The sequence below is a fragment of the Nelumbo nucifera genome, chromosome 8, assembly GCF_055504915.1.
Source record: "Nelumbo nucifera cultivar China Antique chromosome 8, China Antique-T2T, whole genome shotgun sequence".
NCBI lineage: Eukaryota > Viridiplantae > Streptophyta > Magnoliopsida > Proteales > Nelumbonaceae > Nelumbo > Nelumbo nucifera.
Window position 1 is genome coordinate 14,128,158 of NC_142656.1, and position 288,358 is coordinate 14,416,515.

Sequence of the window (288,358 nt, forward strand, 5' to 3'; positions counted from 1 at the left end):
AATAAAAAGCGAGAACTTTTATAAGCCAAAACCAACAAAAACCAACCAATAGAAAATATCGTATCCAATAGACTCAAAGTTGGTTAAATACTCAAACAAGAAATTCATCAACGGCCATAAAAAAATGTAAGAAGTCGAAACAGGGAAACACCAAAGTTTTCTATAACTTACCTCTATGGCCTTGCTCGGAGCAACCCGAATCACGTTCACAAAATTACCCCGAAACAAGCCTTTCCAACCATCATTCTTCATGATAGTATTGAACACTTCAGTTGTTGAATGCCCACTGCTCCCAACCATCAGATGCGTCCTTATCGTCTCCAAAGGGGCAACCGCCGTCCGCGAGACAGCACCGGCGATCGCTCCGCTGATCAACCGCCTCAGCGAAGGATTCCTTATCTTCAACTTAAGTTTTAGGCCACCCTTCCTCTTCTTCTTGGTTACTCCTTCCAACTCCTCCGCGGCCTCATCCGTCGCCGCCGTCTCTGGCGGAATCCCAACAATCCGCATCCCAGATTCCGGTGAAGAGACATACTTGACATATAGGTCGGTGTATGGAAGCTTCAAACCATTGTCTCTTGGCTTTGGAGAATTGGGAGAAACGCCAAATCCCATTCCCACCTGACCGACGCTTGCAAATAGGCCTCCTGGGTGAAAACAGTCGTCTTGCAGATTCCACTGTAAGCCCATTCCAGAACTCGAGAAGAACCCATTCCCTTTGCCTTCAACACCTTGCACTCTTCTTCTTGCCATTGATAAGCTTGCACACGAAGACTCCTTCAGGTTTCCAGGGCACCCAAAACCATTTCTTTCATTGATTCGGATGTCTGCAGATGGGTATCAGAAAACACAATATTTCGTTTTCGGGCAGATGGGCATTCACCAAAACGCTATCTTCAGCAGATGGGTATCAGAAAAAGAAAGGGGAAGGACGTTTTTTAGGGGGGAGGGGGGGACTGAAGAACCTGCGAACAGGTGAAGTTGAGAATATGGGTATCTAAAATATTCGATGTTCAGGCAAGAATCGAAGAGGGAGCGGATGATTCAAGAGGATTTTGAGGAAGAAAAACGAAAAAATAGATGACAACTCCTCTCACGGTCTCACCCCACGCGAGAAGGGGAGAAGGGATGGTGAACACCTCTCTAATCTCTATACAATGCAAAGCTACCCCTTTGAGAATTATTCTTTTATTAGTGAACTGTGTCAGTCTATTTTTGCAAGCACTTTTTGTGAGACGGAGAACGGGGGAAGTAGGTCACTGGAGAGCGATTATGTATATATATTACCCTTTGGATTGACCATTTTAACCTAATTTGAAAGCGATTCGCCAATTAGATGTCTACGGTAAAGCGTGAAAACCCATTAGATAAGACAAACGGCTGAAATTAGGGCTCTTCACGGGTCGGGTTGGGTCGGTTTATAGGGTTTTTCCCAACCGACCTGACCTGGTCGGGTTACATAAGGTGGAAACCGAAACCGAACCGACTCATTGATAGGCAAAACCAACCTGGTCGGTTTGAATCGGGTTGGGTCGGTTTCGGTTTTGCTCCTATACAAAAATGATAGAGAAGTCTAGAACTAGAAGGACACCTAATTCTAATTGTAATTGTCTAATGGATTGCCTATTTGGTGTAAAAGACTATAGAAATTAGGATAGATACAATTTAGTTAAATAAGAACTAGAAGATAGGGTTGTTCTAGTTCTAGTAGAAGACTAGTTAAGTAGGAAACTAGGAACTGCCGAATTAGAAAACTAATTGGTTCGGTTTGGTTCGGATCGGTTTCGATTTTCACATAAGAAACCCGAAATCGACCCGGTATATCGATTTATGATTTTGCCCAACCCGAAACCGACCGATACTGATGAAAATCCGACCAACTCGGGTTGGATCGGTTCGGATTGGTCGGGTTGGGCCTTCTTATGAACAGCCCTAGCTGAAATGGCTGAAATGAATCACTTACTGTTTTCTTCTTAAAATAAAATTGGAAAGTTGTATTAATCATTTCTTCTCACTACGTTCTTACTTACTTTTTCTTAAACTATCCCTACTGTTTAGTTAATCGACAAACTAAAAAAATGAAATGTCAAATTTATCTTTTATTTTAATTTAAATTTTCAAAAAAATAAAAACCTAAGCCAAACCATGTATGAATTGTCACTGGTCAGACGAAACGACCACTGGTACTGTTAGATACAACGTCGAATCTGACGGACTTGCATTGCGCGGCGAATTTATCAACCGACCGAGAATGCTGTCAACAATGGGACCTGGTTAACTGTTCTCTCGTACGGTCTAAACCATTTCGCTTGCATATAACATCAACCTCACTACGTCGATGAACTCGTAGCTCCCGGTGGTCACCCCATCGGAGCTGTCCCATTTCGTCTTGCAAATCCTAGCATTGTAGTCTAAATCTCACAGATAAACCATAGCATATCGGAAGGCTTCCTTATTCAGTCTCAAGCAAGAGAATATCTCCATCGCTTTGAAGCGAGTAGAAACAAGCAGCTGCCGAAACGAATCCTCACCATCGACCATCATCGCATTCTCCAGATCCTTGATCACATCAGTCTGTTCACTGCCGAAGAAATCATGATCTAAGTCGGATTGATCCTCTCGTTGCCGGACCTCAGTGCTATCTTCCAAGAAGCCATGAACGAGGTTGGAGAGACAAGGAGAGTCATCACCATTGTGTTCACTCCCGCTACTAACATAGTTGTTATTCCAGTGATCTCTCCCACATAGATAATTCCTCACCTTGTCATTGAGTGGATTGGTAACTCGCTTCGTTCAGACGGAAATTGCCATTTCTCTTCCCAAACTAGAGATATTAAGAAGAAGAGCATATCTGTAAGCATTGGCGCTAGGGGTGAGTAAAAGTAAGCACATGCTCTTGAGCTTCAGACGATAGGAACCAATACCCCCCATTTTCATATGACAAACACCGGCATTGGGGTGAAGATAAGGGTATTACTATCATTTTCTCAAAATATAACAATCACATGGTGTGGCATGAGAGCAGATTATAACGGATTGTGACGGAACCCTAATGGTAGGATAGTAATTAGTCAATTGTTAGAAGGTGCTTTAACATAATATATAAATAATAAGAATAGAGTTTGTCAATTAACTAAACAGTAGGGATAGTTTAAAAAATTTACCCTTACTTTTTTTAAAAGATGAAAAAATAATTCATTCAATTCAGCACTTAGCTGTTACCAAACCGCCCTAAGCCACATAGCTTGTGTTTGGTAAATCTAACCTGTCATTGTGATAGGTTGCTTTAATGATGCAAATGACATAACTATGTACAAAAAATTAGCACCTTCTGCACTTTTAGGGTTTATATAATCTGCATGAACATTTTTGTTTTTATTTGTTTTTGAAATCACCGCACCCGCAACAAAATAAAAACATGTCTTTCAAAGACAAAAATAAATTGATTTTGAATGACATAACTAAGACATATTTTTGAGATTAGGAATTCAAGAACATGTTTTTTATTTTAGTTTTGAAAACATAAAACACATATATAATCATTAACATCTTTTTTTTGTAGTTATATTTTGAGAAACAATTTATTTTCAAATTAGATGGTTTTTATTTGTTTTTGAAACCGACAACAAGAAAAACAATTCCTATTGTACAATGTATCCTTGAATATTGCATCTAAATCAGTTACTGGTTTGACATACACAGCTTGACATGACATTTAGCTCATTCACATCATATTGCATCACCACAAATAAACCATAAGGCTCAGTTTGGAAAGAATATAAATACAAATATATACAGTGCAAATACATACAAAACAATACAAAATACAAGTTTTGCACTCTACATGTTTGCATTTATACTCCTTTCTTAAAAAGAGTGCAAATGCAAATATGTACAATGCAAGTACAAAGAAAATAATACAAAATATAAGGTTTTACAGCCTACATATTTGCATTTATACTCCTTCCAAACTAAGCCTAAAGGGCAGACAACTTAGGGTCAAATTTGCTGAACTGAAAGGCTTAATACTTTGTCTTTTAGCAAATCAAGTAAATAAACAATGAAATAATCAAGAATATATTAATTTATCGAACTTGAGCCTTTTCTTCTGACTAAAGGACAAAGCAATAAGCTTTTCAATTCAGTCCCTCCAAGTTGTTATCAAATGACCCCTCATATGAAAAAAGGAAGGTCCAATCATCCACACTGGATCACTTTGGCTGTTTTGGGAGGCTCTGCACATGACACCTAGCTAATTCAGGTCCTTTTTTTCTTTTCAATTAAAAAATATTGAGTGTAAATATTTTTTTGCTCACACTCATTATGAGATGTCATTCATAGAAGTCTCCCAAAACAGCCCAACTGTTTTTTACAAACAGCCAAAGTTTTCCTCCACAATGACATTGAGGATCTGTTCGAGCTGAAATACGGTTGGTGGGAAAGTTTTTTGGTCTCTTTGATAGTTTTGTTAGGCAGGGTATTTACGGTTTTGGAATAATTTTAAAAGTTATGCTGGTTCTTTCTTGTTGGGTATACATGACTCCTATTATCATGGTTTTAAAAATGAACCAGAAACGAAACCATTCTGGCCACTGATTCTTGGATCAAATGGTCTGACTGTTTGGTCTGAAGCCCAGTTGGACAATTTTGGGGTTCAAAACAGGATCCAAAGCCATGAGCGGTTTTTAGGTCAACTAGTCAGGCCATTCAGTCTAGTCTGGTGTTCAAACCATTTTTGTTATGTTTCTTTTCCTAAATATGCTAAATTTTTTGCATTAGGGAATGACATGTATTCACTCGGGTTTGGATTCACAAACTTAAGGTATGGTAAGTATCAGTCGTGTTTATTTAATAAACGTATTGTATGATTTTCGGGACAAAATCTGCTGTAAATGTCTTTTTTTGACACCTTGGTGCTAGTAGGGCCATGTTTGGGAACGCTTATGTTAAAAATAAGTGCTTATTCGAATAAACACTTATTTACATTTGGCATCCAGCTTTTTCAAGTGCTTATTTAAAAAAATAAGCACTTAATTTATATTGGGTGTTTGGTGGTCTTTTTCTCCAATAAGCAATTGTGACTTTTTTATCCTACATTTTTCTTTCAAAATTTCAAAATATTTAATCCAAAGTGAATGAATAAAAGTACTTTGATAGAAGTGCTTTTATAAAAGTACTTTTACAAAAGTTCTTTCATAAAAGTACTTTGGTAAAAGCACTTTCATAAAATACTGTTATGAAAGTGCTTTTATAAAATAACTTCCGTAAAAGTGCTTTTATAAAAGTGTTTTTGTAAAAGTGTTTTTGTAAAAGTGCTTTTATAAAAGTGTCTGTGTAAAATTGTTTTTGTGAAAGGGTTATAATTGGTATTCTAAAAATTTATTGGGGACAATTATGGGAGAAAAAAATTGAATAAGTGCTTATTGTATAAGCACTTAAAAAAGCTAGAAATTTGGGCTTAAAAAATAAGCCCTTATTTTTAAAATAAGCACTTATTTCAAGCTTATTTCCCCAACACTAATAAGTGCTTAACGGTGTGGTCTCCGCCCAAATAAACACTTATTTTTAAGCACTCCCAAACATGGCCTAGGTGCCACTAGACGCCATTAGGCGCCATATAAACCAAATAGTAAAAAACGCCATTGAAAATGAAAAACATCATTTTTTTTGTTTTTTGATAAACAATTCTCACATAAATCGAGAGACACGTTTGTCAATTAAACGACTCAGCTAAGCATCATTTTGGTGTTTTTCTGTTAAACTCCTATATGGTGTTGAACTAGCACCAGGCTCCAAAAAACACCATTGATACCAAACACCATCTTATTTTCTTAGGGCGATGCAAAAATAGTTGTGGATGCTTTAAACAAAAAGTCATTTATTGCTCTTATAGATAATTGGCCAGTTATGTTAGATTTAGATATCTTAAATTTGGTAGGTGACAATGTGAAACTTATTTTCAGTGTTTGGTTTGAAAGAAAAGATAGGGCTGTCAATGGGTTGGGCCCGGCCTGATGGACCTGAACCGATTGGGATGATGATTTTGGTATTGATGGGTCAGTTTCGATTCCTAATCTATTGCCTGATTATTATCAGTTTGAAACTGGATACATACATACATACATACATACATACATACATACATACATACATACATACATACATACATATATATATATATATTATTTTCAATTGGTTTATTATAATTAGGTCAACCAAGTTAGACCCGATTGTCCAAAGAACCGATCAGGTTGGTTTCAGTTCCTTAGTATTTTTTGTCAAGTAGGTTCCAGTTCAACCCAGACCTGACTCATTGACAACCCTAAGTGGTAGTGTGGAACCATCTCCTAGCTTGGGTTTAGGAATGTTGTCTAAGGATTTACAAAGTGAATCGAGATTTTATCCTCACAGAGCTCCTTACACCGACCTCATAGCACATCCCACCATACATTAAGAACATCTCCCCATGAATAACAACATACTAGTATAGTATAGGATCTCAATGTGCAGCTGGGATATGTTGTGAGATTGGTGTGAAAAGTTCTTTGTGAAGAGAAGATTTGGATTCTTACAAAGTAATCCTGCTTTTAGAAGCTTTCTTCCTCCCTGAAGCATGCGGTTCTGTTAGTTGGTAGTTTGTTTGTTTTCCATGTTTTTCTCTTTTCTTTGTTTTGTTGCGTCCTTTGTTATGTGTTTGTTTTCAGTTGTCAATGAAAATCTTTATTTCCAAAAGGAAATCATCCATGAGTGACAAGCTTTTATCTTTTAGGGTACAAGATGAGTATTGATGTTTGGCATTTTGTTACATTTGGAACTTAGGGTTCTGTATGGGATTTTTTGCATCACAACTCAAGATTAACAGTCTAATGAGAGGTTTCTGCATTTGCCATCTGTATATGGTTTATATTTGTTTGGTCAAGCAGTGTCTATATGTTTTAATGGTCCTCCCTTAACAAATAATAGCCATTGAATTGAAAATTTTCAAACGAACAACAAACAAGTATAATAATATGCATGTCTTTTACACCAAGGAAAGGTTCAAAAGTTTGTCATGTATCGGGTGTTAAATCTATACTTTGAACCATATATATTGCCTACTAGGGTGTTAAATCTCAAGAATTTTGGCCATTATTGACTCAAGGCTGTATTTGATTTGTGGAAATAAAGGGATTAAAATGAATATTTTTCTTTTTTCCCAAGTTATATATATAATATTATAAGATGGGACAAGGAAAATGGGATTATATTTCTGAATTTTTAGGAGGATAAGGTCACATCATTTTGGTGTGAAATAGTAGGAAAAGAAAGGAAAATTTTGTTTAGCTTTTTGTTTGATAATAACTGAAGTAAATGAATTGAATGATTTATTGCTTTGCCTTTGAAAAAACTAATTAGAAGGTTGTAAGCTTCCTAATGGCTGCAAAAATCCTTGAACTTTATTTCTATTTAATTATTTTACCCATTTAAAGACAGAGTGATAAGTAATTCAATTAAACCATTATCAAATGACCCCTAGCTAAGTCTAAAATGTTTTCTTTTTTTTTTTGAAATATTTGTACAATTTGTTTGACAAATCCTTATTATTTATTAATAATTTAATATTTTTAAATGTTTTATATCTATACTAAGGTCAACTCAGCTCAGCCTTAATCCCAATTATTTGGGGCCATATACATGAATCTTATCCCACTGTCCTTTTCTATCAAGAGTATCATGTTTTCTTTTAAATTCTATACCTATTAATTATAAGGGTCGATTTGGTTTATAGTTGGAATCAGAATCAGAATCAAAATTCTCCAAGAATTGTAATCATAATGGTCCATTCCCATAGTTTGTTTGATTCAGGTAGGAATGGAAATGGGAATTAAAATCAGTAGGAATGGGATTTCATTCTCAAGGGAGGGATAGAGAATGGCCATTCCCTCAAATGAGGGAATGAGATTTCGATTCCCATTGTAATTCCAATTTTAGACCCCTATTCCTGCAATTTTAGTACTTGATGAATAACTTGTTTGGACTATTTTTTATTAGCTCCTATCTTCCTTTCCTATCTTTATTCCAACTTTTTTCTTTATTATTTATAGAGCTGAGATTTTTCTTTAAATATATTAAAAATTAGGAATATATATTTTTATAGTCATCATACATCTAAAATATCATCATCATTATTTAAGCCTTGAAGCCTTGTCCCAATTTAACGCAACCCTCCTCTTATATTCAGGATTGGGACCACGATTTAACAAGCTCTTTCTAACATAATTATTTAATAAATGTCAATAATAAATGGTTAACCCCTTGTGATATGAACGGCATCTACTTTGTGATTCTTGGTCACAATTGACCGAATAAAGTATTGCTCACTCCACTTTTTACTATTGCTACTCCATTATTAAAATTTTAACGTAACTTAATTTAGTCTACATACAATGAATTTGTGGAGACAGGAGTGGAAATAATAAAGAACTAGCCTAGTGGTAATAGCGTTTTTCTGGGGTTATATTTTAATTTATTTATATTTTCACTAAAAGACAAACATTTCACGGCAAGATGTGTTGCACTTTCTTTTTAATGTTGAATGTTGAATCTTAACATTCTTATTTTCTATCAATCTATCAATCCAAACACAGCCTTATGAGATTTGAATTTGTAACCCTACCCTTTAGTAAAATTGGAACTATCAAACCAACTTTTAATAATGAATATGTTTTTACTTAATGTAGATATAAGTGTAAGATTTTATGAGATTAGGGTGGCACTATATATTTGATCTGGTTATAAGTGGATTGAATTTGGAATGCCTTATTACATCAGATTCTGAGTCAAATTTGGAGAAACAGATATCATTTCTATTTTAATTTAAATTATTTAAATTGGTAAGGGCTAGGTCAATGAAGTTGCAGCCCCCCAACCTTTCTGATAATTAAGCAGCCACATCTTGTTATATATTATTATATATCTATAGTGAGACAGAGCTTGTCAAATTTGAAACAATATAAGGACCTGACTTTGAAGCCGGATACCTTGCTTGTTTCTTTCCTTTGTTTTGTTTTTGGTTTATGATGTGTATGAGATACACTTTGTTGATCATGGAGTGAATAGTAATAAGAGAAAATAAAATTCACCTAACAAGGATCATGGGACCAACCAATGAATTGGAGTCACCTATCCATACAATTAGTACACATGGGAAGCATTGAGAAACTTAACATCTTCATTTCTTTTGTTTTACGGAAAATTTCTAGTGTCCCTTTGGCCCCAAAGCTTTAAAATTCTATAATTCAGTATCTGAACTTTTAAAAACGTGATAATTTAGTCTTGCTGTTAATCAGCTGTTAACCTACCATTAATTGACATTTGAAAAGGACACAAATGTCTTTCGAGTGTCATCTAATTTTCTTTATCAACTATTTAAACATTGACAAAAAATTAACAGTCCCAAATCCTTACCTCTTCAATTCAACAACTATGATAAATATTAATATTTACCTATTATAAGTTGGATTGCCCGAATAGAAAAAGTTCAACAACATACTAGGGTTTATTTAAAACTTAAGGAATACTGAACCCTACTTGACCCAACATTTGAGGCCATATTTTGTTGTTTAACTTTCAAGTCTTAGCTTACAACACACAACTTAATTACATTATTGATAGAAATACCAATTGGCAATTAAATCAAATAAATCTTATTTAAATTTAAAAGTTATTTTCAGTTGGTTGTTTCTTTTCCTGATCTGTTACATTTGTTATTCCGTTGTCTTTCATTATTAGTCTTTGTTTTGGGCTTGCGTTGCTGTCTGTTGTTTTTGGTTGGATTGATCTTCCTCTATTGTACCTTTCCGGGGCTATGGCCTCTTTTAATGAAAAGTTATTTTCTCTTAAAAAAACAAATCTTATAAAATACATTAATGATACAAAATTTAGATGATTTTAAATAACCATAAACAAAATATATATAAAAACATAAAAACATAGAATTATAGTTTATGTGAAGTATGAACTAGTTAGTGGATTGATATAAATCCTTTTATTGAGGAGTTAGTACTAAGGATGGCAATTTCCCCTGTAAAACCGGGGCCCCACCCTGCCCCACCCTGAACGGGGTGGGTTTTCCCCGACCTTAAACAAGGACGAGGTAGGGACGGGGAAAATAATTTTTTCCCCGAATCGAGTACGGGGCGGGGATGAATTTTGTATATAATTCACTGAACCCACCCCGAATTCAAAGGTAAATTTGTAAAATATCTCTAGGTTTAATATTGATATTTAAAATATCTCTAAGTTTTCCCTAAATTTTTAAAATTCTAGGATCCCATAATTTTATTTTTGAATTACTCCTAAAGTATTATAATTCAATTCTAAAACATCCTCAAATTCTTATATCTATGTATAAATTGTCTATAAAATAAATAATTTTTAAGTAATTGCCTTGGAGCGGGGAAAATTCAGGAATTCCCCGTCCTCGATGAGGAATGGATGCCCCGCCCATAACCCACCCCACCACAAAGAATAAAACCAATACGAAACAAGGTATCGTGACTTCAAAGCAAGAACGGAAAGGGGGTGCCCCGCCCCGTTGCCACTCCTAGGAGTTACAATGGTAGATCAATTGTTGCTTTTTCCAACAGATATAACATATGGGCACCAATTTGATGGCCGATCTAAGAGCAATCAATGATGCGATAATTTTGGCAAAAAAGTTTGGCATATCCAGCTTGACAATCGAAATTGACTCCTTCATGACAATTAATATCTTCCATTGGCTTGATTTCATCACGGATCTGAGAAGTGAGATTGAGATTATCTATCATCATCAACCTAGCCTTCTCAATCAATGCATCCTTTTCTTTTTTAGCTTCAAATTCCTCACTTGCAGATTAATTGATTATATTTGTTACTATTTGGATTTATAAGATAGGAAAAGGAAGGGAAAGATAGGGAAACCTTTACTACCCTTGTATTAGTTTTCCCGTCTTTCCCTTCATTTTCTTACTTTTTCTTTCAAACCAAACATAGCCTAAATATATTAGAGAGAATTAATGGCCAACTAATGTGGAAAGAGAATGCACAACTTAGTTGAAGAAAATAAGTTAAAAATTGAACTAATGAGTAAGGAATTAAATATGAAAACTAATGAAATAAAAGACATTAATAAGAGGCGGATACAAGCAGAACGAGCTGAATATTAGACCATTTGAGCTCCGCTTGATAAAAAAGCATAAGGCCCAAATTCAGGCTTGAGTTTGATTTGAGTTAGAAATATACTAACTTGAATTCAGCTTGACTTAAAACTCGTACATTTGAGCTCGACGTGAGTCAAGTCTACTCAAGCTCGAACTTAATATTTCCCTACTTGTTTGACATTTAAAAACTACAAAAACACATTAAAATTGCCTAATATTGTTAAACCAAGTATAGTAACTTGCTTATTTAACATTAAAATCATAAAATATACAAAAAAAAAAAAACTTGTTCAGCTCATTACTACTAAAAACCAATAATAACCTGTATGTTGAAGTCCATAGTTTAATATATATATATATATATATATATTTCAATTCAATTCATAAAAAATATATAAACTAGTGAGGCTAGGGGTGGGGATTAGCCAATTAGAAAAAATAAATCATAAATTTTTATTGTTTAATATCATTTAAGTTTATATATTGGGTTCAAGCTCGACTCAAAGCTTGATGTGGAATGAGCTAAATCAAATTTGTTTATAAATTGATATTGAACGATTTGTGAAGATTTACACATAACATTAATGAAAGAGAACTAGAGTTAATTAAAGAAAGAAATTTTGGTAAAGGAAAAATGGTTTTATCGATTCAATATGGTTATAGTTTTGGTTTGTATCGGCCAATACGGGCTCAATATGGGTTGATATGATAAGGGTGGAACAAACAAGTGTATTGACCATTCCATCCACGCCACATGTATATTAGTAAGTTCCAAAGATGATAAATATTAATACTTTAAATCATGATGGCAATGCCATGTCACTCTATGTCAAAGGATAAACACCTTTAACATGTATTTGCAAAAGCAGATTGAAGAACAGGTACATACTGTTGGATTTTAATCTCATAAGAGATTAAATCTAATGGGTTTGATTGGTCAATTACATGAAAAATTGCACCTGCACACTTGATTGAAAAATTAGCTTTTCTCTTACAAAACTCAGTTTTGAACTTATCCCACATTGAAAAATTATAAGTTTTGTTTTCAGTATTTTAATAGGAGCTGATTTACACTCCTTAGAAATAGTAGAGGAGAGTATGGGGTTTGATACTGCGCAACGCGTGTGCGCGCATGTGTGCGGCGCAATGAGGCGTTTTAGATGCTTGCACTTTGCTCGCACCAGCGTGGCTCGCGAATGACGACTTTGGTTTTGGTGTGATGCTGGGCGTTGATCACCGTTGATGAGATCAACGGTCACGATTCAATCGGCACAATTCAAAGTTAACAATCATTAACTGTTAACTACTTTTTAAACGGTCACAATGTTTGAAATTGTGACTGTTCAAGGTGCCTTCTCTAAACCAGCACCTACCTTTTCTTCATACATCTTCATAAACTATTTAAAGAGCATGAATCAGACTTCAAAAACACACATTTTCAAAATCCACTTTCTCTCTCTCTCTCTCTCAGTCCAGTCTGCTACAGTCTCAGAAAAGGTTTCTTCGGAGATTCTTCAACTTTGCTGGTTGCAGATTCTCGCCCAAGGCTCTGTTGTATCCTGGGAACGAATTTGCCTATAACCCAACAGCAAACTCAGTGAAATTGAGTGGGCAAATATGTTCTAAAGATAGTGTCTTCATACATGCCTCAGAGCTTCTCCTCCAAAGTTACAATGACCCCATTTCCCAGCACATACATCCTATCTACACAAACTACCACCCATGGACCAAATTGACCCATATATGCATAAATTTTTGAAACAAAGTAAACCATGTAGACAGTAAACATGCATGGTTTGCATCTGGTGCGATCATCATAACATAAAATGTCACCATTCAACAAAACATGATCTAATTATTAAAAAAATGAAAATCTATGATACCAGAAAGGCATGGTGCTGACAGACTTTTGACCAATCAAAATATCCCATATATTTTGATGAACACCACCTCTTTTATGATATTGGTTGATTTGTCATAAATTTTTTTTGATATCATGTCTTTCCACTATCATAGTCTAATAGATCACACCATGGTTTTTAAAACCGGGCCGAACCCAAAAAACCGGGAACCGGTTATCTGATCGGTTCTGTTTATCCTTAAAACCATTTTTTTCTCAAAAATTGTTGATTTTGGTCAGCAAATTACTGAATCGGCCGGTTAACCATTCGAATTGTTCTAACCATTCGAATGATTTTGACCGTTTTTCAAATTTTGTATTATTTTGTTAGAACGGGCTAACTAACCATTCAGGTCAAACAATCGGACCGTTCGAACCGGTAATCAAACCCCTGACCAATAAGGTTTTAAAAACCATGGATCACATTATGTTTTGAGTTTAAATGAAATAGGGTTCATACGAAAGCTTTATTAGGTGGTGCCTAATAAAGCATCTGTGTGTAAATAGGAATACAAATACTGCTCAACTTCTATAGGATTGCATTTATTATCTTATACACACAATATTTGCATAGCAGGACAACAATGTCATATCATTAACGTCACAAAAGCTGAAATCTGGGCAGTCATAAGAGGCCTAATAAGATTCATTTTGCTGGGATTAAAACCACCTGGAAACACATTAGATGGAATGAGAAGGCACTGTTGCATCATATTAAGTATCTTCTTACCTTTCTTAATAATATAAACTTATTGTATGTAAATAGGAAGGATGTTAGCACCGCCTATACTACAGCAACAAGGGCAAATGTGAATAGGACTCAGTTGTTTTTTGTTTATCGACCTCTCCCTCAAACATCTCACTCTTACTTTTGTAACAGAGGTCTTCTTTTGTATTCTAGTAGATCATTTTGCATAAAAGAACTTAATTTCTTTTTACAGGCACCTATGTACTTAATGAAACTTTGATCGATTATATATTTTTTTATTTTTAAGTAAAAAAAAATAAAGCATCCAAATGATATATATATATATATATATATAGATAGATAAATAGATAAATAAATAGATAGATAGACAGATATAGATGGAGATATATATGAATTATTTAAAGAAAAAAATGCCTTGAAATCTGTTTACATTGGAAGTGAGAACATGGTTTGGGAATCGGGAATTGGACATCTATATATGTGATAAGTTTCTCCTGTGCTCTTTTCCCAAAATGTTCTTCTCTGCTTCCATTCATATGTGACAAGTGTTTCATCACAAATGTATTCTCATATCAATGGTGTAGAGTCCAACTATAATGCATTAACCAATATTTGCAACACACCAAATCAAGATTTCAACCACGTTAGAAAATCACAGGGTCTACTTATTTTGTATAGGTCAATGCTTCACAAGGCATATTTATCATTAAGACTTTAACATTAAAAATATCAATTATGATGTATGGTATCAATACTAGTTCACATTTTTTGCTCGAGGTACGTATGTCTGTGGGTCGGGTTAAATGATAAATTCGGCTTGACATAGGGTTAGGATCAATATATTCGACCATGGTTTTTAAAACCAAATTGGTGATCGAACTGGTCAGGGGTTCGATTATCGGTTCGAATGGCTCGACTGTTCAACTCGAATGGTCAGCCTATTTTGACAAAAAAATAAAAAAATTTTAAAAAAATTAAAAAAATTGAAAAAGGTTAAAACCATTCGAACAGTTAATTGATCGGTTCTACGGTTTGCTGACTAAAATCAACGGTTTTCGGGACAAATGAAACCAATCAGGTGACCGGTTCCCCGTCTGACCATCCGATCCAGTCCGATTTTAAAAATCATGTATTTGACTTTAGGATCGGATTAGGGTTTTGATTATTCAATCTAAGTCGAATTTGGGTTAGACCCTATAAAGTCAGATCGGATTTGAAAATCATATATTTTAAGATAAATCGGGTTAGATTCAGGTTAAAGCATTATAAAGTTAGATTAGGATTGAGAGAAACCCATACTAAACCCGACCCGTTGACATCCCTAACTAGCTTCAGGGTACAATTTATGCATCATAGATTTTGCTATAAACATTTGTAAGAGGGCCGGATGGAAGTCTCTAGGGAAAAGGTTGTTGTTGAAGAAAAAGCGTAGGGGATCCGGGGCCATCCTACCAAAAAAAAATTCTGGACAGTCTGTCAAAAGGGGGAAAAGCTCCAATACAAGGAGAGTTACAAGACAGATGTGGATTGGAAGGCCGAACAAATGACAAATCCAAGGGGTCCCACATATCTGATGGATCATGGATGGTGTGGATATAGAAAACGTTTGTGTTCGCTCGGGTAATTGACAGTTCCCTACTTGCTACATTAGTTGCCACACAACTACGATAAAATTGATATTTTTGTTCACAACCACCTTCTGAGAATAAGTCCAAGTTGTGGGAAGGGACCACTAAGCTTTCCATTTCAGCCTTGTAAACTGGATAAAGTAGAACTTCTCAGCTTTGGTTGCCACTCATAATTTCTTAGTTTACAGCCTTTTTCTATTTGGAAATTCTTTGGAGTTTGAACTTTTGTGATGTCATATCTATCTATTTATCTACATACATTGATTTCATTCGACAACTCAATCTCAATCACAGTTATGGGTCATTGTAAATATGAATAGATAGAAAAAGTGGAATAGAATGGTACTCAGAAACAATTATTTTGAGAAGCAAATTGGACTCAATAACAGACTATCGAGGGATGCAGCTGAAGAAGCATAGGGGTGTAATTTGGGCGGGCCCAGCCTAAGCCCGAATCAGTTTAGCCCAAAACTTTACACTGCTGGATTTGAATTTTTGGTTCTCGGGTTCAAGAAATTGGGCCTTTTATTTTTTGGGTTAGGTTCAGGCCAACTATACACATTCATATGTATACATATGAATGCATATATAAAATTTGTATACATTTACACATATGCATAAATATATGTATATATATTTGTATAAATACATATATATATAATTTTAGAGTAGGTTCATTGACCAAATCGAGCCCAATTCAAATGCATCAAATTATAGTGAGGCTGGATTCAGATGAAAAGATCAAGTTTGACCTCAAACTCAGGCTTCAAGCCCGAATTTTAAGACTGAGCCCAGGTTGACCATAAACCCAGCCCAATCCACTCGACTTGCACCCCTACTACTGGAATCAAAAATAGACTTGTCAATTGTCATTGCTCCATGCGGGGTTGGGAGATTACTCTGATAGGATATTTACTTCTTATTGGGCATCCCCTTTCCAAACAAACTATTTGGAATTAGTGACAAATTGCATAATGTATACCTTTGGAGAAAGTGAAAGTAGATGGAAATTATTTTTGTAAATGACTTATGAGATTCCCTTTACAATATTTTATTCGCATCATATATATCATATAATGTTAATACTTATAAATGGCAGTTGCTCAAATATATTAATTTTTAAGTCAAACAATGAGTTGAAACATTTAAAGAAATATGATAATAAGTTTCAAAATTTTAATATATACTTGTAAATGGCAATATTGTTCAAATATTTGAATTTTTAAATTCAAACAATGAATTAATACATTTTAATATATACCAAAAAATCATCTTTTTTTTTTCTTCATCTGTACTTGCACATGTGCATGACATTTGCCCTTATACTATAACAATAAGAGGTGATTCCTTGTACAACGTTTTAAGACAGAATCAACTTATGGGTTGTTTGCCAACGTGTACGCTTTGTTTTTCAAAACAAAAAACAACTGCCACATTAACAAAAATATATTTATTTTGCTTATGTAGCAATTGTTAAAAAAAAATTGCAGGCAGTTCTCTCTCTCTCCTATCACATAGGAGGAGAGAAAGGTTCCCTCTCTCTCTTCTCTTCCATCTTGGAGTTGTTTTCAGGTTCTTTTCATGTTTGCATTTCAGTCGTTCATTTTCTTCCCACTCTCTCCCTTTTTTCTCTATTTTCTTCTTCCCTTCTCCCTTTCCCTCACTATCCTCCACTTTTTTTCGTTTCTTCTCTATTTTTCTTTTTCCTTGTTTTTTCTTTTATTCTTTTTTTGCAGGGATTTTAGTATAGGAGGCGGAGTGTTGGGCGATGGCCTTAATCGCTACTTTGATTCACCGTTGGTGACTGTTTCCTTATTTTACTTCACCGGCACTTATAGTTCTGGGTGGATCCAATTCCGATGATAACAAATTCGGCAATTACAATTCCGGGTGGTTAATGTTCCAGTTGGTTCTAGTTCTGACGACAATAGTTCCGACAGTTTCAGTTTTGGGTGGTTAAAGTTCTAGTTGATTCCACTCTTGGCGATAATAGTTCCGACAGTCTCAGTTCCAGGTGATTAAAGTTCTAGTTGGTTCCACTTCCGATGATAACAGTTTCGGTGGTCACTTTTATCGAGTGGTTAAACTTTCAGTTGGTTCTAGTTCCAACGATAATAGTTCCGACAATTATGGTTCTAGACTTTTAAAGTTCTATTTAGTTCCAATTCGTTAAAGTTTCAACGGTTATGGTTCCAGATGGTTAAAGTTATGAAGAATCGCTATATTGTATTTATCCCTTTCTTTCGATGGTTGGAGATGTGTTCATTTATCTCTTATGTTGGTGATTCTGCCTCACATTTTGTCTGTTGCAAAAGTTTTTTTCATTTTCTCCTTTATCCATTGTGAATATTTTGTTCTCTATAGAGACTTGTATTCTTGCTTAACACTGTTACTACTTTTCTGTTTTCATATAATGTTTTTGTACTATGTTTTACCTTATAAAAAAAAAAGGAAAAAATCATGTTACCCAACATCCGCCATCCTCTTAAGAGGATGGGTACTTGTTTACTGCGGTACCTCCCTTTGTTTCAACTCTTAGATGGTTCATCTTCATCGTTTATTTCAAATTGAATTCCACAACGACTCTCTTGTACAATTGAAAACCTTCTTTAATGACCATTGGCCCATAATTCGGTTAAAATTAAGTTTTTTACTCTTTGTGGATGGACATTTCATAGCATCTTCACCAGTCCTTATTGGCACTACCTTCACCAGTCATAAAATAAAATAGTTTTTTAAGAATAAATATATTCGAAAAGGTAATATTAATATATATATATATATATATATATATATATATATATATATATTAAAAGTAGATAATGATGGTTTTGTGGATCCCGCGTTGATCAATGGCCATGTACCATATAAAAATAATATAATATTATTGTATTCTATTCTTCTCAAAAAAGAAAAAAAGAGAAAGAAAGAAAACTGTATTCTATTAACACAAAAGAAAATGCAAGATAATGGCATCCCGTCAGGTCAATTTTATCATCGACAAGATTCTTCATCCATATTATGCGCCTATTTGTTATTACCGCTTTTTTTTTTATGAAATATTGAGAATCTATGGAGGCGTTTGGTACTGTGGTAGTGTTTGATGTTGTGTTTTAGATTCATCAATAAAATTTTCTATGAAAGAGATTTTTTTTTTTATCTGAAATGTTTTAAATATTTAGGCTTTTTTCACTTTTTGGGAAGTTATTTATCCGGGAACATGTTTCTTGGGAAATGCTTATTCGATTAAACTAAGTATATTTACCCATGATCTTTTATTTCTCAGGTAAATAAGAAAATGACTGTTTTAGCCATAAAAAGTTATTATTAAAAGGGGTACTTTTGTCTCATTCAAGACTTCAAGTGTTAGCAACTTTCCCCCAAGTGGTAAAGCTATTTACCTCCACATAAGAGATGGGTATCACTTACCAAGTAACTGATGGTTAGGGAAAATAAATTTTCTGTAGACCCTACATAAATCTAAGAAAAATATGGGTATCTTAGTCAATGGGAACAAAAATCCCATTGACCCCTACATGCCTAGTACATCCGGACCCTTTTTTAAGACTCACACTAGCTAACGTGTTGCATGGGTGTATGGTTAATACTTATTTGCATATGTATTTAAAACAGAAACAACTGCCACATCAAAAAAATCATATTGTTTTTTTCCCGAAAAATTAAATCATTCATATATAACACCCCCTCAATTCACATGTGTTCTAACTTCTAATACTAATTATCTTAATTAATGAGCATTTGAATTTCTTTTAGGCTATGTTTGGTTTGAAGGAAAAAGTAGAGAAAGGAAAGAAAAAGAAGGGGAACCTTTACAAATCTTGTATAGGTTTCTTTGCATTTCTTTTCCTTTCCCTACTTTTTCCTTCGAACCAAACATAGCATTAGGGTTTCAATTTTCCACAATCCAAATGCACTTAAACTCTCTCAATCTATCAATATCCAATCAAAGGTGGTTTGTTTAATTGTTTATACTGCTGCCATAGCCCTGTAGTATGCTCAGCACAACCATTCTAAGGGTTGGTTTGGGAGGGTTGAGCTGAAGATTCAGTTAAGTTGGTTCAACAATTATTGAACACTCCAAATAAGCTATTAAGCTTTCAAGGGAGCAGTGACAACAATTTGGACTCTCCATAATTTTTCATCAATCAAACATAGCTTATAGACCATCTGTGTGGGGCCCACCTTGGAAGGTTGGAAACCGTTGTATTTCAGCCCTCCTAGACTAGTAGTGTAAACCAGGCCATGTCGCTCGTGGACCAGCCCGACACGACGGTCTATGGGTCATGCCAGGCTTGGCACAATTGTGTGAGTCATGCTGGGCCTGTGGTTTTAGGTCCGCCAGCCATATCACCCACGGCCCACATACCGGCATAGCCCAGCACGACCCATATATATTATTTATATAATATATATTATATAATATTATATAAATTATAATTATATAATAATATATAGTATATAATATATTAATAAAATAAATAATTATTTTCAATTTTATTATACTAATTTATCTAATTATTGTATATATAAGCAATTGTATACATCAAAATTCATATAAAATTAAAATTTTAAGTTTTTTTCAATTTTTTTAAATAAATAGCTTTAGCTCCACGGCTCAACCTGGCCCACGGCACGACATAAGCCCGTATGGGTTTGGGTCGTAGGCCATGCCGGAATGACCCTCAAATTATCCCAGGAAAAAATGACACGACTTGAGACAACTCACGGGCCAGCATAACAGGCCCCGTACTTTGCACGAGCCATGCCGTACTAGCCCGTTTTACACCTTTATCCCAGATAGGCACTAAACATGTAATAATATTAGATGAAATGAGGATTGAAGAACAACACAGAATCCAGTAGGGGTGAACATGGGCTCGGATTGAATCATGTTTAGCACCTAAACCTATGATAAGGGTTATAGCTGGGTATAGGACTATATGAGCCTGAGTTGGACTTTGGGCCTAAGTCTTTAAATATGAAATATTTTATATTAAATGATATTTAAAAATATGTTTAAAATATAAATATATAATAATCTATGGATTATAGTTTTATATTATAATATTTATGTATAAAAAATAAAATATAACATAAAATAAGATATAGTGGGTTGGGTTGAGCCTAAAGTATTAAGCCTAGGCTTTGCCCAAAAGTTTCTGGACTTGATGCAGCCCAGGCCCAAACTTGCATAAACACAGAACCTAGGCCCAAACCTGCGGGCTAGGGCCTAGGGCAGACCAGGCTGAAAATGATCACCCGGACATCCAGTTCGGGGTGGGGATCAATAGAGCCATAGATGTACCTTTTGAACGAATGATATTGATAAGACGTGGTACCATCGTAGTCGTAGAAGAAAAATATGGTAGCACCGGGAGTATCCTATCTGGACCGTCCTTTAATTTTCTCCGCCTGGCGCCTCCCGCGAGTAGTAAATGTAGATCATCCATCGAGTCATCTCCTTTTGAATAAACCGTCGGGTCGGTAACTAAAATAGATCTACTACTCTTCTCTTCTCTCCCCGAAAACAAAAGCCTAATCCTGGTTCTGGTTCTCGATCTATTGTTACTCTGTTTCGAATTCCTAACTTAACCTTGTTTCTCATCATCCATTACTCTCGTTCTCTTTGATTGGCTCATCTCAATTGTGCCAAGGTTTAGGGTTTCAAGACAAACATATCAATGGTCGTTTTCTCTGTAAAGCCTCTTTTCAGCGTTTTCCTGGTCGTCCTCTCTCTACTTATTGCTGTGGTAGTCTTATTTCCTTCGGTCCCATTTTCTGAAAGCTTAATTGCACAGAGTTTACAACGGTATGTATTCTGATCTCTTTAGTCTGCACTCTGCACCAAGTTTGGCTCATTGACTAGGTAGTTTTTTCCCTGATATATTGTTCTCATCACGAAACAGGTCTACTTCTCGTCGTGGGAAGCTGGACATATGGAGTGTTCACAGAGTCTTAGAATGGAGGCCTTGTAAATGGTGGCTAGAAGGAGATCCTGCCGGTTAGTGCTCAGGTCTCAGGGTTTAAATTTGGACTAGGGCTAGCTATCTTTTAATTTTTCTTTTAACATGGATTCTTCGTAATTGGCTTCATTGCAGACAATTGCATTGGTTTTTGTTGAAATTACTGCAGCTCTATCGGCGAAGAGTAATGGATATATCAGAGTGGATTGCTATGGTGGACTTAATCAGATGAGACGTGATGTGTGTTTCGTTGAGTTCCTCGAAATTTAGTCATTTTTACTTCTCTCAGTTGTGACAACGTTTCAATATTCATTTTTCTTTCTGGTGTTCTGTGGGGAGTGCAGTTGTGTGATGGAGTTGGTATTGCTCGTTTGTTGAATGCAACTCTGGTTTTGCCAAGGTTTGAAGTGGCCGCATACTGGAACGAGACAAGGTACTGCTTGGATGTTTTAAACCTTTAATTGTGTGACAGTACAGTGTAATCTCTTAATGATCAATTACTTCTTTTCAAGTAGCTTCCAAGAGGTTTACTAAAAAGAGAAAAAAAGTAACTTCAAATTGAGTTGTTGCATAGGGATTCAAATGCAGGTGCTAAGGCAGTTTCTTCTCACCCAAGAATATGATAAGAAATATGTTCTTTCATATAAATTTTCCCGAGTTTTACCAGTACAAGAATGGGACGTTGCTAAGCGTAATGGTTAAAGAATAAAAATCGTTCAAAACTCTGTAAATATGAATAACCCGATCCGTCATCTATCATGAACTTTGTAAGTGAGCTGGAAGAATCAAACATAAATTTGTCCGGACAAATTGGAACCTGGGAATTCATTGTGCAAAAAAGTATTAGATTTTTGTTCTTCCAAAATCATAGAGATTGAACAACAGGCAGGGTTGTAGCTTAACTGGGTGAAGTAAATTCGATGCTTTGGTGTGTTAATGTGGTGAAAAGTTTTGGAGACCATCTATAGGAGCACTATTGGTGAAAGTTAAATTTCTTGTGAAGTGTCAAATGCAATTTATCCAGTAATGCAGGAGTTTTAGAGTTTATAGGAGATCATTATGTACCTATCCAGTATTCTTTTTGTGTAAGAGAGAAGCAGTCCAAATAGATCATAATTCATACACACTTGATTCTTTTTGTGATGTGTGATGGTATCATCCCTTACATGCCTGCCTTTTTGAAAAGGTTAGAGGTTTATTCCTTGTAAGCCCCAAGCCTTAATACATATGTTTTATTTACCTAGATGACCTAATGAGGATGGCAACTAGCTGGAAAAAGATGTTGTAGACAATCTCTGTGTACAGGAACTGATTTCTGACTTCTGTTTGCATAATTTTGTTAAACTCTTCATTTATATATACTTGCATACTTATAAAAGAAAAAGTCATTATGTGGACTGATAAGAAAAAAATAATAACATGGAAGTAGAGATTAGTTTTCCAAGGCCAATGCAATTTGAAGTTTTTTGTCCACTACTTTTTTTGTTCTCCTTTTTTTTTTTGATCAATAACATCAATTTCATTAAGTTAAGAGAATAGAGGGAAAGGAATACAAAGGGAGATAAAATAACTTAGCTCCCCAAAAATCAGAAAACTCAGGGAAAGCAAAGAAAATTAAAAACTAGCCCAGAAAACAACCTCCCTGTTCACTCCTTGCTTGGCCAACCCATCCGCAAATGAGTTGGCACTCCTCTTCACCCAACTGTACTGAATCTCTATGTCCCTACCCAGCCATAAGAACTGTTTTTTCTCATTGTTAAAGTTCCACAAACCACTGTCCTCTGTCTTCAACCAATTAATCACCACCTTCGAGTCACCTTCCAGAATCAAACGGCTAATATTTAGATCTTTTGCTCTTCGAATTCCTTCAAGCGCTGCAAGGATCTCAGCCCTAAGAGAGTCACCTTCTCCAATAGGGCCAGAGAATAAAGCAGTAACAATCCCTTCCTCATTCCTGAAGACTCCTCCAATCCCAGAGGGCCCTAGATTCCTTACACTGCTGCCATCAAAGTTCAGCTTTAAAAAGCCCGAGGGGGGAGGGGACCAGAACGGACAAAGAGTCCTCTTGCATCTTGCAGTGAAAGCAATCTCTTTCCAGTTTCTTAGCAAGTCATCCATAGGACAATCTGAAAACAACTCCAAAGATTTTAGCCAGTGGACCGCTCTTATAAGGATTCGATCTAACAAATCTTCCAAAGTTTTTTCCTTGTCAGAAAATATGCGTGAGTTTCTTTCTTCCCACAAAGACCAACAAACCGCTGCCCTAATACACCTCCACATAGTCTTCCCTCGCTTCTTAGGCCAACTGAAAAAAGATGGGGAAAACAAACCTTGGACAGTCTCCGGAGGATACCAAGAGCACCCAAAACGGGAGAAAACCCACTCCCAAACAGATTTAGCAACCTTACAAGAGACCATGAAGTGGTAGCCAGATTCCCCATCAGCTTTACAAAGAGCACATCTATTAGGAAGTAGACAATAGTTGGGTCTCTTTCTTTGGAGTAAGTCTAAAGTGTTGATTCTTTCCAGGAAAATTTCCCAACAAAAAAACCCCACCTGAGGAGGAATAGGTCTGCTCCAAATTTCCTTAACTGGAAAGAACAACCCCAGGGGGGTAGGAGGCTAAGTTAAAGTTTCAAAGAAAGAAGCACAAGAAAAGGTACCAGAGCTAGAAAGGGTCCAAAATCTGGTGTCTTCCTTAGCAGGGTTTAGGAAGACACCCTCAAGGGAGGTTAGCAGAGCTACCAGGCTATCCAAGTCCGTATCCCTAATTGCTCTACGCAGGCCAAGGTTCCAACCAAAGCCCGAAGTGGAAACTGAAGGGACTAAGAAAGAAGAAATGGGTTCATTTTTCAAGTCTGAAAGAGCATACAAGGAAGGAAACTTGTCTTTCAGAGGAGAATCCCCGACCCAAAGGTGTTCCTAGAAAGTTATTCGGTTACCAGAGTTTAGACCATACCTGATCTAAGGGGAGAAAATTGGAAGCAAATTGTGGATGGATTTCCAAAGAGAAGCAGCTGAAGCCCTTGCCAAGATTCCAGGATCCCAGCCATTGTCTTCCAGCCCATGAATGCTAGCCACAATCTTAGTCCACAATTTATCCCTTTCCAAAGAGAACCTCCACAACCACTTCCCCAGAAGAGCCATGTTCATTTTCTTGAAATTACCAATCCCTAGACCTCCTATTGTTTTACACCACTTCCAACCAAAGCCCGAAGTGGAAACTGAAGGGACTAAGAAAGAAGAAATGGGTTCATTTTTCAAGTCTGAAAGAGCATACAAGGAAGGAAACTTGTCTTTCAGAGGAGAATCCCCGACCCAAAGGTGTTCCTAGAAAGTTATTCGGTTACCAGAGTTTAGACCATACCTGATCCAAGGGGAGAAAACTGGAAGCAAATTGTGGATGGATTTCCAAGGAGAAGCAGCTGAAGCCCTTGCCAAGATTCCAGGATCCCAGCCATTGTCTTCCAGCCCATGAATGCTAGCCACAATCTTAGTCCACAATTTATCCCTTTCCAAAGAGAACCTCCACAACCACTTCCCCAGAAGAGCCATGTTCCTTTTCTTGAAATTACCAATCCCTAGACCTCCTATTGTTTTACACCTAGAGACCACCTCCCAACTCACCCTATGATCTCTCTTCTCCTCTCCAGGCTCCCAGAGAAAGTTCCTTATTAATTTTTCCAACTGTAAGGGCATATACAAAGCAACACATATACAACCAGTCTCTGTGCAGTTGATATCTGTGAAAAGACATCAAATGGAAAATGTTTTTCAGTGAAATGGCTAAATCATGGGTCTTAGGCAATATTATCAGACCCAGATTGAATAGGATAGCTCAGTGGTCAGTGGTCACTGGTTCTATCATCTGATCTGATCTGGGTCATGGGATCCACATATAGGTCTGGAGTTTAACTTGTTCTCTCCCCATATCTTGAGCATTGAGACCTGCCTGACTGCTTTGGATGGGTCTTACCTACCTGATCGGTAGGGAAAAATACCAGCATGTGCAGAATATTATGACCCTCCGGTTCTACTTCGTTTAATTGGATGGTTGAGAAAAGCCTTCCATAAAAACCAGCTCCACAAATAATACCAAAACTAGATGGTTAAAAGCCATATAATTATGTTGGTTTTTAGCATTCTCAGTGTTCAACTTAGGACCCATTTAATGGTGAGCCCTGATTCTAAAAACATTTTAGAGGTGGAAAGTTGGAACCCTTTTAAAATATTATGAGATGTAGGCCATAAAATATATCATATAATCTTCCTTACCAACTACCATTCACTTTTTTATTGCTGCACTGCATTTGACATAATCAAGATATAATGCTATTGTTTTTGATCCAGTGGTTTTGCAGATGTATTTGATGTTGATTACTTCATTCAGAAAATGAGTGGTTTCATAGAAATTGTCAAGGAGTTGCCGGCAGAGATAGCATCAAGAGAACCCTTTCGAGTGGACTGCAGCAAACGTAAAGGCCAATTTGATTATGTTGAAAGTGTTCTTCCTTTGCTGGTGGAGCACCATTATATCTCAATCACACCGGCAATGAGCCAAAGAAGGGATAGGTACTATCCTGGCCTTGGAGAATTATATAATATTTGGAACCATACTTAGAATATATAGTATTTGGATTAGCTTAACTGTCAAATTCCAGTGCAGTAATTCTTTGATAAATAGGACTTGTTTTCATCATTACCTGAGCTTTATACCATATGCCGGGTCTGCTAAACCTTTTCTAGCCAAGTAGCATGTGTGTATATGAATGTGCAAAAGATGGAATTGTTCCAATTGGTAGCATGTCTAGGGTCACACAATTGAGCAATCTTTTGTAGACTAGTTCATAAGCTTGATTGGTTTTAACTGCCTGAAAAAATGAATGTTTAATTGGGTGGGATTGCTCAGTCCTTATCATTCTTTTTAGCTGTAACCATCCAAGACTTCATATTTGGGTGGTTTAGACCGAGGGCATTCCCACTAATGGTGGGTAAAGAGGCAAGGTCCTGTCATCCATCTGTCCTGTGCACTGTTTTTTGAATCTTGCTATATTCCTTCTTTCTTAGTTGGGAGGTGGATGCATAATTCAGTTTCTTTTGTCACTTATAAATTTTCTTATCTGCATCCTTTGCTATTTTCCTCTCACCTGTTATTACTTATTCTTCTTTCTACACTTTATAGATATCCTTTGTATGCAAAGGCTGCTCTCTGCCAGGCTTGTTATAATGCTTTGCACCTTACCAAAGTCTTGGAGAAGAAAGCTTCTGAGCTTCTGGATGCAATACCTAAACCTTTTCTCTCTCTTCACCTGCGGTTCGAACCTGACATGGTAGCTTATAGTCAGTGTGAGTATCAAGGCCTTTCTCCTGCATCCTTAGAAGCCATTGAAGCTGCACAGGGGGATCGAAAACCCTGGACTGGAGATGCAGCCCGCATTTGGAGAAGCCGTGGGAAGTGTCCCCTCACCCCAAAGGAGACAGCTTTCATCCTTCAGGCACTTTCTATCCCAACAAACACAACCATTTATCTAGCTGCTGGCGATGGCTTGATGGAAATGGAAGGGTTAACATCTGTCTACAACAATGTGTACACAAAATCTGGCCTTCTAAGTGGTGAAGATTTTACAAGCATGCATGGGAACACAAAAGCTGCCCTAGATTATTATGTGTCCATCAACAGCGACTCATATATAGCTACATATTTCGGGAATATGGATAAGATGGTAGCTGCAATGAGAGCATTTAATGGATTATATAAGACTCTCTTCCTAAGCAGGAGAGCGTTTGCCCAATTCACCTCCCAGGAACTGAGAGGGAAGGAGTTAGTTGAAGCCCTCTGGAAGGTTCACAGAGATGATTTTGTTATTGGACGGGGATCTGCCTTGCCTGATTGCTTTTGTGAATTTAAATTGTAATTTATGCCCCGAGTGTTGTCAAACTGTGTTGCTATTTTTTTTGCCTTGATTTATGATGAATTTTTCCCTTGATGTTTATAGAAAACAGAGAAGCCCAACTACCATGTATTTCAAATATTTTTTGGCTTTTTGCACTTGAAATCAAAATTTTAATCAATCATGTTAAAGACGTGTTATTTGCTTTTCATTTGGTTAATGTTTCAAAAGGTGCATCCACATTAAAGACTTTAACAACATTAAATGTCCAACTATAATGTATAGCTTTATCATTGGTTTAAATTTTTTGCTTAAAGTGCAGCTCGTACACCATGGATTTTGCCAAAGCAGAGGACATCCAGGGGAGTTCAATTTTAATAGAGCACAAAAATCTTTTTCATTTTGGGTAATCGGGTTCATATAATGTAAATGTCCGGTGTAGGAATGTAACTCATCTGAAAAGAAAAGGAGTAAAAACACAGTCCAGTATGCAGAGAGGAACACATATTTGAATATTTTGATTATATATTAAAATAACGAAACAAGGCCTATCTTTTGCTACAGTCTACATGATGGGGAATTACATTTAGCTAAAACTTCTAACCCACGTAAGAAGTGCTACGGCCAACACATGAAGCATTGTTCAATAACCACATTCGTTGTCATGTGTGAGATTTTCCAGTTTCTACAATGAATATGATCAGCACAATTATTTGCTTGGTCCTTGGTTGTTTATTAAGCATGATAGCTTTGTTTTTGCCTCAGTAGTATCTAACTGTTGCATCGGGACTTCCTCCTTTTACCCTATATTAACTGAAATATCAGTGCCGAAATCTCCACAACATGGTCAGAATAAGTTCTTCTTTTCGAACAAGTTTACTTCGCCTAAAAATAAATCAACAGCCAATGCTACGTGTGGAAAACACTAATGAAAAATAGGGCAGGGCTGATGTTGACTGGAGGATTGAATTAAGTGGGCAATCCAAAGGGTCCCCTACTTGTTCACATTATGCATTCCACATGGCAGAAATATGACAGGTCGTATAGGGAGCCATATTTGACCGAATTAGGAAGCCTTGTGTGTATGTGTGTGCAGGTCGAAATGTCATGATCATACTTATGTTTATTATGATTCAACTTAGTCAACATGCTTCCTAAGAAGGTCAACTTTCTAGGCAAATTTCAGCCGAGTTCACGGACATATTTATGTTTTTGGCCAAGGCCAAATCTTCAGTTGAGTCGATCTGTGAGTGATTGAGCTTAGGGGTGGCAATTGGGCAGGTTGGGTTGGGTTGGGTTTCGGTTGAGTTTCAACCCAATCCATCTAACTTGCCAACCCATTAATAACCCAATTATATAAAATTAAATAGGTTGGGTTCAACTCAAATCCGCTTTAACCCAATCTAACCCGCCCAAATCCATTAATCTTATATTTATGGACTTAAAAAACACTCTCTCTCTTAACAAATAAGTTGTTTGTAGCTTTGTGGTTATTGTACTTACTATTTACACAAGTGGTGAAGGTTCAAATCACATTACATGCATATTATTTTTACACAAGTGGCGAAGCCATTTCACTATGTTCAGATTTTGGGTTTGACTGAACCACTTAGGTTCAAGGGTGGTTGAACCGTTTAGATCTGGATCAATCCGATTGGACTGGACCAGACCGGTTCAGTCAATGGTGAATTGACTTGGACCGGAGCGGCTGACATGAGCCGAGTCATTGTAACTAATTCAGATCGGTCCAGATTCGAGTCGGGTCGTGCAGACAGTCTAGTTTGGGCTGTGTGAATATTGGTTGGACCCAGATCGACTTGTATTGAGTCGGGTTGGGCTGTGTGAATATTGGTTGGACCGAACGACCCAAATTGGCTAGAGCAAGCAGCACCGAACCATCCCGCCCAGGGTCTATTTCGGATTCGAGTTGACTCGGATCAGTATATGTTGAATCGAGTCAAACTGCATTGAACTGGTCCGGACTCAGGTCAAATTGATTTGGATTTATGTTGGGTGAAATGCATTGATTCAAAACAAAACTAAATTTAGTCAATAATTAATAGAAAATTAATGTATTAATTATAAATTATTTAATTCAAATGAAGAAAATTAAAAAAAATGCTAAAGAATTAATACTTATGTCTATAATAGTTAACCCAATGGTTATCCACAACCCAACCCATTTAAATGGGTGGGTTAGGGTGATGGGTTAATCACATAACCCGCCAAGTAAAATGGGTGGGTTGGGTTAAAAATTGCCACCCCTAACTGAGCTCATATCACAATTCTGTCAGTATCCTAAGCAGCGTCATTAAGTCACTCATTTTTTTCATTACTTGGCCTTAGATCTCTTTTAGGTTCAAAATCTTTACTATGAGCTTTTGTGAATGGAAGACAAATCATTGATCAGATTTTAATTGCTAATGAGAGTGTGGAGAACTTTAAGAGGGATAAGAAGAAGGGAGTGGTCTGTAAGTTGGACTTGGAGAAGGCTTATGACTTGGTGGATTGAAATTTTTTGAGGAAAGTTTTGACTAAATTTGGGTTTGGGGCCAAATGGTGTAAGTGGATCATGGGTTGTGTCCGGAATTGTCATTACTCAATGCTAGTGAATGGGACAGTGGTAGATTTCTTTCCAGCCAGTAGTGGTATAAGATAAGGAGACCCTCTTTCTCCTTTCTTGTTCATTCTAATTGCGAAGGTTTTGGAGAAACTGATTCACAGAGCAGACTGTAGGGGGCTCATTAGAGGTTGGAGTGTAGGGAGGGTGGAAACCCCCTTACTCACTTGCAGTTTGCTAACAATACGATTTTGTTTTGTGAAGGCAGTAATGTGAGTTTTATAAGGAATTTGAAGTTGGTGATACAACTGTTTGAGCAAATATCCAACTTGAAGGTTAACCTTGGGAAAAATTGTGTTGTAGGGGTGAATTTGGAGGATGGAGAGTGCTGAAGTGCTGGGGTGTGAAGTCTCAGGGTGGCCTTTGAACTACTTAGGGTTGCCTTTAGGTGATAATCCCATGAGAGAGAACTTTTGGAACTCGGTGGTGGAAAGGTTTGAAAAAAGACTGGTTTCATGGAAAAAGAACTACCTCTCTCTCGGTGGGAGAATTACTCTTATTAAGGCCACACTTGCTAATTCACCTATCTTTTTCCTGTCGGTGTTTAAAATCCCAGTGAAGGTTGCTAATAGATTGGAAAAGTTAATGAAAGATTTCCTGTGGGAATCGGGAGAGGAAAAGAGGGATCATAGAATTAGCTGGGAGATAGTTTGTAGGAGTAAGACATGTGGAGGTTTGGGGCTTGGGATTAGGAGAATGAATATGACTCTATTGAGAAAGTGATTGTAGAGATTCCCTTTGGAGAAGGAGAAGCTATGGGCTAGAATAGTGGCAAGTATTCATGGGATGGAACATAATGGATGGGACACTGGAATCAGAGCTAGGACCACAAGCAATTCTCCTTGGAAAGCCATTCATGACCTGCTATCAGTTTTTTCCCCTAACATCAGGTATGATTTGAATTTCGTCAACTCTATAAAATTTTGGGAACAAACCTGGGTGGGGAGTGCCCCTCTAAAGGATCAATTTCCTTCTTTTGTATGCTCTTTCTGTTTTGAAAAATGAGCCAATATCGTCTTTTACCACCCCGTCCTCTTCTACTTCTGGGATTGGGTGGAACTTGGGTATAAGAAGGGATTTGAGGGACTTAGACTTTGACAATATTTTGAGCCTTATTGCAATTCTTGATAACGTTGTCTTAAACTCCACTAAGGAGGATTCTAGAATTTGGACACCTTCTCCCAATGGCATTTTTTCTTGTGCTTCTTTCTTTAAAGTCTTAAGTCAGTTCACCAATCCTACATTCCCTCCTTTTCCTGTTGATGAGGTTTGGTGCAGAGCAATACCTCTTAGGGTTGGTAGTTTTTGTTGGGAAGTCTATATGGAAAGAATCAACACTAGTGATCTACTCTAAAAGAAGAGATTCAATACTTGCTTGTCACCTTAGTGGTGTGTTCTTTGTAAAGCGAATGGAGAGACTGGTTTTCACGTACTGGTGTCTTACCATTTTGCGAGGTCAATGTGGGAATGGACTTTGTCCCTATTTGGATGTACATAGAATCCCCCATCCGACTTGCAGGGCCTTTTTTCCCCTTCTCTGTTCAGGTGGCAGATAAAAAGGGGAAGGACAATGTGGAGAGAACTAAGGGCTGCAATATGTTGAACACTTTGGGAAGAAAGAAACTCCAGGATATTCTTAGAAGCTCAGAGAGGAGCAACAGATCTGAGGGCTATCATTCATATTAGGGCAATATAGTGGCTGAAATTTTTGGAGTTTTTCACAGATTACACTATGGATGACATGTTGAGGAAGTGGGGTGAAATTGCAAGTTGTACACAGACTAAGTCGGTAATGTATGTAGTTTGGACCCCTCCACCTGGTGGATTCGTGAAACTAAACTTTGATGGGTGTAGCAGGGGAAATCCGGGACAATCAAGGATTGTGGGTGTTTTTAGAGATGATAATGGAGTCATTTCTACCATGTTCTCAGGCCCAATTGGAGTAGGTGACTCCCTTAGAACTGAGATCTTTGCAATTATGGAAGGAGTCCAGAAAGCTAAGGAATTGAACATCAGAAAACTCTTAATTGAAGGAGATTCAGAGGTTGTGATAGAGTGGTTGATTAAAGATCACAACAGCTTGAAACTACAATAATGAGAAGAGGAAATTCAAGTGATTGGTGCAGGAGATGGAAGTTAAGATACGTTGGGTTAAAAGATCAACTAATTCTATAGCTAATAGTTTAGTTAAACAAGGGGTAGAAAGGGATTCACTTTTTTGGGCTTAGCTGTAACTTTAGTGTGTTTTCTTTCTTTTTTTCCTTTTCTTGAGGCTCTTTGTTGTTCTTGGAAGATAAGTGTGTTTGTCTTCCTAATGTAATTTTTCTATTGATGAGTTAATGAAAGTGTTATTGGTAAAAAAAAAAAGAATCATGTTTTCAAGACATAATGATTTTCCGTTTTCAACTGTAAACTTTGACTGACAGGTAATCTCCAATTTGCTGAAGGACTTTCACAAAGGTTAGTAGATCCAGATTATCTTGGTTATTTCCTGGTATATTACTTATTTTAAGTTCTACACATCTTTTATGTAGAATAAAGCATAACTTATAATGCACCATGGTCCTTTAGCAAATCTCCAATTTGCTAAAGGACTTTCATCCGTTTGTGTTATGCCTTTCAGACTGCTGCACAATTGTTGATTTTGTCAAGGAGCTGGATTTTGCTTTTGTTGATGTGGTGTGCCATTTGACAGGCAAATGCATTATTGATTTAATTATTATCTGGTTGTGTTGCTGTGGACACACTGCAAAGTAGTAGATAACCATTCAAAAATTTTAAACATTATTTTTTTTTAAATTAATCAAATTTTGGCCAACTCAGTTTCAGACAACAAATGTGGGCGTGATGAAATACGGAATACTAAAATCCCATATCTTTGGCTTGGCCAAGTTAACACATTTAACCACTAGCCAATCTAATTCATTTCCCATCTACCTGGTATTGGGAAGACATGAATTCATCTCTCCTTGATAATGGTGTATTTAATTCAAGATGTGCTTTTACTTAAGAAAAGCAGATGGGTTATCATACATTAGAAAATAGAATATACATAATATAAGTGGGAGGAGCAGGCTCTTATGTCCCTAATGGTAAACCAGTACAACAGGCTCTAACAATTGCTTACCCAATCTACAGGACCTCCTCAGCCTCAGGGGACCATTGGAATTTTGTGTTCTTGTCTTGGCACTTCTTTCTGGAAATGTTCGTCAGATATTGCCTCATACTACTCTGACTTGTCTCAAACATGAGCCTCATTCCTCGTATCTGCAAATTCACCAATTTTCAGTGAATTAGTTGCTTTTCAATGAGTTTAGCAGGTGGAAAGCTAGAAAAATAGTACATGGGAGTCCCAATCAGCCAACATAATTTACAAACCAAAGTTGTCTATCAAAATTTTAAACCATAAAAACTTGAAAGGTCATTTACTAGATGTTTGGGGTCTTGTGGACTGGATATTGACCTGACGTTTTTTTTGTGGGGGGGGGGGGGGACAAAGTGGCTGCTCTTGGACTTGGACTTGAACCCATGTTCTCATGCTTGTCAGCCTAAGATTTTACCATTATTACACCAATCAATGACACCTTTAAACCATAAGCTATTTCAAAGAAATAAAATCTACAGGCATGTAATGTCAGGAAGAACACTGAACAGTGAAGTCTTTTGCTTGAGGTCCTATAATGAACTTTTAAAAGAGTGCTCTTAAGCATTAAACTAACTTGGTTCAGCTACTGAATCTACACTAAAAGTTTAAGTCTTCGAACCTGGACATGGAAACAACATTTGAATGACCATGCAAATCATGTTGTGGAGGAAGTCAAACATATTACAAAGACTTCCACAATCAACCTTCAATCGAGAATTAGGAGGGTTTATTGAAATCTAATGGAAACCTCTCTTCATCCACCTTCAATTGACTTATTCAAAGTAGCCAATCAAAAGCCTTATCCTTGTATTGTGTTATAAGGAAATCCTGGCCCCTTCTTTAATCCGGGCCCTCTGTTGGCAGGCAGATAATAAGAATGCCAACAGTATGTATTGACTATACAAAGAAACAAGGAAATCATTGGATATCATCTTCAGAAGACAGAATCCTTTTGTCTCAAATCTGGAACCATTTATTATCGTTTCCAATCAAAAAGAAAAAAAAATCTGGAACCATTTATTGGAGCTCTTTGAGATCTAAAGAGCCAAGTTGTAATAACATGTAAAATTTTACTTCATAAGGTTCATAAGGCTGTAAATGAATTGGATTCAGAAAATTCCAAATCCAGGATTCGATTAATGAAATTTCTAAGATGCATTAAAATCTGTTTAAATATGCAATAAAACCAAAGAAACAATAAAAATAGCAAAATCAATAGCATGATGAAACAATCACAAAATCTAGTAAAACCAATATATTTTGAAATATTTGTAGTAATAGAATGAAGAGGAACACAATACAAAGAGAAATCCATAAAGAACAAACATGAAAATGAAGAAACAACATATAGAACACTTAAACAACATATAGAACACTTAAAAATCAACTACAAATGAACCAAACCAAAATATTTTAACAGTTTCCACTTGATGTATAGTGGTCCAAGTATATAAAACTCAGAAAAAACTGGAAATAATTTTGCTTAAGAACAAGTCTCTTGGCCAATAGCATCTTTAAGAACCATAGAATCTTGGCCTTTTGTCCATTTTCCCCCAACTTTGTTATGTTATTTTCTAACAAATACACAAACCTCTCATTCTACACATTTAGACAACCAAAGAAATAACGTCAAGAAAATAGACTTTTTTTTTTTCCTTTTTCTCATAACACAAGCAGCATAAGAGGTGTATACCTCTCATTGCCTTGAGTCTTAGTATTTACATTTAAGCTTCTTATACTTGGAGGCATAAACCTCCCCCAAGCCAATTTGAGGTTAAAGCCTTGAGGCAGAATCCTTCTACATAACCTTGAGAACTTACCATCTAAAACCATGATTGATACATTTGGCTCATAAAAATAATGTGATACATCCAAGCAATAATTCATTGTTGAAGTAGGCACAATACCTCAATCAAACTACTTGAACCGAGACTTGTACACTGTGCAGTTGCTACCTCCTTGCCATTGACTAAGATTGAAGACTTGCCAAGATTCTTCATAAAGAATACTCCATCTTCATCCATCTTTATTATTGCCTAAAAAAATAGAAGGAAATGTTATACTTTGTTACTCGCATCAATTATTCAGAGGGAGATATTTCCTTTGAAGATTAATAAATGTGTGCACACAAACAGATGTTCACATGAGAGTTGCCATCAATTCACATTGGCAACCCAATTGAACATTATTCTCTCCTAGTCCTATCGTCTCCCACAAACCCAAATGATTTTATTTGAACAAACTAATTATCTTTTCCACTATTTTGATTATTTTTACTTGGATACTAAAAACAAAGAAAAAAACTAACTAGCAGGCAAGCATGTTCAAGAAGATAGGATTGATACTTTGATTAAACTAAATGAATAACCTAGAAAGATATAGTTCTTCCACACTGCTAGTTTGTTTGAGAATCACTCAGTTACAGAGTTCAAGAAAAATCCTCTAGGGTTTCCCAAATCCTAAGAGGAAGACTGATGTGGACGCGTATTGGGAGCAGCAGCAGCAATGATCCGGTGTTCTCATCCAATCCAATTCGGCAGCAACAGTCTTATCCATTTGGCAGATTAGATTAGACTATCTTGTTATTCTTATCTTATCTTATTAAGTTAGTAGATTAGATTATCTTATCTTATTAGATTAGGATTAAGAGAGACTTATCTTATTAGATTAGGATTAAGAGAGACTTATCTTATCTTATCAGTCTTATCTTATCAAGATAGAGTTGGAGGTCTCCCTATTCAGCAAGGAGTCTCCCTAAGAGCAGGACTCTTGTAATCTCCTATTTAAGGAGCCACTATTATTTAATAGGGAGAAGTACAAATCAGCCCAGCTCAGAATTTACTAGGCCCAAAGTACAGGGGGAATGCATCCTGACCGTGAATTGATGCCAAATTCACGGGCAGGATGTGGTTTATAGGGGGGGACAGGGCTAGTTGTAGGGGGGCTGGAATTCAGTATTCTGCATCGTGTGTCTCCGTACTTTTACCTATTTAATAAAGATATCGAATATTCAGTCAAGAAGAGAGTAAGGAGAGTTGGTGATCTCTTGGACAAATCACCATTAGGGCGCCAAGATAGGTACCTCGAGAAAAGGAAGGGACAAGGGAAAACAAGAGGGTTTTCCCGTGGACCGACCCGTGACGAGATCCTATTCCCGGGCCCATAACATTTTGGTATCAGAGCAAGGCGTCATGGGTGATCTGGAGCAACTGCCGTCCAGGGTCCACGAACTCGAGCACCAGCTCATGGAAACCAGCTTAAAAGTACGTGAGATCAAAGATGAAGTCAGGGAGCTGCGGCGCCTAATGGAGTTATTCCTTTCTAGCAAGGAAAGGAACACTGAAGAGGGGACAACCACCAGTGGCCGCCAACCAGATCTGCCGGAGTCTTTCGACGAACAACAGTTCGTTAGCCAAGGAGCCGCAGTCATCCCCAAGTACAACAGGTTAGAATTTCCGTCGTACAACGGCAACGGAGACCCCTTGGGCTGGCTGTACCGGTGCGAGCAGTTTTTTCGGAATCAACAGACAGACGACCGGGATAAGGTAAGTCTAGCTGCCTTTCACTTAACAGAGGAAGCACAACTTTGGTTCTATCGGTTAGAACAAGAAGAGCCCGAGCTCAGTTGGACCCAGTTCAAGTCCTACTGCCTTCTTAGATTTGGGCCCCCACTGACAAGCAACCCCTTAGGCGAGCTGATTAACCTTAAACAAACCGGCACGGCGGCAGAATACCAGCGCCAGTTTTTTTTTATGAATATACCAGCGCCAGTTCCAAACCCTCCTCGCGAGGGCATCTTCAGTGTGACTAGACCAGTAGGTAGACATGTTCACCGCTGGGTTAGCAGAACCCCTGCGAGTGGACGTGGAGATGCAGAATCCCCCCAACCTGGTCACAACCATGAATATAGCTCGCGCCTTCGAACGCAAGGTACAACTCAGCCGCGGAACCTTCAGTATGGGGCGGCCTCCATCAGCATGGGCATCCCCAGAACCACTCGGAATGGCTCCATATTCAGCAACCAGCCAAGAATGGAAGCCACAGACAAGCAACAATTCCAGATCAGCATCCAGTGCGGGGAGCAACGTCGTTGCACCCCCTATTAAGCACTTGTCCAGGGCTGAGATGGCGGAACGCAGGGCGAGGGGACAATGTTTTAATTGCGATGAACTCTACTCAGCAGGGCACAAGTGCAAGAGACTTTTCTGCCTCCTGGTGAAACAAGAGGAAGATGAGGATGAACTCTCTTCATTGGAACCCGATCCGGGAGGGCAAAGTCATTCCACCTATCCGGAATTCCTTCGACTGTGTTTCAAGACACCCATCCTGAATTCGAGCTTGAGGACAAGCTCGTAGTCCAAGAGGGGAGTAATGATGTGGGCGCGTATTGGGAGCAGCAGCAGCAATGATCTGATGTTCTCATCCAATCCAATTCGGCAGCAACAGTCTTATCCATTCGGCATATTAAATTAGACTATCTTGTTATTCTTATCTTATCTTATTAAGTTAGTAGATTAGATCATCTTATCTTATTAGATTAGGATTAAGAGAGACTTATCTTATCTTATCAATCTTATCTTATCAAGATAGAATTGGAAGTCTCCCTATTCAGCAAGGAGTCTCCCTAAGAGCAGGACTCTTGTAATCTCCTATTTAAGGAGCCACTATTATTTAATAAAGATATCAAATATTCAGTCAAGAAGAGAGTAAGGAGAGTTGGTGATCTCTTGGACAACTCACCATTAGGGCACCAAGATAGGTACCTTAAGAAAAGGAAGGGACAAGGGAAAACAAGAGGGTTTTCCCGTGGACCGACCCGTGACGAGATCCTATTCCCGAGCCCATAACAAAGACCTAGATATTTAATAACTCATTCCACAAACTTCCAATGGCTAAGTATAAATGGGTTGCCAGCCAGTATTGGATGTGTTGTGAGCAATATTTTGAAAATTGTAATCGTATTGTAAATTGTAGAGAAAGTTGAATCAAATTGAATCGTAATCATAGACTGTTATGTTTTTACTTGCTGCTACCTAAGCAGGGGCAGTTTTATCTCTTTATATAATATTCAAACTCATAAATACCTGGGCTGGACAGAAGGGATTAACGCCCATTCTTCTCCTCCTCTTTCCTAACCTAGGGCTGAATACCTTCATGGTATCAGAGCATTAAATCTGTCCTAGGACATGCTGTTTCTATTTCATTCCTCTTTTCTTCCTCCTTTTCTTTTATTTTCTGTGAGTTCCTTCAAACTCACAGTTTTCTTTTAATATTTTTATGTTTTTTTATTTGAACCAGAGAAGGTTGCTATTCAAGGGTCTCTTTAACATCTCTTTCCTCTCAATGTGAGCCGGATATTCTGCTAATACTTGGACCAAAGGGGTAGACTCTTCCTTGCTTTTTGTGAAGTACTGTAAGTTAAGATGTCTTCAGATTCAAGTGAAGTGTCATCCAAAGAAAACAGGTCAGATGAGGGTTTCTTCAACAATGAAAACCCTAGTTTCCCTAGTCTTCAAATCACAAGTGTGAAGTTGGATGAGTACAACTTTAAAGAATGGTCTATTTCAGTAAAACTCCATATTACTAGTCGTGGAATGCTGGGATATATTAAGAGCCAGGTGAAAGAATCAAAGATGGAGGCACAAGGATATGAAAAATGGTGTAGGAAAAATGCTACAATTATGTCATGGCTACTGTCCTCCATGACACCTAAGATAGCTAGGACAGTTTAGCATTATCCTACAGCTCAAAAGATATGGGAAAATTTGTCAAATACATATGGACAAAGGAAGAACAATGCTAGAGTATATCAGCTGACTCAAGGAAGTATGCCAGTTGCTACCTTTTTTGCTACTCTCGATGGGTTGTGGGAAGAGCTTGATCATCATTTAATCATAGAATGGAAAGATTCTGTATCAAAAACGGATTGAAGAAAGAAGGGTGTTCAAGTTTCTTGCTGGCCTAGACTCTTTCATATGATGAGATTCGATCTCAGATTTTGGAAGGGATGAACTTCCGGACCTGCAACATGTGTTTTACTTGATCAGAAATGAAGAGAGTATAAGGAAAGAGATGAAGGTTGATATTCCTTCACAACAAATTGAACATTCAGCTTTAGTTTCAGCTACACACAAAGGGGGGAATGGGGGAGATAAGAAGAGTTTGAAGTGTACACACTGTGGAGGAGAGAGACACACTAAGAATACATGCTAAATTCTGCATTCTCATCTGAAAACAGCAGCCCTTAGGAAAGAGAAGAAGCCTAATAAGGGCTAGGGGTCTCATGGACATGTCGCTAGTTCAAATATGGCTGATGGAGTACACAAGATTGCAACCACTAGTGCTTCTCCTCATATGGGACAGACCACTACTCCCTCTAATTGCTTTCCTGAGTTCATTGTAGAGGAGGTAGATATTTTTTAATCAAACAAGGTTGCTTTCCCAAGAAGTTTTGGTCTCATGCAGTGCTTACAGCCTCTTATTTGATTAACAGGATGCCATCTGGGGTATTGGGTATGAAAATCCCCTTCTCTACTCTTTGTCCAGATCAACCTGTGTTTCCCTTATCTCCAAAAGTCTTTCGTTGAGTGTGATTTATACATGTCCCAGATTTTAAAAGGACAAAGTTGGATCCTAAGGAAATTCATGGGGTATTTTTGGGATACACTCCTACACAAAAGGGGTACAAGTGTCTTGATCCAACTATTGGGAAATAGTTCCTTGCTAAAGATATCACATTTTGTTAGTCAGTCCTTTTTGGATCCTTAGAATTCTCTTTAGGGGGAGATAGTGGGGTGGAAGAGATTTCTTTAGAGGTTTATTCTTTTGTTTCTGCTGTTGATCTCTCTTCAAACTACTCCCTTTGATCCTACTTCCTCAAATTCTGCTAATTCAAATGGAACTACTATTGGTGATGCACCTAGCACTAAAGTAGCTGTGCCTAGCCTTGGTAAGGAAAGAGAGCCAAGTGTTTATCACAAGAAAAGAAAGAGAGACATGGCAATTGATGACTGCAACCAATTGGGAGCTTCTGAACCCAGCCAAGGTATTGTTCATCCTACTACTTCCACTAGTTCTGATTCAGATCTCCGTCTCCCTATTGCCTTGCAGAAACTTGTCTGTTCTACTCTTCATCCTATAAATAAATTTGTGTCATATTCTCAATTGTCTCTTGCCTATCATACTTTTATTTCAGCCTTGTCCTCTATATCTACTCCTTCCAGGTACTCAAAGGTTTTTGTTGATTCACAATGAAGGGAAGTTATAATAAGGACATGAGAGCCTTATTGAAGGAAATACTTGGGAACTAGTGGATCTACCAGATGGAAAAAGCACTATGGGAAGAAGTGGATCTATACAATAAAACACAAGGCTGATGGCTCCATTGAGTGATTCAAAGCTACATTGGTCACAAAGCGGTTCACTCAAAAGGAAGGTGTGGACTACAAGAGGCATTTGCTACAATGGCTAGGCTTAATAACATATGGATATTACTCTCCTTAGTAGCAAATTTTTTGTGGGAGCTACATCAGTTGGATGTTAAGAACACCTTTTTGAATGGAGAACTGCAGGATAAGGATCAAAGTTTTGATACGATACGCCCCGTATCAGGCATATCATATTGTATCTTTGGGGTCCTGATACACCTATTTACAGGTGTTTCAAGAACCCTCTTTTTTTAATAAAAAATATTATTAAAAACCTCCCCAAAAACCATTTTTGAAAAAAAAACTAAAAAAAAAGATATTGTTGTTTTCAGGCAAGAGATATCAAAGGAGAGGAGGAGAGGAAAAGAGAAGAGAGACAAAAACTGGATTCAAACTTGTAGCTGGTGGCACCAACTATTAGCTTATATATTAAGGCGACCCAACTAATAATAAAAAGAAAAGAAATTACAAGAGTGCCCCTGCGGCACTAAAGAACATAAAAACATAAATAAAAAGCCTACGAGAAGAGGCTAATTGATTCCAACACTCCTCAAGTTGGGACATAGATATCAATCATGCCCAACTTGTGTAATAAATCATTGTGCTGCAGATGATATAATCCCTTGGTAAAGATGTCTGCAAGTTGATATGTGGAACTGACATATGGAGTGCAAACTTCCCCATTTATAATTTTCTCCCCAATAAAATGCTTGTCAACCTCAATATGTTTAATTCTATCATGAAGCACTGGGTTGGCAGCAATGTTGATAGCAACTTTGTTATTACAATACAAGGATATGGGGCCATCAATAGGAAACCCCAACTCATTCAACAAGTTCTTTATCCACATAACTTCAGCCACTCCATGGGACATTGCTCTATATTCAGCTTCAGCACTAGACCTCGCCACAACATTTTGTTTCTTGCTTCTCCACGTGATTAAGTTTCCTCCCACAAAGTTGCAATACCCACTAGTAGACTTTGTCATCAATTGATCCGGCTCAATCAGCATCTGTATACACCTCAACCTTCAAGTGACCATTCTTTTGGAAAAGTAAACCAGCCCCTGGGAACTTCTTCAGGTACCTGAGAATTCTATCAGCTGCCTCTAAGTGAGTAGTCTTAGGAGCATGCATGAATTGGCTAAGAACACCTACAACATAAGCAATGCCTGGCCATGTCATAGACAAATATAATAATCTGCCAACAAGTCTCTAGAATTGTTTCACATCCTTGATAATCTGTGGTTTGGATCAATGGGGGAATCAGCAGGCTTGACTCCAAGTTTTCCTGTATCCTATAATAAATCTAGGGTGTATTTTCTTTGCAAAATGAAGATCTCCTTTTTTGAACGGGCCACTTCAATTCCAAGAAAATACTTTAAGGAACCTAGATCCTTCACCTCAAATTGAGTGGCTAGGAACTCCTTTAATCTTTGAATTTCCACCTTCCAGTCGCCTGTGATCACTATGTCATCAACATACACTATCAAGGCTGCAATTTTTCCTTCTCCTTTTTCACAAATAGTGTATGATCAATCTAACATTGTTTATAACCAATCTACTGTACAACTAGGTGAAACTTGCTGAACCAAGCTCTCGGTGATTGTTTTAGTCTGTACAAACCAGGAGGTTGCACCATGTACACTTCTTCTTCAAGATCACTATTCAAGAAAGCATTTTTAATATCTAGTGATGGAGATCCCAATTAAGGTTAGCAACAAGAGAAAAAAGAACTCTGATAGAATTCATCTTAGCAACCAGAGCAAATGTCTTTGCATAGTGTACTCCATACACCTGAGTAAACCCTTTCGCCACCAACCAAGCTGTGTACCTTTCCACTGTACATCAGCCTTGTGCTTTACTGTAAAAACCCACTTGCATCCTACTGGTTCCTTTCCCACAGGGAGACCCACTAATTCCCATGTACCATTTTTATGTAAGGCATCAATCGCTTCTTTCATTGCATCTGTCCATTCAGGTACTAAAAGAGCTTCTGCCACATTTTTGGAGATAGGGATACTATCAATGGAAGAGAGAAAAGCACGAAAGGAGGATGAGATATTCTCATGAGATAAAGTGGGAGATAGGATGTCTGGTGGTATAGGACCTAACTCCCTTCCTTTGTGCAATTGGGATGTCAAGGTCATTGGCAGAAGAAGAATCAATAGCAATAGGTTAGGAATGTCAATTGGAATAATAGTACCTGGTGGAATGTGATCTGTCCCCAATGAATCTGACGATGGTGGTGGTATAGTTTCAAGTTGCTCCACAACTTTTGAACCTAGTTGGCCCTTGCGGTGACAGAGAAAGACACGGAATGAAGGAGGGTCAAGTAGGGGAGGTAGTACTTGAAATTGTTTTTCCTCCACCCTATTCTCCCCCTGAGGAGAAACAGGGAAGAAGGGATCATCCTCAAAGAAAGATACATCCATAGAAACATAGTATTTCCGAGAGATGGGATCGAAACAACGGTAACCCTTTTGAGAAGAAGGATAGCCCACGAATGGGAATAGAAAAGAGGGGAGCTTTGGGGAAAAGGAGCTGATGAGGGCCCTTGTACCCTAACACCCGAGATGGCATACAGTTGATGACATATGTAGCACATAACACAACATCCAACCAAAAACATTTTGGAACACTCATATGGATGAGTAGCTCACGAGTTTTGGCACAAGAGCTACGATGAATAGACCCACATGAAGCAAAAAACTCCGCGAGATCATTGTGGAAGTATTCTTTAGCATTGTCAAATAGGAAAATTTGGATCTCTATCTAAAATTTGGGTGAATATCATGTGTTGGAAATCTTTCACAATCTTTGGTACTTCACCCTTGGGCCGCATGGGGTACACCCATGTATATTTGGAATAGTCATCAATAAAAGTAATGGAATATTTATAGCCAAGCTCAGATGGTAAAGTAATGGGACCCCAAATATCAAAATAAACAATATAGAAAGGAAAATCGGATTTATTATTTCTTGAAGAAAAATGATTTCTACAATGTTTGCTCAACTAACAAATTTGACATTTGAACTCAGACACTAACATTGATTTAAATAAATTTGGAAGTAAGACCTTTAATGACTCAAATGATAAATGACCCAAATGACTATGCCATAAGTAAACTTGACTCATACTAGACTAACTCGTAGACTCGATGACCGCAAGATTAGATTTGTTCTCCAGCATGTAGAAACCATCCATCATATGACCTCTACCAATCATCTTCCCTGAGTCCAAATCCTGTAGAACACAAGAAGAAGGGAAAAAGGTCACTGAACAGTTTAAAGAATTTGTAATGCTACTGACAGAAAACAAATTTATAGGTAATTTCAGAACATGTAATACATTAGAAAGGGCAAATCCAAAAGGAAGGGTTATGGTTCCTTGACCAACTATGGTGGAAAAAGAACCATCAGCTAATCTCACTTTGTCCCTACCAGATAAAAGTTGATAGAATTGGAAACAATTTGACTTACCCGTCATATGGTTTGAGGCTCCAGAGTCAATTACCCAAGGGGAATCAAATGAATGGGAAGACACATGGAAGGCTATGGAAACATTACCATTACCTTAAGTAGATGCAAAAGAAGTCGAGGCAGGAGAAGTAGAATCCATCTGGCGGATTGCTCTCCCATACAGATCCAAGTGGTCACGAAAAGAATTAATGATATCTTCCCGGGGATTGGCAACGGATGGGCAGTCCTGTTGAATAGCAGTAGATGACTAAGACTCCTGAGAGGCCAAGTTTGCTATATTAAACTTTTTTTGACTCTGCTGTCCCGACTTCTTATTCTGATTTGATTTCTTACTCAACTCCTGGGCCCACTTGACTTTCCATGGAGGTCCCAACAAGTATCTCGAGTATGCTTGGCCTTCTGGCAGTGAGTACACCATAACTTATCTTTATCATCCACTCTCTTCTGGAAGTCACCCTTCTTAAAGGAATTATTGCCTCCTACACCCATACTCCCTTTAGCCACTAAGGCAATCTGCTCCCCCTCGGAGCTATTCATCACACTTGGGCCTGCTCTCTTCGGATTGAACTAGAGCATACACTTATTGTATTGAAGGAAGATCTTTACTTCCTAATATCTGAACTCTGAGGGACTCATATACAGGGTTCAACCCCAAGAGGAAGGCAAAACCCCGTTGTTGGGAAACTAGAGACTTGTAGGCCTTAGCATTAGTGTCATACTTCCAGTCAATGTTCTGATAGTGATCTAGTTCTTTCCAAATTGAGGTCAAATTTGAATAATAGGATGAGAGGGTCCTCTCCCCCCCTGCTTACAAGTAAATGAGGCATCTTGCAACTAGTATATTTTGGCATAATGACGTTGTTTTGAATAGGTAGATTTTGCCTGCTCCCAAATCTCAACAACTATTTCAGCCCACATGAAGGTCTTCCTAACTGGAGGCAACATAGAAAGTAACAGCCATGACATCATCATGTTGTTTTCCTTATCCCACCTATCATGCTCCACCCCCTGAGACTTTGGTTCTTTTGTTTTACCATTAATATAGCCTACCTTCCCCCTGGCTGTTATGTATAATTTGATTCCCCTTGACCATTCTAGGTAGTTAAGACCATCAAAAGGTATCATGGCCATGGGGAAACTCATGTCAAAACCCCCACTCACTCCACTTTTATTGGAGGACCCACTAGACAGGATAGAATCCTCAGATGGCATGTTAAAGGATAGTTCTGTTAAAAAAACAATCACAGTTCAGCCACAATTTATTAAAACTTCAGTTCAGCCAAGTTCAGCCACTGTTCAATTTCAGTTCATCCAGTTCAGACCCCAGTTCAGTCACAGTTCAATCGCCAATTCAGTTCAGACACAGTTCAGTCCCCGGTTCAGCCACGGTTCAGTTCAGTTAAGTCTTAGTCAGGTATAATTTTTTTTGGAAATCACACATCTACTGGAAAATTTTCCAAGAATTAGTCAACCACTGTTTTATAGTTACAGGTCATTTTGACCTATATCACCCAGCTAATTGGGCACAGAAATGGATCACACAATCCACAAGAAAAAACTCACAGCACTTACAGGTCATTCAGACCTCCATAACCCCCTTACCTGGGTACAGAAAAAGGAACACACGATCCACAGAAAACAGGTGAAAGAACCTTCACAGCATCAAACTTCCCTCTCTTTAATTTGTTTCTTGGCACACGACCAAGAGAGAAGGGAAGAAAGGGCATAGAAAACTTCAGATCAGTCCAATGCACTTCCTTGACAGGTTCGATCCACAGCAAGAAGAATCTGAGAAAAAAACTGAGAGAAGAGAGAGATCTCGCGGCTCCTAATCTCAGAAGACCCGCTCTGATACCATGTTTTCAGACGAGAGATATCAGAGGAGAGGAGGAGAGAAAGGAGGAAGAGAGAAGAGAGACAAAACTGGATTCAAACTTGTAGTTGGCGGCACCAGCTATTAGCTTATACATTGGGGCGACCCAACTAATAATAAAAAGAAAAGAAATAACAAGAGTGCCCCTGTAGCACTAAAGAACAGAAAAACATAAATAAAAAGCCTAAGAGAAGAGGCCAACTGATTCCAACAGATATAAACGCACATGCTTTTTATGGTTTAAAATGTCCCTAATTTCCCTAATATTTCCACGACATATTTCCATTTCCATGGGTAACGACACGAAAATTTAATGGAATCGACATTTCCCCAATGAACACTACCAACACTATGTGGTGTACAAGAGATAGTTTCCACGACATACTTCCATTTCCACTTCCATGGTTAGCAACATGAAATTTACTGGAATTGACATATTTCCCATTGAACACTACCAATACTATGGGGAGTACAAGAGATTGTATTATAACATAATTTGGTGACGCCTAGGCGACAACGCGCCCTTTGAGGCTCGCCTCGCCTAATCGCCTAGCAGTTTTCTACTTCCTACTATAAAATACTATTTTATTCATTCTTTTTTGAGATTATAATTATAAAATAGACATTATTAAACTAAAATAATCATTTTGTGTGTTTATATATTAATTTCTTTTTATTATTTTCTTATATATTAGGGTTTAATCAACACAAACATTGCTAAATGTTGTATTGAACCCTCAAAGACTTAAAAACCCGAACCAATAAGGCAGAACTTAAAATTTATCTAATCAGCACATTTTCCTCTTCCATATATTCTTCTTCTTCTTCTTCTTCTTCTTCTTCTTCTTCTTCTTCTACCAATACTTTTTATTTTCTTCTTTTCCTATAACAAAAATAAGGGTTCAGCCCCTATATTTTTTGAATTTTATTTTCCTTCTTCCTTTTCTTCTCATGAATATGTTGATTTTCTATACTTTAATATGAAATTTATACTTTTCTTATGAAAATCATGAATAATTATTAAAGAAATATGGTTATGGTACCTAGGGAACTACCCTAGGATCCATGTTTTTAACATAAAAAATCCATTGCCTAGGCGACTAGGCGACAAGGCACCTCCCAGTCGCCTAGCCTCGCCTTGGCGCCTTGAAAACTATGGTGACAATATTGTAGGTATGTGAAGTAGCAAGTTATTGTCCACCTAACTTATATGATTACCACTTTGAGCTAACTCATTATTCGTTTCAAATATGAAGTTAAATATTAGTTTTTTGTTTGTGTAATAGATTATTTGGTTAATCTATTAGAACCATTTGCATTTTCTATGAGTTTAAATTTTGCTTTAACTCATTCTATCATGAAGATCTAAATCTTAAGGTTTATAGGGCAACTTTAGAACATATTCTTTTGTCTATAACCTTAGGTTCTTAGCTTTGTTTAATGATTTAGAATAAGATAATAATTTAAAAAGGTGTGCCTATGCTTCTTTTATCATTTCATAAAATACCATTCTATATTTTGCACATTTTATAATGTTTCCACCATATCTATAATTTTTACAATATTTCTGTATAATATTTCTGACAATTCTGACATGTTTCTTATATTTGGATGACTAAGATTTCCACTGGCATCGACATTCCAAGCCTTTTTTAGTACCGATACGCCTCTGCTGATACACATGGGTATATACTTTGAACCTTGCTGCAGGAGGAAGTATACATGGATCCTCCCCTAAGGTATGACATGAAAGAAAGTGTAAATTGAAAAGGGCCTTGTATGGGCTTAAACAATCTCCAAGGGCCTAGTTTGAGAGATTGTGCAAGGTAATGAAGACTAAAACATACAAGCAAAGTAGTGTCGATCACACATTGTTCCCTAAAAGAACTGAAGGAAGCCTAACAACACTAATTATATATGTTATTGACATGGTAGTCACTAGTAACTATCCAATAGAGGTTCAGAGGTTGAAATCCTTCTTAGCCACATAATTTAAAATTAAAGATTTGGGACCTCTATGATATTTTTGAGAATAGAGGTAGCAAGATCCAGTGAAGGGATATATATTTGTCAAGGGAAATATGCATTGGATCTCTTGAAGGAGACAAGGGAGTAGGGACTAAACTTGCTAAAACAAAGACTTGTTGGTAAGCTGCTCCACCTCTCTCTCACCAAACCTAACATTGTAGAGAGATATATTGTATTTGGGTTTTTGGAGGTTATAGGTTTTTTTTTTTTATAAGTAAAGAGTCATATTCCATTAATTCAAAGATCAGTTACACGAGAATCCCCTTAGAGAGGCGCGAGGTGCTGCCTCTCCATACAGAAAACACAGAAAACACAAAAAATACATAAAAAAAACATGTTTGTAATGTTGATAAATTTTGGGGACTTGCATGTATTAATGGGAGGAAGAGGGACCTGCATGAAATTCTGATATAATTTGGCCTTTTGCTTATCTAAACCATTGGTTGTGTGGGATTAGAGTTGAGTAAGAGTGGATATTTTGTTGTGCATCTGTAGAGAGGTCAGCCATGTACCTCTTGTTCTCATAGTAGAGATTTTCCCTCTCTTTCCGTGGATGTAGGCTACTGAGCCAAACCACGTTAAATCTTGGTGTTTTCTCTATTTCTTCTTATATTTTTCTTGATTTGCTGTTCTGCTTTATGTTAATTGACAAACATAGCATATTCAGTTCATGAGGTCAGCTAGTTTATGCATGCACCTCGAGTTTCACACATGAAAGTGGTAGAAATGATTTTGAGATACCTCAAGACATGCCTGGGAAAAGGATTATTATTCAAGAAACATGATAGAATTGAGGTAGAGACTTATACTGATACTAATTGGGTTGGATCTCGTGGAGATAGGACTACATTTGGAAATTGTACCTTTGTAGGTGGTAATCTTTTACTTGGAGAAGTAAGAAACAAATTGTTGTAGCTAGATCGAGTGATAAAGCTGAATGCAAAGCCATGACACATGGGGTTGCTGAGTTATTCTAGCTTCACATTCTTCTAAATAAATTGGGGATAAATATGAATGGACCTCTAAAGCTCTACTTCTTCTATGCAGCTATTAACATTGCAAATAATCCAATTCAGCATGATAAAAACTAAACATATTGAAACCGATACACTTTGTGAGAGAAAGGATTGCTTCCGAACACCTCTGTATTCGTTACATGCTTACCACAAAACAACTAGCTGATGTGTTCACCAAAGGCCTTACCAAATCACAACTTGTGGAGCTTCTATGCAAGTTGGCAATATGCTTAGCTCGAGGGGGAAGTCTTGTGAGACATAAAGAGGTAGGCTTGGGCTTTCAGTTCTCTGTTATGTTTTTTTTCCCTTTTTGTTAAGTGTATGGGCCTGGACTTATTATGTATTTCTTATCTCTACTTACTGCCACCTAAGCAGGGGCGATTTTGTTTCTTTATGTAATATTCAAACTCACTTATAAATAACATTCCTAGGCTGGGCAGAAGGGATTGCCACCCATTCTTTTTATTCTTCCTTTTCTTCTTCTCTTCACTAACCTAGGGCTGAATACCTTCAGGATGAACCCCAACCAGAAGTATTATTTGTAGATTGGATTGCTAAAGGAAAAGAAAAAATATATAGAAAAGGTGAGCAATAAAAACTTGAATTTTATATTTCTAAAACAATAGTATCCATCCGATTGAGCAAAAGAAAAAAAAAATAGAGGATTTCAAAGAAAATTGCACCTGACGCCGAGAAATTTTATTAGCACGCCCCTCTCTTCCAAGGTCAATGTCAACATTAATATCATCTGTTGCTCTTCCAAGTAAAACCTACATGACTAGAGCATTCATTCAGTAGAACCATTCAAGTTGGAAAGATCAATTATCCTTGTCAACTAAGAACCTGGAAATCATGTAAGCTTAAACATTGACATGATTGCAAATAACATTCACAGCAACATTAGGCATTATACATCTAAATTTGCTTAGCACTGAATTTGTACCAGTCATTAATTTACATTGAATTAAAACTTCAGAAAATACAAATTCCAAAAACTAGAACTTCGATAATGTTTAGGATATTAGGTACGTCACCCTTGAGAACGATGGTACACAGCTAGGTTCAACCATCGTATCTTTAGTTACTCAAACAATTTGGGTTCAGGTACAGAAGCAATGGTAAGCTAAATAGCCTATAAAACATTTGAAAACTGAATTTACCCAAAGAAACAATTCTTTTCTCCAATTCATGGCACTCAAAGTAAGCATGGATAGAGATTACAGCTTATCAAGTAGTTGTAAACCTAGGAAGACCATACTCTAATATCAATTAAAGAATCATTTTTAATGTTGAACTATTGATTGAAATGAAACTTCTACAGTGAAAGTTCACAGCACAAGGCAAAATTGTAAAATTAGCCCAAGGGCCAAGTGGCCCATACAACACGTTTGAATTGTCCCCACAGTCTGTTTCCCCAGAAAAAGGCTATGAGACGAGGCATTGATGCATACACCTCGAGGCAAGGAGGAACCAAAACACCTAGTATCATATACGTTACCAGCAGGCTGGGAGGCTACCACCTCAATTTATATGAGGTGTACAGCTCACCACCTCAAATTGGTGAGGTATTGCTCTTGAAAAAATGAAAATTTAAAATATATTATTAAAATACCTCCTCAAAATTCAAGAAAATTTGATTATTTAGTTAGCTATAAATAAAGCAAAACAATTTGAACTCAAAAATCACTCTTTTAACCCTAAAAATCTCCCTTTAGTTTTTTCTTACTAAATGCACATTTGAATTACATTTCCATTATATTTCTTAATGTACCACATGTGAGAATGGCATCTCTATTCACATTTTTTTATAAGTAAATTATAATTTTATTAAAGAGGCATCAATAAACATGAAACAATACATGCAACCAAGGTTTAAAATTTCGATATGATACACCCGATACGGGCCGTATCGTATCGAATCTTTGAAAAACAGATATGGGATACGCATGGAAATCGGATGTCTCGTCTTTTTTTCATGCGACTCGGACTCATCGAACCGTATCGGGGGCTACCAGGGGTGTATCGGGGCGTAACGGTAGTGTATCGACGAAAAAGATATGGCCAAAAACTGAAAAAAAAATAAAGGGGAAAAGCAAGGTTGTTTTCCCTAAAATAAGCCATTTTTCACCCCCAAATGACTCTAAAACTCCAAACCTCATTCCTAGAGTGCTAGATTTACAAAAATTTGCAAGAAACAGGTGTGAATTGATTTTTTTTTTTTGAAATTTTTTCAAATTTTGAAAAAATATGGCAAAAATAGGTAAGTTTTTTCAAATTTTTATAATATCTTGTGATTTATTTTTTTCTTGAATGTTTAAATTTATGTTGATCTACATTTCTTACATTCAAAATCATAATTTTTTGTGTTATTAATAAATTTATGGAAATTTCATGAAGATATTTGGGGAAAATATAAATTAATAAAAAATTTGAAAATGTAATTTTTCTCTATCTATAAAGACTAAATATGTTTTAGATCTATGGATTTATCTATCATATCCATAGAGCAATTGATATTTCTTCTTTAGTATTTTTTTATTTTTTTATTTTTAGAATTAAAAAATAAATAATAATTAATTACATTTTATCATTTGATCACACCAACTGAATATATTATAACTCTATGGATGATCTAACATATCCACAGACCAATTGAAATTTCTTATTTAATAAATATTTTTTTATTTTTTATTTTTAGAATTAAAAAATAAATAAATAAATAATTAAATTTTATCATTTGATCACAATGACTGAATATATTATAATTCTATGGATGATCTATTATATCCACAAAGCAATTGGAATTTCTTCTTTAATAACTATTTTTTGAATATATTATATAATGTTTATTTATTTTTTATAATTTTTAGAAATAAATAATAAATAATTATTAATTCTATTTTCACTTAGAAGTTGTGCCAATGCATGTTCTATGGTTGGAAAGGAGAGTTGGGTTTTTCCCATCCCATAAAACATTAAAACTTAAGAATTATAATTTATAAATTATAGTTAAGCATAGGATTTTTAATGAAATTATAATTAACTACAATATATTTCTTCATAAAACCATTAAAATATATTAATTTAATGTATATATACCTCATTGAGACCTTATATTTAGTGTTATTGATGTATTTTTATGATTTATTAAAGTATTTATAGTGTTTCTAAGTGTATCTTAGTTTTTCTCTGATACACGTGTATCCAATGGAGAGATGCAAGGTGCTTGCATGCAACCCATGGAGAGATGCAAGGTGCACCCCCCAAGGCCCCAAGACAAAAGCAAAGTCTAAATTTACAACCAAGACCAATACAGAAAATCCCTTTCTTTGATAAAAACAAAAAAGCAAGAGATTAATAAGTTAAGGGAACATCAACAGAACTACAGAAGAAAGTCAATGAGAAATAAACTCTCTTATCCATGGTTTTCAAAATCGGATCGGACCGGACGGTCGGACCGGCTCAAAAACCGTTGATTTTGGTCAACAAACTGCTAACCCGGGCGGTTAACCGTTCAAACTGTTTTGACCGTTTTTTATTTTTTTAAACTTTTTTACTTTTTTTGTCAGAACGGTTCGAACGGTCAGTCCATTCGACCCGGTAACCAAACCCCTGACCAGTTCAGTCCCCGGGTCGGTTTTAAAAACCATGCTCTTATCTCTCCTCAACTTTTCCTTTCTTTTAGTTACAATTGAGCCCAACATACTTGGTCCCTCCCCATCCCTTGTTTGGCTAATGAATCTGCCAGAGAGCACTTTCTCTTGACCCATTGAAATTTCACCTCCATGTCTTTCACCAACCATCTAAATTTCTTCTTCTCATTGTTGTAGCTCCACATCTTTTCCTCCTCATCCTGTAACCAAACCATAATCAGTTTGAAATCTCCTTCAATTATATTCAAATTCCTTGCACTTTGTACTCCTTTCAACATAGCCAAAACTTCAGCCCTTAGAGAATCTCCCATTCCTATTGGCCCTGAGTATAGAGCAATTATTTTACCCTCATCATCTCTAAGTACTCCTCCAAATCCTAACAAACTTGGGTTCCCTAAACTGTTTCCATCAAAATTAAGTTTAATGAAACCTCTTTCAGGTGGGGTCCAAGAAGGAATGCTAGTAATCTTTTTGGAGGATGACTCTACCACTTCCTGCCAATTTCTAAGAATATCATCTGTTTAAACAAGTGAGGAAGTTTCCAAGGATTTCAGCCACTGTACATTTCTCATCAAAATGCTTTCTATTAATTTCCTTTTCCAAAAAGATTATTGAGTTCCTTCCTTCCCATATTATTCAAATTATTGCTGCCCTTGTGCACCTCCACATAATTCTTCCCCTTCTTCTATGCCAAGCAAATGTTGGAAGGAGCAAAGAGGCTTGGCACATCAGCAGGAATCTCTACCTGCACCCGAACAAAGAGAAGAACCATTCCCAGATATACACAATAAAAGGATAGGTGATCGATAAGTGGTAGAAAGTCTCACCATTAGCTTTACATAGGACACACCAATGAAGGGATAAGTACCACTAAAGTCTCTTCTTTTGGAGAAGGTCACAAGTATTAATTCTCCCATGCACAACTTTCCAACAAAAAGCTCCGAACCTAGGAGGAACAAACTTGCACCATACCTCCTTAATAGGAAAAGATTAAAGAGAGCTAGTGAGAGGAAGAGTTAAGGCTGGTAAAAAGAGGCATAGGAGAAGGAGCCAGAGGGTGAAGGGGTCCAAATTCGCCTATCCGACTTAGAGGGGTCAAGATAGATCTCCTCAAGGAAATGTAAAAGAGTAATAACAGCAGGAAGTTTAGAGTCCCTTATATCCCTATCAAACTCAAGAATCCCTATTAACCACTTGCTTAGATAAAGTATCCTCCATCCCATTATCTGATCTTATAACCTACTAACTTCATGGTGCCTGTTAGCCATTTAAACCTCTTCATTTCCTCCCTAAAGCCCAAATAACAGACTCCAGCTTTCCTAACCATCACACTACTAACATGGAATCACCTTCCATAATCAATTTCTCCATATTCAAATATTTTGCAATCTGAACTCTCTGAATAACAAAAAGGAATTCAGCTCTAATGGAATCTCCCACACCAACTGATCCTGAGAACAAAGCAATAACATTACCACTCTCATCCCTAAAATGTCCCCCTAAGGCCCCAAATTTCCATGGATGCTCCCATCAAAATTGAGCTTCATGTAACCTTTAGAAGGAGGTAACTACACCAAATTAACCGACTCATTTTTAGATGAGCTTTGTGCCACCTCACCCCAATTTCTCCAAATATCATCAAAGGAGAACAGTTAGAAAATGTCCAATGTTCTAACCCAATGTATCATCCTTGTCATAGCACACTCCACTTCCCATATTCTTTTCTTCTCAAGAATTTTTTTTAATAAATGAATAGATTTTCTTGACCAGAAATTAAAGCAGTTACAAGCTCCCCTTGGGGGGCACGAGATGCAGCCACACCCTTGAGCCCAAAAACAACTGAAAGTTGTACTGAAAAATTAAGTATTACAACTCAGGTACAAACAGAAACTCCCTAACAGCCCCTTGTTTAGCCAAAACATCAGCCATAGCATTGGATGACCTGCTCACCCATTGTATTCTAATTGTCATATCCCTTATTAGCCACTTAACTTTCCTTAGTAAGTCCCTGTATTTCCAAATAGCAGAATCTCGACCCTGTAACCACCCTACCACCACCTTAAAGTCTCCTTCAATACAGTCTGTTGACACCCAGTTGGCTTGCAATCTGAATTCCTTGTTCCACAGCTAGTAGTTCAGCTCTAGTAGAGTCTCCTAATCCCACTGGGCCTGAGAAAAAGAGATGATAAATTGCCAGCCTCATTCCTCAAAACCCCACCCACACCTGAGTGCCCTGGACTTCCTTGACTGCTTCAATCAAAGTTCAATTTTATGAACCCATCACTGGTGGAGACCAATCTGAAATACTTCTATTGCTTCTTGTGGAGCTATTAGCCACTGCCAACCAGTTCCTCTATAGATCATCAAATGTATAAGAGTGGCATGAGAGAAGGGTTCTCAACCAATGTATTGCCCTTGTCAAAATGCACTCCTTTAATTCAGAGAGACTTCTTTCTTTCTCATGGAAGATTCTGCTGTTCTTTCTTCCCAAATTGTCCAAAAGATGACTGCTCTAATACTCTTCCACATAATTTTCCCCCTCTTTGTGGGCCAAACAAATAGAGCCGGATAAAAAAATAAGCTTATTTCTGCTGGTAGGTTCCACCTAAACCCAAACGAAGAGAAAATCCAACTCCAAATAGCTGCAACCAAAGGACAAGATAGAAACAAGTGAGAGCAAGTATCCCCACTAGCTTTGCACAAAAAGCACCAGTTAGGGGATAGACACATGAAAGGTCTTCTCTTTTGCAGGTTGTCCAAAGTGTTAATCTTTCCATGAAACACTTCCCAACAAAAAAAATAGCAATTTTGGGTGGGACCTCTTTGAAAAAGGAGGCACAAGAAAAGGTACCTTTTGGGCTGGGTAACCAAAGCCTACTATCAGGCTTGGAAGGGTCCAAACAAACACTATCAAGAAGAAGCAAAAGATCAGAAGCACAAGAGGCCTCATCATCCCTCAACCCCCACCTAAAGCCGAAATCCCAAGTCAATGACAAAGGAACATGGTTTCAAATGTCGCCAAATGTCGCTAATGTCGCCCGACATATGTTGATGTCGAGGCTCACCGACATGAAAGTGGATGGTATCGACATTTCCTATATTTCGGAAATGTCGACCAAATCGGTCCAAATAACCAAAACAAATACAGTTTTTCCTATTGTCGACAAGATGTCGACTAATGTACATTAAAAATATAATATATTAATATAATATAGTATATTAATATAGATTATTCCATTAATAATTTCTATTTAATATTTCAAATAAAATATTTATAAAAAGAATTAACAAAATATAAAATCGAAAGAATAAATTAATTACTTTAAAATATAAAACATAAAATATTTTTCAAGTACTAAAATATTAACTAGTTAGTATTTTTTAAAATATTTATTAAAATCAGAAAATGTTTATTAAATTTTATAATAAACCATATTCTACATTTAATATAAAAAATCAGAATAAATTTAATAAATTTTATACTAAATCATAATTTATTATAAATTTAGTATTAAAAATCTTAATAAATTCATTAAGTTTTATAAGAAATCAGAATTTATCATAATCTTAATACTACAAAAAGGAGGATCACTTTATTAAATTTATAATAAAACATAATGTATTATAACTTTAATATTTAAAAAATCAGAATAAATGTATTTCTATTTACTAGTGTGAAATAAATTTATTAGAATTTATAATAAACCAGAATTAAAAATAAGAAAAGAAAATATCACATAACCTTGTAAAAACATCAAAATGCATAATAAATCAGTAAATCGTCATTTACTAATTTGTTATTGATCATAGTTTCTTAGCTTTATATAATGGTTGGGAATAAGATAATAGTCTAGAAATATGTATTAATGCTTCTTTTATCATTTTATAAAATATCTTTGCATATTTCCACATATTTCATAATATTTCCACAATGTCTCTAATTTTTACAATATTCCCCCTTGACATTTCCGACATTTCTGACATATGTCCTATATTTTGGTAAGAGACATTTCCATCGACATTGACATTTTAAACCTTGCAAAGAAAGAGTAGGTGAGAAGGGTAAGTTGGAAACAACCTCTTTCCTAATCAAAGAAATGGAGTAAAGAGATGGGAAGAGATCCTTTAGAGACTGATTACCCACCCAAATGGCCTCCCAAAAGAGTACAGAGTCACCAGTACAAACGTCATACCTAACAAAGTTGAGAAAAATGAGGAAGGATACTATGAATAGCTTTCACTATGAATAGCTTTCCAGGATGTTGCCATAGTATCCCGATGAGAGACGCTAGCATCCCAGCCATTTTCCAAGCTTCCATGAATACTTGCAATTACCTCATGCCACAACTTGTCTCTTTCTAAAGGCCATCTCCATAACCACTTCCCTAACAACGCAAAGTTCCTACTCCGCAAATTCCCTAAACCCAAACCACCTTCTTCCTTACTCCAACACACTATTTCCCAGCTGACTAGATGGCCCTTTTTTCCTTCCCTTGTAAAAATTCCTTCATAAGTTTCTCTAGCTTTAGCCTCTCTAGAGGGAATTCTGAAGACCAATAGGTAGTAAACAGGTTCTGTGATTAATTAATGAAATGTTGTTATTGATAAAAAAAAGGTAGTAAACAGGTAGATTGGCTAAGGTGGCTTTGATCAAGGTGACCCTACTCCCTATGGAAATGTAGTTCTTTTTCCATGATGCCAGTCTCTTTTCAAACTTTTCAACCATTGGATCCCAATTCCCAAAACCTACTCTCCCTTCGGTTGGCTCCTAAGGGAAGACATAAGTACTTCAGTGGCCAAGAGGAAACGGAACAACCTAGGCAATCCGCAATAGATTCGATAACCCCAATATCCAAATTGAGACCCACCACGCAACTCTTGTCCAGATTAATCTTCAAATTAGAAATGTTTTGGAAATAGCCAATTAAATCTTTGAGGTTTCTCATCTTCAGTCGGTCGCTTCCTTTACAAAAATTATGATATCATCTGCAAACTGTAAGTGGGTCACTGATACACCATTTTTGCCTATCCTCCAATCACTTATCACCTCTATCCTATCAGCTTTTGTAATCAACCTACTGAAGACATTAGCCACGAGTGTGAATAAAAAGGGGAAGAGTGGATTGCCTTGTTTAAGGCTTCTACAAGCTAGAAAAAAATCCTTAACTACCTCGTTAACTAAAACCAAGTAGTGACAAGAACTTAAGCATCAACATATCCACTTGCACCATCTATCTCCAAAACCACAATTGTGGAGCACCTCAAGAAGGAAACCCCAATCCACCATATCATAGGCCTTTTCAATATCCAATTTGCATACAAACCGTTGACGGCCAAACCTCCTCATTTCCTCTACACATTCATTGGCTATTAAAATTTGGTCACTTATTTGTTCACCCTGCACAAAGGCCCCTTGAGCTTGGCTAACTAGAGAGGGGATGACTTCTCTAATTCTTAGGGAAGGGACTTTAGCCAGAATTTTGTAAATACTAGTCACTAAGCTAATAGATCTGAAATCCCTAGGTTGGCAAGCCCCTACTTTTTTAGGAATTAGGGCTAAAAAGGTTGCATTAACTCCACGGATGATTATATGCTTGTCCTCAAACTCTCTAAAAACCTTCACGAGATCATCTTTAATTACATCCTAACAGTCTTGACAAAAAGTCATGGTGAAACCATCCGGGCCTGGGGCTTTTGATCTATCCATTAAGTAAACTGCATGTTTTATTTCCTCTTCTTCAAAATTCCCTTCTAACCGACATAGGTTATCTTGAGTCAACCATGGCCAGTCAACACCTTCCATCCTCAACCTATCACTCAAAGGTTTTCTGAAAATTGACTTAAAATGCTCCACAAAGGTCCTGGCTATTTCATCCTGAGAGAGGATTTCCTGCCCATTGATCTCTAATTTAGTCACCAAGTTTTTCTCAAGAAAATTCTCGCATTCCTTTCTTCACAAATAGCCCACATCACTACTGCCCTTGTGCATCTCCACATATTTCTTCCCCTTCTCTTGGGCCACGAGAATGTGGATAAATCAAATAGCCTATTCAATTCTGTTGGCAAGTTACACCCACATCCAAACAAAGAGAAACCACTCCCAAATGCCTACAACAAATTGACAAGAGATCAGTAGGTGGTAACAACTCTCTCCATTGGATTTACAGATGATGCACCAAATCGGGGAAATGCAAAGAAAAGGTTTTCTTTCTTGCAAATTATACATTGTGTTTACTTTCCCATTAAGACATCCCAACAAAAGGCCAATCTTAGGGGGGATAGGCCAACACCAATAGAAAAGACCTCTGGGCTTAGGTATCTACACATGCCTGTTGGATCTAGAGGTGTCCAAACAAACTTTGTTCAGGGTTTGCAAGAGAGATGTGACTGAAGCAAACTGCAAACTCACCATCCTTCAACCCCCTTCTAAAACCAAAATCCCAATTAAGGTTCAAGGGGAGCAAGGGGGAGAAAGGAATTTCAACATTGGTTCCTTTTATACAAAGACATGGAGTATACAGGGGGATAAAGAACCAAACAAAAGAAATTTTCAGTGGCTTCACCAGCAACCTGAGGAGATGACTAATGCTGCAATGGGGAGGTTGAGTTCTTGGGTTGTGGCTGCCAGGGAGTACCCCCAACAGCCTAGTTGTAATGTCCTGCATTCTGTTTCTGTGTGGTGTTTGTGATTTTTAGTTGTTTTGGGGTGTGGTTCAGTTGATTGAAATCCCCTTTTGTAGGTGGCTGATTTTTTTTTTCTAATAAAATTACCTTACTTTTTCCAAAACATATCCGTTCACATATTCACCCATGACACATGAGAGCAATGTTTTTAAAAGGCATGGGAGGCAAAGCCTGGAGGATTACAAACTAAAAAATAAAACTTCAAATACGTGTGATTAACATTAAAAAAGCATCATGAAAGTAAATAAAAAAATTGATATGAAATAAAAATATTCTATACTTAAATGCACAAGATATTACAAAATAAATTGTAATAATTTAGATAGAGATTGGTTATAAACATAAAACGAATGCAAAATAAAAATTCAAAAGCATAGTATTCATATGAAAATGAATATATATGTAATTTGTATTAAAAGGAACACACACACACACACTTACTTAGAGGCTTACACCTCATGCTGCCTCAATTTGAATTGAGGCACAAGGCACACCAGGTGCATGCCTTCAAATACACCTCGGCTATGTGCCTAGGGACGCCTTTTAAATCACTACAGAAGGGGTTGGAAATTCATTGAGAGTGGAAATATTAGCTGTACTACAAGGGTTAAAATTTGCTTCCAAACTGGAGAGGACATGGATGGTATTTCTCCCAGATTGGAAGAGGTGATTTCTTACAATTAAAGGGGATAAAAGGGCAAGGGATGGACCAAAGAGGACATGAGTAGAAGTAGTAAGAAATGATTTAAGCACCAATAATTTAACAATGGATATTAAACAGAATGGACTGGCAAAATAGGATTCATTTAGCCAAACCCATATGGTTGGGGTAAAGCTTGGATGATGATGATGATGATCACTCGGTCCCTAGGTAACATAAAAAGGCATCGTGGGCATGAGCCTATATCAAAATCCCTGCATGGAAAACCAAGCATCATTATCATTTTGACAAAATGCTCCTTTTTTTTTCTTTTATCAATTGGGTATTAATCAGGAGAATGCCCCATTTATCAAATATGGAATGCCTAAATCACCAACCCATGTTTTAATTATTTTTGGGTATTTAAGAATTTGAAAGGACTTTACAGTAGAGTAGGAAACTGTTTTCAAGTTAAATTCTGTTATTCCTATGAATATTATCAATTATGGATACAGTGACCTCAACACTAACTCAAAGTGTTTTTTTTTAATAAAATGGGATTTTCTCTGTTGTTGTCCATGTTTTAATGTTTGTATGGAGGATTTCCTATATCATTCGACCTTATGAGTTGGACATGAAAATCCTTGGTAATTGGTAACACTTCTATCTTGGTTGATGGAGAGGCTCATCTTACAACTTATCCACAATATAGTATTTAAGGCATACTTCAAGCATGTCTAGGCACACAAGTGAAGCACATTTTAAGGCATGTGCCTTGCTTCGACCTAGGCATAGCCCCTTTCAGAAAATGCACACCTGGATTGCCTTGTGCCTTGTGCCTTGTCCCAAGCACGTCTCTTTTACAAGTTTTCATTTTTATTACTTTTTATACATTCTTACGTATTTTACACCTTTGTAATGGACTATTAACTTCTAAATTACCTTTCATTGGAGCTTGTGCACTAGTAATGGTCTCATCATCATCATCCATACCTTATCCCAACTATATGTGGTTGGCTACATGAATCCTGCTTTGCCAAACCGTTCTATTGAAAAGCATACCCAGTGCTAAATTACTAGTGCTTAAATAAATTATCAAAAAAAATTACTAGTGCTTAAATAATTTCTTATGACTTCTACCCATGTCCTTTTTGGTCTACCCCTAGCTCTTCTAGCCCCTTCCACTTGTAACAAATCATTTCTTCTAACTGGAGCTGTTGGTGGTCTTCTATGCACGTGACCAAACCATCTAAGTCTACTCTCTCTCATTTTATCACCTATTGGAGCTATTCCTAGGTTCCTAAGGATGACTTCATTCCTTATCCTATCCTTCTAGTTTTTCCACCCATCCATCTGAGCATCCACATTTCTGCCACACTCATTTTCTGGACATGTTTCTTGACTGTCTGACACTTTGCTCCATACAACATACCTGGCCTTACAAGTGCTTATAGAATCTTCCTTTTAATCTAAGTGGTATTTGCCTATCACACAAAAATCTAGATGCACCCACCCATTTTGCCCAACCTGCTCTAATTCTTTGGGTGACATCCTCCTCAATCTCTCCCTTGTTATGAATTATTGAACAAAGGTATTGAAAAATGGTCACCTTGAGTTATCTCTTGATCTCCAATCCTAAGTGTATTCTGATTTACACTCCTATTATTACTAAATTTACATATCATATACTTTGTGTTAGTTCTACTTATTTAAAAACCTTTTATTTCTAGGCATTTGTCTATAAGCTTAATTTGCATTTAATCCTTCATTAGCTTCATCAATTAAAATAATGTCATCCGCAAACAACATGCACCATGGAACTTATTCCTGAATATGTTTAGTCAATTCATCTATGATGAGTGCAAATAGATAAGGGCTAAGTGCTGAATCTTGGTGAAGACCCATCATAACTGTAAAATCCGCAGTCTCTCCCACTAGTGTTCCAACATTGGTTGTTGCCCCCTCATACATGTCCTTGATTAGGTCTATATACCTATTTTGAACCTTTTTCTTTTCCAAGACCCACCATATTATCTCTCTAAGAATTCTATCATAAGCCTTTTCTAGATCAATATGAAGATCTTTCTTCTTCTATCTAAACTTTTCTATCAATCGCCTCAAAAGAAATATAGCTTCTATGGTTGACCTCACTGCCATAAAGCCAAATTGGTTCTAATACACTTGCCAATCTTGCCTCAAGTCATAATTTTTGTTCAATTATTCTCTCCCAAAGTTTCATAGTGTGGCTCATGAGTTTAATCCCCTGATAGTTATTACAACTTTGCATATCACCATTGTTCTTAAATATCTTAGTTGCCAACAGCAAGCCTACCTCTCCTATACCTTTCCACACTTCTATTGGAATCTCATCAGGTCCTAACACTTTTCTCTTCTTCATCTTATTTAGTGCTTCTTTTACTTCAATAAGTCTAACTCTACGAAGGTATGTATTATTTTTAACACTATTAGGATTGCTAGCTTCTCCATTAAAGCACACTCTCCCTATTGTTCATTTAATAATTTCTCAAAATAGTTTTTCCATCTTTGTTAGTTTATACATTCCTTTTTCTCCCTCTTTGCACTAGTAATGGTCTACTAACATTTAAAAGGAAAAAAAAATTAATAACTGAATCCCAAGTTGTTGCATATAGGATCTCATAAGTTTTCACAAAAGAAACAACAACAAAACAATGGATCTTTGATGCATAACCCTAAAATAGAATTACCTGTGATCAAAATCATAAAACCAACCCTCTTATATATAATGGATAGAAATTTGGGTTGGTGGCATTGCCTCCAAACACCTCATATGGGGACTCCCCTCAAAGGGGCTTGAAGAGGTATCAATGTAAAGGCTCCAACCTCCTAGGAATAGGAACACAAGACATCTGACACCACACTATCCACTTTAAATGACACAACTAGGAGTTCCACACATTTGAATTATTGAGTGCTTAAAGCACTTTGATACTGTCCTCAATTCCACACTTGTTTGCTTTAACTTTCGCTAAATTTATTGCAAGTTGAAGGGGCTAGAAGGGGTAGTGGTCGACCAAAAAGGACATGGATCAAAGTAGTAAGAATTAAGAAACGATTTAAGCACTGATAATTTAACAATGGATATGGCCTTAAACAGAACAAAATGGTGAAACAGGATTCATGTAGCTGCCATACAGTGATACAGTTAGGATAAGGCTTGGATGATGATGATGTAATGCTTATGTATTTTGATTTGAGCTTATAAGCTTTTTAAATCATCTCATTTTTTTAAATCAGGTCACCATAATTGTATGTATTAATGTTTTTTTATTTACTCTTTAATTAAAAAAAAAAAAGATGTGTCTTGCTTTTTATGGCCTTGTACCTTGGATGGTCTTCTTACTACACCATGCCTTCTAAACTAAGTATTGATTCTTGTCTCAGTAGGATAATGATGTAATTTTGGTATCACAATAAGTAATTCATCCATATGTCTGTATAACAAACAAATTTGTTTGAGACTATATACAGAACCAAGCTACAATCTGAAAATTATCAAAATTTAAAGGAAAAAAATAAAACATAAAGACAACAAAATGAACCCTTCTTAAATGCTAAGATTTACAAGGTAGAAGAAGAATGTAATAATATCAGAACAGTGTAGTTGAAGAACAGTCAAACAACTTTAAATAACATAGTACTTTAGCAAATAAGGGAACTTCTGTGAAAATCAAATATGGGATAAGTACCTCAGGTTTCCTGATATAATGCTTTAAATGGCGGCCATACAAAACAGCAAATGCTCCATGGGAGATAATATCTCTTTCCATGTAGGACTGGAAACCCAGTTCCAGCCTTATGATTGCTCTCTTAGCATCCTCACACTGATATCTAGAGACTGGAATTGACAGGGAACAGAACCAATTTTAAATTACTTACTAGATTATACTATGACAAAATATACATGTGATACCTATGTCACCAAACAAGCAATCTAATGTGACAGGGTGGATAAAATAAATTGTTATATTTTCAGGAGCCTTTATTCTTGATGATGACTGAGAATACTATTTGACCATAAATATATGAATATTAAAGTGACAATCATGCTAGCCAAGTCCATCAATAAAATTGAACATGTAGAAAAAATTGACCAACTTAAGAGTTGGTCATCAAGCATTGAGCACCAAGATTTGGCTAGACTAAATGAAACCAAATACATATAGGTTTGAGTATATAACCAAGACAAAATACTTGCATCAAACTAAAAACCCCCACCATCCATAATAAGAACATTGTATGTGACTCATACTCAATTGACCTGAATCCTTGCCCTGTTCAATACAGAATGTGATAAACTGATAGCTAGGAGGAAAGAACCATTGTAAATGCAACATGACATTACAATACCTAAAAAAGGAGTTCAGAATGGTGTGCTCTGATACACTGGCAGATTTAGATTGAGTTTGTACTTGTAGAGAAAGAATGAGGAGATTTAGAAGAGTAGACAAAGAGAAGGAGAGTTCTCTTTTGCAGTCATTACTTTCATAGTATATATAAGATGATTCATAATTACATAAATGCCTTTGATTGGTACAAGCATTGCAGCCTCAAAACTCAAGCCCAACCCATGCAAAAACTCGGGTTGGGTCGGGCCGGGCTCAGGTTGGACCCACCCAAGTTGCACCCCTACCCCTTGGCGCCACCATTTATGACTTTATCCCCCAAATCTTACTATTAGTCCATCAAAAGCAAGTATTAAGTCATTATGAATTTCATCCCTCATTGCTTTACAGCGGGCAAGAGAAATGAATCTCACTAATTTAGTAATAGAAGGTGACTCTAAGGTTGTAACTGGGTGGCTAAAAAATAGTGAGGATGCAGTATGGGGGAGGAATTACAGGAATGAACTTAAACAGATTGATTGGCTGACAAGGAGCATGAATATAAAGACACAATGGGTACATAGATCTGCAAATGGGTCGGCTGATGCTTTAGCTAAGCAAGGGGTTAATGGAAATCAATTGTTTTTGGCTTTTTAGTAATTTGTATGATTATGCTGTGGTAGGGTAGTAATCGTTACCCTACCCAAGGAATGATTGTAATGCTTTGCAATACTTCTGATAGATCTTAATAAAATGTTTCAGTTACTTGTCAAAAAATAAAAAGGAAAAAAGAAAACTCATCCTGGCATATGAAACGCTTATTTGCAGTGTGAAATAAAAATGGAAAGCAGAATATTCAACAAATTCAAGCTAACCTTAAAGAAATTACCTTCCCTGCTGAAATATGAATCTTGATCATCTGGACCCAAATCCATATCAAGTATCTGAGAGCAAACATAGACAAATGAGACCAAGACAATTCTCTAAAAAAGTGATCAATAAATCAGTTACCACAATTCAAGAAAAAACAATCAATGATTGTCAAAAAATCTAAACATTTACCATAGCTTCAACATCAGAAAAATAAGGTACATCACCATCGCTTTCAGAGAGCTGCTCTTCCTGATCTGATGTCAAAGGGTTTATATCTGGTTTTGAAGAAGCCATTTCTACCGAACAAGGTTCTGCATTTGATGACAAATTCTTTTGAGCAGCAATGGCAATTGGCACATCTTCTTCCACTTTACATCCCCTAACAATGTTTCGGGGGCAGCTTTTAGTGTGATCAGAAGCATGCACTTGTTTCTCCAGAAAAGGATCAACTAAACTATTAAAATCATGATGTTTTCCAATTTCAGCTTTTGTGATCACTTCCTTCAGTGACCTAGCCTGGACAGAATCTGGCAGTGGTCTGCATTGGCTTGGGTCCCCACAAACAGTGCCCACATGCCTGAAGGCCATACCAAGAGAACCACTCTCATGCAACTCAGATTTGACCCCACAACAAGAAACAGGATGACCCGGACCTCTGTCTGGCAACACCTCCAACTCCATTCTAGGGGCTTGAAGAGGTCGAGCAGGGATTTCACCTTCTTCTTCCTTTATAAAGCGTAGTCCTTGTTCACTAGCCTTTCTATTATCAGACAAGTCCTTGGCAGAACTTGGATTTTTAGAACCTTTATATTCATGCTGCATTTCAGAGGAAGCAGATAAAGACTCCATTTGATTAGGTATAAAAATGTCATCATTGCATGGGATTTCAGGGTCTTCCATGTTCAGCCTGCAGCAAATAACCCCATTATGAAGTTCAAGGGAATCAATATTTTCTACTGGTGTTGAGGTTGGCATGGTGCTCTCAAATTCACATAACTTGTGCCCACTAACAGAGCCAGGATGCAATGCATAACCAATATCAGATGATTCTCCAGGACAACCACCCTCAGCAGTTGACAAGCACGTATCTGGCAAAACAGATGCTTTGGGCTCAGTTATACTAGGCATATGACCTTGATGAATATCACTAGGAGAACTTAACAAAATTGAGTCAAGGCCATCAAGACAAGAGGTATCCATTATGTCTTTTCCATCTGCATCAATGAAGAGGAGCTCTTCATCATTTCCAAAGTTCAAAAGAGAATCTGAAAGGTCCATAAAATCACCATCTAAAATAGTAGTTTTAGTAGGCAACACATCTGCACATGCAATTTCTTCCAACTTAGGCTCTGATTTGACCTCATATCCCAATGTGCTTACTTTAGCAGCACCAGCATTATCAGGGCATGTCAATGTGTCTCCTGTAACCTGATCTTTGTCTCCAAGACTCACATCAATTGGCACAGCTGATGTAGGAGCATCCTGAATTGTTTCCCAGATGGGCATCCTGGCTAGTGGAGATGAACATCCCAACTGCTGAAATGCAGCACCACAATCTGGAACTGGAGAACTGAAGCCTTGACTATGTCCAAATCCAGAGCAAACACTTCTAGGGTTAGTATTAACTGAACCAAAAGTTGATGAAGGTTTTCCCTCTATATTTTCAGTTTCAAAAAGGTTGTTCACTGGTGGTTCTTGGGATGGCCCTACTTCCTGGGGACCTGTGCAATTCCCAAAGACGGAAGGATTCTCACCAAGAATATGAGGAATATCTCTATGTACATCATCATGCTCAAATGAATGCCCTTTTCCATTCCTCACTGCTCCACCATATAAATCCGGATGATTGTCAAATGCATCAGCATTCCCACTATGAAATACATGGGCAGTACCCTCAACGTAGCCAGCAACATCAGTGCTATCCCCCACAATTTGTGGAAAAGCATGGCATACAATATCAAAGTCTGTTTCCTGAAGGCCAAGATGATTTGAGATGGGATTTCCAAGCATGCAATTTCCAAATGGAGGCTCACTAGGAAGTGTTAACTGCTCTTGACACCCACCTCCATTACCAGCATGAACATTGGGTGCAACCAAAAAATTCGTGTCCACAGAGTTACAAGGTTCATTGCAAATTCTCTTTCTCATCGCATAGTAATGACTACGAATACTTTCAGTTTTTCTTTTCCCAGGAGCACATTGATTTCCTTTGATATTGCCAGATCTGTTAGATTTTGATGAAAGATTTTCGACAGAGAGTTCAAACTCAACCATGCGAGCAGAAGCTTCAGCTGCAATATCTGCATCATAGAGAAGAGAGTACCACCGATCTTGCAGTTCTCGAATAGTAAATCTGCGGGAGAATCGCACTGCACCTTTAGCAAGTGATTCTAAAGAAGCACCGGCCTGCAAACAAAAGGAGAAAGATACATATTAATAGAAGGGAAAAAAAAAAAAACAATAACATGCATCATAGTTTTGACAGCATAAACAGCAACCTGTTTATTCGGGAATAAACATAAAATTTGACCAATGGAGTTTACAGTGATGACCCAAGTGGGGAAAGTTCAGAAAAGACATCAATATCAAGATAAGAAATTTCAAAATCAAAGAGATAGTGTGAAACAAGAATGTGGTATGGAAAGTAAGAGAGATTACAAAGCAATGCATGTTTCAGGGAGCAGAGACAGTGCAATGGTTTAAAGGAAGTGGATGATGCCAGTTTCACTGATAAGCAGAGAATGTGGAGGAACAAACTTAAATACCAGGATTACTGCTATGTGGTGGAGAGAAAAAAGAATGAAAAGGTCACTATGCTTGTTTAATGGAGTTCTTTGTCATGAACAAAAAATAGATAATCTCTGTGTCAGAAGGGAAATGACTGGTTGGGCAGGTGTCATTTTCTAATCTTCTATGAAAAAGTATTTGGAAATGAAAGGATTAAGTGCATAAGGGAAGAGTTCTATTATAATGAAAGAAAAATCAACTCACAAGATCAAAAAAGAAGAAACCATCTCCATGTCAGTAATGTCAATCTTCCCAAAGGACATGATGGAGGGGAGCTCCTTAAAATTGAAAATGCTTGGGTGATTACAGTGAAGAAGGAAATCAAAGATTGGAGAAAAGAGAAAATGCCTAGCTTTCATATTCAACAAAGCTATCTGTTGAAACATTTTGAATGGGGAGAGACCTCTATGTCCTGCCACACAATGTGCCAGACTTGGAAGTGAAGGTACTGCAGTTGGTGAAAGGGCAATTGCATGTAGCTAGAGGGTGCCAGGTAACTAATTGAGTGTCATAGGAGAACTTTTCAAGAATGATCTGGGTGAGGATATTTGGATTCCAGCTCAACCTGTGGAAAGATGAAATGTTCAAAAGAATTGGCAACCTTTTATTGCAATTGGTAAGTATAGATAAACTTCATGGAAGTGCCAAGCAGGCAAGGACCCCCTAAATTAAGGATAGCAGTTGCCACCTCACACTTCCCCCTTTTTTACGTTTACAATTACCTCTAGGAAAGTTGGTTTTGGAAACAGCCTCTCTGTATGTGGAGGGGTAAGGCTGTGTACATCTGTCTCTCCCCAGACCCCGCATTGGCAGGAGCCTCGTGCACTGGGCTGCCCTAGAAAAGTAGGTTCCAATATGCACCCTGTTTAGCCGTTGTGTTAGTCAAACTATTAGCTGATTTATGAACCCAGGGATAGTTGACCGATTCCTTGGTCAGATATCTAGTTTCTCTCGTTATATTCCTATAGTGCCATGAAGACTAGCTACACTTTCTTAGGCACCTCACTACCACCTTCGAATCCCCTCTCACCATTATGTGCCTGAAGCTGCATTTGGTTGCAATGCAAAAACCGGATCAGTGCTATAATGCATTCCAGTCCAATCTTGCAATCATTTGGTTGGAGGGTGAAATTGTGAATATACACCCTAAATCGATGTAAACATGAAATCTTGTCAAAGTATGCATCGATTGTCGAAAGGAAGTTTATTTCGATTTTATCAAAGTAAATATTTCCTCCCTTCTTTAATCAAAGGAAATTTAGGAGAGCTCTATTTGATTGGGAAATTCAACAGTGTCAGATCTTCTGGCATATTACAATCAGTGGAGCCTCAGGTGGAAAGGAAAGACTTAAGATGGTGGAAAAAATAAAAAAATGGTTTCTTTTCAATTAAATCCTTTTTATCAGTCTCTCTCAAGATCAAGCAGGGATGTCTCAGGGGTGAAAGGGGCATTTGGGAAAATGCTTGAACTTCCACACTAACTGAATCCGCCTCTCCAATAGGACCAGAAAATAAAGCAATAATCTGCCCCTGTGCATCTCTAAAGACTCCTTCAATCCCTGATGGGCCTGGATTGCCTAGACTGCTACTATCAAAATTTAACTTGATGACACCTTCTTCAGGGGGTTTCCATTCCACCGCAGGCTTAACTCTTGCAATTGAGCTATTGGCCACCAAATCCCAATTCCCCGAAATATCCTCATAGGAGAAAGAAGAAAAGAGATCTAGAGATTTGGCCAACATAATGTCCTTGTTAATGAGACAATCCCAAACACCATCACGTCCCCACATCCCTCACTTTCTCTGTGAATATTTTTGGCATTTCTTTCCTCCCAAACAGTCCAAACCAAAGCAGCCCTGACATGCCTCCACAAGACTCTACCTCTTCTCTTTGGCCACCTGAAGGTTGTAGGATCAAATAGACTACTAATCTGCAACGGCTCTAGCCACCTGCAACCAAAGGGATCAAAAAGTTTCTGCCAAAGACCTACAATAAAAGGGCAGGAGATTACTAGGTAGTACCAACTTTCCCCATTAGCTTTGCAGGGAATACATCAGTTTGGGGAGAGGTTTAGCTTAGGTCTTCTTTTTTACAACATGTCCAAGACTCCAAGGTGTTTAATTTCTCAAGAGTCACTTCCCAGCACAAAGCTCCCACTTTAGGGGGGATAGGTTTGGACCAATTCTCCTTCCAATGAAAAGGATGAGGGGAAGGGACAGAGCACTAAAAGGAAAAGAAAGAAGCACACGAAAAAGAGCCCCAAGGGTTTGGGGTCCAAACACAAGCATCGGGCTTAGAAGGGTCCAAGCAAAAGGGGTCGAGAATTTTAAGAAACTGAGCAACAAGTTGGAGTTTAGAGTTGCTCAAGTCTCTTAAAACCCAAATTCCAACTGAAACCAGAAGAGTGAGAAGAAGTCACAAACCTTTGAACAGGTTCATTTTCAAGGAGGGAAACAGAAAACAAAGAAGGAAAGTGATCCTTGAGGATAGAGTTACCAATCCAAACATCCTCCCAAAACAGAACCTTGTCACCAAAGCACACATCATACCTGACCAGGCTAAGGAACTGGAGAAGAATGCTATGTATTGTCTTCCATGGAGAATTCAAAGTAGCCCGCCGAGATACACCAACGTCCCAACCATTACCTGCAACTCCATGAATGCTCTTCACAACTTTATGCCAAAGCATATCTATCCCCTTCCAATGGCCACCTCCACAGTCATTTTCCCAACAAAGTTGTATTCTACAAGTTAAGAGGTGGACTAATGGTAATTAAGCAATATAAGAAAATAAGAGGTCATGGGTTCAAATCTTGTAACATGGAAGTTAAAGTAAGTAATTTGGGTTAAGAGATGTGCAAACTCCTTTGCTGATGGGTTAGCAAAGCAAGGGGTGAACAGGGATAACTTGTTTTGGGCTCAACTGTAATTTTTCTGGTTTTTTTCTTGTTTGGGGGAGGTAAGCGAGGTTATATCTCCTTCCTTTGTATCCTTTTTTTCTAATTAATGAAATCCTTTGTTATTGATCAAAAAAAAAAAAAAGAACAAAGTTGTATTCTTATTAGGTTACCAAGCCCACCCCCCCCTGCTGCTTCCTCTTGCACATTTGTTCCCATTTAACCAGATGATCCTTTCTATCTTCACTAGGCTCTGATAGGAAGTTCCTCATGATCTTTTCTACTTTCAACACCTCCTGTTGTGGCATCCTAAAAACAGAGAGAAAGTAAAATGGAAGGTTCGCTAAGGTAGCTTTTATCAAAGTGATAAGATCCCCAAGATACACATAACTCCACTTCCAAGCTGCCAATTTCTTTGCACAATTTTCTACTATTGGATTCCAAAACCTACTCTCCCTTGGCCTCGCTCCTAAAGGCATTCCTAGGTATTTCAAATGCCAACTAGAGGTAAAACAACCTAAAGACTTTGCTACTCCAATCAACTCCTCTTCCAAATTTACCCCCACAATGCAACTCTTCTCAAAGTTGATTTTCATCTTAGAAACAAGTTCAAATAGCTTTATCACCCATTTCAAATTTATTGCCTTATGTGTGTTCCCTGTCCCACAAAAAATGATCATATCATCCACAAATTGCAAATGGGTTACAACTATGCCCTCTCTTCCTATCCCCCACCCTCTTATTAGGTCCAACCTATATACTTTCTCAATAAGTTTGCTAAACACATCAGCTATCAAGATAAAGAGGAAGAGGGATAGGGAGTCACTTTGTCTTAAACCTCTGGTAGCTGGAAAGAAGTTTCTAACCATACCATTAACTAGAACCGAATAATGACAAGTTTCCAGACACCCTTCTGTCCAGCTACACCATCTCTCACCAAATCCATAATTCCTCAAGGTTTCCAACAAGAAAGGCCAATCAACCATGTCATAAGCTTTTTCCAGGTCCAGTTTACACACAAATCCTTTCTCTCCCCTTCTCTTGAAGTCCTCCACACTCTCATTAGCTATTCGAATCTGGTCAGTAATCTGTCTACCTTGGATGAAAGCTCCTGATGATTGATTGATTTATTAAATTTGGAAGGGCTGCTCTTAACCTCAAAGACAGCACTTGGGCCTCAATTTTGTGGATGCTCATCACTAGATTGATGGGCCTAAAATCTTTAGGTTGGATAGCATTTCCTTTTTAGGTAATAGGGCTAGAAAAGTAGAATTTATCTTGGTACTAATGAAATGATCCTCAGCAAATTCCACAAAGACCTCCCACAATTCAGATTTGATTATTTCCCAACAATCTTGGAAAAAAAAGCCAAAGTGAACCTATCTGGTCTTGGTTCTTTACATCTTTCCATTGAGAATACATCTCCCCTGATTTCTTCCATTTCAAAGTCCCTTTCGAGCCATCTTACCTTTTCAGAGTCCAATCTTGGCCACTATGAAGCTGGTTTCGTCATGCCTTCTGTAAACTGATCTGAAATGGTTAACAAAACAATTAGCTATCTCTTCTTGGTCTACAACCACCTTTCCGTTCACTTCTACTTTCTCCACAAAGTTCTTCCTTCTTCTGCCATTAGCTATTACATGGAGGAATTTAGTGTTGCCATCTCCCTCCTTGATCCATTTCTGCCTCCAGCTAATCTTCTTCCCTAAGCAAGATTTCTTCCAACTCCTTCTTTAGGGACCACCTTAAGTTCCTATCTTCCTCTGTCATCACACCATGTGCCTCCTTTTCATCCACATATTCAATTTGAGATAGAACTCTAAGCTTCCTCTCTTCCACTTTTCCGAAGTGCTCCTTGTTCTATCCCATAATTTTACCTTTGAGCCTTTTTAACTTCCTATGGAATTTCACTCATTTCCATTGAACATCCACTACTTCATTCCATCTTCCTTATGAAATCTGGGCATGTTAGCCACATATTTTCGAACTGAATGGGTTTGGAACTGTTCAAGAAATCCTTAGTTCCAATACCAATTGGCCAAATTATCAGATGTAACTCCTGGCAAAGCTCTCGTCGACAATCCTATCCAATGTTCATTCCAGTCAGCATTGAAAATTAATTTGTCCAATTTAGAGCAACTTGGAGGAAATTGTAGGTTTGACCAAGTAAACACTGCCTGCTGCAAGGGAATCTCCAAAAGCTCACATATTCTTCAATAAAATCATTAAACTTCCTCATGCTACTATGCTAGTCATTACTGACTGATTGGGATTATCTGTCTCATTTATGAATCTAATCATATTAAAATCCCCACCTAAGCACCACAGACCATTCCATAATCCCCTTACATCAAAGAGCTCTTCCCACAGTTGTCCTCTCTCTATATCTATTAGGGCCATAAACATTCGACAACACCCAAATAAAGCCATCTCCTAGGCTTTTGAATTTCAAACGAGATTGAAAAGCGACCAATTAATTCTTTCATAGGCTCCACCACCTCTTTTTTCCACATTGCCATTAGACCCCCAATCCCCAAATATCCCCCATGAGGGCAGATAAGACCAGCCTATCCCTCTTGAGCTCCACAAACTTCTCACCCGTCTGCTATCCACATCTGCTACTTTTGTTTCTTGTAACAACACTATGTCTAGACTTTCTTTCCTGAGCAAATCTTTTATTACCCTCCTTTTCCTAGCACTCCCTAGACCTCTAACATTCCAACTTATTATCTTCAATAACACTCTTCAATGTCTCTCCCTTCAGACACCCACTTGCCTACTTAGGACAAAAAAAATACTACAATTGGACACCTTGGAATTCATATTGTATGCTTAACCATGAATACAAAAGACCTGTAATATTCTTTTTGACAATTCCTATATCATTACATTTGTTTTCAAAAATTCTTTGGTTTCTTTCTTTCCACACAAGAATGGCAATAGGGCAGGTTCAGGGTGGGGCACCCCCTCCTCGTCCCTGCCTCGTAGCCAAAATCTTTTGCCCCATCCCCAGTTGCAGGATCAGTTTGGAGTAAGGCACCCTTCCCCCATTAGGGATAGGGAATCCCCGAATTTTCCCTGCCCTGAAGAAATTACCTAAAACACATCAAATTCCAAGGGTATTTTTGATATAGGATTATGGGAATTTTGGGGTATTTTAGAAATGTGATTATGAAATCCTATGTTTTTCAAATTTGGGGAAATTTGAGCGTATTTTAAATTTTTTTTGATAGATTTGAGGGTATTTTAAAAATTAATATTAAACCTAGGAATATTTTAATAATTTACCACCGGGTTCAGGGCGGGTTCAGGGAATTATATGCAAACCCCGTCCCCATCCCGTCCCTGATTCGGGGCAAAAGTGTTTCCCCCGTCTCTGTTTAAGATTGGGGAAAACCTGCCCCATCCGGGGCAGGGCAGGGCCCTGGTTTTATGAGGAAAATTGCCATCCCTACACACAGTCCAGATAATAGCTGCAGGAAATATGCTCCACAGAACTTTTCCTCTATGACTTAGCCCTTCATCCTCCACCCCTGGAATAAATCTAGAAAGGACTTGGGCTTGGGCATGCAAGTTTGAAAACCAAAACTGGGCAGGGCCATCACCCAAAGCTGAAAAGTAAAGTTGCAGTGAATGAAGATATAATTTGATGATTCAGAATACTCACTACACAAACAGCACCTGTCACTGATCCCATTCATTTTTAGTAATAAAATAAAAAGGAAAGTTTATTAATAAAAACAAAAGGTACATCCAAAGGGTGATAAGGAATCACCACAAAAAAAAAAAGAAGACAAAAGGTGAGAAACAAAATTACAAAGATTTCAGTTCCAATTATGGATAAATAAAACCCAAAAGTTACAATCAAAATCTTACTTGATGATCCCCTTAAAATCTGGTAGAGCTAAAGACCAATCTCTAAATCTCTTCTTGCTCAAAAAAAAAAAAAGTTCACTATGTTTTGATCCCATTCATGCCTCTTCTAAGCAGCAAATCAGTGGTTAAGCATCCAAGGGTAGTAGTCCATACCAGAAAGGCAACCTTAGAGGGAACACGAGAACACCAGATTTTTTTTTCCATGGGAAGGAGGTATTCCGATGCTAAGTTAGTCTTGTTATAGAAAGAACAGACAGGGAAAAGTCCACATTTATCCCAGGCCCATTTCCTTTAGGACAAGAATGGTTGTTTAGTTTTAGGTTTTTTTTTTTTTTTGAGATGGTAAGGAGGTGCAGAATTTCAGTATTATTTCTGGGAGGAGCTTCTTCTTTTTTTTTTTGGATAAATAACAGATATTTCATTAATTAAAAACTCCACACTACCCAAATATGTGACAGAAGGCCAAGAGAGAACAGAGCAGACTCCAAAAAACATGGAGCAGAAAATACAGGTACAGATCCGTTACAAATTACAAACTGGCCTTGGACATCCCCACACCATTTGTTCCTTTGCAACCCCTATCCTCATTAACGAGTCTGCCAAAGCATTTGAGTACCCATTTGAATGAGCTATTCAAGTTGGTACCTAGAAATTTTGCCTGTCTGACCAGCAGCCTGAACTTCCAAGGGATCTCTCCTCTTGTGATGAACTCATCCGGAAGATATAGTTTTACAGTCTCCTCCACCTCTGCATCCCTCATTACCATCATGCTCATCAATTTTTGGGAGGAGCTTGTTGTGTGAAAATGTTTACCATAAGTCTTATTTGAAGCTGGGGAATGTTGTATATGTGATTTAGGATCATCTATGTGCTTCTGTTCTTTTGTTTGTAAAACGTAAGAATAGGGTTTTCTGCTTCTTCCTTTGTAGGATGTTGGATGTCTCTTCCATTAGATGGTTTGGAATGTCATATGTGATGGACAATATTTCCTCAGGGTGGGGATGATTGTTGTTTTAGTACCTGTTTCTCTCCTCAAGGACATCTTATCACCAGTGTGTATTCTATTTCTACTTTAATGAATTTTATATTTAATATCAACAAATAAAAAAGAAACATTTTTTATCAGCAACAAAGAAGTAATTCATTCATTAAATTTAAGAAAGATACAACAAGAGGTTGTGGGTACAAAAGAAAACATATACACTATAGATACAACCCATCATCCTTTTTACATTTGAGCCCAAAATATTTGTTGTCTATTCACCCCTTGTTTAGCCAAACAATTTGCAAACCTACATACCCATCTGATTTGTAATTGCATATCTTTTGAAAACCATTTGAACAGTCTAAAGTCATTCCTGAAATTCCACACCACATTCTTTTCCGTCATTAACCACCCCACTACCACCTTCAATGAACAACCTCTCAACCCCCATTTCCTTTGCTTTTTGCACCCCAAACACTACTGCCAAAAGTTCTGCTCTTACTGAACCACCTTCTTCTATTGGACCTGAAAACATTGCACAAATGTATCCATTCTCATCCCTTATCACTCCTCCAATCCCAGTTTGGAAGACTCCAATCTTCTTTAGAGGATGACCGTGCTATTACTCCCTAATATCTAAAGATATCTTCCACAATGAAATCCAAGAACAATACCAGAGTCTTCACCCATTGTGCTACTTGCAAAGTGATGGTTTCAATTAGTACCTCCCTACTTTCTTTCTCATAAAAAATTCTTGCATTCCGTTCCTCCTAAATTATCCAAATCACCGCTGCCCTTTATGCATTTCCACATGTCAGCCCATCTATTTATGCATCTCATCATAGATGAATCAAGGGGGGTTCCACCTACATCCAAAAAGAATAGAAAACCATTCCCAAATACAGCAAACGAATGAGCAGGAGATTAAGAGGTGGTAGGCAGTCAATCTGCACATGATACAACTAGGGAACAAAAGACAGTACGGTCCTTTCCTTTGTAACAAATCACATGTGGTGATGCATCTATGAAAAACTTCCAACAGAAGGCACTAACTTTTGGGGGAATAGAAGAACACCTAACTTCCTTCACGAGAAAAGATGGCAAAGAAGCAGTGACCACAGTGTTTTAAAAGCGCAAAGCGCAAAAAAAGCACAAGGGTCATTTTGTGCCCAAGGAACAAGGTGCAAGGTGAGGTGCACCTTTTTGAAGCAAGGCACAAAAATGCAAAAAATAAAAAATAAAAAACTGCCAAAAAATAAAAAATGCAAAATATTAAAAATATTAAACACATTATTCACTAAAAATATAAACTTAACTTTTAAAATAAATGCTTTAAAAACCTATTATCGCAAATTTAAATACATAAACATAACATGCAAAACATATTTAAAAATAAAATCAAGCATAACATATTTAAGCATGCAAACTCTTAATCTCTTTATTTTTTTTCCCAATTACATTACTTCAAATAGCTAACGTGATGTTAAACATTATGCATTCTTGATTCTACAAGCAGCCCTTGTATCAAGCCCCTCAAGGAAAGCCCAAACAAGTCCATATCAGGGTCTTAAATTCTTAATCCCCATAAGAAAAATGTTTTATGACTTTAAGTGTCTTTTAAAAATATCTTTTATTAGGATGAATGAATGAGCAACATTAGCAAATATGAGGTTCTCTCCACTCCAGTACCCAGCTGCTAAACACACACACACAACAAAAAAAAACAGAAAAAATGCACAGATTTTCAAAAGGCACACACCTGGGCTGAAGTGCAAGGCGCACCAGGCATGCGCCCTTTGAAAATGTTGTGCCAGGACCTAGGTGAGGCACATACCCTAAAATGTGCCTTGCCTGAGCGCCCAGGCATGCCTAAGGTGCACCTTTTAAATCACTGTGGCCGCTAGGGAAATAAAAAAGGATTTGCAGGAATAACTACCAGCAATATCAATAGACCACAGATGGTCATCCCCAATAGAATCATCAAGGGCCACCTCCAATCTAAGAAGCAATCACAAAACATCAAATTGAAATTTTTCTGAATTTCACCAAAGAAAATCTTCAAAAAAATATTAAAGAGCTTCAAACAGTAGCACAAAAAAAAGAAAACTCCATAGATGGAGCTATGTCAGGCAGTTCAATTCTTTCACCCTCTTATGGAGTTAGGCCATACAATTGCTGAGATCATCCATATGGCCTAATGATGCTAGAAAGCCCTCTTCACCAAAACTATTAGAACACTTTTAACATGATTTCTTGTTTTCTATGCTCTGATACTAAGAAATACAGTTGACGTGTTTTTATCAGTAACATAGTTTAATGTGTTAAGGTTAAGTAATATGCTAAGAAGAAGAGAAATTTATGTTGCACAAATGGAAGGGATTTGTGCATATAATGTTCCACCACCCCGAAAGAATTTTATCAATATTCTAATAGCAGGAGCCCAACCTGAAGAAGAGAATTTTATTAATTTCTCAAAATATTTGGAGAATTTCCACTACACCGGGACCAGACTTTCAGGATGGGCCCATTCAAAATTTACGAAAGTCAAATGCAGGCCAACCCATGTTGCACCCCTATCTAATAGTAGAAAAAAGAGAACAATAACCCTACATAAACAGTACATGTGTAGATGCCAGAAATACACATGTATCTCAACACCCCAGAAACACATGGAAACAAACAAAAAAAAAAGGAAAACCAAATTGTGTAGCCATCAGCTCTCCTCCACTCCTAGTCCTAACACTGTCAGACAAAGAAGGCTTGCCTGATTAGACAACAAATAGTTGCCATAATCCAATTCCAAAAATCCTTATGAATGCCACTGTCTTTGCATTTTTCCCCTTGTGAATTGCAAAACAAAATCCACATTAGTTAAACAATTTTCCCAGATTAAGGATAAATCATAATACTTGTGCTAATGCGTAATCTTATTTTCTTTGACTGTTCTTTTCCTTTTTTTTCTTTTTCTTTTCTTCCTTTCCTAGGGATACAAAGACAGAAATGCTTAAGTCAAACCAAAGAGAAGGCAATGAAAAGTACCTCGACAGCATTCTTCAACAATAGATCATCTTCAGGGATCCAATGAGAAATGGGAGCAAGCACTCCCATGTCCAAAACCTGAATTCTCGCTCTATGTATCTCACCCCCAGCTCAACCACCAAATACAAAGGCAAAATCAAGCCAAGCCCTAAAACATTGGAATTCAAAATTCAGAAAAATCCAAAAAGATTGATGAAAATTCTGAAAATTTTTTGAAACACAAAAAACTTGGCATTTTCTGAGATTGTGTCATTGAGTCTATCCTGGCATGCATATACTTTTATATGTGTTTATGCTGGAGAAGACCCAGATAGGGCTGTAGAGTTTAAATACCATACAAATATCATATAATCAAAACATTTTTCCCATAGGGATTGATTCAATATACAGATGCTCTACAGAAATGAAGAGAGATGTTAGGTGGGTACAAAAGAAAACATGCATATGCATGCCAGGACAGAGATGTCATGTAGATACAAAAGAAAGCATACACACTAGGTGTCGGTGTCGCCTTGACAACCATGGAGAGAGATGCTACAGAAATGAAGCACTAATGCTATTGAAAAGGCAATGGCCATGGTTATGAAGTGGAACTTCTAAGGTAATCTCAACCCTGCCTTAATCCCCATATTTGCATTTTTGATGTACTATATACCATATTTGGCTTGATAGAAATGCCAAACGATCTGGGAAGACCACAACTTGTGAAAGCATTAAATTCAAGATGTCCTTTAAGACTAACTGCATTATTACTAAAATCTCGTACGGATTCTTCTTTCTGGCTTCCTTATCAGCATCTAGAACCTCTCGGATAGTTGGTCATCTTTTGTTTTGTCTGGGTTGTCTGTTTCTTTTGTGACATTCCAGTCGTGGTGGATTTCCCCATGGCCGCTGATTGTTAGTGTTGTTCTTGTCTCAGAATGGTTGATTCTCCTTGTGGCAACAATCCGTGCATGGTTCTAATGCTGTATATTGCTTTATATAGCAATTCACTTTCGGTTACTCACGAAGGAAGAAAGAGAAACAAAGGGAGGGAGGAGGGGGCTTACCGGCTTTTCGAATAGTTCCGGCAAGATGACGCACAAGAAACTTCTCCGTCGAGTAGGAACGATCTCTATGGTCGTTATCAGTCGTTATCAGTGTTTGTTAAACATGTCAGGAGAGATAGGAAGAACGGTGCTGTGCCGGTAGCTTCCGGCCTCCCAGAGTTACAGCTTACAGCAAACAAGCTATCAGTTTGAACTTCGATACCCGGTTGAAGAGGTTTTCCGAGTGAATGAAAAACCCTTGTCCCTGCACTCCGAGTGAATGAAAAACGAAAAACCCTTTTGAGTTTTAATTACACAACAACACCCTGTGTTTTCAGAAAAAAAATCATTAACCTCCCCTGTTTCTAAAAATGATCAAAAGCAGTGTTTCAAAAAACGATCCGAAAAAAAACCGCTTTCCCTCCGGGTCGCGAGCCATCGGTTCAACCGTCTGCGTCGAAATGTTGATCCGTGATGTCGTAAATGAACAATAAAATATTTAAAAATGTAGAAAATAGTTTAAAGATAGAAAATAGAATCTATGAATCAATAGTGATTGGGGGCCCTTCCGCCCTTCTAATTTACCCACATGTATTGATGGATGAAATAGAAAGCCGCTATGTTTGGCTGCAGTTGCCGGGCTAACTCCTTAGCTTTTGCCACCAAATCGTTGAACGTTGTTGCCCAGTCGCCAAACGCCATCCATGTGCACTAGTTGTCATTGTTCATTCGGTCGTTATTTGAAGAAAGCAAAAAGTCAATTTCCTTTTATTAATTCTCCCTTCTTGATTTTTTTTCTATTTGAGGTATTTTTGTTTTCTATAAATAAATTTTACTAATTAAATAAATGCTCAATAATTTTGACAATATAAAACGTGTTCAAATCCAACATCAAAACTAAACAGAGCTTTTGTTTATGTCAGGGTACATAGTTCAACTATATGAGTCAAATGGATCAATAAATGATTTCATTGCTAAATAATAAAGGTTTAAAAACAGATTAAAGTATAAAAGTTACAAAAAAATTAGGTACGTCTCTAAAATTATATATTTATCATGATAGACAAAAATAAGTATGATAAAGAAGAAGCATTTTTTATTAATGATGAAAATAAAATACAAAATCTAAAATCGATCTAAAAATAAAACCATTTTCCTATTCAAGCAGTGGACCAGTGGTTCAACCTTTTAGGTTAAATCAGTCAAATGACATTGTCATAATTAAATAACAAAAATTTTAAAAAAGAGAGAGACAAAAATTATTAAAAACTACAAAAAAAATGTACAAAACATTAGGTACATCTCTAGTATTATGTATTTTATCATATTAAACAAAAATAAACATGATAAATAAGAGTTATTTTTGTTAATGATGGAAGTAAAATAAAAATTTAAACCAAGTCGAAAAGAAAACTATTTTTTCTAATTAATTAGTGGTCAATGACCTGTATGAGTGCAAATTAAGCGGGTTCAATTTGCGCCTAGACCAACCCAGCTTGTTAACTGGATTGACTTGGATTTTTTGTCCTCAAGTTGGACCTAGGTTTAGACCCAAAAGTTTAGGTTCATCTATTTTTTAAGTTGCACTCTATAATTACAATATCATCAATATATATTATTAACACTATACAAGTGATTACATTCTTCTATTCACAAAGAGTATGATTTGTCCGAGTCTATGTGTATCTAAAGTGAATCAATGCTCTCCTAAACCTATCAAAATATGCTCTAGATGATTGCTTCAAGCCACATGAAAAATTCTTTAATCTTCAGACTTTTCCTTCACCTACATCATCATAAAAACCTAGTTAGAAGATCCATATACACCTCCTATCTCCATTAAAAAAGACATTCTTTACATCACATTGAAAAAGTGGTCAACAATAAGTGGCCGCTAGAGACAAGAGAATTAGGAATGAACTCATTTTGGCTACAGGGGCAAAAGCATCTACGTAATCTACTTTATAAGTCTTTATACATTTTTTTAACAAGCCTCACCTTGTACTTTTCTATTCCCATCAACCTTATACTTTACAGTGAACACCCATCTACACCTAACTTTCTCTTTCTCAGTCGTTAGATCAATAATCTCCCATGTTTGATTTTTATTCAAGGCTTTAATTTCCTCTTGCATAGGTGTCCTCCACTTAAGTATATAAAGAACTTCACTAATATTCCTAGGTACAAACAACAAAGAAAAGAAAAAGAGGCACAATAGAAAGGAGAAAAGCTAATATAAGAGAGATGTTATGAGAAAACAATGGATCTATGTACATGAGTATAAAGGTTCACTTTGGATCAATAATCTCCCATGTTTGATTTTTATTCAAGGCTTTAATTTCCTCTTGCATAGGTGTCCTCCACTCAAGCATAGAAAGAACTTCACTAATATTCCTAGGTACAAACAACAAAGAAAAGAAAAGGAGGCACAATAGAAAGGAGAAAAACTAATATAAGAGAGATGTTATGAGAAAGCAATACGAAGGTCAAGGTCATCTGCATCAATAGTGTTACATACATGAGTATCATCATTAGAAACAAAAGCATCTACAGTTACAAGAGGCATACTTGGATCTATGTAAATCGAACCTAGAATCTTAGATAAATAATTGAAAGTGGTGCGGATTCCCATGTAAGTGCATAAGTAGAACCAACCCTCTCGCACTACCGCATAAAGAAATTGTAAGGTGGGATGTAATGGAGTAGGTAAAGAAACTAGAGGTGGCAAAAGGAATAGGAATTGGATGCTCACCTTCTCCCTCAAAGACATTCTCATGAGGAGAACCACTATCAAAGAAATGTGTGAGTTTAAAGAAAGAGACATCCATGGTAACATACTAACTTACTTGCAATAGATTATAACAACAATACCTCTTATAGTTTGAACACATTCAAGGAAAACACTTTTTGGCTTTAGGGTTAAACTTAAAACAATGAGAACCAAGAATATGAATATGGACAAAACAAATACACCTAAAGCCCCTCAAAGGAATACAAAATATCTCCCCCCTTGGATAAAGAAGATTAAACAGTATCTGAAATCCTAAAACAAAAAAAGGCATATAATTAATCAAGTAAACATCAATAAGAACAACATCACCCCAAAAACACAAGGAGACAAAAGCATAAACCATAAGAGTCCTTGCCACCTCTACAATGTGTTTGTTCTTCATTTTTGTCATTCCATTTTGTTGAATAGTATAAACACAACTACTTTAATGAATAACCCTGTGCTCTAATAAAAGAATTCAAGAAAGAAGAGAAAGAAGAACAAAGTCTATTGAGAATAGAAGAAGATGAGAGAAAAGAGAATGGAAAAGCCAGTCTTATTAGGCTGCCTCCCTCATTATCTTTTACACTTGAAAAATAAAAAGAGGTACAATGTCAAATATGCCCTTAATAGGGTTGTTACTAGGGGTGTAACCGGATCAAATTTGAATTGAATCAGGCAATATCCAAATTCGATTTGATATCTGACAGATATTGAAAATTAATATTCGAATTTGAATTTGATTAAATATTCAAATATTCAACTCGATTCAAATTCACCCAATTAATTATTTTAGGTAATTAATAAATATATAAAATAAATAATTTGTTTATATAAATAAAGTATATAAATATATAATTTAATTATTATATATATAAATTATATAAAGCATTTAAGTATTTTATATATTATATATAAGAATTAAATAATCAATAAATTTTGGATATTTATCTAATCGAATAAGGTCATATCCGAATTTGATTGATTAGATACTCGAATTATCTAATTTTGATTTAATTATGTCGAATCTCGAATTCAAAATTGGATTTTCGAACACCATTGACACCCCTAGTTGCTACTATTAACAAAAATAAAAAAAAAACAACAATAAATTAATGAGCTTTAAAGACCAACAGCAAGACTCCAGATCTCCTGCCCACGAGAACTCTGCCCATGCCTACCCACAATACACTACCCCCATGAATTGGGAACATCTCCCCCTACGTAATACTATGCAGAGAATGAGATATTCTCCGTGTATGGCTGAGATAAACGTGGGCAGAATTCTCGTGGACAGAAAATCCAGACTCCAATAACAACAACTAATGGCAACATAAAAAGGCAACAGATCTTCAACAATCCCAATACTTTGTCCACTTGTAGTTTTTGGATTAAAATATGCTTTCATACGTTAATGGTAATATAGGTGTCGTGAATTTGCTATATTTGACATGATCTTTGGTGACACTTCAACTGTTGGATTATCTACAATTTCGTAATCTAAGGGTGTGGTGCCAATTGATGATGAGAACAAGGCTGAGGATAAAGTTGGTTCTACCATTGACTCCCCACAACTTAATACTTAAAAAAATAACGGAGTTCGATGCACCAATCCCACCACAACTACCACCCAATCTACCCAGAAAGAGAAGAGGTGACAGAATAAAAAAGGTGTCCATTGCAATGATAAATATAACAAATGCATACCATAGGAGGACTGATTGCTTAGTAGCATGTGACAATGCTCGTGTTGACTTCAATGTGGGTAAATGCATGCATATCTTACAAGGTTCAAAATGTCGTTATATATCGATCCATATCGGCCAATATATATTGTATTGGAGCCTTCTTGATACGCCCTTACAAGGGGTGTTTCGGGTTGGCGAGTAGTTCAGGGGGTAAACCAGCCCTTTGAACCAGATTTAGAAAAAAAATAAAAAAAAAACAAAAAAAAAACAGTACCGATATAGACCAATACCTTCTACTGGTGTATCACCCTGTATCGATATTTTGAACCTTGATATCTTGAATGCAATGGTTAATCTACTATGTTTAAGAACATATATGCTTGCTACTAGCAGGTTGTTCCAAACTTGGGCATTTAGAGAGGCATTTTTTAAACATTCAAAAGCCCATAGGAAGGATTGGTTGATGGAAAGATCTATGGGGAAAATTAAAGACTTTGTCATATGGACCTTTTATATTTACTGGTTTAAATTTGGACTATAATATTGTTAACTTCTAACTTATAAACCATTTGAACTTACTTAATTGGAAATCTATTTGAATAACACGGGTGTTGATTGTAGATGTTATTCGATGACTTATTATGATGCTTCTTGTGAATTGATTGTGTTGGTAGTGGTTATATAGTTTTCTTTTATTATGATGATAGTTGGTGATGAGGGCAGATTTGGCCCTCCAGTAAAATTGTGACACGTGGCACTTCGTGACAACTAGGCAACACCCAGGCAACAACTTACCAAGTTGGTGTTCCACCCGGGCACCGGCCTGGCGCGGCCTGCACGACCTGGCCGACCTGGATCATCTTGGCACATGATCCGACCTGGCCGACCTAGCCGCCCATAAGACGCCCACCGATAAACTCGGCATGCATACCCCACGAGCTCGGTAGCTCACCAAGGAGCTCGCCAAGGAGCCAAGCAGCTCGGCAGAGTTCGCCACAAGCAGCTCGGCATAGCTCCCCGGGCAGCTCGCCACTTGTAGGGTAGCTCGGTACAGAAGAGTATGGCATATCGCAGGAAGATCTCCTGCCTGACAACCTGGCCCAGACACCGACTCGCCGACTGACACAGGCGTCGACTTGGCCGCCTGATGCAAGCGCCAGCCTGATGACCTCGAGGAGTTCACCACCGTACCTCGGTTCTGACGGGATGTGACGAGTCTTACCGTTTGGAGGCTTTTCACCCACCTAACCCGCGAGGACTCCAGTATATAAAGACCTCACCCCCCAAAGGGAGGGGGGGGGGGAATGGAGGTAATCCCTGCTCTCTAGCTCTCTCATTTCTCCAAAATCATCTTCAAGCTCTCTACAATCAGAGTGCTAACTTAAGCGTCGGAGAGTCCCCGCTGGGAAAATACCCCCGGGTCCTCTGATTCAGTTCTCGCAGGTCCCTCAGCTCCCACCGCCTACAAAGAGGAGGAAAAGATGGAGTTCTCGCAGGTCCCTCAGCTCCCACTACCTACAAAGGAAAGAATGTCACCTCATGCAGAGGGCAGTTGGGTTGCGCTGCACTAGGGAGCTCCACCATTCTTTGAGTCACAGGCCGCATAGTAGGGAGTTCGCCACCAGGGAGCTCGTCACCAGGGAGCTCGTCACCAGGCAACTCACCACCAGGGAGCTTGTCACCAAGCAGCTCGCCACCTCACAGGCAACTCGCCACTAGGCAGTTCGCCACCAAGCAGTTCGGCACCTCACAGGTAGCTCACCACCAGGTAGCTCACCACCAGGGAGCTCATCACCAGGTAGCTCACCACCAGGGAGTTCGTCACCAAGTAACTTACCTTTAGGCAGTTCGTCACCAGGCACTTCACCGCTAGGTCAAATGACGAGGTACTTAGCCAAAAAAATTGGTACATGACCAGAAACGGTTACATCAGTTGGCATATACATATGAATGCTTATTAATAGTTCATGTGTTTGTTGATGGAATGCCACATAGACATGTCATAAAACCATGACCATGATTCTTACACACCCTCTAATAGAGAAAGAGTATCCAATACTGAATTAGATGAGTATAATGGACATGATGACTCTTTGTTTGATTCAATGAATGAATGAATGATGATGATTTATGGTACAATGAAGAGGAAGGTGATGCCCTCATACTTGTAGTGATGTTTGGGTTGATTACTATGTACACTTCATTCATAGGGATAGATTATATCCATAATGTTTTAAATGGTAACGTAGAAAAATGCCTTGACATGTTTAGGATTGAGAGACATGTCTTCATGAATCTTTTATAGGAATTAAGAGAAAGAGGACTTCTTAGTGATAATCTTTTTTGTCTGTAGATGAGCAAATAGGTATTTTCATGGCTACAGTTGGACATCGTAAATCAAACCATGGTATTATTAATACATTTCAACATTTTGGGGAGACAATCTCCTGTCATTTTAACAATTTGTTGAAGACTATGGCCAAGATGGTCAAGTATCATATAAGGGAGCCTAACATGGACATAATCCCAAGAGAGATCCATTCCAACTCAAAGTATTATCTTTACTTCAATGTATCTATTTAGACAAATTTCACTCATTTCTTATACATCCAACATTGCTATCCTTTATGTGTCCACATATAAAACTACATTGGTGCGATAGAAAGCACCCATATTCATGCACATGCCCTAGTGGACAAACAAATTCCATTCTACCATCACATAAAATATAATGTGTGCATGCTCATTTAATATAATGTTTACATTTGTGTATGCAGGATGGGAAGGTAGTGCTCATAACTAGAATTTTCCTCGAGGCAGTTGGAGTTGGAGATCCTTCAATTAATTTCCATCGGCTACACTTGGGTATAGGTTCTTGTCTTGCCTTTTAAACTTGTATCCTTTACATAGGCAAATATTATGTATTATGTAGTAAATTCGGATTACACAAATATGGATGACTACTTCTTGTGCCAGTATTGAGGAGAACAATACCAGCTATTCAAGTTTACAGAAGAGGGTCATCCAAGAAGCACAAGAGAATGCTTCAACCACTTGCTATTTTCATTGTGGAGTGTTACTGAGCGATGCTTTGGCATGCTCAAAGCTCGATTCCCCATACTTAAACTCATGCCTCCATACAAGTTAAAGAACCAAATTAGAATAGTTTTACATGTTGTACATTGCACAATTACATCGATCTGAGACCATTTTGTGTTAGACTTGCCAGACTTTTCTAATAAGTCGCATGGATTTGAGTTTGAATTGTTGAGTTTTAATGGTTGAAGAATGACATGTTTGTTAACTATTGTTTGCTTATTTGATTTTGGTTATATTGTTCATCATATAGATATTCACCTAATACATACAATTGACATTCATTCACAGATATGGACACCAACGCCAACACCTCAAATGACTGAATGAGTTGAGCACTCTCAAGTTAGAAGTGAACGAATTAATTTACCGTATGAAAGAGGTGCTAGAAACGAAACACCCGCGAAGGCCTCCAAAAAGTAATTAGAGAATTGCCTTCTGAAAAAGCTATAAATGAAGTAATCGATGAATAAGAAAAAAAATAAGGAGAAAGGAAGATTGGGAAGAAGATGCTTTATTATTGAAATATGATAATTTTTATATATGGGGAGAAGATGGGTCAGATTATTATTACCTTATTAGTAATAGAAAATATAGAAAATTCCCAATTCATGCGTGAACTTATGTTTGAGACTGTTTGTAATGGCATGAGAGAAGTCATTTTATTCCACGTGTATTATTCTAAAATATTCAATTTGTAATGTAGTTATTCAAGTTACTGCCACGTGGGATAATAAGAATGCCACATGGCGTGTGTCCCATGTCACAACCGGCAAGTGCAAGCCATGCTAGAGAGAAACATTGGTGGTATACATTACTGATTTACTGAATGAAAAAAAAAAAAAAAAATCTTATTCCTTTGCATGAGTTCATTAACGACATTGTATATTACTACCACATGGCATGATGTGGAGGATGTGGCAGGTTCCCCAAGTCACGTTGACATGTGTAAATGGTATGATGATACTAAACACGTGGCATGTGAAATGTACATTAAATTTCAAAAATAACGTATGGAATAGGATAGCACACTCTACTCTGTTTAATTTTGAAATTTTTTGAACCAAACAGTTTTTAAAGTAAAAAGAGGAAAGTAGAAGCATTAAATGTACTTTATACTATTGAAAGAACAAGATACAAAGTACCGCCAAATAGGGTCATACTTGTATCTGTTTTTTCCCATAGTTCTACTTGTGTTAGGTCTCCCATGGGCCCTTTTCTTTCCATTTTCCTTCTTGTCCATTCAATGGAGGGTTTTTGCATGCAAACTGGTCATTGTTGTCAAAGATAAACAGCAAGCTAGGATTAAGAATCCAGGTTTTTAGAAAGATCTAACAATGGAAACACTGATAGTTTAATACCCATGGGCCATGCTCAGGTTATTTATAATTGATACAACATCACAAAACTATTCTCCATCAATTCGATAAAATATAGTGACTAGGAATTAATTTTCCATTTGTCACTTGCCTACAAAATTTTCTCGTTAGTTGCTGTTTACCCACTAAAAAATTATAAAAAGCAAATAATTAACAACAAAGCAAATACTATTCAGGTCTTAACACACTTCACATTTCACTATACTATACTAACTTCTTTCTTTTCTTTTTTTGGGTGAAGATACTAATTTCATTTAGTCTGTCCCTTTGACGACCCCTTCTTTGAAAATCCTTTCTTTGATGATTTCTTATGAGCTGCCTTTTTTGGTTTCAATTTGCTTGAGGTCGAAGAAAATTTCCCTTGCTGATTCTTTCGCTTCTTCTCTTTCTTCACATTGAACATCGTAACAGCCTATTTTGTAAAAAAAAAAAACACCACACAATATTGCAGATAAGCAAAATATAAAAGAAGAATGGAAATGAGCAGGAATTAGGGGCTAATAACCTTAGAAGAAAATAAAGAACAGGAGTAGGAAATAAGAACCTGGCATATAACAAGGTAAATGCCTAAATGGTTGCTCACCTTATTAACATCCAGTATCTCATGAGAGTGCTTGGACAGTAGCTTGCTCAGAACTTTGTCAGTCTGCTGCTTCTCTTGTGAGCCCATTCCTGTTCCTTCCACAACAGGGAGGAACTGCAGGGAAACAAAGGGAAGAAATAAATAATTGTCATCCTCAATATCTCTTTTACCATAGACAAAAATGGCAGTTTGGATGGAATCCTAAATAAATACAAACCTTACGATACTTCCCAGGATGTTTTGCAGGTTTTTCACCTGGCAACTTCTTGTCAAACTTTCCACCACTAGCTGTTGATGTTGCTGCCATTCCAGCTACATTCCCTAGCTCATCTTTAGTAACTTTCTTTGGAGCACTTTGGGTTCCTGTTATGGGCAATGCTGTTGCAGCAAGTTGAACATGGCTGCAACAAATATTTTCTCAGGTCTTCTAAATAGTTAAGTAATTGAATACTGCTACTACAATACACATAAAGAAAAAGAATTAGTTTATGAGGAAATGAACGGGTGACATAGGCAAGACCTACAAGAATAGACCTAAAGGAGTTTTTAGTCAAACTCCAGATGGAATTAATTATGTGGCAATTATATGGCTTTGCTATTGGTAGAAATAAAATCGTTATATAAACCTTTTTGTTAGTATTTATTAATAGGGTTTGAAGTAGTCATAACAGGGCAATTGTAAAGCATATAAACCAGCATATTTTGTTCTCTAGAAACACTTTATGCTCATGTTTTATTATTATTATTAATAAAATACTTAATTATTCATAAAAAAATTATGCTCATGTTTTTCCTTATATTTTTTCTCGAGGTTTTAGAAAAAGATGTGTTGGAAAAATTGTTCCCTAGGGTTTCTCTTGCTTAAATTTCCTGCAGCAGGGTGCTAGCTGGATGGTCTAATAGAAAGTCAGAAACCTCCCCTGTTATATGTCAACAGGCTTACCCTGATTGAAAAATTCCTGTCTCGATATTTACTGAATAGTCAATTTAAATACATTTTTTTAGTAGGACCAAAACATAATGGTCAAGATATTTCATTTATAAAATATGAATAATCAAGATTTCTCATGTTCACAGGGAAGGCAATAGGACTACAATTTAAATACATTTTTTTAGTAGGACCAAAACATAATGGTCAAGATATTTCATTTATAAAATATGAATAATCAAGATTTCTCATGTTCACAGGGAAGGCAATAGGGCTACAGTTTTTAGCATCCCTGGACCATTGCGGAAGTCAGGAAGGAAACTTTCCACCAGGATCATCTGGGAGGACATAATCACATAACTGACATAAGGAGGTCTAACTGTCAGCTTCTACAGCCTGTTTGTTTCCTGTCTATTTCCAGTAAAAGGGATTTTTTTGATAAGTCAGAAAGGAGGTTTTCTATTAGTAACTTGCAAAGTAGAGACCACTCTATCCTAAACCTCGTGATATCCTTTTTTAGATATTTGTGGGTGCAATGTTATGTAAATTAACAGATAATATATGCACCATATGCCTTGAATCAAAGGTGAAAAGACGAAACCTTGGCAATGCACCAACTTTAACAGCTTGTTTCAGGTTCTGTAACCGGTTCTTTTCCTGTTTTTCAACTCGCTTCTTCTTTTCTTCTTTTCTCTTGGCAAATGGATCTTCTCCTGGCTCTGCAGAAATGCCACACCATCTCAGAGAAAGATTAATCAACTTACCATATAATATATTGGATTTGTTTCAAAAATTCCAAGCTGATAAAATTTAGAACATTGTGAAATTTATTTCTGCTTACAATAAAAAAATAAATAATTCATATATCTTACATGTTTCTCCATAGAATGGAAAGTGATATAGATGATGCTTAGTTGTAGAGAATTTGGTAATACATCACCTTAACACAACTTTGGGGGGGGGGGGGGGGGGGGGGGTTATGATCCACTCATTGATCAACTTGGCTAAGTTCATTGAATTCATATATTTCCTGACAGAAAATTTCTAAAATGTCTTAACACCCGGGCAAAAGAAAAGGTTTGAATGTGTACCGACTCTGGTCTATTCTTTAATGTGACTAGGGGTGTACAAATTGGCCGGTCCGGTTAGAACCGATGACCTAACCAACTATTCGGTTTGACCATCTCTCCCAACCAAACTAGAGTTTAGAACTGAACCGATCCTAATCGAATTCAATTCGGTTCAGTTTTAATAATTAAATGAACAATTAGTTATTAGTCTAGGTTCTAACAATTAGTCTAGGTTTTAATGAACAACACTACACTCATTTAATGACCAATTAATTAATAACTAATTATTAAAACAAGTATACCCATTCTTCACAAACAATTAATGAATAATTAATAATTAGTCTAGGTTTTAATAATTTAGTTGTTTAGAGTCTCCGAACAATTTAATTAACTATTATTAATTAAAAATCTAGAATGGGCCTAGAGCACAATGGAGACTTGCGAATCGGCCATTGGAAAAGATAACAATTATTAATTAATAAGTATAAAGTATTAAATAGAATATTATATATTTAATAAACTTAATTAGATACAACCGCTAGTTCGGTTTTTGGTTCGGTTCGTTGAAAATCTCAACCAAACCGAACTGAAACCAAAAACCAAAAGCCGAATTTTTAAAGAAACAAAAACCGAACCAAACCGACACTCGAATTAACCAAATCGAACTAATTTTTTCGATTCAGTTCGGTTCAGTTTTCAGTTTATCATCCAAATTTGAACACCCCTAAATGTGACCTTTTAACATATCCTTTTTATGTCATGTGAAAGGAAAAGTTTGCATTTTCATAATTCTAGTGTATGTAGTTTGGAGTTTGCATTTTCATAATTACTACTTTTTTTTTAACTGCTTGCTGCATTTACAAGTTCCTCTCTTTTTTTGTTGTTTAACATTTGACATTAAAATAAAATCAACAAAACCTCCAATTATTAGGTTGGGATGATATGACAGAGTTTGGAGATTTGATGCTTACAATTTAGTTACTTCCAATAACAATTGCAAAATTTTAGTTATTCCTAATAACCTCTCAAGTAAAATAAACTCTTAGTTAGATCCTTCCAATCATTAAAATTCAATACTGGAATTTGTGCCTTTTTGAACAAGGGAATAATGGGAAGGTAACATTTTTACCATCAGTCATCTTGGTCTCAATGATAGGTACATCTTTGTCATCATTTACGCGATCATAGCCATATCGACGCTTCCAAGTACCAGTTTGTTCATCATATACAATCTTGTCTTTCTTGCGCTTCTTTATACCTGGAAAAAATATTAACATGCAGTACCATAAAAAACATTGGAATTTTGCTAAGGAACCTGGAAGAAAACCTGAAACACAAAAGAAAGAAAAAGGAGAGAAGAGGAAAACGTGGTCTAGGAATCAGAAATGTTTATATATCATTGATGTGAGTAATATGACAGAATACACAGGTTACATAATTTGACATTAATAACAGATACCAGTTTTAGCTCTGGATTCAATTCAAATCTCTCAATCTTGACATAATTGATTCCCTAACTTAAGAAGTAAATTTTATAATGAAATACTGAAGCTGCCTGTATGACAGAATATAAAAATAGTTGAGATGACTAACCTTTCTTTTGGGCAAATAGTTCCCACTTTGTAGGGGGCTTAGGCTTTGGAAGCTGAAAAACATCACCAAATTAAGATGAGAAATGAAGAATCTGTGCCTAACATATATAAGTAGAAAATGCTGTAATGCATCCAGGAAAAAAGAAAAAAAACAAAAACAAAAATGCACAACCAAGGAAAAAATGCAGTCTACAGATGTTGGAGTAACTGGCTTTCCAAGTAGGGTTGTCAATAAGCTGAGACCAAGTTTGAGTTGGCAAGCAACTTTGTAGGCAAACAAGTCTGAACAGAGCTAGGGTGGGCTTGATCCACTCAGTCTCAGACCACCTGATTAACTTATCGGTGCACAAATGTCAAAGCACTGTACAAGATATTTAACTTAAAGGACCTCTTCTCTTCTTTATTCTATCTCTTTGTACAAAAAAGAGGTTGTTTCATAATTTCTATCCTCTGCAATTCCTCTGGCTCTGGGTTCTGTAGACGGTTAAGGGAGGAGGAGATTGATTGCTTATCTAGTTTGCTTTGTCTCCTGAACAAGGTTTGCTTCTCCGAGAAAGACAAACGGTTTTGGACTCCCAGGCCCACAGGGACATTCTCTTGTGCTTTTTTCTTTAAGTCCCTCTGCCAGTTTCCTTCTCAGCAGTCTTTCCCTATTAAGGAAAGTTTGGTGCAGGCCTGTTCCCCCTAAGATTATAACCTTTTGGTGGGAAGTGTTTTATGGGAAAATAAACATTTTGGATGGCTTACAAAAGAGAAGACCGTTCCTTTGTATTTCACGTAACTGGTGTATCCTTTGTAGGTTTCATGGTGAGGATTGCTACCACTTACTAATTTCCTGCTCTTTTGCTGTAGTGTTATGGGAATTTTTTCTTGATGTTTGGGTGCAAGTGGAATTTACCAATTGCCAGTAGAAGTAAGCATGCTCTTTAACCCTTCTACCTCCACCTGGCCTACAAAGGATTATGTGGAGATGTGCCAGAGCAGCTCTGATTTGGACAATTTGGGAAGAAAGAAATGCTACAATCTTCCAACAGGAGAGAAGCCAAGAATTGAAGGAGTATGTGTTGATTAGAGTAATTTACTGGTTAAAGACTTTGGAGTTATTCCACCATTTCTCCTTTAATGATATATGGAGGAATTGGTCACCAGTAGCAGGATGTTCATAAAGAATAGGGTAATGGCAAGTTGGGCACCCCTCCTAAAGATTCTTTAAAGCTGAATTTTGATGGGAGTAGTCGAGGCAACCCTGATCCCTCTGGAATGGGAGGGGTTTTGAGAAATGAGTTTGGAGATGTTGTACTTCTTTATTCGGGTCCTCTTGGAAGTTGGAATTGGGGACTCTATTAGGGCAGAATTACTAGCTGCCTTACAAGGAGTGCAGTTTGCTTATCAATTAGGTGTGAGCAACTACTGATTGAAGGGGATTTCAAGGTGGTGGTGATGTGGTTGAAGAGACCAGAAGCTGTTGTGTGGTGTTACAAGAATGAAATCAAGAAATTTAAATGGCTGACACAAAACATGTCTATAAGAATGCAGTGGGTGAGGAGATCAGCAAATGCATTGGCTGGTTGTTTAGCCAAGCAAGGGGCAAGTAGGGAACAATTGTATTGGGCCAATCAATTTGTACTCTGTTAGGAGAAGCCGCAGCTTGCACCTCTCTAAGGGATATTTCTATCAGTTTGAACCTCTGAATTAATAAAATTTTCTTTAATTAGAAAAAACAAAGAACTTAGATATTATGCTTCTGGCATGGTCACTTGTTCTAACATAATTATTAATGAGTATTGCAAGTGCCACAGACTATGGCCATAATAGGCCTTTAAATTACAGAACGAAAATTCCTAAGATGGGGTAAATAGACCAAGATGGTCTGGGCATGTGCATAGAGGACCACCTACTGCATTATTAGGGAGTCATCCTATACCATCTGTAGTTCTAGAGGAGTTAGGAAAAGACTGAAAAAGAACATTGGAATGCGGTAGTGAAAATGAAATATATATTTTTTTGATAGAAGTGAAAATTGATTTAAGGCCCCACGATTTAGCAAAGGACATGGAAGTGTGGAACTTGACAGAAATCAGAATAAGATGGTAAAATGGGATTCAGGTAGCCATCCTCATATGTTGGGAAAAGATTTAGTTGTTTTTCTTCGGGGGAGGGGGGGGGGCTAATTTGAAGCTTTACTATTAAAACTGTGGGTCATATGATTCAGAAATATGCTGGAAACTCACCAGTACACCTACCAAAAGCCAATGATTATGAGTTATCTTGCTTCGGCTTATACCAGTGTTACCTGAACCCGTCCTAAAGATTTACAAAAAAATATCAAAAAAGAATCCTTTCTAATATGTTCAAGTCCACTTTGAACATTTCAATTTTACCACAAATTCTGTCCATGACATCTTGCTCGTTTCATGCCATTTCTGTGTATCATTTTTACAATAATTAACAATTTATATCCTATGTTACATGAGCATTTTAAAATAGGTGCTGCACTCAAGTCAAATACATGTGGACACCAATAGTAACACAACACTAATGGGGGCCCTTCTCTTTGTCAAACCTGTAATATGCAACTAACAAACCTTACAAATATTAGGGCAAAATTTGGACACCAGTGGTTAATTTATTAGACTTTATAACTTAGTATTATAAATCTTTGTTTTCTTTATGATCGTTACACTGATTTATGCATCTATGTTAATGTTTTTCCTTTTTAACAACTATCCCATTTTTTATAAAGGACCATTACAATATTTGTCCCAGCTATCCAGGGTCATGGGAGGGGTGCATTGAATATGGTCCTGACCTTTGGCGTTTTTTTTGGACAAAGTGGCCATTTTTGCACTCAAACTACATTTTCATGTTTGTCAGTCCAGCATTTCACTGTTGCACCGAATCCAAACATTGGCCTCTTTTCCTCCTTTTTTTTTCAGGCACCTTGTATCCAAAAAAGGTTGCCCCTAGCATCTATAATGTGACCCCCAATCAAGTAGCATCACTTCAGGAAAATGTCTCTCTGGATAAGGTAGAGATTAGATGATTTTTTTTCCTGAGAAAAGGTAAAGTATAATCTTATGTTGAGATTCGGTGATGATTAATGGCGGTTTTCTACCAATCAAACAAAAAAATAATAGATATTCTTTTCTTGAAGGAGGTGGCATCAGCCAACTACATATTCTTTCATTGCATATAACAGATTCTTAAGGTCTTTTTTTCCACATATTAGGATTTTGGAATCAACTAGTTTTTTCTGAATCTATAATGGGTTTATTAGTCAATTGGAATCTGTAAGTTTTCCCCAAAAAAGGAGAGGACCGAGAGGTGTGTATAAAATATTCCATCATTCATAAGAATTTAATTTGAATGAAAATCTAGAATTTTTAAAATGCTTACAGCCTGGAGCAAGTACTGTTGATGAGAAGAACAAAGGGACATGCATTCTCTTGGATTGGGATAGATAAATTATTCAGGGGTTCCCTTGGGTCTTCTATTTTTGGGGCCGTACTAGATTTCTTTTAAACAAAATCCCCATTACTCCTTTTGGGAGCTCAATCCTATTTCAGTGTATGGCATCTTGTTGTACATGGGCATGCTTATGTACCTGTGCATAATATCATTTTCTGAATGCTAATGCATAAATAAATAAATGCATCCAAGGAGAGAAGTCTCTGAAGCAAAACAGACTAAATGGATTAGGTTTAAATATTACATCATGGATAAAATTCAAGGAAAGAAAGAAGGGAAAAGAGAAGGGAGAATAAGTTATCAAAAAAGAAAGAAGGGAGAACAAAAATCAAAGGGAAAGGAACAAAAAAAGGAAAAGAAGGCTTACATGCTTTTCCCTAGGCAACCTTGTTGTAGGTGGAGGCAATTGAACAATAGGTCCATCACGGTCTTCTGTTGAAGGTAAGTTGAAAAGGACATCTGCAATCGCTTGGACCAACTCAGTACCTTTTTGTAGACATTCCTTCACTAGCTCTCCCCTAGATAAACAGAAAAATAATAGCAATAATACAATAAGTTTCTCCTAACAAAAGTATTACAGTGGAAGGATTTCAGAACAACGAGTATTTTACAACAATAAAAGAACCTAGACTTGATTAAGATCTAGCAGTCAAGATTATTATGCTTAAAGTTATTGGTGGTTACTTAGATGGAAATTCTCTACTTTCATCTTGCAATTATTGTTGTGGAGTTAACTTTCAAATCTGTTAAGAAAATCCCTACTTAGAGTACAAAATGCCTAGTAAGAATTTTATTTTGGACCATTACAAGCAAAATGGTTCAATGCCTCGATGGGCTAATAACTTGGAAAAATCATACTTTCCTAGTCTTTTATGTGTTATATTTATAAGGTATTAAGTTTTACTCCACATGTAATGAGGATTTTATATTTCAATCAAGTTGTACACCTCAGCTGACTCATCTTCCTATTTCAGTTCTATACATCAATTTTTCCACCACAATTCATCTCAGTCATGTTAGTTCTTCCATAATAAAATTAATAAACATAGGATTGTACTAGGTCTCTAGTATAACCACACAGCCAATAAAAAAACAGTAAAATAGTTTGGAGAGGTTTTGAATCCTCTCTAAGGTACCCTTGCCTTGGACATTCTTCAAAAGGTGACAGAAAATAGCAATACCATGGCTTTGCCTAGTTGCTATTAACTCATTTCCTGTTCCGTGCAACCCATATCAAACTTAAGGATACCATCAAACCTAATTGTTTTTTCTTTTTTTTTTTTAATCAGCAACACATAATTGATCTCCATCAAACATAATTACAGAACTAGTAATACTTATTCAGTTCAAAAACACTGGCATATACTAGCTTCCAGTTATCTCTATCAACTAGATATCTTGCATGTGCATAACGTAATCTCTACAAACAACAAACCACTGCCCCAATACTAGTAAATATTTGCATTGGAATTTATTGGTCGAATGGCGAGGCTTTCTACTCAAGCCGATATCTACTTTGGAAGTGTTTAGGCTATAAGACTGAATGAATAGCAATAAAAAAGAGACCCTGAAACTTGAAACAAACTCTCATCATTGCAAAATCGAATCCCCCCCCCCCCACCAAAGAAAGACCAAGAAACTCAGGAAAAGAACACCTAAGCTATATAGTAAGGCAAAGGAAATAACTCCCTCCTGAAAATAATAACTATTTAGAAAAATCAATAAATACAGAAGTTCGAAAGGAAGACTCAGAAACCAAACCGGGTATAACCTATGTCAAAGAATTGCAAACAAATACCAAAAAGTACAAATACACAAGAATAACCAGGGTAGGAGAACGAAACACACGCATGATGGAAAATAGTAGCTTTTAAAGGAAAAACCCTAAACCCTGACCTTTCGGAGGGAACAGAAGGGAAGTGATGATGGCGGTCGTACGCCATTAGATTCCCAAGGTCGATCTGAACCATCTGGTACTTCTGCTCCTGCAGCTCCATCCTTTGCAAGCTCTACCGCTATCTCCCTCTCCCCAGCTGGGAATCCAAAAGAAGAGCGCCGACGCTGTTACAGTTGTTAAATAGGTTTGCGAGGTTGAAGCGCAGATGACCTGTTGGCAATAACCCAGATAACTCGGTAAGCCTCGCAGTCTGAGTATCCGAGTTCTCACTTAAAAAGGTTCAGATAACTCGGTATGCCACCCGGTCGAATTAACTCGATGCGATCCGATAATCGTGTTTACTCCCGAGTTGGCAGGTGATCCGAACTCCTTTCGTTTAAGATTGTAAATGTAGAGTCGAAGCAAATTTGTACTCGAGTTCAATTTTGCCATTTTTGTTAAGAATACGTTTTCTGTGCTTAGAATGAAGGTAAATTTGCTTTTTTTTTTTCTCAATATTAGAGCAAAATTTACTTTAGTTGCATTTGGTAAGAACGCAAAAGGTATATGCAAATTTGACAAAAAAGTGCAAATTTGGTTCAGCTGAGCATTGATAAGCAATGTTTTAAAAACGACCCGGAGGCCAAACTGTTTTTGCCTCACGGGTCACCAGTTTAACTATCCGGATCGCACGGGTCAGACAGTCCCACATGAACTTAAGGTATATATATTTATATAAATACATACATGCGTACAGTATATATATATATATTATCAATAAATAATATATAATTATGTTTTAGATATATTATATGTATTTTTTATATTTAATTTATGCTTTTGATTCAGTTTTTAATTTTATTATTTATAAAATATTAAAAATTGCAATTTGAGGCCAAAAAGGGTTTTTCCCGCAAATATAACAGGGTACCTTGGGACGCATAGATCTCAAAAGTTACCCCAAAGAAAAATCACCCCAATCGAATATCATAGTGCAAAGTTATGTCCTCCGAAAATTTGCATGCATTGAGTGTGCAACCCATGACTTGGTGATCGAGTCAAATGGGTCAACGATTGAACCAGTTGGGTTGGACAATTCTTGACCAAGTCAATGGGTTTTTACTGCGCTGATGGGTTTTGACTTAATTGGACCCAAAATCCTGGCTAGGTGATGATTCGAATAGTTCAACTAACCGGGTCAATAACAGGTTGAAAACACTGTTGATAAGCTTTATCTTGTGTTTGGTTGTAATGGACAGAAATACAAATTTCAAGATTGCAATCTACCTTCTTACATGCAAATTTTGTATTGCTTGCTTAGCTCTACTTTGATAGAATCCCCCTCTTTTTGCTAGTATTATTATTTTTTATTTATGTAGAAAAGGTTCTATATATAAAATAAAATTAAAAATATCATATTAAAAATATATACTGTGATAAAAAGTAAAAATATAAAATTTGTCTATGAAATAAGTACATTATATAAAAAATTAAAAACAATTCAGTTTGGATAAAGAAGGTTATAACCATGAAACAGAATCCCCCTCCTTTCTTTCATATCCATATGGATATTTATCTTGATTTTAGTGCATATTATAAAAGTTAAATGCAACACCCTCGCATTAGTGTTAAAGAAATCATACTTCCCAATCTCAATTTTGAGAATTCTATTTTACCTACTTTACTAGAGAAATAAACAGTTAAGCACAACTAGCAGTTAACTTGATCAACAAGGGAATGAAGAGATGCATAAAAAGTAGAAAGTAAATTAGTAACAATAAAGAAAGTTGCTTTATGGGTCTTGGCTAAACATTGATGGTAGTCTTAGAAATTGTTGTTATGATCCTTGAATGGTCAGTTCATCACGCACACACCTTCCTCAATGTAAACTAATGGTAATGTTCTCCAACCATTCAATCATCAAATCTCAATTGCCATAAGTTGCCAATCTTCTTGTTATTTACTCGTTTTGCAAATTCTTAGTCTTATTCAGTCCAAACTCCAAAGTAATCAGTGCAAGATAAGATAATAAACATTTTGGTTACAGATCTTTCCTGATGCTGATGCTTTGGAAGCCAATTACCCATATCAAACATATGTTAAGGTGTAATTAAGACCCTGTTTGGCATGTCTTTCTGTACCGTCTTTTGGTTGTTTATAAGCCGGGCAGACCAAGCAGTGGTTTTTTTCTGTTTGGTTTGTAATAGATTTATCTGCCAAAAGTTGGTGCACCGAAAAGACACAAGAAGCCCATTTTGGGCTGATTTTGGAAAGCTCCAAATGGAGTTTTTTGTGTCTTTCTCGCTTTATTCTCGTGCGGAAAGACACAAAAAGATGCACAGAAAGACATGTGGTAGCCAAACTAGCTTCGGGCTGCTTAGATCTTCATGCAAAAGCTCAATGTGTCTTTTAATTGTCAGAGCTACCAGAAGATCTTCCCAAAAAAACTTGCCAAACAGCCCCTAAGTCAAATATGAACCATCTACATATAGTGTTGATTCCAATTATATATTCGAGAACAAACAAATGTGGTATAAATGAAATGGAAAAAACTTATAGATTGGGTGAAAGTAATAAAGAGTGATTTAAGTGTTCATAATTTAACAATAGATATGACAACGACATTTAGGGGGCGTTTCTACTTTTAGATTTTGAGAGGGAGGAAAGTTGGTCAATGGGATTTTGGTTCCCATTGACCAAGAATCTCATATTCTTTTTTCAGCTTTATGTGGGGACTAGGGAAAGTTTATTTTCTTAGGTATCGTTTACCCAAGAAATTGAAACCCATCTTCTAGGTGGGTAAATAATTTTTCCACATAAGGGGAAAGTTACCAACACTTGAATGGGACAAAAATGCCCCTTTTAATAATGGATTTCTATGGCTAAAATGGCCATTGCCTTACTTACATTGGAAATAAAAGAACATGGGTAAATATACTTACCCGAGTAAGTGTTTCCCAAGAAAAATTTACCCAAATAATTGTATTTTACTTGGATAAGTAACTTACCGAAAAGCGAACGGGGCCTTAATGGAATGGCAAAAGAAGATTTATATAGCTGACCCCATATAATTGGGACAAGGCTATGATGATGATGAAATGAATGCATTGATTTTTTTTCCTTTTGACCATGGAAATAATTTTATGTTTGTTAAGCAAACAAGTTGCTCTGGTGATAATACTAGGATAGACTTGGCACTGGTCCTCCACTACCCACTTTTCCTTGTGTTTGGTTTGATGAAAAATAAGGGAGAAACAGAAAGTTGATATGTAGTTTGTTTAAACTTGTGTTGTTGTGCACCTAATGAAGTTTGTTTGAGCAATAGAACATGTGTGACTATCATGGTTTTGAAAACTGGATCTGATCAAACAATCGGACTGTTAACCCAAAAACCTTCCAGGCAATAGGTTCCATTTCACCCTAAAACCGTTCTTGGGCCAAAAACCATTGCCTTGGTCAGCAACCCGCTGACCCGGGGGGGTTAAACCATCGATTCATCAACTTGGACAACGGTTTTTGGCAGTTTTTATTTTAATTGTTTTTTAAATTTTTATTTTTTTTAATCAGAATGCACCATCTATTTGGACCAGACAATTGGACCATTTGACCCAGAAATTGGTGGCCAAAACAGTTTCGTATCCAATCCTTGGTGACTATGATCCATTTTTTAACACTGCTGCTGTAGGAGGCAGGGGTGGAGTTGAAGCACGTATATGTTCAGGTAGATGCTTGCTCCAAGAACCCAACCCATTTCTTTTCTATCCCCTGTGTATTATAAGTTACAGTTGCATCTTACCGGAATCATCATTTGAAGGAAATGTAATCAGGTTTATAAGATGAAAAAAAATAAAGCAGCACTTAAATCTAATCCCTTAATAATGTATTTGTTTTGATAGAAAATAATAGAGAAACAGAAAAATGAGGGAAAGTTCTTATAGCTAAAGGTTCTCCTTTAAGTATTATATACATTAGTTAATAAATTGTTTAACCTAATCTGAAGGGTCATTATACTACATTCAGGGTCCATTTGGTTCGTAGTTGGAGTTGGAATCGAAATCGGAATCAAAATCCTCTGGAATCAGAATCGGAATGGTCCATTCCCATAATCTGTTTGGTTCAGACAGGAATAGGAATGTGATTTCATTCCCAAGGGAGAGGCTGGGAATGGCCATTCCCTCAAATGGGGGAATGCCATTCCAGCAGGTTGGCCCAACCAAAGAGTTGGAATTGGAATAGCCCATTCCGATTATGATTCCAGACTCCTATTCTTGCAAACCAATTGGACCCTTAGATATGCATTACTTTTCATTAAGAGCTATTGCTATCTGTTTTGGGTCCTATCACTGAAATTGACACACAAAAAACAAATACTTAAATTGTATAATCTGTTTGCCTATGCAGTCAGAACTACATTATTGTACTATTTGTCTTCCAAAGAGAAGGGTTGGAAGTAGGGATGGCAGTTTTCTCCGTCTCTGTCAGGTATCCGATTTCCCTGATCTGATAGGATCAGGGATGAAGATTGCCTTGGCGGGGACAGGATAGGGAGTGAATTCTCCACCCCACCCTGACCCAGATTATATATATTAAATATATACATATATAATATTAGGGAAAATCTATGATGTGGAAAAGATATGGTATGGGAAGAGTTTTGGCCAATCAAAACCCATCCATGAATTTGATAACTAATTGGCTACCACGTTTATCATTCCAGTTGACTAGTCTGAAGTTTTTCAGATATCATATCTTTTCTATATCATAGTTGAATTTTATATCAAAATATATTTAAAATGTTTATACATTTTAAAAATAATTTTAATTTAAAAATTTTGAGAATTTAGGTCCTTGCCTAGGTCTCCACTAGGGATCAGAGATAGGAGGGTAATTTTTATCCCCCACAGGGAATGGGTTTGGGGATAGGGGTATGTTTGAAAGTTGGGATAGGGGATGGAGAATATAATCCTTGCCCGGAACCTACCCATTTGCCATTCCTAGTGGAATGTGCATCTTGGACCATGCGCCATGTGTGGAATCAGAGCCGTTGGATACTACACGTGGCTGAGCCGATTATATCACCAATGCCACACACCCATTGTGGGCCCACAAACCGACCAAATGCACATGACATTGCCTCTCATAGGTTCAACAGATAGACCAGGTTAAGGTACAACTCTCTGGTTCACCCATGGATCTCTTCACTATTCAGATCGACCACTTACTGAGCTCCTTAACTCGTCTTTATTTCTAGCTCAACTGACTTGAGCATCGGAAGATCCACCCTCGGAGCAGTACGTCGAGGCCCTTAACTTCTAATGTGGTTATTGTAGGTCGCCTAAGCTGAGCATTGTATCAATACTCCCATACGGCCATACTAACATCAGCTACTAGTCGTGACCCCTTTGATCCTCTTACTGCTGTTCTATCCGTTTTCCAAATTTGAGCAGCAAACATGTTAAATTGCCCATCCAAGACTGGAAAGAAAGTTTATGGAAATCAAGAAATTAGGACAGAGGGAGAATATGCTTCTTTTGAAGAAAACTTCAATTTTCTATAGGAAATTAAACTCATGGCTAGGATATATATGCTTCTTTTGAAGAGGATTCTTGGCCCTAAGGCTATGTTTGGTTTGAAGGAAAATGTAGGGAAAAGAATGGAAAGGTAAAGAAACCTTTACAAACCTTGTATTAGTTTCCCTGTCTTTCCCTTCCTTTTCCTTCAAACCAAACATAACCCAAGTGTTGATGTGCATTGAAGGTGGCCCCATCCCATCCATTGGGCACTCAGAGATAACCCATGGGCAGCTAAACCTAACAAGGTTCAAGATTTGGTTTGGGTCTCTAGTTGCTCACTATCAATACTTCAATAAAGTGGAAAATTGGGTGGGTACCCAGTCAACTAAAATGATTGGGCATGAGAAGGGTGTATGATCACACAATGTTGAGATGGCATGGGGATCCTTTACGCGGTCAAAAAGCAAAACTATGATGAGTTTGGTGAGTGTGTGTTAATTAATGGTATGGGGTTGGGGTCAATCATCCAAACTCATCTTAACCTCATTTACACTTATAAAACAACATCACTTCAATCGATAATCAATTAAAGTATCTCTACATTGTATAAACTACGTTATCTTTTTTTACCCATGTTCTTTTATTTCTCACTTAAATAACACAATAAAAGCTCAATTTGGAAAGAGTATAAATGCAAATATGTACACTGTAAATATATACAAAATAATACAAAATTATAAGGTTTTGCACTCTACATTTTGCATTTGTACTCCTTCCAAACTCAGCCTAACTGTTTTAGTCATAAAAAATCATTATTAAAAGGGGCAATTTTGTCTCATCCAAATGAAGCATTGGCAACTTTCCCCACAAGGTGGGAAAATTATTTATCCACCTGGGATACCCAAGAAAAATAAATTTTCCATAAAATCCATATAAATCTAAAAAAAAAGGAACATAGATACCTTGGTCAATGAAAACTAAAATCCCATTGACCAATTTTCCTCCTCTCAAATGCAAAATCCAAAAACCGAATGAGCCCTAAAGCTTAAGGTTACCCTCTGACATACTTTTAAGATATCAATTCATCACAAAGGTCTTAAATTAACTGGATGGCGAGAAACCCACCAATTAGGGCATGCACACCAACAATAATCTAGATGGCCCAAGATCACTTCAGGTTCGATAACCTTATCATCATTGCTTAGCCAAAGAAGAGTTATCTTGAGGATTTTTTAAGGCTCGGTTTGGAAAGAGTAGAAATGCAAATATGTGCATACAAAATAATACAAAATATAGGGTTTTGAACTATATACATATATGTGCCATTATTCAGTTGAGAGATCTCTAATCAGTCCTCTCTTTCACCCTATAGTGATAACAGACTCTTGGAAATTGACATATGTTCAATCTGACTCCATACTGCATGTCCTTTGTGCATATATCTCTCCAATACAATTCAGGTTGCCGACGACTAGTCTAATCAGACTGTTGAACTATGTTTAATGCTTTATCGACTAAGGAGTATTGGATTATATTACGTTTGGACCATGTCGAAATGGAACGTGAAATGGATACCAAGCTCATACCTCTTGAGGGTTTAAAGTTTCAGCTTTGAAAAATATGAAAAGTGCATGTTGGTGGGAGCACCTCACTAGTCCTTTCCATTAGAGAGAGAGAGAGAGAGTTGGTTGGGGAATTCAATCCACAATCAAAGTGGGGTTGTTAGATGCATGGATGACACCATGGAAGAAAAAGATGCCTATACTCATCATCCTGTGCGTATATGCTGTTGTCTACATGTATAAATTGTAGAGCAACTGGGAATTAACAGGTTGTGTATACGAAAGATATTGTTCTTCCCTTTTTTCCTTGCATTCGTTCTTTACACTGAATGAGTATATATATACAACCCTATTCTATCTTTCCTTGTTGTACACAAACTACTCCTAAGGTAAGAATTATCCCTTGGATTAAGGGATGACTAACTACGGACATGATAAGAATTGTCCCTTGAATTAAGGGATATTCTTCTAGTTTGACAGCTCACGCCAATACTCCCCCTCACGTTGGCGCATACAAATCTTGGATGCCCAACTTACCAAGTGAGCTGTAGAAGTTTTTAATGGATACAACTTTTGTAAGTATATCTGCCAGTTGCTTTGTTCGATCATGTTGGATAGGATTATGAGAGATATCTATGGCAGCCTTGTTATCATAGAATAGGTCCATCTCATAGGTTGGGGAGAAACCGATTTCCGTCATTAATCTTCTAAGCCAGAGAAGCTCGCAAAGACCTTTAGCCATTCCCCGAAACTCAGCTTCAGCACTTGATAAGGCCACCACCTTTTGTTTTTTGCTTCTCCATGTAACAAGATTCCCCCTGACAAATGTAAAGTACCCCGAGGTGGATTTTCTATCCGAGATATTTCCAGCCCAATCTGCGTCTGTATAGCCTTCAATCTTTAGATGATTATTCTTTGAGAACATTAGTCCTTTTCCAGGTGAGGACTTCAAGTATCGAAGAATTCGCATTACAACATTCATGTGATATTCGCTTGGGCAATGCATGAACTGACTCACTACGCTGACAGTGTAAGCGATGTCTGGGCGAGTATGTGAGAGATAAATAAGTTTACCAACCAACCTTTGATATCTCTCCTTATTAGTAGGTACTTGGTCTGGGTATTCTCCAAGTTTATGGTTTTGAATAATTGGTGTGTTTGCCGGTTTGCACTCCAACTATCCTACTTCGGATAGTAAATCTAAGGTGTATTTCCGTTGAGACAGAAATATACCTTGCCTTAATCTAGCAACTTCAATTCCTATAAAATATTTGAGCCCTCCCAAGTTCTTTATTTCAAACTCAGTTGCCAATTGCTTTTGAAGTGTTGCTATTTCTCCTAAATCATTTCCTGTGATAATCATGTCATCTACATATATTATTAAGGTTGTTACCTTCCCTTGTCGGTGCTTTAGAAATAGTGTATGGTCTGAGTTTCTTTGTTGAAAGCCATATTTCTTCATCGCAAGACTAAACCGCCCAAACCATGCCTGCGGTGATTGTTTCAGTAACAGGTGTCACCAGGTGGGATGTCCATGTATACCTCCTTTTCAAGATCACCATGGAGGGAAGCGTTCTTTACATCGAACTGGTGCAGTGGCCAATCAAGGTTTGCTGCAAGAGATAATAAAACTCTAACCGTATTCAATTTGGCCACTGGTGAGAAGGTCTCTTGATAATCTACGCCATGTGTCTGGGTATAACCTTTCGCAACCAGCCTCGCTTTGTATCTCTCGATCGACCCATCTACCTTGTATTTAATGGAAAATACCCATTTACACCCTACAGGTCTTTCCCCTTCGGGCAAGGTGACAAGAGTCCATGTTTTATTCTTCAATAGTGCCTCCATTTCTTCCTGTATGGCCTGAGTCCATTTCGGGTTTATCAAAGCTTCTTGAACACTGGTGGGAATATGATTTGAGGACAATTCTCGCACAAATGTTTTGAGAGGTTTGGAGAGTCTCTTTGTTGATACATAATTGGCAATTGGATACTTTGACCTTCGATCCTCAATATCTGGAGAATATCTATTTGGCGGTTTGCCACGATTATGCTTGAAAGGTAAAGTGTAACCAGCAAAAGCATTCATATCATTAGAGCTTGAAGGTGTAGTAAGAGAGTTTACCTCAGGAATGTTCTCATTCGCTTCAGGAATATTCTCAGGACATGGGTCTTCAAGTACTGTGGAGGTTAGGGTCTCTATTTCTGTTGGAAGTGGCGATGTAGATGTTTCTGGTGTTGTAGATGTCTCTCTAGAAACTATATCAGTTGTAGAAGGTTCCTCATTGACCACCATTTCTGGTCTAGAGTGTTCTGTATTATCCACCATTTTTGTTGAAGCACTATTATTCAGCCAGTCGGGTAGAAACCAGTTCTGTTCTTCACTCTGACTCTCCCCCTAAAGAGAAGAATTGGATTCGGAAGGAGAGTAGAATGTTTCAGATTCCAAAAAAGTGACATCCATGGTAACATAGGTGCGTTGGGTGGCTAGATCATAACATCGGTATCCTTTTTGATGTAATGTATACCCCAAAAATAAGCACCGAGTTGCACGTGGATCAAGTTTTGTGTGTTGACTTTTATGCAGATGTACAAATGCCACACAACCAAAAACTCGAGGTGGAATCATCAACACGGTTGGTAGAGAGACATGTGGTGAAAGAACTTGTAATGGTGTCTTAAAATGTAAGACTCGTGATGGCATTCGGTTAAGGAGGTGCACAGCAGTAGCAACAGCATCAACCCAATGTCGGTTAGGTACATGTGCTCCAAGTAACAAAGCACGATCAATTTCGAGTATGTACCGATTCTTTTTCTCAGCAATGCCATTTTGCTGCGGAGTCTGTGGACATGAAGTCTCATGAAGTAGTCCATGAATCCGGAAATAATCTTGGAACCGTTGATTCATATATTCCCCGCCATTATCAGACCTGAGAACCTGAATTTTAGTTGAGAACTGAGTCTTCACCATCATATGAAAAGATTGAAATGCAGTCAACACTTCATCTTTATGTTTCAGCAGATATAACCATGTCATGCGAGTGCAGTCATCCACAAAGATTACAAACCAGCGAAACCCAGACACCGTAGTTACCGGGGATGGCCCCCACACATCCGAGTGAATTAAAGCAAATGGAACTTTACTTTTATTCATACTTAAAGGATAGATAGTTCTATGACTCTTGACTAAGATGCAAGTGTTACATTGAAAATCATGAGGCTGCATATCTGTAAATAAATCCGGAAATAAATGTTTAATGTAACCAAATGATGGATGTCCCAACCGGCGATGCCAGATCCAAATCTGCTGTTCTTTGGTGTTACCTTGATGATGTGCATGATGTGCTTGACCCATACTAAGATCATCCATGTAGTAGAGCCCCCCCTCCTAGTACCATGCCCAGTTATCTCCTTGGTGAGAATATCCTGAAGAAGACAAAAAGTAGGATAGATGAGTACAACACAATTTAGATCAGTGGAAATTTGACTAACAGATAGTAATTTATGGGAGAGAGAGGGAATAAGCCAAGTGTTATTTAAGGATATTGCAAGTGACAAGGTCACAGTGCCTGCTCCTGTGATTGGAGATACAACCCCATTGACATTAGCAATTGTAGTCCGTCTTGGTGGTGAAGTTTTTAAAAAATCAGTAGCATCATAGGTCATGTGGTCGGTAGCCCCCGAGTCAAGTATCCATGCATTGCTATCAACAGTGTTATGGGAAAGATTGTTACCTGAGTCTGAGAGGAGTACGTCTCCTTGTGGTACTTCAACAGGTGGTGTGAATGAAAGTTGGGGTTCTACTGTTACCATCGTAGCCTTACCACCAGTTTCAGCCTTGTCTTGACATTTTCGAGCTTGGAGTTCATGCCACCAGTGGGGGTAGCCATGTAGTTTGAAGCAATTCTCCCGGGTATGTTTTGAGTTACCACAATGAGAACACTTAGTTCCATCAGAAGATGCTCGTGATTTAGAGGACATACCAGATTTTTCGTTGCTCAAAGAAAGAGAGCCCATTGAGGATGAAGTAGGTTGTCCAGTTTTAACACTTTTGGAGGCCAAAACAACTCCTGGAGTTTCAGTATTGTTACCGGTGATCATGACCTTTTACCGAATAGCTTCCCTACGAACCTGTGCGTATGCCTGTTCAACAGTGGGAAATAGATGCATTTGGAGTATATCTGCTCGAATCTTGTCAAGTCTGTCATCAAGGCCATCCAAGAAAATATATACTCTCTCTTCTTGAAGAAGATTATTATAACGTGAATATCCACAACACACTCCATTGGACTTTGGACGACGAAAATCAATTTCACACCACAAACCTTGGAGATCATTATAATATTTTTCAAGAGATCCTCCAGACTGTCACAGGCGGGTCACACGGCGTCGGAGATCGTATACTTGCGAGGTATTACTACCATCAAAGTAAGTAGTAGCAACAGAATCCCACACCATCTTTGTTGTAGGGAATCGGATAAAGTTACTGATCAAGGATACGTCCATGGAGTTAATTAACCAGCCCTTGACAATAGCGTTGTCCGTGCGCCATCTCCGAAAGGTTGGGTCGATCTGAGGAGGCTGGGGAAGCTCGCCATTAATATATCCCAATTTGTCTTTTCCGGAGATATCCATCTCAATAACTTGGGACCAAAGAGCATAGTTAGTGCCGTCCAACTTGATGCCAATCGGAGCCGCGGGAGTCTTTGTAGTTGAGGTCAGTCTGTGCAGAATTTTAACCATTCTGGTAGTCAATTCGGTGAGGGTAGGGTTGGATTGTTGTTCCCCAAAAGGATCTGAGGTTTCTGAATCGGACATGGTTGTATCTGCTGAAAGGCGTCCTTGCTAATGGCGTCTCAGTGTCCAACAGACCCTGAGGTCATAGATTAGTTGGCCAAACTTAAAGATGTAGTATATGATGCGGAGGACGTGGTGGATGATTTCGCTATAAAAACATCAGAACAAAGGTATGCAATAATCTCGCGAGAATAAAGGAGAAGAAGAGAGGACACTCACTCCTGCGTAGCTGCATCCGATGTTACCGGAAGGAATGAAGAGAAAGAGTATATAATAAAATTGTTGAAGATGCCACGACCCAAGAGGTCACCTAGAATAACGGAGAGAGGCTTCCCTTTTGGGTAATTTTCAAACCTCGTCTTCAGCATATACTCGACGCTATTCGGATTGGCTGTAATTGTGTTTTTGAGCAAATGGACATGGATGGTCTTGCTGGGAGACTTCTTGAGGAGATGGGTATACCAGTCACAGAGATTGTCGAATTCAATCGACCAGCTCGTAGTGAGATAACTTAATCATCCATCGTCTAGCAAGGAAATGCAGTGGCGTCTGATGCAGTTTTCATAACGAAGAAGCTTTCTGAAGAGCACTGGGAAAGCGGCTTGGATTGCAGGAACAACGTTTCTGATCTTGGTGGTTCCTATCAGGATCGAGAGCAGCAGATGAATGAGCTCGAGACGTAGAAGGTAAGGTAGACGAGTTGGTCACGGATCGATATGCTCTGATACCATGACAACTTGTGTATATGAAAGATATTGTTCTTCCATTTTTTCCTTGCATTCGTTCTTTACACTGAATGAGTATATATATACAGCCCTATTCTATCTTTCCTTGTTGTACACAAACTACTCCTAAGGTAAGAATTATCCCTTGGATTAAGGGATGACTAACTATGGACATGATAAGAATTGTCCCTTGAATTAAGGGATATTCTTCTAGTTTGACAGCTCATGCCAATAGGAACTTCTTAGGTAGTTCAGTTCAGGGGCGTCTTAACAGTCCAAATACTCCATTCACTCAAATAAGAGGGAAAAAAAAAATGAGGTTCACCTTGGCATTTCTTCTTCTTGCTCGGCTGTGTTTTGATGTTCTGGTCGTCACCGGGGATGTTGGGACTGCTTCCTCATATGAGCCTCCATACTTACGTATGTAGGAGGGATATATACCCTTTTCAATTTTGTGTAAGAGAGAGAGAGAGAGCACAATTAAGCATATTGATCACCAAGGCAGTGATATTCTGCCTTAATCTCTCCTTTTCAGATGTCTTAATTAGGTCCCATATAAACAATTCATCAACCTCTGATTACCTAATCTCTTGGATTTGGGTGCTTTCCATTCAATGGTTGACCCACTATCTGAACAGTGAAGATTGATGATTCCATGCCCACAATATATTCATATTGTTTAGGCCTTTAGGGGAGTTGGGTTTTATTCTATTCATCATCCTTCATGTAGTACAGTCAGTATTAGACGTCAGTGATACACAATGAAATATAGAATTACAGTGTAGTAGCTTCCATGAATGCTACCTAATTTCTCCTCCTTCTTCCTCCAGCAACCAGATGTAACGGATACGACCAAAATCAGTTTCCTGAAGGTGGCTTGTTTGCTGCTGCAAGCAATGGCGTATGGGACAATGGAGCAGCATGTGGCCGGAGGTATCGCATCAGGTGCATCAGTGGACTAAAGCGACCATGCAAGGATGGCTCCATAGTTGTGCAGGTGGTGGATGTCTGTAGGAGCAATCCGTGCCGGACGACTCTAGTCTTATCAAGAAGAGCCTTTGACGCCATTTCTAGAATCCCTAATGCCAAAATCAACGTTGAATATGCTCAGTAATAACTTATATATTCAACTCTATTTACTTCTGTAAATGTGTTTGATTTTTGCTCATTCTCCATGCAAGTTCTGTACTGTAAATTGCTGATCACCCTCGGTTCTTATTTTTGTAGGATTTGAAATGGTGGACACTCGGCTCCCCCAAGACATTTGCAAGGCGTCTTCTGTGTTCTTAATTTGTGAAGTACTCTGAGTTGAAAACTAGAGTAGTTTTGTTTTATTCTTCTATGTTGTTACTTGTTGGTAAGATAACTGCAAGGAAAGAGATGTGTTTGAGGCTTTGAGCACAATAAATTGTCAAAAGCCTGCTCATTTGCATGGTGTTATTATCCATGCATGATACGACTTGGGTGGCTTAATGTTTCAAATTCTCAGATCAATGTTAAGATTCTTGTAAATTAATTGAGTCCATGGAATTGGTTAGGCTGCATTTGGTTTAAGTGCAAATCTTGACTGCACGCAAACTTTTTACCCTGTTTAGTTTGCTTTTCTTTGTAACTATGATTTGCATTCTTATTTGATTCAAAGTTTGTATTTTTTTTTGTCTTTTTTGCACTTACTGGCAGTGCTAATTTTGCATTCCAAAAACTGAAGCAAAATTTGCATCATCTTCCTCCCTCAATTAATCTTTCTAATATAAAGCGGGAACCACATCATCTTGCACCCTATCTTATTCCTAAACAAATAACTCTCCTCCTACCTCCATTCTCTTTCACCGAAGTGGAGGTCACTTGATTTTATACTACCAAAACAAAAAAGATTTTATTTTTATTTTCTTACAAACAAAAAAGACGGTCAAAAGTAAACCAGAATTTACACTCAGCCCTTTTGCACTTCTATACATTTACACCAGTGCAAATGAAATTTATACTGCAGCCAAAAGCAAGTTAACCTAAGTTTTACTGGTCAAGAAGAGAACATGACCCTTAATCCAATGAAATATGAGTCCTGTTTTCACTGGTCAAGCAATCAAAGTCAGAAGTTCAAAGAACTCATTTTGCATTGCAGGTCTATGTTTGTACAAAAAAAAGCCTAATTTGAAAACTCAAATGGAACATTACAAACTATTGGGTTACAATTATTTACTCAAACAAAACTAAATACTCTCAGTCTTTGTTTCGAATAACAAATGAGGAATTGAGAATGGAAGCAACATGTCGATGGGGGTCGGTATTTCTTACCTGCTTGGTGAGGAAGAAAACTTGCTTGCAATTGTGACTGCTAGCTATCTCTTAGTGTTGATTCTTGAAAATGGGATGAAGTAAACAATCTCCTTCCTGTTCTTGCTTGTTGTTTTACTGGAATTTCTTTTTCTACTAAAAACAAGTATAATTGGATCTGAATTTCAATAATGGATACATCTTATACAGACTGCTCATTGTTAAATTAGATATGACATATATGAACCTTCAAGTTTCTCCATGTTGTCAGATTTCAGTCAACAATTGGACTGCAAAACAGATAAGAAACCTAAATCAATTGCAAGTTGGTGAGCCAATGTTATTTTCACAACATTAATGGAGTTGGGAAGTTTGATATATGCTTGGAAGGCTGATGAAAGGATTTAAATCACAGAAGGACAAGAGATAAAACCTCAATAAACCCATGTATTTGTACAAAGCCCCATTTTCTTAGTTTGTACTCTAACAAAACTAAGGTTTTATTTTTTATTTTTTCACTTATACTTCAAATTATTTTATGTTCAAATTTAAGCGTCCAACTACAGTGTATTTCAAATATTTGCTGCACGTTACATTAAGTTTTCAACCAATCCAGTTAAAGATGTTACACAGTTTATTTGTTTCTCATTGATTCATGTTATACAAGGTGTACTTACGATTAAAGACTTTAACAATGTCTACCAAACATGCCAGAATGCATTAAAGTTTTAAGCCACCCTAAAAGGCTAAAACAATCTAAAATTTTATATCTTAATATATAAGTTCAAATATAATTAAAATTGATAAAACATTAAATTGTTCATTTACCAAACAGTTTTCTTGTGAAGAAAGCAGCAGACAGCCCATGCAATGCACTGGCACAATGACACCAGTCAAAAGGGTTTCTTCTATTCTCAACTCAGTTTTACTGTTTCTTATCCGTAATTGCTAATTGGTTTAAACCCAAAAATGTTTTAAAGCTTACTGGGTCACTAGATCACTAGTCTCACTGTCTCATCTGGACCAAGTTTCACAATATTGCGTTTACCCGTTGCTCTGTAAACAGGATGGGGCATTTGATGGAGCAACTGATAAGCTCTCTATTTTGAAATGAGAGTTTGGTTCAGTTTGGCCCTTTACATGTTTGTCTGAAAGTCCAATGCCCAATGTGACATCCAGCCCAATTATTTCAAATTTGGATTATCTATTTACATAATGAAATAGTTTTCAGATTTGACGGAGGTTGTTAATTTACAGTACGCTAGTTATCTAATAAGTTGAAGGGGCTAGAAGAATTAGGAACAAACTAAAAAGAACTAATGATCTAAGTACCCATAATTTGATGATGAATCGTATGTCACTGAACAGAATGAAATGGCGAAACAGGATTCCTGTAAATCATCAGGATCCATGTCATGAAAGTTTGGCAAAAGTTTTAATGTAGCTGCCAACCTGACCACCCTCCTCCTTTATCCGAGCTCCGGATCACACCCGCGGAGTTAATTAATCCGAAGGATTTTAGATCAGATTGGGAATTAGGTTTCTAATAGTTGGATTGGATTCGAACATGGCTGGATCCAATGTAAATCCAATATCCAATTACGAAAAACCAAAAAATGAGTTGGACTCCAACTCTCCAAGTAGACTCGTTGCTGACATTCTTTCTCCTTTGACCTTTGACCACAATTAGATATGAAAAATAAAAGGTTTTATGGCCACAAATGTATTGTTGAGGTGGGAGACTTCTGGCAGCCCTCAAAAAGTGCAGAGCCATGAAAACAACTGAAGGGATAGACTTTACTTCAATCCTCCCAAGCAATATGTTAGAGTCATTACTCCTTTTTAACATCACAGCAACTAGTAATCAATTATAAGTGGAGAGGTCACTAAAGGGGTCAATCTACTCTACCCACTATGAAACTTGAAGCAAATCAACAATTATAACCGACTCATAATTTTTAAATTGGACGGCCAAGAACCCATCAATCCCATTGTTCCACTTGTACTTGTCAAGCAGTCAATAGATTTAATAACCTTGTTTGATTATGTAATGATAAGCTTAGCAAAAGCTTAGTTAATTTACTAATTAAAGGATATACCATACTAAGTGGAGCATTTGATAAGCACGCTAAGAAGTATGTAACCATCCATTTCACTTCAATAATTTAATGCTCAGTTCTCTTTTTTCCTCCTCTAGTACTTTATATGTAACTCTGAACCATACTGTTTAATTAATCACTTGGCTGTCTCTTTAGCTGCCTCTTAGCACAGCAGACGTAGAGAATTGGCACCTAAAATTAAGAGGAAAACAGGTTTAACCAAGAGGATGTTTAGCATCATGGTGTCTATCTGCTGTTTCGTTGAAATAGTTAGCCATAATAGCAGAGCAACTTATCAATGTTTATGCAGAAACATCAATAGTTCAATACCACATCTTACTTTGTTAGAGTTTAATGCTGGAGATCAGTCGTAGAATCTTCTAAGGCAGGGGTGGCTCATGGTTGGATGTGATGTGGCACATTGGAAATTGGAAAAGCAAATCACTTGGTCCCATTGCAACTCTTACCAATATAAAAACATTGAAATTAGGTGGGTGTTTGGTTGGAGGGATGAATTGTCGAAATCATGGTTTTAAAAAACAACATCGTTCTGGCCACCAGTTTCCTGAACTGTAGTCCGTTCTGACAACAAAAATTAAAAAAATAAAAAATAAAAAGCCAAAAACCTTTGAACGGGTCAACGGTTCAACCACTTAGATCAGTGGGTTGTTGACCGATTCAACGGTTTTTGGCCAGGGACCGGGTTTGGGGTAAAATGGAACTGGTTGCCTAGACGGTTCCTGGGCTGAACGGTCCAACCATCCAGGTCAATGGCGGTTCGAAAAACCATGGTCGAAATCATTTCTTCTAGAATCAGTGATTTTGAGTGGTTTTGGTGGCAATGCTGGCAAGGTGATTTCCTGCAACTATCTAGACATTATTGGCTTGCACATTATTGACATTGACATTTCATTGCCATGTCAGAAACCAATTCAAAAATCACCTCCTTATCATCTCCAGAGGCTTTTAGGCATCACCCCAGATTACAAAATTTGAGACTAACCGATTCCTTCACTGATATTTGAGGAATCAACCTTAACAGAATAGTTTCTTTCTTTTTTTTTTCCACAAAATTTGAAGAATCAGCTAATGTGACGACATTATAAATCAGAATCAGCAAATGGCTTCCTCTAGTCAAACATCCCCTAGGACCTAGCTAGGTGTGTATTGCATTGTTGATTAATGCTCCAAACACGAGCACAATTAAGGACCACGATGCCAGACACCATTGGAACAGGGAGATAGAGACAAATCGGTACTCAAGTAGATAAACAGTTGAAAAGTGTTAAATGGGTCTAAATTCTAGATAAATCATATATATAACTAATGGGTTGATCTAACAACAGATGATTGAGAGCTAGCTAGTAGCTAGAAGAGAGAGTAGCCAAAGTATAAAAGCATTCAACCATTCTAAGGTTGTCCATTCATTGTATTTGGACCACTTTGAAGTGGGATGTGAATTTGAATAAGTATACGTTTTCATTATAACCATAGACATTCTGTCTACTGTCTAGAACCTTTGATGCAAGACCAGAGCTTCTAGCTAGCTTGCCAGGAGCTATTTTACTTTGAGAGCTGAAAAAAACAGTGCACAGTGGGAGCGCACCTCACTAACAGCCGTAGGGCACTAAACTTCTCCCGTTGACGTCAACCAAAAAGTGAAGAAGATGACAGAAACCCACAGCCGTCCAGAGGAAGAAGATAACATGATAAGGTCATATACAGTCACTATAGCCATCAAAACCAGAAAATGCCTAGGGTGTGTTGTAGGTTCTGAGAGGGGGAGAGAGAAGTCGGTTTCTGTGGTTGGGAAATGGAAAAGCAGCCCGCGTTTGGTTCAATTAATTTAAGTTGGGGTTGGTTTATGTCACTATTGCAGAAAGAACAGAACTTCACACGTTTTGATATTTCTTGAATGCTGTAGTGGGGGATGGGGGTTCCGAGTTCAGTATAAATTAGAGCAGCTCTCAGGCTGATCAGGGGCGTCTAAGTCTAACTACTTGTACTTGAATGTCATTGAGCCAAGTAACAAAAATGAGGTCCACCTCCACCATAGCAATTGCTCTTGTGGCTTTGTTGTTTATTGACGTTTTCTTTGTCTGGGGGGACGTTGGCACGGCTACGTCTTATGATCCTCCATACTTGCGTAAGTATCAAGGCTTCATACCCTCTTTGAGTCTGAATATGCTGGCTACTAAATCAAATAGTCAGCTGGGTAGGAGTTAGAAGGTGTTTGATGAAATGGGTATAGTAATCTAACGCAAGATATATAGCAAAAAGTGCAGTTTGCCAAACACATACACATGCAATTTTCTTTGGTCAGAAGTTGATTGCTTTGACACCCATTGACACAAGTAACTGTTGGTCAGTCTGTATGTCTAGTGCACCTCAAGATAGATTGGCTTAGCCCCTATGCGACTACTTAGGTGGGGACCGGATCTGCTCCTCACACCGGGGATGTGCCTGTGACTGTGAGGTTGTTGTGAGGCGTCCTGTGTGAGAAGCAGATCCCAATTCACTTAGGTGAGGCGTGTCTGTCAGTCGAAATCAGTAACAGTTGAGTAGAGTCCACCACTAAAGAGTTCTGATCGTGAATGTTTTTTTTTTTTTTTCTTTTTTTTGTGAGTTGTGACCTCATCATTGTATCAGTGATGCAGCAGTCTCGACCCTACATGAGCTTTCATGTAGATCTCTTACCCACAAGAATTCTACCCATGTTTACCCATAAAACACTACCTCTGTGCATTGAAAACATTTCTCATGCATAATAACATGTAAGAGGATGAGATGTTCTCATGTGTGACTGCAGTGATATTAATTATATGGGTAGAGTTGTCGTGGGTGGAAAATCCGGTCTTGAACTTGCTAACTGGTCCCATGTTTTGGATAGCTTTGATCAGGCAAACACACTACCAGCTTTTTCAGAAAATTGTTTCTAGCAAGTACTCAGAGGGAAGTTGGCAATAGTGCAAATGCATTAAGCAGCCTGACGAATTTTCTTTTGTGTTTGATGTAGCAACCAAATGCAGTGGATATGACCAAAATCAGTTTCCTGAAGGTGGTTTATTTGTTGCTGCGAGCAATGGGATATGGGACAATGGGGCTGCCTGTGGGCGGAGGTATCGCATCAGGTGTATCAGTGGACTGAGACGACCATGCAAGGATGGATCAATAGTAGTGCAGGTTGTGGACGTCTGTCGGAGCAATCCATGTCCAGCTACTCTAGTCCTCTCAAATACAGCTTTTGGTGCCATCTCAAGGATCCCTACTGCCAAAATCAACGTAGAATATGCCCAGTAATGCCTTGCTCCCCTACTCATGCAGCTCTGAATTTTGATCTATACAAACATGCAAATTCTCTCCTGTATGCAAAATGTCATCTTGACCTTTCTGTTTGAATGTTTGCAGGATTTGAAATGGTGGAAGCTTCTCAAAATATTTTCAGAGGAATGTTCAGTGATGCTTAGTGCTGTATAATGGTTTTAAGAGCTTATTAATATGAAAACCAAGAGTAGTTTTGTTCTATGCTTGCGCGGTGTTGGAACAATATACCCTCAAAGAAAAGAAATTCCTTCTAGTATAATAAATTGCTTAATACTTGCTTATAAGACCCAATTTCACACAACAATGTGGGAATGTTGCAAATTGATTTTGCTGATGTGTCCAAGTAAAGCATGTTCTTTGTCTATTCAATTAATCAGGAGTCCAAAGGACTCGTTTACATGTCTAGTGCAAGGTTCAAAATTTCGATATGATATACCCCGGTACAGGCATGTTGTATTGTATCTTTTTGGGACGATACACCTTTTTTAAGGCATTTTAAGAAATTTTGTTTTTAATAATTAAATAACATAAAAGGCTCCCTCTGAAATTTTGAAAAAAAAAATATAAAGCATGATTCCCAAAGTACCGATACACCCCTTCCACCATATCGGGGTGAATCGATATTTTGAACCTTGGTTAAGTGTGATTAACAAATAAAGATCTTGAATTAGAGCTCGAGTCAAAATATTGATGATTCTGTAAAACACAATTACCATATTAAATATTACAAATATATATATATATATATTTATTTATTTAACATAGACAAGTGTTCTTAGGAGCACCTTCCACCACTATTTTAGTTGCCTAACCGGGGTGAAGGGGAGGTAAGAAAGATGGTGAGAGTGATGAAAACAAATGAAGTTAGAATTATATTGGGAAGCAGTCACAATGAAATTCAAGGGTCACGATTATGATTGAGGTTGCAAGGAACATCTACGATCACTGGATAGTTCTTTGTGTTGGTTCCGAAAAAATGGATGAAGCGAACAAACTCCTTCCAGGTACAGTGGAGTCTGCATTTCAATTAAGCGTGACACCTACAACAGAGCACTTGGTTAAATATGGCGTGACATCTACAATGAACTACCCTATAGTTACCAATGCAGAGGATGGGTTTTAAGAAGGATAAAACAAATTTTACATTCAGAACAATTCCCAAAAATATTTTATACTTAGTGGAAGCAAGGACTATAGTCCAACATTATCTCAATCTCATATTATCTTTGATAGAAAGAGAGTATGGTTGAACAAATATTTTCTGTTTCTAATCAAATGAAAGACAAAACTGAAGTATGCTTTTTCTAACTCAGGAATATATAAAATAATTAAACTGGAAACGATACAAAATTGGAACACCATAAATACAGGAGAGTAAGGCATCTGAATGATGATACTTACTGCTCGGCGGAAGGCAAACATTTCTTCTTGACCAGATAGTAGGGATGCAATACCAGCTGGTGAACCACCTGAACCCACACTACCTTTTGCTAACACATCTCTACGAAGCCTCGTACCTTCTATCTCTGTTTCAAATTGGAAACTGGAAAAGAGAAGGAAACATTTTCACATCAATGCCAAATCTTCAAACTAGAGCAGAAATGCTAAAAAGAACAAGAATAGTGAAGCACTGAAATGTGGCAAGTTTTCTCTGTTGGCATCTAAAAGTCATTTGGTGGTGGAATAAGAAAGCACCCAGAAACAGCAACCCATAACCTCAGTCCATGATCACCCGAATGGAATAACATAACCTATGAACCAGCCAGCGGAATGAAAAGAAAATGCAAATTAAGAATTTTTGTCAGGGTAAAAGTTTTTGGCAGTTTTACAAGTCAACTTGAAGAACTTCATATAGTTGCATCATTTGTGATTTTGACAACAATGCTCCACTTTGATCATGCTTAGTTGAAATCTAGCACCAAAAAATCTATGACTCAAACCAAAAAATTGAGTTTTGGAACCTCTGTCTCCTGTGCCCATGGAAGTACAATGACAAGATTAGGGTATGCTTGCCATTAAAATTCCAGACAATTGATCCTATCATTGGAAAGTCCATAGTGACTTGTGACAAAGGCAAAGGCCTATAAGGCCTATCCTCAAGGAAAAGAAGGCTAGAGGTAGTTTTTGGAATTTTATTGTTTGACAACAAAATGGAGCTTAATCTTGGACTGGAAGAATGGAGACAACTGAAAATCAGGATAAGAATGACAATGGTTGAGTACTTATTAAAAAAAAAAAGATGACAATGGTTGAGGTATCATCTAGTAGTGGAAACTAGACCTTACATGGCCTATAGAAGTTGCAAAAAAGATAAGTTTGCTATGCATGAGTGTTTTTTGGGCAAAGATAAAACGCATTGGAAAAATTATCAAATTTCATTGTTGATGACTTGTTTCATTTCATTATAAGGAGCAATTGCAAAGTTGGATTTATCAGTTGAACCTTGCCAAAGAACACTTGAACCAAGGTAGATAGACCATAGACTAGCCTCACAAACCTGTTTGCTATTCTAACAACTTTCATTTCATTATAAGGAGCAATTGCAAAGTTGGATTTATCAGTTGAACCTTGCCAAAGAACACTTGAACCAAGGTAGATAGACCATAGACTAGCCTCACAAACCTGTTTGCTATTCTAACAACTTTCAACTATAATAAACAACTAGTAACCCTTTCTATTCTGATATTCTAAAAAGCATATTTCTCTCCATGCTCGTTCATGCATCATTTTGTTTCAGACTTAACTCTTAGATCCTCTTGATCAAAGAAGAGGCTGAAAAGCAAGGAGATCTTTTATCCAGCAGCAAACAAAAACAAAATCTCTTCACAGAAAGAAAAAGGAAAGTCAATTATCTTCCTTTCTAACTTCTAACCAATAATTTTTAGGGAAAATTTCTTAAAGTACCCCTAAGGTTTAGCTAATTGACCAACTCTACCCCTACTGTTTGACTATTGTCTTAAAGTACCCCTATTGTTTCTGACAATTGACTAACTCTACCCCTATCGTTAATGTTCGTCAATGTTCCGTCAAAATCTGTATACACATGACATATAAATATTTTTAAAACCCAATACTACCCTCCATCCCCTGCAAACCCAGTTCCTGCAGTAGATACCGTCCTGACCGTCATTAGGCTCACTTCCATTTCCAAAAAAAGATTTCTCCACCTCCCGTTCTTGCTCTTCTTCGAGTCCTCTTTCGAGATGGGCTTCTGTAGTTTGAAATGCAGAGCATCCAAACCCATCACCCAACGGGGGGGTAGGAAGAGAGAGAGAGAGAGATGTCGAAGCTTCTCTGCACATCTACAACCAAACTGAAGTTTTCATTTCTGGTTCAACTTGGTCACTTGGTATATCATCCCCACCTTGATTACTAAATCTGTCTCTCTCCATAGTTCACTCTTGAGACAGAAAATTCTTCTTCAATCCTTCTGTAGTTCAATTTGCTCAAGGGACTTGTCGGTTCGAGCTTTCGAGTCGTATTCCAAAACTAAGAACGAGGAGATTCCCAAAGCTTCCAAACATGAAGATTGCTTTGGAGGAACTTCTCAGTAGCAATGGTTCGACTATTCCCATGGATGAGCATAGTCTACGTGTCTCGATAAACACATCTAATTCCAATTCATCCCCTCTGTCATCATCACTGGACAATGGATCTCCATCATCTCCATCAGATTCAACTTCTTCTCGACGAAAAAAAAGCTGAACAATCTTCTTGCTTCAACCTTAGAGAAGAACAACATCTATGCAACGGATGAGTTCCGCATGTTCTCTTTCAAGGTCCGACCTTGTTCCCGAGCATATTCTCTTGATTGGATCAAGTGTCCGTTTGTTCACCCAGGTGAAAACACTTGCAGGAGAGACCCAAGGAAGTTTCATTACAGTTGTCTTCCTTGCCCTGATTTCAGAAAAGGGGCATGCAGAAGCGGAGATATGTGTATGCACATGGAGCCTTTGAGTGCTGGCTTCACCCGGTGCAGTACAAAACTCGACTCTGCAAGGACGACACAAATTGCACGAGACATGTCTGTTTATTTGCCCACACAGCTGAGGAGCTGTGCATCCTGTATGTCTCCACGGGCTCTGCTGTTCCTTCTCCCTGCTCAACTGCTTCAGCTGCTACTGCTATGGAGATGGCTGCTGCCATGAGCCTCTTGCTTGGTTGACCCTCTTCAGTCTCTGTTATGTCACCGTCCCCTTTCACACCACCCATGTCCCCGTCTGGTAATGGCATTAACCACTCATCCTTGGCTTGGCCACAGCCCAATGTCTCAACCCTGCATCTTCCTGGTAGTAATCTTCAATCTAGTCGCCTGAGATCCTCTCTCAATGCAAGAGACATCCCAGCGGAGGACAGTTTGTTTCTACTGTTCGTCTTCTGGAACAACGACAGCCCATTCTTTTCTTTCTTTTCTTCCGTAACATCTTTCGTTCATCTTCTGGAAATTTTTTATCAGTTGAGTTTTATTTTGAAAATTTGAAAAATAGTAGAGGGCAAATTCGACATTTTATTTTTTCCATTATGATTTAACGATGGCAACAATTGTTAGAAACAATAGGGGTACTTAAGACAATACTGAAACAGTAGGGGTATAGTTAGTTAATTCCCTAAACCTTAGGGGTAGTTTAAGAAATTTGCCCAAATTTTTATGATTGCAACTCCAAGACAAAAAAGGGATGAGTTCGTTAGAAATTAATAATACAACTTCCTGGAAAATGAAAATAAATTAGATAAGCAAGAAAAAATTACAGAAAGGAAGTAGCAAAAGAGAAATACTTGATAGAAAGCATACATCTTTCAACATAAAATAAAATTAATGTTCCAGAATAGAAAACTGAAAACAAAATAACTACCTTTCCAAATCAAAAAGTGTCCCCTCATCTGTTCCCTGAAATATATCATCAATAGAAGAAGCTACCGTACAGAATAGGCAGCAATGGTGATTGTACAGTTCATCAATAAGTGTAATAAATCTCCGGGCCTGAAACAGCACCAAGGAAAAGTTCCGTAAGGTTGAAAGGAAAATGCCCCCCCCCCCCCACCCCAACTGATAGGGTAGAAAAATTATGACATCATAGAGCATGTCAACATGTACTATGAACTCAGAGCATATGTATAGAAAAGAGAAACTATAAAGATTCATCTGAGCTAGATTGAGGTCCATCTCAAGATCTCCTGACATGGTCTAAAAATTGCTCCCAGTTATTAAAAGCTTCAATCTACTTTAGGTGGGTCCTACAATTTCTCATAAGTTCGATAATAATGGAATATTTGACAAAAGAATGCTGATCAAAAAAAAAAATTGACGAAAGGATTAACAATCACTAGCAGCAAAAATACCTTGTCGCGAATGCGCATACTCATCACAGGAATGTCAGATATAAAGACTGTGTGATAGTTTTTAGCTATTGCAATATAATCTGCTGCCCCTACCTGAAGAAAATCAAAATTATTATAAGCCCATACATATACAAAGCAAGTACTTTAGGCAAGATTGTTTCATAAAGTAAGAAGCCAATACATTGAATAGAGCTTAGTATGTATGAAGATAAGATGCTTTGATGTGGTCTGACTCTCTTCCTAGAGTTAATTGAGGATATCATGGATGAATGAAAGCTAACTCTTGGAAAACAAAGTGGCACAGGGTGGGCTTAAATGTTAAAGTCAAATGATAATAATTGTTATCAAATATTAAAAGACTGATAAAAATTAAGATCTCTCTGATTGCTATTTAGTCATGACTCATGACAAATACTGATTACTTACTATTAGCACTAGAATTATAAGATTAATGTTTAAATAAATCATTAGATCAAGATCAAAATAAGAGTTAGATACAACTATAATACTATTTTATCATACAGGGGCAGACATACTACCGGGCGACCACATAGATATTCGAATGTGAATCTTGCTACCCCATTACAGCTTTCAGGAACCTCCAAAGTTCTGATTTAAAACATAATGCAAGCATCAATTGGAATCAGCCTATCTTAGGAGTAAATTGTGTTCAGATTGAATGTGTTACCTTCCAAACATCACTGGAATGGTAGTAGCACTAATCCTTCCTCCAGATTTATTGATGATTTTGCACCATATTTTATCAAATTCTTTAACAGCATGGCTATCTAAAGGCCAGAAGTAGTGAACCTGCATGGATGCATATTGATAAACCATTTTCAACTTATAAGAAAATATATCTCTTGTCTAGGGCTTAAGAATTTGAATGATGCATCAGTGCATCAAATATAGAAGCCATTACTAGGCATAATGGTAAAATCTCAGGCTGGCAAGCGTGAGAATGTGGCTTCGAGTCTGAGAGTGGCCACTGTGCAAAAAAAAAAAAAAAAACAAAGGTTAGAGCTGAATCCAGTCTACCCCTCCCAAGACCCCAGGTAGCTGGGACTGCCATTGGGTAATGGCCTTTATGACCAGTGCACCAAATATCCTGAAACGATGCAACTTCTAAGGATACATCCCAAGAAATGCCATTTGTATCCAAATACCCCAAAATAAGTAAATAAGCTTCAAGTTTAAATCTCGCCTGGTCTATGGATCTTTTTGCTATGTAACGGCGATAATCAATCTCACTTCCAACCGCAACAATTTGACAGTGCTGTTCCAGCTTCGCGACAAATTTTAGGAAGATCTCTCGCTGCATGCCATCCTACACATACATGAAGTGCTTTAACCTTGAATCTCTAAACATGGCCTACTGAATAAGCCGGTAACAGTGCCATAAAAAAAAAGGCAGGTAGCAATACCATTTCTGTTTGATTTTTATGTTAATTACTGAGGGGAAAGAAAAATGATAGAGATCTTAAGGTGTCAGGTTATCCTTCTGCCCACAATTCAAGTAACTTGAGATAGAAGAAGGGAAGTTGTCAGGTGGTGATAAGAGGGATGTAGGACTCAGTGAAAGGTCCTTGGGCATTGTCACCATATCAGAGAAGCTAGAGAATTGGTGTCAGAAATAAAGTTCATTCAAATTTATCCACTTTACTTGCTCATAGCCTTGCCACTTAGCCAGAGATGGAGTTGAAAGGAGTGAATTATATTGGAGATCAGCTGTTCTGGAATAGCATCTTGTCTCTCTTGATTGTACCTTGTGTCTCATGATTTTATGACAGTTTTTATGACCTTTTCCATTCCCATCTTTATAATGGGAATAAATACCATCTTTCTTATGGGAATATAAAGTCGAAGCACCCCTGAGTAAAGTATAATGGGTTATGAAGCCCTGAAGGGACAAAACTTGGGGGGTGGAGGAGGAGATGAAATAAACCTGAAAGAATAGGATGATCAGCCAAGGGGCTAAGGTGATTTGAAGACATCAAACAACCGGAGACACACCTGATTCAAATCTTGTGGTGCTCTATTGCTAGTAGCCACAAGAACAGTTCCAGTACTCAACAATCTGCTTAAAATTCCAGATAAGGCCACAATAGCAAATACATCAACAGTCTGAAATAGGAAACAAGAAATATTAAGTCAAATAACTTGTTTTCACAGTGATAATCCAGTTTGTGAAAAATGAACTAATAATTTATGAAGTGACTGAATACTCTATACTAGTGCCATACATGACAAAGCAGAATGCTACATATAAAATGGAACAATTAATCTTTTTTCTTTTTGAGAAAAGATAACAGATTTCAATAATCAAGGGAGGGATGTACAAGGCCTTGGCAGCAAAAAATAAAAAAGCAAAGCCCACTAATAATTTGGCAATGTATGAGCACTATACAAAAAGTCCCTTCCCAAACCAGATTTTGCTAGGCTATCAGCCAACTGGTTTTAACTCTCTAGGAATCCATCTAAAACTGCACTACAAACAAGAGGCTATCTCCCGAATTTCTAACAAGAGGTGGGAGAGCTTCCAAGGATCAGGAGTCTGTCCAGACACCCAGTTTATGACATTTCTCGAGTCCCCTTCCACTGCAATGGAACTAAGCTGCTTCAACTTGGCAATTCTTAGACCCTCCAGGAGAGCTCGAGTTTCTGTTTCTGTTGCATCAGCAGCATTGGAAGGACCACTAAGAGCCCATGTCACTTTGCCATTTGATCTGCGCACCAGACCTCCTATTTCCAGGTTCCAACTAAGAATTTTGGCAGTTCCAAGGAAATGGAACTAATGATTTCATTCTCCAAGTCCAACCGGGAATCGATTAGTAACAGCCCTGAACCTAATTGGTTTGACAGGATAGCTCATACATCAAGGAACAATTTGTATAGATGGACAGAATGTATCACACAGTGATAGCACAGATGAGGCACATTTCAAGTTCTGTGCTTCGCCTATGTAGAGAACACTGATGTGGGCCCCACAGCTGTGGTCCCACTCTGTCCGTAGGGTAGAATGTATCTAGTCATAGCTGATGGTCAATTTATTATTCTGTTATTCTAGTTGTCATTTATCTTTCAGTTTTATATTGTTATGTGTTATGATGTAAACACCAAGGGCAGATGTGTCCTTTCATGTAACTAGCATAACATATAAATATTAAATTGAAGTGGCGGCGGCAGAATATTGAGATTCTGTTCTTCTACTCAAAACCTGTGTTCTACTGCTCTCTCACCACTCTTTCTCCTCTTTCTTCTTCACTTTCTCTTCTCTTCGAACCTGAAGTTTCTTAGGGATCAAGACTGATAGCAGTCTTGAACACCTACATGGTATTAGAGCCAAGTTAGGGTTTCTCATGTGAGCCTAATACCAGCCGACCACATGAGAATCTCCTAGGACTGGAAGCTGAAAAGGAGGAGTTCGCAGACTGATTCTTGGAGATCGCCAGAAGTGCTAGCAGCTATTGGAAGCTTGTTAGGGTTGCAGAGTGTTGGTGGTCAGGAAGGATCAGAGAAGAATAGGGTTCGGGTAACCCTAGAAGGCAGCGGACAATTTTTCCTTGTGAGTTATTTGCTTTCTAAGAGAAGTTCTATCAGAGAAGATAGGTTGGACCTATCTGGAGGGGGAGGCCGAACCATTCTAGGGTTTTCTCTCTTCGATTCACTAGGGTTTTACAGCAAACCCTAGGCCGAACTGTCTCAACTTTGTTTTTGGTTTGAAAGTGATCTTGCTGCAAGCCCTAGTGTTAAACTGAACCTTGTGATCTACCTAGAGCTGCCCTCAAGTTTATTGTTAGCATTGATCAGATTCTAGGGTTTCTTATTAACCCTACTGCAAGTCTATCTATACAGTACTGATTGGATTGTGCAACTGAATTGTTCACTTTAAGGACTGTTTAAAACCCTAACTCTGCCAAGCATATCAGACCTATTTTAAGCTGTTTTCAGAGTCCTAAGGGGTTAGAGCTCTACGGACAGCTACTGTTGTGTTGGCTAGTTGGCTTCAAATCAGAATTATCCCAGTTTTGTGCACATACACTGTGAATACAGATCAGGCCTATACTGTTTTTGATTGTGAGTGGTAGTCTAAGTGCTGTTTTGAGACTTGACAGAAATGGAGTTTAAGAATCAGGCAGAAGGCAGCCTTGGGAACATCAGTTATGGTAGTGTTTCTGAGATGGGTGGTCAGATTACAACCGTAAAGTTTGATGGATCAAACTATTTGGAATGGGCCCAATTAGCCATGATGGCTATTGGTGGAAGAGGTAAATTAGGGTACCTCTTGGGAGACATGAAAGAACCTCCCAAGGGAGACCCGGCATATACCAAGTGGATCCAAGAAAACTACTTGGTTATGACATGGCTGTGTAATTCTATGCAGCCCCATATTAGCCGGAATTACTTGTGGGCAAAGACAGCTAAAGAGATATGGGATGTTATGAAAGAAACTTATTCCCAACCCCTTAATGTTGCCAGAGCATATAAATTGAAATGTGAAGTGAAAAATCTTAAACAAGGAGAGAGACCGGTTTCAGTATATTTCTCTACCTTGCAGTCCCTGTGGTGTGAGATTGATCACTTAGAGACTCTTGAGTGGGAGAGTCCCAAAGATGCACAGATATATAGAAAGCAGGTTGAGACAAACCGGGTATTTGAGTTTCTGACAGGCCTAAATTCAGAGTATGATATTGTACGGCAACAAATTTTGACTAGAGACAGTGTGACTCTCTCTCAGGCACATTTGTACACAGTGAAGAGACTAGAAGGAAAGTTATGATGCAACCTCAGCCCCCCACACCAGCCTTTGTAGCGGTCACACCCAAACCAGAGGGTGATTCGGAGAAGGACAGGAGGAAGGAAGACAAGAAGGATGTGGTATGTGAACATTGTAAGAAGCCCAAACATACAAAAGAAACATGTTGGAAACTGCATCCTCACTTGATTCTTGCGAAGTTGAGAAGCAAGAAGGGCACTACTCATGTAGCCGTGAACAAAAGGAACATCTTTAGAGACCTTGGCTACAGTTCGGGCTGCCCTGATACAATTAGAAAAGGAAGTTGGAAATTCAGCTCAGCCACCGCAATCACCATCAGCCCCTACCACATTTGCCTTCGCCCATTCAGGTACTCGAGCTTCAACCCATCATGCCTCAGCTCCAGGTACTACTGAAACTTGTTGGGTAATAGATTCAGGTGCATCCGATCACATGACTAGTTTGCCTTCACTGTTTACTACTTACCATTTGTCTTCTGGTAGGGATAAAGTATCTATTGCTGATGGCTCCCTGGTTCCTATTTCTGGGAAGGGTGACATCAAGTTATCAAATACTATCTCCATGTCATCTGTCTTGCATGTTCCTAAGCTTGATACTAACCTTCTTTCAGTTAGTAGTATTACCAAGCATATGAACTGCTCAATAACCTTCTTCCCTAACCGATGTGTTTTTCAGGACTTGGAGACGAAGAAGGTGATTGGGACTGGCCGTGAGACGAATGGAATCTATCTGCTCGGGGAGAGGTTCCGTCAGGAAGAGTCAGTAGAGAAGATGTCTTTTATTTCTCAGAGTGTGAGTCCGGTTATGTTTTGGCATAATCGATTAGGTCATTTGTCTTTTCGGTCTTTAAAGAGTCTGTTTCCAGCTTTATTTGAGTCTATTGAGTTGTCTCAGTTACAGTGTGAAAGTTGTGAGTTTGCTAAGCATTGTAGAAAGCCTTATTTATTGAGTAATAAAAGGAGTGATAATTCTTTTGATATTGTGCATATTGACGTTTGGGGGCCTTATCATATCCCTTCCATGGGTGGGTACAAATATTTCTTGTTATTTGTTGATGACCATACCCGTTTTTCTTGGGTTTATCTCATGCGCTCACGAGATGAGGTACCTTCCCTGACCCAAAACTTTCACCAAATGATCCTAACCCAGTTTGATGCCAAGATTAAAGTTCTCAGATCTGATAACGCAAAGGAATACTTTGCTAACTCATTGACATCTTATCTTCTTCATCATGGGGTTATCCACCAGAGCTCTTGCCCTTATACACCTCAGCAGAATGGGGTTGCCGAAAGGAAGAATAGGCACATTTTGGAAGTGGCTAGAAGTCTCATGTTTACTTCCAATGTTCCTATTCGCTTCTGGGGTGATGCTATCCTCACGGCCGTATACCTTATTAATCGGGTTCCTTCCAGGGTCCTTGATATGAGATCTCCTTTTTCCCTTCTACACCCACGTGAGGACTTGTTTTCTATTCCTCTTAAGACATTCGGTTGTACTTGCTTTGTTCAGCTTCTCGGGCCCCATCACTCCAAGTTCGAACCCAAAGCCTTCAAATGCATCTTCCTTGGTTATGCACAAACTCAAAAGGGTTATTGCTGCTATGATCCTGTCTCAGGGAGGAAGTTTGTCTCCATGGATGTCACTTTCTTTGAGGGGACACCCTATTATCCTCGGGTTTCCCCTCAGGGGGAGAGCAGAGAGAGTGGGGGTTTGAGTCCTTGCCTTCAGGGGGAGAGCAGTGAGAGTGGGGCAGTTCCTTTACCTATTTCATTGGGTGATGAGAGCTGCAATGGTGAGGGTGGTCAGAGGGATCAGGAATTGAGGGTCTATCACAGGCAGTGCAGGCAGGTTGATCCTGATCATCAGTAGTCCAGGCCAGCTCCAATCTCATCTGCAGCTCCAAGTCCAGGTACTACAGTCCCAGGGCCCACAGAGACTTCCTCTATTGTTGACATTTCACCTCCTACAGATGATCTTGACCTTCCGATTGCAGTCCGTAAAGGGAAACGACATTGTACCACATCTACGACCCACTGTATTTCCCATTTTTTATCCTATGATCGCCTATCTCCTACCTACAGGTCCTACCTTAGTTCCATTTCAAATGTCCCTATTCCAAGAACAGTGCAAGAAGCCCTATCCGTCCCGGAATGGAAAGATGCAATGCAAGTTGAGATGGATGCCCTATTGAAAAACAACACCTGGGAGGTAGTTGATCTGCCCAAAGGAAAGAAACCAGTTGGATGCAGATGGGTATTTATGGTGAAGCATAATGCAGATGGATCTATTGAGAGGTATAAAGCTCGGTTAGTTGCAAGAGGGTTTACACAGACTTATGGCATAGATTACTTGGAGACCTTTGCCCCGATAGCCAAGATGACCACTATTCGAGTCCTATTATCCCTTGCAGCAAGTCACACTTGGCCTTTATACCAAATGGACGTGAAAAATGCTTTTCTGAATGGAGATCTGTAGGAAGAAGTTTACATGCGTTTGCCTCCTGGATTCTATGATGCAGAAACAAGTAAGAAGGTCTACCGGCTCAACAAGGCTTTGTATGGTTTGAAACAGTCACCTAGGGCTTGGTTCGATAGATTCAGACTAGCCCTTGTGAAGTTTGGTTATGTACAGGTCCAGTCAGATCATACTCTATTCATCAAGAGGGTGGAGTCCTCCTTGACATTACTGGCAGTATATGTTGATGATATTGTGGTCACAGGGAATGATAGCCATGAGATTGAGTCCCTTAAACAGCTCCTTCATCAAGAATTTGAGGTGAAAGACCTTGGTGTACTCCGGTATTTTTTGGGTATTGAGGTTGTTAGATCCAAACAGGGGATCTTTATCTCTCAGAGGAAATATGTCCTAGACCTGTTGGCAGAAACTGGAAAGTTAGGTGTCAAGCCTGCAGATACACCAATTGAACAGAACCACAGGATTAGTGCAGAGAGTGGGGAGCTTCTTGAAGACAAAGTTATGTTCCAGCAGTTGGTAGGAAAGCTCCTATATCTCTGCCTCACTCGGCCAGATATTACTTATGCTGTTAGTGTTGTTAGCCAGTACATGCATTCTCCTACAACCACACATCTTCTTGCGGCAGAAAGAATTTTAGCCTACTTGAAGAGATGCCCGGGTAGGGGTATACTGTTCAAGAACAACAACCACATGAAGGTGGAGGTCTATACGGATGCTGATTGGGCTGGGAGTGTTGATGACAGAAGGTCTACCTCAGGATATTGTGCTCTTGTGGGAGGAAACCTTGTCTCCTGGAGAAGTAAGAAACAAAGTGTTGTCTCCCGGTCAAGTGCTGAAGCAGAATACAGGTCCATGGCCAACGGAGTGGCTGAAATCCTATGGCTAAGATCTCTACTTGAGGAGTTGGGTATTGAGTATGAGAAGCCCCTGATGCTGTATTGTGATAATCAAACAACCATTAATATAGCACATAATCTAGTGCAGCATGACAGAACCAAACACATTGAAGTTGACCGCCATTTTGTACGAGAGAGGGTCTCATCTCAAGAAGTATGCCTCCCTTACATCACATCCAGTATGCAACTAGCAGACATCCTCACTAAAGCCGTATCAAGAAAGAAGCTAGAAGCGGATCTATCCAAGTTGGGAATGATGAACATTTACTCCCAACTTGAGGGGGAGTGTAGAGAACATTGATGTGGGCCCCACAGCTGTGGTCCCACTCTGTCCGTAGGGTAGAATGTATCTAGTCATAGCTGATGGTCAATTTATTATTCTGTTATTCTAGTTGTCATTTATCTTTCAGTTTTATATTGTTATGTGTTATGATGTAAACACCAAGGACAGATGTGTCCTTTCATGTAACTAGCATAACATATAAATATTAAATTGAAGTGGCGGTGGCAGAATATTGAGATTCTGTTCTTCTACTCAAAACCTGTGTTCTACTGCTCTCTCACCACTCTTTCTCCTCTTTCTTCTTCACTTTCTCTTCTCTTCGAACCTGAAGTTTCTTAGTGATCAAGACTGATAGCAGTCTTGAACACCTACAGCCTAGGCCCAGGTGCATCTCCTTTAAAAAGGCATGTGCGTGGTGTGCCTTGTGCCTCAGCCCAGGCGTGCACCTTAAAATTTGTGCTTTTAAGCATGGTGGCTGAGCTGGGGGCTCCACCCCTGGACCACCAACTGCCCCTTGAGGCAAATCAAACATGTACATACTAAGGTCTTAAATTCTTCATGCATACATAAAAGATTGGTTTTTAATTTTAACTATAGTTCCTATCTTTTAAAAATGTCTTGTATTAAGACAGGACCTGATCCCATAAATGTCTTTGAACTATGTCAAGTACTATATTGGTAAAACAAGCTCTTGAAGAACTTCAGGTTTCAAATACCTGTATTTCATCAAAGCAAAGAATACTTGCTCCTCTCTGATTCATTTGCCGATCTACAAGAAACTTATCTGCCACAGTAGGAAGGATATTCTTCATCTGTACTTCTTGCATATATCTTTCTTCTGCAGCCAGCCACTGTTTTACTTTATTGTCAAATGGAAGGTTCATAATCCAGCTAGAAATACCAGACTGCAAGGACTTCTCCTCAACTTGGTTTTTCCATATCTTATGCATATGCTCATGTATTTCAAGCATAGCCTGCAAGTGAAGAATATAAAATTTATGAAATATGCAAGAGTCAAAACAAAAAGGGAATAAAGGAAAAGAGCTTTTCTAGAATAATATCTGTGAGAAAATTGGCATGTTTAAGTAGTCTAGTTAAGGAGACTAGGCAACAAAAATGAATAACTAAATATATGCATATATAATAATATTATAATATATGTACATGACAGTACATAGGCAACAGGGAAATTTCATGTAATGATAAACTATTAACCACAATTTAAATTAATAAATGACAAAAAGAAAAATACACTTGATTTTCAGAAATAATGACAAGATTTTTGGATAAACCATACACACAAGGATTAAAAACCTTAATTTTTTAGATTTACATGCACTTCTATCCATCAAGAATGGATTACAAACTCATATCAATATATGAAGGGGACATAACTAGTTATTGGCTTCCATTAAGATGCCTAATATCCATACCGCCTGCCTAGTTAGCCAGATAGGTGATGGACCTTCTAAACGCCCAGGTGATTGCATAGTCAACACTTTTTAATAACACTGGTTTGTCCTCTACCGAAACCATAGATCATTCATTCATTCTCAGTAGAAATAAAGCAAAATCTATTACTAAAATGGAAGTGAGGCTTGACAACACATGAAGTCCAATTGCTTTAACAATAGGTGAACATTTGCCATCTATTGGTTTATTGGCAGAAACAATCTAGATTATTCCATAAGTTACTAATGAATAAGGTTGTATTCCCTCCTCACAGTAGGTTTTCATGAGCAACAGTTAAGTAGAGGCATGATAAATGAAAACAAAGTATTTAATCAGGTATATCCCTTTGTTGTGGGAGAGCTCCTTCTCATCTTGATGTTGCTAGCTTCTTTATTTTCCTTCTCTTTTAGGAAATAGAGTTTATTTTATTTGCAACAAAAAATAGAGCAACTGATGTTTGCCCCTTATTTAATTTTTATGAAACCGAAAATGTGAACAAACAAATTTTATACTCTAAAGACTTCCCTACTATCTCCCTTTTTCATTCATGAGGATAACAGGTTATGCTTGATTGTAGGATCTTCTGCATGCATATATATGTTCACATTGTTACATGTGTATATATGGTATATTCACATATAAACACAAAACATATGTTCACATTGTTACATGCACAAATTGGTAAAGTTCTTCCAAGCTGGGAAAGGGAAATATATATGCTATGGCTCGAGATATAAATAAAACAGGAACTTAAAACAATAGCTGTGTCATATATGTGTAAGGCTACATATAGAACATTACTGTTGATATTTGTTGAAATATGAGAAATAAGTTCATCATTTGTCATATTTGCAGTAATTGAATGAGTATGTTTACTTTTTATATTTCCTCTTATAAGGTGATCTTTGGCAGGTTCTATCTTTTGTTTCCATCTCTTAATAAAGAGGTTTTCATAGGTCTTTTGTTGCTGTTATAGGGAGTACACAGACAGGGGTATATCAGTCCTTTTGTTTGTATTGTGAAATATAAATAATAGAAAAGAGGCTAATGCTCTATGCTCTTTCCTCTCTTCCTCAACCTGCATTCTCTTCTATCTCTTCTTCCTGTTCTCCCTTCTCTCTTAAATCAACACACTTAAAACACTAAATTCACAAGGACAACAAACAAATTTATTTATTTACTCTGTGCAACTATGATTTTATGAAATCAATAGAAAAATCCCAAGGCACTATGTAGATATGTATTTTAACTTTTATAATTGATGAAGAAGAACTAAATAAATGAGGAATAACCTCCCAAAACATGACAAAATGCACATAATTGCTAAACTATAATAATTCAGACTTCTACTTCCAAGAAAACCATGCATTTCCAGTCTACAAGAAAACTATGTTATGACTGCAGAATACTGTCAATATCTAACAATATAAACAAGCCTTTACCTCGTGAAAGTGAAACCTCCGTCGATGTTTAACAATACCTTCGGTGGCACTGTAGAACATGTCCATAAGCATTGTTTTTCCTGCATTGTACACAAGAATTTTGTTTTCCTTTGTGAAAAGCTGTTATACACGAGTTAAAGATCATATGGTTGCAATCCAGAAAGGGGTCCTCATATGAGGGAACACTTCTATCCAGTGGATTGGTTGTATATGGAACTTAAACAGAATTTTGTATGGGTGCCAAACAGTCTGACACCAGGAAAGTGCCAACCCATGTCAAAATCCCTCATTGAATCAAATTCCACAGAATATTATAATAGAAAATAAACATGGCATGGCATGGAAACAGAACATAATCTAAAAGAAGCTTCAGCCTATATGATAGAGTGGATATGAAGCTATCTTATTTGGATATACAACTAAAATGCAAGAAACTGAAGGAAAATCTAATTTGTTTTTTAATTTAAAAAAGGTAAGGAAAGTCTAATTCTAAGTTTCTAATTTTGGTACAAATGGATGATGAACAATTATATACAAGCATTTTCTTCACAAGCATATCATCAATGTATCAACAACATACCACTTCCAACATTTCCATATAAATACAGTCCTTTTGGGGCCGGAGGGGCAACTGGTCGGCGGCCAACTAGTGAATCCAACTTCTTTTCCCGATTAAGGTAAGACACCCATTTTCCAACCCCTGGTTCTATGTTCTCATTTTTTTTCCTGATTGAAAATAGATATTTCATAAATGAAAAAAAAAAGAAAAACCAGTGAGTGTCGAGAAAATAAAATGTCATTGCTGGATTTATAAGTTATATGAGCAGATTTGCATCTATCAATTCTCAAATAAAATCTGCATCTATGAATCTTCAAATTTTAATTACTCCAGTGACTGCACAATGATAATTAATTAGAATAAAAAAACAACCCAACCATCTAAGAAACATTGCATCCAAACTTCAATAACTCATGGTAGATACATTTACCAATGAAGTGTCAGTACCCCAATCTGTATACCTATCACTGCTGTCACTAATCATAGTCAGGGTGTTGCTTAGGGCTGTCAATGGGTCGGGTTGGACCTGATGGAACCGAACTGATTGGGTCGGTTCTGGTTCTAGGAACTGGAACTGATGAGTTGGTTCCGGTTCCTAATAAATTGTCCCAATTCTTATCGGTTCAGAACCAGTTCTACCCAGTCCCAAACTGATTCAGACCCGACCCAACCTATATATATATATATATAATATGTTGAATTATATATATAATTTAATATATTAATAAATTAATATTATATATAATATTTTTAGTAGGTTTATCATAATCGGGTCCATCGGGTCAGACCCCATTGTCCCGAGAACCGATCGGTTTGGTGCTGGGTCTAAAATTACAGACCCTATCAGGTCCAGTTCGGTTCCGGGTCCTTCTCATTTCTTGTCGGGTCGGTTCCGGTTTTACTTGGACCCGACCCATTGACAGCCCTAGTGTTTCTAATCGAGTTAAGCTTTCAAACTCAACAAGTAGACATGACTTTGAAAAGCTTTAAAACACTGTTAAGGAGAAAAGTAATGACAGTGACACCACATCTTATGGTTAAGAACCAGACTTTGGTAGCCTCAGAGCCAAGAAGGCTTCCATTACATGGAACTTGAAAGGGAATACAAAAGAATGCACTACAACCATTCAAGAATGTTCATATCTGAACATCATCCTATATAAGGTGATTTATTTTTATGAGTTCCTCTATAAGGTGATTCTTTGAATGTGAAATGGGATTCTTTGCAACTGGTTACATTGTAGCAATGCATTGAATGGTAACAATGGAAATAAGTTGCTCCACCAACCCACTGCATTGTGGAACCTTTAATAAATAAATGATTATTGAACAAAAATGAATTCTAAAATAGTCATGTGTTTGATGATAAAATATAGGTGAAGGACAGCAGGAAAAAACTATTAAATCAACTCATCCAAACATTCACTGACTTGATAGCAGAAAATTTATTAATTGCACAAGGTTCTTGAAGGTTCTAAGCATGAAAATGAATCAAACAGGTTGGCCTATTTCAATGGGAAAATTCATTCAGCACCAATAGCTAGCCAAACATATCTGCCTTCTTTCCTTTTTGGCTTACATAACACTACTTCCATACACCAATAAGCAACCAAAAGACTCTTTGAAACTTGTAATAAATGTGTTACCTGTTGTCATTTATAAACTATAATTGATGTCAAAATAACGATTCCTACAAAATGAGAGTTATTTCTTTGCATATATATTTACTGCCAAAATAACAGGAGAACTGTCACGTGGTCTTCTTAGTTGGTTATGCGGTGTTTTTTAAAGCTTAATTGGTTTAATTAATTGATGTAAATGATAAAATCCAATGTATAATGTCCAAGAATCCTTTTGGTGCAAAGTTGTCATTGTTCCTCATATATGTTTCATTTGAACAGTCATATGCACCAATATCTACTATACTGAATAAGTTGAAAAGAAGATGATACTCCAAAAAACATGCATAAAGGAATGTATGAGAGTCTTTTGAGGAGTATAAAGCCTCTCACCGTGAAATCCATTTCTCAACAAGCTTATTTCGGTGTTTATTTACTGTAGTCCAAACACCACCCTTTTGTTTGAGCTCAGCTTCCTCCATCAAAAGCTTGCGCCGCTCATCCTCCCGGTTCTTCTCCCAATTGGCCAGGTTAATCTGCAAAAGGTATAAAATCAACCTTTGAGTTTGACCAAGAAAATCAAATTAGCCACTTGATTCACCGCAGAGATCCAGGCATACATGGAATTGCTCCATATCTTTCTCATACTGCTCCAACCTCCCAAGTAAGTTTTCCAATTCAGTAGCCACACTTTCCTGGTAAGGATCATATTGGAGCTTTCCTTCCTCAACTAAACTCCTATAGACTTTAAGTGGTCCTGCAAAGAAATAATTGGATAAGAAATATATATACATAGATAAAGGACTATGACTTAAGTCAAATCACTCAATTCATTGGCATTCCTCCAAGAAACCTGGCCTTATCCACTAAGAAGACTAGGGGGAACAAGAGAATGGTTCTGATAACCAAAAATACTCATATATTAAAGAAAAATACCAGCCAAAAGTATTCATATACTGAAGACAAACATCAGGAGCTCAATATCAAAATAAACAGAATAAACAAAAAGTCCATGGCTAAACTTAGCAAATCTTGATTTGAGGTTGGCTACATGAATCTTGATTTACCATTCTACTCTATTAAGAGTCTCAAAATTGCTAATTAATGCAATGAAAGTGCGCTTAAGAGAGTCTTATTTTTCATTACCATCCTTTAATTGGTAGTCATACACATGCCCTTTGCAAGGTTCCAACTCCATCTGTGCTTGTTTAGTTATTCCTTGCTTTGTATGAAACACCAATATCATGACTGTGGAACGGGTTTGACTTTTGCAAATAAATTCCTGTCAACATTAAGGATCTTCACCTCTCACCTTCCAGTAAGTCAACATAAGGAATGTCGTTTCTCTTTTTTCTTTTAAATGCCGATACTAGGTACTGCATCTTTGAATTGGTATAAACATGAGATAGGGAAGACGTTTCATTATCCTACCATTATCTAGGAAACTCAGGAATCCCTTTTTTATCAGTGACAAATTACTTAGAATCTTCTTGGGACATAATCAACCCTCTTAAGATGCAATCAATATTCTTTATCTTGGAACTGAACCTAACCAACTGACACAAGTATTATATTTCTAGTTGAGTCAAGTTGAGCTTCAGCACCGAAGTACCTAACGGGACTTGTATTATATGCATAATGGTGAACTGTTGTATCACTTTTACAAGCTTAAACATCTTCAATCCCACATAACAATGAAATTCTATGAACCTAGAAAACTAATTGCTAGGAAAATGCAAAAAAAAAAAAACAAAAACAAAAAAACAAGAAAAAACAAAATGCTCACATTTAAATTCAACTACCCAAGCACTTGGGGTCCACTGCCGAACCAGTCATGCAGAGAAGCGGCCATAAAGTCTCATTATTTAAAGATTACGAACCAAGAAATTCTGGTTCTATGCCGGAAACTAATTAAGATAATGTAACAGGACAAACAGAACTATAGAAGACGTACCAGTTTGACAAGCTACTTCAGAATACAGATGAACCGAAATTCACAAGGAGAACAATGGAAAACGAAATTGAATGAGACAGGAAATTAAAAGAAGTCGACAGAAGATGGAATTTGAATTCGAGAGATGAATAAAACGAAATTCAACCTGGACGCCTTGGAGAAGGCTGCTGAGATCGATCACAGTAACAGCGGATCACATTTATCTGAGACTTGGAGGATCTATCCAATAGGTTTTTCCTAGCGAAAGCTCGACATAGAAGTGGCGAAACCGAAGCAAGCCTTCTCATCGTCATCTTGCTCCCGTCCGATGAGAACTAAGGAACACTCGGAGTCGATGACTCAACTCCGGAGTAGCGCCAATTCCAAAAAAGTGTATCAAACGCCGCAGGCAACGTGGCGTCACGGAGGCCATCCACTTGTCATGTCTCGGTCCCTCGAGTAGGTTGAACCGTTGAAGTCGAAGAGACTGTCCTGTGGTCTAGGGTCATAGTGGTCGACAGTAGGGTGTTCATTATACGGTTCAACCCGCCAAATCGATCGAATCAAATCATAATTTGCTGTTGGGTTAAACGGTTGATTCGATTTTCTGAATTTTAGTCTCAGTTTGGAAGGAGTACAAATGCAAATACGTGGAGTGTAAAACCTTATATACTGTATTATTTTATATGTATTTGCAGTGTATACTCTTTCCAAATTGAGCCTTAGAAACCAAATTGGCATACTAATTATATGGTGACTAATTGAGTAGTCACTTGTTGGTATGTTAGTTGGCTCGTTTCAATATTGGCACATAATTAATTTCTGCAACCATCAATGTAGCCTGTTGGCTACTAATTAGGAGTGTATGGCACCAAATACAAAAAAAAGATTTTATGGTGACTAAAAAACAATATTACTAATTATTATTTATATAAACATATATGTTATTTGGGCTTTATAATTGGATTAAACCCAATAAAATGGTGCAAATCATAGGTCCCGTTTGATGCGTTTTTTTGCGTAGGCTGTTGGCTTTTTAGAAATTTGGCAGTCCGTGTGTCTCTTTTCCCGTTTGGTTGAAAAAATATTTAGCCACTGAAAACCATAACCTTAAAAAAAACGTAGGAAGCCAATTTCGGGCTATTTTTGGAAAGCTCCAAATGGGGTTTTTTGTCTTTTTTTTTTCAATTCACCTTCGAGCGAAAAGACGTGTAAACAAACACGTCTTAACCAAACAGCTTTCAAGCTGCTAAGATCTTGATGCAAAAACTTACATTGTCTATCAAAACTTTCAGAAGATCTTTCAAAAAATCTATCAAATGGCCCCATATTAAAAACCCCACCATACCATAATAAAACAGTTTGATTTGGTTAAAAAAAATCTCAAACCATATTCTACCAATTTGAGTTGAGATGTACTCTTAACCGCACCAAACTGAACATGAACACCCCTCCTATTCAACAAAAGTCTTATAATCTCATCGATCAGGTCTGAAATCTCTATGTAGATAATGCTCTACTTTATCAAATCTCAATGGAGTCCTCCATCGTCTAGGTAGCAATATTGGGGGTTAGGGAATTCGGGTTGAGCTTCGTTCCAGAAACACCGAATCCGCCGCGGGATGCTTCCATGTCATGTGCGAATTGTGATTCCAGGTTGACCCGCCCCATCACTCAGAAGACGACCTATACCAGACATGATTAGTTTTCGAACCAACTTATGTCCATACCGGACCATTACGACCCATGGATGATGGATCTGAATGTATAAGGTTTCCATCTGTATAATGGTTAACGTGATAACTTAGCCATCTATGCGGGTTAATCTGACTGAGCCACCATCCAAATAGCTCTAATACATAGAAACCTACAAAATTTTAGACCATGATTTGTCTAGAACTCAAATTATTAAGTTGCTTTCTCTCTCTTGAGAAATTCTGAAAGTTAGAGAATGGGTACAAAAGTCCTACTGCAAGAGAGCTTGTAAAAGTTGCAACAAAGTTAGAGATGGCCCATTCCTCCTCCCACAATACATAATCTATTCTGATGACACAAATGAGCTTTGAAAATTAGCACTTATTGTGAATGTCGCACTACTTAATGCAATCTTGTTATCTCAAAGAGAAGAAACAGTTCCAGGACCTTTAAATGCTTCTCAGCATGATATAAAGAGCTTCTGAAGTACATAATGACACTTTGTACTCTTAGCTTTCTTTCTAATAATCCTATTTGAATGCTCAACCCCATCCATCAATTCTTCTTGACCAACCCTGCCTCAGACTATCAAACCAGAGTGCAGCTGCATTTCCCTCCAGGCTCCAACAAAGACAGTGCCAGACCAAAACACCTTAAATTACAAGGAGACCTAAAGCAAACTGACAATTTTTATCCATCCACCATTCATCTTCCCTATTTTCTGTAGATCAAGTTCTCACAGTTCATGAATTCCAAATTTCCAAATAGAAATGATTCTTTACAGTTTTAGTAACATATCCATTGATGGGACTGGGAAGGCCTCTTAATGTTGCAGTTGTCACAGGATTTCCAGTAACAGTATTTAACCACCCGTGCAACACCTTCATTTCAAATACCCACCTGACTCCATTCATGTTTCAGTATTTTATGTACCTACATGAGTGAAAAAAAAAAGTGTCATCAACAATGCAAGATAAAGATCTCACGAAGGATCAACAAAGTTTAAAAACTGAAAACAGGTACAAGAATTACTTTTATAAAACTAGCTAAAAGGCATGTGCTTCACACGTGAAGGCAAGGTATGTAAATTATTGATTGAGGTTTTATCGGAGTACTTGAACTTTCTTAAGTATTGAATTGTAAATCTGGAACACAGGGACAACAATTCCTCCACAAGGTGCAGAAGTGAGCAATGTTTACAAAGTTAATGGTTTGTGATATATACATTCTTTTTAATGGATTGAAACAGATCTGTTAGCCATGACAGTATCGTCTGCAAGTAAATCACAAAGAATATCAAGTAAATCCTGCATTAAATTAAACAAGATCCGCATCATGAGAGCAAACAGAAGCACCTTGATGCCCATGGGATTTAACATTCTTCTCAGAGCCAAATGTTGGAAGGTCAGCAGAATTCAGAGTGAAACCTGTTATCCTTTTTTTTTTTTATAAGCAAAAACCCACTATCCTTGCATGATGAAATTCCCTGCATGTGTAAGAATTAATAACCAGAGAGGTCAAGCAATCAGGAAATACAATAAAGAACTAGTCAATAAGAAAAAAAGAATGAGAGAACAAAGTATATACACCTAGTCTAAAACATTCCATGAGCACATGACAGAAATTCTTCCTAAGGAAATTGTTTTTTTTTTCTTAAATTAATAATCAGTTAGCTCCATTTCTTCAACACATCTAAGGGTCTGTTTGTTTTTTTTTTATCAATAACTGTGAATTGAATTAAGATTATGAAAAACTACAAAGCAAGGGAGCTAAACAATCTTAACTCCCGAGTACAACCAGTGAACACCAAAAGTAAAGCAATTACAACACAGCCAAAAAATAGAGTTTCTGTTCACCCCTTACCTAGCTAGACCATCTGCCAATGAGTTTGCACTTCTCTTTACCCATGTGCATTGAATTTCAATGTCCTTAGTCAGCCACTTAAATTTTCTCTTTTCATTGCTGTAATTCCAGAGCCTAGAGTTATCCTCTTTTAGCCAGTTCACCACAACTTCAGAATCTCCTTCTATGATCAACTTATTAATATGCATGTCCTTGACCCTTTGTACCCCTTCAAGAGCTGCTAGTATCTCAGCCCTCAAGGAATCTCCCACCCCTATTGGTCCATAAAACATAGCTAACAGATTCCCTTGTTCATTTCTTATTGCTCCCCCTATTCCGGATGGCCCTGGATTACCCATACTGCTGCCATCAAAATTCAGTTTAGTAAAACTGTGAGGTGGAGGAATCCAGCAAGAGCTTGAGGCCTTCTTAGCTGAAGCTAATTCTGCAATCTCCTTCCAGTTTCTTAGCAACTCATCAACTGAGAATTCTACAAACAGGGCCAAAGTTTTCAACCAATGTATCACCCTAATATGGATGACCTCCAAAATTACTTCCAAGCTTCTCTCCTTTTCTGAAAAGATCCATGAATTTCTCTCCTCCCAAACAGTCCAACAAACTGTAGCCCTAATACATCTCCACATAATCTTGGCTCTTTTTATTGGCCAATTCAGCATGGAAGTGAAAAAGCTTTTCGTTTGATCCGTGATCGGAATGGGAATGGGAATCCCTTGGAATCAGAATCGGAATGGTCTATTCCCCCTACCTGCTTGGTTCAGACAGGAATCGGAAGCGGATTCCGATTGATGCTGTTTGGTTCATTAAGGGACTGGAATCGGAATCAACCATGATTTCCAATTTTGCCCCTAAAAAAACATATAAATAAATAAATAATCTATAAAAATTCCAAGTTCAATACAATCCAATTAACATGTAAAGAGATAGATAGGGCTATCAATTAAACCAGGTTTGGTCCAATCCAATGCAACTTGTGTCTATTTATAAATGGACGGGATCCAACCCAATCCAAATCTAAGTACAAACCAATCCATTCAAATTTAAATGGATCAGATTGGATCCAACTATCCAATCCAAACACTCCCGAACGACAAGTACGAAACCATTGAGTCGTGCAGAAACATCAGAAACAAACGAGAACAAGCAAGTGATCAAAGAAATGCAGGACGAATCAAACCAGAAATGGGCGGCGGAGCAGGAAGACCCTTGCGGAACACAGACGAGAAGAATAACTGCGCACTTTTTGTGATAATCCTCGAAGTTGGATCAACAAGCTTCGACAACCACCCTCTTCTCCCCGCGGTCTATGGGGTTCCGGACAGCGCTCACTGGCCTATCATAAGGCATCGATGCAACTCTCCAAAACGACTTCTTCTGGAATTTCCCACCTGCTCCTTCGTACCCTCCTGCCGCTGTTGCCATGAAAGCTCAATTCCAAGCTCGACTAGAGACACAGAAACAGAAGCAACGCCCACCTATAATAGGGTTTTTACTTTTTCATTTCCCAGAAGAAGAGGAGAGAGAGAGATCCATGGTCACTTACCTGGCCGGAGTAGTCCAGGTTGGATCTTCATTGTTCAGCTGCCGAACTGTTGAAGAGTTTGAAGGAGGGAGTGACGAGAGATGAGAAAGAGGGTTGGAAACTTGGCATCAGGGGTTTGAGGGTTTTTTTTTTGTCATTTTCATTTTTCTTGTTTTAATCGGCTGGAATGGGAATCCGATTCCGAGGGGGTGGGCCGGGAATGGTCATTCCGCCCGGAGTGGGAATCCGATTCCAATTACACTCAACCAAACGGCTGGAATCTTGAGTGTTTAATCTGTTATGCTCCTTGATGTGTTGAATATTTGACAAAAGCACTTGCATTGGGCCGGGTTGAGCCAAGTTACGATTTAATGGAAAACTCTCATCTCATTCATCAAGCTATGAGAACACCTCCAACAGATTTGTAAAATGTATACGCATGGTGGAATCGCTATTTCAACCCTACCTTAATTGTAGCAAGCAATTAAAGGCTCTTTCACGTGGTGAACGTATGACAGGAGGTGATATGGATCATGTTGTTTTCTTCCCTTTTACATGAAACAAAATGAAAAGAGTACAGTGCCACCATGTATAGAGACACAGAGTGCCAAGAATAAACTTACGAACGGTCAAAGAGATTTGCCTGGAAAACTTCTGAAGCATAGGGAAGCAAAATGAGAAGAGTAGATCAACAAACATTAGGGATCCATCCCATGTATACGGAGTGCGAAGAATAAACTAACAGTCAAAGAGCCTACAAAACTTGTGAAGCACAGGAAAGCAAAGTGAGAAGAATAGACCAGCAAACATAAGGGATGGACCCCCATGTACACACAGAGTGCTAAGATAAACTTATAAACAATCAAAGAGATCTACTTACAGTAGTACCATACCTATGGGTGGCAAATGGGTGGGTTGGGTTGGGTCACCGGGTGTGGGTTGAATACCAAACCACCCATGTTGACCCACTAAAACATTTGCTAGTTGCTAGTTGCTAGCCATATTTTTTGATATTTGTGGGTTGACCCACTCTGACCCTGACCCACCCACATGACCCACTAATCCAAATTGGACATTTTTCATTTACTTTTTCTCTACATAAAACAGAAACTTATATTTCAATTTTCAACTAAAAAACATAAAATGATTAAAAAAGTTAAAAAATATCTTCAAATAAAAAATATAAAATGCATAGAAAACAAAATGGTAACTTGGTAAAAATATATTTCATGTATAACATCAGAAATTGCAGAAAAACATAGAACATAATAAAAGATTTAAATGAAAGTATACATTTGGGATAGAAAATAGAAATCAGAAAAACACATGAAATTAGAAAAAAACACTGAAAATGCAAAAAATACAAAAATTAGAGAAAGAGACAAAAAATTGAAAATATATAGAAATTGTAGAAAATAACAACAGAAATTATAAGAACAATAAAGGTTATAAAAAGCACATAATTTGCAAATAAAAAACAAAAAAGATACATGGTAGAGCATTGTTCATCAGTCGTTTTTACTGGGACAGTGCACCGTCCCTGATCTCAAGACTAAAACAGAAGCTTAGCAGTGGTGTCAGCCTCCTTCTCTCTCTCTCTCTCTCCTCTTCTTCTTTATTTCCTTCTCCTCTTCCCTTCCTCCCTGCCCTGTCTCTCTCTCTCTCTCTCTCTCTCCCCCCTTCTTCTCTCACATGTTCGTAGTTGTAGATGCTGCCAGCCCATTCACTTTTGACTATTCAATTACACAAGAGAGTTGATCAATATGGTATGTGTTAGAGTTAGCCGAATAAGGGTAGATTAGTCAACTCACCTTGGTTAAGTTATGAGCTTATGTGGCAGTCTTATTAGAGGTTCTCTGTCCCATACTTAAGTAGGGGCAGTTTAGTCCTTGTACATTTTAATTAGAGCCTAATCACTATTAAGAGGTCGACTGATAGGGTTTAGCTATCAGGTTCGACAGTTCTTTCATCTTCTTCTTCTTCTCCTTCTCTTTCTTCTTCTCCTTATTGGTTCGGACTACTGTAGCAACAGTAGAAACATGGTATCAGAGCAAGGTTCGTGACCTGTTTCAGTTCGTGACAACTTCAGTTCGTGCTTCAGTTCTCTCCTTTTCTTCTCTAGGCTGTCAATGGAGAAAAGTGGTTTGTCCCAGGCCTGAAACATCTCAGCTCTTCTTTTTTTTCTGGTGCGCAGAACCTCCTTTCCTAAGAAAACAACTTCAGCAGTAAATGGTTGGCTGAAGCTCTCAAACGAAGGTTGGTTATCTCTTCTCTTTGTGTTGTTGGTATTTCTGGGTTGAAAATCTTCAAGAACTTGAGAGAACTGATTAGAACCTAGAGAACTAGGTTGGTTGTTGCCCTAGTTCTTGGAAAAATTCCAAGAACAGGCTGTGTTTACAGTGACCAAATGGTGTAAGGGCTGCTGCTAGTGGCCGAATGGTGTAGGGGCTACTGTAGGTGGCCGAATGGTGCAAGGTGTAATGCAATGGTACTAGTTGAGTTCTTGTTGGTCTTGTGGTGCCCTCTTAAAAGCGTTAAAGCAGGTCTGTATTGTGTGTGACAGCTATGGCTGTGTGGTGGTGCTTGTGATGCACAAACTCTGTAAGAGAGCTTGCATGTGGTTAGTAAGTGCTGAATTAATGTCGGTGTAGTCTGTGTTTTTTTGTGAAATCAGTAGTGGTGTGGATAAGAACAAAGGCGTGTGTATCTATCATTGTGTTTAGGGACTGCTGTAGGTTCTGGAACATCAAACTCTTGACAGCAGCACTTAGTTGGTGATTGGGAAGTCAGATTAGAGGCAGCATTGAAAGAGTATCATGGCAGCAATGGGAGATGGCTGTAGTGATCAGAAACCTAGTGTGGTGGTTTCCTCTGACTATCTAGGTGTACAGATGACCTCAATTAAACTGAATGGTGAGAACTATGTTCCATGGGCCAAGTCGGTGGAAGTTTTTCTCAAGGCAAAGAGAAAAGTGAAGCATGTGAAAGAAGATAAACCACCGACTGACTCTCCAGGGTTTGATGATTGGGAACAGGAGGATGCTCAAATCATGACATGGCTATGGAACAGTATGGAACCCAAAATAAGTGCCAACTTCATGTTCTTAGATACAACTAAGGACATATGGGAACATGCCAAGAAGCTGTATTCTGGGCAAGATAATACTACGAGGGTATATCAGCTCTATCAGGAATACTTTGGTCTGCAACAAGGAAATAAAACCCTAGAAGAGTACTATGCCAGTATGAAGAACCTCAGAAATGAACTCAATGTCTATCATCAACTCAAGATGTTAAGGTTCAACAACAACAGAGGGAACAACTAGATGTCACAAGGTTCTTAGTGGGGTTGAAATCAGAGTATGAACCAGTTAGGGCCCAAATATTGGGGGGCTCTACCCTTCCTACACTTGAGGAAGTGTTTGCTCAGCTTCGTAGGATTTCTTTGGAACAGACAGAGAATCTCACACAGTCTGATAGATTAGCTTTTGTGATAGCCAGAGGAGGTGGATGTGGTACGAAAGGGGGAAGACATGCCTCCCGAGGAGGTCGTTGTGGTTCCATATTTGGCCGTGGTGGTGGTCGTGACTCAGGGGGAGGCCGTGGCAAAGAAAAAGGCAGCTCTACAAGGAAGTGTACCCACTGTGGCAGGGAAGGACATTCGGTAAATTTCTGTTATGATCTCCATGGCCGCCCTCCCTCTAAATTGGCCAATCATGCTGTTGCTGGTGGGGTTGATGTCAGTGATAATCAACAGGCAGACCTAACTCCTTCCACATCTACATCTGTTTCCGGAAGGGAGATGGTGAGTGTACCGCGTGATGAGTATGAGTGGTTCCTTCAGTCCACTTCACAGCACACTACTGCTACTCTTGCCCACTCAGGTATAGCTTGCCTGTCATCTAAAACCTCTCATTGGATTATTGACTCTGGAGCCTCTGATCACATGACCAGGACTCCAGGTGTGTTCTCTTCTCTCTCTGAAACTTCCACATCTCAAACTGTTACCCTTGCCAATGGTTCCTCCTCTCCCATCTGTGGTGTTGGCAATGTTGACATGGCTTCTCTTTCTTTATCATCTGTTCTATATGTCCCTAAGTTTCCATTCAATCTTATGACTGTTAGTAAATTAACTAAGACTCTTAACTATTCTGTTACTTTTTTCCCTTCCTCTTGTGTTTTTCAAGATCTCAGGACGGGGAAGAAGATTGGTGGGGGGCATGAAGCTGGTGGATTGCATTATCTTGACAGTGGTGGATCGTCAGTTGCACTTCAGACTTCACTCACTCCTCTACAGTGGCATTGTTGACTGGGACATCCTTCTCTCAAGGCACTCAAGATACTAGTTCCGTCTTTGAGTCATTTGTCAGTGTTACAGTGTGAGTTGTGTCAGTTTGGGAAACATCATCGTGTTTCCTTCAGTCCTAGAGTTGAAAGCCGTATGTTGAGTCCTTTTGCTTTGGTTCATTCAGATGTTTGGGGCCCGATCAAAATAGAGTCTTATAATGGTTACAAGTATTTTGTCACTTTTATTGATGATTGTTCAAGAATGACATGGATTTATTTAATGAAAGAAAGGAGTGAATTATTTTCCATTTTTCAAAAATTCCATGCTGAAATATGTACACAATTTGGTGTTCCAATCAAAGTTCTTCGTTCAGATAATGGTCGTGAATATTTTCTTACTTCCTTTCAACAGTATTTAGAACAACATGGCATCATTCATCAAACTTCATGTGCATCCACTCCTCAACAAAATGGGGTGGCTGAACGGAAGAACCGTCATCTCCTTGAAACGGCTCGGTCTATTCTTCATCATATGAGTGTTCCTAAATGGTTTTGGAGTGATGTTGTACTTACTGCGTGTTTCCTCATTAATCGGATGCCCTCCTTTATTCTTCATGGTCAGTCTCCCTTCTCTATCTTGTTCCCCACCTTGTCTCCCTTTCCATTAACACCTCGTATCTTTGGCTGTGTGTGCTTTGTTCACAATCTGAGTCCTGGAATAGACAAGTTGGATGCACGCTCCATTAAGTGCGTCTTTCTTGGCTACTCTCGTACTCAAAAAGGGTACAAGTGTTACAATCCCATTACTCGGAAGTGCTATGTCTATCCTGATGTCACCTTTTTTGAGTATGTTCCCTTCTTCTCAGGAACTGAAGCATCTTCGTCTCCACCTTTACTTCCTCTTCCTCTTCCGGTCAGTGATCCCGTTCCGGGTGTTCCTGTTGGAATTGACTAGTCACCTCATCCAGTGCAGATCCCTACTGAACGACCACCAATTCGGCAAGTGTATACATCGAACGACACCGGCCCCTCCTCCAGCTTCTACCTTGTCCGCGGATCCTGTCGTTGCTCCTGTTGCTGAACCCTCAGAACTTGATCTACCCATTGCCTTACGGAAAGGTAAACATAGTTCTACTCTCCATCTCATTTCCAATTTTGTTTTAGTATCTCGCCTTTCCGCCTCACATCGCCAGTTTGTTTCACTATTGTCATCTATTTTCATACCTAACAATGTCCAAGAGGCTCTTAGTTCACCTGGGTGGAGGCAGGCAATGAAGGAGGAACTCTCTACTCTTCAACATACTCACATGTGAGAGCTCACTACTCTTCCTCCTGGTAAGCATGTTGTGGGTTGTAAATGGGTGTATACTGTTAAATACTTGCCAGATGGTAGTGTGAAGCGTCTGAAAGCCAGACTTGTTGCTAAAGGTTATTCACAGTTGTATGGAGTGGACTATATGAAGACCTTCTCTCCAGTGGCTAAGATTAGCTCTATCCGTGTGTTAATTTCCCTAGCAGTTATGTATGATTGGCCCCTATTTCAACTTGACATAAAAAATGCCTTCCTTCATGGTGACCTTATAGAGGAGGTATATATGGAGCAACCACCTGGGTTTGTTGCTCAGGGGGAGGCTGGTAAGGTGTACAGACTGAAAAAGGCAATTTATGGGTTGAAACAATCACCTCGTGCTTGGTTCGGGAAGTTTAGTGAAGTGGTGAAGAATTTTGGAATGAAACAATGCTAGGTTGATCACTCAGTGTTCAGCTATGACTCAGAAGCTGAAAAGATTTTATTAGTGGTCTATGTGGATGATATTGTCATAACTGGCAGTGACAAATTGGGGATCGACAAACTGAAGGTCTTTCTGCAAAATCATTTCCAAACAAAAGACCTTGGGACATTGAAGTATTTCTTGGGTATAGAAGTTGCTAGATCAAGACAAGGTGTAAACCTGTGCCAAAGAAAATATGTTCTCGATCTATTGGATGAAACAAGACTGCTAGGTGCAAAACCGGCTAAGACTCCTATGGAACCAAATGTTAAGTTGAGCAGTGATACAGGGGAAATATTTGATGATCCTGGAAGGTATAGACGACTAGTGGGGAAGCTGAACTATTTGACTATCACGAGACTAGACATCTCCTTTGCAGTCAGTGTGGTGAGCCAATTTATGCAGAACCCTCGTATATCTCACTGGGATGCAGTTCTTAGAATTGTAAGATATCTGAAGGGAGATCCGGGCCGTGGGCTATTGTATAAACCAGGAGGAAAACTTGAAGTAGTTGGGTACACGGATGCAGATTGGGCGGGCTCTGTGTCTGATAGAAGATCTACTACAGGTTACTACACATTTCTTGGAGAAAATCTTGTAACGTGGAAGAGTAAAAAGCAGACGATTGTGGCTAGAAGTAGTGCTGAAGCTGAGTACAGGGCCATGGCACACACTACATGTGAATTAGTGTGGTTGAGGAATCTCCTACAAGAAATCGGGTTCCACATGGATAAACCTATGAAGTTGTACTGTGACAATCAAGCTGCGCTCCATATCTCATCCAACCCTGTTTTTCATGAGAGAACAAAGCACATAGAGATTGATTGCCACTTTGTGAGTGAGAAGGTTCTTACTGGAGAGATAAGCACAGAACATGTAGGTTCAGGTGATTAGTGGGCAGATTTGTTTACAAAAGCCTTAAGCTCAGGGAGAGTGAACTATATATGTAACAAGCTGGGATTATATGACATATATTCTCCAGTTTGAGGGGGAGTGTTAGAGTTAGCCGAATAAGGGTAGATTAGTCAACTCACCTTGGTTAAGTTATGAGCTTATGTGGCAATCTTATTAGAGGTTCTCTGTCCCATACTTAAGTAGGGGCAGTTTAGTCCTTGTACATTTTAATTAGAGCCTAATCACTATTAAGAGGTCGATTGATAGGGTTTAGCTATCAGGTTCGACAGTTCTTTCATTTTCTTCTTCTTCTTCTCCTTCTCTTTCTTCTTCTCCTTACTGGTTCGGACTACTGTAGCAACAGTAGAAACAGTATGTCAGATTGTCGGTGCCTTGGTCAGCAAATAGAGACTCATGGGTGAGGTAAAAAAAGGGCAACCCGGTGCACAAGGCTCCCACCAATGCAGGACCTAGGGAGGAATAGATGTACGCAGCCTTACCCCTGCACATACAGAGAGGTTGTTTACAAGATTTGAACTATGGTCACCCAGATGCATGGGTGAGGTATGTAATATAAAATTTACATATATTAGGATTGTTTACAAAAGTGTGGTTTTTTAATATGTGTTATACAAAAAATATATATACAATTAGGTTATTTAAAGTTGTCCATGTCCATATTCTTGTACTTTCACGACTGTTTCTTTGTTTTTGGAGTCCTATCAGAATTCAACACCTCAAGAATATGAATACCCATAGAAACTGCTCATTTCAATGGCTGGGGTAGGTTTCAGATGTCCTGCCACTGCTAAGGAGAGCCCTGAAATGGTAAAAAATCCCCACTCCATAGCCCTCCAGAATTTTTTAGAAAAAGGAAAAAAGACTGTACTGAAACGTTAGATTGGGATCAAATATACGTGCTGTCCTTCACCCCTGGCTCTTAAAATTCTCTTCCTCAAAATAAATGTTTAACAACTATAGTTCCCATATTAGTTCCTTGTTATTTGGGGTCAAATGGAATTTGGGTTTGATTGAATATGCCAAGAAGAAGCAACCAAACAAGCTTATTCACCTTATTAAGACGAAAATGTTGTGTTGAAGTTCGGCCTGCCCTAGCTATTTGTCCATTAGCAGTCAAGTAAAGCAAGCAAGCAAGAAGGAAGAAAGAGAGAAAAGGTCTGGTTTGAATTAGGGAAGAATTCAACCCTACTTTCGGCCAAGCCTGTTATTATATTATTAATGTGATAGGAAAAGACATCAGTGTCCTTATTTAAGTAAGAGGCACTCGAACTAACATAATAGAACAACTCAACAATCTCAACAGGTACAAAGACCGAAATACCCCTTCACTAACACTCCCCCTCAAGCTGGTGAGTATATATCATATAATCCCAGCTTGTTACATATGTAGTCCACTCTCCCCTGACTCAAACCTTTTGTAAACAAGTCTGCCCACTAGTTTCCCGTATTAACATATGCAGTCTCTATCACTCCATTCAACACCTTCTCTCTCACAAAATGACAGTCAACCTCAATGTGCTTGGTTCTTGCATGAAACACCGGATTAGAAGAGATTGAACTGCAACCTGATTGTCACAATAGAGCTTCATTGGAGTACTAATGTCATACCCTATCTCCTGTAGAAGGTTCCTTAGCCAGACTAATTCACAAGCAGTATGTGCCATAGCCCTATATTCTGCTTTTGCACTGCTTCTTGCCACAACTGTTTGCTTCTTACTTTTCCACGTCACCAGGTTACCCCCCAGAAAAGTGCAATAGCCTGTGGTAGACCGCCTATCAAACATAGAACCGACCCAGTCAACATCGGTTTCTGCCACTTTTGTATAGCAAACCACGGCCAGAAGCTCCTTTCAAGTACCTCAAATTCCTTAGCACTGCATTCCAATGAGGGACCAAAGGTTTCTATATGAACTGACTCACCACACTAACCGCAAATGAAATATCTGGTCGAGTAATGGTTAGATAGTTTAGTTTGCCTACAAGTCGTCGGTATCTGCAAGGGTTTTCAAATACTTCACCCATATCACTGCTCAGCCTCGTATTTGTTTCCATAGGTGTCTCAGTTGGTTTCATACCTAAGAAACCTGTTTCTTCCAGCAAATCAAGCACATATTTCCTCTGACACAGATTAATACCATGCTTAGATCTTGCTACCTCTATGCCCAAGAAGTACTTCAATTTGCCAAGGTCCTTTGTTTGAAAGTGTTCCTGTAGAAAGGCCTTCAACCTGTCAATGCCCATTTTATCATTCCCAGTAGCAACGATATCATCTACATACACCACCAGTAGTATTTTTCCTGCCGGAGAGTAATGACTGAAGACAGAATGATCAATTTGGCACTGTTTCGTACCAAACTTCTTGACCACCTCACTGAACCTACCAAACCATGCTCGGGGGGACTGTTTAAGTCCATATATAGCCTTCTTAAGTCTGTATACCTTACCATCCTCCCCCTGGGCAACAAACCCTGGTGGTTGCTCCATGTAGACCTCCTCGAGCAAATCACCATGCAAAAATGCATTTTTGATATCCAGCTGATATAGGGGCCAATCATACATAGCTACAAGAGAGATGATAACGCGAACTGACCCTATCTTAGCAACCGGGGAGAAGGTCTCTGTGTAGTCAATACCATAGGTTTGGGAGTACCCTTTTGCTACCAATCGCGCCTTTAGGCGCTCAACATGACCATCAGGCAAGTACTTAACGGTATAAACCCACTTACAACCGACAGGCTGTTTCCTAGGAGGAAGAGTGGTGAGGTCCCAAGTGTGATTATGATGGAGAGCAGAGAGCTTGTCTTCCATAGCACGGCACCACTCTGGAGAAGTAAGGGCTTCCTGGACATCCTTAGGGACAACTACCGAGGATAACAAAGAGATGAACTTGTGATGGGAGGTGGAAAGGTGAGTAAGTGAAACATAATTGGAAACATGATGAAGGGTACAAGTGCGTTTACCTTTCCATAAGGCAATAGGAAGATCAAAGTCGGAGGCTGGTGGTGGGTCTGGAGCTGGATCTGTCGACGGTGATGAAGCCGGAGGAGTCGCAGCCGGTACACGTGGGCGATGTGTATACACGTGACGGATAGGTGGACGGTGGCACCGGAGGCAAGGACGTAGGCACAGCTGGAACAAGAGGAAGAGGATCAGCCACAGGAAGAGGAAGAGGAGGAGGTGATGTGGAGGAAGAAGCATCACCGGACCCCACGAAGAGCGCAGTAGAATCAAAGAAGGTAACATCAGCACATACCAAAGAACGACGAGAACTGGGATGGTAACACTTGTACCCTTTCTGAGTCCGGGAATAGCTAAGGAATATGCACTTAAGGGATCGTGCATCTAACTTGTCGTTCCTGGGACCCAGATTATGGACGAAGCAGACACACCCAAATACCCGAGGAAAAAGCGGAAACGGAGACATGGTGGGAAACAAGACATTAAATGGAGAACGACCATCAAGGATAGACGTGGGCATCTGATTAATTAAGAAACAAGAGGTGAGCATCGCATCACTCCAAAAGGGTTTGGGAACATTCATGTGGTGCATAAGGGAGCGTGCCGTTTCTAAAAGATGTCGGTTCTTTCTCTCAGCCACCCCATTTTGTTGTGGGGTGTAAGTACATGAAGTTTGGTGTATAATGCCATGTTGGTCCAAGTATTCTTGAAAATATGAAGACAAATATTCACGACCATGTTGGTCCAAGTATTCTTGATTGCGAATCTTAGCATAAAATTTCTGGAAGATGGTAAATAATTCACTTCTTTGCTTCATTAAATAGAGCCACGTCATCCTTGAAAAGTCATCAACAAAAACAACAAAATATCTGTATCCATTATATGACATCACTTTATAAGGACTCCAAACATCTGAGTGAATTAAAGAAAAAGGACTCAATGCACGATTATCAACCCTAGAGCTAAAGGGAACACGATGGTGTTTCCTAAATTGACACGACTCACAATCTAGAACAGAAAGTTGACTCAACGAAGGGACCAAAGACTTTAACACTTTCAGCGAAGGATGACCAAATCTACAATGCCACTGAAGAGGAGAGATAGATGACTGAAGAGCTGTTGACATTCTTCCACCACCATCAAGATAATACAGTCCACCGGCTTCATGCCCTCCACCAATCTTCATCCCCGTCTTGAAATCCTAAAAAACACACATAGAGGGGTAAAATGTAATGGAGCAATTAAGTGACTTGGTCAGCTTACTAACAGACATAAGATTAAATAGAAGCTTAGGTACATACAAAACTGAGAATAGGGATACAGGGTCCAGGTCAACATTACCAACACCACAAATAGATGACGTGGAGCCATTAGCAAGTGTAACAGATTGTGATGTTGAGCAATGAGTGAGAGAAGAAAAAACACCTAGAGTTCCAGTCATGTGATCGGAGGCTCTAGAGTCAATAATCCAGGGGTTGGGTGCGGATGCCAAACAAGCCATACCTGAGTGTGCAAAAGTAGCTATGTTCTACTACGACGTGGATTGAACAAACCTTTCATACTCATCACGAGGAACACTCACCAACTCCTTGCTTGGACCATCTGAAGAGGTAGGAGGCATTTGATCAGCTGAACGGTTCTCCTGTCTAAAACTGGAACTGGTGTCACTAGTCATGGCATGATTGGCCCAGGTCGAGGGTGGACCATGCAAGTCATAGCAGCAATTAATAGTATGTCCATCCAAACCACAATGAGTACACCTCCGTGGACCCAAGCCACGTCCTCTACCACGAGCTCCCCTTGAATCTCTGCCTCTAGTACGACCACCACCACGGGTATGTGTAGATCCACCACTACCACTCCGGCCATATATTGGGCCACTACTGCCACCACGGCCAGACTGGGCTCCTCGAGCCCCACTTCTAACACCTCGACCTCTCGATACTGCAAATGCTGATCTATCTGAGACATTAGGGTTTTCCATAGATCCAATGGAAGTCCTTCGAAGTCGAGCAAACACCTCATCTAAAGATAGAAGGGCTGATCCCCGTAGTATTTGGGCTCGTACTGGTTCATACTCGGATTTCAGCCCCACTAGAAACCGAGTCACATCAATTTTCTCCCTCTGTTGTTGAATCTTGACATCAGGAGTGAGAGGGTGATAGACATTCAACTCATTACGGATGTTTCTCATACTGGCATAGTACTCCTCAAGACTCTGATTGCCCTGTTGCAGATTGAAGTATTCCTGATACAGTTGATATACTCTGGTTGTATTGTCCTGACCAGAATACAATTTCTTAGCATGATCCCACACCTCTTTGGCCGTGTCAAGAAACATGAAGTTCACACTAATTCTGGGTTCCATACTGTTCCATAACCACGTGATGATCTGTGCACCTTCTTGTTCCCAGCCTTCGTACTCATGAGAATCAGTGGGGGGTTTCTCCTCTCTTATGTGCTTCACCTTCTTCTTTGTCTTCAGAAAAACTTCTACAGACTTAGCCCAAGGGACATAATTCTCTCCATTCAGTTTAATAGAGGTCATTTGGACATTCAGGTAGTCAGTAGATATCATCACATTAGGTTTACTATCACTATTATCTCCCATTGCTGAATTCTTTTATCACCGAATTCTGCACATAGACACTTCACTGAATTCTGCACACTGATTTCAGCAATAATAAGTGCTGAAAGTTGCACTTGTAACACCACAAATCCTACTCTACAGCTACCTGAAGTTTCACCACTATGTGAACACCACTTCCCTTCGAATGACACACAAACCAGCATAAACCCTAGCACACTACAATCTGAAACCCCTCCATACGATCTGTACCAGACCTCTTATGTGCTTCATAACAGAAATTATGCATAAAAGAAACTCCTTACCTCATCGCCTGAAGGACAACCACACGAAGAAAGAAAACACCCACTGCACCACACGTACCAGCCCTACATTGATTAGGGGAGGGCTTAGAAAACACAACAACCGACCACACACGACACAACCGAAGGCATAGACACCTCCAAGGGAAGAGGGCGATCACTCCTTTTCAGCCCTTTTCCCAATCTCCAATCGACAGCTGAGAAATCAAAGAAAAAAAAAGCCTAGGTCGAATGCATAGAAGACAAAATTCTAGGCAAGTCTGATTTGTTTAATTTGGCTCTGATACCATGTTGAAGTTCGGCCTGCCCTAGAAGTCTGTTTGTCCGTTAGCAATCAAGTAAAGCAAGCAAGCAAGAAGAAGGAAGAAAGAGAGAAAAGGTCTGGTTCGAATTAGGGAAGAATTCAACCCTACTTTCGGCCAGGCCTGTTATTATATTATTAATGTGATAGGAAAAGACATCAGTGCCCTTTTTTAAGTAAGAGGCACTCGAACTAACATAATAGAACAACTCAGCAATCTCAACAGGTACAAAGACCGAAATACCCCTTCACTAACATGTTGTATTACAATGGGTTGGCTAATTAATTTGCCTCAAGTCAATTTATATGGCACTAAGTTTGTAGGTAAGATTGAACCACCTTAGTTTTGTTGGTAAAAACCATACCTGTACAGATTGTCACTGATACTATCTTTAGCTTCTATGTCATTTGATGGGGTTTTTGACTTCTAAATGATACTATCTTTAGCTTTCTACTTCTATACAATTGTTGTTTTCATTGCTACTAAAGTTTAGAAAGACCAAATTGAAAAGCCAATGTTGTTGAGATATACTCACAACACTAAGTCAATCCATTATACATGCCCTTATCTTCCGCAAATGGAGTTCCCTTCTTCGAATTGAAAAAGTGATATGTAGCCTGAAAAACAGTATACTCTTCAAATGAGAAAGCAACAATTATATAGTTGGACATAAGGTCCATAAAAAATTAATACAGATATAGGTTCTTTAATTACAGATTTCTGTTTCAAAAGCATAGCTAAGGATTTCTGTTTCAAAAGCATAGCTAAGGATTTCTGTTTCAAAAGCATAGCTAAGGATTTCTGTTTCATAAAGTCTTTCTATATCTTTACTGTGTATGGTTAAGCAATGTGACAAGCCTGAGAACACAAGTTCGAATCTCATGGCAGCCGCTTAGTGCAAAAAATGTTAAAGGTTGAGTTCTTGTTGACAGATCAAGGACAGAATTAGAGATTACAGGATTTGCAAATGGGGAACTAATAATTCTTTTAGTCTACATGCTTATAAGTAAATTATCACTCCATTTTTCTGTGAATTGTCTCTCTCTTTTTGAGTTCTATCAGTGTTGAACCCCTCAAGAATATGAATACCCATGGAAACATCTCATCTTAGTGGCTAGGGTGGGTTTCAGACATCTTGCCATGGCTAAGGAGAGTCCTGGAATGGTAAAAGATCCCCACTCTGTAGCTCTCCAATTTTTTTAGAATAAAGGGAAAAAACTGTACTGAAATGGAGCGGACTTGATTGACCATATTTATAACCATCTCAGGTTTTATTTCCATTTGTTTTTTCTTTTATTTCATTTCATCGTTCTCTATACCAAAAGCAAAGAGCCTGAATCCTGCTTTGTTTTCCTTTTCTTTACTTTAGGTTTGCTTTCTCTGTTGTTGTCCTGAAAGTTCTAGTGGTGGGGTTGCATGCTTTCTCTCATCAACTGGGAAGTGCATGGCAATTTCATTTCCCCCAACAAAGCTTAAACCCCAAGAGGTCATGATATAAATCTTCATGGGTAATGACCTCCTAGAAAACCTATAATTTGAAATTTGAAACTATGTACAGAAATATGCTAAGCTGAAAATCTTGTTATGATATGCAGTTCTGTCTGACTAGAGTTATATATTGTAAATGGGTCTAAAGGCTTGTGTTTGGATGGACCTCTAGTTCTGATAAAAATATGCCCTGATGATTTCAGTGTATGACCCTATACACTACATGTGTACCATTTTCTTGTGAAATCTTAGAAGATTTTGATTAACTTGTTCCCTGTCTTTGTTCTATTTTCAGTTATGTCAGCTTTGAGCTCATCTTCCAGAGTTATGTTATTTCTTTGGCTTATCATAAGAGTAAAGCCTTGACTGTCGATCCACTAAAGTAAAGGATTTTAGTTTAAAGCATTTGAAGATTATATTGATGAGACCATCTTTGAAAGTGTGTTCTTTAGGTGTTGCAACCCATAAAATAATTCAAAAAACAAATGAAATTGCAGTGCAAACAGACCAAGCCAACTATTATTGAAATGTTTAGGTAATTGTAGTCAAATTTAGCAAGTTTTGTTTTTAATTTATCAGAAAAAAAAGGCTATAACAGGTTTCTGGAGTCTATTCAGAGCTTCAGAGCTTCAATGAATAGTTACTTCAGTGCTTAATGGACTCAAGTGTGGCTCTATCGAAGGAACACAGTTGATGAATATCATTTCTGTGCATCTTTGACCAATTTGCAAAGTTCAGTTCATGGATATTTTTCAACCCGTGAAGCATTAGATCCAGCTAGAAATGTGGCAAAGATGGATTCTCTTATGGTCTCCTACAAATTGCTTAAGCTTCACTCATATAGCCACATTTAATTAGTGTATTGGTGAGCTTGAAACCATCAAAAGCTGTGTATTTTTGGATCATTACAATCCCTAGACGGTATACAAATTATATTAAAACCTGGTTTTAATATTGAATTTTGAATTTAGTCAAAATCCAAAACCCTTAATAACTTTGAGCACCCTTAAACCCTAACCCTGGATTTCAAATGAGATGATCTGCCCAACTTGGGAACCCTTTCAATTAACAAGTGTTCATTATCAAAAAAAAAGAAGGTTAAGCAAATAAATTCTCAAATCAATGAATAATACAATTGAAGCATACCATTGAAATCTGAGAAATTAGGCTTTCAAAAAATCTAATAAATTCCTTTTAGTCCAGATAACACAATAAATGATGTAAACATACTCCAGAAACCCTCTTTTGCTCTTCTCCATCATTAATTACCAGTAAGAAACAATGCAAACACTTGCCTTACAAACTATCGTGCTGTGTGGTGTCTGACACCACTTGAACAAAGATTTGCAGGGGCAAATTCTCTAAAGGAAGAAACAAAAACACTATGAGTCAGCACAGGAGAAATTAAAAATTCATAATTCATAAGGGTAAATTTGGAAAAAGAAAATATGATCATGGATGAAAGACCTGAATTACCAATCACATCAGGCTTTTCTATAAATTAGATGGTTACTAGGCAGCTCATTCTATAAAAGTGAAGTGAATATACAAGTATTTCGTTCAGTCTGAGAGCATCCAACAAAGGTACTTTAGTAAGCATTGAATCCAGCTCTTTACCAGGTAGAGTATCTGCATTTTTACAACAAAGTAATTAATGAGTACTGAATTATCTATGAGTTCCAATAAGAGTTGATTCCATCTCTCAATGGAAAAGGCAATCATGCTTGCACAAACATTGTAAGCTAATGTATTTCTTGTACTGCCATATGAGAGACTAGGATTAGAAATCATCACTAGCATACAGTACACTCAAATAGAAATATCAGTAACGCATTAACTTTACATTACCTTGGAAATAAAACCATTTTGGTCTCCACCTCATTTAAAAACAAAAAAAATTGATTTCTTCATGGAAATCAGTAGTTAAAGCCAACTGCACACCTAGGAAGTTGGCTTACTTCCTCACTGCACCAACATCACTCTCCCTACACAAACACCAGTTATCTTAATTACCAATCAATGCAACTAGTCACTATGCATATTCAATAATATAGAGAAAGAGCAAAACCAATAATAACTTTCCCCTACCTTGACTCGTTTCCATAGTGTTATGGAAATTGACACAGAATCCAACTGAAAAAGCACATAGTCTTCCCCAGCCCCCACCCCACCCAAGCTTATGCCTGGACCAAGACATCACAAAACCAAAGATTATTAATCTACCAACTGTAGCTTATCCCATTTTTAATAAAAACCAGTTAGGTCGGCTGAAGAATTCAGAAGGCCCAGAATATGATATTTGATACCATCCTCATTCTCCTTAAATTGCTGAAATTTCTACATGAGTCATTTCTTTCCTATTATATTCCTGCTTATCATAACTCCACTCCTCAACCAAGGCAAATAAAATTTGAGAAGCCTCAGAAGTTATTCCACTAGGGAGGTATTGATCTAACATCAATGAGTACTTGAGAGCAACCTGAAGCTCCTGTTGACTCAGATTACAAGAGAAGAAGTTCCTCCACTCCTGTGATCTTCCCCCAATACAAACACCATGTAGTAGGGCTGCAAAAGTAACATCCAAAGGATATCCTTTTTTCATCATTTTATCTCTCAATTCCACGGCAACTGTGATCATTCTATGTTGACAAAGGCAAATAAGAATAGCATTGTAAGCTGCAGTATAGTTATTCCATCTGTCTGATATCATCTTTTGGAACAAATCCAAGACCAGAGACTTTCCATGCTCTTCAGGTCCATTTCCTGTAGTGGAAACAGCATCATCATCAATATTATTTGTGAGTCCATTTATCAAATAATGGTATGTCACATCATTGGGTCTACACTTATTAGTCAACATTTCTTCAAAAAACAACACAGCCTTTGCAATTTTACCTTCCCTGCAGAAGCCCCTAATAAGAATACTGTAAGTGACAACGTTAGGGACCAAACCAAGAGACTGCATTTCTCTAAATAGCTCTACAGCTCTGTGAGAATCTCCCTTCAGGAAAAATCCATTAATCAAAGAAGAATATGTAACTACATTGGGCTTGCACTTTCCTTTTGTCATATTGTGGAACATTTTAAGTGCCTTACCCATGTCATGCTGCTTTACATACCCATCTATAATTGTGGAGAAGGTGAACTCATCTGGAAGGATGCACTTTTTGACCATTCTATTAACACATGAGATTGCGTCTCCCATCATTCCAAATTTACTGTAGCCCTTAATCATGGCATTATACCCAACTATACCAGGATCTATACCCCTTTCTACCATAAAATTGAAAAGCTTTTTTGCCTCATCTAAATCACCATCTCTGATGAACCCATCAACTAGTGTAGCATAGACATATGCATCAGGTAAAATGTTTTGGGTAAGCATCTCTTCAAGCAGCTCCTTTGCAGCAGATAACATCCCTTTCTTGCAAAGCCCACTCATCAGAACATTGTAAACACCTGCATCAGGATATACTTTCTGTTCTATCATTTTATCACGGATAGTTAATGCAACATTAACTTCACCAGCAAGCACAAGCCCATGTATGAGAGCTCCATAAGTTACTAAGTCTGGTTTATTTCCCCATTGCATCATTTCAATGAGCAAATTTGAGGCCCTGACAACCTCCCCCTGCTTGCAATACCCATGTACTAGAGGAGTATAGCTGAACTTATTTGGCATCAGTCCCCTCTTCACTGCCTGCGCTAGAAGATCATGAGCCTCCTGAACTCTCCCTTCCTTGCATAAGGAAGAAATCATTGAATTGTATGTTGTAATATCAGGCTCACAACCACTACTGATCATCTGCCTGAAAGTCTCTAATGCATTTGAAATGGAACCATGCTTACATTGAGCATCAATTATATTATTGTAGATTTTCACGTTAACACATAAACCTCTTGTCTTCATTTCTGATATAAGCCGATCAATTGCTTTGAAATTCCCTTTTCTACAGAACCCGTTAATTATAGCTCCGTATGATACTACTGTAGGCAAAAATCCTTTCATTTTCAATTCTCGGAAAATCCTGTTAGCCTGTTGAATATCACCTCTTTTACAGTATCCATCAATGAGTGTGTTGTAGAAGACAATGCTAGGAATGCAACCCTCTCCCCACCTGTCCTCAATCAACTTTCTACCTTCCTCAACCTTCCCCTCTTTACATAAATCTTTCACCAATATACAAGTGCTGTAATTATCTGCACAAGTAATCTCACCATTGTCTCTGTGAAGCATTTCATCATATATCCGACGAGCAACATCACTTCGACGATGTTTCACAAGCGCATCGAGCAATGAATTACAAGCATAAACACTCGGAAAAGAGCACTGCTTTTCAACTACAACTGAGTAAAATTCAACAGCTTTATCAACAAAACCAGAATCCGAATAAGCTTTAATCAGAATATTGAGAGCTTCAAGAGTAGGCAATTTTTCTTCATTCATCATATTTTCCAACACGGTTTCGATTTCCGAAAACATTTTCGACTGAGCTAGAAGCTTCAGAAGAGAAGAGTAAGCACGAGGATCCGGAGAACACCATGGTCGCCGAGAAACCCAATCGAAGAACTTCAGACCCAATTCAGCATCTCGAAGTCGATCGAGAACTACGGGAGCTGCATCCGAGACCAGGATATCCTCTTCAGAGAACCGGGTTTCTAGACTTTCCTCATAGTGCTCATGGGTTCTAAGGATCTCGGAGACGTCATTAACGAGACTGTTGAGTTGGCTTTGAGACGGGAAGTCCACAGGAAGTCGTGATTTTGGCTTTTGTGGGGGTTTGAAACGAGAGAGAATGGTTTTCGACATGAGAGAAGCAGAGAGAGGAGACACACTGACCTCTTCTGTAAATCCGACTTGCTTCAAATAACTCTTCCATTATTTCTCATTGAAGAGGGAATCGTCGAACCGCCAAAAGTTCGGCGAAAACCGGAAAGGCGACTCCTTGTCCTTCGGTTCCTAGTTCCCACAGACACTTATACCTTCCTTCAATGTCTGTGTTTCCCTTGGGTTGAAATTGCTCATACTTAATGATTTAGTGCTAATGATGACACAATTATAAATTGTTACCGGCCTTTTTTACTGGTCAATGAAGTTATGATCTCTTTAGATCTCCATCCAACCGTCGATTATAGACAACTGTAAACTATTATTTTACTACTGTATTTAAAATATCTTATTTTCAACCCATCTATTAAAATCAGAGGACCTAAGCATCCCTCGAAATTTCCCGTCCCCCCGCGTGAGTTCTTCTCGCCGTTGGGTCTGCTCTCCTGTAGACCAAAATCCCAGAGAGATTTTTTTCCTTTTTGACGAGAGTCAGAAGAAACAACCCTAATTGATCGATTCTGGGGAGAGAGCAATAAGGTGAAGTAATCTCGTCCAATTTCTTAGTTCGGATTTTTTTTTCTTGTAGGCTCTCGATTTTCGATTTCTTTAATTTTATCCTTTGCGCATTTTTATTGGATTTTTGAGTTATACTTTTCATCCACCAGCAGAGTTGATTGATCAATTAATTGAAAAAAAAAGGTTTTCTTTGATCACTTTAGATGGACGGGAACAAAGACGAGGCTTTGAAATGTTTCAAAATTGGAAAAGAAGCTTTCGAACTCGGTGATCGAAACCGTGCGCTGAAATTTATCACTAAAGCCCGTCGTCTTGATCCAACTCTTCCTGTCGACGATCTATTAGCAAAGTTGGAGGGTGAGTCTGGTGATCCCCAAGCTTCGGAATCGCCCGCAGCAGATGGTGGTCCCCATGATGAAGGATCCTCATCGGGTAAGTCTTCTGCTAGTTCTTCTGTTAGGCAAAGGGTGCCGTCAAGTGGGTCTTCTTCATCATCGTCGAGGTCTTACACGGAGGAGCAGATCTCGATTGTTAGGCAGATAAAGAAGCAGAAGGATTACTACCAGATTCTGGGGTTAGAGAAAGGTTGTTCTGTTGAAGATGTGAGGAAGGCATATCGAAAACTGTCTCTGAAAGTTCACCCTGATAAGAACAAGGCTCCTGGTGCTGAGGAAGCATTTAAGGCCGTCTCAAAAGCATTTCAGTGTCTCAGTGATGAGGAAAGCAGGAAAAGGTATGATCTTGTAGGGTCAGAGGAACCTGTATATGATAGGCCCACGGCGAGGCGCGGGACACAAGGTTTCAATGGTTTCTACGATGCCGACATTGATGCAGAGGAGATTTTCAGGAATTTCTTCTTCGGGGGAATGCCTGGAACAACCACTCAGTTCCGAGGGTTTACTTTTAGGACTGGCATGGGACCGAATGTTCGGACTGGGGATCATGGGTCTGGCAATTTTAATATCCGAACTCTTATTCAGTTACTGCCCGTTCTTATTATGCTTCTTTTCAACTTTATACCGTCGCCGGAACCCATTTATGCTCTTTCTCAGTCTCACCCCTATCAACACAAATTTGTTACTCAAAAGGGCGTCAACTATTATGTTAACACTGCAAAATTTGAGCAGCAGTATCCTCCCAATAGCTCAGAGCGCCTGTCTCTTGAGGAACGTGTTGAGAGAGACTATTATTCAGTTCTTGTACGAAATTGCCGTGTTGAGTTGCAGCGACGCCAGTGGGGCCTTACACGTGAAACACCATACTGTGACATGTTAACACAGTTTGAGGCAATGGCTTGATGTTCAAATCAAGGTCTTTTTCTCCTGTGCTTCTCTCTATTTTGCCTGTTGTGTTGCTATACCCTTAGAAAAAAGGACCAAGTTCAATTTCTTACCTGTTAGTAGGTAAATTTTTTATCAGTAAATCCGTTTAGTAGGTTATGTCTATTAAATAATACCATATATTTTATCAAAAAATGTCTTTTAAATAATAGTGGTCGCATTTCTTTGTTTGTTCCTTTTCTTAAATCTCAATGGTATAAGCTATAAATATTATGTCATGGGGGATTATAGATTTCCTTTCACAATTCATGTTTGTTCTGATTTTAACATGTCTAGATCTAGAATCATGATAACTTGTCAAATTATATTTGACTCCACGTTCCCCCCACCTTATATATTTCTTATTAACACTTCCTCTCTTTTGTTTTTCACTTGGGTATCTCTTCTTGACACTTGGAAAGTTGGAAGGTAGTAAAAAGGAAAAAAAAAGTAGAATTACTTTTTCTCTACTGTTAACATTAAATCATAGATTCATTAACGTGGAATCACTTAACATGGCAACCATCTTATGAATCTTTTTTCCAGGTTCTGTCTATTGTTTAACTATTTTTTCCTGAAATAATTTTGTTTCCATGGTCTCCATTTTGTCATTGTGCATTTTGCACAATTCTCTTTCATGTATGAATTATCAACTAATAAATTGCTAAATTGCATGTTTTGGTGATTGTCAATGGAAATTTATAATGTTAGTATTTCATCTTTATTACTTAAAAACCTTAGCAGCCTACCTAGTCAAACCATCATATGGTCACCCCCATTATGCGGCTGAAGAAACTGAATTTTGATGGGAGTTGTTTGGGTAACCTGGGCCCCTCAGGCATAGGGGGGTAAAAGGGAACAGTATAGCCTTATGCTCCAGGCCTGCTAAACAGGGAGATGTGGGAAGAGCAGAACTGTTAGTTGCAGTATACGGGGTCGAGAAGGCAAAGGAGTTGGGCATTGATAGTCTAGTCATTGAGGGTGATTTGATAACTGTTGTGAAATGGCTGAAGAAAGGGGAAGGGGCGACATGGCACCTGAGGAATGATTTCAGGTGATTTAAATGGTTGTTATCAAAGGACATGACAATTGGAGTTAAGTGGGTGAGAAGAACTGCCAACAGCTTGGCAGATGGTCTATTTAAGCAACGGGTACAAAGTCAATTGTAATATCTAGGTTGAGTCAGCTTTGTGTTTTTTTCTTTTTTCACAACCTCTTGTTGTATGCATGCCTGCTTTTTATTAATAAAATCAATTCTGTGTAGCTGATAAAAAAATAACGAGTTCGTTAATTTATTTGATAAATTCCAAAAAAAATAAAAAAATGCAAAAAAAAATTAAACACAATATTAATAAAGAATATAAACCTAAATTTTAAAATAGATGTTTTAAAAAACCTATTATCTAAAATTAAAATACATAAATATAACATGTAAAGCGTATTCAAATGAGAATTTAAAAATAAAATCAAACATATAAAACATTTTCAAGTATGTAAAACCCACAATCTCTTTTTTTCCTCAACTGCATTACTTAAAGTAGCTAATGTGATGCAAAACATATTGCATTCCTGATTCTACAAGCTGCCTTTGTGCCACGCCCCTCTAGGCAAGCCCAAATAAGTGCATGTTAGGGTCTTAAATTCTTAGTTCTCACACAAAAAATAATGATTTTATAATTTTAATTACTTTTTAGGAAGATATTTTAGTAGGATGAATGAATGAACAACATTAGCAAATAGGGGATACTGTTGTCGCCTATATTAAAAATAGTTATTTAGCAAGCTAAGTTTCAATGGTACTAGTTATTCATGTAACTGGTTGGCTGTGTTAAAATTAACATTTAGGACCCAGTTGATGATTACTTATATTTAGGCAATAGTCTTCGTGGTGGCAGCTAGCTAGTTTCTTTTTATGTCCACGTATCCTATTGTTTTTTGCTCACCAAGAAAGATTCCTGGACCTGCATTGAAATCCAGATTCTTGGGTGTGAGTCCAAGTCCCATACAACACTTGTTAGTTCTCAATATCAGTGTCAATATTTATAGGCCTTGACCCACATGAGCTTACTCTCTCTCTCTCTCTCTCTCTCTCTTGCTCAACTCTTTCAAAATTTTGAGGTTTCTTAAAAGTTAAAATTAAAAATGAAAACATTAAACATGTGGCTATTTAAACTCACCCTCAACCAATTCAGTTGCTTTTTATCAGTAAACTGAATGCGAACACTCCCTTATGGTAACACCAGGTCTCTTCTAGTACTTCATATACAAGCTACATACTAATGGGTGCAGTGCAATCTTCAAAGGCTGTGTGCCTTGAGGCCTTTCTCTTTACCCTTGGATCCCTTTTTAGGACCTTGTTGCTAGCCTGAGGTAATGATGAAACCCAGCAATTTTATTTGTATTTGCAAACATGGTCTTCTAAATGATTCATCAAAAAAAAAACAAAACATGGTTATATAAATGTTTAATGCCTTATCTTCAAAACCATTTGGTATATGGTTTTGATCAATTGCAAGCTGCTGAAGTTGATTGTTATCCTTTCATGAGCCATCTTAGTTGCATTTCAACGTGTGTATTCAGATTGTATGTGGTTTCTCCTTGCAGAATGTTGAAGCTATATCACCCACTTTGGCTCAATTTTTAAATACCCTTGCAAGAAATGTGGATTTGGCACCAACAAAATGAAGAGTGATATATAAAACTAGTAGCCGCCCCCCCCCCCCTTTCCTGAATCTTGCTCTTTGCCCATATTTATGAGAGCAACAAAAAATTCTGTCTATGCGATGATATTCTAGTGGATAGAATTGTTAGTGTATATCTTGTTTTGCAACTTATTGTTGCATTTGGGTGACCATGGATTCATCCATCAAAACTTGGATATAAGGTAATACTTGTTTGTTGTCAACCTTTTTCAATTTATCTGACCATGCTTTCAGTTTTGAAGAGTTCTCTCATACGGTTATTGATATCTGTTAAATATTGTCAATGGCAAGCCATCAATTTGCTGGAATTCCAGTAAGTTACTGCAATCCTGAAATAGGGCCTCTCCTGAGCGATGGTTGAGCTGGGTCATGGCCTCATGGGTGAGCTCCTGTTGGAAACAAAATCGTATCCAGAAGCCCCCTGCCTACATATTAGGAATGGAGGATAATGATTATCGTTTGGCCTGCGGCAATATAAATAGACCCTACTAGAACAGTTATTGGCCTTGTCTCATTGATAGTTCTCGGCATCATTGCACAGTCTTTTGGGGGAAGAAGATGCTAAATTGAATTTGTTTTCAGGGTCCCACCACTTGCATCATTGCATGTCGTTAGAATTAACCCAGGGCTTTTTATTGAATCATGGAGCAAAATCCATCCAATGCTTCAGGTGGAGATTTGATTTCCGTGTATGAATATTTGTATGCTGGGTCATTACCCATTAATCATCTTATGTTTCTGTTGGCTGTGTAGAGTGTAGACTGTCGGAGCGCTTCTATTTGGGCCTCTGTACACACGTTTCATTTCAATTGGACGAGAGTTCTCCAGTGATGGATGGTACCATGACTGAATTTAAGTCGATGTGCAATGAAGTTAACAGTTCGAAGTCCTACAATTAAATCAGTTTTCCACTAGAATATAAATTTCTATTAATGCTTTGAACTCATCTCTAATGAATTTACATCATAGACATGTACAACCATGTTTAACATGAATAATCATCTGGAAACAAAATGACATAACAAATGCCACCAAAGGAACAAACAGTTTATGGTCAACAAACAGATTGGCTAAAAGGAACAAGTGACAAACTTAAACAAAGGAACAAATAAAATAAGATATTCTACAATGTCTAGCCAAATAGCAAACTTCACACTGTAAAATGGAATAAGTGACAAACTTAAACGATTGGCTAAAAGGAAATTTCTAATGCCCACAACTCCACAGTGGGTTTAGACTCTGGATTTAATCATGGTGAAAAGTGTAGGAAAGCCAATTTTAAGATGCAAATGAAGATCGATTATTGATCCCAGTATCCCACAAATGTATTCATGACACTAGATCTAGAGCTCTTCACTAAAGTTTGAATGTATCCCACAAATGTATTCATGAAACTCGATCTAGAGCTCTTCAATAAAGTTTAATGTATGATAAAAGCATATTGTAATAGTCTGTTGTGAGTGGAAGGGGGCTCTTCACTAAAGAACATATCAAGAAGTACATGTTGTGTTGAAGTGGTAAGAAATGATTTAAGCGCTCATAACTTAACAATAGATATGAAATCAAACTGGAATGGTGAAACAGGATTGATGTAGTCAATCCACCGGCTGGGATAAGGCTGAAATGAGTTAAGCGCTCATAGCTTAAACCCTACCGCTGAAACAGGATTGATGTAGCCAACCCGGGGGTAGCCCATCCTCGGAATGAAGTATTGGATCCAAGCGAAGCCCACAAACTTCCAGGCTGGGTAAGAAATGATGAGTTAACTTTTGGCTGTTGGGGGCCAACAGCCTATTCTGTTAAGAGTGTTTTTAGGCTGGACACATTCACCAATTCAGGCCCATGTCTATGTTTATGGTTAAAAAGAAATAGAAGCAATTATTATTTTACCCCACACTATAGTAATGTAACATTTCTGAAAATGTTCTCAACAGCACAGGCTGTTTATACTGTTGACCCCCAACAGCCAAAATTATTATAAAGGACCCCTTCATATTGACAATGTGTTAAGGCCATGTTAGGTGGGGATTAGAATAAGTGCGAACTGAGTGGTGGTTCAGAATTATCAAAAAAAAAAACTGAGTGGTGGCTCAGTTGGTACGTTAGCTGGGTAGTCCTAGCAGATATGTGGAACTGAGTCCCGCTATTACCACCTACTTGGAAAGTTATTAATGTGTTGCATTAAATACCAAAAATGAAACATTTACTGCATTTTAGAAAAAAGCCCATTAGAAAATGCAATTGATGGGCAACTTTTGGTTTCTTGCACTTTCAAGACCCATCTCGGTTTTGCCCATTTTTAAATCTTTTAATACCTAAAATGTCCCTATTGACTCTAAAACCCTCACACTATCTTCTTTTTCACTTTTCCTTTTCACTTCTCACAACTTGCAGTGGCGGCAATCTACAACCAAGTCCGATTTTGAACCATTTTTTTCTTGTTTTTTTTCCTAAAAATTGATTGAATATTGATTCCCATCACTCCTTCTCACCCCTTTTTATTTTTTCTTTTATTTTTGTTTGTTTTGAATCAAACTCCTACGAAAGTGGTTTTTTGCGATGAACCAGGTATGATTCATACGCTTTCTCATATTATTTATAGAATGAGCATGGATTTATTGATTATTGAAAACCCCTTGCCATAAAATGGTGTTATACATGTTTTCTTTATTTTTATACATGATGGAGGATAATATTGTCTTTATATTGGCAAAAGTCCATTTTGAACCAAATAATATTGTCAAATAACTGCCTAACTTTAAGTGCTTTTCAAAAAAGTACTTCTAAAAAAGCCTGTTTAGAGGCATAAAGCACCACCAAACGCAGCCTCAATTCATTTAATCTATATTAACCATATATGGCTGCTATCTTGTGTCGAAGTTTTTCCTAACTAAAAATAAATGTTCAAGTTTTAATTTCTTAATTTAAATTATAAAGAACACAGCTGAAGCTTATTAGGGTTTTTGATTTGAAACTTGCTTCATATATAAAGTGCATAGAGAAACTTGGTGAGTCTTTTTAGCACCCAATATATAATTGCCACATGAGTATTTTTTGGGTTGTTTAGATTTCTTCACCCAAAAAACCCAAATAATAAAAAGCATAGCATATTAAATGATAGAGAAAAACTAATAAAATAATTTAAATTAATTTTTTTTGGTAGAATTGAATCACATGAACAACGGCATGGGTTTAGAGCTTGGATAATTTGGTCATTTTAGATTCTATATCCTCAATGATAATTTTGAAAATTTATGATTTTTTTCAGAACTTTATTATTTCATTGATAATTTTCTTTATTCTATAATATTTTTAAATACATATTATTTATTTTTATTACCATTAATACTTCGTCCAAAATTTCAGGTGAAATAAATACATGAAATCCAGACATTTCAGAGAAATTAAAAAAATATATATCTAGAACTAAAATTTTGCAAAATATTCTGAAATCTAAAACCATGGGTAAGTGCTAAAAACAGTCGGGTCCAACTTTAACACAATTCATTAATTCGAACTGAAAATGTTACCAATCCGATCTAAAATCGGGTTATCGGTTTTTATGGTCGAACCACAAAAACAAACTGTTAAATTGCACTTGCACACGAAACCGGACCGGAAGAGGGAGTGATGTTGAGTTGTTCCCTCAATGAAGATCTTACTCTAGTATGCTGTTTGTTTCGATTGAAACTCAGCTCACTTGCCCAATTCAAAAAGCTTTCCACCTTACGATCTTCGGCAGCAACGACATCCCTTTACAATAACAACAGCAGAGTAGCAGAGCAGAACTGCTTAGCTTTACTAGAGAGCTGCAACTCACTCGCGAAACTCACCCAAATTCACGCCCACCTGCTTAAATCCGGTCTTCAAAATAATGCATTCGTTCTGACTAAATTCGCTTCAACGTCCTCCCATCTCAACGTCATCGATTATGCTGCATCTATCGCATTCTCCCACCTTGACTCCATTAGTACCCACCATCTGTATGACGCTTTTCTGTTCAATACTGTTATTCGAGCTTATGCTCAAACCAGCCACGCCAAGCACAACGCAATCTCTTCTTACAGTCTCATGCTTCACCATGCCATCCCACCCAATAAATTTACCTTCCCTTTCCTCCTTAAGGCATGTGCTGGCCTCCTTGACTTGAATTTGGGTAAACAGGTTCATGGGTCCGTTGCAAAATTTGGGTTCGACACTGATCTCTATGTTCAGAATACCATGGTTCACATGTATGCTTGCTGTGTTGGGGGCATCGAGTTTGCTCGCAAGGTATTTGACGAAATGCCCAAGACGAGCCATGTTTCTTGGAGCGCGATGATTGGTGGGTATGCTCGTTTGGGTCGGTCTAATAACGCAATTGGACTGTTCCGTAAAATGCAAATTGCTGGGGTTAAGCCCGACGAGGTTACCATGGTTTCGGTTCTTTCAGCTTGTGTTGATTTGGGTGCACTCGAGCTAGGGAAATGGTTAGAGTTTTATATTGAAAGGGAGGGGGTCTTGAAGACGGTTGAGCTTTGTAATGCCCTCATTGACATGTTTGCCAAGTGTGGTGATGTTGATGAAGCAATGAGAGTGTTCCGGAAGATGAATGACAAAACTATTGTTTCTTGGACTTCAGTGATCGTAGGTCTGGCTATGCATGGTCGTGGCGTGGAAGCTGTTGCTTTCTTTGAGGAAATGAAGAGAGCTGGAGTAGCTCCAGATGATGTTGCCTTCATTGGGTTGCTTTCAGCCTGCAGCCATGCTGGGTTGGTTGAAGAGGGTCAACGTTATTTTAGCTCTATGGCAAGTGAGTATGCCATTGTGCCCAAGATAGAGCATTATGGGTGCATGGTTGATTTGCTTGGCAGAGCTGGGCTTGTCAAACAAGCATTAGAGTTCATTCAGGAGATGCCAATTGCGCCAAATCCAGTAATTTGGCGAACCTTGATTCATGCTTGCCGGGTCCATGGTGAACTTGAGCTTAGTGAGACCATCAGCAGACGACTTATAGGAGATGAACCCACTCATGGGTCAAACTATGTCTTGTTGTCGAACATCTATGCCAAAATGTTCCGATGGGAAAACAAAACAAAGATTAGAGAAGTGATGGATAAGAGGGGGCTAAGGAAGGTCCCTGGTTGCAGCATGATCGAACTTAATAGTGAGATATATGAATTTGTGGCAGGAGATAAAACACATAGTCAGTACAAAGAGATCTATGAGATGCTGGATGAGATGGGGAGAATGGTGAAGAGAGCTGGGTACATTCCTGTAACATCAGATGTGTTACTGGATATTGACGAAGAAGATAAGGAAGATGCACTGAATAGGCATAGCGAGAAGCTTGCTATTGCTTTTGCACTTCTTAATACATTGCCAGGGACACCAATCCGTATTGTCAAGAACTTGCGTGTGTGTGGTGATTGTCACTCTGCTACTAAGTTCATCTCCAAAGTTTATAATCGAGAAATTGTGGTGAGGGACCGGAACCGATTTCACCATTTCAAAGATGGGTCATGTTCATGTAAAGATTTTTGGTGAGAAAACTTTTTCCATTTGTAATTGTTGTTTCAGCAACCCGGAAAACAGCAGAGTTCTAATATCTATAAGAAAAATATACAAAATGTTCATGTATCAGTATTCAGTACTATCGTATATCAATGCAACCATTCAACTGTTCTTTGGTTTGAAACTTCATGGAAAGCTAGAGTACGGAAAACAATCTGTTCTTTTATGGTGAAACTCTAAATGAACTTTTGAGTCTTGAATACACATTTGCATTGATTGGAAATTATTTTAGATGGCAATTGACCAACTCTCTTCAAGTTATGCTTTTCCTCTTCTCTTCAGTTAATCTCAAATAATGAATGGTATGCATGACAACAATGCATAAGATACTAAAAGGCTAGTAACAAGACAAGACTTGGGAAAGGAGTCCTCACTATCTGCCACAATGGGAAAGCCTCTGAGTTGGGGGAAAATTTGTCATGAACGGTGCAAGATGCTTTGTTGGAAATGGGGAAAAACAAGTTTCCATGTGGACAACTGAATTAATGAAAAACCTTTGTAGGGGTTGTTTTGTGGTATGGATGAGAAATTGGGTGGTGTATTCTCATCCACGCCACATGTAGTGTGGATGAATCACACCACGCCACAGCAGAAGAGTTGCTTTGTTTTGTAGACAAAATGAATAGACAACCACACTAAATCTGTAGAGGCGTTCTGCAAGGTGTGACAAGGTGTGATGATGCAGTTTAGTCCATACCTTCTGTTTTGATTCTATATATCTCACATACAACATGTGAGATGATTTACACTGTTGATCAAGTATAAAAATTTAATTAATTGATTAATTAAGTCAATAACATGGTTAGAAATTAATTAATTAAATATTATTTAATTACAATTTCTATCATATGAAATAAATCTTAAAATTCAAGCATAAATAGACCTAATGTTCTAAAAGAAATGTAGTTAAATATGAAAGCTTTTCCATTGAATATTTCATGAGACAGATTCTAACAAGTATAATATAATTCTATAAAGAAATGTCACATGAAATTTCCTTAAGAAGTACTTCGAATATTTCATGAGACAGATTCGAACTTTTCCATATTTTCTGAAATTTCCTATGAAAATTGCTAAGCATAGGAAGTTGAGACGTTGATTTCTGGTGCAATCTATTTAACTTGTTTAGAGTTTGCTCCAGTCTGTCTACCCATGGGCCTATACACCCATGCGCCCACGTGCCCCCACGCACCCGTGCAACCCTGTGGCTATGTACCCATGAGCCCATGCATCCATACACCCATGTGCCCACACACCCGTGTATTATTATATTTTCTTTATTTTTGATATTATTAAAATATCAATACAGTATGCTTTTATCGTATCCGTATCGATGACCCAAATCCCATGGATACATTATACATAAATGTTTTAAAACATTTTAGGCCCGGTTTGGTTCACAGGAATAGGGGTCTGGAATCGGAATCGGAATGGGTTATTCCGATTCCAACTGTTTGGTTGAATGGAATTGGAATTCCATTCCCGTTCCTGCTGGACTGGCATTCTCCCATTTGAGGGAATGGCCATTCCCTGCCCCTCTCTTGGGAATAAAATCTCATTCTTGCTGATTTTAATTCTCATTCCCATTTCTATCTGAACCAAACAAACTATGGAAATAGGTCATTCCAATTTCAATTCCGAAAGATTTTGATTCCATATCCAGTTATAAACCAAACGGATCCTTAAAATATGGCTTAGGGATGACTATATAAATATCATTCATATTGATATGCACTTGCATTCATATACCAAACGGGCCCTTAAAATATGGCTTAGGGATGACTATATGAATATCATTCATATTAATATTCACGTGAATTCATACCCAACTTCGTGCATTGATATGAATTGGTCATTCATATTGTCTCTCAGCTAATAATGATAGGCCTACTTTGGCTAGAAATAAATTAATAAAAACCCATTGATTAGGAATGTCAATGGGTTGGGTTCGGCACAGGTTTGTCTCAACCCTTATCTGACCCTCCAGCACTCCAATCTAAACTTGATACAATCTAGATTAAAAATATATGATTTTCGAACCCAACCTGATCCTATAGGGTCTAACCCGATATTGACATGTCATGACCCGTAGCATTTTAAATATATTTTTTAACATGTTTTGAAGACTTTTAAGTTAAGAAATTGTTTTATAGATTAGATGTCACTTTTTCTATTAAAAAAATCAAAATTAACATGTAAATAAATCATAAACTTTAAGACTATAGAATTAAAAGTCAAAAAACTGCAAGAATACTTGGTATATATGCAAGGTGTCATGACCCGGCGGGGTGGGTAAGCCAAAACCCAAACCCAACCTGAACCCAATTCGGGTGAAAGAATCAAAACCCTAAACCTGAATATATCTGAACTTAACCTGACCCTATAGGGTCAGGTCAAGCCGGATTTACCATTTAACCCGATCCATTGACATCTCTACGCCTGATTGTATTGTTAGTTTCTGTTTCTAATGAAATTCTGCTGGTTGAGTTTGTGTTACCAAACACAAATTAAAGAAAGGGAAATTTTAAAGTTTTCCCATTATCGGGTGTTTTCATTGGGAGGAAAGTTGGTCTATTCCCTCAAGAGAACATGTGCACTGGATATTTAAATTTGAACCTTGTATCTTTTTATTTAGTTTTCGGTTTTTAAACAATCAACATTGATCAGACCAGCAGCACAGTTTTGTTTGACTCCTCATTTAACAAATTCGCAACACACAAATTGCATTAATTTTTAAAATATACCTTTTATACATTGGAAGATGAAAGCCTAATCCTCCAAGTCATAGTATGATTTTATATTTTATATAGAATTATAAATATAATTAAAATTTATATTTTTAAATTAATAATTAATATTATTATTGCTTATCTCAATTATATGGGGTTGATCACAAGTCTCACTGTTCTGTTGAATACCATATCCGGCAAACAATATATAATTATGTCTAAGAAAACTTTGGAATGTTGGAGTTGGTCAAGAAAGGAAACAAGTAATCGTTGTCTCCCATGCTACTTAAGTATGAGGGTGTCAATGGACCGATTTTGAATTGGACCCCATCTAGTCCAAAATCAATTTAGACGGATTGGATGGACCAAAATTCGATCCAAAATATTAATTAGATTGAATTGGACCTAGTCCATCCGTAACAAATTTATATTGGATTAGGTTGGATTATAATGCACTCACATTGGATTGGATTTGATTGGATTGGACCAAATCCAGTCCAATTGACACCCCTATACTTGAGTAAATTACTCTTGAGAATAGCTTCTTAGTTTCATCATCTCTTAGTTCCTGTCCCAACCCCGTTGCCACCTTTTAAAGTAGCTTAGCTATTGAGGTCGATTACCAGTTCTGGATTGGATTCAATTAGAGCTCCAGCTCCAGTACAGGCAAAGTTTGCTCCGTCACTGAACCTATGAACTTTAGGGTGTTTCTGGACTTGTTAAAAGAAGTCTCTCTAGAAGAAGGGAGATCAGCAGTTGTTGACAATGGCAGTTTCTGAAGAGGGGAGAGCAGTTGTTCAAATGTTTGGAGTTTCCATCAAAGTTTTTGTTTTAGAAGAAAGAATCTGGGAGTTGGAAAAGTTTCTCCACCAATGCCTAATATCCCAATTTTCAAGTTGTCTTGAACCAAAGGAGGTTGAGAGTAAGATTTTAACCTTAGTGCACCCTGTCGAAAATTGAGGTTAGGCATTTCAACCTTCGGGGGATATTGAATTCAATTTTGATTATATTATCGAATATTTGATGAGGTTTAAAATTAATAGGTACGCCTATTGTGAGACAGTGAATTTATGTAAATACATTAACTCGGTCAATCCGGCATGAATCCAAAGAGTTTAGCTTCAGTGAGGGCAAATTCTGTTCGGACAGTCTTTACTGTCTTACATTGAGAATATCTCCATATTTATATGCTTTATTTCATAGGGAAATATTCCCAATGCAAGGTTGAAAAAGGCTGTTAGAACGGTGTGGACATGAATTTGTCCTCACTGAAGCCGGTCTCAAATCCAAACCAGACTGAATTGGTTCAATATGGTTATCAATCTAAGTAAAATTATTAACAATTCAAGAACTAGAATCTTCTAGAATAATAGCATTTAAGATCAGTCCATAATAACAATTAAGGGCAAAAAAGAAATATGAGAAGACTCTAGAGAATAGAGGTCCAAAACACTATAAATAGGGCTCCATGACACATTAACATCATATTGATCAAACCCATTAAGGGAGGGGGGGACTCACATTTTCTCTCTCTCCCTTCCCTGAACCATCGACCTCTACAACCACCACCATCTTTCTCTAGGTTTTTTTAGTTGGACCATCCTCATCCCACAGTCGGACTTATACATAACTTTTATGCATTTGTTTTATCACAAAATAAGTTAAATGATTAAAATAACATATATTTTATTAAGGTTTAGTTTGGAAGGAGTACAAATACAAATATGTAGAGTGCAAAATCTTATCTTTTGTATTATTTTGTATGTATTTATACAGTACGTATTTGTATTTGTATTCCTTCCAAAAACCTAACTGGCCCTATCATTTTTGTAATCATTACATTATATTAAAAATAAATAAAAACACATTAAAATATTTATTTTATAAATAAATTCAAACCTCTTGTGCAATCAAATCTAAAATTAATACATCACTTTGAAAGACAAATTAGAAAATATTATTAAAACACTTATTTTCTTAATAACTGTCAACTTTCTGTTCAATCAAGTTTGATTGTTAAGCTTTGAAATCACTACATTATATGAAATTTATTATTTTGTAAATTATAAATGCAATCAAAGAACCTATACATATATGTCTATAATTGGTTTTGAATATTTATCGAATCAAATTATCTCCAAATTTGATTCGATAAATTAAACAGTATAAATTTGTTATTTGAATTTGACTGATCATCATATTTGAATTATTTGAGTTCAATTCATTTATGTCGAATTTTGAATTTAAAATCGAATTTTCAAATACCATTGACACCCCTACATGCAACAGTATAAACGAATGCAAAAATCAGTGTGGCATGGATCGAAATGGTCCACAGTCCACACCACGAGATATATACAATTTCAATTCAAATACCCCGTAATTACCTGTTAGAAAAGAGGTAAAAATGACAGTGAAGCTAGGGTGACTGATTATGTTGATCTAAATGTGGAAATCAAAACTAATTAACCCCACCCCTTTTGCATCAGTTGATACAAAGTGATTTTTTTTTTCTTTTTTTATGGGGCCCTGATCCAAAAGGCAGGTTCACAGAGAAGCCATGGTGAGAAATGACAAATCCAAAAGGCAGGTTGTCAGAGAAGCCATGGTAAGAAATGAGAACCATCGACCTCTACAACCACCGCCATCTTCCTCTAGGTTTTCTAAGTTGGACCATCCTCATCCCACAATTGGCCTTACATATAACTTTTATGCATTCAATTTTATCACAAAATAAGTTAAATGATTAAAATAGCATATATTTTATTAATAAATTTAGGGAAATTGTCTAAAACTCACCCTAAGTTTTCAGTATTTCTCTTAAACTCCCTACAATTTTTCAGAAGTCTAAAACTCACCATGTCACTAACTTGACATTAAACAAACTAACAGGTGTTAATATATTACCATTTTAACCTTCATAGAAAAACATAAAATATATACATATATTTTAATAATTAGACATGAAAAACAGGAAAAAGTTCAAAAAAACATTTTCAAATATAAAATACATAAAACACAGAAATTTCAAAAAATATAAAAAATTATAGAAATTGCAAACAAAATAAAAAAACTATTTTCAAATTATAAAAAACTATAGAAATTGAAAAACAAAATAAGAAAATAAAAGTTGTAGAAAAAACACCAAAAATTATAGAAAAACACAGAAATTGCAAATAAATAACAAAAAATATAGGAAAATTTATAGATTTTAGAAAATAGAAAATTGTAAAAAAAACAAAAATTATGAAAACATGGGAAATTATAAGAAAACACTAAAAATGCAAAAAAAACATGAAAATTGAAAACTGAAAAGACCCTTTTCCTCCTCTAACTCACCATCCAAGGGTAATTTGGTCATAAAAATTGTTATTTTTGCTGACGTGGACACCTCTGTTAAGAAGCATTAACGGTGCACTAATGGAAGGTAAGTTTTGGAAAATAAAAACTTATTGACATGGTGAGTTTTAGACATTTTGAAAAATTATGGTAAGTTTAAGAGATGCTGAAAATTGATGGTGAGTTTTAGACAATTTCCCATAAATTTAAATCAACTGGTTGTATCATTTTTGTAATCATTACATTATATTAGAGATAAATAGAAATACATTAAAATATTTATTTATTAATAAAGTCAAACCTTTTGTGCAATCAGATCTAAAATCAATACATCACTTTTGATGAGGGGTAATTTGGCACGACCTAGTAGGTAAAAGTCACGTGGACGCAATTTGCCCATAGAATGACAACTCAGTAAGGGGAGCCTAGTTAGCACTTCTAAGAGTTCAGATGTTTGGCCACCTCGGCATAAAGTCATCTTGGCACAAAGTCACCTCGGCATAAAGGCACCTCAACATAGAGTCACTTCGGCATAAAGGCACCTTGGCGCCTAAGCTAGCTCAGGGCCCAGGAACCGATGTGACACGTAATCAATTCCAGAAGCTTCCCAACAGACTCCGAACGTCACAAGATCACGCCACGTAACGGCAGGCCTTATCCTCTTCTTGCCCGGATTGGGCGGTGATGATAAACTTCACTGACTAGTACATTACCCCCCCCCCCGACTAAAGCGGAAACGAATCTCATCCACTCAGGCCAAAGATCTCGGAACTGTTTCGCGAGACCCATGATAGCTCAGCTATATAAGGGCATCAACTCCTCCAGGGTCGAGTTATGTGCGATTACTCACATAAAAGCTCTCTAGCATCCATACTAACTCGTAAACACACAAAATACTGACTTAAGCATCGGAGCGACCTCACTAGGTCTTCTACCCCGGTCCCTCTGAGCGCTGTTTTGTAGATCCAGCTCACCACGCAAGTACATCCAGGCAATTTTCCAACTAGGAGCTTCCAGATCGCACATCATCAACTTTGAAAGACAAATTAAAAATATATTATTAAAACATTTATTTTCTTAATAACTTCCAACTTTCTGTTCAATCTAATTTGATAGTTAAGCTTTGAAATCACTACATTATATGAAATTTATTATTTTATAAATTATAAATGCAATCAAAGAACCTATACATATGTCTATAATTGGTTTTGAGTATTTATCTAATCATATTATCTTCGCATTCCATTCGATAAATTAAACGGTATAAATTTATTATTTGATTTTGACTGATTATCATATTTGAACTATTTGAGTTCAATTTAATTATATCGAATTTTGAATTCAAAATCGAATTTTCAAATACTATTGACACCCCTACATGCAACAGTATAAACGAATGCAAAAACCTGTGGCATGGACCGAAATGGTCCACACCATTTCAAATACCCCGTAATTACCTCTTAGAAAAGAGGTCAAAATGACAGTGAAGCTAGGGTGACTGATTATGTTGATCTAAATGTTAAAATAAACTAATTAACCCCACCCCTTTGCATCAGTTGATGCAAAGTGATTTCTTTTCTTTTCCTTTTATTTATTTATTTTTTTTATGGGGTTCTGATCGAAAAGGCAGGTTCACAGCGAAGCCATGGTGAGAAATGAGAAATCCTGAAGAAAGTTTATCGTATATTCATTTGGTTAATGCTGAGAAACAAATTAACTCCCTACATATCGACCCCAAAGAGTCAATATCTCTGGATATTTGCCTATGCAATGAAGAAATAGAACATTGAAGCAAGGTTCAAAGTATCGATACGTATTGACCTGTATCAGTTAATACGTATCATGCTAGTGGCTTTCCAATACATCCATACAGGGATTGTATCGACTCAGCCACTGGTTCAGAGGGTATCCAGGCCTTAAACTGGCCCCTCTGAATTAATTTCAAAAAATATTAAATAAGTAAAAAAAAAACACCAATATAGGTCGATACAGGGGTTGTATCGGATCAGCCACTGATTCAGAGGATAACCAGACTTTAAACTGGCCCCTCTGAATCAATTTCAAAAAAATAAAAATAAAACATAAAAAAAAACACCACTACCAACCTATCAGCCTGTATCAATATTTAAAACCTTGCACTGAAGATGTGGGCATACTAACATGCTATTATTGACATGTTTTTCAACGTCTCTACGGGAAGGAATCGCTTCATGTACCCAACTGAATAGTTCAACCTATCTCTGAAGGACCAAATTAAATGAAGCACTAATGACTACGCATATGCATTTGAAGCCTGCCATGTCCACTGTGAGTTTTTTTGGTAGATAGTTAACAATTACCACTAGCATATTTGCTTTTATATATTTTTATTTATTTAGCTGTGTTTGTTATGGGTGTAAATGTAAATCGACATAAAACTCAATCATTGTATTTGTTGGCATTTGTTTTCAGTATAGTTACAGATTAGTGTAAAACTTCATTCCTGATTCATATTTTCACGTGTTTGTTTTCGATGTAAAGTTTACATCAATGTCAACCTCCCTATCAGTTGAGTTTTCTGTCAATAATAATGTACTTATCACATTTAAAAATGTTCTAGCAGTTCATTAAATTTTAAAACCATTGGCATTTATTTCCATCGATATACTTTTACGTTAATGAAGTTTACGCAAAAAAACAAACACAGCCTTATTCGAGAATTACTGTCCTTAGCATTTTTCTTATAGTAATCTCATCTCAGGAAATGATAAAAGAGTTGGAACTTGGAACATCCGAAGAAGTTAATTTGGTTGGGTGGATATGCCATTGAACAGAACGGAACGGTGAGTCTTCCTGTAGCCAACCCCAGCCCATATAGTTAGAACTAGGGTGCTCACGGTTTGGTTAATCGAATCGTGGGGCATTTTTTGGAACTGAATTGGTATTATCGGTTTTTGGAAAATTGATAACTAGAACCAAATCAAAGTCAGTCGGTTAATTGGTTGATCAGTTCGGTTAACCATCAATTCGGTTCATTGGTTTTTCAGTTTTTTAGTTTTTACAATATATTTTATAAAAAAGGTATTATAAATATATAATAAAAAATTTTAAATATATACAAAATATTTATTTTAAATAATAAATAATAAATAATATATAATATATTATAAATATATATTTATATATATAATGCATATTTATTAATTTATAATATATAAAAATATAATATATATAATATACATAAATATATATAAAATATATAGAAATATATGTATATCGGTCGGTTCGATTAACCGCCGATTTTCTATATTGATTAACTGAAACCGAATCACTACCTTCGATTTTTTAAAACACCAAACTGAAATTGAACCAATCGATTTAATTAACCAATTTTTCGGTTCGGTTTCGATCAATTTTTTCGGTCAATTCGATTTTTTTATTTTTTTTTTCTCACCCTTACTTGAAACAAGGCTTAGATGATATTAATGATATCCATCACAAGCCCTAAAATCAAACTGCGCAAATACCCCATGACCCTCAAGGCTCTTTCTTGTAAGATACGATGACTTACAAGTAATTGTTTTCACAGGACATGACCCTGGAGGCCGGGACATCTGAGCTTTATTAGAACCTGAATATTTTGACATTTTAAGGACTATCTGCATTCAATCCAGTAGCCTAGTCAGAGATGGTAGTTGGGTCTACGTGCTTGCTAGTTGGCCTCCTATCTATTTAACATAGACACGTGGCTACTTAGAGTTGTGATGAGAACTCCATTAATTGTAACATGCCTCTTACTAAAATTAGTTTGGGACATTATCATTTATATGAGATTAATGTTATTCGCAATTTTGCATTATTAGAAGATCAATTCAAAAAAGAAACATAAATCCTTTTATTACTAAAAAGTACAAATAACAGTAATCATTTTCCGTATCCAAATAGAGCCTTCCCTCTGTTAATGGAAGAACAAATTAAAAAAGCGAAAAATAAACATAAAAATCACAAACTTGCTGAAACAGGTGAAGCCCATCATTTCACCAAAAAAATTAAGAGGTGGATATAACTAGAAACTTTAGTTTAGTTCACAACAGTGCACTTCTTCCTAACCTCTCCGCTGTTCCCAGTGAGAACTTCGATGGCTCCCATCTTCTTCATTGAATGGGCGAATGCCTTGAAGAAGGCCTTCTGGTCAAGCAATTTGTTGACGATTTTCTCAGACTTCTTGTTAGTCAGAAGGGCAGCATCAGAGTGGAACAGACCCTTGTGTTGCTTCAGGTTCACATAGTAATGGTTATCAAACGATTCAGCGCTCTGGGGATCCATGTCTACTTGAGTTGTTTTGTTTGAAAGATTTGGACATTGAGATGCCAAGAAAGCTGCATATTTTGGATCCAGAGATTTCTCTGCACCTCCATGATTTTTGTGGAGCCTTTTGAAGAAGGATTCACAGTGTGCTTGTCCTATGGTATGTGCTCCTGCAATAAAACAAGCTTATTTTATTCATTCTCACATTTGATAGCCTGAGATTTTACTATTTTTTTAACTTAAATATTTCATTAATATTTTTTTATTAGTATCCAAAATCCTGAAATTTCAAAAAAAGAAAAAAGAAACTTAAGCCAAAATACTTTGTCTGATAATTTTCATATATACACACCTGATAACACCACAAGGTCATGAACATCGAGTCCTTTGCTAGCAAAGTTTTTCACAAGCTCAGCAAAATTGAAGGATGGGGGAGGGAGGTTGTCAACTGCCTCCTTGGCAATTGAAACTCTGCCGTCTCTTCTACCAGTTAGCACTTTCCACATTGGTTTCTTGAACTGCAAATCCAAATCAACTACACACAATCAGCTCATCCATTCATTGGGTAAATCATGCTGTCTTTGTTCCAATTAATCATTCAAGAAATAGGAATTAATTTGTTCAGAAGTTTGCTTAATTAATGACTTTAGTAAATCAGTTTCTCCAAATGGGTCCTGTAATTTCTTCAAATACATCTTCAAATCATAGAAGAAGAATTCTGAGTTGACATGACCAGAAGAAGAGCTAGGGGCAGATCAAAGAGGTCATGGGTTGCAAAAAAATTCTATATAAGTGATTATAGCACTAAATACAACTGAATGATAAAATAGGGTTCATGTAGTTGAAACAACCCTTACATAAATCCGGAGTTCCTCCTCACACCCACCCACCTCACAGCACTTGTAGCCATACATTAACATCTTCCCATGAATGAAAACAATACATATAAGAGATATTTCCGTGGTTGCAACATACTGTGAGGTGGGTGTGAGGAGAAAATCTGAACTCGACTTATATGAAGATGGAGATGATGATGATGAATCAACAAAATTAGAAAAAAAAAAAGAAGAAATTGAACTTACTTGGAAGGCAACTGCATCCCTAGCAGCCAAAGCAAGGATATCAGCACAAGAAACAACTCCAGGGCAAGCCTTATCCACTGCATCCTTGGCCTCATCAACAACTTCGAAACCGTCCAGAGTTAGGTTTGGTTGTGCATCCCTCTCAGCCAAATGATCTTTGGTAGAGTTCAATAAAACCGACCCATCACAGCCCTGAAGAATCAAACCAATGAAACTGACTGAGAGATAATATCCATTAAGTACACAGCAAACATATAAAACAATTCTTATTAGTTATTACCCTAACAAAGCAGTCATGGTAATGCAGCCTCACGAGCCCAGCAGGAATTGTTGCATCCTGGGCTACATTTTTCCAAACCACTTTCCTAATGATATCCTCAGCTTGAGGACAGCTTTTCTTGTAGAAATGCTTCTTCAGGCCATCTCCATGACATAACCCAACAACACAGAGAACTAGAATGGAGACTAGAAAGGGGACTGAGTTTGTCCTCATCCTTCACAAGGAAATGCTATTCCAACTTCTCTACACAGCAAAAGATGGCCACAGCCTTATATACAGGAAAAGGACTCCATTCGAAGTCTTCCCCACTTAAAATATATCAAAAATCCAGTTAAGCATGAAAACGTCAGAGAGGGACTAACAGTTAACTACTCAGGTTCAATTTATATATATTGTTTTAATTTGCAGAAAATAAAAATCATGAAAAAATATTCCCATCCATCCATCCTTTTTTTTTTCAAATTTTCTCGTTTATTTTTGGTTATTAAAGAATTTGGCTTGAGCTTACCAAGCCCATGTTCTCATTGTTTAGGGTTTAAGACACCTATTTGAAACCTAGCCATCCAACTGTAGCATCTTTTACCTGCAATTATAATTTAATAATGATAGTGGTCCTAACTATATACTATTTTTATTCTCATTTCTAATGCTAAGCTCTGAATTTCTAATTATTAATATATTTCTCTGTAGCAGGAGAAGACTATGGAAATAACACCCACACCAGTTATTTGAAGTTTACCTTTGAAGTTTTCAAGATGTGGCAATGGCTAAATGTGGTGAGTGAAGGGGATCCATGTTTATTCTTTTCTTTTTTTTTTTTTTTAAACAAGGTGGCCTCTCGTACATCTGGAGTAAAGTTTGGGGTTTGAATAAAAAAAGAATTTATGTGCTTTTCTCACTATCCTCTATTTACAGGGTAAGTTTAAACCCAAAATACCCTTCTATGTGGGTATATATTGTCTTTTAATTGAAAAAAAAAACTATGTACCGAAAGGGCCACTCACCCATGGTTTTAAAAATCAAACTGGTCAGGGGTCCGGTTACCGGTTCGAACGGCCGGCCTGTTCTGACAAAAATAATAAAAAAAATTAAAAAATTTGAAAAACAGTCAAAACTGTTCGAATGATTAACCGGTAGGTTCAGCGGTTTGTTGACCAAAATCAATGATTTTGAGGAAAAAGGCGGGTTTGAGGAAAAACGTAACCGGTCAGGTGACCGGTTCCCGGTTTTTCTGAGCTGACCATCCGGTCCGGTCCAGTTTTGAAAACCATCCACTCAACCCCCCCCCCCCCCCCCCCCACAATTTATTACTTTCATGGTACAGATGATTGATATTTAGTTACAAGTTTTTCCTCAACCCTTTTAATATTAAGATGTAAAATTAGACCTTTTTACCCAAAAAAAGGTCTAAACGATGGTCCAGTGTTTCAGACCTTTTTACCCAAAAAAAAAGAAAAGAAAATAATGACCCAGTATTCTGATGGAGGCTTTCCAGTTCCTGGTTATTTTAACGAGTAATGAGTTTTATGGTCTAAACGATCTAATCAGCCAATTAATTGATAAATCCAAGGTTTTTAAAATGGAATCAGACAATGAATCAGTTAAAGGTCTGGTTCTCGAGTCGAATGGTCCGATCATTTGAACCGAACGAATAATTCATTTTAATAAGAAAAAAATAAATTAAATTAAAAAAATAAAAAATAACCAAAATCATTGAACAGTTCAAACGGTTCGACCACCTGGATTAACGATTTATTGACTAAATCAACAATTTTTGAAAAAATAATAGTTCTAAAATAAAACAGAATCATTTTTCCAAGTCCCTAACAAATAATGAATAAACATTACCCACCAAGAATAGTAGTAGTTAGGGGTCCAATAATTAGAGGGTGTCCCAACCCACAAAGCGTTGTGAAGTTTTGATTACTATGAGATTGAATGTATGTAGTTGACTTCTTAATTAGATGGATGGATCGGCACATGTCCAACTGGCATCTGATCTTAACAAACATCGATTTAGGATTTGGGAGTTGGGACCCTGGACACTAACAAAATTATATTACAACCATGAATTAGAAAGGAATTTATCAAACTACAAATTTACAAATTTAGGTTGTGTTTGGTACCCCATCATTGTTTTACCTGAAACTTGTTGATAATTACAAATTGGTGAGAGATTTGTGTTGATCAACTTTAAATATTTCAGATAAAAATAACAATATCATCAAATATAACGTTAATGATATTTGTATGCAAAAAATTGAGAAAAAAAGAAAAAAAAGAAAGAAAAGCAATAAATTCATCATACTTTAGTGATGAAAACTTATTATCAGCCACGAATCATACCGTCAATGCAGTTTAATAAAAGTTTAAAGTATGGTAAGGAAATGTGGCGGGTCAACTGTTAACTACCCGGTTTATATCGATAATCTAGGGGTGTTCGTGACATATGTATAAGTTTGGTTTTCCCAACAAAATGTGAGACGGTTGTTTTTGTTTCAAAAAGCATGGTTAATTTTGACAAACACCCCCTAAGTGGATCCTTCAATACAGTTTGACAGAATTATCAACTAATGCATGGTTTTATTAATATTGTATAATAACAGTTGCCTTGTCTTACTCCCTATAAGATTAACATAATAATAATAATAATAATAATAATAATAATAATAAAATTATCGTGTTTTGTGCTCAGTAAATAATAATGTTTTCTAATATCATGGTCTTGTTCTAAGGGATACACCTGTTTAGTGGTATTTTTTTTCTCAATAATGTTTATTAATAATTGCTTAACTAATCTCCTTAATTATTAGATGCATTAATAGTGACAAGTGGAGGAATTTGACAATACAAGGAAAGTAATACTATAGATGGGAATTTTGAAAAATAAAATAAAAAAAAACAAATAAAAATTTATGAGGTAGGATAAGGTAAAGATTTCTCTAACATTTATATGTTGGTTGTTGGTATTACTATTTTGCCCTTTATACCATTTATTAATTACTTAGTATTACCATTTCACTTATTAATTATGTGGAATTGGAAAATATTGACTGTTTTCTAGAATTTATCCAAGTTTGCATGATAACCTTGAATTGATCGAATTATTCAACAGTTTTCTTTATGTCATGCTTTACAGGATTAGATATAACATTGGAATTTGTCACTGAAATTAAGAACATAACACAAATCTATAATGGTGTGAAAAAGCAAACAAATAAAACAAAATTATGAGTTTTCATTTGCATTCTGTTTGTTCATATCTGTTTTTTCTTAAGGCTCAGTTTGAAAGGAGTATAAATACAAATATGTAGAGTGCAAAATTATGTATTTTGTATTGTTTTGTATGTATTTGTATTGTACATATTTGTACTTATACTTCTTCCAAACTGAGCCTAAGACTCCGTTTTCCGTTTGCAAATAATGCAAATACAAATGCAACTTATTGAAATTTTCTATTTTAATTTTAATTTTCAATTATATATTATTTGTTGGATATAACATTGAACAGAACAAAAGGGTGAAAAAGGACTCATATGTAGTCATGTGATCCACCTTAGGCTTGGATGATGATGATGATATTATTAATTTGCTTAAGAATACAATTTTATATAAAATACCTTTTTTTGTCAATGTTAGATTTACCCAACATTATAAAACGATATATGGTTCAATATCCAGTGCACATGTTTTCTTGAAGGAATAGACCAACTTCCCTCCCAATGAAAGCACCCAATATTGGGGAAACTTTAAAATTTTATTTTCTTCAACTTGTGTTTGGTAAAAGTCGTTTTTCTATTCTTGTGTTTATTAATTTATTCCTAACCAAAGTAGACTACCATTATTAGCTAGCTGACAGACCTAAACCCAATCACTAAAATATGGTGAATCGTCTAACACTCTGATTTTATATTTCTAATCCTATCCCTCCATGATTTTATATTTCCAATCCTATCCCCTCTTAATTTATTGACTATTACGGATAATTTATTGATTATTCAATAGATTACTGAAATTATTGGAAGTTTATTTATTATTCAACCAATAAATAATTATTGAAAATTAATAATTTATTATTCCGAAAATTAATATTATTTTTAATTAGCAATGGTGATGATTATTTTTTTATATTTTTATTAATATTTAGTATTTAATTACCGAGTATTGTTGTTATAATAGTTTTTCTAATTACACTAAATTATGGTAATTTACATAACTTTAATGCACAATCAGCTTTTGAAGTTTACTATTTAGTTATCAAAAATTAAATTAAAAAAACTAATATGGGTTTTACATCTTTGTAATTGACAATATATTCTGATCTATTTTAATTGAAACCCACCATTAATTTATGTTTTCTTAACTTGATTTAAGATATTAAATGAGATCTTATTGGTAAACAATATCCCACTTTATTTAGTATATATTTACTATTTATCTAATAAATCTATTTTGAGTTATTTATTTTTAAAAGTTAAATTAGGTTGCTTCTAAAAGTTAAATCAAGTTTGTAACTAATAAAGTATTTAATTTCTTTTTAAAAAAATCATTTAAAAACAAACATAAGCTTATGGTAATCTTTTAATGGGTCCCACCATTTGTATTTATACTATGGATAAACATGTGTTAAGCTAATAAATAATTGTATATTGAGAATGTTTAAGAATGAAACTACACACTTTTTGAATCCTATTTCTTGAATTAATAGGATGCCGCGTGTCTAAATGGTGGTAGTGAGATATGGGTTTTAGCAGTAATTTCTCAGAAAATGCCATGTGTCTACCGTCTAGCTTTCCAGAAAAATAAGAAGGCACATGGTAGGGGGCTGTAGACTAGTAGTGGATTGTGGGCTTTACTAGGAATTTCTCAAAAATTGTCACATGTCTAGCTTTCCAAAAAATGAGAAACCATTTATCTGAATGATGGTAGTGGATTGTGGGATTTAACATCACCTTCTCAGAAAATACCATGTGTCTAGATTTCCAGAAAAATGAGAAGATCATATATCTAAATAGTAAAATATATATATATAACAGTTTTTCTTTATTTTCTTTTTTTTTTCTTTAAAATGTTATGGTGCAAAAAATGCCCATTATTCTCACGCTAGATGGTTCTCCTATTCATTATTTATCTTGCTTACAACACTCAACACTCAACGACAAATTTCATGGTTAAATTGAGACAAGTATAAAAACCTAGGGATCTTTCGGTGCAATAATATGGTTGGGGAACAAAAGGGTTCCACCTTCCATGTGAGATAATCTCTAATTTACCCAATCTCTCATGGGGCAAATTTTAGCAAAAAATTGTTAAAGATAAAAATCTTTGCCATATGTTTGCAAAATTCTGGGCATCTTTTGAATTTCTAATTAAATGATGCAAACAGCTAATTAATCGCCTCCAGCTGGGAGATTGCCAGTTGGGGTGCCATTTGGACTGGATTTGGTCCAATCCGATCCAGTTCAATGTGAGTCTATTATAAACGGACAGGTCTTATCCAATCCAATGAATGTTTTGAATCAATTTAGATTGGTCCAATTCAATGTTTGGATCGTCTAATCTGTTCAAATTTATTTTGATTTAGACTAGTTTCAACCCAAATCCGGTCCATTAACATATATTCTTATATTGTAGCAATGGACTAGATATTGGCTTAATCCAACCCAATCCAATATAAATTTGTTACGAACGAATCAGGTTCAATTCAATCTAATAAATATTTTGGACTGGGTTGGTCCAATCTAATATATCTTGTTGATCCATCTAATCCGTCCAAATTGATTTTGGACTGGATGAGGTTCAATCCAAAACCGGACCATTGACACCCTTAATCGCTAGGTGTTCTTTTAAGGGTATTTTGGGCAATTAACACCATCTCAGAGGGCAATTTGATCTGGGCCTGATGTACATGATAGTTCTTCCGGCTGGGTGGATCTCTGGTATTAGCCGACCTTACTCAGTTACTCCCTCACCCGAGTCAACCTGACATAGCCACCTTGTCCTCGGAAGTGGAAAGCAAATAACCAAGCGCATCTCACACCGAATTAACAGGCATATTACGCCGTGTATTGAGAATATCTCACATGAATAATAATACATAAGTATGGGAGATATTCTCAATACATGGTAGGATGTACTTGTGAGATTGGTGTAAATAGATCTGAATTCTTGAAATTCATATGCTTCACCCAGAAAAATAGTATGTGCTCATATTAGAATGAAATCCCGCTTGCATCTGAATTGAAGGGTTATGGATTAGGGAATGAGCTACCCCCATTGTATAGACATATTTGTACAATCCGAGGTGTAGCGTCAATAAAATATGGTGTAGAGTCTTTAGGCTGTATAATTGATTAGGGGAATGAACAAGAAAAAAGAAAAAGCAAAGAAAACCTTCATCCTCTACTTAGATTCCCTTTAAAACCAGATTTACTTGTGATCCAATTCTTTAAATGGGCTAGCTAAATCTCACGAAAAATTGATGGGCCAGCTAATATCTTTACAACATTTCCCAACAAAATTCAATCAATATGAAACAACTAGTGAAGAAGTTACCATCTCCAAATCCAAAACAAAGGATCAAGGTTTCCTTGTTCAATGGAATTATTGTTCTTTCGATAATAGTTAATGCTTGTTGTTGGTAGGGATTTTATAAGGTTGATGGATTTCACATGCACCCAGCCTGCATTGAACCATATCCCCTTTTCAACATTTTCGCTTGCCTATCAAGGAGATGAGGAACAGTGTTTTTAACATGCTTATTATACAAAAAAGATGACAAAATAAGTAGGTGTTTGGAAGCATAAGCGCTTTTTAGGACTGATTTTCAAGAAAAAACGCCCATGCTTCTAAGACCCGTTTTTCACAAAAAAACGCTTCTGCCACATAGACAGTGAGATGATTTTCATCACCATTTTTCATGCATATGCTGACAGGTAAGCACTAAATAGGATACACATCAGTCAACCGTTGGGGGCAGCGGTTCACCGATGCATGAAACGCCAATCGGTGGGGTCCTGATTTACGAGGCATGTCCGATTTTTCAATAAACGCCTGAACCAAATATTCATATATATGGGCGTTTATTGAAATGCCTATATGGGTCCAATGTAACACCGTTTTTTTTTTTTTTTAAATGGCCACGATTCCAAACATCCCCTAAATCAAACCGTAATTAGTTGTTGCAGACATTCAAGGATCTCTCATTAAAACCAAACTCAGACAAGCCCATTCGACAATGCAGTTCGGATCTCCTACCTACAATAACTCTACCCACGCTTAACATTTAAGGGGATGTGGCGGAGCTCAAAAGTCAATTCTTAGGATAAAGTCCACACCTCATTATAACATTATATTGATAACATCTCCTATATTTGCATGTTATATAGTGTCATGCGGATTGCTGTGGGTAGGATTCTTATGCGTAGGAGATCTGAATTATTGACAATGACAGATTTCAATCCCAACATCTTAGACTATTAGTTTCAGTAGGGGAGTGATTTGGGTACACCCAATCATCCATTACACTTCTCTTGATGGCAAGGATCAAGAAATTGTATGATTACAAGAGAGAGCAAATTTTGCCAACTTATGAAGCAGCTTGCAATCACTTGTCCAATGCCCTCTTTCATTTCTAATTGTAACTCTCTTCTGCTGAGTGGATCAAGTCAATTCTTAAGATAAATTAAAAAGATATTCCTTTAGGAGCACATCCTTAAGAAACAAGAACCCAACTGCCCACTTCTATGATAACAAAAAAAAAAAAAATTATTTTTTACAGTAATGTGATGATAGAGATGCAAATAAATCTTATATTCAACCTTTTCAAATCAATCTCAGAAAGGCCAATTCGAATTCAAATTCATTAAAGATGTCGAATATTAGAGTATGTTACGATTCAATTTAATTTCTATAAAATTTAACAAATTACTGAAAAAGAAAAAACATGACAGTCTATATGAAGAAAAACATAAAATACAAGCATTTTTTTTTAATTAGATCCTATTATTCGATCTGATTCAATCCAAAAGTCCAATAAAAAATATCGGAATCTGACAAAATAGAATCAGATTTTGTATTCGAATAATGATAAAGTCCATTTGTACCCCTGTAAAAAATGGGATATGCCCTAATCACTCCTCTAAATTTTGAAGTGCGTGCAGTAACAAATCCTTATTGTCCATACCTAACGGTCTATTTCTCTGGCCTGCCTTCCAAAACGAGAGCAGTTTGGTGGGTAAGTTGAAGATACATTATGGTGGATGAAACCAAGTTGTTTTTATCCGTCTCTCTTCGTTTGTTATTGTTGTTATGGTGTTAGATTTCCTTGTAGGTAACTTATTGCGTGTCGTCAAATTTGCAAATCTGACCCGACCCATTAAAACAATTGCTAGCCACTGTTTTAAAAATCGACCCTGAGGCCTTTGGTTCAGACTGTGCTATGTTATATATATATGTATATATGTATAATAAATATTTTAACAATAAATGATGTATAAATATGTTTTAGATATATTATATGTATTATTTTATATTTAATTTATGTTTGTTAATTTAGTTTTTTATTTTTTTATTTATAAAAAATATTAATAATTGTAATTTGAGGTCAAAAAAAGGTTTTTTTTCGTAAAAATACTAAAGCAAGACATCTACGGAAATTTGGGATGCATAAATCTCGAAAAGTTACTCGAAATAAAAAAACAAATCATCCCAATTAGAAATTAAAATGCAAAGTTAAGGCCTCTAAAAAGTTTACATGCATTGAATGTACAACCCACAATCCAATCACCAGATCAAATAGATCTATAATGGAATGGGTCTTGACCAATCCATCGGTTTTTAACTGTCCGATGGATCTTAACTAAACCGAACCTAAAATCCTGGCCGAATGACAGTTAAAACTATTCGATCGGCCAGGTCAATGGTGAATTAAAAACATTATTGCTACCAGTCAAGTGTGTATCAAAGTCTACATTTCAAATTCCCCAGTCCACGCAGTAAAATTAAAGGATCCGAAAATACTTTTAGCTCACAGGCATATATATAGCTGTAACCAAAGGATGGTGGTATGACTATACTCTATATACACCCAATTGTAACCAAATACGCCACCGCCATCGTCAGATTACAATCTAAATATATATAACACTCAGAAGCTGCCACATAATTTACAGTTTAAACAAGTATCCTCACCCAGACAATTAAAACAGAAAACAAAACAAAAATGTGATGTGCTGCATGCAGTATCTGTGTAGCAATAGTGCATCACTTGGCATATGTAATGTAACCCGCCACTCAATAGAGCCTTAATCTACTTCCAATTGGGCTCCTACAGATTGGGCAATTGTTGATCCTCCGTCCACACTCGCCACATGTCTGCCAAAATAAATTAAGAATATATAAAGTTTCCAGTAATCAGGCAGAGTGAATTAGAGTTGGGTGCCATTTGGTAACTTTTTTTTACAAAATCTTCCGATAGTCTAGATAGATGGCCAAAAGATGTAATGAATTTTCAGGGTTTGTATTTAAAGATATAGAGATCGTTTGATAAGTATTTTAGTACAGGGGTGCAAATGGATTGGATCACGATCCGATCCTATTCTGTCGAATTTGGATTTCCCCGATTCAGATTGGATAATAGGATTCGATTATATTCGGATCATTTTTACCCGATCCAATATATATGTTATTTATTTATTTATTTATATAAATATAATATATATGTAATTTATTTTTTTATAAAAACATGTATATATATGATGAAAATAGTTGAAAGATATTTGTATTTTTGTGTTTTCTTATTTAAATTGTTATATATATTTTATTTTTCTTTTAATAATTTATTTAAAAAAAAACATATCAGATCGAATGAGATCTGAAAATCGGATGGTCTCATCGGATTCAAATTCAAATCCATATTTATGGATCTCCCCTTAACGGATTTGGATAAACCCTAATTTGAATCCAATCCGATCCGTTTACACCCCTATCCTAATCTACCATTATCTACAGAACTGTTAAATGAAGCTTCCAGATATTTACAATTTTAGGCTTCATGAGTTTTTTAGGGTATAGCTCTTTTAGTCTTTTGTCTTTTATTGTTAAATAGGAAAAGTAGCCCAAGAGTCCAAGACCATACAAAAAGATTTACCAAATGGCTCCTACTAAATTGCAAAGCTGCATGCATTACCTGATGCCCACAATTAAACGCCATGTTTCTGGGATTAGAAAGGCAAATGGGGCAAGTCTGTCCATTGTCCATCAAAGTCAGTCAAGACAAGTTAGCATTTTAATACTCTTTATCTCAAAAGAGTTGCATAACTCAAGAAGAAAAAAATTGCAAACAAAGCAGAAAAGAAAACAGACAACTTGTTTCAAGTTTCAACACAAGAATCCATAAAATAATATAGGATAGAAAGGAATAAATTAAGCAAGGGAAATGGGTTACCGAGTGGTCAAAGGACTGAAAGGAGTTGCTTGTTTCAGGTTGCACAGAAGGTGCAGTTGGCTGCAAATTTGATCCCTCAAAATAATGATGATGAAGGGGTGTAGGCAAAGGATCTGTAGCTGGAGCTCCCCCTCTTGGAAAACTGTTTAATTAAGCATGAGACAGAAGGAGGAATTACAAGTTAAAATTTAATTAGGACATCATATCTCATATAGAAAAGAGCTAGCACTGAAGAGATGCTCAATTAGTATACCCCAATATCTCAAGCATAGTCAATTTCTCATGATGCAAAACTATTCCCTTCAAGGCCGCTTGAGCAAACTCTATCTCTTTCCTGTAATTGGGTATATTCCTTGATATGATTTCTGTAAAATTCACGAACTGATGGGCAACAACAGAGCAATAAGTACAAGGATTTATTGAAGTTTGAATGCCGTCTAGCTATCAGCTGTACTGAAATTAAATATACCTGGAAATTACCAGTGGCCTTATCAGGGATATCGTTTGCAAATTCCCTCATCACGTCCCATGGCCCATCTCCCACTCCAACTGCAACAATCGACAATGGGTATGCGCTGCAGCAAGGAAGAAGATGCGGTGCAGAAGATTGAGGAGTAGTTGCCAAATTAAGGAAAACAAGTCTGTGAAGGAAATAATTAATCATCAGTCATTACCTAGCTTGTACAATTGCTTCCACTGTCTTATCATGTGGGCTCAACCGGCCACTCCCCACATTGGATCTTCTGTCTACCTGTGAAACCAAGTTTTGAATTGTCTAGATTCCTTGCTTCCACAAACAATACAATAGCTAGAACCCACAAATTTGTAAAGTATCCCAGATGAGATCGAACATACATACCTGTCCATCCGAAATTATCAGTAAAACATGGTGGTCACCGCCACTTCTCTCAACGATACCCACAGCCATTTCGATGATAGGTGCAAATGATGTTGGTTCTGCCACAAGAAATTAAACAGAAAACCATCAGCTGTGCCTGTGTCATCTGATCAAAATTCCGAACCAGAAACCTCTTTAGAATGATGTAAAGACAACAATGGTTAGCCGAATATAGCAACCTGCCAGTCGAAGCTGAGGGACTATTTCATTGTATCGAGCCAACATTTCATCAAATCCGAAACATGGTTCGTTTTCTGGGTTAAAACTGAAGACACTTTCATCCAGTGTTGTTACTGTCAACAAATATAGAAACAGCAGATGTTCATCCATGATATCTCTAGCTAATGTCTAAATAACGTTACCCAACAAAATTTTATCAACTAGCTAGTTAGTCAAGAAACTACCATCTCCAAATCCAAAGCAAGGGATCAAGACCTCCTTGTCGAATGGAGTTATTGTTCTTCCGATAATAGTTAATGCTTGTTGGTAAGGATTTTGAGTGATTCCAATATGATGCAGGCTTCTCTGGCTGAATGAATTTACACCTGCAGGTTTTCATCAAGAAACGTTTAATTAGCACATGTTGCCCACCGCTCAAAACAAGTTCAAAAGCACAGAGAGATGAGGCCAAAGCCAAAACCTTCCCATTCGTTGCTCTTTGTGAAATCGATGCCGACAATGAGATTAGACTCAAGTCCAAGAAATTCAAGAACCTCAGGGACCTAAAGGGATGCAAATTGATGAAACCATCTTTGTTAAACACCATCAGTACTAGACAGAAGCTAATAACAATGGCGACCACAAAGTCTTTAACGGCATTTCAATGATCAGAGAGAACCCACTGGAGGCATAAATGTCAAGCAAGCATCCATTGCAAAGTCAGACAAAGAAGAATTCCCAGAGACCACTGCATCTCTGGTAGCATAGTCATCATATGCTTGCTTAATGGCCAAGTAACGATGGCTCTGATCAGTGGTAGCTAGCATACCCAAGAATTCAGCTCCCAAGTAAACAAAAACATAGTATGTTCAACGTAAAACATCTAAGAATAAGTATATGATTATGGGGTCTAACCTCTTCCAGTGAATCGTAGCAATTGGTTATCCTTGAATTACTCCGCCGCAGCAATCGTTTGAGTTTCGAGAACATAGAACTGAACACTTTCAGAACTCTATTCATGATCTGTAGTATTAGAATGAAACCGTCTGATGATTAACAAATCTGGGTTTTCTAGATCTACTTCAACAGCAAGAAGAAGATGATCATGAAGAAGAAGAAGAAGAAGAAGAAGAAGAAGAAGAAGACGAAGCGAAACCAAGCAAGCTTGACACGCAACAAATCACCTACAAAGGAAATCCAACACCATAAGAACAATATTAAACGAAGAGAGAGAGAGACGGATAAAAAGTTAAAAAACAACTTGGTTTCATCACCAGAATCTAGCAGCTTTTAGTTTACTGACCAAACTCCTCTCGTTGTAGAAAGCAGCCCTGAGAGAACTAAACTGCAAAGGTACGGACAATTAGGAATTCTAGCTCCAACTTTTAAACTAAGGGGTAAAGGCCAGCGGGTCGGCCTGAAACTGAATTGCGCGTAGCGTGGAAGTGGAGAGAACGAGTGATCACTGATCAAACAATGCGAGGACGAAGAAGATGTGAGCGGCTTCACCTTCACCTCTTAATTAAACTGCAGACTAATTGAGTAGTGATTAAGGTTTGTAATGGTCTTTGATCTTACGTGTTTCGTTTGGATAGGACAAAACGAAATTAACTGGAATTTCAGTTATATTTCATTGGAAATTCAAGAACATTAATTGTAGAGGTAGATAGAGAATTTATGATTTATTGTAAGCAATTTTAGTTGTTTGGATAGGACACCGTACCTACCATGATTTGGACGTGTATTAATGCAAGTAAAAAATTTTAAATAGCTCTAATAATTAATTAAATTTGGATGTATTTTGTTTGATAGAAAATATGAGAAATATGAGGAAATACAGGAAATAGAGATGGAGATAAAGTTCTTAAGAAGAAGTTCACCTCCACTTTCTATTTTCTAGCATTTTTTTATCAAAACAAACCTAATATTAGGCTTAGTTTGGAAGGAGTATAATATGTACAGTGCAAATACATATAAAATACGAGATTTTGCACTCTATTTATTTGCATTTATATTCCTTCCAAACTGAGCCTTATGGCCAAATAGGCAAATAACCCAAAATTTCAACAAATTGTTTTAACTTTTTTGCTTCAGTTTTCAATGCCAAATAACATGATTTTCATTTTAAGTAATTTCCCGGAATTGGATTTGAAGTTTCTTACAACTCATGAAATTGATAACTATATAAACCCAAAAAAATAGATAACTATATATAGGTGTTTGGCAAGTTTTTTCATGTGACCTTTCGAGCTTTTCAAAGATTGGAAGACCAAAATTTGGCCTTCCTCTGTTTGACAATGAAAGATAGGAAGTGAGAAAGATTATGTCCTAAAAAGTTCATGGAAGTCCAAAATGGCCAAAAATATAGAAGCTTCAAATGAAGCTTCCTATCATTTTTGCACCTAAGGCCTGTTTGGAAGGAGTATAAATGCAAATATGTAGAGTGCAAAACTTTGTATTTTGTATTATTTTATATGTATTTATATTGAACATATTTATATTTGTATTCTTTTCAAACTGAGCCTAAAGTCTTTCATTTAACAGCTATGTAGATCATGATAGACTTGAATACTTATCAAACTATTTAAAACTTTTTAAAGACAATACCCCAAAAACTCATTACCATTTGGCAAGTCTTTTTTGAAAGATCTTTTAGAAGATCTAACGGCCAAAAAACATAATGGTTTTTTACATTAAGATCTTGACAGCCCACAACCGATTTGGTTGGAGGTGTGTGTTTCTGCACAAAGACAAGACGAAATAAGTCGAAAAGCTCCATTTGGAGTTTTCCAAAAATAGCCTGAAACGGGCTTTTCACATCTTTCGATGTTGCATTTTTCGGAGCTAGATCTTTTTCCAACCAAATGAAAAAAAGATGAAAATACAGGTTTTCGAACTTCTAAAAAACCGACAGTCCACGCGAAAAGATGCACCAAAGACCATGTAGGCTGTTGAAAAATCTTCCTGAAAAGACTTGCCAAATTATACCATATTTTTTGGTACCATCCAATAATATCGATTCTTCAATCTTGTAAAACAACAATCAAGACCTTCATTTAACGGATGCCTTTGATACTTTTGGGTTGGCCATGACATGATTTCCCTTCCTTGGAACCGTTAATTTTTTTTTATGCACAAAACCAGCTGGTCGAACTCACTGATTTGTCTTATTACCAAAAAAGATAAAATGAAAAAAAAAAAATCCTCATTGATTTGTCAGCCAACCAAGCTTTCAAGGTCCCTACCTCCAAATCATTTGCTTACAAAATAAAAATGTTGATTTGGTCATGATTTGGCTGCTTGAATCATTGCTAAAAGCTCCTTTGAAGTTTAGTAATTGCAATCACCTGTTGAATTTTCTAACATAGTTGATTAGTTGCAAGTAGATCCCTTATCTTAGAATCTTCTAAAAAGAGGCATACAAATGTCCAAAATACCCATGCGTTTACTTTTGACCAAAATATTTATTTTCCAAATTTTCTCTTCTTATGCATCACTAGCCCAAATCCTTCCGATTTTTCTTCTGAAATTGATTTATTTTTCAAATTTCCCTTCATATCAATTGTTCAAAGGGAAAGTTACAACTTTAAATTATCCATTTCTTGTTGTTTATAAAGTTTGTATTATTTTTTCTATAGAAACCAGTCTCAATAGTAATTGCATGGGTATATTGGACATTTTCATATCTCTTGTTAGAAAATTCTAACAGAGGGGGTTTAATTGAACCTGTGTCAAAAAGTTAAAGTGAGGTAATTGCAATAACCAAACTTCAGGGGAGGTTTTAGGGGCATCCAATTTTTCTTCTTTTCTTTTTGTATTTTTATATAGGTACCTTTTTTAGATTTTTATTATTTAATCTAGGGTCGTTTACTAAAACACCCCTATAATTTGCAATTTGACAAGTTTAACCATATAATTCCCATGTAAACTAGAAGGTGTTTGGCCTGGTTTGATAAGCTTAATCAAATCATTAAGTTATACTTTGAGAAATTTTTAGACCAAACCAAACCATTATAGTATAGAAATCAAATCAAACCAAATTGTATTATACGGTTTGGTCCAATTTCTAATACCGTTTGGGCCATTCTATTGAGCTTAACCCAATTAGAAAGCTCAAATAACAAGCATACCTACATAAATAACAAATATAATTCAAATATCAAATTGAAATGTTAAAAAGTACCACTTATTGCTATTATATAAATTACACTTACACTTTGTCAAACATAAGCAATTCCTTGGGCATCAAATTACAAGTTAAAAATTGAAACAAACGACAATAATGCATGAAATGGTGAATAAAAACATACATACATTCTCAAACATATGTATTATATTAATATATTAATAATTTTGTTTAATACGGTTTACAGTTTGGTCTAATTTCTAAAATTTAAAAAATCAAACCAAACAAAAAAAAATACGGTTTGAGGAATTTGCTTAACAAACCAAACCATTTTAAGGCTAAATCAGACCAAACTGCTAATTATGTTTTGATTCGGTGCGGTCTTGTGGTCTAGACCATATAATGAACACCCCTACTACTAGTAAGTTGGCCAGGTGTAGCGTTTGTTGTAACAACTGATTCTTAATCAAATCTGGACTTAATTTCTGAATTGGATTAAAATGTTTTCTTACCTAATACAAATATTGTGGAATAACAATACATCAAACAAACGAAGCAACTAAGAATTCCATACTTGCATAGAGTCCTTCCTGCTAATGAGCATTTTCAATAAGCCGCCGGATATATAGACCCAACGGACCAGAAACAAAACCAATCAGATCCAGCGTAGGACAGGCCTTTGTTTCAATTCAATGTATCAGTTGTGAATTTGATTCTGATTCTTCCAAGCTGATGGCCCACCATGTCCAAAGCAAGACCCAATTCTACCAACCGATGTGTCTATTTTTTTATTGCGAATTTACGATATATAAATAATGGTTCAGATGGATAAGAAAATAGGCAGCCAATGAGCCAATCAAGAATTGGCGTTATTATTTTTTAGGGTAAATTGTTTGAAACCTCTCCTCAAGTTTTTTACTGTTGTTGAAATCTCCAGTGAATTAAGTTTGATAATTGTAATCATTTCTCTACTTCTTTTGAACTTTTTAACATAGTTAAGTAGACACTCTTTATTAGAATTCTTTAGTAAGAGACATGGAAATGTCTAAAAATATTCATGCAGTTACTATTGTTGTTGGTTTTATAAAAAAAAACAATACAAATTTTATGAATAACAAAACAAATAAGAGAGTTCAAATTAATCTGCAGATTTGTATTTAAGTGATTGATAGGGCAAATTTTGAAATATAAATCAACTTCCTAAAAAGAGATTGGAAGGGTTTGGGGTAGCGACTGATATGAAGAAAAAAAATTGAAAAATAAATATTTTGGTCAAAAGTAACTGCATAGGTATTTTAGACATTTTGATGTCTCTTATTAAATGATTCTAATAAAGGAGATCTACTTGCAAATGTGCTAGAAGTTTTAGGAGAGGTGGTTGCGATTAACAAAGTTCAGGAAAGGATTCAGCAACGACCAGAAACTTCAATGGAGGTTTTAGCGATTTATCATATTTTTTTTATGCTAAACTTGGCACTATTATTAATTTGTCTTGTTTGTCACTATGATTAACATTTTTATATAATAAACCTGGAAGGTGACTAGTCAACACATCATTTGAAGATTCCTTTCTATTTAGTACCATTTCTTACAACTTCAATATCCTTTTTGTTCTGTCCCTATCCTTCCAACCCTTACAACTTGCAGTAGATTGTGCTGTATATGATCTTCTGTGACGTAATAAACCACCTTAGTCTACCTATTTCCTCTCGTTCTCTCTTTGATTGATTTATTTATTTATTTTACCTATTAGAGCTATTCTCCAAGTTTAGATCAATGACCGTCTAGCCCTAACAAGGCCTTTGGTATAGGGGACGGGATAGGACCATAATGACCTAATCATCATTAAACGCATTCATGGTTCATAGAATTTAGGGAGAATAATGGTTCAGCAAAGGGTCAAAGTTTGTAAGTCCAAAGTATAGTTGGGTAGGTGTCAGCTTGGAATTGAAGCCAAGTTACAGGCGGGTATTGGTGTATAGAATGGGGGTTTTTAACATTTTGAATGTTTATAGGTCTGCATTGAAATTCAGAAATCTGCATTGGGCCTGTCCGTACTTTTCTATAGAATTTATGACATGCACCAGCCATTGATGCTTTATTTTTAGGTTCATGGTTTGTGTGTTTAACCCATTGATTAAGAGTGTCAACTGTATTCGAAAATCCTATTTTGAATTCGAGGTTTGATATAATCGAAATGAATTCAGATATGACCTTATTTGATTCGACAAATATTTGAATCTGATCGTTATTTAATTCTTATATATAATATATAAAATATTTATATATTATATATAATTTAGATATTTAATATTTAAATTATATAAATAATTTATATATTTACACACTTTACATCAAGGTTTTTAAAATCGACCCGAACAATGAACCGGTCATGGGTCCAGTTCCCGGGTCGAACAGTCGATTGGTTCGTTCTGACAAAAGTTTTAAAAAATTAAAAAAATAAAAATAAAAAGTGATCAAAACCGTTGAACAGTTTGACCACCCAAGTCAACGGTTTGCTAACCAATTCAATGTTTTTTGGAAAAAAAAATCCAGTTTTGGGAAAAATTGAGAACCGGTCCAGTCTGATCCGGTTCTGAAAACCATGCTTTATATATTCAAATTCAAATCAGACTGAACATTCAAATATATAATCGAATTCAAATTTGAACATTACTTTTAATATCCATTGGATTTTCTAATTAAATTTGAATTTGGATATTAGCTGATTCGGTTCAAATTCAATCCATTTAGACCCCTAATTGTGTGACCAATGACCACGTGGTTCAGATGGTCACTTGACACCTCCTCCAATTAGGAGGAATGACCAATGATAGTTGTGTAAGTGGGTTAAATTCGATTTGAATCTATTTATTATTTTAGACAATTAATAAGTGTATAAAATAAAATTTTATTAATATAAAATATACAAATATATATAAGAATTAAATAATTGATGGAATTTAAATATTTATTGAATCAAAACAAGTCATATCCCAATTCAATTCTATTATGTCAAATCTTCGAATCCATATATATACATTAAAATTGGTCCTGTAGCATAGCTCTCCTTTGAGAGAAGCTATTTATCTATTTTCTCCTTTTTTGAATTTTTCATTTTTAATTCCATGTCATTATTGAAACAACCAATGACATTCACTTTCCCAATAACCTAAATAATCTCTTCTCCTACAAGTTCTCCTAAACTACCTCATTTACTATCCCTCACTTTCTCCAAAATTATCTCTAATTCCTATTTCTTCTAAATTATCTCTAATTCCTATTTATCTCCAAAATTATCTCTAATTTACTAGGGAGTTTCTCTCCTAAATTATCTCTAATTCCTATTTATCATCTCCCCTACTTTTTATCTATATCTATCTAAGAAAGTTTGGATTAAAAAATTAAGAATTATTTAAATATTCTAACAAAATTATATAATAACTTTAAAAATATTTGATAAAAACATAAAAAAATAATATTTTTACAAAATATATCACGAAAATATAAAATTAATAATGAAATTATGTAATATATATATATATATATATAAATTTTCTCTTTTCTTTAATTTTTTACTTTTTTAATTCTATGTCATTTTTTAAACAACTAATGAGATGCACTTTCCCAATAACCTAAATAATCTATTCTCCTAAAATTACTCCTAAACTACCTCCCCCACTTTCTCCAAAATTATCTCTAATTTAGTAAAGACTTTCTCTCCTAAATTATCTTTAATTCCTATTTATCCTCTCCCCTACTTTTTATCTATATCTATCTAAAGAAAGTTTGGATTAAAAAAATTTAAAAATTATTTAAATATTCTAAAAAATTATAAAATAGCTTTGAAATATTTATTAAAAATATAAAAAATAATTTTATATTTTTACAAAATAAATCACGAAATTACGTACTAACAATTTAAAATATATTTTCCATATTATCAATTTAATTTTTTTAAATATTTAATAATATGTAATAGCTTTAAATAAATAAAATTCAAATAACAAAAAATATAAATATTTTATAGATTATTTAAATATTTATCATAACTAGATTTTAAATAGTTAAAATAACGAAATTATGTAATAAATTTAAAAAAATTCTTCAAAGTAGAAAAATAATTATAAAATAATATTTAAATTAATAATTTAATATATTATAAAATTAATAATAGTATAAATTATGACTTTATGGATAATTAAATTCAATAAATAATTAATATTTAAATATTTTACATATTATTTAAGTATTTAAATAACAAAATATTTAACATAACATTGAAATTAATAATATTTTATTTTTACATAATATTGTAAGTAATTAACTTCACTTATATCAAGTAATAATTTGAGAAAAAAACTTTCAAAAAATAATATTTATCAATAATAATTTTAAACTCTTAATTTGTATTTATTATATAATTATATATACTAAAATTAATATTTATTGTCTGTTGTGATAAATGTATTTTCAATGATTATGTTTAAATTTATTTTGTTTTGTTATTTTATAGAAAACTTTCAATAATTATTGGAGATTAAATTACTATTATTGTTATAAGTTATTGATTAATATTAAATAGAGATTAAACTCTTATTTGATATTATACTATTTATTGACTAAGTTAATATATTTTTAGTACTTATTGTATTTTTGTAATTTGTATAATTATTGTAAATTTCATTATCAATATATTTTCAATAATTATGTATTTTTCTATAAATTTTCAATAATTATTGGAGATTAAACTATTGTTATTTACTAGAGATAAGACTATTAATTTAGCTGAAATTATGAGTGTTCATGAGTTGGTTCAGTTTGGTCGTAGGCTATTTAGCCAACCAAATTGACTTGGTCAGGTTGGGTCAATTTTTTGGTTTGGTTAGTCTGTTCAAAAGATTTAAACTTAAAAATTTAATTTACTTTTAAAAATTTTAGTGCAATTATTAAATAATAAATTTAAAAATTAGATTTATGATATGAAACATTTTAGACTAAAAAATATGGGAAAATTCCCACTTTTCCATATTAAAAATTATATTTAAAATATAAAATATTAATATATATCCATGGTTAGGTCGTTCGATTTTGGTCGGTTTACAAATGGCCAAAGTGAAACTAATCCAATTCGTCGAATTGGGAAATTTTTGAAACAAAACCAACCTAAAATACTAGAAAACCGACCAACTCAAGTCGAGTTAATCGGGTTGGTCGGTTTCAACAGTTTGATTAATAAACCTAATTGGAATTAATTATTTTTATTTTTGTGTTATAAAAATTTTATTAAAAGTAGTATATAAAATATGAATAATTATTAATTGCTTAAAAATTTTGAAAATATAAAATAATTGTGTACTCTTATGTGTTTCTATTAGGGTCATTTATTAGAACACACTTTTAGGGATAGCAATTTTCCCCATCCCTGACGGAGACTCGACTTCCCCGACCTAATGGGGCTCAGGATGGGGATTGTTTTGGTAGGGCAGAGGCAGGGATGGAGATTAATAGGAATCCCCATGTTGAGGTCGGGGTTAGGGTCAGGGATGGGGATTGAGGTCCCCACCCCACCTCGACCTTGACCCCGATTATATATATATATATATATATATATCAAAACAAATTTAAAACATTATTTTTATTTCTTTTAAATAAATAAATAAACTACTATATTATTTATTTAAAAGAAATAAAAATTTTAAATTATAAATAATGTTTTAAATATGTTTTGATATATATATATAAAAGTTTTTATTTCTTTCAAATAAATTTATTTTAAAAAAATACTATTATGTAAAAACATTTTGAGGTTTCAGGTCCCTACGAGGAACCCATCCCCATCGGGGATTAGGGATGGGGGTTATTTCATAATCGGGGTCAGGGACAAAGAATATGATCCCCACCATGTTGACATTCCTATACACCTTATAGTTTTACATATTTACTTAAAGCTACCTTATAGTTTTCATTTTACTAAAACATCCCATATGTTTTACAACTTATTTACTTAATCAACATTTCATTAAGGAGTATTTGTTTTGCCATTAGAACCATGATTTTTTATTCCAAAAATACTTCTAACACTTTTTTTTGTATAAAAAACAAAATTGACCAAATATAGTCAATAGAGTGGTTGCATGTGTCTTATTAAGGGAAAATGGTATTTTTATTTTTATTAAAATGAACATTAGGGTCAACATTGTCATTTTTCATTATAATTTAATAAAAGATTGATTAAATCCATTGCAAATTATAAATTGGTGTTTTAGTAAAATGCTAACTATAAAGTAGATTTTAGTAAATCCATGAAACTCTAAGGGGTATTTTACTATATGATCATTTCTATTATTTACCTTTCTCTCAATAAATCCTGTCGCACGGATCCGCTAATACTGTTAGACAGCCGTATCCGATGGGTTTCTAGCTTTGGCCCCACCCCTGATTCACTTGTAACGTATTACATGGGAAGAGCCGGAGTCTGTGTCCACACACCAACAGTATAGTCCGTTGTGCACGTATCTTGTTTGTTTGTAGCAGATTCCAAGCATGGCTCGGTGGTTAAAATGAGCTCATACGACCACCACCATAGCAGCCATCGTTGGTCAAACGCTGCACTCTTGCTGACTCTTCAAATCTGAGGTCAAGCCTGCTGTTTTAATCCAATGAGAATAAGCTTTTAGCATTATCACAGCTGTAACACTAACTTTTTTTATGAATTCTGGTAGACTTCGGATAAATAATTGAATCTAGCCTCTAGTGGGGAACCAGGAAGACGCCACAATTCTGAATCCTGTGAAGCTCAATCCATGCTCATCGGATCATGGATTGACCCCATCTTGGGGACTGCAAAATCAAGTTGATCATGTCTATTTTATCCCTGTGATCATGATTTAGTCTCTGTCTTCTTTAAAGGTGCAATAGCAGTATATTAGCATCAGCATTTTGCCTTTTTCCATTGATTGACTTGTCTTCATGGGGTGGGTCCTCAGTGAACACTGATCTGCTCAACACCGACTAGTGGTGGAAGGGGGAGGAGGAAAGAGAGAATCCATGGCAACCGAGGCTATCGTTGCTGTCGTCGTGGAGAAAATTGCTGAACTCATTATTCAGGAAGCGGTTTTCTTGCGTGGGGTGAGAGACCAGTTCGAATGGATGAAAGGAGAACTCAGACAAATGAAATGCTTCTTAACGCACGCAGATGAGAAGCAGCAAGAAGGCGATGCGAGAATCACCAACTGGGTCGCAGACTTCCGAGACATTGCGTATGATGCAGAGGACGTTATCGAGAATTTCATCCTCAGCAGAGCAGTTCAGAGGAGGAGGGGATTCATAACAAGGTACGCTTCCATCTTCCTCAGTGACTTGTTGAATCGGCACAGGGTTTCCCAAGAGATTGAGCGGATCAAAGCCAGGATCGAAGATATCTCCAAAAGACAAGTAACTTACGGAATTCAAGAAGAGATGATTGGGGGAGAGAGGGTGGGAGAAGGGTCCAGCTCTGCTCGCAGAAGATTGCGAGAGCGGAGACGAATATCCCCTCACTCTGATGAACCCGATATCTTTGGTCTGGAAGAGGACATAAATTCATTGAAAGGGCAACTAATCAATAAATGGAACCTGCGACGAAGTGTGATCTCCATCGTGGGCATGGGAGGGCTGGGTAAGACGACGCTTGCTAAACAAGTTTATAACAGTGTAGATGTCAGAAGCCAATTCAGGGAGTGTCGGGCTTGGGTTTATGTGTCTCAGGTCTACAATACCAAGGAGATTTTACAGGATTTAGCAAAGAAAGTGATGGGTCTCCCCAGAAAGGAGTCCAAAGAGATGAGTGTAGAAGAGTTGGAGGAGAAGCTCCATAGATTCTTGCAGGAGAGAAGATATTTGGTGATCATGGATGATGTTTGGGTAACAGATGTTTGGGATGAAATCAAAGGAGCCTTTCCTGATATGGGTAATGGAAGTAGAATAGTGTTAACTACTAGGAGTAAAGATGTTGCTTTACATGCTGATCCGGCTAGCCCAGTTCATGAACTGCAACTTCTGAGCGATGAGAATAGTTGGGCCTTGTTTTCAAAGAAGTCATTCTTGGTTGGAAATAGTTTTAGCGAGGGGACGAGTCAGGAGCAGCTGGAAAATGTTGGGAAGAAGATTGTGGACAAGTGTGGAGGTCTGCCTCTTGCAATTGTAGTGTTAGGAGGTATATTGTCAAGAAAAGAAAGGAGCTTGAGTGAGTGGACAAAAGTGCTTGAGCGCATTAATTGGCAACTGGATCAAGACAGAACTCAATGTTCTCAAATCTTGGCTCTGAGCTATGACGATTTGCCCTTGTACTTGAAGCCATGCTTCCTGTACCTTGGATCCTTCCCTGAAGACTCTGAAATCTCTGCACGCAGATTAATTCATTTGTGGATTGCAGAGGGTTTGGTTCAGAAACGAGGTGGCAGAGCAGTGGAGGATGTTGCTGGGGACTACTTGGAAGAATTAAGTGATAGAAGTATGGTTCAAGTAGTGGCAAGAAGGATGGATAGGACAGTGAAGAAGTGTCGTGTTCATGACCTCCTGAGGGACCTCTCCATATCCAAAGCTAAGGAAGTTGAGTTTTTTCAGTTTCAGGGTTGCACCTCCCCTGAGCCAGCCTTAACTACCAGGGCACGGCGACTTGTTCTGAATTCTAAGAATGACACAGAGGAAAACATACCGCTGTGGTACCATTACCACTCCTGTCAACCGCGACTCCGTTCAGTTCTTCTGTCCCTTAATGGTGAGCTTCCTGATTCAAGCATTAATGGACTCTTTGTAAGCACAACCAGGGTCGCTTTCATCTTTGGAATGCTTAGAGTGCTTGATCTGGGGTACGTGAGGCTACCAAAGTTACCCAATGAAGTGGGTAAATTGATTCACCTGAGGTACCTAGGCTTGAGAAAGACAAGAGGGAGTGGATCCTTCTCCCCCTCCTTGTGCAATCTTTGGAACCTACAAACACTAGATGTAAAGGATACTTCCATTGTCTTGGGGCGTAATGTAATTTCAATGATGCAACAACTGAGGCACCTCTACTTGACTAATGAATTTGATGGGATACAAGTGTTGGATCCACCAAGACTAGACTATGTCTCTGATGGCTATTACCACCCTTCAAAGAATCACCGCCACCACCACCACCACCAGCTTCAGACGCTTTGGAGCTTGGGCATAGACAGGAACAGCCGTGTGAAGGATGGATGGGACAGCTTTATCAATGTAAGAAAGCTGCGTCTGGTGGGGGACTTACAATCACAAGCAAAGGCATTAAGTTTTTGGATTGCAAAACTGAACCGCCTTGAATCCTTAGCTTTGTTCCACGGGGTCTATCGATATCTTAGGGATCCAATGGTGTTTCCCTTATCAGTGATGAACAATCACCCCAATCTCTACAGGCTGAGTCTAAACGGTGTAAGGATAGATAAGCTACCAAGCCTTTCTGAATTCCCACCAAACCTATCTCACCTTACCTTTGGAGACTGCATGCTAGGAGAGGAGGACCCGTTCCCAACCCTAAGTCAGCTGCTAAGACTCAAGTACCTCAAGATAGCATACTCCCAATGGAGAACAAAGCAGATGGTTTGTCCTGGAGGAGGATTTCCTATGCTTGATCACTTGATAATTTCAAATGCAGATCACTTGGAGGAATGGAGTGAGGTGGGGAAAGGAGCTTTCTCCAGTCTTAGAAAGTTGGAGCTCTTATCTTGTAGAAACATGAAAATGCTTCCAGATGGATTGCAGAATGTGGACACACTACGGGAACTGTATATGGATTGGATGTCGGATGAATTCAATGCCAGGGTTCAGGAAACCGTGGGAGAAGATTGGTACAAGATAGCACACGTGCCCTCCATAAGACGTTTTGGGCCGAGTAGAAGGTGGAATTGAGATAAACCCAGAGTAAGGATTTTTTAACAAAAGGGAATGCAAGCAGCACAAGCGTGCTGTCTGTGCAGGATCAATGATCCACATTCCACAAACAGCAGCTGCTAATTTCCCGAGTGACTTGAGTGAATGTCCTGATAACAACAGTCACCCTTCACCTAGGCTTTTATTGTTGCTTGCATTCCACCTTTTTCTGTCTTACTATTTTCTCTTCTTTTCTAATTCTAACACATGTATATGCTATTGGATGGCCTGTAACTAACTGTATATAAGTGCAAGTTCAGCAGCCACCTTGCCATATAAGAAAAGAAATTCATTTCTTTTTTTCGGGATTATATGTTAAAAGAATCAAGTACTATAAGAAATTAAGGGGCAACACAGAGAAGAAGCACAAGTAGAGAATTGATGTGGGCAAAGACATTATATGAAGTTACCTGGTACCAGTAGCTACCCAATTTATCCCAATGCCAAATACTATTGAGCCCCATGTGTATTTATCATGGTCGTGACCTCTTCCTCCGACGGAGGACAAAATTTGAAGTTTTGTTTTGGTTGCTTGGAATGGGGATGGGAGAATAAATGCGAAGCCAGTGCCTAATACTATCGCTTTTAGACATACCTCAGTAAGCCGCTAAAGCATGCTCACAGTGCTGCTTATCCTGAATACCCACTCATTTTATTGGATTATTGGATTTTTCAATTGCCAGAGACCTGCCCACGATCACACTACTGTACTTATGATTTCAGTCACTTTACTCGTTCAAGATTCCTAGGATGTAGGAAGTCATCTGTATGTATATGGTCACTCCTATTTTGAACATTCCAGTATTCTGTATGCGCCACTATTACCTATTTGAACTATTTGTTGTTAAGTGCATCCCTATGAAACTATTTTCGCAAATTTTACAGTTTTTTATCAGCCTCCAAAGTTTACATTAAGCAAGTTTGGAAGGTAATCTCCCCTATTGTTACATCCAAACATGCTTTTAACTTTTTCAAGTGTAACTAGTCAGGGCAGAAAACAGGTGCAAAGCGTGAGAAGAAAGCAAAGATTAACAAAGAAAACTGTGTTATACGGAGTTAATGACCAAAAACATTGAACTGATCTCTTTAATGCTAGTGATATAATCAACTTTTCCATCCAATTTGAGTAATTGATCTATTCTTTCAAAAATATCATGACTTCTATTCAATGTACACAGAAAAGAAAGATGGCATCTGATCAAAATGAAATGACTTCTGTGAAGTTGACCAAAGCCTTGCAATTCAAATTCATTCCTCAGTCCTTCGAAGTTATGACCATCAACCCCAGGGCACCAATGAGTATGTACTGCAAGAAACGATATCAAAACTCAGAATCTAGAATATATAAATGGCTCCATGGTGAACTTCATGTACTATCGAATAAGCCAAAATAACTTTTTAAAGTACCATTCCAAAATTATCTGCTGCTTTCTAACTACTAGTAACACACTTTTTCTAGTGAGAAACTTGTTAATCGTAGATATGAGAAAGGCACATTTAATATCAGGTTTGACATTTTTATATTTGTTTAATAAATAAGTATAACAAGTTCCCTCTGGTGGACATGTTACCTTTTCTTTCTTTCTTTGTTTTTTTTTCTTAAGTGGACATGTTACTTACCAGCAAGGAACAGTTTCTAAGAAAATTTATGACAAGACCCAAGAAAAGGGTCTTCCTTGTGTTCACACTGACTAGAAAAAGAACAGTGTGTGGAAACAACCTTTATAAGGAAAATCCTTGCCTTGTACAGATTCTCTATTAGGAAACATTGTTAATTATCAATAATTAACAGATGCACACTTAGTAGCTCTTATTGATTAATTGTTTAACAGCTACTAGTCGTAGTGGTAGCTATCACAAAATACAAGATATTCTGAAGAAACAAACCTTAATAATAGGTTTTTCTGTCATTATAATGGTGACCCATCCAACATATGGTAAGAACCTGCCAAAGAAGAAAAGGTGATCACTAAGTGCAAATAAATAAATAAATAAATAAAGCATATTTTCTATATTTCCTTCTCATTTTTCTTTAATTGGCAGATGGTATATACAAACTCTTGCTTCTTTGCAATTTTGATTTATATGTCTCATTCTTTCATGGTAAATGCAATAAAAGAATAACACAAAATGTAACAAAGAAATCCCATCAGGACAGAGAAGTTGTCTCATGGTACCACCATACCAAAAATATAAAGACAACTTCTCAACCAAAGTCTGACCTCCTGGAATTAACTGAGCAATTGCTTTCAGAGTAGCAAAGTGAGTTAAATGAAGTGAAAAGGCATAAATAATGGATGGAATTTAAATGCATGAAACCATTGACCTATTGCACCACTGACAATAAATTACACATGACAATGTCAAAAACACAACATTTTGTTGGATAAGATTTGCCACAGAGCTCCAAAATGATAGCAGATCATGCAGAGCAGAAACTATAATACTGCACTAATATTGAATCCATGTAAAGTTTATATACAATATAAGACAAAGGTCAAATACACCCACACTACCTAGGAGATGAGGATATGTAAATTATGGCCACTTCTGAATGCAAGTGGCCTATGTCCTTGCACCAGATAAAGAAATAAAATGCTCAAGATATTTACCCAACAGCTCTCCCCATGATATGGTGCCGCTGAAGCCAGAGCTGACCTTGAGCATACAAAAGCCTATCGTCCCCAAAATTGTTATCACCTGACCAGAAAATGAAGAGAAGAGAAAATCAGCATACCATCAGGGTGGTAGTCTCTTGTGTTAGTAGAATATAACAATTTAGGAAGAATGAGATTAGAACCAGCAATATTTGTTGAGACATTAAAAAATCAATTGGACATGATGCCTTCACTGAATTATGAATAACCCAATACTAGCTTACAGATGATTTCTCTTGTTAGAAGTCTTGATTTTGAGGAATATGGTACCTTTGGTGAGAATATCAACTTCTCCTGTATCTTGCCGTTCATGAACCTACCAAAGAAATCAGTACTAAGTACAAAATAACCAAAGATGAAAATTCACACATATATGCACATATACAGATTAAAAAAAAAATAACTATTCAATATCAACCCAAATGAGAATTCATTAAGGAAAGTTGTTTCAGGAACCATCATTTATGTTTTTCCCAGATACACACCCAGAAGGGCTCCTTGTGTTACTACATGCTACTACCCTTTGTCCATGGCATGGACTATCTTTTCAATTTCATACAATCATCCTATCTGTAAGGAGAGATTCAATTGAGTCAACAAGGTTGAAGATTCTACCAGTTGATCAGCTTGACATAGGCTTTCCTGTCCTATTTATTCATTTGTTTATTCATAAGCAGCAAAGAAGGCATTTTTGTCTTGATCTAGTGGAAGTGTTCGATGAATCTTTTGAAAGGGGTAAATTCAACTCAGGGGCAAATGCAACTTTTATTGCCTTGGTCCCTAAGAAAGCAAATGCAGATCATCCAAAGGATTTTAGACCCATAAGCCTAGTGGGAAGCACGTATAAAATTATCTCTAAAGTGTTGGCTGAGAGGATTAAAAAAGTCCTTCCCTCTTTGATCCCTCCAAATCAAGGGGCCTTTGTGTTTGAAGACAAATAATTGACCATATCCTCATTGCTAATGAATGTGTGGATTTCAAGAAAAGGAGAAAGGAAAAAGGCCTAGTCTGTAAATTGGACTTGGAGAAAGCTTATAATTTGGTGGACTGGGACTTTCTATTAGAAGTTTTAAGATTGAGAGATTTTGGAGCGAGATGGTGTAAATGGATGAAGGGTTGTATTTCTTCCTGGAGTAGCTAGGGACTTCTTTCCAGCTAAAAGGGGCCTTCAACAAGAAGATCCCCTCGCCCCCTTCCTTTTCACTTCAATAGAAAATGTGCGGAATGATTTAATTTCAAGGGCTGATGCTAATAATTTAATTAGAGGCTGGAGAGTTGGGGGGAATAATGTAGCGGTTACTCATTTACAATTTATAGATGATATTGTTATGTTCTGTGAAGGGGAAAGGGAGGAAACGATTAATCTACAAAGGATGGTAACACACTTCGAAAGGGTCTCGAAGTGAACTGGAATAAGAGTTGTGTAGCGGGCTTAAATAAAAAGAAAGGGGAGGTAGAAAACCTTGCTAGAATGTTGGGTTGTGAGGTAGGAAAAATGGAGAATGGCCATTACAGTACTTGGGACTACCCTTGGGAGGGAACCCAAATTCTAATAGCTCCTGGTATCCAGTAGTGAAAAGGTTTACAAAGAGGCTTGCAAGGTGGAAGAGAAGTTATATTTCTTTAGGGGGTAGAATAACTCTAATAAAGTCAACCTTGACTAATTTGCCAGTCTACAGTCTACTACCTATCTACCTTTAGGATCCCCACCAAAATGGCCAATCAACTAGAGAAACTAATGAGGGACCTTTTGTGGAAGCCAAGAGACACAAAGAAAGACCATTAGCCCTAGACATTTTTCAAAATTATTCCATAGGCAGTGGGTGGCTCTAGGGAGCTTAGCCCAGTTGGTTCAGGCTTCAAGGGGTGAAGGCTTTAGTATTAGAGGGACAATCCTATGGAATCCTCCATCATTTATTTTGTGTTGGTCCATATGACATGAGTAAAATATGAGAATCTTAAAATCCGAGTCTCTCTCTAGAGACCATGATCGGCAAAATAGGGAGAACCCTAATACGATGGGCCCTGATCTTGAAGCAATTTAGAGGAATCAGCCAAAGTCTTTTTGAAAGTAGATGGAAACAGCATATATTTGAATCTACTATTGTATTGTAAGGGATGAAGGCATGAGGCTTATTTATTTGGTTCCCTCTAATTTTATTTTCCTTAGATTCTTGTACTTGTTGAGAGAACCTCTCTCTCCTGCAATAATGAAATCCTTTATCCACTTACCAAAGAAATAATCCAAAATGCACAAAATTAATACAAGGCAAATTCAGATATTCCTATTTCATATATTTTTTGATAATTATTCCTATTTCATGTAGTGTAATATTGAAAGGAAATAATTGAACAAAACACAAGTTTTCCACATAGAAGTTACCTTAATTACCCGATGGACAATTGGAATTTCACGTCCCTAATGAAAAGAAAAAAAAAAGTGTAGAATTAATGATATTAGCAATAAGTAATAACCGATTAGCCAAAAGTACACCAAACATAATGCATCTATATCTCTAGCTGAGGGCAATATTTGCAACAGAAGGTCAGAACAAAATACTAAGCATCATATATCAAATCCTCAGGTAAATCAAAGGTTTTTTGACAATTTCTTACATCAAAAAACTATTTTTGCCCACCCCATATGTTTTGTTAGCCAATGCAAAAAGTCTATTATAGACTACAGGTTTGGATGATCATCATTAGATGACAGTTTCTACTTTCTAGATTCGTCACTATGTTGATATCTGGTTAATTATTAGTAGGTCTATAGATACGTCCTCATACAGTGATGCAAACTGAACTGGTTATTTTATAAACCAAAAAGATATTTCAAGCTATTGCTCAGTGTGGGAAGTGTACAAGGGCAGCAGTGATTTAGACAGTGTGGAAAGAAAGAAACACAAGACATTTTGGGGGTGAATGAGAGGAGCAAAGAGACAGCGATAAAGCTCATAACTCTAAGAGTTGCACATTGGGTAAAGACCTTGAAACTCTTTACAGACTTCAAAGTGCATTTCTTCAGGAGTTTAGGAGTGCAGGGGGCATAGCTGACTCTTCCTCTAGGAAACAAAAAATTCTAGAGGTTTGTCACCTCCAGTGAGTGGTTGGATGAAACTGAATTTTAATGGTAGTAGTGTCAGCAATCCGGGTCCCTCAAGAATTGGAGAGGTGATTAGAGATGAGGGTGGTGTTATATGTGCCTTGTTTTCAGGCCCAATTGAGCAAGGTGGTTCGATAAAAGCAAAGTTTTTAGCAGCAGTTTTTGGGTTGAGAAAGCCAAAGAATTGGAAATTGCTAGTTTGATCATTAAAGGTGATTCAAAGATAGTAGTGGGATAATTGAAAAAAAATGTGAGGTGATTTGACAGCTTCAAATGGCTGTCAAAAGGCACGAATGTTCAAATAAGATGGGTTAGAAGATCTGCTAACAGCTTAGCAGATAGTTTAGTTAAGCAAGGGGTTCAAAGACAACATATGTACTGAGCACAATCGTAATATAGTGTTGGGTGGCTAGTCCTGTAATGGGTTTGCTAGTTTCTCACAACTTCTTGTTGTAACCTGTTTTTTAATTATTAATGAATTTGAGATTCTCTGTGTTGCTGAAAAATCCTGGACGTATAGAATGGTAATAATGACCTGTACAGTTGACAGATCCATCTTACTGGAAACCCCCTATCTCAGGAATTTGGGATCAAACAGGTTTGACTCCAAAGCACATACCTTCAAGTGGCATTCACACTACAACTTACATAACAAGTCAACATAGGGTAGGTCCTCCATAATGGAAATCATTTGACTGCTAATAGAGAGATTTCTTTCCAAACATAAACTGTGTTACCCAAATGCAGCAAGGACATTGCTAGACACAATGTTGGATATGAAATTTTCACAAAAAATTGGAGTATTTTTAGGGTAACAAATAAAAAAGAAAAATTATTAGAAGAAAAGGAAACTTTCATAAAAAATTGGAGTATCCTACACAATATGGCACCCTTGTACAGGTATCTGGGTATCATAAAATAGAATGCTGTACTTGATGGAGGCACACGTATTATTGTTAAAATCTTACAATTTACAACGTGATTCACAACTCAAATTATGAATTCCAAGGTTTTCAATTCAATTATTGTCTGAATCTTTTTCTTAAAAAATCTTACACTAATTCATGAATCTTACAATCTATGTGATTCGTGCAATTCAAAAAACTCTTCTACAAGGAGAATGGAAACCCCCTCCGGAAGGAGTGGTTAAACTGAATTTTGACGTAAGCAATCAAGGTAATCCAGGGCCAAAAGGTATAGGAGGAATTCTGAGAGATAAGGATAGCAACATCCTATCTTTATTCTCAGGACCAGTGGGAGTTGGTGACTCTATAAGAGCTGAGATACTAGCAACATTTCAAGGTATACAGGTTGCTAATCAACTTGGAGTGGAGAACTTGATAGTTGAGGGGTACTCCAAGGTGGTAGTGGGCTGGCTGTCAAATTCAGAAAATAGTCTTTTGGTGTTACAAGGACCTTTTAAGGAAAGTTAATTGGCTGCCAAGGAATATGGCAGTTAGTTTTCAGTGGGTCAGCAGATCGGAAAATGCCATGGCTGATTCTTTGGTTAAACAAGGGGTATCAAGGGGTGATCTGTTTTGGGCTACATTATAATTGTAATTCAGGCTAGATTGTGCTTATTTGCTCAATGCACAGTTCCAAGGGGAGGTAACATCTTGTGCTTCCTATTAGGCTGATTGTACACTTGTAAGCTTCTAGGAGGGACTGCAGCTCGCACCTCTCCATGGGATTAGGAATGGCAATGGGGCAGGTTTGGGGTGGGGCACCCCCTTCCCATCCCCGCCCCGTAGCCAAAATCCCTTACCCCGTCCCCAGTGGTGGGGCGGGTTTGAGGTGGGGCACCTCCTCCTTATCAGGGACAAGGAATCCTCAAATTTTCCCTCCCCGAGTCAACACCTAAAAATACATCATATTTGGGGCATTTTGGAAATTATATTATGGGAATTTAGGGGCATTTTAAACATTAAATTATTGGACCCTAAAGGTTTTAGGAATTTGGGGAACATTTAAAGATGTTTTAGAAATTTATGTTAAACCTAGGCATATTTTAATAATTTACCACCAAGTCCGGGGCGGGTTCGGGGAATTATATGCAAAAGCAAAACGGCAAAACCCATCCCTGCCCCGTCCCTGTTTAAGATCGGGGAAAACCCGCCCAATTCGGGGCGGGGCGGGGCAGGGCCCCAGTTTTACGCGAAAGTTGCCATCCCTACATGGGGTGTTGTACGAAATTACAATTCTAAATTAGGTTCTAAATTGATAAAATTTTACTATTACTCATCAAAATAAAATAAAATACCACTCATCTATCAAAAAAATCTTTTGTTTTTTTAATATTGTTCAAAGGGCACTGGTTAAAATCTTTACTAGAATAAGATTTATTTAGGCTATTTAAGACCTATTTAGAAACCTTATTGAATTTATTTTCTATCATATTGTAGGTTAAAGAGCCACTATATGTGCCTTAATTGATTTTTAAGTCAAACTTAATCATATAATCTTTGACTGTAGTGTACAAGCAATAAACCCTGTTTATTATGTACATTATGGTAGATACAGATAAAATGGGGTAAATTTACTTTCTTATATAAGAGTTTTTGGCAGTTATGTTTTAATTTTTTGGCGCACTTCTAAGAAACATTAAAAAAAATCATATGATTTATGATATGATTCACAATTAGAATCAATTAAACCTTTTCTACAATGTTCAGAATATGGGCCATGCTACCGTAACAAAAAACCTAATCATAAGATAGCTTGTTTGGCCATGGGAAATCAAACAATGATAATGTCAAGCAAGAGAAGAACACACAAATCCAAAAAAAGAAACAATTAACAAAATGAAAAGGCACATACATCAACATTAAACACGACAATTTCCCCTGCACGAATAGGATCCTTACTCATGTGCAAAAACAAAATGTCACCCTGCAAGAACAGAAATGAGTATAGTTGCAGCGGAATTAAAAAAAAAAAGAACAGAAATTATTGTGCAGCTAAGTTATATATAAGATGGTGACAATCTATGCACCACATGAGTAAACTATACCAGATTGGGCATGTTTAACAGTAGGCAAGTTAAATTCTTAACCACATGGGGTAAGTTCTAAATAAATGGTGGCAATCTATGAATGAAGCACAATATCAAGGTAAATTATACCATTAGCCAAGTTCTTAACCATATGAAGTACAAAAACTGAGATAATGTTTCAATATGAGAATTATAGAGGCAATAGCTTTCTTATTGAGCATTTTGATTCTTAACTTTTTTTTTTGAGAAATAGTAAGGTAAGTTTCATTAATAGCAAGAAAGAGGTATGGACCTCAGTACAATGAGGTGCTGCACATAAAGGCCATAACCCAATGTTGGTCCCAGCAATCTGGTGTCTTGGAAGGGGTAGACTGGATATGGTCCTAACCTTCAACATTTTCTTTTGGCATAAAGTGATAGCTCCTCAGACTCAAACCCATGTTCTCACACTTGCCAGCCCGAGATTTTACCATTACACCAAGTAATGGCCCCTACAATGAGGTAATGTACATGTATATCCATTTAGGGCCTTTCAAAAAAAATCCACTTTCAAAAAAGAAGCAGAAAAAGTATTATCTTTAAATACATTGTGTATTAGACAACCAGTTCCTAAGTTCTTCAACCACTACATTAATCACCATTTCTTTGGATGATGATTTCCGCTCAAATATTCTACTGTTCCTTTCATACCAAAAGCCCACAACACTGCTATTGGAATGGCTGACCAACATCACTTTCCACATTTTCCACTAGATATGTGAAGGCTTAGAAGTTAGAACTGAAAATTTTTTATGTTTGTAATTTGCCATTGGGGTCTTTTGTTTTCAACAATGTTTATTTGAAACTCTTTTTATAATTACCAAGAATTTTAGTAACAAATACATGAAATGAGAGACAGACAGACCATCAAGCCATAGCAGAACAGAGAAGTGGCAAACAAAAAACAGCCAATGGACTCAAATATATATGTATCCTTCACAAGAATGTCCAATATGTAATTAGCCCATCATGGCACCCATGAGAACAGTATAGTTAAATGAAGATTCAAAGGACACCTCAACCTTTCTTCATGATCTGAAATGCTTGCCCTTCTGAATTACTACTAAAACTTTTGCCAAACCCTCATGAATAACAGTGGATATGATTTTAAATAGAACAGATTGGTGAAACAGGATTAATGTAGCCAACCCCACATAGTTGGGATAAGACGTGGATGATGATGATGATGGGAAGAAGACTTGTTCAATAAAAAAATACTATTTCCTGACAAATTTAAGGAGACGTAACACCCTCCAAAGCCATTATTATGTGGATATCTTTGACTGAAACATTCTGTAAAGGGATAGAAAACAAAGGATAAAATAGAATAGATCTAAGAAAGGTACAAATAGAACTCTAATGGTAGTATAATGGAAATATAATATATATATATATAAGCAAAACCTTGGACCAGAGGGCTTATTCATGAGACAAATGGGTAACCTCTCCTTTAAAAGTATCTACTCTCAAACACATGGTTACCTCCATTCTCAGAAAAGGTAAGGTAGTTATCTCCACTCTCAAAAAAAGTGCTCACTTCAAAAGATGTGGATGAGTGGATCCCATATTAATAAGAACCAACCTTTCTAACTTTTTATAACTCAAATAAAAGACTCACCATAAAGATTTTGACATGTTAATTAATGTGGGTCCCCCTTTTTAGACAAAATAGGTCCTTAATTACAAATTAAACCTGATTTAATTTCCTAAATTAAATAAGAAAACCAACCAAAATTTAACACAAGTAGTGGATCCCAAACAAAATAACAGGTTAGTTGCCTAGTTATTATTTAAAACAGTGTTGTCAAACCCAGATTGGATAAGATATTGAATCTTCAAACTGGTGATGCCATTTCAAAACTCCCCTTCTTTTGACGATTTTTACTGGCTGAACAACTAAATTGTCAGTTAATGTGGTAAGCCCATGACCAGTGATGTTTCCAATTTTGTCTGATATGGTCTCACAACACTTATGGTAAAATCTCAGGTTGACAAGCATGACACTGGAGGTTCAAGTCTGAGAGAAACTACCATGTGCAGAAAGAAATGCCAAAGGTTAGGTCCTTATCTAGTCCACCCCTCCCAAGACCCCAGATAGATGGGACAATATCAGGTAATGGCCTTTGAGGGTCAAATAATACTGCTTTAAAGACCATATGCTTAGCATTAAAGAAGATTAGTTTCACTGTATATCATACTATATTTTCACATATCATAATGATTACAATACAATAATATGCTGACTTAATTGAAACTTCAAAGCATACAGAATTTTTTTTTTTGTTTTTTTTTCATCAATACATACAGTTTTTTCTATGAATAGGACTAATGATTTTAGACTTAAGTTCTCAAGATAGCCCTACTAGCATTGGACTCACCCTCTTGAAGCCAGGTTCCATGCTCCCAGAAAGGACAACAACAACAGGCGATTCACTACCAGTGATACACATCAATCCTTTCCATATTATTAATGCTGATGTAACAATCATGCCTGAAACAGATTAAGGGAAAAAAACTTTAAATGTGGATACAGAAGACCCCCTAATGGAAAGATAAAACAAAATAAAATTGATGAAGAAACATTTTAATTCGAAACTAGTGCGAATCTTGGCATTGTTTTCTCTTTTGATCACTAACAACATATCAATAAGGATTTAATCTATAATTTGATTAAAGATAAAGCTCCCAGAGTCCAGGAAATGAGACATGGGAGACAAATACACAACAATTAGCCAACCAAACACAAAAGCAAGAAACAGGAAATATAAAATAGTTTCACAGTTGAGGGACCATTTGATACAGTTGAAGTGATTAAACTGAATGACTTATTGCCTTGTCTTTTGATGATTAAGTAATTAAGGAGGTTGTGAGCTCCTTAATGGCTGAAGCTAAAGTTGGTATGATTACTATATACTCAAAATTTTCATTATTTAATTATTTCATGGAATCAATCACTTGACTCTAATGAGTCCTGTGCATTTGGAGTCAGCACAATGATTCAGCTTCCCCTATGTAGGATTGGAGCCAACTCAGGAGTCAGCAAAACCATGCTAAGGAATAAGGAGTTTACACAAAACAGTTTACATCCTAGATACATCAAACATTCAAATTGATTTTAACAATAGCACATAATCGATATCTAGTTGAAACTAGAATTTCACAACACATGCCTAAGGCAGAAACATCTAATAAGAACATTGTGTGTGAGAGTAAAAATGCCAGAACAGACATGCATTCACATTTCATGAACAAGAAAATTACTTCTGTTTCCTTACATGCCAAAAGGGATGAAAAGCCATACACAAGCGTATTTAGTAAAGAAACCATAAATTGCCCATTTTAGTTAGGTTCCTCATCTTTCAACAGAGAAAATCTGGGGACAAAACAGAAAGAGACAAAGGGAAAAATTAAACCACAAGTGTCTCCCTTTCATGGGACTCAGCTCTTTGGGCTATATTATAGATTGAAGAAGGCCTCTCTCTTTTCTCTCTAAAGATGTCATTTCTGACCATAACAATTCTGCCATCCAACATATCTCCTCAGCTTGTGGATGAGACCTGTCACCTGAGGAAAACCCATGCATGTACATTGAACCACCAACCACATCCACCCAACTAAAACCAATCTCCTTCTTTACTCCCCTTTCTCTCATCCCTTTCCTTACCTTTGCCACCTTGTCCCACTCTCCCTTCTCAGCATATATGTTAGATATCAGCACATAAGAACCAGATTCCATGGGTTCCATCTGCATTAAAGCCTCAGCTGCCCTTTTACCCATTTCGACATTCCCATGAATCCTACAAGCCCCAAGTAAGCTTTGCAATGCAGACAACCCTGGCTTTGTTAACATCTGATGCACAAACTCCTCTGCCTCATCAAGCCGCCCTGCCCTGCCCAACATATCCACAACACATGAATAATGTTCAGGGGATGGTTCAATGTGATGATCTTTGACCATTGAATCAAATACTCGACAACCCATATCTACCATCCCACGTCGGCCACAGGCAGTTAGAACAGATAGAAAGGTAATTGAATCTGGTGGGACTGCTTTTCTTTGCATTTCCTCAAACAGTTCCATCACTGATTCATAGTCTCCATGCCTTGCATAGGCAGAGATAATTGCCGTCCAAGCAACTTGGCTTGTTTGAGGTGATTCACTAAATATTTTCTGTGACTCTTCAATGCTCCCACGCTTTGCATACATGTCCAGGAGCGCACCAGATACAACTGGGTTGGTATTTAACCCAAGTTTGATTATGCAGGAATGGCACCGTTGCCCTTGCCTCAGTGATACAGATTCAGCAGATCCAATTGCACTTAAAACACTGCCAAAAGAAAATTCATTTGGATAGGATTCTAGTATTGCTAAGGAGAATGTCTGTAAAGCTTCTTGAGACATCCCATTTTGTGCGTACCCAGAAATTAAAGCATTCCATGATATGGTCTCTTTGTAGCTAATCTCATCAAAGATCTTCTTTGACTCCTTCATGGACTCAAATTTAGAATACATGGTAATGAAACTGTTGGAAACATTCAAATCAGACAAGAAACCAGTTTTTATACAAAATCCATGAATTGTATGCCCTTCTTTTACCAAATTCTCAACTGATATAGCATGGATTAATCCAACAAATGTTACTTCATTTGGATAAACTCCATCTTTTCTCATATCAATGAAGAGAGAAATAGCATCTTTTTCATTTATAGAAATCATGGTCGTCCATGAAATCACATTGCGTTCAGTCATGCTCTCAAATACCATATTAGCATCTTCAACCACCTCACACTTTGAATACATTGAGATGAGAACATTACAAACTGAAACATGAGTCCCATACCCAGATCTCAAAACTAGACCATGTATTTGTCTCCCAAGTTCCAAGCTTTTTTCATGGCCACAAGCTGAAATCACACTAGAAAAAGAGACATGATCAAGCTCCATACCTTCCCTCACCAATTCAACAAATGTATAAACTGCTTCTACCCCATAATTTCCTTCCTGGACATAGCCTGAAAGTAGAGCATTCCAAGAAACCAAATCTCTTTGGGGCATTTCATCAAACAATCTCTTAGCTTCTTCTAGATAGCCCCACCTCGAGTACATTGTTATAAGTGCATTCCCAACAAATGTTTCAGAGTCAAACCCAGATTTATTTACAAGGGAATGAAACTGAAAACCCAGAAGACAGTCCTGAATATCTGAGCAAAAGTTAAGAACAGTAGTATAAGTCACAGCATCAAAGGAGACCCCAGTTTGATGCATTTGAAGAGTGAATCTTAGCGCATCCTGACTTTCATGGAAACCTGAAAGAACTGTGTTCCAAGAAACAATATCCGGGCTACTTAAGTTCTTGAAGATTTCAAAAGCTTGATCAAATTGTCCAGATTTGCAGTACACATTCATCAGAGAATTCGATACTGTGACAAACGAATCAAACCCAGATGAAATTGCAAGTCCATGAATTTGGCACCCGGGTTTTGGGTCCCCACGACAAGCCTTGAGAGCAACAGCTACAGTAACCTCATTGAGGGTGTTGGTGCCACCCCACCGCAGCTGCTCCCTAAGTAATTTAAGAGCTTCCAACTCATGGCCTCTATGTAAAAGCATAAGCATAGAGTGGTTGATGGAGCCAATGTTCTGTCGAGGACTTTGGTCGAGAGAGTAGTGTTCATACTTGTATGAGGAATAACTTTTAGTATTTCTCGTCCGTTGGTTAGCTATCCTAAAGAATCTTTCGTAATGCAATTGACGCGTAAGCATGAGACGACTCCAGCACACCAACGTCGTATCTAACTAAACCTATATGTTGCAGACTTGTGATTCAAGTGGATCTTATTACTGACATTCTAGTAGGGTTAAGTCCATCCCCAAGAAAATGACCAAAATTAAGGTGATATCCATGTTCATGTACTCTTTCACGTTGTAAGAGGCATTAAAGCATCGACTCATCGACTTTTTTCTCTCAAATCAAAAGAAAAGGAAAAGATTAGTAATCAAATCAGAATGTCCAAGCAACGATTTCAACAGACCAAATACAATCCGTGAATGACAAGGAAAACAGCTAATGAAGAGAAGAGGGAGGGTTTTACGAACCAAGGCTGACGGCCTGGGAGAGAACATGCCTGATTTGTAAAGATTTGATCGAGTCAATGGTCTCTCCGATCCAGCCCATTTTCGGATTTTTCCCCCGTCCTTCCTCCTCGTTAGTCGTTTCTCACAGTTCCGAGCCGTCGAGTCTTTCGGCGTCTGGTCTAAACTCCAAACAATGACACAAATCAAACAATGTTTTAAAAACCGAACCAGCCACTGAGCCGACTCCGGATGGGTCAGTAGACTCGGTACGATATGCTTCAAGTTCGACAGGTTGCATCTTGCATGCCGTTACCTCATAACTACGCCAATCAGAATACACCACGTCATACTATACGGTTGGTCCCACATAATCTGCTGAAATGAGTCGATGACAGTGAAAAACTGCGAAAGTGCGAGACCGTGGATTCTACAGCTTACTTGATTTTGGAGTTCAATTTTCCTCTAGAATTCAGAAGAGAACTTTCATTCAAGTGGGCGTGCCGGAGTGGTTATCGGGCATGACTAGAAATCATGTGGGCTCTGCCCGCGCAGGTTCGAATCCTGCCGCTCACGTTTTTGTTTATGTAATTTTATCTTTTTGTAATCTCCGATTAGGAAACATAGGGCCAGTTTTTGGTCGGACAAAATGACTACGGTTGGGATAGAGTTAAAGTCGGGCAGGCCCAATCCTAATTCCTAAGTCGGACGGCCTATCCAATCTGGCTCAGCCCGTATAAAAATTTGATGCACTTGGATTAGGAATGGGCTGGGATTAGAGGTGGGTGCCAAGCTAGGCCGAGTTTAGGTTACTTAAAGGTGAAGCCAAGGCTCAACCTGAAATTTTAAAAAAATAAAAAATAAAACTTTTGAACCCAAACCCAACATGACAACTCTAACCTAGCCATGCTTGGGCTTGGTTGGAGCTCTAAGCTGCTGTCAAGGCAAGTAGAACAATACTAGTTAAGTCAGTCATCCAATCCATTCCTATATATTATTCAAGAGTTCAAATCAGCCCCCACAAACATCTCACAATACATCTTCACCGTGTATTGGGAATATCTCCCGATGATGACATCATCATTTCTGGGATTATCATCGGGAGATGTTCCCAATACACGGCGGGGATGTGTTGTGGGACGTTGTGGGGGGCAATTTTGTGGGGGGCTGATTTGGTCTCTATATTCAATGTCTACTGCAATCTTGCTAAATAAGGTTTATTGACAAATAGAATAAGCATCAAGGAATTTTTTGTGGCAATTGGAAAGATAAAACTCCAAGAACAAAATTTTCATGGAATAAAATTTGCTTGCCAAGGGCTATCAGTTAGGGGTGATCATGGGCCAGGTCAGGCTTTGCCTTCATAACAACGGGCTTAGGCTAGACTCGAGCCCGGCCTGGCCTGCATTATGGGCCTAAAAATATAAGCCCGAGATTCTAGGCTTAATTATTGTATTTTAATTCCAAAATTAAATAATTGTACTTTTGTTCATTTATTGTCGTGGAGACTATAGTAACCTGTAAGAAACTTTAAACTTAATACCAAGATAAAAGCTTATAATATAAAAGAAATTAAATAATTATACCTTCTAATTTATAAGTTTCAATTGGTCATTCATATGCTAAAAATGATAATTTTAACAAACCAATTCTTCTATCAACAAAAAATCAATCTAGAACCTTTAATATCTATCAAAAAATAACCATCTATTGTCATGTAATATCCACAAAACAACATTAAACATCTCTATAAGGGGCTTCATCTTCCATTCAACCCTTACAAATAAAATGTGAAATAAAAAAGATATTAGAAAACTAAGAAAAAATAGTTCAAATTAATGTAAATAAATAAGTAATAAAATATTGAAAATAGTTTCAATTTTACCCAAAACTTGCAACCACTCTAAACTTCAGATTTATCTTCATCAATGGAGTCTTCGTCATTAGAATATTCGTCTTTTGGTGAGAGAGAGAGATTGGGTGCGGTGGTGGTTTTGTGAAATTGGTGAGAGAGAGAGAGAACCGAAAATGTTAGGGTTTAGTAATTTCTATATTTCATTAAATACTAGATTAGAATTTGGTAAGATCTAAGACCGTAAGATTAAAATCTTTATTCTCCTATAAATCTCTATTAATCTCTATTTAATATATAAAAATATCAATTATCAAATATTTTTAAATAGCATATATACATAAAGATATATATTATTTATAAATATTCGGGCCGGGCCTAAAAAATTAGGCCCAAACCTAGCCCTAAATTTTGCGGGCCTAATGCAAGCCTGGGCCCGAATTAGGCCTTAACAAAAAACCTAGGCCCAAGCCTGGATTTTCTGGGCCAAGCCGGGCTGAAATGATCACCCCTACTATCGATTGATTGGGACTTAGAAAGAACTTGTCTGTGGTGTTAGGTAAGCAACTATGGAGGTTAATTACTAATCCTAATTACTTATGGAGTTGGGTTGTGAAGCAAAAATATTTTTCAAATAAAAGCTCATTCTTGGTTGCATGGCTGCAGTAACCCATAGAAGTTTATTATGGTGGAAACAAGTTCATAAGTTATTCAAGAATCTGAAATCAAATTTTCTGATCATCCCTTGACTAACCATGCTCAACAACTCAGAGTTATAGAATTACTTAATCCAGATGGCACATGGAATCTAGCCAATTTAAGTCACTTTTTTCAAGTCTAGTCAATAGCTCATATCAGGGCTATTAGATCTCACATGGAGTTGCACTCAAATAAATTATTGTGAAACACAATAATTTGGGGGTTTATACAATGAAATCAGCTTATAGGCCCTTTCTTAACATATTACCATCCACTTCACAACCACATTTTAAATGGAATCAACTTTAGAATCTCAAGATTCTATATCATTTTCAAATATTTACCTAGAAAGTATTGTAACAAGAGATAAATGCATCAAATGGCTGTCCCCACAAGAACAATATTGTTGTCTATGTAAACATTAGTTAGAAACTATATTCCCCCTTTTTTTTCAAATGCCCTTTTTCTAGAGCAATTTGGTGTGAAACTCAAGGTGGGATTAATCTAGACTAGCTCCAACCAAATCCCTTGCATATTCAAATCAAATCTGATATTGTTCATGTCGGATCTGATAGGACTCTATCTGAATTCAAATCCTATCGGATCTTTGTATCTGATTTGATCCGACTTGTTTTCTTTAAAAATTAATAAATTATTAAAAGAAAATATAAATATACCAATTTAAATAAAGAAAAAACAAAAAAAACTACAAGTATTTTTAATTATTTTCATCATATATATACATGTTTTTTGTAAAAAATAAATAATATAAAAATATTATAAAAATATAATATAAATAATATATTTATAAATAAATAAATAACATATATGTATTATATATTTATATTTATATTTATAAATATATAACACATCAAATTGGATGGGGGTGATCCAAATCCAATCTGACTCGAAGATCTTACTAGGGGTGATCCGAATTTGACCAAATAGGATCGGATCAGATCATGATCCGATCCATTTGCACCCCTACAAATAGTGAAACAATGGTTACACTACATCAACCTAGCTAACTTGGTGCAAACAAGAAGTGAATAGATTGTTTGGGAGGTTTTGTGTACTCATATATCTTATTTGGGAGGCTAGGAACAAAACAATATTTAAAGCCCATAATTCGCCCCCAGACATTATTCATAGAGCAAAGAACTACCTTGGTATTGTAACTACACAAGTTTTTTCCTATCAGCCATCAAAGATACAGTTTACACATATCCCTCATGGTCATGACCATATCTATATTGATGGCTCATATGACCCCTCCATAGGTCTTACAAGACAAGCTTTTTGTCATCCAACGTGCTAGTTCCAGTCATACTCTTGCAAAAGGAAGTCCTTGTTGGTTATCTAGAAGAGCTTTGACCAATCAAAACCCACCCATGGATTTTGTTAAATACCACACGATTAGTTAATACACTTATGATACCAATTGATTGGTCATAAAATTTTCAATTATCATGTTTTTCCAGTATTGTAGTCAAACCCTTGTGTGGAAGAGAAAAAAGGGTGAATTACTTAAACCTCCCTTGTATTTTTTTTTCAAAAATGCTTTTTAACCTCCCTTGTACTTTGATCTATCCATATTCTTCCCATGATATTTCAAAAACAATTATACAATTAGACCCCATTTATTAGTTAAATGTTAAGGCTATGTTTGGTTTAAAGGAAAATGCAGGGAAAGGAAGGGAAAACCAAACATAGCCTAAAGAAAACCAAGAAAAAAAAAAAGAGATTTTGTCATGCATTTAAAACATTTTAAAATTCCCAATTTGCCTATGTATAACAATATCGGAGTGTTCATTTACCAAAATACACCCAAAAGGGTCTTTTGTAGGGGTGCAACTCAGGTTCAACCACAAAACCATTTTACACTGCTTTGGGCTTAGGCCTTTGGCCAGGCCCATTCAAATTTTGATGAAAGCCCAACCCGAGCCTATCCAAATTGCAGTCCTAGATGTTTGGGATGCCCATGATTGTTTAATTTTGTGTTGCAGCCTTGTATCTCTGTTCTAGGATCAGGTATGTAAGCCTTGCCCCTTTGTTTTTATGATCTTCATTTAAATAAAATCATTGGTGGATGCTCCTCCACCAGAGTAAACTTAGAGGATAAAAAAGAAGAAAAAATATTTCATTTTTGAAGGGGTGAGCATGGTTAAAAATCAAACTAAATAAACTGAAATTTTAAAAATTGAAATTTTTAGAGAAATCAAATTGGAAATCGGCTATATAATAATCGGAAAAGTATGGACAAGCCCAATGCAGATTTCTGATTTCCACTGTAGAGCTATAAACATTCAAAATGTCAACAACCCACACTTTATGCACCAACGCCCGCCTGTGAATTGGCATCAATTATGAGCTGGCACCTACCCCAACAGTACTTTGGGCCTACAAATTCTAACCTTGGGCTGAACCATCATTCTCCCTATAATATTATTTATGTTAGCTATAAGAATCATTTTTTCAGTTCAGTGGATTTTTAAACCTAAAATCGAAACCACACTGATTTAGCTGAAAACCAAAATAACCAAATTAAAAAAAAAAGATCAAAATTTTCAATTCAGTTTTACTGTTTTAACCAAACAATGCTCACCCCTACGTTTTTTGATTTCTCGATAACAATCAAAATGAAGGCAATTAGATGTCTAAGAGCCATTCTGAAAGTAGTTGAACAATATTGAATATAAAGAAGACCTAGTGGACATAAGTTTTCATAGGAAGAAATTGTTTTGCAAAGATTCAAGTCAGCTTCCCCCAATTATAAGTGAAAATTTAGAAGCCCTCAAATCAATACTATATTCCCCTCCTGAACAAAATAATAATAATAATAATAAAAAGAAATAAAATGAGGGAATGGTAAGCAAATGGAATGGATTGCTCAAACCTGCCTTTGAATATGTCACTTTAAGTTTGAACACCACAAATCTACTCCATTTTGTGCAGTTTGTGAAAGAAACTTGACAACTCACTGATCCTACAATGCATCAGATCCGTGGCATCAAAGGCACCCTACTCATTCACAATCTGGATCAGGTTTCAGGTAGGCACACATGAGTGACCGTGAGTATACTCAACAAGCAAATTTCTAACACAACTGTTAATAAGATATATGGATTCGACCAAGGTTTCTAAAACTGACCAAACAACGAATCGGTCAGGGGTCTGGTTCCTAGGTTGAACGGTCCGACCATTTGAACTGAATAGATGGCCCATTCCGACAAAAAATTAAAAAAATAAAAAACAGTCAAAACCGTCGAATGGTTCAAATGGTTCAACCACTCGGGTCAGAGGTTTGCTAACTAAATCAACGTTTTTTGGCAAAATTCCAATTTTGAGGAAAACCAGAACTGGTTCCCAGTTTTTCTTGTCCGACTGTCTAACCCAGTCTGGTTTTGAAGACCATAGATTCAACTATGATAAAAAATACATGATATTTGAAAATTTTGTAGGCACTTATGAGTAACAATGAGTACATTGAACAAGCCAATTATTAACACTGCTCTCAAAATATTTATTGTGTTGATTGAATAAAATCAAATATATCTATACTACTTATAAAAGTGTGAATGGGTCATATTTTCTGGAATTTTTGTTGGACAGAATTTACCCCTTGATCTTGATTTATCATGGGAGCAAATTTGCATTTTAATAAAAAACTTTAATTGAGACAATAAACCAAACTAAGAACATTAATGAATACAAAATTTAAGATCATATCTATACTATTATTAAAAGTGTGGAATATTTTATTTAATACCCCAATTTTTCAATTTAGTCTCTCTCATTATAAGGACAAAAATATAATTTGAACAACCACTTTTCTCCTCATTCAAATCCTTCATTAAGTCTTATATTTAAAGTATTAACTCCTAGTAACATTCATTGAAATATCCATATTTTTGAATTTTGTCTCTTTAATTGTGAGGGCATAAAATGTAATTTGAACTACTACCTTTCTCCTTGTTCAATTCCCTCTCATTAACTCTTATATTTAGGGTATTAACTCCCATTCTTCATTGACTCTTATACTAATTGACCATACTAAAAAAATAAGTGTGCCAAAGGATAATTGTTTTATTAATAATAGAAATAAAATATAAATTTAAAATCAACCAAAAAATGGGGTTGTTTTCCTATTTGATAGCAAGTCAACAATTCAACCCTTTAGGTTAAATGTGTAAGCCCTTGATGTCATAATTAAATAATAATAAAAATTAACAAGGATGAAAACAAACAAAAGTATAAAAAATAAAAAAAATGTAAAAGATATTTGGGCACATATCTAATATTGTATATTTATCATATTAAACAAAAATAAGTGTGATAAATAAGAATAAAATTGTAGAAAATTTTTGGAAACATATTATTTACTATCACCGTCAAAATTGTCACGTGCAAAGTACTTGCACACTTACTAGTGTGTGTGTGGATATAGGGGATAACCACATATTGATTAACCTCAAACATAAGTAGAAATATTCAGACTTCAAATGCCAAATTAGCCGTTTTTTTCCTATCTTAACCAAGATTATGCAACTTGTTCAATTTTTTTCAAAGGAAACACTACAAATAACATGGTTTATAACTTTATACCAGGCTGTACCCTTCTAAGTTCTACATGGGTGGGTTTCTCCAGGACCAAATTTATGTAATTTTAACCCTAAACCATAAATGATCAAGAATCATCATAATCAAGAGTAGTATTTTGTATTTCTATTACCATTTCCTCCTTTGTTTTCATCTATTTTCATTTCTATCTATCTATACATATTGTAGATCACATATTTTACAGTTCGTTTGGTTCCTAGGAATATGGGTATGGAATTGGAATTGGAATGGCTCCAGCCATTTGATTGGGTAGCATGGGATTTTAATTCCTATTCCTTGTAGAATGGCGTTCTCCCATTTGAAGGAATAAAAAAAATAACTATATGATCATTGAGTTTTGACTTGGAACATGCTATAGTGTGGGTTAGTTTGCTCTCTCTCTCTCTCTCTCTCTCTCTCTTCTTCATATAGGTATTGAAATATGTGAGCATCAATGTGTATTATTGTTAACCTTTTGGTTGCGACAATGCATCTCACTAGTCTGTTGATCACAAAATGTCTTTTAGAGAATAAAAGTTCATTCAAGGACTTCACCTAGCAGCTTAAGTTTTAAGGTTGTTCCTTATTAAGATGGAATCAAAGTCTATTTGACCAAGTGGTTTAGTGTTCAACCATCATTGTCCCATTTTAATTGATTAAATTTCAGCACAAGGTATAGGCAGGCCGGTGCCAATTGACGCTTCAAACCCAATAGGCTTTCCCATGAGGGGGTGTTAGAGAATAAATAACAATTCAAAGACCTCACCTAATGGCTTAAGCTTTTATATTGAATAGTTCCTTGAGAATGTGTGCATATGTTCTTAGTTGTGTATGTGTTTTTTGTTAATAGTGAATTTTTGTTTTAGAAAACATGATTATGCTGGTTTCATAAGTATGATTTGTTTTTTAAAGCAAAATCTCTTATTTTCACTTCGCAAAACAAAAAGAAAGGTAAAATGTTTTTGTTTTTTTTTTTTTTTGCTGACATAGCAATTTTGAAAACAAGTGAAAACAAAAACATTTACATGGTGGAACACCCCCTAAGTGGTCCCCCAATTTCTGGTACAAAATGCAGTGACATATTGCATGTGAGACAACTCAAATCCTCTTCAGTAGGAGTAGGAAGAGATAAAGAGGTGGCATATGCTTCTATTTTGATATCTTGTGGGGATAATTATCTATGGCTATAATGAGAGGACTGACCAAACAAGAAAAGGGCATATCAGTTTAAGAATAAAACATACTAGAAAAGAGAAAATATTAAAAGGATTAGACAGATTCTTTTTTGGGTGCAAAACACAGATTAAAATATTGATGCAATGTGTCAATATCTTGCATATATATTATATGGGTATCGGTACATCCAAATATGTTTAAATATTTTAATATAAAACTATTTTAAAAACTTTAAACCTTTAAAATAATCTGTAGAATCTTTTAATATCTATAAAATTTAAAAAAATGCACTAATACTCACTTGAAGGTATTGGATATATGGATATTTCTATAATGTGCTTCAGACAGCACAGGAGAATTATAATTCACCCTCAAGACGTGAATTTGACATCAATTCACGGTCAAGATTCATCCTACGGTGGAGCTAAAAAATTATGTTCCAGACCGATAAGTCATTCTCACTTTCTTTTTTTCATTCATAGAAAAACCCACTTAATTTGCTTTCAATTATGTCATTTTGGTTAGTGCTGCTCTCACCACTCTTGAAACAAACCTGTTTTCTTGTCCGTGCATTTCCGCCCATGATCACATCACATGGATTAGATCGGAAGCTAAAGTTCTTGCATTTGGGTTAGTGGTTAGGGGTTAATTACCTCTCTCTCTATATTTATTTATTTATTTTTGAAGGGCTATACAACGGGAGTAGCCCATCCCCCAACCCGTAACCCCTCACCTAGGTGCGGGCAGGATTCGATCCCAAGTCTCCACTACAACCAATAGGAAACCTTACCAATCAGCTGGTTGACACCTTGCAGCACAAATTAGGGGCGAGCATTGGTTTATTCGGTTAAAAACCGAATTGAATAAACCAAAATTTTAAAAATTGAACCAAAACCAAAATTTAGAAAAACCAAAATAACTGAAACGGAAATTTTCGGTTATTTCAGTTAAAACCAAATTTTAATAACATATATTCTATTATATATATTTTAACATGTAATATATATTATGAAATCAATTTTCAATATATTATATATTATATATTACATATAATAATAAAAAGTTCGATTAATTCGGTTAACCGAAATCAAAATTTTCAGTTTTAACCGAATAGTGCTCACCCCTATCCCAAACTCAAGTTCGAATCTATATTTTGGTTTCTATGATCAAATTTTCACAATATATTGGCAGATACATACGTATTAGCATGTCACCAATACTATAAATAAGGCTCTTTTGGGCTTTTGACCAATTTCAGGGTGTAGGCAAGCCTAAAGGTCTATTCAATTGCTATGAAGTCTGACATCTGAAAATGCAATAATTACATTAAGAGGATTATTAGTATTGGTGAACTTTTCTTTTCTCTGAACTCCAAATACAGAGAATGTTGTTCTAAATTCTGAATTCTGAAAATTATCAAATATCCATTTTGACTCCATATATGAGAATTTTTGTTTGTCTTTTTTGGGGGTATCATTGGAAAACAAAAAGTTGTATGATTGCACTTTAAGAGATAAGAGGAAACGAACATCCATTTTTTCTCTTAAAGTTAAAATATTCCTCTTAAGAGATAAGAATTAAGAGGAAACGAAAAGGTAAAGACTAAAACCAGATCAATTTTGAAAAAAAAAACTAAGACTGCATTTATTTGTGGTGTAAATGCAGACCCGTGTAAAAATCCACTCCTATTATTTGTCAGTATTTAGATGGAGTATAGTTTTATATCGTAAATCAATGTAAAACTCCACTCACGGTAGAGTTTTACATTGATAATCGATGTAAATACAACATCGATAAAATTGACATAATACTTACATCGAAAGTCACATTTTTCAAAGTACAACGGTTCACAAATTTTAAAGTGCTCGGTGTTGAACTCCATCGGTGGACTTTTACACAACAAGAAAACACAGCCTAAAGAAAATTTCCCCCAAACACAAATTGGTACTCATTGCCCAAGCAATGCCAATGGCTCCTAACTACCATTCTCTCTGTGTTTTTAACCTTCACCATGTTGCTTCTTAGGGTGTGTTCTGTAGTGTGGATGAGAAATTGGTGGGTGTAGACTGGTCCATACCACACCCTGTGGTAGGGACCAATCCACACCACAGTCCATAGCTGTTCTAAACTGTGGACAAACTGTGTGGACAGGACCAGTATACACCCATAGTGGTGTTTTTGTAGTGTACACTTTTTTGATTCCATGTATCTCATGTACATGGAATTAATGATATACACAGTTAATCATAAATATGTAATTTTTGCATTTTGTATGATAAATATTTAAAAAAATGCATCAATAAATTAATATTAACCAAAAAATATCATTTTTTATAAAACAATAGTAAAATAATTAAAAATATATAAAATATATATTAAATATTTAAAAAATATTATTTCATTGATGCTGACATTCCCAGTGGTGGCCTGAATAGGTTTGTTTGTGCTTTGCCTAATAAGTTATGTGGACCTGAAAATAGTAACTTTCATATTCGAAAACCAGCTCTGCTCTCATTTGCAAAGCAGGTGGTGGAGGTTAACAAGGAGCATCATCCTATTGATGACCCAGCTCTGCTCTCATCTGAATAAGTATCATCCTATTGCACCTAAATAAGTATTTTATTTCATCACTATAATTGATTCTTTGTTTTCTTTTATTTTTCCAATCTAAATTCTTGTAGTTGAGATTATTGTGTCATATGATCAATTCTATTCACAAGCAGTAATAATGTCAAGGACTGCTTGAATCACAGGAAAATGTGATTAATGGAATTTTGTGCAAATTCAAAGGTATAATTTGGTTTTAAGTATTTTTTACCTATTTTTCATAGAATAAAAAGAAATCTAAAATTTGTAATAGAGTTAAATAATGGAAGAAAAGATGATCAAGATAATAGGAGAAGAACAAAAGAGAGAAAGGAGAGAAAAAGACTGCAACGCAATACCCAGAACTAAAGAACACACATGTTGAAGATTGTAACCACCAACCCAACAACGCAATACCCAGAAAGAAACAAAAAAACCAATAAAAAAAATAGGAAAGCAACGTAGAGGTTCGGTGAAGAGAAAAAAAAAAGAAAGGATGTTAAAGATAAAAAAAGGATGCAACATGGGTCTTACCTTCGGTGAAGAACTTGGACAACATCGGTGGAGCACAGCAGAGGCAGTGGAGCACAATAACAGAGGTTTGGCGGAGGAGCACAACAGCAGAGGCGGTGGCGGTAGAGCACAGCAACAGAGGTTTGGCGGAGGAGACCTTGAACAAGATGTAGGGATATAGATACTGTGCATGAAACACATTATCAAAGGCAACCTATAGAAGAAATCCATCCACGAGAAGAAGTCGTTGCCGAGAAATTAGGGTGTGGACGGGACTGGTCCACGAGATAATGTGGACCGGTCCCATCCACAATGAACCGAACGCTACTTTCATCTCGTGGCGTGGACCGAAATGGTCCATCCATGAGATGTAAATAGTATCGAACAACACCTTAATTGTATGATTAAAAAAGATTAAAAGACTAGGGATTTTTGACGGGAAGGACTCAATCCACCCTTAGTTTAGTAGTAGGTCCACCTAAGGGTGGACTGAACGGTAAAAACCCCAAAAGACTATGAAATGCAAAATTGAGCTGCTACTAAACTAGTAACATTTTGGTCTTTGATTCAAATTATAAATTATGTTCTTTTCTCTGGGGAAAAAAACATGGGTCCAAGACTGAAAGGTACTATTGGACTTGACATGATCTTGAGCACCGCCCTGATAATAGCCTCTATTGACTGATAATGAGTCATCCTTTTGATGTATTTGCGGTAACAACCCATTAAACAAAGGATGAGAAGTTTTAGATGCTCAAAATCTTTGAATTTCAAACAAATTGGTACCATATCACATTCAACCTTTTTAAGACTGCAAACAGACCTAACTACTAGAAAAGAGAAGATTCATAACAGACCAAGTGTTGTGGCAGTAAAACATATACAAAATTATCAAGGAAGCACTTGAATCACTTGGCTTTTAACACTTAACATCCCAAACAAGGTTACAATTTATCAACCCTTGCTATGTTTGGTAACGATGCAAATGGAGTGTAAATCCTGATTCAGGGTAAATTTGCATTCTGGTTTATTTTTGCTTGTGTTTGGCAACATTACATTTATGCATTGACAAATGACAAAAAACAAATTTTCCAATGCATATTTACATTGATAATAAGATGTAAAAATGCATCAATAAAAAGGAAGTAAATTTGCATTCAAGTGGGTTTTTGATAAAAAAAGGCATATGCTTTATTGGAATCGTGTTTACATCCATTACAGTTAAGGCTGCATTTGGAAACAATGCAAATAAGTGTGAATGCAAATATGTACAGGGTAAAATGGTTCATATAAATTACAAAATTGCGTTAGTTTTGCACCGACAAATTTACCTTCTTACCAAATAGAATTTTAGCTGTAATGGATGCAAACATGAATTCCAATAAAGCATATGCTTTTTTTTTTTATCAAAAGCCCACTTGAGTGCAAATTTACTTCTTTTTTATTGATGTACTTTTACATCTTATTATCAATGTAAATATGCATTGGTCTGTCATTTGTCAATGCATAAATGTAATGTTGCCAAATATAAGCAAAAGTGAACCAGAGTGCAAATTTACCCTGAATCGGGATTTATACTCCATTTGCATTGTTTCCAAAGTCCAAACTCAGCATACAAGTTTGTTTGGTAAAATGGTAAATTCGTCAGTGCAAAACTAACCCAACTTTACAATTTATATGAATCGTTTTACACTCCACATATTTACATTCACACTTATTTGCGTCGTTCCCAAACGCAGCCTTAGGCACTTGAATTGTGTCTAAAGAAAGATCATTCATCAGTGAATCCTATGCAGATTCAAACAAAATGGCTTGCAAAAACTGATCCCCACAAATGTTCTGAAAATTAGAAAGTACATAAGCAAACCCAAATTTGTTCGATGATAACTTGCCAGTTTTAGCAGTTTTGAGGTTATAGCAAGAAAACACCAGAACCATACCCCTTTCCAGTTCGACATTCAATTTGTTAGATATAAGAGATGTCTTTCCTTTTCCTTAATTCCTTTCCAGTTCAAGGTCTCTTTTCCACCAATGGTCAATGGATGTTCCCGTTAAAAAAGTTTTTACAAGGTGAAAATGGTGTTTGGTTCCATTGCCATTTATACGAAAAATGGCACCAACTTAACTATCAAATAGGCATTTCTCTTCGAGGAGCTTGAAATATTGTTTGGTTAAATCATTTATAAAAAAATATTGCTCTCGAGTTGTATAAAAGCCATATGTTGGAAAAACTTTGGTCGTTCCTCCAACTCTTAGGCGATTTTTTTTACTATTCAACTTATGTGGTGCCTAATAGCACCTAACTTCCAAAAAACATTATTCAATAGTTTTTATTGTTTTTCAAGGGAAGTGTCATGTAAAACATTTATTAAATAAATGACAATGAAACCAAACAGCCCCTAATTAGGTGTTTGGCATCAATGTCGTTTCCTTAGAAAACGGCATCACATCAACACCACATCATTAACCCATTTTTTGGGAAAATGTCTACTATTTGATTAACCATTTTTCCAAAAAACGTTTTCTCAAACCACACCGTGGAAATCAAGAAAGGTGTGGTATGAGAAAATGCCTTTTAGGTGTTTCCTCTTTTTTTTTTTACTGTTGCTAGCAACAATATATTGACATGGCACTAAAAAATGCCCATGTAGCAGCAACAACAATGTTACCAAATAAAAAACCTGAGAAAACATTTTTTTTTTGAAAAAACAACATGCTTATGCAGCACCGTTTTCTGAGAAAACGCCTCTCAGGAAACGACATTGGTCCAAACACCGTGTAAATGAGTCTAGGTTTGATCCGGACACATGGTTAGAACTATATTATGGGCCCAGATCCGAACTTTGGTTATCTAACCCGTGTGTCGAGCAACCAATCCAGGCTCTCGTTGCTTGTTTCGTACCATGTTTATAATTATCACCTCATTCTAGAAATGTCAATTGGACTAGATTTGGTTCAACCCGATCCAGTCCAATGTGAATCCACTTACAAATGGACTAGACCCAATCCAGTAAGTCCAAATCCAATCCAATCCATTAAAATGTAAATGGATTGGATTGGATCCAATCCAAACCGAATGAAATATAAAAAATTATATAAAACAGAACATATAAAAAATTACAAAAACATATTAAAATGAAGAAAATCTGAAAATTAAAAAATATACCCTTTTGGCATTGAAAAAGCACTTTTATGAAAGTCACAAAAGTGCTTCATAAAAGTACTTTTATAAAAATACTTCTGTAGAAGTGCTTTAATAAAAGTGCTTTTGTAAAAGTGTTTTCATAAAAGTTCTTTCATAAAAGAGCTTTTATTGTCCTAAAAGTGCTTTTATAAAAGTACTTCCATAAAAGTGCTTTTATAAAAATAATTTCATAAAAGTACTTCCGTAAAAGTGCTTTCATAAAAGTGCTTTTATAAAACTGCTTTTGTAAAAGTGCTTTCATAAAAGTATTTTTGTAAAAATGCTTTCGTAAAAGTATTTTTCATAAAGTTACTTTTATAAAAGTGCTTTTGTAAAAGTGTTTTCGTAAAAGTGATTTTATGTCAGATTCAATTTTGATCGGTAAGGATGGCAATGGGACGGGTTCAAAGAGGGTTTTAAAATTATAAACCCTACCCACCTCCCGAAACCTCCCAACTCATACTCACCCCAAAACCCGTAGTGGGTTGGATTTTGAGAATCCAAACCCTCTCCACACATGAAAGTGCAAAACCCTCCCCAACCCTACCCTCCTTGCATTCAAGGGTAGGGGCGGGTTGAGTTTAAAACCCACATCTAATTTCCTATTATTTCTTGTCATATATAAGCAATAAACAAGTAAAACAACACAAATAAACATCAAGATTGATTAAGACATGTATAAAACACAAACTATCAATTATTATTCACATAAAATTCAAAATATTATTAAAATCAACACCTAGTACATAAAGTTTTATATGTTTTCCAACAATATGCGGGTCGGGGAGGGCTGGATTTAGCCTAATACCGTAACCATATAGATTGTAGAATCCCAAAACCCGCATCTGCCCCAAAACCAATCATTTAAGCAAAAAAACCCTGCCCAGTTGGAGAGGGTAGGGGCAGGTACCCACCGGGTAGGGTAGAAATTGCCATCCCTATTGGTCGGTTTCAAATTGGACAAGGGTTTGACCCCATGATCGGATTGTTGGAAATTTAGTTTAGGTCCAATTCAGACCAATAAGAATATGAACCAATTTATTTTGGATTGGCCCAATCCAATAATTATAATGGACCATCCAAATCCGATTTGATAAGGTTTGGATCGAATCTAAAACCGGTTGATTGACGCCCCTACCTCATATGCCCCTGCAAGAGAATGGAAACATAGAAATGCAGTTGTTATAGTGGTGTTTTTTCAACCTAGCGTAGTACCGTTCTCCTTAGCAATGGAAACCCGAAGAGGTTCAAACTGATGGTCAAAAGCTTTTGCCTAGTTTGTTCTAACAAGCAAAGCTTCCATGAAGATAATAGAAAAACACCATTGGGATTCAGCGAAGTTCTTCAAGGAAGCATTCACATGACTGCTGGCGATGGTTGGAAGAAGCATGTAGGAAACAGGCTGCTTAATTCACCAAGTGACTGAAAGAGGGGCAGTATTTATGAAGGTGGATCATATGGAACATGAAACATGATGCAGAATGATTACTCATTCAGGTGGATTGGTAAAGGCCCATCAAGTGTAGATCAGAATGTCATATTCCATATAAAGTGTAATTACAATGTGATACTGCAAATGATGTTGACGATGATAGTTTCAATAATAGCTGGGTAGTTTATTGGTGGTGATTAGTAATGGTGGGAGGTATTGGATTCCAAGTCTGGGTTACCTCCCAGACATTTCCAACTGAGCCAGAACCAGTAGTTTAAGTGGGCAAAAGAACACTGAAGGCCATGGTGTTTCTTATTGCCTAACATGCAAAGTGCAAGCCAAACCTCATAGAATCGAGCCAAATTCTATGAAGAATAAAAAGTTCAACAATTTTGAGAAAACACTCAAGAAGAGAGAAAGGACAACAAGAAAGGGTTTTAGTGGATGGAGTTAACTAAGATGCCACATTGTTAAGAGACCAAAGTCATCCAGAACAGATTGGGAGAAATAACAGAAAACATGGCTACTGTGCTTACATAAACAGGGCAACCTTTTGTGTTGATTCTGTTCATAACAGCAGAGAAAGGACATGAAGAAGATGCTACCCTGTGTTCATGGGTGTTTCTGTTTTCAGAAGCAGAGAAAGTAGAAGAAGCTCTTATCATTTTTCAGAAGCAGTGATGCACCTGTGTTCAGTGCTCTTCCAAACCTGCAGATTAACTTTGTGTGCTCTTTTATATACCAAAAGCGTTCAGAAGAATGCATATGCACTTCTCACTCCTAATCAAAGACAAGGTGTCAAACAACAATTGATTGTGACATTTGGTAAAGTGGGTGAAAAGTAGTTCTTAAATGGGTTGGGTCTGGTTCAGGAGAGGCTGGACTGGTCTTGAACTGATTATTGATCAGTTCTATCAAAAAGACCCAGGATTGAACAAATTATTAATTGGGATAATTAATAATTATACTTGACATCTATAATTACCTATTATATAACAACTTGGGACTTCGTTTTTGATAATATAACTGTAAGAAAAATGATATTAAACAGAAAGCTGTTTATATGTTGATAAACAAATGTTTTAAACAAAAAGAGTATGTATATGTGTGTGTGTGTATATATATATCTTATATACTGTCTATTAAATTTATCGTTTTAGATATAAAATATAACAAAAATTACAAAAAAGAAACAAAACATGAGATCCTTATATATCATTAATTACATAATCAGATCAGAACAGCAAAAAACAGTCCCGACTCAATTATAATCAGGACACAAAACTCAGAACCAGAACTAATATAATCAGTTGGGGTGCTATCAGGCAGACCCAACTTAATTGACTTCTCTAGTGAAAAGGGGTGCTTGGGCCAAGTTTTTGAATGTGATTATTCTGAGGCCTTATTCTTCACTAGAATGTATATAGAAAGCACAGAAGCCAATTTCCAGAACAGGGGATTAACTAGTTACAAATAGAAAACTCGGAAACGGGCTTTTATTGGATTAAAGTAATCAGAAAAGCTACACATGATTTTGTATATGCATCAAACTTGCTATGTACCCCCCCCCCCCCCCACACACACACACAAAAACACACACTATTTGACCCATAGCAACAAAATACTATCCTTCTGAGCAATCAAAGATGTTAAGAAGAAAACAGAACCTACTGCAACTTACACATCCTTGGATAAAACATTGGGCTTTATCTCCTTATTCTCTTCGTGTAAACCTCAGGATATCAAACCCTTATTGACCTTGCTTGGCTACAATTTGCAAACTGATAACGGATTAATGAAGAAACTAGGTTATAACATCTATCATTTTCATGGAGGGAAAAAGATGATAAAGCATCAAATAATACAATGTACTTGATGATGGGTGTCCAGGAATTAAGCAACTTAATGAAGCTGTACCACCAAGGTTAAATAGAGATAATCCGAGTAATGCCAAAGCTGATGTTATGCCTAGTGTAGTGGAGAATCCTATATTTCCATCATATTAACCAGTTAGTTTTGTACTACCTTGTCTTTCTGAGAACGTTGTCCATTAACGCAGTACCCTTCTGAAACTCACTTTCCACATCTCAAACTTTCGCCATTTATTTTCCATGCAAAGAAACCCTTGGCTCATTTATATGGTCAAACCATACTTCACATTCAAAAACAATAACCACATCCAGCGCATTATCTCATATATCTATGGAATATGAAAAAGAAAACACATTTTACAGGGCAGTAAGCTAATTCAATTCAAGGGGAAACACATATTAATAAATAAGCATTTAAATCTTCTCCAAGTGGAGAAGAACGAGTTCCTACATGTGCTTAACAAAGTAAAAAAAAAAAAAAAAAAGAAAAAGAAGAGCTTCGAGATTCTTTCTCTACTCAAATACAGGAATTGGCAAAGTAGAAAACAGACAGAGAACTCGATCCTTCAGTATTAACCACCATGAACTAACACAAAAAACGAATATCTAAAAACAAAAACAAAAACAAAAACAAAAAACAAAAAACATACCCAAATGGGAAACCTGCCTCGAAATCCATCCGAGGCAACCCATTTCCGGTCCTTTCTTTCCTGTGCTCATTTGTTAGATAGAAAAATTTTATCTGAATCAAGTATAGAATCAGGCCTGTGAATCGGCCTTCCTACCCGCACCTTCCCCTTCTCTCACCTCGAGCAGCCGTCCAGCCTCCTCATCCGCCTGAGCTGCCTTTTTCTGTGCCTCCTTGGCCTTAAGCGCCTGCAACTTCGAGTGGTTGTAATATGCAACACCCAAGAACGCGAGCCCATATCCAAACAAGTTGATTGGAGTCACAGTATCCCTGATCACCGACCACGAGAATGCAATCAATAACCAGTCCTTCACGATTCCAGCAACATTCATGGTGAGCGCCGAGGTCTTCCCAACAAGCAAAAATACCGCGAGATTCAATGCGAACGCGCACAACGAATTGGTCCCGAAGATCACGTAATCAAAGTGGAAGCTTGACATCTCCTTCAATACGGGGAATTCAACAAGCACCCAGGGGATGAACAGAAAGACAAGACAGCAAGGAGCGACGTAGTAAAGAGAAGTGATTGGGTTAAGAGTGATTCCCTTGGAAGTGAGCAAGATCTGGATCATGACCAGGCGGGTGGCTTCAAAGGCGACAGCTGCAAGCTGGAGAATTACGCCCCAGGTGTCGAATCGTGCTTCCCCGTAAGCAGCAATGGCGACACCAACGGAGATGGAGACCATGTTGGCCATTGTAGCGGACTTGAAAGCCTCCTTCTTAAGGAGGACCCCGATCGAGTAGACGGCGACAGGCATGAGGGCTTTGAGCATTTGGATGAAGGACACAGAGAGGTAGATGTAGGCGGAATTGGAGAACCAGAGACTAAGAGAATAGAGAGCTCCGATTGGGAGGACGGAGGAGACATAGAGATCTCGGGACATGGAGACGGGCTCGACGAGCTTGAAGACACGAACAAGGAGGAAAGCAAGGGAGGAGCAGAAAGCCATGTGGATCATGGTGAGGGAGATGGGGAAGGGCCAGTTGTACATCTTCTTGTCGAGTATGTACTTGTTGTAGACGATGACGGTGAAGCTGAGGAAGATCCATATGCCCACGTAGGTGTAGGACAGCAGGATCTTCTTGACGACGCTCTCGCTCAGAGATCCTCCCTTCCCCATTGCTCTGTAAACCCTAGAACTGGCGGAGCGATTAAGGGGTGGCGGGTGAAGGGGGGAGGAGGGAAGAGGGGAAGCGTAGATTAAAAAGAGAAGAAGGACGAGATCAGGAGGTCGTGGGTGAGTTAGGATAAGGAGAGGAGAATGGGCCAGTCGTCTGTGAGGGAGGAATCAAGTTGTTTTGTCTCAGAGAAGAAGACTCCCGACTCCTGACTCCTGAGTTTCTCTCTCTCCCTCTCTCCCTGAACTGAGAAATAGGGAAGTCTGGACGGGAAGCTTGAGCCTTTGGCTTTGAGGCATGTGGAGAGCTGGAATTCTAGTTAAGTAGGGGTGGGACCATGGTATTGGTGTTGGGAAGTGTAGATGGGCTTAATGGGCTTTTACCTTTACATGGGCCTATGTAGAATGAGGGTCAGTGAGTATGACTTAGTGATTCTGTGTAGATTATGTTGATTATAATTCCAAAAGCCCATTGGTAGGTTTGGTTTGGACTTTGGTCTCTTTAAGAAATCAATTTCCCTTGATTTTTGTGTTTAGAACCAAGTCTAAGAATCAGGGATCGATTCTTCATTCTCAAAAGTGATTTTTGGCAATAATATGATGGCAGTGATTGATGATTTTTCAAAAAACCTCAAAGTCAACGATTCATGAGTAAGCGATTCAAAGAAACTGATTCCGTTTTCCAAACACCATCTTAAATAGAACGGTACGGTTTAGTCATAAGGCTTTGTTTTCAGTGTTCTCTTTGTACTTTCTTGGTTTTTGTTTTTTGATTTCTGGCCCAGTCATAACCTCCCCTGAATCTCATCTTTGGATTGGAGGGCCCATTATTCCACATTAAAAATTAATAATAGAAAAAAGACCAATTAATGTATAGTGGGCCACATCACACATGAATAACCTCGAAGGGAATGGCAATTGAGTTAGGCCCCAAACAGGCCCATTAAAGGAGCCCCCCGCGCGTGATCGAGAAATATTAACGAGTTGAATTGAATGATGGAATTGAAATCCGGGGTGAAGAGTGGGAGAGGTGGGATGGCCAGAGATTACGCGGATTTGAAGATGCTTTCTTCACATGGAGATGGAGGAGAGTAGAGAGTGAGAAGCTACCTCTGCCTAAGTGTCTCTACACCTAAAGCGTTGACAATGCTGCAACTCAGACCCCTTTAAGTTTTAACTGCAAATTAAGCTACTTTGTAACTTTACGTGTATGATATGATGTGAGGAAGCTAGAGAGTAACGTCTACTTTTTCCCAAACTGTTGAGTAACGACCAAAGTTGGGTACATGGTTTTAGACTGATACACTCATCAATCCATGTTTAGAGGCTTCACTCCAAAGGATTAATACATGTTTGTGACTTATTAATCCGTTATTAAGGGTTGAATCATCATTAGAAACCAAATGGAATCACAAATTCCCTCTATAAATTACTTGGGTTTCTTGCCTTCTATGCTGCTTTTACCTTTAGTAATGGGTAAGCTTAGACTGAATCATCTCAACAATGTGCCAAATTCAAAATGGGGTTCTCTCTCTCTCTCTCTCTTTCCATGATGTGGTCAAATCCAATTGTTACTAGCAGTCTTATCAGACCAATTGGTTGGTGACACTAGAAAATTGTTAGGTCACCTAGCAAAAAAGAAACGCTGAGAAAGAGATCAAATGGATTTTTTTCCATCAACAAGTCAACTAAGGATTTGGCTGCAGAGCACAAAAAGAGGTTCGCTCAAATCCATGTTGACAACTTTACAGTATGCCACTGTGCCTACTTCTCCTCCCTCCTTGAAGAAAACACTTGGCCGCTTGTAGAAGGAAGTCATAATTCTAGCTTTGCAAAGCTTATAGAATCAAAATTGCAGATCAAACAGATCCTGAAGAGGATGAAGAATGCAGAAGAGTCCTACTTCTCAACTACTCGTTGAAGCTATTGATGTGGACTTGATCAAATAGAATATAGGGAGGTGGGATGTATGCTTGGTATGAATAGTACTGTGGATGATGGTGTAATATTGTTTTATGAGAACTGTCTAGTTGAGGAGATCTCTTGGCTTGGTCTCAGATGTTAGGAATCGAGGTTGGTTTGGTTTGTGCGTGTGGGGCCAGTGGCTATTGCTTTGATGTTCCTATTTTTTTATTCCACACATGAAATGTTTGAGAAGTATTATTCAACTCTTCTCTAGCCGACACAAAACTTTGAATAGAATTATAGAAAGAGAATAGAGTTTTGCATGAAAACAATTAATATTATAGTTATGTATTGAGAAAGCTGATTAAGAGTGTGGAAATGCATCTTTTGAAACTCTAATGCCCATATGAACAATGCACTTTGTGAAGCCACGTGGCATATTATCCAAGTCCACGTGGCATAACAGCCCAAATTGCAGATGAAGTTATCTAATATTTATGTATGAAGGTGTGTCGGTATGTATATTGACTCGGTTTAAAAAAAAAATAGAATTGCTCAATATTGACTTGTTAATATACTGGTCCAGGACCTTGGTGTGCCCAATTGGTTTAACTGAGCTGAGGGAGATCAAACCGGGTCTCCTTCAAGTGCCTAATGCAAATGCAACCCAAACTGAAAACTGGGTTGGTCCAATCCGAACTTAAATACAGTTTAGTTACATGATCCTTTTATATTTTGCTTGGTTTATTTACAGCAATCACTAAGATTGTAGGATTTCCAAATCTGCATAAGTTGACCCCCACGTACGGTGATGATGAAAGCAGACCACAAACCACTGTAACATTGTTCAGTGGGAGGTCCCCGGTCTAGGGTTATAGGACCTAGATGGGTTATACCACATCAAAATACACAAACAGCAAGTCAGCCATGTCGTAGTCTAAGCCACCATATAAGGTCGGGCTACATGAATTCTGTTTCACCATTTTGTTTTATTCATTGTCATGTCTATTTTTGAATTGTAGGGGTTTAACTTGGGTGATCCTAACTTGAGTTCAGTCAACCCAGCTTGGATTTTTTATCCCAGACTGGGCCCGGGCCTAACCAATAGGAAGTCTTGTCTAAGCCCGGTCCAAACCCAGCCTCGTCTTTATTCCAACTTGAGACTACGAACTGGGTGCAGCTTAGAAAGTCAGACTTGACCTCGGTCTAGTTTCAAGCTTGGGCCAACTTGTAACCCTATTAAATTGTGGGCACTTAAAGATCATTTCATATTAATTTGACCCAAGTCCTTTTTTGTCTGCCCCTAATTTTTCTTAGTCCCTGGATAATTTTAACCATTTTATCTATGACAGTAAATGCTAAAAGGTCTTTAGAGCTTTTTGAAATTCATGTGTGATTGTTGCCTAAAAAGCGGTAAATCCCTTAAGGCTGCATTTGGCATTCCTTAATTTAAAGATTTATTTCCTTTTTGTAGTTAAAAACTCAATGTTCATATGGGCATTTTAACTAAAAAAAGAGACAAGTCCTTAAAATAAAAAATGTCAAATGCATCCTCTCCTGGGTTTTCTGAAAAGGTCTTAAACTTCTCCTCAATTTTGACCTATAAAGAGACAAATACACCCCTTCTATTACTTTACTGTTAGAAATTTAATAGCAACTACTGGAATGGATTTAGCCATATTATAATACCAAATTTGTCCTTATGTAAAGTCATTAAATGTTTGATGACTGAAATACCTTTAAACATTTAAATCTTTAACCAAAAGTATAAAAGATCCTCAAACTTCTCTTTATTACCCCCAAAACAGGTTTGTTTATGCAGTAAAAAAATAAAATATTAAAATATATTTATTGTATTAACAGTTTAAGGGTAAAGTTGGAATCAGAAAAAATCTAACAACTTGATAGGAAGAATTAGTATGGGCGTAATAGACATTTAATATCTCTCTCACTTAAAAATAACCGAAGGTATATTTGTAAGTCCCTTTATCCCATAAGTCAAGAGAGGTTTAAGGGCAGGTCAAAATTGAAGGGACTCCAAGGAGGTTTAAATACCTTTTTTAGAAAACCCAGAGAAGGTTTAAGAAACTAGGATTCGGTCCTCACAAAATGGTGTTTATAGCATACGTATTCATAGCCACTTGCAGTTGTGCAGTATGAAAATATTCCCAATACATGATTGCAAGTAGCTGTGAGAGTAGTGTGGGCACTATTTTGTGAATACTGAAAAGGGATTTATCAAATAAAAAAAGGTAAAATATAAAAACCTCCCCTGAGATTTCTGATAATCACAAAAACCTCCCTTAAAGTTTCATTTTGACAAAAACCTCTGCTATAGTTTTGAAAAATCCTACCGTTACCTCCCTTAATCCCTTTCGTCATTGCCCCAGCCATAAAACGTTAGTCTAATGCATTAATTTTTAAAAATACTCATTTTACCCTTATGTCTATAATTCAGATAGAGATTTACTATAATACTCCAAAAAAACTTTTAATTTTTAACTAAAAAAATTCTCTATGCCAAATTAAGGAATAAAGTAATTTAATTTTGTAAATTCATTATGATAGAGTGAAGTCTAAAAAGGAAAATCTCTCATTTTGATCATATTGAAAGGTTTCCAACCACATAATAAGGGCAATTTTGTAACTACAAAGTCTATATTATGGAGACAATAATGTTTTTTCTTGATAATGAACTCAAACAATGATGGAAGGGAGGTAACTGCAAGATTGTTTGAAACTAGAGGAGAGGATTTTATTAAAATGAAACTTATAGGGGAGGTTTTTATGATTGTCAAAAAACCTCTTTACCAAAGAGATACGCGGATCATCCAAATGAACGAGCTAATTAGTGGCCCAATTAATGGCTTAGGTGGTCCATCCAGTGGGGCCCACAATTTCCTAAACAGTGGCAACTCAGGAATCATATCACCTTTAATTATTCTTCTTACTGTAAAAGCGGTTCTTGTTGCATGTAGAATAAATGGTGGATCTTATTCACCCAAAAATAAAGAAGAATTAATGATGGAATCATATCTGCTGTATTAGACTATCTTTGAGCTTTAATGAAACTTCTTTTTCAAAAAGAAGAAAAAAAAAACGAATTAATGATGGATCTTCATCACCAAATGGACCTATTCATAGTTTCATACCTCACAGACTTAGAACTAGGGATTAGGGAAGGAGGGTAGCTGTTTGGTGCAACTTTTTTTTCCTTAAATTCACAAGCACGAGCCACATGCACAATAACTAGGGAATTGATTGATTCGGGTATCTATTGTTTCCTTTCTCCTCCTTAGTCTAAGGGGTTGTTCAATTCGCGGTCCCGATCGTGTGAGAACAGATTGGCTCGACTTTAGTTGTTTTACTTATGGTTGGTGTGGAGTAAAATGGTTGATCCCACAGTCAGTAAAACAGCTATCAAACGAAAGTGCATTCAACGAGTTTTTTTTTTCCCCTACCAAAATAGCAAATTAGTTTTGTTGGAGGTTTTAGTTTCAGTATCCCAATGTTTTTAACCCGTCGTTGATCCAGATGGTCGAATCGTCCTAATCGTCATCCGGTCACATTTCTGGTTCCTGTTCGTCTTTTAATGAAAAATTATTGATCAAGTCAACAAATCATTGACCCGAATGATTGAACCGTCAACCCGGAAGACCCGCTAGCGAGTAACGGTTTGGTTTAAAATTTTTGAAAATGCCGGAAGTGTCCTAACCCTTTGCCCGACCCAGAAATTCTGTTATCTTTTATTTTCTCATCTGAAATTCTGTTTTGGTTTTTTGAGAATGACATTCCTGAATTGGTTTCATATTCTGAAAATGTTATTTTTCAAGGATTTTTACTGATAATTTTCTGTAATTAGTTTTTCTTTTCTCATGCATTTTTTTTCGCTATTTATATATACTCTTTTTTTGTAAATCTTATGCATTTTTTTGTTATTCCAATTGGTTTATATATATATATATATATATATATATATATATTTGCATTTAGACACAAATATACAACTCTTATATATGTATAAATATACTATATGTCTACATATATATTTTCTCTTTTTTAATATTTTTAATTATAATGTCATGGCCTGAACCGTTCAACCTGGATGGTCGAACCGGTGACCCGTGACCCAGAGGAAAAAACGGTTCAGCTTCCGAGTTGATTTTTAAAACATTGATTATCCCTGTTTTTAACACCAATGTATTGTGCTGATTGTGTTCAAGGCTATGTTTGGTTGTAGTGCAATTTTATTTGTACTAGTATAAATTCATGAGAGTGCAAATGAAAGAATGCAAATTTTGGGTTAATTTGTATTGGGAATTACTTTAAGTTCGTATTATACCTTACTAGTAACTAAGTACGTGCATTATACGTATGAATTTTTTATATTAATTACTTTAATTTTAGATATATCATAGTTTGGATAGAAATTGAAAATTAATAAAAGTGACAATATGGTTAAAAATAAACTTAAATATTTGTACTAAATGTGTACCTACCAAAATTTTAAATTATAATAACAATTATTATTATTACTAAATTTTGTATTCCATTTTTGTCTGAAAAAAAACTAATTTTTATTCAATATGATGATTATATAACAATATAAATGTTCTGAAATGTCGTTGACAAAAATCTATACCTTTTTATCTATTGTGTTCTATATTTTTTTTAAATATTTATTATTCAATTAGGACATCATGAATTTATTTGAAAAGTTGGATCATTGAACCACCATTTAAATAAGAAAATAGCTTTGCTTTTGGATCATTTTTAAATTATATGTCTCATCTACATTATATACATAATTTTTACTTATCAAACTAATTTTTTTGTTTAACATAATTAATATATAATTTTTATATATTCTTTTGATTAATAGTACTTTATTATTATTATTTTTTAAATATATATTATTTAACTATTATATCACGATTAATCCATTTGACCCAAACCACTAACCCACGATCCAAAAAGAAAAATAGTTTGATTTCTATGCTAACATGAACTTTTGTATTATATTTTCATTATTGATAAAATTATATCTTATGTATAATATTTAGTTTTGTGATTCTTTGAATTTTCTATTTTTTAAAATTTTATTATTTGACTATGACATCATTTCATTTCTAGGTTGATTTTAATTTTGGTATTCCATTTTCATCATTTACAAAAATACTTCTTACATTTCATACATATTTTTGTTTAGTATAATGAATATACGATATTATGGCATGCCTAGTTCTTTTTATTTTCTTGTATTATATATTTTATATGTTTTAATTTTTTATTATTTATTAACGGATTTGATCCCAAATTGTTGAATTGCTTACCTACCACCGATAGGGAAGAAAATGGTGTTGTTTTCAAAATATTTATTTTTATATTATTAAAATTAATGTTGTGGATTTAATTAGTAGAACTTAATGATGAGAAAAAGATATCTTAAATATAGGATTTAATAAGAGAATATACCTCAGATATGAGATTTTATGAGATAATTGGAAAATAGTTTTACTTCCAATTGATTTTAAATTTTACATTTCATTTCCATCACTAATAAAAGCATTTATTATTTATCATCAATGTTTTCAACTTGTTGACCTGGCCAATTGAGTTGTTTAAACCGTCACTCGACCTTGATTCTAGGTTTCGTTTTGTCGAAACTCCCCCTTTTAGTTAAAAACTGTCTAACTTGGGCAGTTCAACCGTTGACTCATTCAATCCAGTAATCAAGTCGCAGGTTGCGCACTTAATTATGTGCAAACTTTTGGAAGCCATAATTTTGCACTCTGATGTCCGATTGGGGTTATCTTTTTTTTTTTTTTTTTGAGTAACTTTTTAAGATCTATACGTCCCAAGGGCATTATGTGCCTTGCCTTGCTATTTTTGCAAAAATGACCCTTTTTTAGCCCCAAACGGCAATTTTTAATATTTTTTATAAATAAAAAATTAAAATGAAATTAAAAAAACATAAATAAATGTAATATAGTACATATATTATATGTAACAATGTAAATCATAACTATCAAATGTATGTAAAACATAACTTTGATATATGTAAAACATAATTATACTATTTATTGATAAAATATGTATTTTTACACACACACATAGTGTTGACGCAAAGCGGTTTGACTCGTTTGACCTTGATAGCCGAACTGGTGACCTATGACTCGATGGTTTTTAACATATTATTTATCTTACTTATTATTGTTTAATATGTCAAATATATGATGTTAAAAACATTCCCATTTTTTAATTTCTATATTTTTCATTTTATATATTTTTGAATTTTATTATTTAATTGTGACAACATGGATTGACCCATTTGACCCAAATGGTTTAATTTCTTACCACCACCTAAATGAAAACACTATTTTTTCCAAGTAGATTTTAAAAGTATAAGTTTTTTATGTTATTGAAATTGTTAATTTATTATGTATGTATTGAACTATAGAATTTAATGATGAAAAGAAACAAAAAATGCTTAAATATATGATTCAATAAAGGTGAATGCAAATTAATACCTTAAATATTGGATTTAATGAGAGATAATTGAATGCATTGAATATCTTAAAATTAACTATTTTCAACTCATTTAATATCAAAAATTAATTACCCCATTTGCCCTCATTTTTTATCAATAAATTTAAATATAGAGGAGTAAATTTTGTCATCACAAAATTCCAGAAATATTCTCGAGGCTATTCGTACTTTTTAAAGTAGTATAAATTTGGAAGCTGGTTTCAGTCAGTGCAAGAGCGTGTTTGAAGTTTGAAGAGCCTTTACAGCCTTGCATTAGGGATATCTCCGTACTTTTTTGCTTTATTTCATGGGAGATGTTACCAATGCAAGGCTATAAAGGCTGTTCGAACGGGCCTTACACTAACTGAATCTGGGTTCTCTTATTTGTACTAATCAAATAAAATAAGATAAAAGGACTTATTTTACCTTATTTGTATTAATCAAATAAAATAAGGTAAAATTTTCCTCCACTTGGAGTTAAAAAATAAAATAAAATAAGGTAAATTTTTAAACAAAAATAAATTAGAATTTTTACTCAAATCAGTACTACCATATATAGTTTCACATCATTAGTAGTACCATATAATTATTTAATCCACAAAAAGAAAGCAATAAGTTGTTTGACTTAACAACTTCAACCATTACCAAACGACCCTTTGTGCATTTTGTGATTCAAAAAATACGTTTAAACTTTTAGAATAATAGATCTTTATTTTAAAAATAGCAAGTATTTTGAAAAAAAAGTGCTTCTTTTGAAACTGGCCGGTCCATCCTTGATGACACTTTTTTAAGAAGTGCTTCTTTTGAAAAAAGTACTTCCTTACTTTTTACCAAACACATATAAGCACTTAATAACTACTTAATGTGTGGTCCTATTTCTTAAAAGAAATACTTTTAAAAAGTAAAATCAAATAGGGTCTAAGTGGTCCATTGCACACACCTTTGTTTGTAGTTACCACAGATGACAGAAAAAAAGATTGAAATATCCAATATCTGAGTAAAAAAAACGTGAAATAATTGCTTAAGTAGGACAGAAAAGAAAAGATATATATGGTAGGTTATATATATATATGGAGAAGACACAATTACACAATCAGTCCCACACACCAACCAATATTATAAGCTTTTAAAACCCAAAAGCATTAACCCCATCTTTAAACATATGAAAAACTAGCAAAATTCTAAGAGGTTGGGAATCAAATATGAGGAGAGAGAATAAACTGACATGAACAACTGCGTTTAGGCTCAGTTTGGAAAGAGTACAAATACAAATATATAGAGTGCAAAATGTTGTATTTTTTATTATTTTGTATATATTTATACTGTACATATTTGTATTGTATTCTTCCCAAACTAAGCCTTAGACTGTGTTTGGTTGCAATGCAAATAAGTTTGCACTGATGCAAAACCATGGCAGTGCAAATGATTTGAGTGTAAATTCTGACCTATTTTTGTTTCAAATTTTAGCTTATTTTGTTTGATTGTAGTACGAATGAAGTAAATTAAGGCACAAAGCAGAATAAAGTAAAATAAAAAACAAAATTAAACAAGAATTTGCATTTTTTACATTAGCACTCCCATGCATTTGTACTAATGCAAAGAAATTTGCACTGCAAGCAAACACAGCCTTAGGGCTTAGGCTTAATTTGAAAGGAGTACAAATACAAATATGTACAGTGCAAATACACACAAAGTAATACAAAATATAAGACTTTGCACTCTACATATTTGTATTTGTACGCTTTCCAAACTGAGCCTTAGAAACATAAAATAGATATTGTATCTCGTTAAATGAAAACATAAATGCCCCTCAAATAATTCTTAAGGTTTTGGGCTTTGGGTCTTTGTGCTTCTGGGCTTAAAAAATGATTTGACTTGATATTGTTATTTTTTCAAGAACAATTGTTATCAAACACCCAAAGCACTTTTTGACTCATTTTTATTTCTCAAAGTCCAAAGCCCAAATGCAAAACTATATCACTTGTCCATCCTGTTTGGTTTCACAATGCATTTGTAAGATCATACCCGAAAAATAAATAAAAGAGACAACTAAGCCCAGAACCAGCACTTCTAACCTAACAGTCATTGAAATTTCTCGCATTACATCAACAATATCATGAGATTAAAATGAAATCTCTTCAAAAATATCTCCTGCGTCACCATCATCCCAATAATGCAACCAACTTTCTCACCTACTCTTCTTTTCCATCTCTTTTTAAATTCCTATTCACATAAAGATTTCCAGTGCTTCTTCCGGATATTCCTCTCTTTGAATTTAACAACCCCACAAACTTCCAAATTTTAATCCTTTTGTCTTTCCCACCACAAATTGTCCATTATTCACATGTAGTCATTTCCATTTTCCTCATTTCTTGATGTATTGACTGTCTGACACGTTGCGAGTTTATTCTCAATCTCTCAAGTCTCAATTCAATAAGAATGCAGTGCTGGTCACGTTTTATTAATAAGACCCGTTTATAAATTGTCCATTCACGATAAAGGTTAGTGTCATTTGGGTTGCTTTTCATAGACGGTGTTGTGGGGATGGAAATGGAATTGGTAGCTCAGGAATTCCGTTTCTGGTGTTCATGTCAGTTAATTGAGAGGTAAATTTCACAAGTGGAATGGTGTTTAGACCATAGAAGTGGACTCTAAATAGAATTCCATTTCCATGGAATTCAAATGGTACCAATCATTTCTAATTCCACATTATACCAACATTTTCTAGTTGAAGATCTGAATTTTCCTTGGCTCTTTAAGGCCCACGCTTCAGAATCCAGAGACTCATGGAATTGGTCTCGATTCCACCCATTTCTGATGATTAGACCCTGATCCAAACACAACCAAGGGATGATTCTAAGGCCTAAGAGGATTAGAAATGGTGAAATCCCTTTGGCGAGTGGATTAGAAATAGTCAAATAGAAAAAAAAAAAAAAAAAAAAAAAAAAACTTGGGGGAGGGGGGGGGGTGGGGAAGAGGTTATCATTTTTCAAATCCCTACCTTTGGGGGCAGGGAAGAGGTTTCCCATCTTCACAGCTTGATCCAAAAATGGCTCGATTTGGATAATTACATAACAAGCTTATAAAGCTATGGTTGAACTTAAAGACATAAAGAGAACCACTTGCCTCCTTTTAAAGTCTGGGAGAATTAAAACACATGGACTTGTTGGGCAAAATTGAACTAGCCAGGCACCAGAGCCTAAACTCTAAAAGATGATGGTAGCCCAATGGGCTAGCCCAGCCTGGCCTGTTCTTTATCGGGCTTAAACAAAGTTTTAGGCCCACAGGTGCAGGTTTTAAACACCAAGTCTGACTATTTTTTCAAATAAGCCAGCCTAATAATATTATATATAATAAAAACATAATATATTATTAATAATATATAATTAAATATTAGGGAAAATTCTACTTTAGTCCCCTGAGCTTTGGGGGTAGTGTCAAGTTAGTACCCGAACTTTCAAACGTGTCACTGCAGTACCTAAACTTTCAAAAAGTGTCAAGTTGGTCCCGACCATAAACTGACTGTCAGTTATTTGTTGAAAATGTCAAAATTACCATTCAAAAGAAGACACTATTCATTGTCGTCTACCTTGAGACTGGACCAGTTATCTTCAAAGAAAAAGAGAGAAAAACATGAAATATGAGAGAGAAACAATAACTAAAAGCAAAGAAATAACTAGACAAGAATGTGTTTCAGAACCAAAGGTAGAGGACAATGACTTCAATAGTCTAGAATCTCAAACACCTCAACCGTTCAATCTCAAGGTAGAAGACAATGAACAGTGTCTTCTCTTGAAGGGTAGTTATGACGCTTTTAATAGATAACTGACAATTAGTTAATGGCAGGGACCAACTTGACACTTTTTGAAAATTAAGGTACTACAGTGACATGTTCGAAAGTTCAGGTACTAACTTAACACTAACCCCAAAGTTCAGAGTACTAAAGTAGAATTTTCCCTAAATATTATAATATATCTATCCAGATCGGACTTCGAACTTGCACCCAAGCTTTGGGCATATATATATATATAAGGGCTGGGCTCAGGCTCAGTCCTGGTCATTTTCTATTAATAAGCCCAGCCCGTGAGCAGCTCCGATGGTTTCTGGACATGTTGCATCAATCACTGAAGTGGTATTAAAATCCACTTGGAAGCAGTTGGATTTGTTTTGTTTGATGTTGTAAATTAGAATAATAGCAATTGGCCTAGCAAGCAGATCTGAGAAGTTACTACATTCAGTTTAATATCCAAAGTGTTGTCCTGCCCTGCTTTTCACCTTAACCACAACCTATATTATTGTCTTGCTTTCAAATGGAATTGTTAGTCCCAGTACATATTCCTAGGCTCAGTTTGGAAGGGGTATAAATACAAATATATACAGTCAAGCTTTTGCACTCTACATTTTTGTACATACACTCCTTCCAAACTGTGCCTTAATAAGATAACAAGCATATTAGATGGGAAATACCATGAATAACAAAAGGCTGCTAAATATCATGCAACATCCAAAAAATGTAATAAAATAAAGACAACGAAAAGAATTCCATCTCTGATACTTGACACAAACACATTTGTGGTGGTCACAGGCATCGCACATTAGAATCCACAACCACCAGAAAACTCTAAAACAGCTACCCGACTGTGTGTTTCCTGGCTTGAAGGGGGAAGTGTTTCCTCTACAACCATCAAGGAGAATTCTCATAAAATAGAACTCAGATTCAGTTCTCACAATACAGTGCTAATACTGTACTCACAGCCACTTGCAATCATGTATTGGGAATATCTTGGTACTTGTATGTTTTTATTTTTGGTGAGATATTTCCAATGCACAGCTGCAATTGGTTGTGAGGACGGTGTGAGCACGATCGTGTGAGGACTGAATCCAGTCACCATAAAATAAGCCCTAAAAGTGTCAAATGGTATTCTAAAAGGAGCAGTTCTCATAAGGTTTTTTTTTTGCTGGTAAAGTTTCTTGTTCTATTAACAATTCAAAGTTTGTACATCAGAATAGTCTAGAACATGATATCTTTTTGTTTCTCCATATATACAAGCTTTATATGCTAAGAGGTGAGCTAATTTGTTTTCTGTACGAGGGATATATACAAATTCTATTGATTGGAAGTGTTGTGTCTTGGCTTGAATGGTACCCCAGTGAAGTTGATCCACCCATGAACAATCAAGAGAATGGTTCTTGAGTTTCTTGACCATTCCTTCAGTATCCAGGCAGACCAGTAAATGATTGCAATTGTGACAAATTGCTAATTCTAGTCTTTGAATTAGAGCTCTATTTTCTACATCATTGCTCCCATTTGCTTTGCATGCTATTCCTTACGCTTCCAAAATTGTTTTTGATTCTAAACTCTTGAGTACATATCCAATCCCTGCATGACCTAATTTTTCATCAAATGAGCCATCTGTGTACAAGGTAAATGAGAGAGTAACAGGATTTGACCTTGTGTCGAGGTACTCATTCTCTTCTTTTGTTGTTTCTGAATATTCTTTGAGGATGTTGCAAGCTGATTCAATGATACTCAATGGGTGAATTTTTTTCTTTTGAAAGATCCATTGATTCCTTGTTTCGCATAACTTGTAATAGTATCACCTGGAATTTGGAGAGCATGTAGATTTTCTCCATTTTGGAGAGATGACCAGGTAATGAGTAGAACCATTCTGAAAAGTTTGAGCGTGACACCAAATTGCTCTAGCTAGAGGGCATTGAAAAAACAAATGATGATACAAAACCAAAGAAATTATGCTTATTAGTCATCATAAATCAGTCTTAATGTGCTTATATATATATATACATAAATATAAATATGTTTAGAAAATAAGTCTTTTGATTTATCAATAAAGGAAAAATAATGAACGGAATTAAGGCATAACAAATAAGTTGTTAATTTTCTTGACTCTTGGTAACTGAATCTGAATGAAATTACTTTATTTATTCAAAAGAGATGTATGCTTTATGGAGCATCAAAGTTGTTCCAAACTAACCACCTTGAATAAAGAATCAAGAATCTCAGATATCTCTTTTGCTTGTGGATGAGAAAGATCACCTACCAAGAACTCATCAACGATGCCATCCACCTCTATCAAACTACAACCAGGTTTTTTCTTTAAACCCTCCTCTGTTATTGAACTTCTTACTCTCTTTGCTTCCATTTCCCAGCCAGCTTCTCTGTAGATATTATATAGAAGCACATATGACCCACAATCAGATACTCTCAAATTAGCTAACTTTTTCCGAACTCTATTCCCAATTTCAACATTCCCATAAACTCTACATGCACTCAGCAAAGCACCCCAAACATTGGCATCCCCTCCTTCATATCCCCCCATCCTCTCCTCAATAAACTTTTCAGCATCCATTAACATCCCTGCTCGAGCCAAAAGATCAACAATACATGCATAATGCTCAAACTGAGGTTCAACTCTATAAACAGTACCCATCTGTTCAAATAATTCAATGCCCTTGTCGACCAACCCTGCATGCGTACACGCAGTAAGAATTGCAACAAATGTCACCTCAGTGGGCTGTGTCCCATGAAGAATCATTTTATCAAAGAGCTCCAGAGATTTCTTAGCATCACCATTCATTGCAACCCCTGAGATGATTGCATTCCACGACCTAACATCCTTGTTTAAAATCCCCTCAAAGACTGATAATGCTGACCCTATGCAGCCACACTTTGAGTACATGTCGACCACGGCTGTGGCCAAGATTGGATTCGACTCAAGATTGTTTCTTCTCACATAGGAGTGCACCCACATTCCTTGAGTCAGTGCTCCAAGATGTGCACACGCAGTGAGGACGCTCACGAGAACTGATTCATTCGGCTTTGTCCCCAAGTCTTGCATCTGCCCGAATAGACGAAGCACCTCTTTGAAGTCACTAACCCGGGAGTACCCTGCCATCATTGCACTCCACGAGATTGCATTCCTCACTGGCATTTCATCAAATAAGGCTCTGGCATTCTTAACATCTCCCGTCTTCCCATATGCATCAACCATTGCTGTCCACAAAACAACATCCCTATTGGGACTCCCATCAAACAATCTGCGCGCCGCTTCCGTATCAAGAACCGAGGAATAAAACTCAATAAGAGAACTAAGGATGAATGGGTCATCGGAAAATCCAAATTTAACAGCATGACCATGAACCAAACGGCCAACCAGCTTCGAAGGAGGGCAGTTGAGGAGCGTACAAGCCTTGATCAATGGTGGGAAAGTGTAGTTATTGGAAGCAAGGCCGTAATTTAACATTTGGAGATAACACAAAATGGCGGAAGCTGGTGAATGTGTTTGAACATGGCCTCTGATCACGGTGTTATACATAAAAGTGCTGCGGTAGCAAAGACTCCGGAAAATTGAACAAGCGTGTCCAAACAGAGCAATATCACCAGAAACGGCGGCAAAAGAGAGGAGGGGAGAAATTGAAAGTGGGTTCTCAGTAAGGTGAGATTTGAGGAGGTGGGCATGGATTTCTTTGAATTGCTTGAGACTTCTGCATTTCTCTAAGAAATGCAAATTCCAGATTTCAACGGTTTTTTGAAACATTAGAAAGTGGAAGATGGCGGGACATTTCTCATAGACCCTGAGAGATCATAGATCAATGATCAAACACAAACACCCAATTAGAGGGTTGGACCGGGGTGAGGCAGGGGAGAAATTAACCCAGAATTTCTGGTTTCAACCTTCAATTATCATACCATCAACATACAGGCAGCAGTTCATTCTAGTCGGGGAAAATTACCAGTCGATGCCTTGTTTTAAGGTTTCTTATGAATTATGCTCCAAAGTTTATAACATGCAGCAAGAGTTCAACCCTTTAATTGGTAAATTACCCACCCTGAGCCAATGCTCTGTAGGGATAAGTTGACTGCACTACACCTCAAAATTCTGAATTCAATTGATGATCTCCACCAGTAACACTTATACCCGTCCGTGAATTGGCATCAACTCCGAATTGGCACGTGACACTTATGTCAACTATACGGTGGAGTTAAGCCTTCTGGGGGTGGACTGAACAGTAAAACACCCCCAAAAAAAATTTTTCTGTGAACTTTATTATAATAGCGGTCGCATGTGGGATTATTATAATTTCATAGGATCCACCCACTTACCCACATTTTTATCGGAAATCAAATGAGGCCCTAGTATCAGATTAAACTAATGAAAGGTGAAACCACAGGCACGCTGTGATATGGTTAGAAGTGAAAATCAGGTTGCCCAAGTTGAAGAATTTGAAAGGTGACAATTAACTTAATGGTAAAGTCTCTAGTTGCTTGTAACCGAGATATGGGATTGAGTCCCACCTTCACCCGGGTTGGGGGGTCGAGTCCTGCTATTGCTAGTCACCTGGGTTGGTGGGGTAAGGGTTTGATAGGGGACAACCCCTCTTGTCTAGTCCATTACGACAGAAAAAAAAATGAAGAATTTTAATAACATTGGGTTGGGTCATACAAATTTAAGGGAAAATTTTTGATAGGTACCTTTACTTTGGCTCGAGTGTCAATTTAGTATCCGAACTTTAAAATGCGACAATTTAGTAATTGAATTTTCGGAACACGATAATCTAGTACCTAACGTTAGTGGACCGCCAGTTATGCATATCACGTGACCTCATGTGTGATTTAAGACATTTGAAAATATCAAAATTACCCTTAAAAATAAAACACATTGTTCATTTTCTTTTTCAAGAAAATGTGTCCACATCTTTTCTTCTCCATTCGAAATTTGAATCAGTTTCTTCATAAAAAAGAAATGTGTTCCACATCTTTTATTTTCACTCTCATCAGAGTACCAAAACCTTTGGCGCTCTACGCCATGAATGCGGGAGCCTTTCTCCTCTCATCTGCTCCCGACCTCTCATCCTTGCAGACTCACAAGAATTCCAGTGTTTGTACGACTTCTCGGAAGATTGCCTACTCTCATTTGAAAACTAAATCCCACGCTCGATTTCTTTCTTTCAAGCATCACCATGGCTTTCGTGTTTCCTAGAGAAACTTCCCTACATTGGAAGGATCTAGTCGGAAAGACATTGGTAGAGTCTTGGCTAATATCAAATTGGAGCCCTATGACGTTGTCAACTCGGCGCCGGAGTCAGTTAAGTTTCCGGATGGTTTTAGCCAGGTTGTTATAGCTAAGGACAGTTTAGAGTCTTTAGACAAGGCGCTTCCTTGGTGGGAGCAGTTTCCCAAGCATTGGGTTACCGTAATTCTATGTTTCTCTACTTTCCTGCTTTGCAATATGGACAGAGTAAACTTCTCTTTATTCCTTCTATTCGGGTCATGGCTGAGCTACGTGGCCGCCCAGTCATCGCTCATTCATCTTGGCCACGTCGGCATAGCTCGGCCAGCTCCGCGGCATACATGGCCTCCGTGACCTAGGCTGAGCTACGCTATTACTATGGCCCCCCATCTTATCCTCTCAACCACATCAACTACACATTACACGGATGAGCATAACTACGGATAAGGAAGGGTAAAGAAGAGAATTCTGCCGGGGAATAGGATTCTATCCCAAATACTTCAGCGGCCAACCTCATCCCGACAACCCCGGAAGCCTGATCCGACCAGGACACGGACCTTCAGCTATAAAGAGATACTCCATGCTCAAGGTAAGGGATTCCAACTTCTGACACTCATACTGCTATTCTGCTCGAACCAGCATCCCTATAGCTCGGCCCAGCCATCCATCACCTCTTACCAACTTGAGCGTCGGAGTACCTACCCGGGGATAACTCCTCGGGCCTCTGACTTCTCCTTTCTTGATCACAGGTCTTGAAGCGCGGCTTCGTCCTTGTAGCTCGGCACCGCCTTATTGGCAAGGACTATCTATTTGCTCTCCTCAGTTCATGCTCCACATCGGATTGAGCAGCATCACCCTCCATTACTCTGCTTGTGAGGACTAGGACTATTTTTTAATTGTATAGAAATGGACATTTTTTTAAAGCAATAGAAAATTTTTCATTAACTAAGAAGGTCACCAAACCGCTCAAAAACAGAAGCAGCTGGCCTGTAAGTCTAACTACAACAGCTTCCTTCACTGAAGCCCACAAGAAAATAAAAAACATGAAGCTTTTATAAATTATAGCTAGATCTAGGCATCCCCAATCCAAACAAACTCTCCCTACCCATTTCTTGCCAATTCACCTACTTGAAAGTGTCAAGGTAGGAGTGGAAGCTCCACTCTGTTGATGGAAAAGAAACGGACTCACCCATGATCTACATGAGAGAATTTTAAGGGAATTCCATTGCACTTCCTCTCTAATTCTTCAATCTCATTTCTTGATGGTGGATAAGCCCTAGTTACATAGAGCATAAAACTTGGATCACCAGGAGGTGATTTTCTGAACTTGCTGTTAGGAAGGTAAACTTCAAAATACAGTCTCAAATCACTAATTGCAAATTTTTAAGTTGGTTGATGAAGGAAAAATTGTTCACCAATTCACTGTCTGAAACTGCACTGGTTTTTGTTGTTCCTTGAAGAGCAGAATTACAACCATTATTACTCTTCATGGTCCAAGGGACACCATACCGACCAACAATGTACCCAAGGGACTTTAGGTGTCTGTAAACCTTAAAAGTCTCCCAACAACACCCACTCTTTCCTTCTGCAACCTTCTCATATAAATCTTTCAAGAAAAGTGTTGTATCACCAACATCCAACAGATGATGTGCCCCTATTTCAGCCAAAAACAAGGTTTCTTCAATTGTGCAGTAGAGCTTTCCTCTTCGAACTATTCCTATTGTTATCCACATTTTGCCATTCTTTTCAATAACCTTAGCCATTCCCATTTCTGCATTCCAGCGAGCCTTAGATGTATCTTTCCTGAATTGCAATTTGGGGATAGAACCAGATGTATATTGAAGTTCTTCATCATTCAACTCTTCTGATGTAACTTCCAGATCAGACATTCCATCAGATGAACTTGTTAGATCTTCAATCTCCACTATGCCAGTTATTGGTCGTATTTGCTTTGTTTCGAGGACTGATAACCCGTCAGTGTGAGTTGCAAAGGATTCTTCGATTAGAGTTATTGTCATTGTTCCACAATCATGGACACTGGTGTGTGGTGAGTGGCCGGTGGGGTGTTTCGGGTTAGGGCTCAAAGGAGAGAGTGGGGAGCATTCTTCCATTTTTTTGGTTCTGAGAGGTTAAGTTATATGCATTACTCAAATTAGCTAAGGGGTATTTAGATCTTTTTATCTTCTAATTCATGGTGTATTAACGCCGAATAATAAATTGTTGCAAAATAAAAGGTTCAGATACTAGATTGTCACGTTTTAAAATTCGAATACTAAATTGGCATTCGAGCCAAAGTACAGGATAACTATCAAGAATTTTCCCAAAATTTAACAGAACTCCCGACCCAATCCAATGTGTTGGAGACGGTGCGTCCTGTTCTGTCTCGCTGCTCAGTCCCCACTAAACAATACAGGCAATAAACTAGGCCAGCCTACATCTCTCCTATTCCTATTCTGTAATTCTCTTGGTTGTCCATGTCGCCTATGGATGGGGCAGCTGCATGGGCACAAGGGATCAATCAGACGGAGACCTGAGCGAGTGAGCGGGGAGCGGCTGAGCCTCATTCGCCAGCCTTTCGGGTACGACCCTTCGTACTTGTGCCCGGCTCTGCAACGCGCCAAGGTCGCGAGGACCGAGTTTTACCTTATGGCTAGCCGGGTTGAGAGTTTTTATTGGTGGCCCAGCTTAAGCCCATGTGAAACCCTAATTTATAGAACCGTGAGTCCATGGATTAGGCCCTACCAGTGGATGATGGATTGATGGCTAGAGAATCCAATGCACATGTGCTTGCCACTGTACAACCCAATAATGAACAAGAAGATAAATCGTCTTTTTCGCTAACTTCTTAAAGATAGGACGGAGATGGAATTGACACATTTTCAACTCGTATACTTTATACTTAATTTCTTCTCCGCAGGCTTTTTACCTTTTTCCCACTTTCCCCTAGTCTTTGGGTTGGGTTTGGGTCTTTGGGATTGAGGGAATCAGGGAAAATTGGGAAATATGATTGAAGGGAGAGGATGGATTCGATCCCAGGTTGGTTGGAATTATATTTTCTGACTTTGCCACCTGAACCAGCTGTCATCTCCCACCGATTCGATTCAATCTTTATATACTTAAAATTTATATTATATCTACTAATAAAGTTGATTTGAATGGTCTAAATTTCATATAATTAACTTTGTTCTTAAAAAATATTAAAGTCATTTTAATTCATATTATTAATAATATATAATATTTTTATTTAATTTATTTATACTATTCAATATCCGATTACAATCTGAATTTGATTTGAATTTAATATAAATCTGATTCAGTTTCGAATATAAATGAACCGAATTTAGATCTGCCTATATTCAATTATTTTACTGTACCAAGAAATTTTTCCAATTATTTTAATACACTAAAATGGAAGAAAGGCTTCCTAAGTAGGGGAGCAGCAAATTGAATACTCAATTTGAAGATTTTACATTACATTGGACCTGGGCTTTTGGGGTGGATCCGTTCAAATTTTAACAAAATTCCTACTTGAGCCGGCCGAACTTGCACCCCCTATTTGCAAGAGAGCACACGAAAATCGTTTCATTTATTTGAGTATTGGTTCAGGAAATGCTTTTTTTAGGGGCTAAGCACGTGGAGTAGCCCTTAAATCTCCCCACCTAGGATGGTACCAATAGCACCACCAGAGTTGGTATATTAGGCTCTATTTAGAAAGAGTATAAATACAAATACGTAGGTTGCAATTTGGTCCATGCAATTATAAAGTTGGTTTAATTTTGCATTTATAAATTTATTTTCTAGTCAAACAAATTTTAGTCATAATTGGTACGAATGGTAATATTGAAATATACCTTTTTGACATTTTTTTGGTATTTAATATAATTGTAAGTGTGGTGGAGAGGCTACGTACGGGGTCTCCGTGAAGGACGAAGGAAGACCAGATGCAGGAGGTAAGCTAAAGGTTAGGGCAAATGTGAATGATAGGAAGATTTCATTACGAGGTAGTCCCCTATTTATAGGGAGAGATCTCGAGGTCCCAAAAGGAAAGATCCAAAAACATTTGATTCCCACTAGGAAAGGGAATATTGGATTCATTGTAAGTTGTCAGGGAACACTGCTAGGGTTTCATCACATGTCTTACGAGATATCCCCGGGATGAACTTTCCTTTCATCCGAGGATTCTCATAATTCGCGTGTACTACTTCCTTTCGTGACCCATTTAACTGACGTAGCACAAATGGCGTCATTATTTAGCTGGCACACCCTTATTAGGCCCATAGAGCGTCCCGTCATGCACGTAAATTAAAGACACATGTGTTTCTAGCATTTATCCCTGGTCTGTAGTAGTCCTACGCTTGTCATGGTTTTGCAATAACTTTGAAGACCATCGCAGATCCGCACGTGCAAAGCTCATCGTGGGATCGTGAATGTATAAAACTCATCGCAATTCCGCGGGTGTTTAAAGCTTATCACAGGTTTATTATGGCCAAACCTCATTGCAACCCATTTTGAGTACGAGTTTATCGCAATTATGTGATCGATGAATAATTCATTACAGACATCGAATAAATTGTAAATTCATCCCAAGCATTCGTGTGATATTAATTCGACACCTTCTGTACTCTGATGATCTGAGCGACCACTATATACCTACAACAACACATTAATAATTCAATATCTACATAAATACATTCTTATTAAACATTAACAAAAACCAACATTTGCACAATTCGCAAAAGAAGCCATTCAGGAAAACCAATTGAAGAGTCAAACCACTAAGCATTACCAAGATCGAGCATGAACCAAATACAATATTTCAGTGAATCGGGTAGATCCGATTCACTGAAATATTGAAAAGTCAACCAATTGATAGAGCGATCAATGGATCGGATCTACCCGGTATGGTCGAGCCGATTATACCGATTCTGGTTTTCGTGGTTTGTGTTAATAATTGGGTCGGGAGCGGTTGTCGCTGTTCCCAATCGATTAACCCGACCCAGAAAACAAATCCTCACTGCATTTTGCATGCATCATTATGGATGAGCAGCATAAATCAATCGTCAATCCGCATAATGCGGTGCCTCATTACTTTGGTCACAATGATTCTCCTTTTAAGTTTTTTTTTCTGTAACTGGGGCCCGCTTCATGTCGAGACCACAGAAGGGACCCATTGACCATTGATGCAATTATTACAATCTAGCGGTTGACAATGAAAATCTCACAAGAGTCGTATTCCATTAAATCCTTAACCCTTATCACACCCACACAGACTTTTAATGATCAGCATCACGCCACCACACTGAAATTGCTCCTCACCGAACTATAATAATGCAACTCCGCCACTACATGCTTACGTCACATAAAGCAGCTCACACTTTTCTTGTTGTCCAATTAACATTCTCCACGCATCCAAATGTTGGTACAACCTTTACAGTATGCTGAATTACGGATAACCTCTCTCTCTCTCTCTCTTTACAGACAATCCACCCAATTCACCATTGCCGTACCCAGTAAAGTTCTTGGGTGTCTCAGTGTTCAGTTCGGCTCTTTCACTAAGCCCACCATTATCAGACCTCCTCGGCCCGCATTGGTGGGCACCTTCACCCACTGTACATACACAGACAACCTCAGTATCCTCATCTCCCTTTCCGAATTCTGTACTCTCTGAAATCTCTCTTTACGTCGCCTGTACATCCATGTCGACCGGTTAAAGTAGCGACTTCCTACGTATTTCTCTGTATCTGGGCGAAATATTAGAGGAATGACTTGAACGCATCGGTTCTGTCTGAAGTCTCAGCTGCTTTACTTTACATGGAGACTAATAAGCAACAGAAGAAGAAGAAATGGTTTCTCTCATTGGTGTTCTCTCTTTTGTTGTCATCTGTTCTAATCTTGGTTTCTCTCTCTTCCTCTTTTGGTGTCTTACCGGTTTATAGAACCTCGGCCGACAATCAACAGCCGGTTTTCGTCGAATCGAAACTGAGAATCCCTTCCACGTCTACGAACCCGATTCCCCGACTCGCTTACCTGATCTCTGGATCTATTGGCGATGGAGAGAGTTTGAAGAGGACTCTAAGAGCTCTTTATCACCCTCTCAATCAGTATGTTGTCCACTTGGACCTTGAAGCATCCGCGGCCGAGCGGCTGGACCTGGCCAATTTTGTTCGAGATGACCCTGTTTATGCCAAGGTGGGCAATGTCCGTGTCGTGGTGCGGGCAAATTTGGTTACTTACAGAGGACCGACGATGGTTACTAACACACTTCACGCCGCGGCAATCTTGCTCAAGGAGGGAGGAGAGTGGGATTGGTTTATTAATCTCAGCGCCTCGGATTATCCTTTGGTGACTCAAGATGGTAAAGAATTTAAATTGAAATTGTTCTTAATTCGTGATTTGGATTTCTGGGTCTTTCCTGTTTTTTGATGAGAACTGGGGTAGTCGTTTTCTGATTGTCTGCACATGGTCCTTTCTCATTTAAGAAATGGGTTTCGGTTTTTCTTTATCTGTTTGTTTTTGGAATGGTGTTTTTGGCTTTTTTTGGGCCTCCTGATGAGAATTGGGAACTGATTTTTCTTGGTTGCTTCCCTTTACCGGTTTTGTTAACGTTTTTCAATATTACTAATTTTGGCTGAAGACTGAAGTATCCATTTCTTCAGCGACAATTGAATCGAATTTTTTTATTACCCATTTCTTTGATGCTTTTGGTCTGCTTTTTCTTCACTTTTAAGTCCCCCCTGAAGAGAAATAAACATCAAATTTTGCCCTCTTCTCAACTTTCTAAAACCTTTTCAGTTGTTAATAGCGTGTATCTGACCAACAACCCTTTTTCCCTTCTCTTTTTGGCTGAAACAGATCTACTTCATACTCTATCTACCATTCCGAGGCACCTTAATTTCATTGAGCACACAGGCGACATTGGATGGAAAGAGTATGTCTCTCCTCAGTTTCCCTGTCATCCCCTTTTTGGAAGAAAGCGCACGAATTTTTCTGTTAAACCATAAAACTAGAACTCTGCATTCTGAGATGCTGTGTTGATCAACTTGTAGGTATCAGAGAGCCAAGCCCGTGATCATAGATCCTGGGCTTTATAGCTTGCAAAAATCTGATGTCTTCTGGGTTACAGAAAAAAGGAGTGTACCTACAGCTTTTAGACTGTTTACAGGTGATATTTTTTTCTCATTTTTATTCCATTAGAATTTTGATCAATTGCGTATGCTTCTTTACTAGCTCCAGTAATTGTTATAATCAGGAACCCAAAATCTCTTGTTCAGTAGGACTAGAGATGAACTGATTGTTCTACAATGCTACAAAAATAAGAGCTTCTTACTCTGGGGGCAAAATCCATACCAATCTGATTTTGTATTTCTGCTGTCACAAAGGATGATAATATTTATTCACGAAGTAGATAGTTTGTATCCGTGATCTTAATTTTCTTTGCAAATGAGGGTGGAGATTTATGATCATCCTGATAAAGGTGGAGGTGTGCCTACATTCATTTAACATCTCATAAATGCTTTACCCCTTCCAGAAAATAGCATCAGGACAGTAATTGTCTCATCCTGGGTGAAAGTTCACGCTTTCAATAATTCTAAGGCCGTAAACAGTAGTAGGTAAGCTTGTTCTATAAAATCTCTGTATGCATAAACCACAGTAACAGCCTCTATTTGTTTGCAGTGCAAATGTGAACCGGGTAATACAAAATTTGCACTCACTGAGTGCAATTTTTGCACCTGAAAATTTAATGCAAAACTTACACTATCTTCCTCCTACCTCTCCCCTCATAAAGGTGACCACATCATTTTGCTTCCTATTATTAATCCTCCCAAACAAATCTTTCTCCTACTTTAATTCTTCATATAAGGTGGGGACCACATCATTTTACTTTCCATTTTACACCAAAGCAAAGTCAAACCCATGAACCAATCAAAGGGAATTGATTTATTCCTCCTGTGGCTAGCACTTTTGTTAGCAATATGTTGTATCTCATATTTTAATGGTGTGGCAAGCACTTTTTGATGTATAAAAGCTTTCCAATAATCAATAAATTCAGTAAATTAGTAATGTTCTACTCCAGCCTCTTATCCATCTAAAGAATATTGTTATGAGAGTCTGCCAATAATCTTGATGTAATTCTTAGCTATGCTTTACTTTCTGAGTTTCTTGATTACCCCCACAGTTAATGTGACAACCAGAACTTTTGGTTCCTCTTATTCAATGTATGGTTAAATTGATGTATAAAGGTTTGCTGCTGTTTCAGATTTGACTGGGTGCCAGCCCATGGATTAGCTTCAGTGTATTAAAGATTATTGACCTGAGTCACAATCAACTCATATGCCCTGTTTTCAATTTCATATTTTTATTGAATCTGCTGAATCCATCCAGGTTTTGGCTCAAATATAAGCTTTTAATAATTATTGACCTCGAGCATGACTAACATATGCGTAGTCCCCAACCACAGAAAGAACGCAAGCTAAAGGCTGAGGTCATCGCGGACATTCCATAAACTCTTAGTTGAGTTTATAAACCAACATCACCCTTTACTTGTCAGAAATAGTAATCGATGAATGATTTAGTCACTTTACATAATGATGGCAGGCCGCAGGCTTAAAATGCATCCAATAATGATTTTTTTTCAAGAGCCAAACTTTGGCCAAACAGCAATCTAACTGAAAATTCATTCTGCTTCTGCATTTATTATCAATTTTTATATGCTTTTTGTTACCAGTCAACTATAGTGTTATTGATACTTGAGGTCCTTTGGAAAGAAAGGATGATAATATGATATTGTTGGCAAACTCAAACTAAACTACAATATTCTTTTTAGCAAACTTGCCTGTAGTGTTTAACAGGGGTTTATAAACTTGCTTTCTTCAGGTTCTGCCTGGATGATGCTTTCTCGTCCATTCATTGAGTACTGTTTATGGGGCTGGGACAACCTTCCAAGGACAGTCCTTATGTATTATGCCAACTTCCTATCTTCTCCTGAAGGCTACTTTCACACAGTCATTTGCAATGCTGAGGAATTTCGAAACACCACAGTAAACCATGATCTCCACTTCATATCTTGGGATAATCCTCCTAAACAACATCCCCATTTCCTCATTGTTGATGACTACCAGAGGATGGTTGATAGCAATGCACCATTTGCAAGGAAATTTGGCAGGAACGAAACAGTGCTTGACAAGATCGATGCTGAGCTCTTGGGGCGTGCTGCTGATGGATTCGTGCCTGGTGGGTGGTTTGACAATATTGAAGGAAACACAAATGCAACTACCCCACATTACACCCTAACAAATATAACCACACTTAGGCCTGGACCAGGTGCAGAAAGGATCAAAACCCTTATCGTGGGTTTACTGTCTGTGGAGGATTTCCATGCAAAGCAGTGTACCTGATCCAAAGATCATCAGCTAACTGAAAGTTGCTGGACGGAAGACTTGGGCTTTGTTATATACAGTATCAACTGATTATGCCATTAAGAGTATTCTTTTTTGGCCTGATAACCGCTGGCCAATGAACACTACTCTATTGGATCAATGATGGAAAGCTAATTGGCGAGATGAGAAACACGCATTACCCTTCATACAAAGATGGGAAATACATACTGTCATATCTTACTATCTGTTACGTTTTCTGTTACGATATCCATACTCTTTATCCTTGTATGGCTTGTGCATAGTTTTTATGCACAATGACCTTATTTTTTGGACATGATCAAGATAATAGTAATATAGTATTCAGATGAAGAAATTAAGGATGGTGAATATCAAAGGATGGCTTGAAGCAAGAAAACTGTGCTTGGTGATTTATATTGGTAACAATGTGTAGGTACATGCTGATCACTACGACGGTAGTAGCTCCGAGGATGCTAAACCATTGCCACAAAAGTACCCGTGACAAGTTTAGGACTCGGCACAAATCTGTGATAAGCACCAAGTCTGCACAAGTTTGCAATGGACTTAAAGTCATCGCAAGGCTGCAATGAACCTAGATTCATTGCATACGTGCGATGAGCACGAGCCACCACAAATCTGCAATAGGTTCCAAGCCCTCACAAGTCTACGATGAGCTCAAGTTCATCGCATGACAAAAACAAGTAAAGAAACACGTGCTTTATTAATAACATGCGTGACATAACACCCAGTAAAATTAGAAAAGACACGTGAGATAAGTATTAACGTCACTTGCGCCACGCCAGTTTAAGAGACTCGCAAAAAGAAGTAGCACATGTGTACTATGAAAATCCTCAGACGAAAGGAAACCTCGTCCTTGAAATATCTCATAAGACATGTAGCGAAACCTTAGCAGTGTTCCTTGACAACTGACCATAAATCTAAGATTCATCAAACACTTTTAGCTCATTCCTTTTGGGACATCAGGATCTCTCCCTATAAATAAATGTCTAACTCATAACGAGAACATCATTCTATCATCCTATTCACCCTAGCCCTTAGCCTATCATTTGCTCTCGGCTTTCCTTTGTCCTTCAAGGAGACCCCCACACATTCCCTTACCACCCTACTCACACAATGGAATTGTTGGTATACAATGATGAATTTTAATTTTTTTTTTCTCTTTTATTTTTGGGTTCTGAACAATCAGGGTTGGGGTAGCAATAGGGTGTAATAAGTGAGGCCCACTAAACATACCACAAAGAGCTTCCCCTTGACAGTTCAATCCCTAAAGAGAGCCTACATAGAAAAAAAAAACAAAAATCATTTTTTAATGAAAATAAATGTTCAGTGTTGGCATGTAAACAAAAACTGCGGTTGGAGAAGGATTAGGACTGTTAGGGTGTGGACACTAGTGGCCTATCAGGGGGATTATTGTTATTGTGGGACCTAGATTTGAAATTAACGGTTAAAGTTGTGTGTGAGAGAATGATATTAACCACAGTGCAGGAGAAAGAAGAGGAACTTTGGTTCTGTTCCTTTAACTATGGAGAACCAAATAAGAGTAAAAAGGAAGAATTTTTAACCCTGTGGAGGAATTGTGAAGATCTAATTCATGGGCCATGGGTTTTATAGGAGATTTCTATATGGTTTTTGATTTTCAAGATAAGTTGGGTGGTAGTAACTGGTTAAATGGAATAGACAAGTGGTAGGGAAGATTAAGGACAACATTAAGCTCGTTAGATGGATTCGATTGTGGAAAGAAACAAACCTGCAAGTTCTTTTTCTATCTCAAGGTTAATGGAATTAGAAGATTCCTTGGATAAAGAATTCAAAGGGAAGAATTTTGTGGGCACAAAAGTCAAGACAAAACTGGTTAAATCTTGGGGATAAAAACACAAGGTATTTTCATCAAGCTACCATTCGTAGAAGAGCAAGGAACATAATTATTTCCCTCAAAGATGAAAATGGGAGATGGCTTAAAGGCTAGGACCAAATGGCTAAACTGTTAGTTTCCCATTTTGAAGAGGTCTACAAAATAGCAAATCCAACTGAAGTTGACAATCTTCTTGACAGACTTCCAATGATAGTTTCAGAGGAGGAAAACAGTACCTTAGTATGTAGGGGTGTCAATGATATTCGAAAATCCGATTTTGAATTTGAGATTCGACATAATTGAATCAAATTTGGATATGATTTGATTCGATTCGATAAATATCCGAATTCAATCGATTATTTAATTCTTATATATAATATGTAAATTTTTTAAATGTTTTATATCATTTATATATATAATGATTAAATTATATAAATAGTTTATATATTTATATACTTTATATAAATAAAATATTTATTTTATATATTTATTAATTACCTAAAATAATCAATTAGTCGAATTCGAATATTAATTTTCAATACCCATCGGATATCGAATTTTTTAATCAGATACGAATTTAGATATTGCCTAATCTGATTCGAATTCGATTCGTTTACACCCTTGTACCATAGGAAATGACATTGAGGAAGAGGAAGTGAAGAAAGCCTTATTTCTGATGCACCCTCAAAAAGCCTTAGGACTTAATGGCTTTCCAAACTTCTTATTTCAACATTTATGGGATACAATTGGAAAATTAGTGATAGGTGTCGTAAGAGAGTTTTTCCAAACAAGAAGTGTATCTAAGAAAGTCAACAAGACTTTCATTGCACCAATTCTTAAATGTAAGAAGCCTGAAAACCCGAGCCAATTTAGGCCATCAGTCTGTGCAACATCATGTATAAATTCATTGCAAAAATCCTGGTCAACAGATTAAAGCTTTTACTACCAAAGCTCATTAGCCAAAATCAGAATATTTTATGAGGACTACTAGGCAAAAACAGGGGTACATGGCAATTAAGCTACATATGAATATGGTGTATGAGAGGGTAGAATGGAATTGTGTCAAATGGGTTTTAAAAATATTTGGGTTTGATTAAGTATTCATTAATTGGATCCCGCAATGTATCACAATTGTGTCATATCAGATCCTGGTAATTGGTAGCCCTAGTTCAGTAGTAAATCCTACTAGAGGGCTCAAGCAATCCCTTGTCCCCCTACCTCTTTCTCCTGGTTTATGAAGTCATTTATCTTTGGCCCTGACTCAACTGCAGAATGAAGGAACCATCTTTGGAATCAAAATTAATAATGTTTGTCCTGCAATCACTCACCTCTTTTTTTTTTTTTTTGCAAATGACTCGTACATCTTCTCTAAAGCCAACTTAGTTGAAGGAGGGAGTATAATGGAGGCTTTGAGGCAGTACAGAGAGGTTTCTGGCTAAGAAGGAGGTTATGGTCAAATCGGTCTTAACCTTAATCCCAACGTATTCCATGTCTTGCTCTATCTGCTGCCTAAAGATATTTGTAACCAACTAGCTAAGAACCAAAGAAATTTTTTTGAGGGGAAACTCCTCGAAAGAAGAAGGTTTCTTGGATAAATTGGAAGACCTCATGTAAGGCCAAATTTGCAGGAGGTTTGGGGTTCCGGATCCTCATGCCTTTAACCTTGCACTGTTAGCTAAGCTTGCATAGAGATTTATTGAGAACAATACTAATCTGTGGTCCAAAGTGATTAAAGGTAAGTGTATCTTACGATTCACACACCCGCACGATTCCATCATAAAATCAGATTTCTGACGTGGATTGAACCATAAAAACCCCTAAATTTTTTACCAATGGATCCCGGACGGCCGCGTATCATTAAGATGCGGAGTAACATTTCACACTCACAGAGAGAAAAACTGTTTACTGCCCTCCACCTTTTCCATTATTACAAGGAAATGCCATTGCTCGCAAGCATAGAGCAAAGTCTTTTTGGTCATCTTGAAGGGTGTTTTGGGCTGTCTAGACACCTGGAGCAATCGTCTCTGTAGTTCCTGCTTAACCGTCGTTGAAGAAGAGAGACAATAAGTGCTTTTGTGATGTGATTTTTCCTGCTGCGTCGCATCGACAAGCGCGAATCCAAACTCCGAAGAAGCCAGACTGCCGGAGGATTTCCATGGCGCTCCTTGTACCTGGTGGGGGCGTACGATTGCGCCTATCGCGACCAGCGCACGTTATACGCCCCGTCTCTGTTTCCGCCACTCTTTCCCCTCCTCGCAGCGATGCGGATGCAGTCGATTGGGTGGAGGCGACTTCTAACTTCTTCGAAAAAGACACCAGGCCTATCATGCTGTTCGACGGTAAGCTCATTTTAACTCACCATTCCTTTATCAGGCACAAGCCTCTGGCCATGGATTCGTGTGACCCACCTGGAACATGCTCAGATGATTCCTCATTCCTATTCCTCTATATTAGATGGGCATGAGCACAGGAATATGATCATCTAATCATGTTTGTCTTATTTGGAGCTGTTACTGGTTGTTAATTAAATATTGTAACGAATCCACTCTAGGTCATGATAATGTTCGCTCAAATTAATGATATACGAATCTGTACCCAAATCCACAGTCTGGACTCCTCTAGAAGTTAGCTAAACATTGATAAACAAGTAACAAGGAAAGCCAAATGACATGGTTCATCCGAAGAATGTTTAGCATTCAGATGCAACTTTTCTATATTTGTACTCTTTAATTGGAAAAATTGATCCAGAATTTATTTTGACTAGGTGTATGCAACTTATGTAATGGAGGTGTGAGATTTGTTCGTAACAATGATCGAAACAGGTCGGTTTCTCAAACTTTTATTATCAACCAAGTCATTCTTGTGCGTTGCATCTCATTTGAGTGGTGTCACTAGTTTCAATTTGAGTTGATAAAGTTTTAAGTTTGAACAGCCCTTGTAAGACAAATAATATGGTGTCTTTTCTTGTTTGGAAAACAAAATGAATTCAGACCTCCGACCTTCAAAGTTTTTGCGACACATAAAGCCTCCCAATTGATAATTGACATGAAAATGCATTTTTACAGATCAACTGGGAGTAGGGATGGTCTTTTGAAGATTCGTTCACTAATTCCATGTATTTCATCTTTCTTCTCATTACACTTTCTATCTTCCAAATTTGACAGGAGGATCAGGTTTGAAGCTCTGCAGAGTGAATCGGGAAGGAAATTGCTAAGGAGATCTGGACGATCACGCGATGATATTTCAAGTGTTGTACTGGTTGAAAAGGACAGGTACCTTCAGTAGAAAGTTTTATCTTTTTATACTATAATATTGAATTGTCTTGGTATATTCTATGGATAATGGTTTATTGGTTTTAAGTTGACAGGAATGTGTAGGCCTTATAAAGTTTTCAAGGATGAAATTAATGTATTTCAAAACTTTATACAAAGGTTGCTGAGAAGATAAATGTTAAAGAGTCTAATGGTTGCAGGTCATATATCAAATCAGAAGCAGTACTGAAGATCATGGAATACATTGACTTGCCTTTCCCACAATTAGCATTCTTTTTACAGTTTGTACCCTTGTAAGTCACTTCTTTCCCCTATCCATCTATCAATCTCCAAGTTTATTCTTCTAATAAATGCTTAGAGTGCAGATTGGAAACTGTTCTAGAACAATCACAGAATCTGTTATAACATATCCTTCTATTTTTATTTTTTGTTAATGGATATTTGCAGGTTCTTGCGGGATATTGCATATGACAATGTTGCAAATAACCGTTATGCATTCTTCGGTCGCTCAGATTCATGTGAAATATAGAACACTCCAGTCACAACCACTTATCATGATATTTGTATATTGTAAAGTTGTAGAAGTTCCTTTTTCTTAAAAGTCTCTGAGTCTGTCCTATTGTAAATGCATTAGAACAAAACTGAATTAATCTTGGAATCAAATCAGTTGATCTAAATGTTTATACTACATTATCTTAGTGTTCCTAATTTAAATATTTATATTATGGGATTCCCTTCAAGAAAAGCTGTGCTTCCCTGTATCAGTATTGATTTTAGTTCTCCTATTTCATTAATTATTTAAATTAAAGATATATTCAAACATGTGAGAGTTGCATTCTGAAACAGACACCATGTGTGCTCCTCTGTCCTATAAATATGGGAATGAATGGTACTTTTCAACAAGAGGCATGTTTTCCGAATCCACCCAAATTAACGACCTTAAACAAAGATTGAAGTATCTCATAAATCTCTTTCTTGCAGATGGCATAAAACATCTGCAATGAACTTATCAGCCACATTGTCAACCTCTATTGGAATTTACATTCTTTTTGCTTTCCACTCTTCAACAAGCTTCTCCGTAGATGTTACACACAAGTACCATAATCATATATTCTCAAATTTTGGGATTATGTTCCTAATTTTTGAACATTTCTGAAATTCCACAGGCATCCAGTGGTGCTCTCCATTCAAGAAAAACGCTCAATTATACACAATTTTATACTCAGACTGAGGTTAAGCCCTATAGACAGTAACCTGTTTGTTCAAATAATTTAGAGCCATCTTCATCAATCCTCCTTACGTAACAGTGAAGATGGTGATAGATGTTGCATCAGCAGCTAGCATTCCACGTAAAAATACTCTTTCAGAGAGATTAAGTAATTACCTTCCATTTACATTCATTAGACTTTAGATGTCATCATGGCTAGGGGTGGCAATTTTTCACCCAACCTGCTGAACCCACCCATTTAATTGGCGGGTTGTTTTGTATTGAATCAACACACTTCACCCAACATAAATTCAAATCAATTTAACCCAAGTCCAAACCAGTTCAACGTGGGCTGACCCGATCCAACATATACCAATCCAAATTGACCCAAATCCGAAATAGGCCTCGGACGAGATGGCTCAAGACTGCTTGCTTTGCCCAGTTTGGGTCGTCGGGTCCAACCATTGTTCACACAGCCCGGCTCAACCCGGTGCAAGCTGATCCGAGCCGACCTGAATCCAAAACGGGTCGGACCATGTGGGGTCCGAACCCTAAACCACCCACTTTCTTTGCCCAATTTGGATCGTCCAGTTTGGTTTGTATTCGTACAACCTGACCTGAATCCGGCCCGGTTCGATTTACTTCTTTTGACCCGCTTTGGGCCAATCGGTTTGGCCCCAAACCTGTGCACAAACCTAATATGAGCCGACCCAAGTCAATCCACCATTGACTGAACCGGTCCGGTTCGGTCGGGGTCTAGTCTGACCGAACTGAATCCGATCTGATTGGGTTTTGTCTGACCAGACTGAACCGGTTTGGGCGGGGTCTAGTCTGACCGGATTGATTCGGATCTAAACAGTTCAACCACTCTTGAACTTGATGTGATTACCTCGAAAACAATCCAATTGGATAGTTCAAGTTGGTCTTACCAGTTTGAACCTATGTGGTTTGTCAAATCCGAAACCCGAACATAATTAAATGGCTTTGCTGCTTGTATAAAAATAACATGCATGTAATGTGATTTAAACCTTCACCACTTATGTAAATAGCAACTACTATTACCACTAAGCTATGACTAACTTATTTGTTAAAAAGGAGTTGGTTTTTCGTTTTAAGTACACAAATATAAGATTAATGGGTTTGAGCAGGTTGGATTGGGTTAAAGCGGGTTTGGGTTGAACCAACCCATTTAATTTTATATAACTGGGTCATTAACGGGTTGGCAGGTTAAATGGGTTGGGTTGGGTTGAAACTCAACCCAAACCAAACCCAATCCATCCCGCCCAATTACCACCACTAATCATGGCCAATGGTTAGGACATCCTTGTCCCAAAACCCTTCAAAAAAATTGACTGTTTTGATTTAATCTAACATATTTTGACTAAAATTATGTCCAAATTTGGATCTGAGCCAAAACTATATACTCACATGGAGTGGAACTATATTCCTTGTGCAAGAGCTTCAAGGAGCGCATGCACAGGTAGGCAGTACACTCAAGAGGTGACTCAACTATGACTTTTCCCTGCATCTTAAGATCTGAGTAGGATTAGGATTTATTCCATATCCTTGCAAAATTAGATGTTCTGTGTCAGGCCTTGAAGATCTTCAACCTTGCTCTGATACCTAGTAGATTGTTGAAGAATGTGATCAGATTTAGAAATTCGAGAAAAAATGTGAAGAAGAAGAAGAAGAAGAAGAAGAAAAATGAAAAGGAGAATAAAGAAAGGAAAAATTCTCGATCAGTACTTTGTACTTTGGCTCGAGTGAGAATTTGGTCACCAAACTTTAAAATGTGACAATCCAGTATCCAAACTTTCAAAATGTGACAATCCCGTACCTGCCGTTAACCAGTCCATTAATCAACTATTAAGTGACATTTGAAAAGTCAAAAATGCCCTTCAAATTTCATCTAATTCTCTTTATCAACCATTCAAACATTGACAAAAAACTGAACAGTCTCAAATCCTAGCTTCTTCTATTCAAAAAAGTTGGTGACTGTTTAGAAGAATCTAAAATTTGGGACTGTTTATTTTATTGTCAATGTTTGGATGGTTAATAAAGAGAATTAGATGGCATTCTTAAGGCATTTTTAACTTTTCAAATGTCACTTAACAGCTGATTAACGGACTGGTTAACGACAGGTACTAGATTGCCACATTTTGAAAGTTCAGGTACTGGATTGTCACATTTTGAAAGTTTAGGTACTGAATTATCGCATTTAAAGTTCAGGGACCAAATTGTCACTCGAGGCAAAGTACAGAATACTGATAAGGAATTTTCCCATAAAGAAGTAGAGAATAGAAGTTGGGGAGAGGAGCCGAGGAGTCAACTGTGAGATGGTCCACCCCATTTCATTAGATTAAATACTAATGTAATACAATACAACTAAAAGGTCAAATTTATCCCTAATTATGAATAATAACATAAAAGTTAAAGATTGACCTTGCCCCAAATCTCACGTCCTACTCAACATTCTGGATGTCTATTAAACTCAAAATCTCAGGGTTGAATACATTTTCAATACAAAAATCAAGTTCTTTCAAACTTACAGAGGTGGAGAGTTTCAAAAATTGATCAATAGTTTCTTTGCCGCCAACGGAATCTCACACCGTTTGTCCTACCCATACATGCAGTGAGATAATGGCTCTACTAAAAGGCATCACCACATCTTAAGCTCATACTACTAACGAATTCCTTAATTCCCATTTCCCAAAGGCTCTGATTTGATTCTCTTCACACTGCAATCCATCTTGTTAACTGAGTAGGAAACTAGCAATTCAAATTTTCTATAACGAGTCCTTTTGGAAAACTACACACAATTTACATGGATCTAAGAATTCCGTTAACGTTGTAGGTGTTTTATATTCCATAATATTCCTCACATCAGGCCACTGTGCTTTCATGGAATCTAGCAGCTCATGTCATGGCTTTCCATGACTTGATGTTTATTTCCCATTCAAAGTGTTTAACGAGCTATCATTTCCTTTTGCAGATACCATTTGACCCAAGGTTAGAAGTCTGCCATTGTGACAGGCCCTTCATTGGCCTACCAAGTACCAACAATATTCGTTTCTGTAATTGCTTTCATCCACCAAAAGTTGCACTTGCAGATGATCAGACCAGACTCTCTACTCTCTACAATCAGCTCAGATACGACTATCCTTGGTGACCAAGTTGTGTCATACACTTTTTTCAAAGTATCGACCAATAATACATGAAGAGGCAGACCCCCCAGCCCAACTCAACCTCTGGGAAATCCGGTCACCAATAAGATGTAACACCAGGTGTACCCTCAAATCAATGAGACACCCCGCTGTGTGCCCCTTCTTTGCTTCAACACTAAAAAGCAGTTGCGCCATGTCTCACCACCCATAATAACCCTAAGTGAACATCTCATGATCACAAGACTAGAAGATATCAATATAGGCAAACTATATGTTCTCTAAATCTCTGAATCATGGTTTTGAAAAACGGACCGGACTGGATGATCGGCCGCCTGACCCAGGAAACAGTCATGGCTCTAGGTTTGGTTTTAGAGTCCAATACTCCGTCTGACTAGGGTTTGGACCATTTGACTTGGGAACTGGTGGTCAAAGACGTTCCATTTATACCATGCTCCAAGTACCTTCTTTTAGTATGTTGAACAGTCATGCTTCACACATAAGAACAAAGATCTCAATGGTTTGCCGCAATGTCCAAGGGGTTCAACATTTTGATTTGTAAATTGTAATGCTGTGTAGCGTCTAATACCTCCAAAATGTGGCATCAACATGGTTGCATACAAATGTTAATGTACTGATTGACCATTACAATGCTTAGCTAGTTCACTTGGGTTGCCAATGACTGCAACCAAAGGGGAAGATATTTACAACAAGGAGACTTTTAGAATAACCATTAGACTAATTAAACCTTGCATTTTCAAAATCTGGAGTATATGTCAATTTGATGTCCAAAATAGTAAACCTTTATGTTACCCAAGATCTGAAACCAATTGGCAAAACATAGAGAAAAGAGAAAATACAAAGCGGAACTCAAAAATATACATAGAGATTTACATAGTTGGACTTATAGCCTTTGTTTGGGTAAAAGCAGCAAAACAAAACCTTAGGCTTAGTTTGGATTCTAGGTCCTTATAGTTGAATGCATCATCAAAACCTAGTTTGTTTCTAAGCAGATCTACCTGCAAACTCGTTAATATGAAACTGTTAATAAACCACTAAAATAAGGTCTCAAGAGGTAGAAGTTTACATGGTCTAGAATTCTCGTTTGGGGATGCTTAGTGAATAAATAAAGCGCTTGTGAGTATTTGGTGAAAAAGTGCTTTCAAATAAGGGAAGTATAGGTATTTTGAAAATTACGTGACGGGTCAAGATGAACCAGAAATGCAATAATCACTTTTTGAAAAAAGTGTTTATAAAAGAAACCAAAATTTTGAGTTTATTCAAAATGGACTTATTTCTTGAAAAAGCATTTATTTGGGCTTATTTCCTAAATGCACTTATTGATGTGACCTTGGCCTAAAATAAACACTTGGATATAAGAATTGTTTGGTTCAGTTTGCCATTTTATTAAATTGTGATTTACGGTTTTGGTTTAGTTTATTGGATTTTATAAACCATATCAAATCATAAACTGTAAACTGAAATAAAATTATATATAATAAGTTCTTTCATTCTATAATAAAATAATAAAGTAAAAGTTTTAATTTTTAACTTTTAGGGTTATTATTTGGACTTTCTAATTGGGTTAAGGGCAATAAAATCATATACTGACCCAAAATCCCCAAACCGCATTAAAAACCACACCAAACTATATAATAAAACGGTTTGGTGTAATTTAGTTTTCATGCCAAGATGGTTTGATTTGGTTTCTAAATTTCTCAAGCCGTAATTGGTTTGAGATCTTCTCAAAACTGCACCAAACCAGACTATGAACACCCCTACTCACAAATAGAGGCTAAAACAAGAATAAACCAATGTAACTTAGATGACCTTTTGCTTGCTTCCAGCACAGCCAACTACGTAACAACCGAACAGCTTGGCATACTGTCCAACAATATTTCCAACTGACCCGGAAGCAGCTGATACAAACACTTTCTCCCCTTTCTTGGGTTTACATACATTGTAGAAGCCACCATAGGCGGTAAGCCCACTAAACCCTGCACCACGAAACAATAGGGGAACATCAAGTAAGACGGGATGCTCTTTACCCTGCTACATCAAATCTATTAGAAGAATCAATGAATCATCATTTAAGCTTTGTCCCAACTATATGAAACAGTTACATGAATCCTATTTTACCATTCTGTTCTGATCGGTGTCATATCCATCATTAAATACTTGGTGCTCAAATCATTTCTATAGAAATTTTTTGGTAGTAGTCATTGTCAAAGGTGAAAGAGAAGAATCCTTGTCCGTGTTTAATGTTGTTGTGTGATTTGCATAGATTACATGTGGAACACTTCATTTTTCTATCAGGTATACTGTGTTTTTCCCTCAAAATCTTTGTTTCAGCAAAATACAGAGTACTTTTGTCTATGAAAATACACCATGTTCACAAAATGCAATGTATTTTAGGTGATGAAGATGTTCTCTTTACTTATCTTTTCTTGGCTTGTTGATGAGTGACTTGAGTCCCACAAGAACTAGGTAAGGAACTTTACTAGAGAGGATGCCCTCAGACCACCGCATCATGCCATGCCACATGCAAAATCTCTGGCTCTTTTTGCTTTTTTTCTTCTCTCTCAACTTTTGTGTCCCATTTTTCTTACAATTTCTGTGACCATTTTAGAGTTATTTTCGAAGTATATTTTAGGTAAAGTTGTTTTCCCTGTTTTATTTTCTCTTATTACCAGTAAGTTTCTATGTCTCTTTAGTTTGCTTATGCAGATTGATGATCACAAATTTGTTAGTGCTCCAATTTCAGTAGGTGAAGTATATTGTTAGTGCTCCAATTTCAGTAGGTGAAGTATATTTTAAGTGCAGTTTGTTTGGCTTCAAGACTTTATGAACTCTGATGTATTTTTGTTTCTGGTTAGAATCTATGCTATTTTTGTATTCGACATCCATTATCAAAAATTTTTTGGGAGAAGTACAAATCAGCCCAGCTCAGAATTTACTAAGCCTAAAGTACAGGGGCAATGCATCTGACCGTGAATTGATGCCAAATTTACGGGAAGGATGTGATTTATAGGGGGAACAGAACTAGTTGTAAGGGGGCTGGAATTCAGAATTCTGTCTCTGTACTTTTCCCAAGTTTTTTTGGGTATTGGATCATCAAAAGTTAAATAATGAAAATGGACATTTGATCAAGTTTCACATTATCCCAAAAATTATTATATTAGATAATCTATTTTTTAGGGATTTTTAGACTGCAATTCCCCTCAGAAATCTTTTTTTTAAGTGTGTTAACTGTCAACTTACCTAAAATTCCGACGTGATAAGATAGTGGAAATTTCAGGTGATCCAACTTGCTTAACATGGAACCGCTTCGAACCACGCTGTACTCCTCCCACCCTATAAGCCCTGCAACTAATTCATCTTTTTCGAGATCAGGGTTTGCGGAGGCAACAACTCTCCCAACACCATAAGCATCAATCGCCTGCATGCTTATCCACAACCAGTCAAACCAGAACAGAACAGACTCAGCAACTGGTTGATTGATGAATACAGTACAGATAATAGAAGAAGGGTGGCCGGGGCGGCGACTCACCTGGCCAGGAGAAATGCCCGTCGCATAGTTGATGGACTTGTGGGAGGAACTGTGTTTCTTCATTCGGTTTAGCTGATAAGGGTCGACGGATACATAAAGATTTCTTACTATAGCATCGTTCGAACCCTTCTCCACCACTAGAGGGAGGATTGCAGTTGTGAGTTCGAAGTCTAATTCCTTGGGCGCACGCTCAATGGGATGCTTTATCGTTATGTATCTGTTTGTCACTTCCATTGTTGTCTTCTTATTCTGCAAACTAATTTGATCGATCTGATACGCAATGAAAAAGCAGGAGTTCTGCAGCTCTATGCCTCTATCCCCAGCCTCTCAGGTTGTGGTGGTGTGGGTGTTGTAAAAAAAGATAAAGAGGAGAGGGAGGGACTGTATTGTTTGGATAAAAATGAAACTATGAAAGTTTTACGTTTTTAGGAAAGGGTTTTGTGGCATATTGGCAAATGGCAACTTGGCACCTTATTTGGGGTCGTCCGCTTGTTGGTTATGATGATGTTACACCATGACCACGAGATGTATTTTTCGGTTTCGTGGACCTACACAAAGGCATAGAGCGCTCTTCGCACCGTGCTCTATATGAGGATTGAGGAGCTGATCCGGATTCATTGAACCACCCCTTATCCGATAGGATTCATTCAATCACCCCTCCAATAGAAAATTGCCATGCCACCTCTTTCTTACCCCCTTGCTTCTTTCTCCTCCTCCCCTCTCTCCCTTTCTCTCTCTCCCAGTCTGCCATTTTACCCTCCCACTTCTCTACAGGTGACCCCGTACATCTCCCAGTCTGTCATTTGCTCCATCGGCGATCGTTCTCACCATCTGAGAGCTAAGAGGATTGGTCTTCCATCCTCTCTGTATTCCTTCGAGAAGTAATCCTCCCTATACTGAGTGCTAGAGCTGATAGCGTTCCAAACGTTGCTATCAGCAACAATCCTCCCTGAACCACAGCCACCCATCTTCGAAAATGAACCAGCAGCTGACAAACCCTAGAAGCTGCTGCTGCCATCATTGAAGTTTGATCTCCCCAACCTCCTCATCTTTGAAGAGTTGATCTCCCTGTCCGACTTTCTCTCCGTTTTACCCTTGGAAACCATTAGCTTGGCAATGCTGCTGCGGCAAAACAGGCAGATTGGGGCAGGCAAACATGCGGTGTAAATCATGCAATGCGCTCAAATCTGGTGGCCACAGTCTCTCACCTCGATTGTACAGACTTTGCCAAAGCAGATACAAAACTATTCGGTGTCGCCGGCCTGGATTAGATGATTTTTTTTCCTGAGTGAATTAGATTGCAATTTGCAAGTGCATTGGTTACTTGCGTTTCAGTTTCTTGATTTCTTCTCTCTTTTTGACGTCTTGAAATTAAATTTCACAAAAGACAAGAGTCAAGGGTTTATATATATAATCCAGGACATGTTTATACTTTACATGAGAGGGCATTTCCGCCCCATAACGTACCACAGCACATCCCCATCGTGTATCGAGAACATCTCCCGATGATGATGTACTATCATTGGGAGATGTTCCCAATGCAAGGCGGGGATGTGCTATGGGACATTGTGGGGTGGCCCCTTGTGGGGCAGATATTTGAACTCACTTTACATCGCACTTTTTGTCATTTTTATATTTTTTGTTTTTATAAAAAAAAAACATGTATATATAATGAAAATAGTTGAAAAAATACTTGTATTTTTTATTTTTTTGAGAATAAATTATTATATTTTTTTCCTTTTAATAATTTATTAGATATCCAACATCTTTAACGGATTCAAATTCTAATTGATGCATGTGAGATCCAATCAGATTGGATCTACTATTTGTATTATCATATTGGATTAAGATATATCCCTAATTTGAATATGATCCGATCCATTTGCAACCCTAGTAAGGTTGTAAGTCAGGTTAGGTTAGGCCAGGTTGAGGCCAACCCTAAGTTCTAAACCCCCAACCCTAACTCTAATCCTAACTAAATTCCTTCAATGCTAACCCAAGCCAAGCCAAAGTCAACCTCAAGTTAGGCCCAACCCAACGTTCTTCCCATCCCTTATAATCTCATATAACTTCTCAATCTCATATTTTAACTTTCACTATATATTAATAATATGTTTATTAATATTTGAATCTTAATGTTTTTATTGGTTCTTTTAGTACAAAATTCAGAAAAAGAAGTGTTTGAAATGACTATAGTTTATTATGAATTATGGCTTACGATATATCTTTTTAGGGGCAGATCTGTGGGGGAACTATCATGCATCTAAGCAAATCAATGTATGATATATCATATATATAACATATATTTATATATGATATGTAGAGTCGAATTCAGGTTGGGTTAGGTTGACCCCCAACCTAAAGTCAAGTCAAGTTCATGAATTTCAACCCTAACCCTAACCCAAGCATCAATGCGACCCAAATTGCAACCTTAATCCCTAGGATCAAGCTTGGGCTTTGGGCCAGGTTCATTCAAATTTTGACAAAACCATAACCAAAGCCCGCCCAAGTTCTAAACTTATACCCTCTCTACTTCACAAAGCAATAGTGCAACACCTTATTTAATGGATTGTCGTTTTTAAAATGTCAGTGACCTGACCTAGCCTGTCAAACCATTCTATTCAACAAATCTATTTTCTCTCCAAATTTTGAATTCCAAGGCAGTGTTTGGCATCATTGCCATTTTTTGATAAAATTGTGCCACGTAGGCGCTACATCAAAAAAAGCGATGCTTCAGA

General features: G+C 37.1%; 16 protein-coding genes, 1 non-coding gene and 4 pseudogenes across 52 annotated transcripts in view; 9 read left to right on the forward strand and 12 right to left on the reverse strand.

Moving 5' to 3' along the window:
- The window catches only part of SHS1 (Mitochondrial substrate carrier family protein), a 9,199-nt gene extending 7,976 nt beyond the window's left edge, over positions 1-1,223 (reverse strand). The window contains exon 1 of the mRNA XM_010251757.3: positions 172-1,223. Coding sequence (XP_010250059.1) covers positions 172-753 — 582 coding nt within the window. The 5' untranslated portion in view covers positions 754-1,223. The remainder of the gene's footprint in view (positions 1-171) is intronic.
- Positions 1,224-20,884: 19,661 nt separating this feature from the next.
- Positions 20,885-27,564, forward strand: LOC104592403 (O-fucosyltransferase family protein). Of its 3 annotated transcripts, none has more exons than XM_019196883.2 (6): positions 20,885-21,250; positions 21,348-21,442; positions 21,574-21,653; positions 21,749-21,837; positions 25,755-25,976; positions 26,587-27,564. In XM_019196883.2, exons 1-6 carry the CDS (start codon positions 21,123-21,125, stop codon positions 27,317-27,319), a joined length of 1,347 nt encoding a protein of 448 aa, XP_019052428.1. In that variant the 5' UTR covers positions 20,885-21,122; the 3' UTR covers positions 27,320-27,564. The 3 variants fall into 3 exon arrangements, with proteins under 3 accessions (XP_019052428.1, XP_010250060.1, XP_010250061.1); XM_010251758.3 differs by having other exon boundaries at positions 21,574-21,644; XM_010251759.3 differs by lacking the exon at positions 20,885-21,250 and having other exon boundaries at positions 21,540-21,644.
- Positions 27,565-32,833: 5,269 nt separating this feature from the next.
- Positions 32,834-80,012, reverse strand: EMB1967 (Forkhead-associated (FHA) domain-containing protein). 14 transcript variants are annotated; one of them, XR_016079539.1, is made up of 9 exons: positions 79,735-80,012; positions 78,686-78,833; positions 65,290-67,506; positions 65,117-65,171; positions 63,592-63,740; positions 49,570-49,656; positions 43,637-43,733; positions 34,968-35,096; positions 32,834-33,182 (listed from the first exon to the last, which is right to left on the reverse strand). XR_016079539.1 is itself a non-coding variant. In XM_088893326.1 (9 exons), exons 3-9 carry the CDS (start codon positions 78,752-78,754, stop codon positions 33,048-33,050), a joined length of 2,841 nt encoding a protein of 946 aa, XP_088749452.1. In that variant the 5' UTR covers positions 78,755-78,833; positions 79,341-79,660; positions 79,735-80,011; the 3' UTR covers positions 32,834-33,047. The 14 variants fall into 14 exon arrangements, 10 of the variants coding, with proteins under 10 accessions (XP_088749452.1, XP_010250062.1, XP_088749454.1 ...); XM_088893326.1 differs by lacking the exon at positions 43,637-43,733 and adding an exon at positions 79,341-79,660 and having other exon boundaries at positions 79,735-80,011; XR_016079541.1 differs by lacking the exon at positions 43,637-43,733 and having other exon boundaries at positions 49,570-49,664.
- An 8,587-nt stretch (positions 80,013-88,599) lies between these two features.
- On the reverse strand, positions 88,600-98,439 carry LOC104592406 (ribosome biogenesis regulatory protein (RRS1) family protein). Its single transcript, XM_010251766.3, has 8 exons — positions 98,184-98,439; positions 96,655-96,805; positions 92,821-92,872; positions 92,357-92,485; positions 90,759-90,876; positions 89,447-89,630; positions 89,230-89,343; positions 88,600-89,058 (listed from the first exon to the last, which is right to left on the reverse strand). Exons 1-8 carry the CDS (start codon positions 98,282-98,284, stop codon positions 88,897-88,899), a joined length of 1,011 nt encoding a protein of 336 aa, XP_010250068.1. The 5' UTR covers positions 98,285-98,439; the 3' UTR covers positions 88,600-88,896.
- Positions 98,440-110,447: 12,008 nt separating this feature from the next.
- LOC104592407 (EG45-like domain containing protein pseudogene) lies at positions 110,448-111,873 on the forward strand (annotated as a pseudogene).
- Positions 111,874-117,107: 5,234 nt separating this feature from the next.
- Positions 117,108-118,681, forward strand: LOC104592408 (EG45-like domain containing protein). Its single transcript, XM_010251769.3, has 3 exons — positions 117,108-117,278; positions 118,149-118,428; positions 118,541-118,681. The coding sequence occupies exons 1-3, from the start codon at positions 117,143-117,145 to the stop codon at positions 118,545-118,547; spliced, it is 423 nt and encodes a 140-aa protein (XP_010250071.1). The 5' UTR covers positions 117,108-117,142; the 3' UTR covers positions 118,548-118,681.
- A 484-nt stretch (positions 118,682-119,165) lies between these two features.
- LOC104592409 (AFG1-like ATPase family protein) lies at positions 119,166-139,597 on the reverse strand. 3 transcript variants are annotated; one of them, XM_010251770.3, is made up of 15 exons: positions 139,399-139,597; positions 137,920-138,056; positions 137,693-137,835; positions 135,702-135,847; positions 135,122-135,201; positions 132,944-133,201; positions 125,810-125,920; positions 125,001-125,123; positions 124,719-124,784; positions 124,485-124,606; positions 124,336-124,405; positions 123,797-123,889; positions 123,310-123,437; positions 119,858-119,999; positions 119,166-119,496 (listed from the first exon to the last, which is right to left on the reverse strand). In XM_010251770.3, exons 1-15 carry the CDS (start codon positions 139,544-139,546, stop codon positions 119,368-119,370), a joined length of 1,896 nt encoding a protein of 631 aa, XP_010250072.1. In that variant the 5' UTR covers positions 139,547-139,597; the 3' UTR covers positions 119,166-119,367. The 3 variants fall into 3 exon arrangements, with proteins under 3 accessions (XP_010250072.1, XP_010250074.1, XP_010250073.1); XM_010251772.3 differs by lacking the exon at positions 139,399-139,597 and adding an exon at positions 139,254-139,374; XM_010251771.3 differs by lacking the exon at positions 124,719-124,784.
- A 1,773-nt stretch (positions 139,598-141,370) lies between these two features.
- Positions 141,371-163,919, reverse strand: LOC104592410 (Pentatricopeptide repeat (PPR) superfamily protein). Of its 5 annotated transcripts, XM_088892748.1 has the most exons (8): positions 161,816-163,919; positions 161,009-161,683; positions 160,769-160,905; positions 160,388-160,549; positions 160,216-160,281; positions 157,968-158,049; positions 142,283-142,413; positions 141,371-141,860 (listed from the first exon to the last, which is right to left on the reverse strand). In XM_088892748.1, the coding sequence occupies exons 1-2, from the start codon at positions 163,728-163,730 to the stop codon at positions 161,241-161,243; spliced, it is 2,358 nt and encodes a 785-aa protein (XP_088748874.1). In that variant the 5' UTR covers positions 163,731-163,919; the 3' UTR covers positions 141,371-141,860; positions 142,283-142,413; positions 157,968-158,049; positions 160,216-160,281; positions 160,388-160,549; positions 160,769-160,905; positions 161,009-161,240. The 5 variants fall into 5 exon arrangements, with proteins under 5 accessions (XP_088748874.1, XP_088748873.1, XP_088748872.1 ...); XM_088892747.1 differs by having other exon boundaries at positions 160,470-160,549; positions 161,009-163,919; XM_088892746.1 differs by having other exon boundaries at positions 160,397-160,549; positions 161,009-163,919.
- Positions 163,920-164,121: 202 nt separating this feature from the next.
- On the forward strand, positions 164,122-169,188 carry LOC104592412 (chaperone protein dnaJ 49 pseudogene; annotated as a pseudogene). Of its 5 annotated transcripts, XR_016079326.1 has the most exons (4): positions 164,122-164,288; positions 164,471-165,578; positions 168,871-168,958; positions 169,042-169,188. The product of XR_016079326.1 is annotated as a chaperone protein dnaJ 49 pseudogene, transcript variant X5 (transcript). The 5 variants fall into 5 exon arrangements; XR_016079322.1 differs by lacking the exons at positions 168,871-168,958; positions 169,042-169,188 and adding an exon at positions 168,191-168,526; XR_016079324.1 differs by lacking the exon at positions 168,871-168,958 and having other exon boundaries at positions 164,123-164,288.
- Positions 169,189-171,814: 2,626 nt separating this feature from the next.
- LOC104592413 (pentatricopeptide repeat-containing protein At4g21065 pseudogene) lies at positions 171,815-173,965 on the forward strand (annotated as a pseudogene). Its single transcript, XR_016079611.1, has one exon. The product of XR_016079611.1 is annotated as a pentatricopeptide repeat-containing protein At4g21065 pseudogene (transcript).
- Positions 173,966-183,788: 9,823 nt separating this feature from the next.
- LOC104592414 (peroxidase 3-like) lies at positions 183,789-185,785 on the reverse strand. The gene is made up of 4 exons (XM_010251782.2): positions 185,559-185,785; positions 185,279-185,470; positions 184,549-184,714; positions 183,789-184,366 (listed from the first exon to the last, which is right to left on the reverse strand). Exons 1-4 carry the CDS (start codon positions 185,769-185,771, stop codon positions 183,969-183,971), a joined length of 969 nt encoding a protein of 322 aa, XP_010250084.1. The 5' UTR covers positions 185,772-185,785; the 3' UTR covers positions 183,789-183,968.
- Positions 185,786-194,515: 8,730 nt separating this feature from the next.
- On the reverse strand, positions 194,516-198,584 carry LOC104592415 (E3 ubiquitin-protein ligase RGLG1-like). Of its 5 annotated transcripts, none has more exons than XM_019196907.2 (13): positions 198,366-198,584; positions 198,219-198,246; positions 197,978-198,085; positions 197,544-197,625; positions 197,308-197,448; positions 197,083-197,196; positions 196,865-196,962; positions 196,680-196,756; positions 196,475-196,580; positions 196,259-196,386; positions 196,006-196,147; positions 195,748-195,804; positions 194,516-194,933 (listed from the first exon to the last, which is right to left on the reverse strand). In XM_019196907.2, the coding sequence occupies exons 3-13, from the start codon at positions 198,080-198,082 to the stop codon at positions 194,853-194,855; spliced, it is 1,131 nt and encodes a 376-aa protein (XP_019052452.1). In that variant the 5' UTR covers positions 198,083-198,085; positions 198,219-198,246; positions 198,366-198,584; the 3' UTR covers positions 194,516-194,852. The 5 variants fall into 5 exon arrangements, with proteins under 5 accessions (XP_019052452.1, XP_019052451.1, XP_088749564.1 ...); XM_019196906.2 differs by having other exon boundaries at positions 198,337-198,584; XM_088893438.1 differs by having other exon boundaries at positions 197,978-198,246.
- Positions 198,585-207,952: 9,368 nt separating this feature from the next.
- Positions 207,953-211,406, forward strand: LOC104592416 (putative disease resistance protein At1g50180). The gene has a single exon (XM_010251784.3). The coding sequence runs from the start codon at positions 208,239-208,241 to the stop codon at positions 211,095-211,097; it is 2,859 nt and encodes a 952-aa protein (XP_010250086.1). The 5' UTR covers positions 207,953-208,238; the 3' UTR covers positions 211,098-211,406.
- A 775-nt stretch (positions 211,407-212,181) lies between these two features.
- Positions 212,182-226,184, reverse strand: LOC104592418 (Peptidase S24/S26A/S26B/S26C family protein). 2 transcript variants are annotated; one of them, XM_010251786.3, is made up of 8 exons: positions 226,007-226,181; positions 222,288-222,400; positions 219,696-219,767; positions 216,159-216,194; positions 214,046-214,091; positions 213,731-213,818; positions 213,006-213,063; positions 212,182-212,424 (listed from the first exon to the last, which is right to left on the reverse strand). In XM_010251786.3, the coding sequence occupies exons 1-8, from the start codon at positions 226,083-226,085 to the stop codon at positions 212,374-212,376; spliced, it is 543 nt and encodes a 180-aa protein (XP_010250088.1). In that variant the 5' UTR covers positions 226,086-226,181; the 3' UTR covers positions 212,182-212,373. The 2 variants fall into 2 exon arrangements, with proteins under 2 accessions (XP_010250088.1, XP_088749700.1); XM_088893574.1 differs by lacking the exon at positions 219,696-219,767 and having other exon boundaries at positions 226,007-226,184.
- LOC104592417 (pentatricopeptide repeat-containing protein At4g32430, mitochondrial) lies at positions 223,114-225,921 on the reverse strand. The gene has a single exon (XM_010251785.3). The coding sequence runs from the start codon at positions 225,671-225,673 to the stop codon at positions 223,361-223,363; it is 2,313 nt and encodes a 770-aa protein (XP_010250087.1). The 5' UTR covers positions 225,674-225,921; the 3' UTR covers positions 223,114-223,360.
- Positions 226,185-226,476: 292 nt separating the features above from the next.
- TRNAS-AGA (transfer RNA serine (anticodon AGA)) lies at positions 226,477-226,558 on the forward strand. Its single transcript has one exon. It is a non-coding gene; the product is annotated as a tRNA-Ser (tRNA).
- Positions 226,559-244,275: 17,717 nt separating this feature from the next.
- Positions 244,276-245,999, reverse strand: LOC104592419 (putative sugar phosphate/phosphate translocator At5g25400). The gene has a single exon (XM_010251788.3). It carries the CDS (start codon positions 245,701-245,703, stop codon positions 244,654-244,656), a length of 1,050 nt encoding a protein of 349 aa, XP_010250090.1. The 5' UTR covers positions 245,704-245,999; the 3' UTR covers positions 244,276-244,653.
- A 13,099-nt stretch (positions 246,000-259,098) lies between these two features.
- On the reverse strand, positions 259,099-262,073 carry LOC148789646 (pentatricopeptide repeat-containing protein At5g06540 pseudogene; annotated as a pseudogene). Its single transcript, XR_016079700.1, has 2 exons — positions 259,585-262,073; positions 259,099-259,513 (listed from the first exon to the last, which is right to left on the reverse strand). The product of XR_016079700.1 is annotated as a pentatricopeptide repeat-containing protein At5g06540 pseudogene (transcript).
- A 6,563-nt stretch (positions 262,074-268,636) lies between these two features.
- Positions 268,637-272,912, forward strand: LOC104592421 (beta-glucuronosyltransferase GlcAT14B-like). The gene is made up of 4 exons (XM_010251790.3): positions 268,637-269,517; positions 270,015-270,090; positions 270,209-270,324; positions 272,037-272,912. Exons 1-4 carry the CDS (start codon positions 268,974-268,976, stop codon positions 272,555-272,557), a joined length of 1,257 nt encoding a protein of 418 aa, XP_010250092.1. The 5' UTR covers positions 268,637-268,973; the 3' UTR covers positions 272,558-272,912.
- A 3,536-nt stretch (positions 272,913-276,448) lies between these two features.
- On the forward strand, positions 276,449-278,447 carry LOC104592422 (Putative thiol-disulfide oxidoreductase DCC). Its single transcript, XM_010251791.3, has 5 exons — positions 276,449-276,769; positions 277,195-277,252; positions 277,595-277,702; positions 277,903-277,995; positions 278,150-278,447. The coding sequence occupies exons 1-5, from the start codon at positions 276,586-276,588 to the stop codon at positions 278,229-278,231; spliced, it is 525 nt and encodes a 174-aa protein (XP_010250093.1). The 5' UTR covers positions 276,449-276,585; the 3' UTR covers positions 278,232-278,447.
- A 1,937-nt stretch (positions 278,448-280,384) lies between these two features.
- LOC104592423 (NADP-dependent alkenal double bond reductase P2-like) lies at positions 280,385-286,997 on the reverse strand. Of its 3 annotated transcripts, none has more exons than XM_010251794.3 (4): positions 285,621-286,987; positions 285,332-285,509; positions 283,901-284,067; positions 280,385-280,532 (listed from the first exon to the last, which is right to left on the reverse strand). In XM_010251794.3, exons 1-4 carry the CDS (start codon positions 285,852-285,854, stop codon positions 280,515-280,517), a joined length of 597 nt encoding a protein of 198 aa, XP_010250096.2. In that variant the 5' UTR covers positions 285,855-286,987; the 3' UTR covers positions 280,385-280,514. The 3 variants fall into 3 exon arrangements, with proteins under 3 accessions (XP_010250096.2, XP_088748776.1, XP_088748775.1); XM_088892650.1 differs by lacking the exon at positions 280,385-280,532 and adding an exon at positions 281,206-283,089 and having other exon boundaries at positions 285,332-285,516; positions 285,621-285,782; XM_088892649.1 differs by lacking the exon at positions 280,385-280,532 and adding an exon at positions 281,295-283,089 and having other exon boundaries at positions 285,621-286,997.
- Between the last annotated feature and the right edge of the window lie 1,361 nt (positions 286,998-288,358).

Coding starts and splice junctions, on each gene's coding strand:
- LOC104592406 (XM_010251766.3), bottom strand. CDS start 98,284: ATGGAGCTGCAGGAGCAGAAGTACCAGATGGTTCAGATCGACCTTGGG. Junction 96,806..98,183: donor CCTTCTGTTCCCTCCGAAAG/GTCAGGGTTTAG, acceptor CTGTTTATCTAG/GGGAGAGCTAGTGAAGGAAT. Junction 90,877..92,356: donor TGAGACCAAGATGACTGATG/GTAAAAATGTTA, acceptor GCATTTCTGCAG/AGCCAGGAGAAGATCCATTT.
- LOC104592418 (XM_010251786.3), bottom strand. CDS start 226,085: ATGGGCTGGATCGGAGAGACCATTGACTCGATCAAATCTTTACAAATC. Junction 213,064..213,730: donor ATCATGGGGAGAGCTGTTGG/GTAAATATCTTG, acceptor CTTCTTTGGCAG/GTTCTTACCATATGTTGGAT. Junction 212,425..213,005: donor CAGAAAAACCTATTATTAAG/GTTTGTTTCTTC, acceptor CGTTTCTTGCAG/TACATACTCATTGGTGCCCT.
- LOC104592409 (XM_010251770.3), bottom strand. CDS start 139,546: ATGACGATGAGAAGGCTTGCTTCGGTTTCGCCACTTCTATGTCGAGCT. Junction 137,836..137,919: donor AAGATATGGAGCAATTCCAT/GTATGCCTGGAT, acceptor TACCTTTTGCAG/ATTAACCTGGCCAATTGGGA. Junction 135,202..135,701: donor ATATGGAAATGTTGGAAGTG/GTATGTTGTTGA, acceptor TGTACAATGCAG/GAAAAACAATGCTTATGGAC.
- LOC104592417 (XM_010251785.3), bottom strand. CDS start 225,673: ATGCTTACGCGTCAATTGCATTACGAAAGATTCTTTAGGATAGCTAAC.
- LOC104592415 (XM_019196907.2), bottom strand. CDS start 198,082: ATGAATAGAGTTCTGAAAGTGTTCAGTTCTATGTTCTCGAAACTCAAA. Junction 196,757..196,864: donor TGATAATTTCGGATGGACAG/GTATGTATGTTC, acceptor TTGGTTTCACAG/GTAGACAGAAGATCCAATGT. Junction 196,387..196,474: donor AGGCCACTGGTAATTTCCAG/GTATATTTAATT, acceptor GTTGCCCATCAG/TTCGTGAATTTTACAGAAAT.
- LOC104592403 (XM_019196883.2), top strand. CDS start 21,123: ATGGTCGTTTTCTCTGTAAAGCCTCTTTTCAGCGTTTTCCTGGTCGTC. Junction 21,251..21,347: donor ATTGCACAGAGTTTACAACG/GTATGTATTCTG, acceptor ATCACGAAACAG/GTCTACTTCTCGTCGTGGGA. Junction 21,443..21,573: donor GCTAGAAGGAGATCCTGCCG/GTTAGTGCTCAG, acceptor AAATTACTGCAG/CTCTATCGGCGAAGAGTAAT.
- LOC104592416 (XM_010251784.3), top strand. CDS start 208,239: ATGGCAACCGAGGCTATCGTTGCTGTCGTCGTGGAGAAAATTGCTGAA.
- LOC104592422 (XM_010251791.3), top strand. CDS start 276,586: ATGGCGCTCCTTGTACCTGGTGGGGGCGTACGATTGCGCCTATCGCGA. Junction 277,703..277,902: donor GTACTGGTTGAAAAGGACAG/GTACCTTCAGTA, acceptor TAATGGTTGCAG/GTCATATATCAAATCAGAAG. Junction 277,996..278,149: donor TTTTTACAGTTTGTACCCTT/GTAAGTCACTTC, acceptor GGATATTTGCAG/GTTCTTGCGGGATATTGCAT.
- EMB1967 (XM_010251760.3), bottom strand. CDS start 78,754: ATGGGAGTGCTTGCTCCCATTTCTCATTGGATCCCTGAAGATGATCTA. Junction 65,172..65,289: donor TTTCTGATGTTGAAGCTATG/GTAAATGTTTAG, acceptor GTTTGCTCTCAG/ATACTTGATATGGATTTGGG. Junction 63,741..65,116: donor TTCATATTTCAGCAGGGAAG/GTAATTTCTTTA, acceptor TGTCAATTCCAG/TCTCTAGATATCAGTGTGAG.
- LOC104592410 (XM_088892747.1), bottom strand. CDS start 163,730: ATGTCGAAAACCATTCTCTCTCGTTTCAAACCCCCACAAAAGCCAAAA.
- LOC104592421 (XM_010251790.3), top strand. CDS start 268,974: ATGGAGACTAATAAGCAACAGAAGAAGAAGAAATGGTTTCTCTCATTG. Junction 270,091..270,208: donor GGCGACATTGGATGGAAAGA/GTATGTCTCTCC, acceptor ATCAACTTGTAG/GTATCAGAGAGCCAAGCCCG. Junction 270,325..272,036: donor AGCTTTTAGACTGTTTACAG/GTGATATTTTTT, acceptor TGCTTTCTTCAG/GTTCTGCCTGGATGATGCTT.
- LOC104592414 (XM_010251782.2), bottom strand. CDS start 185,771: ATGAGGACAAACTCAGTCCCCTTTCTAGTCTCCATTCTAGTTCTCTGT. Junction 184,715..185,278: donor GGGATGCAGTTGCCTTCCAA/GTAAGTTCAATT, acceptor TTGGATTTGCAG/TTCAAGAAACCAATGTGGAA. Junction 184,367..184,548: donor TGACCTTGTGGTGTTATCAG/GTGTGTATATAT, acceptor GTTTTATTGCAG/GAGCACATACCATAGGACAA.
- LOC104592423 (XM_088892649.1), bottom strand. CDS start 285,854: ATGGAAGTGACAAACAGATACATAACGATAAAGCATCCCATTGAGCGT. Junction 285,510..285,620: donor CGGGCATTTCTCCTGGCCAG/GTGAGTCGCCGC, acceptor ATAAGCATGCAG/GCGATTGATGCTTATGGTGT. Junction 283,090..283,900: donor GTGCTGGAAGCAAGCAAAAG/GTCATCTAAGTT, acceptor ACGAGTTTGCAG/GTAGATCTGCTTAGAAACAA.
- LOC104592419 (XM_010251788.3), bottom strand. CDS start 245,703: ATGGGGAAGGGAGGATCTCTGAGCGAGAGCGTCGTCAAGAAGATCCTG.
- LOC104592408 (XM_010251769.3), top strand. CDS start 117,143: ATGTCATTGAGCCAAGTAACAAAAATGAGGTCCACCTCCACCATAGCA. Junction 117,279..118,148: donor TTATGATCCTCCATACTTGC/GTAAGTATCAAG, acceptor TGTTTGATGTAG/CAACCAAATGCAGTGGATAT.